Here is a 212,758-nt window from a genome sequence, read left to right on the forward strand (position 1 = left end):
CAGTCATGCTTCTTGCCCAAGAGCTTTGAGAATTTTTTGAAATAGCCAGTCAGATGAAGGTTGGAAGAGTGAGTTCAGGGTCAAAGTTTCTGCACCTGTAATACTTTCTCAAAAAGAAACTGTGAAGAAGACATGCTGATGTTTCTATGCTTCTGAGCTCTCTACCAGCATACAGTGAGAAAAGAGGAAAACCCAAGAAAAGGTGTAGTCAACAGGGTCTAAATGTACAGCTAGCAAAATTGACAGAGAGGTTCTGTTTGATTGCAGGAGACCTGTGAAAAATCTGGGTACCCCTAGCATCACGCTGCAGGTAATTAGCATATCTTAAAGGATCAACAAACATCTCATTGCAAATTAAAGAAAGATAGTTTGTGCAGACATCTTTTGTTGTCCTCCTGCAGAGAAATTGCAGGTATCTTCACAGATCAGGGAAATCAGATACGTGGCCTCTGGTTATATTCTAAGTATAACTTGGTTTATTTATGCATCTAAATAAGTACTGAAACAGAGAATCAAACAGTGTGCAAGTAATTCCCTGGTTAAAGAGTCTCAGATTTACTCATCGGTAAAATTGGGATTACAAGCAACAATTCCACCTGAAGAACAGATTTTAGTATACTAGATCAAAGCAAGTAGCAACCTCCAACCTTCCAATAACACTCCAAGCTCCCTTCACACAACTCTAATAACACAAATTTAAAAAGTAGTATATTGTTCCAGAAGTGAATATTTATGTACATGCTTAAATTTAAAAACAAAAGAGGAAAAAAACAAAGTCTGGAAGATTGAAATGGCATCATCTGGTGACACCTGCCACACAGCATGAATGGCTTATGAAGTTACTTTTTTTATTTGGAGTTTTGTTGAACAGCCTTGCATGTGAGTGTAAAAGCCTTTAAGAGAGAACTCTTCATCAGCCACTGCTTTTTTTATACTGTTACTTCATCTTGCTGTAAAGACAATTGTAGACAGGCATGTAAATTCAGATACTTCCTTCAGAAATTACCAGAGTAAATCAAGTTATATATAAGACTCACCTCACTCTAATTTATAGTTCAGCTCAGACCATTGAACTTGTAAGTAAAATTTATGGGGGAAGAGCAATAAATTAAGTTGTGTAGAAACATAATTTTTGTCCTGCAGTTACTTGTACAGTTCGATTTAACGCATAAAAAATTGAGTATAATACTAACTTGTTAATAAAATGTGCACAGCGCTGACATGTAAAAACAGTTTTATAATTGGTTGGTCCACTCTGTTAGCCTTGTTGACAACACTAAATTTTCATACCCTTACATTAGTAAGATTGAGCTAACATTATAAATGCAGAAAGCTCATAAATGCATACAACAGAAATTCATTTGGCCTTTGATTTTTTTTTGGGTGTCTTTAAAGTGAAAACTGTAAAATTACCACGTAATAAAAGCCAGTACACTGAACACTAATTGCCCATTTATAAAACGCTCTTTTCCTCCAATCACGTAGGTGTGAGGCATAAACTTCTTGGGTTTTACAGAGCTGCGATTTATACTTTTAGTTCTGTTTCTCTCTGTTGCATTTCATCTCGAGCTTATAAAAGACGAGCTGCATTTTATTAATCTGCATCAGCATTCATTGGACATTAAATATATGTAGATCCCTACAGGGTTTTAATTGTGGCTGAATTGCCAACAATAATTGGGCCTCTGACTAACCATGGAGAGCAGGCCACCCTGGCTGCCGGGCACAAGTGCTAGCTCCCACACCAGCCACGATAGCCCACTTTGTCAGCCGCCCGAAGGGAAGTTGTCAAGTCTGGGACCCTGCTGCTTTATTCCTATAACTATGTTTTAGAAACACCTCACAAGTGGAATTGTGGTTGCCTCATCCAGAAAATGTGGAAAGGATTAATGTGGCATGTAAAACAAATCACTCCTGAGCTCAGCTGAGAAAGTGGGTATTAAAAGCACTCCAGTCAAAAGAGCTTTAGTGAAAGGGTCATGGTGATATACAGTCAGCACATGTTGGGCTGGTAAAGCTGCAGGGTGTTTGGAAATGGTAATGGTCCATGGGTGTAAATTCTTTCAAGACCTCTTAAAGGCACATGTGTTTCTTGAGCATGTTCTCCAAACAAGGACCTGTTATAGGTTAGCTTCACTGGAACTTTTAAATTTTATTGATTGACTTGTGGTATTCCAGGTTTGCTTACTGTTTTTTGGGGCTTTTTTAATGTTGTTGATAAACACAGAAAAATATCATGACAATCTAAAACTTACAAATCTATAAACTATGTTGTATACAGATTTATTGTAGCATATTGCAGAATGTGTTATTGCTTTTCTTTATGCCGGCAATCACTGGATTCACAAGAGTTAAGAGTCTATCAATATTTCTTTTATGAACACAAGTTGGTTAAAACGTCTGTAGTTTTGAGGTTAAAAAGGTCAGACCCTCAAGTTTGACATAATATTTAGTGGGCCTTTATAAATGTTTGTAACTTTGTAACATTATATTTCCTAATGTTATTAAAAAGATGGCTCATGGCAGCTTTTCTAGTAAAGCTGGGAAGACAGAGGGTACTTAGCAAAAGCTTTATTTTACAGGTTGCACTATTCCTTTGGTTGTTTGGTTTCTTTTTTTTTTTTTTTTTTTTTGCATTAGGAATTTCAGTATGATTTAGCATAAAAAATAAAAATGTGATTACATATAGGTAGCATATAGCCTATTTTTCCCCCAAACAATTGCTGCTGGTGGCAATGTTCAGAAAGGGTTTTTAAGCAAAAACTCGCCCTGTCTTCCATCAGAAACATGAGGGTTCAATAATTTTGTATATTAGGCCTTCTGAGCAGGGATCACTTCACTTACATTTGAAATGGAGCCATTTTGGAGAAGCATGTGTCAGGTGTTGAGCAGAACACAGCCACATCTTTATACAGAATGAATGGCTAAGAAATGGAACTAAAAAATAATGTATCTACTTGTTACAGTACTTGCTGTGATATAATTAAAAACACTAATAATCACTTCCAACATGCAGCCTTCAGCTGAGAACATATCCCCGCAACAAGTGGCCTGTATTCAATTCTAGGGAAGCTTACTACAGTCATGGTTCAAAAACCAGTACTTTAGAATTTGGCCAAAAGAATTGGCTGTTTTGGCCAAGTACACTGGAGATTAGGATTTTCAGTGTTATTTCTGTATCTGATTTTTAAACAAGGCCACTGTTAATTATTTTATATGGTCATTTAACCTGTGTTCGCTATAACAGACTTGAAGGCAAAAGCACAGATTGTAGTTACATGATATGGTAGGTGAAAACATTTGTTCTGAATAACAATATTTAATTGAAATCATATTTAAAAACACCAAAGAGTTGTTTTCTCACAAGCCCATAGGACTCTTATGAACAAGGGCCATGGTTAAATGATCAAAACCCTACTTAGTCAAGTTAAAACAAATAAATAGAATAACATGTGACCTTGGCAAGGCTTGGGTTCTATGTAGATTCTGGTTCAGTGCCTCTGTCGTTGGCTCCAGTTACAACCATGACTACAAATATTGTTTCACAGGCTTCAGCAATGACACCATTTGTTACTTTTGCCTAGTACAGCGCTGGTGAAAGTCAAGATCAGTCATTCTCCTGCAACATTTCCATCATGCAATGGAGTTCCAGTCATAAAGCATAGGAACACTGAGTACATGTGATGTCACTGTCTACCATCTTTATCAAAATCAGCAAGCTTTGGCAATGCTGACCTTTGAAATTAAGTTTCCTCTTCTTCCTGTCCTCTTCACCTTCAGGAAGGTGAAATGTGATGTGCCCATAAGCTGTCTTGAAAGAGATGTCCTGCGGCTGCTTGGGTAGATAGCTGAGGTAACGAACCAAGACACACAAATGTTTTGTGAAGAGACACACAGTCTAAAAAGAAAAAAAAAAAAAAAAAAAGAGAAAAAAAACCAGAAAAGGTTCATAGCAGATGTGGGGTGGTTTAATGGTATTGTTCCACATCGCAATAACATGCAGGAAACTGGGCAACACTGTAATCTATAAACCAAATTATTGGTGTTCTGCCCAAACATTATCAAAGCCAAACACCTGCAAAAAGCAGCCATATATTCTGAACAGAGGACTAATCCTTTTGGGTTTTTCACCCTGCAAAGCAACAACAAAAAATAAATCTATGTTTATGAAATTGTTTCCTTTAGGCTTGCTAAGGTAAAGGGCATTTTTTTCCCAACAGTTTATAGGAGTTGCTTTGGTAAACCAAGTAAATATTTCCTGTACCTAGGAAAAAAGACACTGCTTACCTTTTGTTTCAACTCCCATTTTATAACAATCTTGGTAGTCTTCACACTACAAATTCAAATCAGCTATTTTGCTGAAATACTGTGAGGTTTTTTTAAGTTGACATCTTAAAAATGCCTCAAAACCTTTGTAAGTTTAAGTCCTAATAGCACCAGCTCTCATGTTTAAGTTTTTTTGGGTTTTTTTTTTTTTGAGGAGTCTGTTCTTTCTCACATCTAAAACAGTAGATTCAGATTTGAAGACATTTGTCAATACATTCATCATCAAATATGCAAAATAATTTAAAGTTGGAGTAGAAATTAGCAGGAAAAAGAAGAATATTAAAGATTTTGTTTTGCTTTGTTTTGTTTTACTTCTTTTTCTGTCAGTGAGGCTATAATTGATTTTTTGTTGAATCATAATTTATTGAAAACCTCAACTTTCTGTTAGAAGACAACCCAGAAAATATCCAATAAAATAATATAAACAGTAAGTAGATTCAGTAGTGTCACTCATTTACATCCTGAAGATGACCTCTTTGTTACCTAGAGGCAAATCTCAACTGTACTTTGTCAGTAACCTACAGTCCTCTGGATAGTTGGAATTTACCAGACATTTCACTGCCCAGAAGTGTTAATTAGGACAGAAAAGGAACTCCAAACCATTTGTCAAATTTTCTGTTTCAGTTATGACCCACCATCCTCAGGCCCCAAAGGTGGTTAAATTAAATGTAGAGTGAGGCCTAAAACACTTAAGATCGCTCTAAAATTATTCATCTTTTTACTCTACCACAGAGTTGCCTCAAAGGTTAGTAAGGATTAAGGCTTTGCTCTGCTAGGAAATGTATTTACATTAGCAAAACAAATACTATTTGCTTTGAAGGTCTTCTAGCAATAACAGTCAGTGGGCTTATGCCCTCTTAAACAGGAAATCAAGTAAGGAGATGGAAAAAAAAGAAGAAAACAAAAGTTGGGCTTGTTTTGTTCTGTACCTACTGAGCTATATCCAGATTGTTCAAAAGGCTTTGACATGGAAAGACCAAGAGTTAAGACGAGTCTTTTTGTACACCTGTGAGCAAAGATTAGTGTTACTTAGAGAAAAAGGAATGAACAAAATTCAAAAGGGAGCAGGAAAAAATACCTGGATTGGAAGGAGAAAATTTATAAAAAAATATTCTGACTAAATAATTTGCATTTCAAAAAAGTATATTAGGAAAATAATCTGTGAATAATTTATCCAAGAAAATATCAAAATGCCATGTTTCAGCAAAGTCTGATGTTTCATTTTAAACTTATCCTAGAAAAAAAATTAAATATTTAGTGCATTTAATTTTTTAAATTTTAGTTTTAATATATTTGCTTGTATATTTCTTTTTCTTCTTAAGTTATTTTTATTCATTGAGGGACAGAATGGCAAACCCAGGGAAGCCTTCATCTGGATCTAAAAAATATACTGTAATCCTAAAACAACATACTTTTTTCCCTCACAAAGTTGAACAAAACTTTTGTCATCTTTTCCAAGAAGCAAAAGAGGCAAAACTAAATTCGTAGTACAACACAAGCAGCAAAATATGTAAGTCATCTTACATTTTCACATGCTGATGTGGGACTGTCCTTGTGTCAGCCATTTCAAACAGGGCATGGACACCACCTGGCAACCCTGTCCAAAGCAGAAGAGAAGGTGAGAAGACAAATGTCCATTTTCTTTTTGCTGTTATTGCTCACGAGCTGCTGCCAGTGCTGACTTTTCAAACAGTTTTTCTGTGTGGTCTTTTCCACATGTTCCATGAATTTGCCACATTTTACCCACAAAATCTTTCTACATTTCTGAAAAAAAAACCCAGCTACACAAAGGGCATGAGTACACATTACTTTAGAAACATTCTGATAATGTACATCCATGTCTGTGTGCACATGTGTTGAAGACATTTATCAGAGCCTTCCTATGTTACTCCTGCTTCCAAAATTCACAAGTGTCATACCAACCCCAGGCACAATATTAAAATAAAGTCTTCACAATTGAATTGCCTGTATATTCTGCTATTTGATACATATTCAATGGTACTTACAGCAGTCTCAAAATGTCATTCTCTATCTGCTGTCATTCTCTACCTTCTTTTACCTATAGATTTTCTATCATAAGAAAAAAAAAGGGCAAGACTTTGAACAGACTAACCAGCTCTGTCTAAACAAAAGAGAGCAGATAGGCAAGTGTTCCTAGTCACAACTTTGAGTAGCAATTTTCAGGCAAACAAAAGGAAGCACTTTTCATTACAATGTACAATGAAATCATGGAACTCCTTACCAGAGGATGCTGCAGAAGCCAAAAGTATTACAGGGTTCAAAAGGAGATTAGACTAATTCATGAAGGATATGTCTATCAATGGCTACTAAGCACTGTGATCCAGATGCCCTTTGGCATAGGAAGTCCCTAACCTACTGCCTACTGGAAGCTGGGAGGGATTCCATAGGAGAACTTTGGCATAGTTTTTATATTCACATATTAAAAAATATTATTTTAATTGAACGCCCTAAAAAACTGTTTAGATCTCAGACTCACAGTTCTTATTCCCACTTGACTGCTCAAATGTTTACAATGCTCTTTCTGAGGCCCTTTTTTAGCAACTCCAACATTACATTAGCTCTTTAGAGACAAAACAGTAACTTCTTTTAACATGTTTACCTGATGTTATTCATCCGACTTGTAGAACTCTCTCTACCTTTGTAAAGCCGCAACATCAGTTCCCAGAAACCTGGTAAGTATAACTGAAATAAAATGTGATATGTGCACACCTGTACAGCAGATGACGAAGTTAAAAGTGATTAAATAGCATTGTTTTGTGTTTGTTTTAATTTGAACCTTACTCCCTTAGAAGAGTAGCAAGAAATTGTTAGAGCCAGGACCCCTCTGAGCAAAACAGATTACTGAGGTTGAAGATGCAGCCTTTGATTTTATAAATTGAGGACAGATAATTGTCAAACCCCAAAGAACACATCATTGCAAATCTCCTGCAGTAACACATCTCTTCCTGTGACCTTCCATTTGAAATGTATTTCTATTGTTTACATTGCAATTATGTTCTAATGTAAGATACATTTGGAGTGTAAATATCAAGATTAAATCTACCTTGAAAACTCAGACTGAATCAGGTTTATAGCCTAGAGGCAAGTTGTGAATCCCATAAAGCATTGTTCGGGGGACCTGGTTAATGTTTTGTACACCTGCTTAATGTTTTTTTTTCATAGTCACAAATGTCAAACTGCTCACTAACGCATTGAGGTTTGAATGACAGCCATGCACTTGAGCACCAGTTATGTTTTTTCACTACCAAATTGGACTATAAATGATGAAAAAGAGGTCAGAAAGGAAGTATAGAAGCATACAAATTTGAAAGGGGAAACTGTTAATAGTCATAAACCGTGTGCAATCAAAGGACCAGCAAGTCATTGTGAATTACCTGCTCCATGAATTACTGATCTAACTGCATTATGATATGGAATTTTCTAACTCCTTTCATCTGTGGTGCAACAGCTCCTAACAGCTCCCAGATCAAAAGCGTGACTTCCAGTGAAACCATGGAGAAATAACCCACGACACTGACTTTCATTATGAGCACTTATTTGTTAAACTTTTCCTAATACACAGGTTTCATTATTTATTGATTCACTGATTGGATGTACTGTAAGTGTGCCACCTACCAAATTTGAGGAAATAGCACAGAAATGATCAGCAGTGTGACACCTCAGTGCAAGTCAAAACTTGTAAGCATGTGCACATAAAAACTCATAGCCTGTATGTTTCTCCACAGATGGTAACATGCAGAACATGCATTGGGGACATTTTTGTTTGTTTGTTTGTTTTTTTAATCCAAATCACCCAAAATACTTCAGAAACAATTACTTCCATATCAGTAGTTTTACTGACTGTGTAAAGGAGAAAAGGAGATGAGACAATTAGCTTGCACATGCCAATATAAACTACATGAAGACAGACTCTCTGTGAGCAGTGATGAAAGAACTGATTTCTACAGGTGCCTGTCATACCATACATGGCCCAAACCAGAATTCTAAGCTCAAGCTATGATCATTAAGATGAAACTCAAGTCAGCAGGCATATTAATAAAAATGTATGGAGGGTTCTTTAAGCTGGGCTTAGAAATTCCTATGGTGTATATTAAAATATATAAAAGACATTTCTAATCACTTTTTCTTTCCCCCCTAAATCTGGTTGCTAGGCTGGATGAGAAAAAAATAGTTTAGTTATGGTCACCTGAGCAAATTTGACAATAAATATATAATAAATAAATAAATATAAATAAATAAATAAAGAAAGAAAGTATATATATATATATATATATATATATATATGCACACATATACAGATATACACACACACACATATACACACATCTTGACAGATATCTCTTTTGTTTAGTGGGTTTCTACTGGTACAACTCTGTGTATGTCCAGAGATAAAATGTGAATTGCTTTCACCATCGTGACAGTCTGCACAGTGAATATGTCCTTCTTTAGTGCTTATCATAGGGAATAAATGCTGCAGGCACTAACAGCAGCATCATTACTTCAATGTAAATATACTGAATTCTTTCTACATATGATCATGTTTGTAAGTATGTGATGTACGAGTAAAAAAAAAGGCAAATACCGTCAGTATCACCTTGCTAGTGATAACAGACTTTCTCTTCTGTGGAAAGAAGTGATTGTGAGGGGATCAGTGCCCCCCACTTTATGTTTCCCTGCCCCCAGCCACCCCACTGCTGAGGCAGAGGCCTGATTGGGGTATCAGGAAGCTGAAGGAGCAGCTGCCTGGGGAGCAGGGAGCCAGGGAAGCCGAGGCTGGCATGCAACCAGGAGCGCAGGCTTCCTGGACAGCCTGCCTGCCTGCTTTCCATTGAAACTTTCAATGGAATCAACATGTTCCTGTGAAATGTTTCAAATCTGTAAAATCAGCATTTTCCAACAGAGAAGCATTCCACTGGAAAATTTTCAACCAGCTCAATAATCAGGGCATCTTTAGCATCTCACACAGGGATGCTGCTGGAGGACATTAAATCTCCATCTCAGAGACCACGAGCCAAAATCTCTCCTTGCCCGCATCCCACACTGCAGCCATGGTCACCACAGAGCTGTCTGCCCCAGCAGGCTGGGGGCTCTCTCTGGAGTGTCACCATGTGACAGCACATTCTCATTCCGCTGTTAGACCTTGGCTGTCCAACAGCAGGCACCAGTTCAGTGTGGCCAAATACTGGGCCACAGCAGACACCATTTGTGACATCCTTGGGAAAAGTCAGATTTTTTTTTTTTTTGAAGGTTTGAAGAAAGTTTAATAGCTTTATCATAGGAGTCAAAAGGTTTTCAGCTCCAATCATTAGCAGAGGTTTTCTTTTGGATATATATGTTGGATCATTTGAGTTTGAATCTCATTAAAAAAAAAATTGAAAAGCAAACAAACAGGAGAAGCCAAAAGACCAGACAAAAAGAGAAACAAAAGCAACCTACAGAATCACAAAAATCCTTTTTTGTGTCATAGAAAAACACGCATAAACCACAGCAGATAATCTTCCCATCATTACAAGAGGCAGCCCTGAAACAACTCCAGATTCAGAAAGCTCGGTGGCTGGGGAAGCTGAACGTGGAACTGTGCTGTGTGTCTGGCACAGCCCTCGCCGTGGGGCTGTGCCAAGCCCGAGACACAAACACTCCCCCACCCCGTGGCAGCCGCGCTGGGTGCCTGGCCACGCTCCAGAGCTTTTCCAAGTGCTCCTCGTCCGGCAGACACCCAGGATGTTGTCACTTGGATGTTGCAAGCCGTGGATCATGTACGCATCCAAAATATAAAGTCACTTTCCAGCCTGCATTTTTTAGGGGTTTAAATTATTTTAAATTGTATTAAATTATACTTTCTATTTCTAAATTTCCCAGATGATGGCTCGCAGCTCACCCCAGCCCCAGCAGAAACTGGGGGGATTTTTCATACTTGAAGACAGAAAAACATGGCAGCATTGCTCTCCCTTGGGTACTATTTGGTGAAAGAGGAACACCACATGCAGCTGTGGCTGAACACTGGTGGCCACTGCTGTCCCTGCCAGACAATAAGAGGTGTTCCAGGTCCAAGAGGGATACATTTTGGGAAACATACCAATGCCAGACATAGAACATGTGAATATACAGTACAGTAAGTGCATAAGTACCTATATGCATATTCATACATACATATAGGTGTATATATATATCATTTAAAGTGTGAGGTGCTTGGGAAAGATACCAAGACACATACGCTTGAATTACACAAGTGTGTTTCTGTGTAGATGGGAAAGTGGGTAAGCACATCAGTGCACATGTGCTCCTCATGTGCTCCCAGAATGCCTTGTATTTCTGCTATTTTGGCTGGGTTACCTCAGTCCCCAAGTCTACAGTAATGCCTGTCACCCTTTTGGGTACATTTTGTTGTAAGTCTAAGCAAGCAAATATTTGTGTCAAAGCTGTCTACACGTGCAACCAGTTGAGAAGCTGAAATGCCTTCAAGTCATGTACCAACTGTTTTCATTTTCTCTCAAATGGTGTTTCTGTTCTTTTCTAATCTCTGCCTGGATTTTTTTAATTGCCTTTATTCTTCTCTAAAGCTTAACTGCCTTTCTCTTCTTTGCCTAACTTCTAGGCAGTGAGAAGAATGTGTAGGAGCCATCTCCAAATTTTAATACAAAGACAGCTAAAATTCCCAACTGTATCAAAACAGTCTCTTGCAGAGCTGCTCATCATTTCTTTTGTCTACATAAACCCCATCAGAGAAGACATAATGCAGCCCTAAGAAACTACCAGAAACCCTGTAATAAGCACTTTCTTTCTAATGTGGCAAGCGCTTTGAAATTCAAGTTATAAATGTGACAGAAGGATTGAATTCAAGTTTACCCTGTGGTTACAGATGTGGTATAGTTGGGTATGAAGTTAGTGCTTGTGTGCTCTCCCAGTGCACTTAGTCAGGAATTGCCTGGGCCCAGGGCTTCTCCCACAGAGGTAAGAACAATGGGCTGACAGGAGACCACGGACAGGCTGGAGAGATGGTAGAAACCGCAGCTGAAGAAATGGTCATGTCTTCTGTATGTAATTAAAATAATTAGGGGATGTTTAGCAGGTAGTTCATCAGTACCAATGAATTGTAGACATGCTCAAGTGTCCTGTAGAGCCACATTCTTCACAGTTTGGGAAGTCTCACCTAATACAGCTAAAACTGTCACTGCAAGACAGATTGCAATCATTACTGAATAGCAACTGATCATCTTGTTTGAGAAATTTGACTCCCGACACAAGAACTGCCCTATACAGATAATACAGATAAGCCAAAACTTTTGGGGTTTGATGGGCTTTTTAGGGGTGTTTTTTTGTTTGGTTTGGTTTGGGTTTTTTTGTTTTTGTTTTTGTTTGTTTTTGGGTTTTTTGAGCTTGTTTATTTGTTTTTGGTTTGAGGTTGCGGGTTTTGGGGTTTTTTTAGTAAATAATCCAGCAGTCAATATGCAACACCTTTTAGATGTTGGAAATCTCTAACAGAGATACTAGAAGGGGAGGTTTCTGGCAAGTATCTCTCTTCATAAGGTAACAGCAGGATAATTTGGACTATGGTGGAATTCAAGGAAAATAAATATGAAATTGGCAGGACTCAAAGTAAATCCACCTGTCTTAAGATGACTTCAACTGTAAACACTTTGGGGAACTCAGACAGTTACCACCCACGGTGAGGATAACCGAAGGAACCAAAATGAACTCATCAAAACAGACCTGACCTTGAATTCTCCCTAGCACTCCACTTGCTTACTCTGCCTTAATCCACTTACCAGGTTTTCTGAAGTCAGTAGCCTAAAAGAGCATGTGACCATGTCCTCCTCAGTTTAACTCTATTTACTCAAACAATAATAAGAAATAATGACAACAACAACAACGATAATGATAATAATCTTTCTTAACAAGGTCAATAGCATTCAGTTACCTGAATGTCCATGTAAGACCTTTTTCTGCAAGTTCAGGGAGTTTATAAAGAACAGATGAGCACTGAAGGCAGAATTCTCATCTTCCTTTTGCTGCCATAAATTTGAAACAGCTCCATATAACCCCAAGGAATTAAATGAAGGTTGCAGTTTCTATAATGGGATAAGACACTAGCCAATACCATGTAAAATAACAGACTCTTTAACAAACTGACATTAAGGACACAGAAGGGGGAAAAAAAACCCAGCAAAACAAAACAATAGCAAAAAAAAGAACAAACCACAAAAAAAAATAAAAACAACACTAAACAAAAAAAAATCCATACCATACTAAAAAATAATTAAAAAAAGAAAGTAAAATGTGGTCCTTAAGTGAATATTAGTGGTTACAGGAAGGGTCTTCTATAAGCCTATCAGAAGCGATATGCACCCATAAATCCTTGTCTGTTGCTAACCGATGGATGGGCCAAATTTTATTTAGCCACATCAGCAGTAGACTCACATAAGAAACAGCAGGAGCAATAAAACTCATATGGATAGCTTTCATACATATGAAAGTTTCTTGTACCACGTGTCACATATTCAGTTTGTAGGAATAAATATATTAACTATGTTTTTCTAACTGAAAATATTTTCCACATGCGAACAGACTTAAAAGCACGTTTAAAAAGAAGATGCAATAATCAGATTTTAAACTTGGGCTTTAAATTCAAAGCAGAACTTGAAGTAAGCCTTTGGGGATGTTCTTCTATTTGAGGGAATGCACAATTCTTGTTACCTACTTCAAGCAATGAATAGCAACACTCAGTCACAAAAATTCAACAGAACTACTTGGGAGTGTGAGGAAACTATGTAAAATAAACTTGAACACCAAGATCATAATAGTCAGCAAGACTTGGAAAAGACTGGAGCAAAAGTGGATTTGAAATTTTAAATAATAACCTCATATCAATGCTTATTAATCATTACTTGTTTCCAAAGAAATTAATCATGTCAATTCCAATTCCCCAGCTACCAGAAAAATGGGATATTTATTACTGAAAATAACTTCTCTCAGAAATACAGGGTCAGCTATTTCATCAAAGATGTGGCCAACTAGGCAATGTGCAGAATGAATGTTGTTGATTGGATTTCTTTGTTAAGGACTGGCAGAAAACAGTATACAGTAGTAGCTAAACTATGATCAGATGGCAAAAGAAAATAGCAGTTGTTCATCAGAACTGTGCCCTTGATTTTTATTTGAGTGTGTGCATTGGGCCTGTGTGGGCATGGGAGTGAGGCAAACAGTATGGAGAAGAAATGGGAAAAAAGGAGCCCGGTGATGAGCTGTACAACATTTCAGAGCAGTCTCTGAAAAACACTAGGGCAGACACATTTATGAATCTCCTATTATTTTCCTTTTGTGAGGTTATTTTGCACGTTACTGACTTTGGTGTGGTGCAGGAATTTTCAAGAAAAATCAGTCTCTGCTCATAGATAGGAAGGATTAAAAATGCACAGCATGTTTTGAAAAACAACAGATGTTAGAAAAGTCATTGCTACTGTTAGAGTAGTAGTTCCCACTTGCAAGTAACATTTTGTTCTTCTTTGATGTGGCCTGTGGATATCTCCTGTTGCAGGAGCCCAGCTAGCAATAAAACACCAACAGAAGTAGAACCAGGAACTATAGTAGGATGATACAGGTACAAACTGAAAGGAGGTAAATGAAATATTTTCCATCACTAGAGTGTTTGGATTGGTACCATAGAAAGGTGAAGAGATCTTGGTACATCTAATCTAGGAAAACTGGATAGAAGAAGCAAGGACTTTACTACTGAGCCATGGAGCCAACATGAAATGATTTCCCTCTCTCTTGTCTTTGCACTAACACAATTATGAACTATTGAGCCTCTTTGGCTCATAGGAGCAGTTATACACCACCTTGCACCAGTAGTGCTGGCAAGATGAGCACCCTCCCCTCTCCTGTTCCTGTATTAGAGCAGGAAAAGCATGCTAGCAGCAGAAGCACATACAACATTATCCTTACATTATGACATTAAGGAGTTCTTGAGGTGGAGTTTTTACTCGCATACTTCATAGCTCTTGCTGCACTTTTCTTTCCTGAATGAACTACTCTGGTTTTTAACCTGTGTAAATTATTGGCATTCTGTGACAATGAATCCCACAGACTGATTGTAAAATTGTTACTTCTTTCACTGATCCAACACAGTCATAATGTTGTGTCATTTATTCTGCCTTTTTTTGGTTGGCAGTCATTAAAAGTGTGTGCCTCTGAGTCATCTGGCCTCTAAGATAGTTCCAGTTATATGTTGACAGTTTTTAGTAGGATGCTAGGAAATATTATAGGTCTTGTGATTTCTGTTTCTGCTATCCTTTTCCAAGCGGTTCTAAACTGAGTGAGAGAACTACAACAGACAGGCTATTCATAATACAATAGGAGACAGAATATTATTTTATGCTCTATTGTTTGTAAAATCAGCATTAAAACAGTTTGTGCAGCTTTTCTGTGTTATAATTAAACAAAACTATTGTTACAATGGTTAGGATAGGTTGGAATTTGGGTTTTTGGGTTTTTTTTGGATCACTATTAAATGTAGGTGAGAAGTCACAGCAAAATTTCCAGATAATATTTTCTAAATATAATTATTTATCTTGACTTTTGAAAAACTTCTTTTCAAAGCCGTCCTGAACTGCATTGCCTTTAAGAGCACAAAACAGGCAACCTGAACGAGTGCATAACTGGGGTATAGGGAAAGATAAAATAAAGCAAATGCTCTTTGGGAATACATTTGTATCACAAATACCAGCTGGCTCTGGTTGATCCAGCTTTTGGCAGTCTCTGCAGCAATGTCAAAGACACAGTGTTTCAGAAACAACTGATGAGTCAGTGGTAAAAGGTTGAGAGATTTAGTTCAGAGAAGTCCATTTATTATATAATGAAATATTTCCGTAACATCCCATATTTGACATCCCATATGAATACCAGTTACAGGCTGAGCTAATAATACCACCTATTATTGAAACTGCGTTAACTAACTCCAGGATATGACCCTCTTGCCACCTGCCTATAGACTTTTCAATCTTTAATCATTTCGGGTTGCAATTTTCCATTATTTTTATTGTTGTCCTGTGACCCACTTCTGGGGTTGTTTTTTTTCAAACTAACAAATACTGTGTTTCTTTCCAAGAAAAGCTCTTGGGAAGAAAAATGTTGTTTTGTTCCTGTGAAATAAAGCCTGATGAACATGTTGAGAAGCTTTCTGACATTCATGCTTTGGAACAGAAATATGAAATTTGGGCTATAGGGAAGTTCTGAGGAGATTTTTTTGTAACTCTCATTATGATTTTTACAATTGATCCATCAATTGTAATGAACTTCCTGAACTAGTTCCTGACATCTGCAAATTTTTCTTGAGACTCACACAGAAAATGTTTGAATGAACTCACACCATTAAAAAAAAATTCTCCTTTCACCAGGAAAAAAAAATATTAAATAACTAAAGATGGTAAAACACTCAGCCAGAAAGGATTTAATAATAAAAGGAAAGAATATTGTTCACTTTTCATTATCTCTGTGATAAAAATAGATGTGTGTTTGGTCACACATCACACACAGTCTGCTTCACAGGAGTGTTTCCTAACGTTATGTGTTACACCCTGTGGAGGACATACATGTTCTCTATTGCTCTGACCTCTCAAATTTGCTGCATTTTCACTAGCTAGACATTTTCAGCCCTTTAGCTAAAGTGGCAATTAAAGCTTCTTTTGCAGTTGTGCTTCTGAAGCTGAAGATTTCATTGTATCATTTCTGAAAGTTGGAATTTATTTGATCTGTGGAGTAGTAAAAATGCTTTTGAGAAAGTGAAAAGTGCATTAAATATTAAAAACATAAGAAATAACTACTACCCTGGACACAAACTATTGCCTCATGGCAAGATGATGAACACAAGCAGCAAATATAAAGAACCAGGAAGAAAAGCAATAGCAGTTTGTCCTTTTCTGGAAAGTCTGGCTTGCTAGCTGACTGCATGGAATGAGTTGCAGGGGAAAACGAAACTAGAGAATATGTAAAGCTGGGAGATGAGATCATCCCCCCAAAACAATCCTTCAAATTCATAGACACTTCTGGATTCATGAGGTGAGAATAACCAGCACCGAGGACTGTAAAATTCATTTGTAGCATTTGAATTTGCTAGCATGCACTTGCAAACTGTCTCCTCCTAGAAAGGGGAGCAGGAGATGCCCTGGAAATCAAGGGTGAAGAAATGTAATTTTTTTTAAATTGTTTCCTAAAATGAGAGTGCCAATAGCCTGCATCCAGACAGTCTCTGCTAAAAGTCTAACCAATCCAACCTAGTCTTTTAAGTTTTCATCAGCATATTATTTTACAACAACCTGATCCTGCAAATGACTGTTCCCAGGTGCATAATTATTTACCCATGGAGCCCACTGAAAACAATAGGTGTCAGTGCATAAGTAACTACCTGGAGGACTGAGAGTCCTGAAATTGTTTCTGCATATGATAGGCAAGTTGCATATTTGCAAGGGGATTTTCTTTCATATGTGTGTTTGGGGCTTTTTTGTTTCCAAAACTAAAATGGAGATAGGCCCACGTCAAAATACCCAGACAAAACCTTTTGAACTTTAACAGTGGATAGAGTCCAAACCTACAGCAATCTCAAAATTTTGCATGTATAGTGGCTCTTTATAGTGGGCTGGATCCAAACCTCACATTAAAAAATATCCCCAAGGCAGTAGAACTTGGATCTGTGCTTTCCGGTTTGAACCCAAACTGAAAGTGTTGCAAGAAATGGCTCATTAGTTTACTCTGTAACATTTGCCTCCAGAAATCTGTCATTGAACAAAGGCACGTCAACATCTGAAAAAAAATTATTAGTTATTTTTGGATAACCTGAAGGCCCTTTAAGTGTTGTAGCTCAATATTTTTCTGGAAATCAAGGTCTATTGCAGAGTTGTCTTAGATCTCTCTATCAGTGCAGACAAAGCTGACTTTTAACACAATGAGAACATCAACATCCCCCTTGGGGTGGCCAAATGTATAAAGATAGCAAAACAGATCCTCCCTTGAGGTGAAAATGAGGGCATGATGAAAAGGCTCAGTCAGATTTTGGTGAGTATCACTAAAAGCAGTAGCTCTTTTCTTTCTCTTTCACCTCTTCTCTTTTTTTTTTAATGTTATGGTGTATGTCTACCCCATCTGTCATGACAGGAAGAGTCCTTCCTCTTCCTCCTGTGTAGTTCTTGCCTTGTGAACTAGCAGCTCTGCCTGCAAGAGCTGGGAAGTATCTGTAGCTTCCAACCTTTGTCATTTCAAGTACAAGCAAAACCAGACCACAGATCACATCAGATAGGCTGACAAGTGTGTCCTTGTCCCCCACCTCCTCCCTGGAGCCACAGGATGGAAAGTGAACGTACTCAGCTAGGCCCCAGCTCCTTATGGAAAAACAAAGAAAGTGAGAAATCAAGTACTTGGCTGATTTGTGTTCTTATGAAAGCTATTACAGATATTTCTGTGATCCATTTTGTGCCTTTGCTTGGTTCAAAAGCTGGTTAATGTCACAGCCAGAACACATCTTTGAGAAGTAACATGTCCCTACAACATTCATGTCTTTAGCTCTGTCCATTGTCTTTAGCTCTGTCTATGAACAAATGCAGTGCTTCTATACCTACACACAGAAAGATCAAAACATGAAAAGAAGGAAGATTTTGATAACTCATATTTGTGCCTTCTCAGTCCTCAAAGAGGCCTCTCTGACGTACTGCACTGATCATGGTCTCTGGAGCATTGATGCCTATATCCTCAAAGCAGTATGTCTGCATGGATTTGGTCACATAATGGTCACAGAGCATTGATATTCTGATTCTGAAGACATGAATTGTGTGAAGAGTTTGTTAGTTTGCTGGGGTTTTTTTGTTTTGATTTATTCTATTTGAAGGGAGCCTTAAATAGACTTTCATAAAACACAAATTGCTTTTAAGTTTTGGCTTAATGCCTATAAGTGTTTAGAACTTGTGTAAGGAAGTAATCTGTCTTAACCTGTGTGAGGTCAAACTTATTTTCCATTTTAATTAGACATATTGGATCTGATAAGTCAATGACAGTGCTTCATTTTAATCAGCAAGGAGAGGGCTCTTAACCTACACAATGCATGTATAGCCTCTCCCAAACTAAGTGTAATGAGTCTGGAAATTATAAAATCACAGGCATTCATTCCAAGGCCCTGGAGATGCCGGATGCTGTTTTCCTCCATGGGCCCTCACTCATGGTAATAGAACATTGGAATTCTACAGAATAATTATCACTAAATTACAATTGCAGTAATGGATGTGTTAAGTCACTCTAGCAAGACCAGTCTTCTGAATATAACCACCTAAAAAGGATGTATAGTTATTTTTGCTTTGACCCAGTGGAAATGTTCAAAATATCCCTGTGATTTTTGAAACAGCTACATGCAATTTTTGGTACTTTCCAGAGCAGTTCTGATTAACCCAGTAATAACCAGAAGGATTTTTTTATCATGTGTATTTAGAATATTGCTCTCTGTACTGTCTCTGCTTTTGAGTTTAGCTGCCAGATAAAGGGGACTTTTTGGACTATATTTGTGGAAGTAATTCCCAGTGTTATGACAGCTGTTCTGAAATGTGTTGTGACAAAAATAGCCACACAAAATGATTTTTTAAATACATTTTCCAGTTATTGGGGAATAACAGCAGGAGTCATTTCTTTGGAGCCTGTACATTTAATGTACTAACACATATCTATTATATTTGGTGTATTTATACAGATTTGCCCTTTTTAATGCATATTCTACCACAGTGGAGATTTAAACTCTAAGGATACAAGATCAAACAGTCTTGTCAGGACTGCGTAGCAGCAAGTCCAGTACTCAGCTCAGCAGCTCAGCAGGTCCCAGCAGGTCAGCTTGGTGTGCCTGGTGTCCCCCAGGCTGATCCCCCGCAGGGGCAGCCAGCTGTGCCTGGTTGAGCTCGGCTGTCACCAGCCCATCCCATCACAGCCTGTTCTCCTTGCACTCACACTGCCACTCTGTGAGGGTCAGGGCTAACCAAGCTGCAGTGCTTGGGCAGTATTAAAGGGCACACCGTGCTGTGTCCCTGACACATTCCACACTGAAAACTGGGGGTTTACACCCGGGAGTCTTAGGGGTGTGGCATAAACACTGCTCTCAAAGGCTTCCACCACTTATACTTCTCTCAACTTTCCAAAGGCAGCTAGTGTCTTAGTCAAGAAAGCATCACAAGAGAAGAGTTCTCAACCATTTTTAGATGAGACATCATCTATTAAAAGGAGGTGGAAATAATGGAGGTTACATTAAGCCCCTCCAGATGCAGACAGTTCCTGTTTTGGTCCTTCACACCTATAGGTCTGATTCCCTGATGCCTTTAACTTCAGTTGCTTACTAGCATTGCTGCTAAATTCTTTTATTTCTATTTTATACTAGTGTGAGCATAAAGGAGCCAGAAAAACTGAATATTGTTACCAAGGGCAGAAAACCCTTCAACAGATGGGAAAATGATCCCACTTGGCAAGAGGCAATGTTTGGTACTTAAAAAAAAAGAAAAAAGCTTTTGGATTTCAGCCACCAAATCCAGTCCCAAATCTTGAACTGTGCAGAGCAATTCCCAGAGCTCAAAAATGTAATGTACTGTTGTGGATCATCCATTAAACTGTCTATTGAATGAGGTATAATGCTAAGCAGGCTGAGGAGAGCCTATCATTCAGATTAATGCAACTCCAAATCACAAAACCTTCAGAAATTGTTTTTGTAGGTAGGGCAACTTGGTGCTAAATGAGTTTGTTTGCTGTGAGAGCCAAGATGTTAGAGCATTAGAAGCCCAGAAGAATATATCTATTTCTAGGGCTGAATCATGGCCCAAGTATGCAACAAAATGGAAACGGAGTAAACACTAATAAGCAAAGAAAAAAATATAGTTTTCTACCTCTATAATAAAAACTTAGCAACAATATATACAAAGCATAGAGAAAGCGCCATATATTCTTGCTTTAAGAGTAATTTTTAAAAAGGTCTTTTAGTCCAGTGGGTCTCTAAGAAGCCCACTCTGATTCTGTAACTCTTTTTTACTAGTGTAAAATTATAATTTTGAGTTGTTGTCTGGATAAAGTTTTAAGCAGTCACTGAATGTATTCCTAATGTTGTCATCCCAGTATGAAATACCATACACACAGTATCATAGAAAAAGCATCCTAAAATATTGTGGAAAATGTGGATTTACTTAAAAATTAACAAAAAGTCATGTAACTCAAGATTCTTGAACATCTAGCAACTGGAAAAGTTTTGGTTTAAACCATCTATGAAAAGAATATTTTTCCCCCAAAAGACTTGAACACACTATGATTGGAATCAAATAGCATTGTTAATCTGGCTGCTCTGCTTATAGGTGAAACACACGCATATATGAATATATATCTATATATCTATATCTATAGATATAGATATATATCTTCAGTTTATAGGTGCCAGTGGCAAAAAAAAATAAAATATTAGTGACATGAAACAATTAATTAAGAGATGTGTTTCTCTATTATTTGCTTTGCTCATGCCTTCAAAATAAAAATGTCTTAGTTATTAAGTGAGTTAATTTAAAGTCCTACTGTTATCAATTTGCATCAAAATACTCAGAAGTATTGTTTTACTTACTCATAAGTGTTGACAGTCTGTACGCAGCGAGCAGAGAGGGATAGGAAAAAGGAAGGAGAATACACAGAAGTTTTTATATGAAGCATTTTTAGTGGCCTTATAGTGAAAACTCAGTTATTTTCTTCTAAGTCCACAGCCATAATCTATGACCCCATAGGAATGCAGCCATCCTCACTCAGCCTCCATGGTTCTGTTGAACTCAGTTTTTCAGTCCCTCAATGTCCCATGACACCTAAAGCAGAAGGGACTCTAGAACATGTGTCTTAAAGGATTAGTTCACTTCTCTATATTGGACTATATAACTGCCACTTATTTTAATATTATTTCAAGATTATGCCTTGAAGTGAGAAACATGTAGGACCCAAAGATTATATGCATATTAATACAAACCTTCTTTTTTTTTTTTTTTTTCTAGTATTTTAGGGAGATAGTCAGGTAATGGGAATATGCAGTAGCTTCCTTGGTCTCTTTGTACCTCATGAGTCTCATTCCATTTTAGCACAGGCTGAGATATCTGGACACTGGGTGTTTGTAAAACACTAAAAATGAGTGCCTAGCAAATGGGAGTTCTGGTCTCAGATTCCTCCCTTTAAAAACTAAGTTGTTCTTTCTGGATAATGCTGAGAAGCATTGGGACAAAAATTAGAGGAACTTTGTATCTTTGCCCTAGTTGAAGGAAATAGTAACAAGACAACCTGAACCAAACATGGACATAAGCAGCCTCAGCCCCCAGTGGAGATCCACATCAAGGTCATCTGTCAAATAAGCAACACTGAAGTATGTGTGCAGACTATTTCTTGTGACATATGCCCTTTCCTGGCACTGAAAGTAAGTAGTCTTCATCAGACTGGGACAATTTGTTTTAAATTGCAGCTAAAATAGATACATTGAATGTAAAGTGATAGGTCAAAAACAGAAAGAAAAGGTCTTACAAACACGATTTGTAAGTTTAGTGCACTGAAGGGTGAATATAGAGTCTTCCTCAACCAGCATGTGGAATCACTTAGTTACAACTCGGTTGTTTGCTTGAAATTGTAAAGACTATGCCTCAGCTTTCTGAAAATACATTCAGGTAGAGAAAATTTACATAGAGAGCACAGTGGCCAGTGAATGTGCAATAATTACACCTCCTCTTTCATCAACTTTTTGATGCAAACTTCAGTGCAGCTAAAGGATTGCACCATTACAGGTCCAAACAAGACACTAAAGGTTACAAGAGTTCTGTCCAGAAGCAAAGAGCTTTGCACAAAAGAACTGACCCAATCCCATATCTGAGAAGTGCAGGTCAGTAATTTAGGGGCCGTTTGGTTTTATATGGCAATGTCAGGAACCCTTGGTTGGGACTATACACTTCTGTTTCACACCACTATCAGGCACAGAACTTTTTCAGTCGTGTATGAGATAATGAGAAAAAAAATCAAGTTTTGTGGTGTGGGTTTTTTTCTTTTTGTCTTTAAAATTAGAATGATACAAGCATTAATATTGACATTTCATAGCTGCTCCTAAATATCCCATTATGAGAAACAGATCCCAGGACTCTAACCAAGAAAGACTGTTTTTACTTCCTCTAGGAAAAGGTCTGGATAATGCAATATTTTATTATGTCTATAGAGACATTATTTTTATAATACTCTCTTTTAAGTATCTTCCTCACAAAGAATTCAGAATTTCAAATTATTTAAACACCACTAAAGTAGTCCTTGACTTTTTAGGTCACTGGATTCAGACTGCTACATAAAATTTTTTAGTAGCTCTCCAAAACAAATACCCTTGGTCAGTGAGAGCTATTAAACACTGAGGGGGGGAATCTAATTACTAAAAATAGGTGTCTGCTGCAAGCTTAACCCTAAGATATCAAAGACAGACACACTGGAAAAAAAGAAAAAAAAAAGAAAAATATAAAGGTGAAATGGCATTAGATATTTATAGGTACATGTATGTCAGGTATACCTTTTTTAGGTACCTGAATTTCTTCTTACAGACCAAAGACCCCATCCCTCTGAAAATCCACGAAGGAGATGATTATTCATGATCTATGTGTAACTGATTATGTAGAAGAGACTCAAGACAGATGCCTTTCTGTGAAGGACTTGGTCTGCCCAGCAAAGATGCTCCCAGAAGGCTCAGGGTTCACCACTGTGAAATTACTTCTCTGCTGCAGTAAAGACACCATAGGAGTAATGGCTCATGGCCTTCAGCACTTCTTAACAGCAATGGCTACTGCAGATTGCTTGAACTAGCCCAAATGACCTTGCCCCAGCTAGTCTCAGAAATCCAAGTAAAGATGTGCAGAACTGTGTGGACAGGGGCCTTCAGTAACATGCTGACTGCAAACAGCTGGGGATAGTAACATCTTAAACTAATACAGCTGTCTGCAAATTGAACATCTGTCCACAGGCTAAGTATTCAGCTGTATAACAAATAGAACAAACTAGATTCACTTTGGATGACTTAAAAATATGATTCTTACTGTAGATATCCCCTTAAATATTACAAATCACTAAGTATTTCTTGCATTACAAATATGGCAATGATCATTTTCCTACTTTGTGTCACAATTCTCTGTCAACTTGAAGAGAAACAAAGGAGATGCAGAAGTTGTACAAAGCTACTTGTACAGGATGTTACTTGCTAGGGATTAACACCTTTGCTTTCAGAACAATAATGGTAATGATACATACACACATATATGAATATACTCTTTTTTCTTCAGACAAGTCCTCTTAAAATGGAGTAGACTGTGTAGGCTACAAATATGCAATAAGCAGTAAGTAAATTGAATGGATGACTTGCTAAGACTTGTTACTGAGACTGTCCTAATCAGAGAATCACAGAACCAATTGGGTTGAAAAAGATCTCCAAGATCATTGCGTCCAACCAATGACTGAGCATGACCATGCCACCTAGACCACATCCAGTCCTTCGTTAAATGTCTCTGGGACAGTGACTCCACCACTTCCCTGGGCAGTCCATTCCAATCTCTAATCACCCTTTCTGTGATGAAATTCATCCTAACATGCAAACTAAACCTCTCCTGATTTGACCTCATCAGTACCCATTACAGAGGGAGAATAATTTTCCAAGGTCTGCTGGTCACTCTGTCCCTGATACAGGCCAGGATGGAATTTGCCTTCTTGGCCACCTGGGCACTGCTGGCTCATGTTTAGCTGTTGTCAATCAGCACCCCTGGGTCCTTTTCCATGGGACAACTTTCCAGCCACTCTGCCCCCAGTCTGCAGCACTGTCTGGGGCTGTTGTGACCAAAGTGCATTAGCCCAATTGAATGAACTTCATGCCATTGCTCTTGGCCCATTGATTCAGCCTGTCCAGATCTCTCTGCAGGGGCTTCCTACCCTCCAGCAGATCAACACTCCCACCCAACACTGACCCAACTCTGACCTGACTTGGGCAAAAGCCTATGGCAACCTCAAATTGTATAAAGAGTTTGTAACATTACAGTAGTAGAACAATTCTCAAATACCCCGAGAAAAATTATCTATAAAATCAGGAGCATCTTTTGATGAATTCCACTGTGCCATGAGTGTATCTATGACACACAAATATTCTGCTCCTGCCACACTGTATGAGCTGTATTTGAGATTAATACCAGGAACAAGGCAGATTTCATCACACAGAATAGTATTTCATCTCACAGAATAGTATTTACAAATAAGGCGTTTTGGCAGATGTTCATTAGAATGGTGATGAAGAGACAAAATTATTAAATATCCCATTATCAATCATGAATCATCAAGTATTCTTATTCATTGCTACACATACAAATCGCAGTGAAGAATGAAAATTGTGCAACAACAAATTCTCAGTATACAATAACCACATAGAAATGCAATTGTATTTATATCTGTATAATAATCAGTGATTTAGTCAAATAACAGAAATAGCATTCTTGGTTGCATATTTTAAGGACATCTTTGATCTGACAAATGCATATACCCACATAGACAGATAGATAGATAAATAGATAGACAGATATCTCAACTTGAATTAAATTCCTCCTTGTACTACTGAAATTAAATAAATTGATAACATTTATGTGCTTTGTCCCTTTATGACTACTTGTGAAATATTCTTAAAAAGAATTTCGTGATACATAATGTCTAATTATTACTTAGTAATAGCACTTGTAAAAAGGATTTCTGTCTTCAGAGCAATCTCATCACATCACACATCAGGCCTCACTACATCATTGTGAAATAGCTGTTTAGAGAAGACTTGGACAAAACTCCCTCCTGGAAGACAGAGATGCATGCATTTGTGCCGCTGTGTAGAAACAGTCACTTCACTTATGTGAAGTGCATCCTTGTCTCACCACTGTGACCAGTCCCTTGATGAGCCTCTTCATTTGTCTCCTGTGATGCCAGCAGACAAGCAAGAGAGCTTCTGTCCTTCAGATCTTACACACCAAATGCAGGATGGCAAAAGTATCCTTGTCTATCCTGATTAAATTATGCCTCTACTAGAAGACTTTAACTGCACCTGTGTGTGTGAACTGCAGGACAGTCTTTCTTAAGAGACTCTGTTAAGCTCTAATGGAGAGCAAGTTCCGTGCATTTCCTTTGAATGCTGTCCTTCTGACTAGAGTGGTGTGCTTTCAGGACTTCACTTGCTGCAATTTACTTGCAGAAATATTGAGCTTTCTCAAAAAATACTCAGTCATATCCTTCAGCATTACAGCTGTTAGGTTTTGATTCAAATTTCTCACTGAGTATGCAGGAGGCTGAAACCACCACACAATTTGCTTGTGCAGTTCTGGAAGAAAAAGCTCTGGTGTGTAGTTTCTCCAGTTTGAGTTAGTGCCAACCAATTGGACAAGAGGCAAAGGGCAGAGACTGATGCACAGGAAGCGACACCTGAATCTGAGGAATCTCCTTACTGTGCAAGTGACTGAACACAGGAATAGGTTGCCATCAGAGGTTGGAATCTCCTTCCCTGGAGATATTCCAAATCCATCTGGACACAAACCTGAGCAACATGCTCTAGGGGATCATGCTTGACCTGGAGGTTGGACTAGGTGACCTCTACTGATGTCTTCCTACCTTACTCACTGAGTGATTCTGTAGAATTCTGTGGAATCTGTTATCCCAGAGATATCTGGTATCCCCACTGTCACTGCCTGGCTCACTCTTGCCCAGCAGTGGGCCCATCTCAATAAATTTACTAACAATCCTCATCCTGAAAAAGTCCCATAGGAGTGGTCAGGGAGGCCATTTCCTGGTAGGATCAAAGTGGGGCCCTTTTCTAAAGGATCTATACTTTCTCCAAAGAGAGGCAGATTTCCTATAAAGTAATATCTGCTATACAGTTCCTACACCTTAAGGAGCCTCTGCAGGGAACTGCCCCAGAAAAGTAAAGAGTTTGAAACACAAAAGACGAGTTCTCATAATTTATCTCAGAAATGGCTGAATTATTTTTGTCATCAATGCTAGGATTTTGTTTGAATTATGCAGTGTTAGTTATTGTACCATCACAGGTATAGATCATCAAGACCAAATCTTCTGTGGCACACAGGATGGCAATTCACAATTTCCTATAGTAAATACTGAATTATTTATTTTTATTAGCTATGGCAAAAATCTGAAGACTGCCTCAGTGCTTGCAGCACTTAGGGCAGAGAGAGTGCTGAAATGGCTTAAACCTGCCTTTACTTCTCCCTCCAATGTGAGTAGGAGTCCTGTGCTCTTTGGCAGGTGACATAGACCTTCACCCCTCACTGCCACTAAGATCCACATAGACTATCCTCTAAATTCAAAGACAGGAATGTTTGCGAAAAGGAGTGAGAATAATAGAACCAGAAATTGCACCAGGAGGTATGGTCTGAGAATGTCATAGCACCCACCACAAATATCCTTGCCTTCCCACAACAAGTCAAGCCAGAAGGAACTGCTCCCTTTGTGCCAGGTCCCAGCACACAGCTTCTTCCATGTACAGGGTGCTTCCACCATCATTGGGATAGCATAGAGTCAGGGGTTTCAGAAAGAAAATGAAGAACAGTTCCTTCCCTATTTCAAAATCTGATATTTTAAGACTTAGTTCGTGTCAAGTCACTTCCCATTACCATAAAACAAAGCTTAAATGGAACAAGGAGAACTAGAGGGATATTCTTATCCTAATGCAAAAATTAGTAGGCACACAAGCCCAAAGAGGCACAAGGGATACTGTAAGCATTTCTGTGCTCTGGCAAACTGTCTTAGCAGTGAGAACACCAGAGAAGAGGCTGTCAGTGGCTAAAAAGAAGAAATCCCCAAAGTGACCACAACATTCAAGGAAGTGTTCAGGCCTGAGTCAGCTGTTAATTAGGTAGCTTCAAATGGGAGAAACCATTTATAGGAAGCCCTGATTCTGAAGAAAACCAAAATCCCATGTACTCCATCTGGCATTATGATGGGTCAGTGAATGTTAGATAGAACAGAGAGAAAGAAATTAGGAAAAAGTTTTAATGGTGTCCAGGAAAAGTCTTTAACTCTTTATGACCATCTTGTTAACTTCTGTCCTCTCCATCACTTCATCTAGATATCTTAGATGGGCTCATGGGATGACTCACTCATTGAGGTGAATAAATTCTTTCCACCAAAAAAGCAGAAGGTGACATAATGTTTATCCTAATGGCCTTCATAATCATTCCCCAAGTGTTCCAGGGACAAGGCAGAGAATCAGATGCCATGATGCACAGTTTTGTTAATTTGAAACAAACATAACTAGTGAAAACAATTCTCCAAATGTCTTATTTTAAATTTAATTATATTGGCGTGATCTCATCATTCCAAATCCATTCAAATCACTAGATCAGGTAAATAAACTCCCCTAAAGTAAAGCTGCAGTGATGTTTTTTTGCATTCTGTTGGCTTGTGTCTAATTTATTTTATTCCTATTAAATTTGTAGAACAGACTCTTGTAAGTATTTTCCAATAACTTCTAAATTTCTACAATTGCTGAGATAGTGTCTCAGACAAAGACCTATAGGGCTGAAATAAAAATAGTGAAGGGTTCAAGATGACATCATGTTTTATGAACACAAGACGTGACCACAAATAACCTACAATAACCTTTAAAATTAGTTTTTTCCTGACTTCATAAAACAATATTTTATTTGGCAGGTCCTTATTGGCAAGCACTTTGAACAGTTCTATTTGTTTTCTGTAACCAGGAAGACACAACCAGTGTTTTCACATAGGTTTCCTCAGTACTGTGGTTTTGCCATTTTTTGCCTCTTTATTACTGCCTGCTGCTGTTGAATATTTTTCTTTGGGATGTTTATTAAGAACAAGGATATGAATTTTAAAAAAATCCCAAACTTTCTTTGCAACAGCACTGGTGAGTTTCTTCCACTGTAATATCACTGTATCAAAAACACAGAAATAGATCATGGTATCTAGAATGATCTGGTTGTTTTAAGTCTAAAGTTATGTAATAACATGCAGCTGGCTGCATGTATATTATGAGAAACTGAAGGAAATCAGCCCATATGTCCTTTGATGCATTAACCAAGACCAAGATTTAGAAATCCACCATAGCTTGTAACACCATATGAAATGGAGGAAGGGGCTTAACCAGTGACTGAACTAAATAAAAAAAAACCCCTAAGCATTCCAGTTAAAGTAAATTAGAAATGAACATCATAGAGTGAGAGAAATACTCCTGGTTTTTTAGGGGACTGTACCTAGGATTAGTTACTATTTTGTTCCACCATCACCAGTGGTCCTGGTTATGAGAGCCACAGGTTGAGAGATGTATTTTCATAGTACCTCCTGCAACTGAATTGGATTGCTCTCTGTGTTCGACACTGTGCAAGCTTTTGCTGTTTTGAGTTGGGCTGTTGAGGACAAAATGGACCATTTTCCCACCACATCTGTAGGAGAAGTTATGCTGCTCCCAGTGCTTTAAATAGGCTAATTTGGGAGTTTGTGGAGTTGAGGCGGTTTGGGTTGTTTTATATATATATTTATGTATATATACTAATATGTGTATATATATATATATATATATATATATAATTAATCTCTATAAGATTTTTATTCAGTGTATTTTTAACTAAGATAGAAATTCTGTCTGCAGTCCCAAATTGCACTATTCAGCAAATTCTGTCTTCTCTGCTGCTCCCCTCCCCTCACGAAAAAAAAATTTAAAAAGTAAAAAAAAATAAAATATATATTAAAAAAAAAAAAATATATATACATATATATATAAATTAAAAATAGGGTTTATATGTTTGAGCAGGGGCCATGCAATTACAGTAGTTTCACGAATACAAGCCGCACGGATTATAAGCCGCACCCCCGGTGCCTCGACAATGTTGCTGTCTTTGTCAATAGATAAGCCGCACCCCGAATATTAGCCGCACTTTCGTTCGTGCGCAGCTTTCACAAATTGGCCAATTAGTAACAGGATCGCGGCATAGCGGGCTTTACTGGCTCGGGGCGGGGCCAGGAAGGCTCGGCCCGCTCATGGTTGCCGACGGGGCCGGGTGGCCCAGCTCAGCGCCACGGCTCGGCGGGGCTGGCCGGCTGGTGCTGCCGCCGCCGCCGGGCTCGCTGGCCCCCCTCTCCCGTCAGCACCGCCCCGCTGCCGCGTTCGCTCGCCCGGCTGGCAGGGCTGCCGCCGCCGGGCTCGCCGCCCGCCCCGCTGCCGCTTTCGCTCGCCCTGCGCCGCGCCTCGCGAGGGCCGCGCCTCGCGAGCGCCGCGCCCGCCCCGCGGCGGCGCTTTCGCTCGCGGCGGCGCTTCGCTCGCGGCGGCGGCGCTTCGCTCGCGGCGGCGGCGGCGGCGGCGGCGCTTCGCTCGCGGCGGCGGCGCTTCGCTCGCGGCGGCGGCGGCGGCGCTTCGCTCGCGGCGGCGGCGCTTCGCTCGCGGCGGCGGCGGCGGCGCTTCGCTCGCGGCGGCGGCGCTTCGCGAGCGCCGCTTTCGCTCGCCCCGCCGGCAGGGCTGCCGCCGCCGCCACCAGGCTCGCCGGCCGCCCCCTCCCGTCTGCACCGCCGCCGCGTTTCCTCGCCCTGGCCGGCACTGCAGGCCCCCGCACCGCCGGGCTCCCCCACGCTGCTGGCCCCGATTCTGCTGGGCTTCCCCCGCTGCCAGGCAGCCCCACCCGCCGGCCTTCCTGCTTCTGCCATGCTCCCCTGCACTGCTAGCCCCAGTTCTCCCGGGCTCCCCCGCCATGCTGGCTCAGGCTCTGCCGCCCTCCCTGCCCCGCCCTGCTGGCTCAGGCTCTGCCGCCCACCCCCCACACTGCTGGCCCCGCCTCTGCCAGGCTTTCCCACCTCTGCCGGGGCCGGCCGGGCTCCAGCTTGGCTTGGGGCTGCCGCGGGCTCTCACTTCCGTGTTGGCAGCTTTTAGAATTTTGTTAATAGATTAGCCGCCCCGGAATATTAGCCGCACTTCCGGGTTTCCACCAAAATTTTGGTCAAATTGGTGCGGCTTGTATTCGTGAAATTACTGTAAGTTGAGTTTTTCAGCTTCTGTGCAGTTTGGAGCTCCTAGAAATCTCTTTCTCTCTTTCTTCTGTATAGTGTGAAGTTTGAGTGAATAAGGCAGGGTCCAATAATTAAACTTGCTCTATTGACCTAACCGAAATTAACTGGCCATGCAACAATGTAGCTGTCCATGTAAAAACAGGAAGTCAGATTTCCCCAAGTAACCCTTATTCACCATGAGAAAAACAGCTGGTGCTCTCCCTTTACATGCAAGTGTGTGGGGCATGGATAAAAGATGTATACTTCTGATATCCTCTCTTTTAAAAGGCTGTGTTTTTTTTTCCAGTGGAAGTTTTCCAGCACTCAGTTCCTGAGAGGTAGGGCCCCAAGATAGTCTGGTCAAAATAGTTAGAATCATATCTTTGTAAGGAGAAGTCTGTGAAATCGAACAAAGAAGCCACATTAGTACAACATGAATAATCCTCCCTGACCTCCAAAGAGAAAAATAATAAAAGATTTATTACGGTTTTTTTTTTCCTCCCTAAGAAAGAGTAATAAGAAAAATCCTCCTTACAACAACAATAACCACTGTTTCAGAATCAGAGCCTTTGTGTCACTGTTTTTCAGTAGTTACGCTACATTTCTCCCAGTACACTGCTGGGATTTTTTTATTTTTTATTTTGCTACGCATGCTCGCACATCTGCTCCACATGTGTGATCAGTGACTGGATTTTCTGAGCTGAACGTCCTGTTAAATGGACAGAGTGGGCAGATCATTCCTTAGAGAGCAGAGAATCTGCCTCTGGTGGATTGCTGCCAAATGCAATGGTGTAATAAAGAAAAGAAAGCTGCTCGTTCAGATTGCTCTGAAATGAACTGTGTCCTCTCCTAAAATTCCATCTGGTTAAGATCCCTGGAGGCACAGTCCAACACACCTAGGTCTGGCAGTCTGTACATTTGATGGCTGTAAATGTCTCTGCGTAGGTTGACTGGGGGAAGGCAGGATCATTAAGAATTAGAAGAGGTGAAACCATTGTACTCTCATTCCCTTTTACCCACTCAGACTAAATTACAGACAAGGGTTGTGGAGGTGAATGTACTTTCCATTGCTGACACTGACGGATAATCTTTAAAATAGGTGTTGTAGGCTTTCTCTGTATTGCCTAAAAGCTTTGTTTTCAGCTGGTGGAAACCAGCAGCAGTCTGGACTGGTCATCCCTCTACAGGTTTGGCCCTTACTGCATTAATCACGGGTTTCATAATAAGCTATGAAGGAGATTGAAGTGAGTAATTTGGTATGTGTGCAAGTAAATCCAGCTTCCAAAAATCAAATCACACGAGGGACTGGTAAGAGATGTACAAAGTAAGAGAAGAAATTAACAGATGTTTCCCAGTTTGGGCCACTATCGCCAATGAAACCCAACTCGCATTGATGCCTAAAGTTTTACCTTTCATATTTTCCAGATTCTATACTACATTAGTATATAACTCTGAACTTCATATAAAGTTTTAGCAAGTTCTCTTCACAGTTTAGTTAGATAAAACAATCCTTTTCCAGTCTGAGAACCAAGGACACCATTGCAGCTTTGGGCCCAAAAAAGTGCAAACAGCGAATTGAGGAGAGCAGTCTGGGAGGATGGGACTTCATAACCTGAAGCTGTAATTGTACAATTATGCCCAACATGTAAATTGACCAAAACTTATAAAAGTGTGAAAACTTGTTTCACACCATCCATCTTGGGTACATCTTGGGTGTAGCCACAGCCAGGCCCTTGTACTATCCAAGGTGTATCCTTCAAAGGCCTTTTAATAAATACCTACTTTATTCCTTTGACACTGTCTAGCCTCTCAAGGCATCAATATGGTTCATAGGTCACATTAGAGTCTACTGCAGATTAATTTGGTTCTTTGCTGATGCTGGCAAAATTAAGATTGCAACTGCAAAATGCTGGAGTATCCCTGAATACAAGTGGAATTTCTGAAGTAATACCAGTGCTACTGAAAGGATTCTCCTGTGAGTTTAGTTGTTAGTTCTGCACCACATTGGTTTAATCCATCTCTGTAATAGATGTCCTGTAGAACATGACAGTTCTATACTCAACAAACCAAATATTTCATTTCAATTTTCTTCTCAGTCTACATGTATCCTTGTGAAATAAACAGGGCCTGGGAACAGTCCTGGGCATTGAATTATGATCATCTATGTTGTTAAAGAGTTAGGCGTCCCTAGCAGCCTCAGGGCTGCTGCCAGCTACCCTTCAAACCACTCCCAGGCACAAATCAGAAGCAGGGGATTTCCAGAACCATTCCCAAAAGACAATCTGTAAGCAGACATATGGTTTTGAAGGATAAGAGTGTTTACTAGAGCAGAGCTGGCCACCCTGTACTCACTGGCCTTGGCTCCTGGGAACCATCTGGGAATGTCTCAGCTGTCCATCCATAGGCCTAGACAACTCTTACCAGCAAGACATTATTTTAAGAAAGGCAGAGTCCACCACTGTTTGAGACAGGGTTGTGGGTTTGGGGTTTTTTGTGTCAGAGACAATTTTCTTTGTACAAAATCACAAATCATAAAGCTCTGAAATTGTTTTCAAGGCACCCCTCTGCAGTTACCACTGGACAGGATTTTGTTTCTGTGATTGTCCTGGAAGCTATTGGGCAACTGAGTCCCTGCAGTAGTGTCACAGATGGGGTGGATCTCACAGCCTCTAGTTAATGTAATCACACTGCCCCACTGAATACATCCTAAAAATCTTTTGGTTTGTTTTTCCTTTACCAGAGGTGTTTTAAAATAACTAGCTGCCAGTTAAATTGTGAATTCCCATTGTCCTTGTTTATCCATATGCTTGTAATTGTGCTGGTTTTGGTTCAAGACGATTTTTGACTAATTTGAAATCATTAATTTGATTATAGCTTACCACCCAGAAAGAAATGGCCAAAATCCAGGATTCTGCCTTTGAAAGACTTTTCAAGAACTTGGACCCAGCTCAAATATGAATGAATTATTATTTTTCAAATTTCTCTTGAGTCAGATATTATAAAAAATTGCATTAGAAAGAATTACAAAGGGAGTGTAGCTTAAAGAAGTTTCTCCTTTGGCTTAAACTGTTATTTTAACAACTATAAAACTGAGAAAAACATCACTTTCACTAATAGCTGTGCTGGGTCATCAGGTCTCAGACCAGTATTCCAGGGAAAATCTCATGTTTAACTGGTACATTCTGGGCTTCCTTGCAAGAACCTGCATATGCAAGGAATTCCTGACCCAAGCAGCTTCCAGTCCAATGGAGGGCTTTGTCTGAGTCAAACGCTTTCAGGCTTTTGCCCCCAGGCATTGGGGACAAAAAGCAGAACCAAAGGCCAAGGCTTGAAGGGTTTCCAGCCAGCTAGGGGTAAGCCCTGATGCACAAACCTGTGAAGCCAGTGAGTTCTGCACCTTCATTTTCTGCTGCTCAGATTTTGAGAAGTGCAAAGCCTTTGGTGTTCAGTGTTCTAGAGTCGATGAACCTTTTTTCAATTCCAAAGTTTTTTTTCAATTAGTAGTCTGTTACAGATCATTCCATCACACTTTTCCTGGTATAAATTAGTGGATAGACATAATGTAGAAAAGAAAGCAGTGAGAGGAGCATTTATTAACTAATCATTAGGATTAGTTAGTGGTATGTGAAAAAGTAAACTCCTAAAACCAGATAAAGGTTGTTCAGTTTGGCAGTGGGAGATAGCTGGGGAGGGGGCTTGCATGTTTTCATCCAGACCTCAGATTAGATTTAAAATAAGGCAGGATGCATCTAAGGAAACCATACTTGCAAAATATCACTATTTTAGTAACATAAAGAGCTGTCCAATTGTTTCAAATGCAGATCCTCTCTTGATCAATTATTGTGTACAAAACAGGATTTAGCAAATAGCTAGTTGAAATGGGACAAGACTGTTAAGACAAATGCCGAAAAAAAGGTATTCACTCATTATCTGAATCATGGTGACAGCATAATAACTACCAAGGAAGTGAATGAACTAGATTACAGAGCCCACCATTTGAAATTAACCCATTCTGAAGTTTCTCTAAGTTCACTTAGATGTTTTCAGCATTTTCTTGATTTCTCCCTGCCTTTCTGTGTTCCAGTTTGTGCTCAGCCTTCCCCTCTGTTCCCCTTGAGCTAAAATCTCTCAGGAGTGCATTTTCCTTGTTGCGGCCACAGCACGGCATCAATGTGGGTCCTGCTGCAGGAGGCTGGGGTCACACCACCTTGTGTGGGTCTGCAGTGCCTCCTGCTAACCAAACCTGTGGGGAAGACAGAGGCAAAGAATCATCTGGAAGTGTACATGATAAATGCAGAGTTAGTTTAAACAGAAAGGATTCCTTCTTTGTAACTTTATCAGCTGAGCAAGGCATGTTGTCCTCTTGAGTGACTTTTCCTCATTGTCAGACAGTAGAACTGAAAATCAATGTTCGTCTGCACAAGAACATTGAATTTGAGGCTAAGAACATTGAATTTGAGGCTAATCATCTCATCCACCTCGTGAACTGCTCTGCTACCCTTTAAACCCCTGGAAAGTATTCCCACTGGCTTAGGTGGGGTTTTGGATTGAGTCCTCCATATAGGTACAGTAGAAAGCCCCTAATCAAGCAAATAAAGCTTCATGAAGTCAAACTGTCCTATCCTTTGCAGTTCTGCTAAAATGTATTTAGCATTAATTGAAATCTTTATCATTTTATAGGGTTGCATAAATGAATGGAAAGGAATATAGAGGAAGACATAGTGTTGTATATGATAAACAGGCTATTTTAGCACATATGGGGGTACAGAGGCAGAGTTCTTCAGAGCCATGCAGCTGTCTGCTACTCTACCTGGCATTTAGCTTTCTATATCCTTCTAGATCTAGATCTAGATCTAGATAAAACTTTTTTAAAAGACTCCATAATACAGTACTGTGCCAGACCACACCACCCACCTCTTCTTTTTGCAAACACTATGACAGTGGTAGGGACTAGTAAGAGAAAAAAAAGAAACTACTAATGAGGAAAAATGTTTGCCAACTTTATCTCCTCAGTGTTGAGTACAGTTTTTAAATGCCTCAGCAAGTTGTTCTTAGGTGAAAGATAACAGTCTGCCAAGTCTTGAGAGTAAGCATTTTGTGTCGGTCCACCCAAAATGCATTCAAATAAGAAACTGGAGCCTATTCAGTGTAAGTCAGGTTTAACCATCTCATTTTCAACATAGCTCACTCTTCATGGCCTTTCAGATCCTTCTCTTCATGTTTGTTCTCAGCCTCCTGAAGCTTCCTGCCTGCTCTTTCATGTTTGACATCTGGCTTAATCAGACTTAGGTTATCATTATATTTGTGAACACATCTGATGAAGGTGCCTCTTTTAGTACTTACCTGCAGTCTGGTTTTAAACATTAACATCTTAAATATTGACAGGTTCTGTTCTTGTTCCCCAAACTGCATATTGTTTACATGTGTTTCTCCTAGGCCTATGGACATTTAAATGCAAATATATATATATGCATACATTTGCATTCAGATACTTTTTTATATAGATAATAGATTTTATATATAGATAGATATAAGTGCATATTACATATATATATTATATAGGTAACCCTTCAGCATATATTTTTTAATGCAGATTTGGGTCTAAAACTGAATATTTCTGAATTGTAACAGGACCTGTTGATCTCTCACTGTAAATTTACCATCAGAACCGACTTTGTTTGCAATAGAGCATCACAGAGTTTCAGAGAACTGTGTACTAAGGCCTCTTTGCATGTGCAGTTGGCAAGTTAGTGGCTGTACCAGGAGCAGGAAAACAGTATAAAAATTAGAATAAAACCTTTGCCTCTGATATTATAGAGAGAAAAAAATAAAGGGTGCAGGCAGTATTGTTCTAGGAAACAGAAGAGGGATATTCTGATTCCTGATCTCTGTGGAAACCGGTGTCAATGAGATTGCTCTATTCAAAGAAGACCAGGAAAAGGTAATAGAAATTAGGAAAGAGGCCTTCCACTGGTAAAGCACACGTGAAGCTGATGATAATATGGGGCTGGAGATGTTGGATTTGAGGCTGCCAGTAGCTGCTTATGAAGGGAAGTTTTGCAGCTGGTGTAGCAGGAGTTGGGCCAGCAGGACATGCAGCTGAGGCTGAGATTCTGGAAAGGAGTCTGACCAGGAGCTGCCAGAAGGTCTTAGCCATTCTAAGAAGTGTGTAAGTGCTGGCAGCAGGCTTCCAGTTCTGTCCCTCCATGAAGCTACCTTGGTTTCTAACCCTGAACTGCACACAGATCACTGAAGGATAGAAATCTCTACGGTGTGGCAAGACAACCAAAGCAACACGAGAGCCTTTATCTCTTTATCTTAAGAATTTCGCTGTCCTTATAGCAACTTGCTTGGAGATTACCAAAGGTTGTACATGTGACTTAAATCCTGTCCCAGTTCAGAAGATAAGAGTGCAGTGTTTTTTCTGGCAGCTACTGAGCTATATAGTTTCTTGGTCTCCATTCCTCAGAAAAAATCTGATAAATTACCTTGGACAATTTGTCGAAACCTCTGCTCTTGTTATCTTTTAGAACCTGAGAAAATGGCCAACATTCAAGGAGTTTAGACTGTTCCAAAGAGGAGAAGCGGATTCAGAAATCAATATCTCTCTCAAACAATTTTGTATATTTATAAGGACTGGATTGAACCTCTTTTCCTGAGGAGAAAACTCACGGTTGTTCTAAGTTACCTCCCCACAAAGACTCTCCAGAGACTTTTCAGGATTGTGCAACAAATTGTTTGCTGGTATCTGCTCCTTTTCCTTCCATATCGTGAAAAGGAATATATTGCAGAGGAATCACAAGTAACAGAAGCCAGGCTAATAGAAGAATCAAATTAACACAGTCATGCCAGGCCTGTGTTGCAGGTGAGATAGTAAGATTTGCAGAAGGCAGTGCTTATAAGTGCAAGCCCAGAACAATGCGCAGGAGGTTGATTTTTGGGGGGGTAATGTTTACAATTTCCAGAAGCAGCACCTTGTAAAGTATAGCTGGACCATTAGGTTACTGTGGGGGGTATCTAGGCATGTCTTTTTCCTGCTTCCATTTATTTTTCTCAGTTATGCAGCCATTACATTAAATGATACACTTTTTGGCCTTTCACACAGACAGCTGCAATTCCTCAGTTGCTTTCAATATGTCCTTGTATTAGTGTGGAGACCAGGGCCATTCTTGAATGAACAATTGATGTGCTTGAATCCAGGTGGTCAACACTGCCAGCTTCAGGGAAGCTTCACTGGACTGTCCGTGACTGAAAGTACAAGGAAGAGTTGCAATTTCAACAGCTGTTTTCTCTTTCTATAAGTAGCATACAGAAAGAGATAGTTAAACCATATGCTGCTTTACAGTTCTGTCTGGAGTAAGCTCCTGAACCTAAGTGTGGACTCCTTTAGTTGGAGTACCTACAAACCAAAATTAGACATGTTAGTTTTTTAGGCAACACCTAGCTAAATCCTTTAAAACAGCTGGATTGTCACAGTCTTCTGTAGAAATGGCTAATGAGCAATTATGAGGAGAAGTCACATTGTAAGGAAAGGTGGGGGCAAAGGTAGGAGCAATTCTTGGTGGTGTGCTGCTTTCAAGAAGTGTAATTGCATTATCTTGCTGTCAAGGCTATAGGTAAATCAAGACTCAGAAACTGTGTCCCAGCAAAACGGCAACAGCTCTCCCTGGCTATTACACACTGCTTGCTGTCACCTCTAATGGATGTTTATAAAGTACTTGGGGATCTCCCCATGCAAAATGTTACACATAGGCCACTGAAAATCAATTTTTATTGTGTAATTGTTTAAGCTAATACTAACAGTAACTAGTGGAAAACTTTGATCTCTGTCTCAAATATATCAGAATAATTGGAAGGAGTTGACTGGGTAAAATATGTGAAATCTGAAAAAAGTCTGCCTGAAAAGTGTGATGTGCTCACAGATAGAGAAAGGGAATCTGTCATTTATTAGCACTTGTATTTAATCTAATGAGAACAATCAAGAATACAGCAAATTGATACAGCCAGAATATTGTCTAAGTATATTGCACTGAAAACAGCCAGCATTTAAGTTGGATAACATATGTAAAAAGATCTGGTACATATTGGATTTTTAAACATCTCACATGCAAGTGGTCTTTAGACAACTTTGACATTGAGCAAAGGAGTCCAATCAACCTGCAGCTATGAATCTTCTCTGAGCTGGGGTGAGGGACTAATTAACTATACCTCTAGCACTAGTGCTTAAAATAAGTGGATGCAACAAACAGTGCAAAAGAATAAAGAGATTGATGACAACCCAGAATAACAGTGACTGGCCCTGGCTTAAACACTGGACCTATAAATTAACACGGGTGCAGGTGCAATTCTGAACGTGCCTTTGTGCATGTGTGCATACTTTCCGTGTCTGGCAGACAGAGATCACAGGGAGCTATTGCAGCTCCCTCAAGCCCTGCTTGGCTCTGGCAGTTGCTGAGGAGCTGGTAATTGTTTCCCCAAACTACATACCAGGTGCCTCTCCCTTGGCTCTAGATTGTCATTCACAAAACTGCTCTGGACCTGCTTGGGAAGAGCCTCCACCTCCTGCACACACTATCCTAAGGAAAGAGGGAAAGTGAGAACCAGAGAAAAAGTACTTTGGTATGGAACAGATATTTATCTTCAGCCTTTGCTGATTGTATCCTTAGCCATTAACATGTGATTGCACAACATTATTTTTAAGATAATGAATTATCACAAATGTAATTTTAAAAAATTATATGTAGGATTTGTTGAACAATATACTTTCTTTTTGTAAGCTTTAACACAGTTTAAGGTATGATGGAGATACCCGTGAGCTTGGGACTGACCGACTACATCAGGCTGTCTTTAGCTGGAAATCTGCAACCTGAACCTTGGTACATGCCAGGAGTCTGCCCTTTTCCCAGCACACGCACATCCACCGCATAGTATCATAAAGAACTTTGCATTAACTAAAGCCACGGACCAAGCTCTATCACACACAGCACGTAAATCCCAGCTGAGGGGGTTAAGCTGCCGAGGCGCTCGGAAGGAGCGGAGCTGTGCGCTCCCGGGCTCAGCGCGCCGGGCTCGCAGCGCCCGCGGGAGCCGCTCCCGCCCGCTCCCCATTCCTGGTGTTCGACTCCCCCTGCAGGGCGAGCGCTTCTGCTCCCCCTGCTCCGCCCGTGTTTGCTCTCTGACCCCTGCTGCCCTGATTAGGGGCATCCCGCTGGAAAGGCTGTACGCTCTACATTTATCGCAGGAGCAGCCTTAACCTCATCATCGCTTACCTTCTCTCCTCTTGCTCAGTATTTTAGGGTTTCAGACTATTTCTTTTGGCTCTCAGGTACTTTCAGAGATGCTGTTTTCTCCGTCCCTCCCTTTCTGGTACATCCTCCTCCTCCTGCGTGGCTGCCTCCAGCACACCTCTCCACCATCTCTCTCACCACCACTCTGGCAAAGCTGAGGGACATAGACGATTTTTTTGTCCCTCCATGAAGTCTGACCTTTGAATATCTTCAGCATGTATCAAGGCCAGAAAATGGCATTTTCTCTTTGTTTTCTTGATATGAATAGTGAGAGAAAAGGGAAATTTTGAAACATCTATCTGAGTATTTTCAATCAAAGTAAAACAGTTTGGCATCCAAGAGCAGCTTGTTTCAAATGTTTTGCTTTGTTTGGCTATTTTTTCTTTTTTTATTAAATTGCATTTCCCTATAACAGTGCATTGCCTCATGAGAGGAATATTCTGCTGTTTAATGCCACATCTTGCCTGTGGATGGTCTTCCTGGCTGAACATCTCTCACAAAGTCTTCAGAGTTGTCCAACTTCCTCCTGCAGCTTGCTTCAGTGCCTCAGAAGAAGAGGATGGTTGTCCCTCAGGCACTTGGCAGAGGACAGCTGCAAGGTGGGGATGAGACCCTGATCTGCTCTCCTCTGAAGCCACCACAGAAATACAGAAATGCTAGGCCATAGCTTTGGTGAATTGATTGAAGCCTACATATTTGAAATGAGCTAAAAACCCTTACTTATTTCGATTTGGTTCCAGAGATCAGTTTAACTTAGCAGACAGCATGTTTTCTTCCCGAAAATTCACTCAGGTGGACTATTCCCAAGTGTTTTCTCCTCCTCACCCTACCAAACATCAGCCTCAGCCCTAGGCAGAGAGCAGTCAGCAGTGAAGAGGGATGTGGGGAGGTTTCCTGTTGATGGTCCCTTGGGGGAGCATGGTCCTGAGCTCAGCCACATCCCTGCCAGGTCTGTTGGGTTGAGAAGGGACTGAGCTGGCACCTGGATTGGGCTGAGGGTGCAATGTACCTGCAGCAAAGTCTGTGCAGGGATCAAGAAGAAGGCTCTACCTGGAAATGAATGCCAAAGAGCTGAAGTCCTCTATTAAATGCTTTCAAAAAACCCCAGTTCTTAACAGCATAGTGTCAGTGGGTCTGTCCAAAAAGGATTTCAGCATAATTCACATTGCTGATAAACAACATAAACAGGGATGAGCATTCGTAAATCTACTGCACAACATCAAATGAGTCAAATGAGAAACACGGCTGAGTAAATTTAATACAATGATAAATTCTGTGGTCCAAGGTCCTTGACTATATTTCAGGTACATGAGTAATACCACCTATTATCTCTAGACCCTCTCAAAAATGAATGCAGGCAAAACAGGATTTCCATGGTTCAACTGGTTAATAAAAGATTCCCTAATACACAGAGTTGTTTTCAGCACTTGAGTATCATCTCAGCAGTAATAAATTTTACAAGACAACTCCTTCAAGCATTTATGGTTTTCAATTTACAAAATACTTCATAAATATGAATACATTCAGTGTAAGAAATGCTGCTGTGAAGGAGCCATTATTCATATTGCATAGAAGGAGAGGCTGAAGCATAGTGAAGTTTACCAACCTGCTAGCTCTCATTTTCCCTGAGCAGGACCAGTGCCCAGGAAACCAGATTGCTTGGTCTTTATTGAAACATGGGACCATGCGCACCATACTCCCTTTCCTCTTTGATGGGGAGAAAAGAGGGCAGCAAGACACAGTGGGGACCTAAAGGGTTTCTGGGATCTGGCATTGGCCTCGCCATTCTGGGACTTTGTGTTTCCTCAAGCTGCTCCTGGCTTCTTGGCCTTCCCCAGCCTCTTACAGCATCTGTGTCCAGCCTCACTCCTTGGGTGGTTAATTTAGGCTGAGAAGTTCCTTGGAGAAGAGTCACTGTTTTAAAAGTGCTGGCACATTAATGTCTCAGTGAAGATCAGGAACCAGAAGCAATGCATTCAGTGTATTGCAATATGTGAGTTTCTTTAGAGATATTTTTGTTAGACAAGTGTCTGAGTTCAAATTTTGTTTCTACTAAGGAAACAGCACTGATAGTGAGAGCCATAACCCAAAGAGCTTCAGGATTAATTCTGGTTTCAATTACATATATAAAATATACCTGTTCTAGTCCAAATATAGTGAAAACCTACACCAGAATCATTAACCAGCAGTCACTCTTGAAAATGCCATTGGTATGAAAAATAAGATAACTTTGAAGTTTTAAATAGCAGATCAGCATTTCTGACTGTTTGCATCTTGCAATTCCTTTAATCAGGATTACTATTATTGCTGCTATTGTTATTGTTCTTAATTCTTTCACTTAATTATATCATACTTATTCTTTCCTCCCCAAGTGTCCTGTTCTAGATACTTCAGGAATGACCTTTGGCACTGTAGAAACTACCATTTCTTCTGTCATCCAATGAGATTCTTATTTCTCTTCAAATGTAAGTAGAAGGTCTATGGTGCACTATTTCACAATTTTGTACATCCAAAAGTTAGACATGTCTTGGAAATTAGTTGAAGATAATCAAGGTACAATCAATTGAAACAAGACACTTTTTCCTCACCTGCTTTTATAAATGTTTTTGTTGGATACTCTATGCAAAAATATAATCAGCACTTTCTGAAAGGGAGGCTAAAAGAAGTTACATGTAATAATGAGACTCAAGTTGCTTTAAACTAGTTTATACAATCATGTGTACATAACTTCTACCTGACAGCAAATATGCATGAAACCCCAGACCTGAGTTGGACGCCTGCATGTAGAGAAACAAGCACATAGGAGAGAACCTCTGTTTACTTCTCAGCTCTTGCTGTGAAAAAGGCATCACTGTAAAAGCACAGGATCATCTGCATTACTGTAATGCTTGTAAAATGTGAGTGTATAATAAAACTCACAACCTAGCCTACAGGTAACCCAAAAAAATTTCCAATAGTACTTACAGTTTTACAGTTTTCGTTCAGTACTCAATTCTGTAAGTGGGAAAAGCACACTGACTGCACAGACACAAAACAGAGTTTTAACTGCAGAGGGCATGAAAGAGCTACTGAAGAGCAGAGTGTTTTACTTCCAAGGCACTATTACCTGCCACATAATTTTCTACAAGTTTAATATTTTTCTATATTGAATATATAAAATATGGCATTTTTGTCCTGAAAGATCATCTGGGGATCCATCTGAATGCTTTCTTGTGGAAAAATACAAACCTAATAAAGAACATAAACTATTAGATTCATTCTAAAGGATATTTCTTTATAATAATCATGGACTAGAAATCATTCTGTTATCCTCACTGAATCTAATGTATGTCTCTTCTTACTGAGATTTTCTTTTCCATTTTACTTCACACTCAAAACAGAGTTTTTTTTAATTTGCGTACAAGATTGGTAATGTAGGCTGAGCTTACATTCACCTGTTTCCCACTTACTGCCATTATGCCCAGCCATTCATTAATGCTCACTTGAGTCAAGGACCACATCTATCACAGTGCAGTACAGTTAATATTTTTTAGGTTTTTTCCAATGTTTCTAAGGTTTTTATCAAATTTGGCTTAAAATTCATAAAAATTTTTAAAAAAGAAAAATACTTGAAATTTTTACAAAAGTACAAAATAGCATTCAAAAAAACCACTTGAATATTCATAATTTGAACACAGAATTGTTCAAATGCCTGTTTCTTCTGTAATTTAGGGTTTTCCAGAAAGCTGAAACTAATCTTACTCAGTGTGTGAGAGGAATGAAAAAGGTCTGCAAAAACCACTACCAAAAATTCAGCCTGAGGCAGATACATGTTGGCAGGAGCAATCCCAGATGATAACAAATGCTTTGCCATCCTCCACCCACACAACCTGGTTAGCATGAATCCCCATTTTTCCATTAGCCCACATGCTAAGGGTGTTTTCCAGCCTCCTCTTGAAGGTAGTAGCATCTTTGTTCTTCACTTTGTAGCTGACATCATGCCCAGAGTTTTTTTCATCCCATCTCAACACCTTAGGTTATCACTGCTTGGAATCAGAGAAGATAGAGAGAAAAATATTTATTGGCCCCTCTTCTGCCATTAGCAATATTTGTTGACAGTTAACTCGGGGAAGATTTTGGATAAAATATTGATGGACACCAGCAGAGGGTGCATTGCTGCCACTGTTATTCCCATTCTTATAAGTAACTGTAAGTTACCATGGTGCAGCAAAGCTTTGGACAAATCCTGCACATTCCGAGGCTGTGCAACTGCCTACAGAAAGGTGCACAATCGGAAGCAGGATTAAAGACCAAAGTGAGTGAATCCAGTTGTTTTAAAGATTAAGAAAAAACTAAACAACCAAGGAGAAGTAATGTGTATTTTCTGCTGTGCACTCAAGGCATTTTGCAGCTTTTCTTGAAATATCCATCATAAAAGTACTTCTTTGATCTGCTCTAAGCAGCCACTCCCAGAAGTGGTGAGAGACACCTCGTTTCCTTCCTTCCTTTTTTTATCCTGACCTACCAGTCTGGAATGCAGTTCACCTCTGAGCATTTTCAGATTTATGATTTTCAGAGAGGTTTGCATGTCACAACACACAACCAGGTTTACTTTACTGCTCACAAAGACTGCACATGACAGTCAAAGAGAGGAGCCACATCTAGCGTCTGACCCCCCTGCACTTCAGTCATGTATATTATATGACCTTGTCTGCCAAAGGGGCACAACAGTGTTAGAACAACAAATAATCATCTTGCCCTCAACACAGGCAGGACCTGAAACTGCAAAGTTGAGTAAACAGTGCCCCACAGTTGAGTCACTGTTCAGGCAAATCTGTGATTCTATTGCTGCAGCCCTACATGCCTCCAGCACATCCCTTTGCAGCAGGAATCACAATGCACCTTCTCCCTCAAAAGGCATCCCACCTGGTGACTCTGCTGAGAGCTAGCCTAAATGCTAGCATACAGGAGAGAGAGACAAAATACAGTGTCCAAAAGAGGCCAAGTCTTTTTCTAGTCCAGCATAAAAATCATCCTTTTAGGCTTACTGTGCTGTCACTGGATTCAGAGTGAGTACTCAAAGGCAGATTTTAAATTCTGAACTGCTCTTCAAAAGTGTCCCTATAACCCCATGTACCACAGGCCTGTGGATGCTTAAGCTAGAGTCACAACTAAATTCCAAAACATAGTGGGCATTAATCAAGACCATAATGTTCCCTACCAAATGGCAAGGGAGTTGAGCACAGCATAAATACACACTTAGAACTGCAGTACAATAAAAATAATGATGATGATGATGATGATGATAATAATAAGCCCCTAGCATAACCAGCATGGTTATGTGTGAGTTAGCTGAAGATGGCCGGAGGGAGGAGATGCCACGCATTCTTGAGTGCACTGCAAGGAAATTTCAGTCCCACTGACTTCAGTGGGGCTTCAGTGAGGCCATGTCTCTGCTGTGGAAAGGAACTGCTTAGCACAGCATCGTGGGGTTCCTTGCTTTTTGTCTCCGAGTAACTCCTGGCAAAAGCATTGGTTACTAAGTGAAAACATACTTTTCCCAGTCACCAGGACTATAAGCCATACCTGGATTTGTTTGTTTTTTTTTTTCTTTCACTTTTTGTTGCTGCTGCCATTCTGATAGATTTGCAAATCTGGCTCCTTGACTAGGTGCTGACTTTACAAACCCTAGTTTGGCTACTGAAGCAGCGGAAGGAGGGTCTGGCCTTGGGGCAGATTATTCCCCCTCAGTGGGATGGATGGCTCTGCTTACAGCTTGACTCCAGCTAATAGGCAGCACTCAGTGTCAGCCCAGCAGCTGCCATGCAGGAGGTCTGTCCCTTCGGGCAGCTGCTGCTCATCTGCCGGCAGCTGGCAGCGGAAGTGACATCTGTTTTCAGTCCCAGCTGTGAGCAGCATGGAGGTGCCAAAGCCCAAACGCCTCAGTTCTCGATCCAGGAGTGAGGAAGGGTTTCTGATGCCAGACCACGGCCTGGCTTGCAAGGGAAGGGAGGGGGGGATCATCTCTTTCAACGATGGTGGGCTGGGAGGAATGGAAAAACAGTGGCAAATATGGAGAGAAAGAATAAGCAGCAGAAAGGGGAAAGGAGCACAGGAGAAAACAGGAATGGCTGAAACGAAAAGGAAATATGAAATTTGAAGTGACCAGTCTGAGGGACAAAAACAAAAGGAAGGAGGCAGGGAAATGAAAGAGATGCAGAAGTAACAGCAAGCAACTACCCAAGACAGAAGGTTATCTAAAATGGCTGCTGAAGAGAGAAATGCCTTCTTGAGCTGCCATCTGAAGAGCTACTGAACCTGGAAAGCATTCCTGCAGTCCTTAGCCTATCCTGCCATTCAAGGGATCTCCCTTGCAGGTTTTGCCATCTGGTGGAGTTCTGGTATATTCTCCCCTGCCTCCTTGTTTCTCTATGCTATTTAAATTTCACATTACTTTTTTCTTGTCCAAGTCTTGCTCTCTCATTTATCTTTGTAACTGTGTTATAATTCATTGTTCTGGCATTTAAACTGAATTATAATTTTAGTTTCTGAGTCCATGTCAATCTAAATATTGAAAGCATACTTAAATTAACCTTGGAATAAATATACTAAGAAATGCCACTTTGCTCCCTATATTGGTGTATGCAAGAGAAGTGACTTTATTCTATCATGAAAAGTATTTAAACAGTTGGGAACGTTTCCTCAGCACAGGTGCTGAAATGTGTTTTTTAGATATCTAAACTAATTGAGTACTCCTGGAAGAAATAATGAAGGAAAATATATATTTAACAAGTGCTGTTCAGCCCTGTCAATCAAAATCAAGCTACACTGGGAAAAATGCAGTGTCAGTGACTGCTGCTTTTCCTTGGTGCTCACCAGAAGCACAAGATAAACAGAATTCTGGCAAACAACTGGCCTGGGAAATGGGCTGAGGGAGACGACATAAAAAATTACCAGTCTGAAGTTGAAAGTACAGGCACTGGGGCACAAGGATTTGAACCCATTTTCACACTTTGCCTTTAGTGTCTCACTGTAGGGACCCAGAGCAGGGAATGAGTCATTGAATTGTGTGCCTTTACAAATTATTCAAAATCAGGTACAAAATTGGATTGAGATGGGCAGGAATAATCTTTCCCCAAACTCTGGACTACAGGAACACTGTTATCATAACCTTATTTTTGAACCCCCAAACCTTCCTCAACAACAATGAAGGATTGTCTGCACATCGATGGATGCTTGATAAGATGAACTAGAATTTTTCAGATCCAAGTTATGGATGAAGAGGAAGGAGATATAAAATTAAAAAACTTTTGCATGTCTCAAAATAAATGTGCTCTTCCTCAGAAATAAAAACCAAACAAAAAGCAGTGAGAAGTGGCAAGTGTCTGAGACAGGGAGAGCAGAGCAACCAAAGTATGACCCGTCTCTAGTGGAAAGACCTACAGACAGGAAAAGTTGCTGTATCTTCAGGAATTGCCAAGCATTGATTGGAAACTTTGTCTTTGGAAGCTTCTCTTTGGATGGCATCTTCAGCACTGTGAAGATGATGAGACTTAGGTGTCACATAGAAATACAAATTTGATTACACCAAAGGCTCCATGGCATCCAGAATTTTTTTTCTGCAGCCTGCATTAATTATTAAGATGAGCTCAACCAAAGTTGACTCTATTATGCCACTGATTACAATAGGTAACATCTCTCTTTCTGTTTTCTTTTTGGTATAGTTTAGGGGTGTTGGAGGTTTTTGTTTACAATGCCACCATCTTCTACACTTTTCATTTCTTTCTTCTTCAGAGGATCATCAAGCCATTGTTTTTTCAAGCTAGGTTGTCTGAAAAGTTAAAGAAAAAAAAGACTAAATAGAAAATCTCTACCTAACTGATTGAAGATAAAGTAATGCAGATTTCAGATCTTGCATGAAGTGGGTTAGTTTCAGTACACAAATCTAATTCACTCAACTTTGCAGTTTTGAAAAGCATTTCTAGGGGCACATTCTGCATTATCTTTTCTGATGAATACTACCAAAGGAATACTAATTAGAGTGCTTGAGGAGTAAGGTAAGCAAGGCTGGCAGAGTCTGAGCTTCTATTTACTTTCTGTTATCTCTGTCCAAATGTTCAAAGCAATATGGGTGGTGACTGATTCACTAGTTAAATTCAAAACAGCATGTGTGTACAAAAGGCAGCCAAGTTTCTCATGTATACTGCTATTTGTGAGAAGCTATGCACAGACAAAAAACAATCAGCCAGTTTCTTAATTTCATTTTATATCTTTATTCCCATTGTAAGTACTAACAATCACCAAAAAAACCATTTAAATTTGGTTTGGATACACAATAGCATTAATCACAGTCCAGTGTCTTTTTTTTTTTTGCTGCAGTTTTAGTATTTTGTGATCTGTTTTAGTAGTTCTGTTGTTGGTGTACTTGCTTCCAGCAAAATGGACTTTTCAGTGTTTGTAGATAATTTTAAAAGATTGTTAATTTAAAAGATTGCTAAAGATTAAAAAGCCATAATGCAATGATTAACAGTACATTAATAAAGCTTATTATCTTCCATTTAGGATTAGTACTAAGTATATTGGTTGACCCAAAACTTACTTTTTCTTGTGCATTGTCTGTTCTCTTTTCAAAATAAATCCATAAACAACTAAAATATATTTGTTTTTGTTACAGTAGTTCATTGCAGTATCATTTTTAATAGGATTGAAACCCTCTTAGGAGAATGAGGTAAGTAAAACAACCCTAAAAAATAAAATCTCTGTTTAAACAAATGATGTTACACACAAAACAATGTTAATGCAGTATTACAATGTATAAATTAGAGTGGATAGAAAACATGAAGGATTTTCTAAATTCACCTTCTTATTGTTTGGGGAAAACACATCACAGATTGCATTTTAGACTTCAAGCAAACAAGAATAACAAAATGCAGTCAAAGAGACATCTTTCATCATGTCTTTTAAAAGCCTGTGGGACAAATTCCTTCATCAAATTTATTAATGTAAAAGCAAATTCAGAAAACTTATTTGTGAGAGCTGTCCTGTTAAATTATGAATACCAGTAATAAATTCTTTAGTTCTTAATTTATTTGTGTGCTTTGCATATGAACAGACATGAATATATGTATGAATAAAATATGCCTATTGTATAGCCATATACAGAGCTAATATGAATGCTTATGTTGTACAGTGTCAGAAAAGGACAAATTATTAATCAAAGTAGAGAGAAGAAAGAAGTGAAGAAGAAAGCAGATGATGCACAAGAACTTTGTTAGCTACCTTTGCATGACTTGTGTGTGGAAGAAAATGTCTGCTTTGGATATAGAACCGTCAGCTAACAACTCTTTATTTTATTGTGCAATGAAGGAAGTCTGGGGCCAAGATCAGCTTCCAAAAGGGATTTAAACCAGAGATATAAAGAGCCATGTGAAGAGAAAGAGGAAAGGGACGAAGCAGGGAGTTTGTTATCCTAAGTTTTGTCTGAGCACCAGAGGGAGTGGAACATGGTGAGAGTAAGGGGAGGGAGGATGTTTTTAGAGGGAAACTTGCTGAACTGACAGTGACAGACTGAATCAGGGACTCACTGGACACTTCTGATGAGGATACTTCTCCAAGACCTTATTCCAGCCATATCAAGTATGTAAGACCCTAACCTAGCCCCTTCACAGATTGCAGCAGAGATAAAATTCCTGATGTTTCCAGGGATACTGTATTGCTCTTAGTGGTTGCGATACCTGGAGATACTCCACATAATAATCATTCACCATTTCATCTTCCTGTCCCAAAGACCCACACTTGACTATCAATGCAGTGTATCTTTGAATTCATAATGCTTGCTCTCCTTACTGCTGTTTACTACGTACATTTGCTAACCAGCAAGAGATGAGAATTATATTCTTGTACATGAATTAACAGGCCCTTCCTATTTCAGTGGAACTACAGGAGCTCTGAATGATGGCACATGGGCACTGGAAGAAGTATAGCACCAAGGAGGCTACAGCCAGAGAATACTGCATCTGGAAAACCGGGGGTTAGTACCACTTTGCACCCATGCCTATCTTTTCTTTGATTTGAGGTTATGTTCATTCCACAAAGAACAGGTACCTGAACTTTCCAACACTTCCTGGAATATGCACTTCTCTTTATGTCAGGAAAGCTACACTCAATAAGGAACTCTACATTCACTAATAGATATTACAGCAGCAATTTTTAAACACAGTAATTTCACGAATACAAGCTGCACCATTTTCACCAAAATTTTGGTGGAAACCTGGAAGTCCGGCTAGTACTCCAGGGCGGCTAATATATTAACAATATTCTAAAAGCTGCCAACACGGAAGTGAGAGCCCGTGGCAGCCCCAAGCCAAGTTGGAGCCCGGCCAGCCCCGGCAGAGGTAGGAATGCCTGGCAGAGGCGGGGCCAGCAGTGTGGGGTCAGCTGGCAGAGCCCGGGCCAGGAGCGCGGGGGAGCCCAGCAGAACCGGGGCTAGCAGTGCAGGGGAGCCCAGAAGAACCATGGCTAGCAGTGTGGGGGAGCCCAGCTGTGCAGGGGAGCATGGCAGAAGCGGGAAGCCCAGCGGGTGGGGCTGCCCGGCTGCGCGGGGAAGCCCAGCAGAACCGGGGCCAGCAGCGTGGGGGAGCCCAGCAGAACCGTGGCTAGCAGTGCAGGGGAGCCCAGCAGAACCGGGGCTAGCAGTGCAGGGGAGCCCAACAGAACCGGGGCCAGCAGTGTGGGGGAGCCCGGCGGCGCGAGGGCCAGCAGTGCTGGCCAGGGCGAGCAAACGCGGCGGCGGCGGTGCAGACGGGAGGGGGGAGCGAGCGAGCCTGGCGGCAGCAGCGGCAGCACCTCCCGGCTGGCCCTGAGCGGCCCCGCTGAGCCGTGGCGCCGAGCTGGGCCACCCGGCCCCATCGGCAACCATGAGCGGGCCGAGCCTGCCTGGCCCGCCCCGAGCCAGTAAACCCCGCTATGCCGCGATTCTGTTACTAATTGGCAAATTTGGAAAGTTGCACTCGGATCCTCGCTACGAATGAAAGTGCAGCTAATATTCGGGTGCGGCTTTTTTATTGACAAAGACATCAACGTTGTCGACGCACCGGGAGTGCGGCTTATACTCCGTGCAGCTTGTATTCGTGAAATTACTGTAATTTCACATAAAGTAGATGAGCTGTGCTTTAGGATTAATTTATCCAAAATAAAATTTAAGTCATGCAGTCCTAGAGTACAACACACACATATAGTTGAAGATAATTCTGCATGAATGCTTTGGTGTCCTCTGTGCACCTTTTAAAATTATCGGTACCTTAAAAACATTTCAATATCATTCCTCACAGTATATACCCAGTGTACCTCAGAATTATTTTTATTTCCTTTTAAACTTTACACATAATATTAGATTTGTATTTTAAATATCAAAAATATGCTGTTAAAGGATCATAATAAATGGCACAAATCCAGAGTTTTCAACAAAAAATAAAATAGCTTAAGACCTTTGGTGAACAGATGATGACTAACATTTCCAAAAGCTACACATGATTTATGGTCTTATGCTACCAACAGCTGGCCAATAAGCTCCGGGTTTCTGTCCTTTATTAATGCCATGATAAGAGCAGCAGCAGAATTTACTGTCTCCTGAAGCAGCAAAGGGTCCTGGAACAAAAAGAAAAGGGAAAAAAAAGAGGGAGTAGGGAAAACAATATATTTACAAAAGTGGAAAAAGTAAATATTTAGAATCAATTTTCAATTACGCCAAATTACCATATAATTGCTGAAGAAACAAAGCTTTTTATTAGAAGAAGAACTTCTAAAACTTTTATTTTGAGGAAGTGTGATTTCATAGTAATAACAATTTTCTCCAATTTCTTTGATGCAAAACTGCTAAAATTCTATTTACTCAGAGACCACCAAAAATTTGATTCTGTCACTGGTTTCCTAACTAAATTTTAAAATCCACAATGTAGTAAAAATTTTGCGGTTGAAAACATAGAACAAAGTACAGGATTTAATCAACTAGCATAGTTAAAGAACCTGCAACTTTAGGTACCTACTGAATCCCATCTGTAGTCTACCAACTACTTGAATTCACAAAGGCATTTAAACACTGGGATTTTGATGGTTTAGGCTGATTTTTTTATCAAATAACTTTTAAAAGTAGTCTGGTTTTGGTATGGAAATATAGAAACCAACACAGGAAATAGCAATAAAATGAGATGTTGATTCTTTGTTTCTAATTGAGCACTCCAGCTCACATTTGAAAGATTCCTTTGTTTAATTACCAAGTTTTCTTAATTGTATGGACTACAAGAGGTTGGCCTCTTGCCACCAGTAAGATTTCCATTTGTGCACTGGGAAAACAGCAATAGGTAACATGGTGACATTCCTGGAGTGAGAAATAAGAGAGAACAATTTCTGTGAAGCAACAGAGAAAAAGGTCTACAAAACTTTAGGGTAGGGAGAATCTACAAAGAGAAATCAAGAGCTGCTCTCCATACCCATGATGGATAAAACAATAGGTTTTATCTCTCCATTTATTCCATGATAGAAACAATAGGGAAGGACTACTATACAATGTAAGAGATTATTGGAAAATCAAGAAAACTCATGAGGGTCCTATAACATGAAAATCACATCCATGTAAAATGTGATACAGATGGAACTTCCTGCCTGGGATAGGAGGATGGAGCAGTTTGATTCCACTTTTCACCTCTTTTTCTAAGATGCTGCATGAAGGAAGAATTTGTAGAGAGCACTTAAGAAATTTCGACTAATGGACAAAGAAGAAACCATTTCCACACCTTATACAAAAACACAATATCAAAACTTCGTTTTTAATAAATAAGGCAACTGCTGAAGGGACCTGCCTATTCAGCTAGCACAGAGGGGAACTGGAGACTAAGAAGTTGTAGTTGAAGGAAAAGCTGAAAGGGAAAAGGTGTCCCTGGAACATTCTCAATGTAGAAACCAGAGGGGGTGGGGGTCCAGAGGAGTATCACAAAAAATGATGAGAGAACTGGAGCACCTCTCCTATGAAGAAGGGCTAAAAGGGTTGGTGTTATTCTGCTTGGAGAAGGGAAGGCCCTGGTGTGGCCTTATTGCAGCCTTTCAGCACTTAGAGGGCCTACAAGATGGGGTCAGACCTTTTAGTATGGTCTGTAGTGACAGGAGAAGGGGTATGGTTTGAACTAAAATTCAGACTAGATACAGAGAAGAAAGTTTTTATGATGGGCAGGTAAAACAATAGAAGAGGCTGCCCAGAGAGGTGGTGGATGCCCTGTTCCTTGAAACATTTAAGGTCAGGTTGGACAGGGCTCTGAGTAACCTGGTATATTTGAAGATGTCTCTGCTTACTGCAGGAGGGATAGAGTAGGCAACTAAACTTTTAAGGACTCTTCCAAACCAAACTATTCTACGATTCCATGATAATGCTCTTACTAACTTTGTTAGCTAGTGTATTACTGATTTTATTATCATTCTTGAAAAAATGGTTTTTGTATTTGCCTAAAATTTCCTCCTAAATATCATCAAATGAGTAAATTACAATTTTTAACCTTGCAAAAGATTACACTCCTCACAAATTCATGTCATATATTCCAATATGCAGTAAAATTATTTATTGGAGTTCTAAAAAACTGTGGTAGAATAAAAATGTTCATGACACGTGCCTTGCTTTCACTGAGTGACACCTTCTAAGTTAAGCAAGGAATGCAGAAGTCTACTGAGGTCCTGCTCCTTCAGATCCTTTTGTCATGGACCAAGGGTGCAAAGGCAAATTCAGAATTCACTGCTGTGGTTCAGCAGAGTGTTCAGTCCCTCATTTACCATGAGTATAAACTGCTGGATAAAACACAAGGAGAGCGGAAGTCGTGCACACACCCACTCAGATGGCAAACACTACAGTTGCTTTCAAAATCGAGAAATAAAGTTCTTGCTATTCAGCAATGCCAAATCTGCTTCTGCCCTTCATCACTTTTTGTTCAGTTTATCTCAAGAAGCACTTTACAATTACAGACACTCTCTTCCAAATGGGCTTCCAGCCATATCTGAAGTTGGCTGGACGTGTATAGTATTTTTTTCCCATTTCACAGAAAGAAATAAAATACACCTGGCCAGGAATGCTCTTAATGTTTCTCCCAATAAATCTTTCCACATCCTCTGTTGGTTACTGGATTCGGTACACATTCCTTTGCAGTAATAAATTATAGTTTCTGAACATAAAAAGAAGCAAAAGAAAGAAATTTAACTTTCACAGGAGAGATTGAAAGTGACACCATAAGATTCCTTTAGACTGAAAAAAGCCTTTTCTAAAGCTAAACCTAAGGCTTTAGTGCTAATTTCCATGTTCTGAAGGAAAGACATGCAAAGAATTATGAGCAATATTTGTAAGGCAGGCAATGTGGCAGAGTAATGTGCATGAAGAAGTTGTCTAAAAACCACTGAAACTGCTGAATTGAAATTGGTTCAAAAACAGAAGCACAATAAGTAAGCAGCACAAATTAAACCTGCAAGCTTTACAGTTACTTCACTTCTAATAATCCAATTATTAATACTATAATTATAGTTTTCCAGGAAACCTATTGGCCCCTGTGTAGGATTGGTCACTGTAAGTCTGTCTTTTGGAAATAACCAAAAATTATTTCATTTAAAGGAATATATATATAATCTCATTTAGGATAAAAAATATAATAGAAAATATATTCCTATTCTAAGTACAGTTCCAGCTGATGATTTAACTACCTTGTGAAGTATACACTAAGGATTTCAATAAGGCAATCCTTTAAAGTATTTATCATAGGGGTTACTTATTTTAGATTTGTGCTGATGGTCCATCCCAATAACATTATCCCATTCTGATTTCAGGTCACCCATTCACTGAAGAGTGTCCAGCACCTGGACCCAGGAGCCAGCCTCTGAGCACAGGAGAAATCACAGATGTCAAGTATCTGCTGACTTGCTTTTCTCTCACAGTCACAGTCTTACTGGATGGAAGTAGCAAATAACATGATGAGCTGGACTTCTCCAGGAATTTCGATTTGTCTATCCTGCATCTTTCTGAGAATCAAGACTCCCCCTTATGATAGGAATCATTACTGTAGTATCTGATGGTCACTGCCTGAGCATAATTTAAAACTTTTGTTGATCATTTCTAGTCATTATCAAAACCAAAAAAAACCCAAACAAAACCACAGGAAAAAAAAATTAGCAACTGAAAGGTAACACTTTGTTCAAAGTGTAGGCATAACAATGACTGATGCAACAGCTAAATTATATCTTAAGTATTCTTTCTCTCTTCCAAATCCTCCTAGGACTTGACTTTGCTTTACTCTGCTATTACTCTGCCTACAAGCAGATATTTTTAATGTAATTTGAATACCAGAAGTTTTTCTTAAGAATATTAAAAAGAAAAAATTATAGGATTCAACAACAACCCAGGAAAGGAAAAAAATCCTGTGGGTCTTTATTAATTTACAGTTAAACAAACAAGTGAACACTTCAAGTCCCCTGACTATACCCTTAAAACACTCATGGTTTTGACACTGCAATGTTATTTCTGGCAACAATGTTGATTACAGCTGATAGTGCCTACAGGGAAGCTTCAATAAGGATGCCAGGACAAACTTAATCTACCACACCTAACTCCATTGCACATACAGGCCTCCAAACTTCTTTTATATTTAATGGCATAGCACTAAATCTTTCAAAAATCTCATTATTAGTTGCAGGAAGTCAAATAATCGAGCAGAATCGTGTCTTCACATGTTTAATTGCCTGACGTGTCTGCCTGCATTGTAACCACGATAAAACCCAGGATGTCAGAACAGGAGGATCAATACAAATCCTCATGCAGCCACAAGAGCTCTCGCACGTTACTGCCCACCCACAGCCCAGCACTGCAAATTCCAGGCACAGAACATCCTTCGGCACGCCAGTCAGAGAGAGCACAGCCCAGCACACACTGGACTGATCAAACAGAAATAGCTCTTTTCCTCATTAACCAAATCCTTAAAAAAGACTGTGACCTTTAAAGAAGACTTGGAGGCAATAATGACTTTCATGGATTAATAAATGAAGTTCCACATGGTCAACTGGTGTGCCAGGAACTCCCCCAAACCTTTGTGATATTCACTGTCTAGTCATTGCATGCAGTTGATTTAAATGATTCTCCTGTAAAAAGAAAAACCAAACCCCCCAAACATTTCTTGGCCATTAATAAATAGAATTTTTTATTGTTTGAACAGATTATTAGCTACATTTATAAGCTAAAACCAAAACTTTTGCCACTTTATATTTATGTACTTTGGAAAAGAAAGTATTCAGAAACACTGCCAATGTTATAACCATAAATCCACATAACAGCACTTTGATTCCAAAATAAAATATCTATTTTGTCTGTTATTAAATAGTAAAAATATTCCAGTGCAATGGAATTGTGTGATGGCTGTAACTCATACTGAGAATTTATTTGATGTAGAGTTTCTGACTGTAGGGGTTCTCTAGTGTGCAGACTAAGACTGGGAATGACTACAGGGACAGAGTTAAAGTTGTGTTTGGAATATGTAATCTGATATTTTACAAATGTGCATTTATTTAAGAAACTGTGAGGATATCTGAATATTTACTGACATTTCCCTTACGATTCATTTCCTTGCTTCAATCTGTTCAGGATTTGTTTTTTACCCCAACTAGAACTTCACATATATGCATTTCAATGTACATAAGTACTAGCTCAGTGTAAGAATAGTTTGAAAAACACACCTATCCTTATCAATTCAAAAAAATAAAGCCTCTGCAGGTATTACCTCTGCCTTGTACTGCTGAAAGAATAAAACTGCTGTGTTCCATTATTTGCACTCTGTCTTGCTGTAATATTATTTCACATTCCACTAAATAAAGGTTTTTTTAAATTAATAGAATTATATAGTCCTGATTATATGGCAGACAGAAAGCCTGAAAACAGGATTTAAAGACACTGCTAAACTTACGCACTATCAGTATTAACACGGTTATGTTTGTACAAGGAACAAAAAGAGGGTCGGAGCATGTGCTGGCATGCTGGCATGCTCCTGCCCTTGCTGTTCCATTGTAAGCCTGGAAACCCTGGCACAGTTTTGGCTCCTGACAGCTAACATGTTTCCAGACAATGGCTGGGCATGGTTCAGGGGACAGCACAGGCCAAGGAATGCTCCCAAGGGACAGGATGAATGAGGCCACCCTCTTTTGGGAAGTGAGAATGTAGCCATATGGAGATGAGGCATGCTGTGCCTTTTAGCTCTAGGACAAGAAGAGATCCATCCCTGGCCTGTTTTACTTACCAGTATGGATACAGCATACGTACCACTGGGAAGTGACACTTGAGCATTTCTGTCCCTACCAGATGCATCAAGAATACACAGAACCACAATCAAATAGTGCCCCCGAGACTGAGGCACAAACTCCATGTTGCTATCACATAAGCACAGTCATCAAAAAAATGAAAACTAACTACTCTGTAGACACCTTTCCCACTAAAACAGAGAAGGAGAGAGGGATGAACCATACCAGAAGACAGTAACTTGCTGTACTGCACATTCTTGCCACCTCAGGGAAAAAGGCTGGACCCAACAGAAGAAACTCATGCCCACTGCTCCTTTTCATATTGTGGATATGGGTGCTCACCAGGTACACCAGGAGATATGGGTAGAAGAGAAAAGTGCTGAAACAATCTCTGTTCTGGGAGGCATCTTGCAAAAGACTATGTTGGCAGTACAAGAGGAGTTGCTACTAATTTAAAACTCCACAGAATGCTGCAATTTATACTAAGGCTGTACCAGGTCCCTCCAAAACTCGCCTGACATCACATACTGAATGTTTTATTCATGTTATCCACTCAGAGAAACTGAGTGGAGAATCTAGCCTCAAAAACCTCAATGCTTGACATTTGCTTCTTCAATGAATACTTTTAATTGAAACAGTTGGTTTGAAGAGGGACTGAGATTCTTCCACTACCAGAAATCAATGATCTAACATAGTTTGCTGTTTAATCACACCATGAGGAATTCATCAGTAGATTCACAAAGAAGCATTTTTACCCCCTCAAGATATGTACTGGCATGCATCTACATATTAAAGCAACCTCCATTTCTGTAACAGTACAAATTAATCTGAAGTCTCCTTTCTTCTTAAAATGCTTCCACATCACATTTTTAATCCACGTGCGTGCCAAAGGATCTATTGATAAGTGTCATCTCATACATGATATCAGTGCAACAATTTATCTCAAAAAGAAGACAGCTATGCAGATCATTCTAAAAGATAAGAAAAGCATTTATCTGAATATTTTTAGGTTTCCTTTCAAGTAATACATAAGTAATTAAGATAGCACTTGAGTTCAGATAGGTAGTTGGGTTCAAAATTACTCGAGCAGGTTTATAATTGAACCTCTGTACACACAGCCTTCCTTTCTGAACTAAAACGATGCAATCAATTTTCATTTGTGGCTACTCCTCAAAATATAAATAATTTTGAAATCTAGATACTAGCATGTAATGAGGATTGAAAAAAAGTGATGTGGCACTGGAAGAACCAAGCTGTCACTGTGCTAATCTAGTTTAGCAGACCACTTAATTAGTGAACTCTCATAGATGAGAGTTAATTCCCTGAAGTTAAATGGTCATACATCCATGCTAATCAAGCCAAACCTGAATAAATTGTGCATAAATACATGAAACTACTGTAACTCTCTCTTGTATTTTTGATCAGTCACGTTTCTTATAGTTTGTACAAAGAAAATGGAGAGCCATCAACATTTAAAATGACTGTGTGAATCTACTAAGAACAAACAAATATTTTAAATCTTTTGGAGTCTGTGAGGATTAAGTCTCTAGTGCTTTTGCTTCTATCTTTTCATGTAAGATTGACAGATTTAAACCTGAAAGGTAAACATCATTCTTTTGTTTAAAAAAGTCCAACAAAACAGCACAAACAAAATCTCGTATAGGATTCCTCTCTCTAGTATGATAGGAATAGACAGATTCCCCCTAGATCATCAAGTTTAAAACAGCTCCATTATCTATATGTTCTACAGAATGTAGGTGACCAGGGTTCAGTTCCCTCCTTCAGTTCTCCAAATTCCCCCCTGCCCCGCTACCCCATAAAAAACATTGTTTACGTGATTATGCCAAATGATCAATAAAAAGTCCTGGACCAAAAAATTCTCTGAAGAGTTTGTTATGAAGAACACTTTCAGTACATTCAATCACTGCAGCTTAGGCAAGAGTTTTCATTCAGCACTTAACCACTATCCGATTGAAGTTCTTTGCAAGAGTGAGTGTGCCAGTAGCAACAGTGCAATGTCTATGAATCATCTTGCCCTCTAATTTGCTCCAAAAGCTACCTAATACTTGAGCTAGCAGGCAGTCCTGCCACCTGTATGGGACTGGTACAAAAGTACTGGCAGAAATAGGACATTTAACAGAGTGGTTGCCTGCAAAACTATATTATGTGTTTGAGGTTTCTTAGAGGTGGTCTCTTAATATAGCATGCTACCAAATAATTCTACAGTATGAAAAGTATTCATATTAATATAGTTACTGTGCTACCTACAGGCTCTATGAGGTATCACTCTGGTAACCTTGCAAAAAACTCCACCAGGGTTTTTAAGGGGAAGGAAAAAATTGTTTTTGTCATCAGTACAGGAAACGCTGAGGAAAGGTAGAGGAACCTTGCCTTCTGCTCTGACAAACCTGCAATCTGTGACCTGCTGAAAATCTTAAGATTTGTCTGAAATTGACTGAAGCAGTAAGCAGTTGACTGAAGTTGTTTTCAGAAAGCTGTGGATCAATCTGATAGCACTAACAAATTCAAATGGAAATGGCATTTAAGCATTCCACACAGTTGAAGGGGACCCACAAGGATCACTGAAGTCCCAACTCTTGGGCCTGCACAGAACAGCTCCAAAAATCACTCCATGGGCCTGAGAACATTTTCCAAACATTTCTTGAGCTCTGCCAGGCTTGGTGTTGTGACCACTTCCCTGAGGACCCTCTTCCAAGTGCCCAATCACTCTCTGGGTGAAGAACCTTGTCCTGATATCCAACCTCAACCTCCCCTGACACAGGTTCATGTCATTTCCTTGGGTCCTGTCACAAGTCACCAGAGAGAGGAGATCAGTGTCTGCTCCTGCACTTCCCCTTGAGAAGAAGTTACAGCAGCATTCCCCTCAGTGTGTTTGGGTGGTGGGTTCTCTGCTGTCTTTTCCACTGTGAGAGTCTATCAACACTTCTATGGGCTGCAGCATTAATTTTTGCAGCTAGCCAGCAATACAGGCCCACCACACACATACAGAGAAAAAATGGGTTAAGAGGTGCCGGCCTCCTGCATAACATAACACCCCAATCATGCAAATCATTTACAGACTGCTGCACTTCTCCAGGCATCAAGCTAAGACAGAGCAGCTACAGATCCATACGACTGCATTTGACATGTGGGGCTATTAGCAGAGCAAAAGCAGTTCAGGACAGTTTAGTTGGTTTTCTCATATTATAAACAGAGAAATACAGCACTTTCAAGCTCTGTTTCACTTGATGACTGTTGTTTTAGCCCTAGCTGGCAATAAGAAGGAAGGCAAAAATGATTATGTAAAGAAGACAGAGAGAAGTGATTGGGAAGCAAGTCAGAAGGGAGAAAAGGAAAAAATACAGAGTTAAAAGTTTAAATACACAACTATCTCAACCCTGAAAATATAAAAAAATAAACCACTGCTAAAGATCAAGTGAGATTACAGTAATTTCACGAATACAAGCCGCAGTAATTTGACAAAAATTTTGGTGGAAAACCGGAAGTGCGGCTAATAGTCAGGGGCGGCTAATATGTGAATAATTTTCTGACATTTACAACCCCAGACGTGCCAGCCAGGGTGCCGAGCCAAGCACCTGCCAGTAAAAGCCGGCATTTCGGATTGTTACAAAGTGTTACTGTGTTGCCCTGGCTCCCTGCAGGCAGCACGGGGGGCGGGGAGAGAGGCGGGAGAGCTCTCTTCTTCCCTCCTCTGCCGCAGCCCAGGGGAGGACGGGGCGGGGGGCGCCGCCATTGCCGCGGCCCAGGGAGCCGACGGGCGCCCTGCACTGCCATTGCCACGGCCCGGGGAGGACGGTGGGGGGGCACGCCATCATTGCCGCGGCCCAGGGAGCCGACGGGAGCCCCGCGCAGCCATTGTTGTGGCCCGGGGAGGAGGTGGGGTGCTTTGTCCGCACCCGCCGCCGGCGCCACGGGCATGGGAAAGCTCCGTCCCCGCCCGCCGCCGCTGCCGTAGGAGCGGGGGAAGCTCCGTCCCTGCCTGCCACTGCGGGGCAGCGCCAACCCGGGGTGACCGAGCCCAGTGGCAGCGGCGGCCGGCCCCGAGCGGCAGCGCCGGGCTGGGCCACCTGGCCCCGTCAGCGGCCCCTAGCGGGCCGAGCCTGCACAGCCTTAGCTCAGCCAGTAAACCCCGCCCTCCCGCGGTTCTGTTACTAATTGCACGTGGGTCCTCGCTGCGAACGACAGAGCGGCTTATATTCGGGTGCGGCTTATTTATGGACAAAAACCAAAATATTTGCCAACACCCAGAGATGCGGCTTATACTCAGTGCGGCTTGTATTCGTGAATTTACTGTATATCAATTTCAGAGACTCTGTCTGACAGGTAAACTGTGTCATATACTGCAGGTGAAATAAATAAATTTTTTAAAAATCTTCAAAGAAGTACAGAGGACATTTCTACCCAGTGAGATCTGGAGTCATCTGTGGAACTGTATTACAAAAGAAAAAAAATAAACTTAAAAAAAATTCCAAAAACCTACCTATTAGGGACAGAGGAAACAATACAGCACTTCTTCAATAAAATTATAGCACAAGCAACATGTAAAAGGAACATATTTATAGTATATTTAACACAGTATATTTCAATATTAGAAGTCTTTCCTTTCTATACCATATTGCATTGACAATATAGATTGGTTGTGTCACTTTTCAAGTAAAAAATTAACACAGTAATTCACAAACATCTAAGTTGATAATACATAGTACAAGTAATGAAATGCTTTTGCTATCACAGGTTACAGAACTTTGCATACAAATGTGCTGCAACAGTTTCATATATACAATTTGTGATTGTGACTATCAGTGTTACAGAAAAAGACTGGACAACTTTTAATTAGTGACTAACAAAATTGTAAGCTTTTAGAAAGAATGAGCAATGCATTTGAATCTCCTGGGGGATGCTAAAAATCAGTGCAGGGGAAATGTGAGCTTTTTTTTCCCCTTTCTTCTGGTCTAAAGCACATTTTTCTTCCCTTCTTTAAGTGCTAACTTTATATGTAATATTAAGCTTAATAGACATCCAAACCTCCAAAATAAGAAGAGGCATGTGTCCATTTGTTAAAATGGACACGTGCCAACATTCAGTCATTAAAATCTTCATTATACAACTCCTACAGACTGTGAATAATCTGAAATATAAGCACACGGCTGCAGTAACTAATTGATTGGAAACATTCCTTTTAATTACAGATAATTTATTTGAGATGGTTCAGAGGAAAAACCATATGGCCTTCTAAAAAGCAACAAAAAAAATTCTCCTTTGGGGAAAGAAGTAAACAAAACCCAAAAGATACTGAGGGACGAAGTACGCATAGCCATGTGCTGGGCTATTGTTCACTTCCAGCCTTGTGGCTTCCAAACTTTTAGGACGATAAAATCAGTTCAGTGGGGTAAAGGCCACATTCCAATCTTGGTTACAGAAATACAAACCAAAGTAATGACAGTATTACAAGCCTGGCTATTTTGCAGTTGCAGAGACTGAATATCAACTTTAAACTCTGTATTTTGCTACAGGAGATCTAATAGATAATTGGTTTTAAACTGTTCTCTCAGAATTTCAAAAGTAGTTTTAAAGTTACTCAAATGTCAGTGTTTTCAGCAGTGAGACACAGTGAGAGGGAGTGGCTGTTCAGAAGCTCACTGTTAGTTGTTTGATATCACAGATTTCCCTAATTTGATAGTCTTAACTGAATCTAGCTAGTTGCATGCAAAGTGGTTCTCAAGTTGCATCATCTCATCATTCTGCAAGGAGGGACTGATTGCAGAATAACTCATTAAAACTTTCTAAGTTACACACTGAAATATTAAAACATCTTTGAATCACACCTGAATGTCCATCCTACAGCTTTCATCTCATCACTCAGATTCTACTTCTCTGACTGCATCTCTGTGATGTTAAGGCATAGTTTATGTCCACATCTGTCTTTTTCCTATCTACAACTGAGACTCTACACCATATTGGAATGCACAAATATAAATTCCCTCCAATTCAAGACTTTCATCTAAGGCCAAGCTAGTTTACATTTAACAAAAGAACATAAACTAAACAAAAAATGTCAAATTAAAAAAACCCAACAACAAAAAAAAACCCAACACAGTCTGATGATAAAGCATCCAGAAATCAGAAAAAAATTTACAAAAACATGAGGTAACATCTCCCCTTGGAGAGTACGAGGAGAGGAGTCAGCAGGGGTAAAACAAGTTACAACAGAATTTAGTAATAAGATTTATTCCCTTTGTCTCTCACACCAATATTAGATTTTAACACATCAATTTTGCAGTAATTCTGATTGTTCTCAACATTCTTTTGCACAAAACACTAACTTGTTCCAGCTCCAAAGCAGTCTTCACACAGTGCATGTAATAAGCAGAAAAGGAACTTAAATTTCTTGCAAGCATGAATGATTTCATGAGCAAAGTACCTCTATGCACAGGTATGCTCAAACACACTCAAAACTGCTGCAAATGGAGAAATTGCATCTGCACTTTATCGTTTTCTTTCAGGTATTTTGCCTACACAGTGTTTACCTACTCACTTAAGACTGGACAGTTTATCTGACCAGCACTCTAGGACATGAACTGAATGAATCCCTACTCAGAAGGCAAAGGAAATAAGAATAATAATTTCTTAAAATATTGATCCAAACTCTCCGTTTCTCTATTCTTTATTTGTCTGTCATCCTTAGTCTAAAGTCAGTGCAAATAGAGTGTCTGTCCTTCTTGAAGTTTTCAGCTATGCAATGGTGGGAGCAGATGAATTTTGAACAATTAATCTCAAAGAAAGGATGAGTTTTGAAACCTAGTGTGAGCAGAAAGCAGCAGTGAACAGTCTTCACCTAGTCCAACAGATGGGGCAGGAAAGTATAAAAACACACTAAGCAACAACTGTGGCAAAGCGCTCTGTTTCCACTGAGTAGCCAAGAGGAATGGCAAGCACCAGACACTCCGCATCTTTCCATGGAACTGTGGATGGAAGTAAGGCCATTTGATCTCTACAACTCCCTGAGAGGAGGTTGTAGCCAAGTGGGGGTCAGACTCTTCTTCCAGGCAACCAGTAACAGGACAAAGAGGAAACGGCCTCAAGTTGCATCAGGGGAGGTTCAGGTTGGATATTAGGAAAAAAAAAATTAACAATAGTTAAGCATAGGAACAGGTTACCAGGGAAGTGGTAGGGTCACCATCCTTGGAAGTGTTAAAATAATTTAAATAGACATTGCACTTTTCAATATGATTTAGTGGGCACTGTGGTTTTCTATCAAAGGCTGGACTTGATGATCTTAGAGGTCTTTTCCAACCTTAATGCTCCTGCTGTGATATCTCTTCTGAGTCTCACCCCCACCTGATCATCTCTTCACTGTTAAATCAAATGGAGGAATCTCTCCTGCCACTAGCTACTGATTTAACCACGGCATAGGCGGAGGGTAAATAGCCAGTTTCCAAAAAAAACTTTTGAGTACAAGCTCAGTGATAGGAAGGCAGGAAGAAGCACCTAACTTGCCTTGCAGCAAAACCATGGCAAACAGATAATGTAGATAGTAGCATTCCTCAGGGTTCACCAGAAAATCCTTATCCTTCCACCCAAAATGTATAATCTTATAGTTATAAGGAAACGATGTGCTTGTTTTTAGATTCTAGTTTTCTCTTAGGCTATGAGGGTTCAGCTACACCACAAAGATAGAGCTCACAGATGTTCTTTTACATAAAAATCAGGGTTTGCCAAGACAGACTTCTCTCTCTTTCTGCCAACAAGTATCAGCTCAAATCATGTAACACAATAGTCTGTCTATATTAAAAAAAAAAAACACTCAAAATGAAAATATATCCAAGTGATAAAACTCTTGTAAAATGACAAAAAAGAATGTTCTTGTAGAAGAAAGGTTATTTTAAAGCTTTAAAAAGAAACGGAAAGAAATAGAATTTTAAAAAAGGAATGAGTCCTGCTTTAGCAGATGTATTACTTTTAGTCTATAATTCGATATTTTATTAAAAATAAGGAATATGAAATATTTTGTTAGCTATGAACACATCTGCGTTTATGAGATTAGCATTCAGTGTTAAGCCTGTTCTTCAGGTATGTTGTATCTTGAGTTGCATAACAGAAGAGACTGTCTTTTACAGCCTTTAACACTTTCAATTAAACTGTTACCAAAGTCTCCTTTCAAAAATCCTAAAACTATCTTGTGCCTACTTGCTACTTAAAAAATGTCTGTGACTGGTTGCAAAGGTAAGTTTGGGTGTCCCTAGTACCTTCTATACTAGGCATTTAGGAAACTATCAATAGAACTTTCCAAGGACATGATTAAACATGGTATGTAAGAGTTTATCACATCACTCAGTCCTCACTTTAAAATTTGGGTCATCCAAAGCTAAATTAATTCCATGGGCTAAACAAGTGACCAATGTTATTTTCACAGTGATGGATGACATTAGCATTTTTCATAAGAAAATGGATTGTCATTTTTCCAAAAAAGTACAGTAGAAGAGGTGATATTGCAGACTCTCTTGTAGACTGCCTGCATGTGAAATGGTTTTGATTTTCACCTTTCCCTATAAAAATTGAATATTCATCTAAATTACTGTTGCCAATATTTAGAAGCGATGCAAGAGTCATGATAATCATGAGACTTGTATAATTCACTTTTTCATTCATTTTAAAATATGCTGATTTTGAACAATATTTAAAACAAACCAAAGAATAATTTAGAGGGTTTAACAAAATAGTTGGATTATCCTCTGAATATAACAGTCAAAAATGAAAGCAAACAGAACACTAAGTAGCCTCCACTCTCATAGTAAAAATTTTGACAGAATCTAACCATTACAGATCCTGGATGTAATACAGCTGAGGAATTAAATTTATTTTTAAAAGTCAATATTTTTTAATAGAAACTGTATAATAATAACATTCATATTTAAGGGAAATGTAGTAGCTTAATTTTGTGGAGTTCTGGTCTTGGTATCCACAGTTACCAAGGAAATAATACTCATGAAAAGGTCAGTTAGTCAAGTGGGAACACTGGATGGCACAGATATGAATCCCAGCACTCACCATGTGAGCTCAGTTATGAGAGCCTGAAGAGCTGTTATGTCATAGATTTGTTTGGCAATAAAGGAAAGGAATGTAGCTCTGTTTAAGCCTTATCCAGAAATAAACACCAGTTCTGCTATTCAAATAATTTAGGTGTTAGCTTCTAACAGAAATCACAACTTTTACTTTTTCTCTGACTTTGACTTTTATTTTTTTCCTTCCAGCTTCAGTATTTGCTTCCAAGTACCCAGTTGCATTTAGAAGTGTATGTATCATTTTACTGATTTCACATTGTTCATCTCCTCAGCCTGTATCGATTAGATAAATGTGTGGTTTGGCTTTTCATGGGCATGCTTTAAAAGATTCCTCCGAACAAAAGAAGTAATCTCTGACTCCATTTCCACTAAATCCTCTCTTGATTCAATATCTCTTTTGTCTTCAACAAACTGTATTCCCTTGTGACCGCTCTTGGCCTCAGCTTTTACCCTGAGTGTCCTGCTTCCATAAATCTGCTGCCTATTCAGTCAGTAGAATTATGTCTGCAGCAGTACAGACGTGCCACAGCCTCTTCTCTTGACACTCCCAGTTGTCCTCAGTCACAATGTCCCCTTCACAATAGCTACTGAGATTATCTTTCCATTACTTACTTGAAGTTTACCTGGTAAGAACTTTTGCATTAACTCTTGCTGCTTAACTAGCTTTAAACTTCATAAAAATGAGATTACATTCTCCCAGTCAAAAAATCTAAGAGCAACACATTCCCTTCAAGGTCCATTAGGAAAACACAGGTTGTCTTGTGCTTGAGGTTGGCTGTGGATTTGTTCCAGTCCAAAGGTGGTACTTAAAAATCCTTTCTAAGTTATTTCTCACTGGTTTCTGCATACCCTTTCCTATAACCAGATCAGACACTGCAGAAAGGATTTCATGAATTGTTTAGCCTAATCTTCACCTGAAAAAATATTCTTGTGTCCATGCATCAGTGATTTACTCTTCTTATAGTGCTGATGGTGCAGCACATATTTTTACAGTATATAAACTAGACAATATTATAGAAACATGCAGTGGAAAAAACCTTCCTATCTTCCCGGAAATTTTTGATTTTTTTTTTTTTTTTAATATATGCTCTCTTACCAATCTCCTTGACAATGTAAGCCATGAGTTCCAAACTCTGTGCTTTTCAGACACAGGTCTCTCTTTTACAGAGAGAGTAATTAAGTCCAAACTCACTACTGAAATCTTTTATAGTTGCAATGCATATAGATGCCAAAAGTATTATTCTTATTGAGAGTAAATTATGACTTATTCTTCCTTTTAATTTTTTCCATATACTTTTATAGGATTCTAATACTAGGATGGAAATTTGAAGCATCAATTTAAATTTTGATGTATTTCTCTATGATCAATCTCAAAGCTTTATGAATATACACTAGAATTAATTTCTTCCAGCAAACTCAAAAATAAAAAATGGCATTGTACCAAATAAATATCAGTTAGGGGCATTACAATTTTGCAATAACATTTAAACTGATTAATCAGAAAATCTCTAAACATCAGCCAAAATATCAGAAAGAAAATATTTTAAAATTCTGAGCTATTTATAAAATAGACTGCAGTTATGCCAAAAATCATCTTTCCCAAAACATTTCTAGATTCATTCTACCTTATTAGGATGCATTTAGAGAAGTAATAAATTTTAAAAGCATTGTATATGAATCCTTCTTTCTACAACTACCATCATATTAAGTAAATAAATCACAGAATCATCAAGGCTGGAAGAGACCTTCAAGACCAGCAAGTCCAACCATCAACCCAGCACTACCATAACTTCCACTAAGCCACATCCCCCAAGTGCCACATCCAGTCACATCTTGGACACTTCCAGAGACAGTGAATCCACCATCTCCCTAGGAAACTTATTCCAATGTCTGACCACTCTTCCAGTGAAACATTTTCTTTTCTAATATCTAAATATGTGGCAACCAAATTCATATTCTGCAGTCAGTAAATACCAGGAGCTCTCAAGCCAAATCATTCAGTAGAAGCAATCCTTTATTGTGCTTAATTGATAATGTTCTGAGAAAGCTGTCATGGACCCCAGACAATTCTCTGGGTCCTTGTGTTGGCCACTGTGATGTTATATTCTGCTTTGACTTTAGTATGTGCTTAAAGGAACCAATGCTGTATTTACACAATAGATAATACATAAACTGTAATAAGTTATGACAAGCATTGTATTTCAAGACAATTATAATTTGCCTCTAGTAGATTTATAAGGCATGGGACTAAATACCTATTGAGTTTTACCACCCAAGAAGTACTGTTTTGGATAGAAATGCCTGGATTATATTACTGATATAAAATGGAAAATAAACTTCAAAATAAGGAAAACAAGCAATAGACTGATTTGTGAATGATGTCATTGCACACCAGCTCCAGGACATTAATTTTATCAAGAAGACTGAAGCTATTTGTAACAGCAATTGCTATCAGTTACTTTTCAATTTCTGAAAGTGTTAGGCAAAGAGAAATACAGTTCAGATGAAAAAAACTAGAAAAGTCTCATAAGCAGCATTACAAAGCAGAACAATTGCATAGTTGTGAGATTCTGCCTGCATCCACTGTTTACAGTTCTGATTTGATAACTCAGAATCTGAAAATAAGATTTTTTAAAGTTCAGTTATACAGAATAATGCTAATTCATGACCAGTCCAAAATCAGGCTTAGTTGTATGTGTTTGTTAAAAAAGATAGTCTATGAATCCTTGTATTTAAGTAAGGTAATTCAAACTGCTGCGTCACTTGCAATTGTACTTAAGGTTTGTAACTTGCAGAATCTTCTTAAGTTTATTTTGGAATCAGTTCCTTCTCTTGAAAGAGCTGCAAAAACATAAAAAGCATCACAAATCACCAGAAAAGATTAGTTAGCTACCGCCCAGATTGCCAGTCCCACCTTATGTAGAGAGACACATCCAAGATCAACAGCCCATCAAGCCTTGGTTTCATTTATTTCATTGGATGAAACCAAGTTCCAGCAGAGGCTGTTGGCAATAACAAACTCCCTCAGTCTTTCAGTGATATCACACACTTTCTGATATCACACATAACAAACACCATGTACTTCAGGTGCAATAATTGAGGATGACTTCTAGCCAGTGAATTACACAGTTCTGGTGGTGTCCCAAGAACAGCGGTGTTCATGGAAAAGTGTGACTACGTCTGATATGAATTGGTCATTTGTCATAAATATACCCACAGTGTACTTAATCTAGGATTCTAAACCTTATTGGGTTTAAGACAAAGCATTATTGACAAGTATCTGCACCTCAAAAATATTTTAAATTAGTCTTGATAAAACATGTAAAATGCATACTGTTTCTTCTGTTGTAAAAAATTTCAACTATATCTCCAAACGCCAGTCATCAAAAGGAGAAATCATCATGAATAATGTGTTCACTCAAAGTATATTTTGTTCAACACTTCTGCTACCTATTGCTTTCTCTGTTTGGAAAATTCTGCTTTTCAACTGTGACTTCAGACATCACATGAAAAGTAGAAAATGAAAACCATAAGGTGGAACACTACTGCGAAGCTAATTGAGCAAACTATAGAATTTGATTACATAAATAAAAGTAGGAATCAGATTTCAAAGGCAACAAAAAAAGGTGAGAAATCTGGCATGTATATGTGTCAGAGGTACTCTTTCATGTTTTATTTAATGTGAGAATAACAGTGAACTACAGCCTTCTGGGGTACATCTATAAACAGCAACTGAATGATGACAGAATTTACCGATGAGGATAATATAATGTGTTATGGCTTAATAGATAAATTGATTCATAGCAAGAATAAAGTCAACTTTGGAATGCAGATCACCTTTATTTCATAGGGATTATTTTCTTAATTCTTATTCCATGCCAAGAACAGAATAGTTTGCAATAGTATTTAGGAGAGAAGGCAAAAAAAAGTTAAAGGATGTAGAGTAGATACAATTAATAAATAATCACTAACAAACCCTATGTTATAATACGATCTAATATATATGGAAAATCCTTTAAAATAAATGGTTTTAAAAATATCCTTCTGTATAACATAAACAGTTCTGAGTGCTTATAGGGATGAAAGCAATATGTAGACACAAAAGCTGAGTAAAAATTCTACAGGTTAAGTAGTAGATATATTCTATGATTGTCTGTCTTCAATTAAAATAATTTGTTCAGAATCTTTGTATATTATGCAAACGTAAGGAAATTCAAATGCCAGGCTATTTGATTCCTAAAACAGTTCAGTGTAGTAAAGGAGGTTCTACAATCCAAAACATTAAGTTCAAATATAGAGTGGTTTAGTTTGCATTCTAAAAAAATGAGAGTTCTCAGAGGAAATGTATTTTTACAATAATACTCTGTTATGTTATTTTCACAACTTTCAAAAACTGTATGTAGAAAATTTTGTAACTGTAAACAGAGATCTAAATATTTATATCTAGTAAGAATTCAGTAGAATTTGAAATATCCCAACAACAGGATGGAGATAAAACAAAAATCTTTAAACTGGAAAAAGTTTAGATTCTTCCTTGTGGTCAGTAAAGGGAGTGGGTGTGCACATTAGAAGTCTCCATTTGCAGTATTTACTACACCTATCCCTCAAGATAAAGTAAACCAATCAAACATTAATATTTAAGAGTCCTAACACCTAACTGAGCATAATTGATATGAGAAATTCCATAAGCTTCAATGAGGGTCAACCTAATGTTAATCTCATTTGCATTTGCTAAATGCCTAGATTTAATAAATGAATGACAGAAAACATCAGAAACATTAAACATGCCTGTCAGATACTGTTGCTTAATTTATAGAAGGTATACAATGAAGCAACAGATAAATGACCAACACTGTTTGTAACTTGGAGATACTGCCAGTTCACCTAAAAGTTCATTTTAACAAATGAACAAAGGAGTTCAAAATATCAGCTGCATTATCTGTAACTGCATGAGTTTACTGAGTCTTTTCCCAAGCCATACCTATCACACGCAGTCAGGCAAATTGTTAATGGATAAATACTTGTTCAATCTGCTCAACCCATGCTACCAATCTGTATTTAACAGAGCACTTCCAAGTTGCCTGAAGTCAAGTTTTCAAATTGGAAGCCAATACGCTAGGGGAAAGAAACTCAACTCTTCCTGTGCCATACCTTGTTTCCCAATACTTCAAAGTCTGAATCATTTCTCAGGAAGTATTTTTCACATCCTTTGTCAAGTCCAGTTCCATCTGTGCCTTAGGCTTCCTGATCCCATCCTTAGACACCCAAACTGCATCTCTGTACACTGACAAGGTTACTTGTCCTTGCTTCCACTGGTTATGAATTTCTTTCCTATGCCTCAAATTTAAAATCCTTCTTCAGATCTCAAGACATCCCTTCCAACCTTAAAAACACTCCTGACAGTGCTGTAACAGGCATCAACCTGTATGTATAACTGTCAACATTGACCAGCATATGAAGCAAGCTGGGGGTAAAACACCAATACAAAAGCACAATGTACTTCATTATCATACTTTCTAAGCAGTGCTGTTCTCAGCTGTACATCACATCTCAGTACACCAGTGAAATCACTGCACACACACATCCTCACTGCTCTCTTAACATACGTCTTGGAATTACCTACTTATTTTACAATTTTTAGAATGTTATTTTGAATAGAGATGTATACTTTCGTATCTCATATCAAACACAGTCCTGCTTGCTTAAATTGGAGCATGTGTTTCAGCAAAACTTTCTATCAGCAAACAGCAACAGAGTTTAAATGGCATTTATGTAGAAGGTGTTTAATGAACATCTGACAGAACACATTATCTGCTTGTTATTATTATGCTGGCCTGTGTCAGCAAGTGTGGCCAGCAGGACCAGGGTAGCATTCATCCACCTGTACTGATGAGGCACTGGTAAGACCACACCTCAAATCCTGTGTTTGGTTCTGGGCCCCTCAATACAAGAAATACATTGAGGTGCTGAAGTGTGTCCAGAGAATGGAGCTGGTGAATGGTGTGGAGCACAAGTCCTGTGAGGAGCAGCTGAGGCAGCTGGGGACGTTCAGCCTGGAGAAAAGGAGGCTCAAGTGGGGCCTTATCACTGTCTACAACAGCCTGAAAGGAGGGTGTAGCCAGGTGGAGATCAGCCTCTTCTCTCAGGCAATCAGTCACAGGATAAGAGGAAGTGGCCTCAAGCTATGCCAAGGGAGGTTCAGATTGGACATCAGGAGAAATTTCTTCACAGGAAGTGTTGTCAGGAAAAAGTTGTCCAGGGAAGTAGTGGTGTTGCCATCCCTGAAGGTCTTCAAGAAACTCCTGGTTGTGGCACCTAGTGCCATGGTCTAGTTGACAAGGTGGTGTTGAATGACAGGTTGGATTCAATGACCAAGGCCTTTTCCAACCTGAATGATTCTGTGACTATTCACAAACAAGCCTTAAAATTGTTCATCAAACCAGCAGGTTGGCTGCCCTGTATATGTTGTCAGATAGAGGTTTACACTTAAAGAAAATCACATTCTGAACTCTGGGCATTAGAGTCAACAAGCAGACTGTGTAAAATTGTACAAAGTTGCTATGTTAATACCAGCTGGCTTTAAATGTCCCTGCACACTGTGACAAAATACTTTTTTGGTAACTGCATTCCCACCACTTCGAATTTTACAGCATTCTCTAGTTAATGACCAAAACACTACTAAGCAATAACAATGCCTATTGTTTTCACACTTTTTTCATCTTCAGGCTATCAAAATAAATTGCCAAAAATAAAGCAGATTATGAACTCTGTTCCTACCAAGACCATATCTGTATGCGCATAATTTTTTTGTAAATTATGAATTTAACTTCATTAAGCATTTCCCATCACAGTTTGCTTTGCACTCAATTTTAGGCACACAGTACCTTCACTATCTGCTTCACTATTGTGTACTTCAATATTGTCTTCCTTGTAACTATAGTACCAAGCACAATCCTGAATATCCACCATTTGAAGCAAATATGGGTCATTGTAGGCTGCTCATCTCGCTGAAAAGCATATGAACAGAAATGGAACTACCAGCTCCACTTAGGATCATGCTGCTCCTGGGTAGACTGCAGAATGATTCAGATTGCCAGACATACCCAGTGGAGAGTGCTTAGTAAAGTTTGGGATATGTCAGGAAGAATTTCTAATTATCAATATTTGAGAAATACTACCTTCTCAGGCCAGCCTGTCCAGAATATTCTCTTTTGATGAAGGACATGAACAAAGTAACATCTGGAAATCTTTTGTATTACCCACCCCCGTTTAAAAAAAAAAGAAAGCTATTGTCTGACTTGATGATTCACAGTCATAACTTTTCTAGTAACTGTCAACTTTCTGTTGCCAATTATTTAAATACCAAAATAATATATTCACCTGAGGCAATAAAAAGCAATAAGAGTTGGCAGTTATTACTTACATTATAAAAATCTTGATTCAAAGAGTTCATCCAATTAGTAAAAGAATAAATTGCATAGTGTACCTTTTAGTTAAAGTGTTTAATGCTGTTTTCATTAACGTTGCATTTAGATTGTATTTGTGTTCAAGTCCAACAACAGAGAGTGAGAGTGACAGGGATCCATTTTGTGGATCCTGCCATCTGGCACAGGATCCCTCAGAAGAGTCACAGAACATCTGTGCAGAACACCAGATGCTCTCAAGGCAGACAGATGACTTGTGTGAGGGACATGAAGGGTAAAAAGTCAGTCAGATGGGTGTCTCACTGGGCTGCAAGACGTCTCCTCCCAAGCACAGTTTCTATACTAGCTGCATCCAGGCTTTTTGGGTTTGTCAAACATCCATTCCAGAACACTTCTCCACACCAGTAGCCCAAAACATAAGAGCTGAGTGGAAACTTCTGGACAACAAAGAGAAAATAAGGGAAATGAAGATAATTTAGAGTAATTCTGTTGCTGAAGGGAGTAAGGGACAGGGACTATTTGATTATGAAAAGGATGCTGCTGCTGCTGCAGGTAAAAGAGAATTTCCTGTATGGAAAAGATAAAAAGAGAAAGGAAGACTGCCTGGCAAGACAAAAAGGTAAACTTCTGTTGTAGGGAGAAGAGAGTTACTGCTGCTTTTCAGTGCAGGAGGGACAGGAAACTGAAGCCCAGGTCAGTATTTTAACCCAAAGAACCCAGGTAAAGAATATCTCCTGGGGTTTCCTAAATTCTGCTGTTTTCACCAAGTAGAGTAGCACAGTAAGAGCAGACCAGGCAATGATGCTGCTGAGGATTTTGTAATTACAAAATACACATTTTGCGGATTTTTACTTCAGTCTAGTTCAAATCTGAGACCTAGGTCAAGTGTTTTCACTCCAGCAATTCCAAGCAGAATTATCCCACAAATCTTTGGTTTCCAAAGAGCAGCTATATCAGGTGGATACTTGGTGAAACACTTCATCATCCTTCATCATCCTTTTGCCTGTCAGACATGGTAACACCAGGTGGCAGAGGCACTGACATGCATCTCCTTTATAGGCCTCAGACATGGAGTCAGCCCTCTCTGTCAATCTTTATTTCTTTGAGTCTTCCTGTCTCTCCTTACACTGAAGTGACACCATAAAGCCATCAGGAGTTCCCTCCCCCTCCTACTCTTCCATCTGTAGTAGATACTCCGTGGTGAGAATACCCCAGATGAACTGACTTAATGGAGCCACTTGAGTCTGGGAAGAGAATGTTTTTCTAGGAGTCTCTAGCACCACTGCTGTTTTGACTCTAGGCTGGTGCCAGCTGGAGGCACCAGAATCTCTAGATGAGACTGCATCATCCTGGAACATGAGATAAACCATACAGCATACACAGAGCTTCAGGATGCTGTCAAAGGCTTACAGTCAAAGCCTTCTGCTATGAGTTGACATTGGGATATCACCATGCTCATAATAAATTAGAAGGGCCTATAATTCTTTTCAGTTACAGTAGGCATAATCAAGGTATATACAGTAGGTATAATCAAGACTGCTGGAAGTGTTTTCCAACTCCAAAAGTGTTTGAAAGCGCACATATAACTATATGGAGAACACCTTTCCTCACATGAAGCAGTACAATATGATCAAGACTTGAACCTAGAGATGTTCACATTACTCACGAAAACTCTGGTGGAACTGGTACTGGAGGGACAATAACCACTGACAGTGATGTCAATGGCAAAGACAATGAGGTTTTATTAGTCTATGGTATAAGCAGAATATTTAAGTAGTATATTTCACAATACAATACAATATGGTATAGTTCCACTGTGGTTCCCTTTGTTATACTAGTGTTACAACTTAAACAATAAAATGAGGCAAAACACTATTAATGTACTTTTATTTGCCAGCTATGCTAAGGTACTAAAACATTAATACCAGAGGATTACTTTGGGAAGATCCATCTGAGGCTCCTCCTTCTATACTGCTCAAGTATTGACACAGTCTGAAAATATTTTTAATTTGGCAGTCTAAAGCAGCAATGAATAGCTAAAAAGTTTCTCCAAAGCCTGTTCTGGTGAATCACAGTGTAAAACTAGAATTTTACAGTTAAAATGTCCAGAAAATATCTACAAGTCTTATGGGAGAAGTTTCTTATTCTTGCAAATCTTAGCAAATCTGTGTATTTATTTTGGGAGTTAAATTTTACTTTGCAATTCCAAAGGAATAAATGGCCCTGCCATTGCTTTATGTCACTTTTATAATTGTGCTTTAAAATGCTATCATCATTAATAATAAACTTTCCATTGTCTTTCAAACTAAAAGTTTTACTTTGCTAATGTTAATTTTTATAGTATTATCAACCAGTCTGCAAGAACAGTGGGGTGTTGGTTTTTTTTCAATAGGATATACCAGCATCACTGCAGAACTCAGTTAATTGACATTGGAATTATTTTCCCTCAGCATCTCAGATGATAATTGGGTCTCTACTGAATGTCTTAATCAGTCATTGAGGAAAGCTTTTTAACATGCATATGCAGGGAAATATGATGAGTAGTCTGGCACAATTATTTTAAATACTGAGTAGCTGTTATGAATTACGTTTTTGTAAATAGAAGCATAACACTGGAGGAAATCTCCACAACTTTCCTATGCAAACTCTTGTTTCTTAGTTATCCACAATCAAGATATTGAAAAATTGAAGTACCATTACTATGCCAACATGGATCTTAATACTAAGTAAATCCCGCTTCTCACCAGACATGCAGACAAACCCTCCATTCTTCTAGGATTCACAGGTTCCAGGCTTCTACCCAGCCTACTTTAAATTCAGTTTCCTTGAATATAATTAACCAAACCCCACATTGTTTATAAACACATATAAATACTGGAATGTGGTATCAAAATAAATTCTGAAATACTCTATAATTAATTTGCATGCCACAAAGAGAATATATTTCAAAATAAGTGTTTTTCTTAAAAACCATAATTTTGGAATATCAAAGCAATGGAATAAATCAAAATCTTACAAGGTAAAAAGCCAGGCAAAACAAAAAAGAAACCAAAGCCCCACTATTCAGCCTAAAAGCTCAGAGTGAGGTAGAATATTTCCTCTATTCCAAGCTTATGATGGAGAATTCCTCACCACTTTTTCTTTCTCTCAAATCTGATCCTGTATGTTCATTCCTCCCAGATCTTCTTACAAAAGATGAGAGAGAGACTAAGATCTGTATCTCCAGATCTGGCCAGACACAGCATTCCCTAGAATGTGTTCCCCCACACAGAGCATAGCATCAGTGGTCGTGTCATCAATCACAGATGCAGAAAAATGAATATAAATGTGCTTATTTCTAAACCTGATAGCTTGTTCATACTTGAAAAGAGATAAATCACTCTACAAGTATCTCATAAATAATGTTCACTTACAATGAAAGCATTAATAATTGCAATAGTATGTATGAAGATGTACGCAGAAGACTATTCACCTATCACAGGGTGTGGAAAGAAAAAACTAATAGCATGAGCAGTTCAAAAACTCTGAGACACAATAGACTTAAAAGACATAAAATGCTGTGGGGAAGGAAATGTGGAATCACACAAAAAACTTGTGAAGTAAAGCTGTGAATCCGTATGCATTCCACTCCTCCGCAGATACTGGCCTGGGGCTACTATACGTCTGAAAGAGGGTGTCTGTGTGGAGATTTACGAATTAACTGCACTTCATTTTCAAAAACTGCTATTCATCATCGCATGGTGTTTTCAACAAGGGCAGTCCAGCTAAAATGCTACAGCTGAAGTCACTAAGTATTTGCTAACTTGATACTGATGTCAATTCCAGGGTGGAGAAAAACACAGAAATTAAGGATCATGGTAGGCCAATTTCACAGGAATTTTGCAGAGAACACTATTTTCTGACTTCTACAACTCCTTTCTGCTACTTGAATTTTTACTCAGCTCACTCTTCCTCTTCGCTTATACTAAAAACATTGCATCCTAGTTTCTTCTCTACTGAAAGATGCTGACAATCTCTAGCAAGTGGGAAAGATGTAATAACAAAAACATGATCTGCATCACTGGTACTTTTATTTACATCTGACTGATCAAGAAAAAAGAACAGTTTTGTAGTTGCTCCCACTTTAGCACTTTAGCCTTCTCTATGGCATGATGAACATATACTGTTCATCAATACAATACCATGCCATGTTTCAATATAGGGGGCATTTGTAACTCCTGGTAGGCCTTAAATGTTCCTGCATGGATGAGCATATTTAGGAATGTCTTATCTTAAAATAAATATCAGAAACTTGAGTAATAAATATATAATCATCATCTGGATAAAGATGCCTAAAATCCTACTGCCTCTGACTATAATTAGAGTAATAAAAGTAATGCTGACTGATGAAGAAATGTACTATTTATGCTTCAGGGATTGCAAATCAACACTTTTTTATACTCACTCAGTTAAAAATCCAGTCTGCATTATAAAACTTCATTGGTATATAAAATAACTCACTTCTGGACTGCAGTGATTAATCCTTCTGTATTTCCCCTCCTGTATTATCTTTTTACTATGATCTATATTATTGCCATGATAATCAATTCAAGACAATACTTAGTCTCTACTGGATAAAACATGTTTATGTAAAATGCATGCTCATTGTCCTAAATCACATCTTCAAGATAGCTTTCATATGTAGTAAAACATTGTCTCAATAGATTAAAGAAAATATTTCCAAACATGCCTACAAAGCACAACCCTCAGAAACCTCTTATCTTATTTTAATATCATATCTTTAATCTTATTTTTCTCACTATATCCCTGGAGTGAATATTAAAAAGAAGACCTATTTTACAGTTGCCAAATGGGGATACATCATCTGAACGGCAAATTCAAATTTAAATGCTTTAGATCTTCTAGAAAGATTAAAAATATGAGTGGTATTTTAATCTATATTTATGAAGTATGTATTGGTAGAGTTACCGAATTCTGTCAGTAGGAGTAGAAGAGCCTTCCCTCATTCAGAGATAATGTGGTTATTGCAGGCTTTTCCTGTTCTCAATATAAGAGTTGTGGACCATGGTCTACATTCAATTGAGCCAGCTTATAATTAACTTCACATTAGATGCTATTTGAGAAAATAGAGAGAAAATAAATTGTTCACTGTATCAGTTTTCATTTTTAAAATACAAATGTTAACTCAAGTGTCAGAACTCAAATAATTAAGGAGCTTCTGTGCATACTATTTCAGGATATATTTGGATAAAACATTTTAATAGCATATGGTTATTCACTTTTTGCCCCACAGCACCCATTGGGAACAGCACTAACAAGTGTGGCAAACTACCAAGACTGGTAAAATGATCGTGGACTCCACTGTCTACTCCACCCATGCCATAAAAAGCCAAGTTCATTGCAGCTGCCCTGTTCCCAAGTTTTTTTTCTCTCTCCTGCAATGTTTCCTCCTGTCTTGCCTTTTTTCTCCCCCTCCCACTAAAATGTCTCTTTACCTCTTATTCTCTGTTTTTGACACCAGGTGCCCAAGCTGAGGGCGGTTATGAACACATGAAAACCCTATTGCAGTTAGAACACATTGTACACCACCACCAAATAGGAGAAAGGAACTGCAGTGTCTTCCCTGGAAAAAAAAAAAAAATGAAGAAAAAATGCCAAAGCCTGTGTGGGGTCTGTTCAAAGTCTTGTGGAAAGGGCAGCCATAAAGAAAGCTGAAACCCATGGACAATAATCCGTGATGAATACAGAGGAATGTCTGCAAATTTCATGGCTGTAGCTTTCATTAATATCAACAGTGTATGTACAAGAGAGAACATTTATAGAGCTGAATCACTTGGCTAAATCTGGATTAATCATCAAATCATATAATATTCTCAGTTGGAAGGGACCCACAAGGTTCACTGAATCCAACTCACAGGACAACCCCCAAAATTACATCATGTGCCTGAAAGCATTGTCTCTCAAGAAAAAAGTGAAAAATATTCCTAATATTATGTTTGCTCTCCTGACCAGGAAAAAAAACAAAGTGGGAAAGAATTTACAATTAAATTTAATTCATTTACTGTAGCTTCCAATCCCACCTTGGTTCATTGCTCAGACTGGACAGAGTCTCTACTAGCAGGAACTCTATCAAGGATCCCTTGGGATGAATGGGGCAGAAGCTAGCACACTATAGTGGCTGCATAGAAGGAGGAGTTCATCAGATACATAAGAAAGTATACCTAATGCATATACAGCCAAGACATCACTCTCTTTTTGCAAAGTACAATGTTAGGATAGGCCAGAAGTATTTTTAAGTAAGTGAATAAATCACATAACTCAAAACACTGCATAGAGTAAATCCACTCTCATGTGCTAAGAAAACTATAAAAATAAGAACATTCCTTTCTTAATTGGAGAACTTCCTCTATGCATGGCCAAGAGAGTTTTTCCTAATGGTAGCAAAAAAGCACCCTATTTTTAAGCAGAAAGCTTTTGTTCAGTTTTATATTCATCTTTTACTTACCTTGATTACCAAATAAAGTAAAATCCTACAGATAGCATGAATTTAGATTAAACACAATTTATGAGGACATAAAGTTACAGTGCTTATTAAAGCTTGTAGAAATAATAATCATGCTGCTATCAATGATAAAATCACAGGAACAAAAAGAGCCATTGGACTTGTACCACTGAAGTGTACTAGCTTAGCCCAATACCAAAGTACACAATCATCGGATCACAGCATGGTTTGGGTGGGAGGCACCTCTAGTGGTCATCTATTCCAACCCCCCTGCAATGAGTCAGGACATCTTCAACTAGATCAGACTGCTCAGAGTCCTGCTCAACCTAACTGTGAATGATTCTGGGTTCTGGGTAACCTGTCCCAGTATTTCACCATCCCCAGTGTTAAAAACTTTTAAATTTAATCTAAAGAACACTCCTTCATTAAAAATAATTAAAGTTTCTGGTGCTTCTCTGCAACAGCATCACTTTTGCCTGTACACTTGAATGCCTGTGTTCTTTGGCTGAAAAACATCACTAAGTAAAACAGTTGCTACATTATCAGGATACAGGGGGCTTTTTCTGAAAAACACTTACCCTAGGATTAAAATTAAACTTGCTGCTGCATTTCAGTATGGAAACAATGTCAAGAGCCATGTGCAAACATTTCATTTCATATTAAACTGATGCTGCAATGTTTCAGCAATGTCTTAGGGTGGACACTGAGTATGAGTCCCCTTTTGGCACAATTTGGTGTAATCTTATGCTATAAATTAGCACTCTGAGGTCCTCTGACCAATGTTCCCATCCCAAGTGAATCCTTCACATCCTTAATTATATTGGCAAGTACTCTCTTAAACACAGCTGTACTGCTTCTAGCAAAATGAAATGTTGATACAGAATCTTTGGGGGAAAAGAAAGCCAACCCTTGTTGGTTTCACCAATGCTTCAGTTTTTAAGAAAAAAAAGTCTTATTTTAAATTAATTTCCCCACTTCTTTTTTCCATAAAGAAAATGTTATCTTAGCTCTGCCCTGTTGTAGCACTTTAGTTTGTGATGGTCTTTGATTTGAGGCAAGAGCGAACATTATTTTCAAAAGGCAATGTGAGGAAAGATCCTGACTTAGGAAAAAAAAAAAAAAAAAAAGTATGTTACTGTGATTTGGGCAATTGCTTTTCAATAATAACCCTGAACATTTCTATATGCCTCTATGTTCTAAAAGATGCTGCTCATGTCCCACTTAACCGAGGACATGTAAGTGGTAATTAGGCACGGAGCCAGTGAGTCTCCAAGCAGTTACTCTTAATGCTGTAATATCAATTAGTACAAAATATGCCCTTGTCAAATAGAAGGAGAGAATGGCCTAATTCATACCATAAAGAACTAGAAAAGGAAAAATATACAGAGTTAATTACATAACAATGTTTGCCAAGCAGTGAATAGATGAAATAGATGGGTGTACAACACAAATACATGTTCCAGATGAGCTTTATCAAGACACTTAAGATGGATAAAGTTACTAAAACCAATACAGAAGGAAGGCAAAGACAACAATGTTTGCTCAAAGGATTAATCTTATATGTAGAATGAAGGAGTTGGATGATCAATTTTTCTGTCACTTAATTCCTATTTTTCTATGCATGAAGAAAAAGCAACATCATTAGCTACTCATTTTGTTCAGCACTGACGTTGGAATCCATCTCTCTTAGAAACACCAGTTTAAAGCTCTTATAGACACAGTTACAAGGAATTGCTGCCACATGAAACCACACTGGCCTTTCCACTAGAAATGCAAACCCTGTTAACAACAAAAGCAGCAGTACAGCTGACAGAATTGCCAACTTACCTTTGCTATTACTGTGACTGACGCACAACCTGTGTATGAAAACTTTCAGCAGCTGTTTTCTTACACAACTAAATTTCATCCCCACTCTCACTCTCAGGATGAACTATTTCAGCAAAGGGATTATATTGTTTAGGAAAGAAAGAGAGGTTTTTTCAATTCATGCCTGAAAAAAGCAGAGTGGCAAGGTACCTTGTAGCAAAACTTGGATCAGTCAGATAAGGAATTAAGGAAAATGAGGAAATCATCTGAGTTCACTAGGCCAATTTTTCAATAAGCTCTAGAAAGATCATAATTAACATTTGTTGGACAATTCTAGGCAGTAAAGTGCACTTTTCTCTATCATGAGGGGAAAAAAACTGAACAAACAAGCTTTAGTAGAATGTTAAAAGCTAAGATACCTACAGAAACAGATACTGCTACTCTGTCCAAAATTTATATTTATTGCAAAATTTATGTAAAATCTGAAAAAATTACATGCCAGAAAGAGTTACTAGTAAGTTAATCAGCAAAATCTTACATCAACTGGAAGTAGATGCATGGTTAGCCCTTATTTAGCAATAGCTAACTACAGTAAATTCACGAATACAAGCCGCACTGAGTATAAGCCGCATCTCCGGGTGTTGGCAAACATTTTGTTTTTTGTCCATAAATAAGCCGCACCTGAGTATAAGCCGCTCTGTGTTCGCAGCGAGGACCCGCGTGCAACAAAGTTGCCAATTAGTAACAGAACCGTGGCAGGGCGGGGTTTACTGGCTTGGCTCGGGCCATGAGGGCTCGGGGCTGCCAACAGGGCTGGGTGGCCCAGCTCGGCGCTGCCGCTCGGCAGGGGGGGCACAGAGCCTGCCGGCACCTGTGGCAGCCATGGGAGCCGGGGATGTAGCCTGCCTGCTCCTGCGGCGGCACGCGGGGATGGGAGCCCCCCGAGCCACGGGGCCAAGCGGAGAGAGCCCCTGCTTCCCCCGAGCCGCGGGGCTAGCAGGAGAGAGCCCCTGCCTCCTCCGAGCCACGCGGCCAGCAGGAGAGAGTTGCCCCGCCTTCACCCAAGCCGTGGAGCCAGTAGGAGAGAGTTGCCCCGCCTTCCCCACCCCCTGTGCTGCCTGCACAGAGCAGCTCCACCCGCCGCGCAACAGAGTAACCAATTTGTAACAACTGCGTAAATGCAGGGTTTTACTGGCAGGAGCTCGACTTTGCAGTTTGCACTGACTTGGTTTGCACTCCCAGGGTTGAAAATGTCAGAAAATTATTCACATATTGGCCGCACCTGAATATTAGCCGCATTCCCGGTATGGGAGCAAAATTTTGGTCACAACAGTGCGGCATTGTATTCGTGAAATTACTGTACTTAGAATTTGGTTTAGGGTAAACTTTTGGAAGTGGAATTTTGACATACAAACAAACATGATTAATGGAACTTCAGAGTGCAGTAAATCACTTCAAAACATTTTGAAGCTTTATAAACAAAGCAGACTCATCTTTTTTCCAAAAGATTTAGAAACAGTTTGTGCAGGGAACATGTACTTCCGTGAAAAATTTGCTCTTCTGCTATTTCTCCTGCTATATCTCTTATTTTCATAAGAAGATTGTAGAGGCTATAGAAGCATAACTGTTAATTCCAATATAACTTTTCAACAGGGATTTCATATTGCTTTATGGGCTTGAATTTACTCTTGTGCTACACTGTATTGCAAGACACATCAGGACAAACTACCTTTAAAACAGCTGATTCAATACCTGAGACACTGACAAAATTCACTAATTTTGGCACACCCCTAATACCAAGCAGAGATCGATGTCCAGAAACAGGTCTTCACCAATAAACTCTTCTCAATTAAGCAACTAGGACGTGTAGCAGAAATGTAAGTTTTAAACCTGCTGAAGGTTTATTCTTAGTACAAGCAAGTATCAGTCACAGACTGCAACTCTCTGAGCATAGAGATTTTAACTCCCCTAGCTGAAGCGCAGTTAGTCTCACTGTGCTTCAACTTTTCTCACTTAAAGAGGTCCTAAAATGCATATCCCTCACAATATTACAGTAATTATAACTGATCATTACTCTTCTGCATGTAAATAAAGCCATGGTTTCTGTCAGACCAAAACTGCTCAGGCACAGATGAAGGGTGGGATCTGAAAAGTGACCCACAGCCCTACATGTGTCTCCCACGATAACTGACCGAGCACCATGCTCTTTTCAGAGTTTCATTTACTTCACCCTCTCCTATAGGATCAAACACCCGTATACAAATTTACTACACCATGTATCAAACATTAATACTCTACCTTATCTCCCTTCATGTTCCTGTAAATATGCATGTGATAAAACATTGGCTGGTACAATAAGTTTCTTTTAAAGATGCACTTGCAATACAGCATAACAAAATGAGCAAGAAGTTTGAAAGCAAATGTCAAAAATACATCACAAAATCTTTTCCTATCCTAAGGTAACTCTCTGCTTAGGCTCCTATTCCCTAAATGGATTCTAATTATATTACTTTTTTTTTCTTTCCCGATGTATAACACAATGCTTAAAGAATATTTTCAACATAAAACATTTTCTCTATAACAAACTCATCAATAATCTGAATACAAACTTGTCAATGGAAACCTTTTCCATACAAATTTTTGAGTAACTAGATCCTTCATACCAACCACAGTTGAACAAGTTCTGAAAAATCAAAATCAGCAAAGTTTAATTGCAGAACCTCAATATTTCAGCCTCTGCAGAAATGTAATTATTTTTAGGCTACATTCATGCCACTGTGTTAATTATTCATCAGGAAGCAAAATAAAAGTTACAGTCCTGACTAACACAAGCATCTGCAGCATTTTACGGATGATTTTTAAAATTCAAAAAATAAATGCAAACTCTGAAACATGAATATATTTGCTTCAGTTTTAATATTGAAAGACAGACTCCTCCTCAGTTACTGCCACTATTTTTAAAAAGCAGAACTCAGGATGTTTTCTCTCTGCTATGGGTAACTGCATCACAATTCACCCGGTTTTCTCATAGTATATATAACAAGGACTTAAAAGTTATAATTACAGATATATATATATATATACACACACACACACACACACATCTAGTAGAGGAGGGAAAATGTTCAGATTTAAATTATCTACAGAAGAGAAAAAGCTGCACATGAACAGGATTCTGCACAAGAAATGGAGCTTCACCCAACTCCAGCCCTTTCAAGTACAGTAATTTCACGATTACAAGCCGCAACGATTATAAGCCGCATTTCCAGGGTGTCGGCAATGTTTAGGTCCTCGTCCATACATAAGCCGCAACGGATTATTAGCCGCACTTTCGTTCATAGCGAGGATCCGTGTGCAACTTTCACAAATTTGCCAATTAGTAACAGAATCGCGGCATAGCGGGGTTTACTGGCTCGGGGTGGGGCCAGGCAGGCTCGGCCCACTCATGGTTGCCGAGGGGGCTGGGTGGCCCAGCTCGGCGCCACGGCTCGGCGGGGCTGCTCGGGGCTGGTCGGGCGGTGCTGCTGCTGCCGCCGGGCTCACCTGCCCCCCATGCCACCTGCACCGCCGCCGCCGCGTTTGTTCGCCCTGGCTGGCACTGCAGGCCCCTGCGCCACCGGGCTCCCCCACGCTGCTGGCCCCGGTTCTGCTGGGCTCCCCTGCACTGCTAGCCCCTGTTCTGCTGGACTCCCCTGCACTGCTAGCCCCTGTTCTGCTGGGCTTCCCCGTGCTGTCGGGCAGCCCCGCGCCACTGGGCTCCCCTACACTGCTAGCCCCGGTTCTGCTGGGCTCCCCCACATTGCTAATCACGGTACTGATGGGCTTCCCCGTGCTGCCGGGCTCCCCCACGCTGCTAGCCCCGGTTCTGCTGGGCTTCCCTGCTGGCCCTGCCTCTGCCAGGCTTTCCCACCTCTGCCAGGGCTGGCCGGGCTCCAGCTTGGCTTGGGGCTGCCGCGGGCTCTCACTTCTGGGTTGGCAACTTTTAGAATCTTGTTCATATATTAGCCACAGGCCACACTTCCGGGTACAGACCAAAACTGTAGTCAAAATGGTGCGGCTTGTAATTGTGAAATTACTGTACTTGAAAGAAGAAATTTAACTTTTACAGAAGGAACTAACACCCCCTCCACATCCAAGACAGAGGAAGTCCATTCTCTACTTCAACGAAAAGGCACATGCCGTCTCTTTTGACACCATCAACTATTTGAGTTTATTAACTCCATGAGCTTGTAAACAGTTATGCCATAATTCCATGGAAGAATCTTTGTGCCTTGAATATGGTAAGCATATAGCATACTTGGAAGGACAAAAATCAAAAGCTGAACTGTAGAACTGGTATCTGACTTAGTCAAAGGAAAGTTCTGAACCCATTTTACCTCATTTTGAATAATGACCTCCCAGGACAAGAAAAAAACCTATAAAATTGCACAGTTCTGTGAGCAAGTGATCATGAAAGTTGGTGTGCAGTGAGCATACTTCATTATACTGCTATTGTTTAAGTAGAAATCACACATTATCTCCATCTTTCACATCATTTGCTAAAATTCTGCCTACAAAATTCAGTCTGGTCTGCTAAATCTAAGCAAAGAATACTGGAATTAAATAAACAAGGGAAAGACACTTGAGCTCATAGCTGCATAAGAATGGAAAGACTGAGTCAAGGAAAAAGCTGAAGGCAGAGGTTCTGCCAAAAATGTGCATTCATGCTGCTGCCAGTACCACACAGGTTGAATAAAATTCAATTGTAAACAATCCCATTTTTTAAAAGATTCTGCTTGGTAGAAACCTCAAAGAATAAAACAGTTATAAATCAAGAAGATTTATATAAGTACATTGCAAAGTAATGGGCTGTGGTGCTCAAAAAAAATATGACCTCTGACCTGGTGAGAAAGTACACTGTAAGGCTTGGAATATGGTTAAAATATTAGTTAGGAGGATAAATAAGAATTGGCTTAGGAAAGCAACTCCTGAAAGAATGCTTCAAAATCAAATTTAATGAGTTCAGACTGAAAATGATGGAAAATCAATAATGGTGACACTTACCACTTTTATTCAATCCAAGTATTCAACTGGAAAATAACTTCCAGGGAATATTTCACAGCAAAATTGAGATGAAAATCACTACCAAGTGGAAGTTTCCTATGATCTTTTTCTGACTTCTGTAAAGCCTCAATCTATGCATTTCCATGTCTTAAGAGAACAATTTAACCTAACTTCAAACGCTCTGCATCTTGAGATATGAACATATTTTCATATTCAGATGTTCCAAAACAAATTTAGATGAAAGCCAGCTGAAACGTTTAGAAACTTAACATTAGTGAGATGAAGTAACCACGAGATTTTCTCCTGTTATCTTTGAATTTTAAAAAATAAATAGCCCTCAGCAACCACAAGCCAGCACCAGAATGCACTGTGATTGTTCTGGCCTTATCACTAATGAAGAGAAGCGACAGGTTCCTAGTGGTGTGTATCATCTCTACTTTAAAAATTGCCTCATTAGGCACAACAGCATGGTAATAATTTCCAATTTAAAACAAGAAAATTCTGAAAAGATACAGAGAACTACAGAACAGAAAGCTGTAACTCCATACCAGAAAATTCAACAATTAAATATTCAACAGTAATAGCAGAGAGCAAGTCAAGATGATGATAAAGTCAACATGTCTTTAAGTTTGAATGTGCATTCTCACTTTATTTCTTCAAAGAAGTGGGTGACAGTTGATTGAATTTACTGGGATTTCTAAGACTTTCAACAAAATTCCTCCCCAAAGATTTCAAGAAAACAAAGGTTCCATGACTTAACACAGAAGACTTGTCAGGGATAAATCCTTGCTCAAAAGACTGAGTAGAGTGGGTAGGAGAAAATGTTTAGTCCTCAGACAGAACCGACATAGATCAGGTGGTATTTGTTATAGGATCTATGTTGTTCAACACATTCATAAACAAATTGGAAAAAAGAGTAACTAAGAATAAAAGCTTGCTTATGATATGAAGTCCATTACAGCAGTGGCTGACTGGCTTGGAATGCAGGAAGTTCATGATAAACTGAGTAACCAGACAAAAAAATGATATATGAAGTTGAATACAAGTGAATGCAAAACAATTAATCTGTATTTCAAATTTTAAATTATGAGATCTCAGCAGACCAGAAGCAAGTCCCTGTGCTTAAGACATTACTTTGTGAAGAACCCTCCTCTCTTTATCTGTTTTCCAGTCTGTGTAATTGTTCATTAGAGGACATAGTGGAGGCTAAAAGTTTACACAGATCTCAGAAGACAAGAGCTTGGAACAAAAATCCATCAGGGCTAATACTTCCACAGAAAACCTCTCAGGCTCAGGAAATGCTTAAATTAGCAATTATTGAGTGTAAGGAGAAATATAGGGGTGCCATATATGCTTGCCCTGATCTGATTCTCTCCTAGGGATTTCCTTACAGCTACGGTTGGACCCAAGACAATGACCTAGATAAACTTCTGACCTGGTCCATTATGACCACCTTTGATGGTGACATATTGCAGTGTAATAAATCCCACTGCAGTGAAACCCAAACCTGGGATGCATCAGGACAGATACTTCCAGAGGAGATGGGTGACAAATCTGAAAAAGTTCAAGTGCACAAAGAAGCTACTAGGATAGACAGGCTATCACTGGGATCTGATGGCTGTGCACAGGCTGGGGCATTTTTCATTCTTGACTTATTGGGCCTTTGTATCGTGTAATATCACATATTATTTTTAAATACTTCAGCACTGGGTATGATCCATAATGCATGACTTTCACTAAAGAAACAGATAAAAGCAACAAATAACATTTGGGGCTTAGTGTCTCAAATATACACAGAAACTCCAATCACAGGTCCTCCAGCCCTTCCAAAGAAATATCCCAAAGTTGGCCTGAGTCTGGATTACCTGACTCCTGCTAGTATATCCTCTCATCCTGCAGGAGAGGATGAAAGAGGAAATTAATATTCCCAATATAGATTTGATGGCTACTGCCTCTGCTCTACAAATTTTAGGAATAACCACTCTGCAAGGATTGCAGCAAAAGCCTGCAGAATAGTCACTGTAATGTACAGCTCGAAGGAAATTTTTGTGTTTAAATAGCTGAAGAACTTCCTACATTTTCCTAGTCCAATCTAGTGAGGAAAATGTGCCACAATCTTTGCATACTTTTGCTATAAAACTAAACTTTGCATTGAAAGTGGAAAAGTTATCGGCAGAATTTCAGCCATAATGGTAATTATGTTAATGATGTTAATTATACTAATGTTTCATGTTAATTGAAAAAGTGCACTCAAAATACAAAAGTTCATTAGAAAACTAACACAACAGCAAGCTGTTAACAATTTCAAAATGCCTCTTAAGCACACAGAACAATTTGAGAAAGCTTCTTTGTTACTGTTGCCTATGTAATCAGAGCTAAGCCAGAAAAAACCATAAGTATCCTGTACTATAGGTATTTTAGCTGCTAAATGATGCCTCTGGGGGACAGCATGGAAGCCAACTGAGAAGATTACTTTTTGATGCCCAACTTAGACAATAAAAGAGTACAAACATCACTTTAAGTGGAGAATTGCAGCTCTAACCACTCAAAAGTGCAACTGTCCTCAAAGAGATGCAATGGACTTCAGAGGTTTCCATCAGACAGGCTAGCAATGGAAAAATAAGTTAAAAGCCATTTGTTTGCAAACAAGATTTTGTGTCAAAGTCCTTTCATCTTAAATGTTTATGTTTCCATTAAGAGATAAGAGGTCAACATCAAAGCTTTAATAAGAAATAAAAATCAGAGTAACTCATACTATCAGATTTGAAGATAAAACTCAGAATTGATGCTCATAGTATTTGTTTTTGCAAATGGTTCCAATTCAATGTTTATTTCCTATTACAATGAAGTATCGAGAAAAATAAATATTGCCATACTTTTCTAAGCTCCTATACCATATATCACATATTTTCCTTTCTACTAGAGTTTGGTAGTTCACCTTAACTCCACTTGCTCCCCAAAATTCTTCATACTAAGAAGCTATTTTAGAGAAATATGTTTTATACTGTTAAAATATCCACAAAAGAAACAACCAGCAACATTTATTGACTAACACTGTCAGAATGTCTGAACTGAGGTATAAGAGCAAGGATGTTTAAGGCTATTTTATGAAATAATGAATTTTAGAATGTCTATATGCCTTCATCACTTTGACTGACAAGTTGATGGAAGAACTCTGGTTTCTCCAATTACAAGTTCAATAAATAGCTGAAATAAGTTCTAAAAAGGTCACGTGAAAAAGGCATAAAATATTAACCTCATAGTTTTCTGTGCAGCTTGGTAAACTCCCAGAACTTGTAATAGCAGAGACAAATTGAGTAACTTTCTGCCTTTTCTCTGATAAAATCCTACACAGTTATTTAATGAAAGCCCAAAAAGTTACTAATTATTTTTCTTAAAAGCCCATCTTCCTCATATTGGGAATTTGATAGTGTACTGAGTTTGTGGAAATCTTCATTTGAGTGCTTTTAGAAGAGTTGCAAATCTAGAAAATCCACTGGTTTGTTACCCGTTCAGCTAGAAAAGGAAGAAGACTTGAGGGGAAACAAGAGAACAGAGAAAGGTGTCAAGAAAATAAGAGGGCATGTATGCATGCATTCAAGGCAGACGCACTAAAACTCTGAAATAAAAGAATAGCAATCCCAATTTCTTGATCAGTATAATCTAGAATCAAGCTTCAGGATATCTACTAAACTGAGCAGCAGCACAGCCAAGCAGCTCTGCTTCCCACAATGTCAGGCACCAGAGTGCTGCAAGCAAAAGTGAGGTTGCAAAGTTCTGTGTTTATGACCTTTGCTGGCTCTAAGCTCAAAACTTCCCCAACATTCGGTAAAATTTGAACTAATACATTTAATTGACTTACTTTTAATTGACTAATGTGCCAGAGACATGTTCTTTTAAATTTTTTTTATATTCTCTGAATGGTACAAAACAGAGGCAAAAGGTTAGTTTGATCAAATAGATTTCGGTTCAAAATACAAAGCCATGTTTGTAAATTTTTCTTTTCATGTCAGTTCAACTTATTGCAAAATATGCATTCATGACTGATTGCAGATAGCACTAGTAATTAAGGATAAAAATGTGTCAAATTTCCATAAATATACATTTCTGGTTTTACTGGTGAATAACTGGCTGTGAGTTTGTATTAAGAAACCCACAGATTCCGATTTCTATAAGCCTATCCATATGGAAAGTTTCAGACTGATTTGATTTTCCTCTTTGTCCCAAACTCTATGAAAACAAGACCACTCTGGGTCATCACGTAATTTGCACAATTTTCCTTGATGAAAGAATGAATAGTCCATAGGACCATGATATTTAAAAGTTCAACTTCTGCCTCTTGAAAATACTAAACAGTAATTACTTGGCCTTAAAGATTTCTAAGAATAAATGCAAATTTCCATATTCATTGCAATCTATTATGTCACTGCAGCTGAAATGAAAAAAAATGTCATTTTGAGAAAAGTGAGGTCTCCAGGCAGCATCCCAATCATTTAAATCAGATTGCAATAATTTGACCAATTCTATGCTGATTATTAAGTGAATTGAGAAGCATGTAGGGGTCATGTAGGGCAGAACCTATTTGTTTCTAATGAGTTTCCAAAGTTTTACTTTGTGATTTTACTTCATTTGCCCTCAAGGCTCATTATCTCACTACTGCTTGCCAAACCATCTTCTACTTTGTGGATTATCCCATTGAGGGGTGTGTTCCCTCTTTTGAGAAACACTGCCTTAATGTTTACCCATAATACTATTTTAAGGGATCTTTGATGAAAAAGAAATTATAAATGTTTACCTTTGTGGTTTACCAAGACAGACATAAAACACTCCTAGCACACCAAGTATTTCTGGAGCCATCAACCCCACTGCAGATGGGTCTCTTGTCTTCAAAAAGTATTTAAGGCTACAGTAAGTGTCCAGTATGTTTGCATAAGAAATCACCTACAGTTCAGGTTCTTTTTAGCTTCAAGCAGCTTTATAACAATTATTCTATAGGATCATTTGTCTCTTTTTAGTGTAGGTACTGTGATTTTTCTGGCTGTCAGGGAATAGTTCCTTTATCTAAAAATATAGAAGTTTCAGAGGCAAAAGTATTTTGGCCCTCCTTACCCTAGGCAAGCCTTGGCCCATATTTGCTGCTCTGACACAACATTCTGTCAGTGCTTCTCTGTAGTAGGATTATTTTAACTTAATAAAGTTCTATAACCGAGAGATATTAATATTACTTTCTTATTTTAAAGCTTTCTGTGGTTTCCTATGTCCATCCAAATATGCTTTATTCTGGATTATTACTGTTCCTTTCTACACCCTGTGAACTGTAAAAAAATCATTACTGAAACCTACAGACCAAGATTTTATTTCTGTAACCTTTACAAGCTGTTGAATTTGAACTCCCATGCTAAAAAATGCTTCTTATATTCTCTTTTGATTATTTTATTGATTTTTTTCAGTCATAAGACTATTATCATTATTATCATTATTATCATTATTTTTAAAGGGAGAAGAGCAGTAAATAGAGAAAATAGGGGATTTTTAAAACATTACTGTCATACTCAAGCATAATCCCATTAACTACCTAAAATATGTTTTAAGATAATAATGTGTGTGAGATCAAGGCCCAATTTCAGTATTATTCCATTGCTCAGAACACAGAACAACAATATGCAACTGAGGTATCCTCCCAAATCTTGTGGTTCAAATGATATAAATCAATACTTTTAATATATATCCAGCCCTGCATGGATGCAATGATTTGACATTAGCTTTCATACTCTTCGGGGTTTTAGCAGTTTTTAAGGCTCCTTCTAAGAACAACCTTGTTTATTTAAGGATAATTGGCTTCTTTTTATAGGTTGTCCTCCCAATATTCAGAATTTGCTTTCTCTATTACATCCTGCTTGGTCATTATTAAAGCAAAGATTCTTACTTTAATATATAATAATATCATCCCAGTCATCATTATTTGCAAGGTGAACTCGTCATTAAATTAAGGAGCTGGAATTTTACTAACATTTCCATCGACACTTGCCAGTAATATCATCCATTAAAAAAATCGACCTTTCTCCCTATTTTTAATTCACCTTCCTTATCAGTTATTTCCTTCAAATTATCTGAAAAATGGTTAAAAACTAATTCCATAAGTTCAGACTCTGGATACTGAATATTCTCTGTATTTTGAATGTGCAAACCACTTCTAACATTGCAGAACTGTTTTAGAAAATAGAAATGAATATTTCATAAGTGCCATTTAAATTAACAGTATTTTCAGGATGTAAACTAGAGGCTTTATGAAGTGGATCCAATTTGTATATCAATATCAGTAATGTGGTATCCTAGGCATGATGTTTATAAGAGAAATAGCTATTTGTGTACCAGCTGTGAATATGCACTTGTTATAGGCAAATGAAAGATAAAAAGCAGGTCATTTATAGAGCACATTAAAGCCTTTTCCTTTAATTCTCCTGATTACCTTCTTGGTGTACCAGATAATCATGAAAATACTTCTTTTTCTAAATACCAAAAAAACACTGCATTTAAGAAGTGAAAATAAAGGCTCATACTTTTTCTTAGGGCTTCACAGGCCCTTCAATACCATCAAAACTGAACTCCTTGGCTCTAAAAGGATTTTTTTTCCACTTCCAAAACATAAAAAAATCCCAACAACTGTATTTTCAAAATGTATTTATTTCAAAAAAATTGACTTTCTAATGCAAAATCCAAAAGACTGCCCCCATTTTCCTTTATATCAACATATCCTTACACTCACTTAATCATATAACCCTTCTAAACATAACATAATTTTACATGAACATTACCATGGCCATGTCTCAATAAATTTCCTTTTTTTTTTTAATTAGGAAATGTGTACCTACCAACTGTGTATGCCTGGTAGTGATGATACAAACCTGTCAGCTAGAGGAAAGCTCCATGAAGCAATCTGTCATCACTCTTTTCCTGAAACAAACTATACCTTTCTGGAACTTCTAGAAAGCATCTAGTGACAGAAATTATTGCAATAATAGGTTATCCTGCCTTAGCACAGCTGTTTTTTGTGTTTCTACTTCTTCTGGACTCTCAATTATGCCTATATGAAACTCCATCCTGAAGCATGAAATTCATCTATAGGTTCATCTATTAATGGTTTGTACTAGAAGCAAAATGCCTTGGTGACTCTCAACTCATGCTTTGGATTTAAGATTAAAAAAATAATAATAAATTGTTTAAAAGATGTTTTTTCATGTAACAAATTGCTTTTGTTCATAGTCTCTTAGTCCCACCCAGATCTGCAATAAATTTTGGGCTATGTAATTTCTAGACTTAAGTCTTTCCATAGGTCTTTACCTAGAAACAATTATGTTCTATATAGATCTGCAGCCAAAAGTAAACTTGATACATATATCGCATATATACAAATGATGTGTACAACCTATTCTTTTGTTATCCATCAAAGTAGACAGCAGGAACTCAAGACTGTATGCCTTTGTGAGCAGGGACATGTTTAAAAGCCATTTTAAAACAAGAGAGCTAGAAATAGTTTACTTACTTTGTGAAATGTTTTACTCTATATAAGACTTTCTCCATGCTAACAAGTGATGATTCTGCCTGCAGTGATCTTACATAATGATTCTAGCTTTTTATTTTCAAAGAATGGAGGCAGCAGTCTGCTGCAATCCTCTTACCACAGATCAAGAATTCTCACTCAGTTCTCAACTGATCTTATATGTGCCCATTAATATTAAACTGTCTTGGTGCCAGGCACATCAAAATCCCCTGAAGATTATAAAAGGATTTCTTTCTTCCAGTCAGCTTTACTGACTGTTGCTATCCACATATGTCTATTTGATTCACTTGCATATAAAATCATATACACACAATGAAGTCTAAAAGGTAAAAACTGCTGTTAGACTAAAGCAATATTTGAAGTGTTATTTTTTACCATGATAAGGTGAGTCTTAAAGCTATATTTCCATAGTTATTTGAATTATTTTTACCAAAAGAAGCCAGAATTCACCGTGAAAAAATAGTATTTGATAGCAGCAGAAAGAAAACTGAATAGTTTCATGTCCTTCAGTGTTTTAAAAACAAGAAACGAACTAATGTCATATAATAGCAATATTCATACCATGTTTGCATTAAAAGTCTATGCAAGCCTAAACTGATAGGTATTGATACTCACAGCTCTTAATAAACCAATAGAATTTGATAGGAAAAAATAAAGTGCTTGGTGTACCAGAAAAAGATATAAAATTAAAGCCACATTTAGTCAGTTATATATAACCTCAAACACATAATTCAAGCCCCACCCCCCAAAAAAAAAAGCAGTTAGGATTACATTTATTCTTCGTTATTAATATTTCTAGCTTACTTCTTCCTTCACTGTTTACCGAGTTAAGAAGCTGCAAAACTATGTCTGCACTGGAGGCAAGGCAGCCCACTCTTATGGTTGACAGAACATGTTTCCCAGGCAAATGGTTTGTTTTTAAATAGTTTTTGTGAGTACAAAGTATTTTGGAGCGCTAACTCTTTTTGCCTCCAGTTGAGGCAATTTGCTACTATTACAGACACTGTTTCAACACCTATACTCCATGCCCTTCCTGTCACCTGAGTACCAAACTGTTTTGATGAGGGACATAAAATACTGCAGAACCACTGATGCAATGTACTTGCACTATTCTTCTCTTTTTCTAATGCTGAAAAAAGCAAGTTCCTAAGCAGAAAAACAAAAAGAGTCATGATGTTCTCATGCATTTCTAATAAATGTTTACCACTTATTCCTCTCCAATCAAAAAGCTTACATTTTTGTGTATAACTACAGGTTTGTCTGAATTTTGAACAAGAACAGGCAAGAATCTTCCCAAAAAATCCTTTTCATGTCATATTTATTTCCCTTTGATTCTGTTTTAAATGAAGATTCTATCATTAATCATAAAAATTGTAAAATAAGATAATTCACACACAGAAAGATAATTACATACCTTATACTGAATAAGGAGACCATAAACTAAAATGTTTTTCTTTTTAGTTTCTCTTGCAAATTTCTTGATCATATTCAGGTCTTCCATTCCAATGCTGAAAGAATTATTTGAAATATCCAAGTGTACCTGCAAAACAACAGACAAGGAAGAAACAAAATCCACTTTTTCTATGGTGTTTTCTATATTGTTTTCTATGGTGTTATGTGTGTTAAGCACACATAAAAATACAGATTAAAAAAGGTTTTTCTTAGATAGTTTCTATTTACTACTGAATTCCACTACTTACACATTTAAGGACATGAAAACTATTTTTTTCAAAGCAGAAGAAACCAATATGCCAGAACACGTCATACATCTTAAAAATATTCAATTAAATTTGAAAACAAACAACATGCTTTTATAAGCTCTAGACTTTCACAGGAGGTTTTTTTGTTTGTATTTTTTTTACTGTCAGAGGGCTATGGAATACACGTCTTTTGTAAGCATCTTGAAGGTTTTCGAGACAGAACTGAATTCTTTGAACTATAATAGGAATTTTATTATCCTTTCAGCATAGTATATTAGTTGCCTTAATTGCAATAATTTCAAAGTAATGCTTTGAGTTTAAAAAGCAGAAAATACGTCAAAAGGAGGTAGGGATGTGACTATCCTGAGCTCTTGGGCAGGGAAAGGCAGGTCTCATTTCCATCTGGGATGCTGCACAAACATGGTAGATCTTACAGGACCTGAACTGAGTTCAAAAAGTGTTTGGACAACATTCTCAGTCATGTGGTGCGATTCTTGAGGTGTCCTGTGCAGTGTCAGGAGTTGGACTTGATGATTGATGGGTGCTTTCCAACCTGGCACATTCTATCAGTCTATGAATTCTCTCCTGGGTATCCTGTGCAGGGCCAAGTGTTTGACTCAATGATCATTGTGAGTCCCTTCCAACTCAGAATATTCTCTACTTCTTTCTTGGTATTTCCAGGGAGGTATCAATTAGCTCAATCCTTTCCCAAGGCGTACATATTCCACATTTTAATCAACTTCCCTTACAAAGTTTCTATTAGCTGTAGAAATCAAAATAAAGGCTGATGATTCGAACATATAAGGTTTCAGCGCTTATTAATAGCGGAAGTACATTTATCCCTAAAAGAAAGGAACAGTATTTTTCTGACTGAATTATTCCATCTTATAAAACTTATGTGAAACTACTACACAGAGGTAGAAGCACACAGAACACCCCAGAGATCAGTGCTTAGAAAAATTATTTCAATTTCTCTTTGTACTTTATGTTCCATTTATACTGACAGAAAGTAGGTCTCCACTCATTTTCCCTTGCAACACATTTTTTAAAAGAGCTGTTGATTGTCTAAATGCATACTCACCACAAGCAAAGCTATTGTCTTCTACTACACAAGCAGAGATTAATTTTCACACACACTCATTATTTTGTTATTTTCTACCCAAAACAAGGCTAAGTACTGCTCATTTACAGTTATTTACAAGAAATTATAAAATCTATTATTTTGAGAGAACTTAACCTAGCTCCTATTTACCATTAACCTCTTTGACAGCTTTGAAAAGAGATCTTTCTCAAACTAACTTTGGTATTGAAATGCAAATAATTGCAACTACAGAGCTGAAAGATAGCTTCCTTTCTTTCTAACCCTAAGCAAAGTAACAACATAAAATCAAATCCATTAATATCATTTACAAACATGAAAATGTATTGCTCAAGAAAGCAAGAAAGTAACATCAATTTAAGAATATGATTTGTCAGGTTACAGCATAATTGGAGAAGATATTGGCTTGATGTAAACAAATAATTGCCTGAAGTTTACCTCTGTGATGCCTATTTCTCCTGTAACATTAATCTTCCCTTTTGTCCAGATACAGTAATCCAATTGCTGCTTCAGCTTACAGAAGCAACAAAATAATCTGTTCAGGCACAAGGTTAATGAATAGACTTTAAATCTGTGGCAACTGATAGGTGGGAATATAGACAGAAGTCATTTTGTCCAGCGCAAGCTCATCCTTTTATTGGATCAATGCTCACTGGGCTGTTAAAGGGCTAATCTGGCACAATAATAACCACCTGTCATATTTACAACTAAAAAAGATGACTATGGAAGGAAAAAAAGAAACTTAGTTTTTTCTTAATTACCAGATTATTATGAAAAAGTTGCTTTTGTCATGAAATCAAAGAATAGACAAGAACTTTCCAATTACCCAAATCCAATGACATTACACTGTTCCTAGTCATGAATTTAGAATGGAAGCAGTTAGCTGCTCTCCCCATTTATTCTTTCAAGAGTTTCACTTTTGAGAGCAGAAGAACATAATATTTCCCTTACAGCTGGTACCTAAGACCTATGCATTTAAATGTCATCATATTGCTTGAAATTCTCATTCATGTTTGTCCGAGAAATATTAATATGTCCAATTACATTGAAAGAAAGTGTATTATAGGATTTTTCATGAACAATTCATTCAGGTAATAAGTTTAAAAAGTATGTAGGAAAAAAATAAACTTGAGAAAATCCCACTCATGAGCCTTAGTGAAGAGGTCTCCCAACACTGAATTTAATTAAAGACTGCTGAAGGAAGTTTCTGTCCCCCATACCATCTGTAATGAGTTTTAGAGATCAGAAGTTTAAAGGACTTCATTACTTCCCAGTGAATAATATGAGATAATGATTTGTTAAGCAAATTCTTGCCACTTAAAACATACCTTCCAGATCTCCTTTTCTTCCCTTCTTGTATTTCTAAGAGTGTGGTACTTCCACCAAATACCGAAGTGCAATTAGGCAACATACTTTTAACAAATGTATATCTACCAGTGTTTTAAATATTAGCAACTGTTCCCACCTAGTTATGAGATTTTCTTGCTCTGTCTAGTCTTGGAAATTTCAAGTAGTTGTTAGAAACAACTGGATCTGGAGTATAGTAAAGGGATTAAATGTATTATTTTCTCCTAAAGCTATTTTAAAAGGAGTCCACCTAAATAATTTGTGCATGCTTCAGGCTGCTCAAGCAAGTAAACTTTCATTAAAAATGGCTCTGGGCCCTACAATGACTTCAAGACTTTTGCCCTATCTCAGGGACAAAACTCATGTTTCATGGGGAGATTGTGTAAGAATTATTTGCACTCCTATTTCTTAGGACATTCTAAGACCAGAATGCTTATAGCTACAACAACTAAACCAAAGTTTTCACATTCCTAGCATGACACAAAAAAAAGTATTTAATTGAAAGTCCAGACTGGAAAGTGCTATCAATTGGGTACAAAATAAGCGTGCTTTTGACACCTTAGCAGTAGCTAGTTGATAAGAAATTCCAACTTTATCTTCACACCCAAAATTCAACATAGATAAAAATGTTTTTTTATATTCTTGGTAAAGGACTAGTTAAAACATTTTCAGTCCAGAAAAGAGCATTTTGCACATCCAGTGGCTTTGTAAATGACCAACAGAATTGGAGCCATGTAATTGCTCTGATTATGAAAGGCAGAAGCAATTCAACTTTGAAAATTAATTAAAATAAAGTTTTACTCTGAAGTTCACCAGAAACAGTGTCAAAAGAAAAAGATGATCTAGAAAAAAAGTGCTAAATATTGATGTTCACAGAGTCACAGCCAGTCACTCCAAGAGAATAGCTTACAATAGGTGAGGATATAATAGGTATGATAGGTTAGGCTCTACAGAAGGATCTGGACAGGCTGGATACGTGGGTTGAGGCCAATTGAATAGGATTTGTTAGGGCCAGGTCCTGAACTTGGGTCACAACAACCATACCCAGTACCACAGTCTGGGGCAGAGTGGCTGGAAAGGTGCCCAGTATAAAAGGACCTGGGGGTGCTGGTTGACAGTGGCTGAGCATGAGCATGAAGGCCAATGGTATTGCGGCTTGTATTAAAAACACTGCAGCCATCAGGACCATACACACACAGAAAAAAACAAAGCCACTTAATTCTGTTTCAACTGAACTTTCAAGCTCAGCACATGCTTTGCAGAAGAGATAGAGCACAACAGCAAGGCAGGAGTTACTAGTTTAGTACAACCAGCCAGTCACAATTAGCCTTCCACAGAAATATATACAGTAATTTCACGACTATAAGGCGCACCCTTTTGACTAAAATTTTCCCTGGAACCTGGACGTGCGCCTTATAGTCCGGTGCACCTTATCTGATGGACAAAGTTCAAAAAATTTGCCTACCCGGAAGTGAGAGCTGCGAACCACGGAGGGAGTCGGCAGGGCCATGGCTGCTAGGTGGAGGCGGGGCGGAGCAGCAGCGGGCATCCCCTGGCCCCGTGGAGGCAGAGTCGTCCCTCCAGAGGCACCCCCAGTCCTGTGGAGGCAGAGCTGCCCCTGCAGAGGCACGCCCTGGCCCCGTGGAGGCAGCACGGCCCCTCTACAGGCACCCCCTGGCCCCATGGAGGCGGTACGGAGGGGCGGTGGCCACAGCCTGGCCCTGGTGAGGCAGCACAGAGGGGCGGCGGGCATGCCCCGGCCCCGCTGGATACAGGCGGGCCCGGTGGTTAGCGGCACCGCCCCTGCTGGGTGGAGGCAGGCCCAGGGGCCAATGGCTGCTGGGTTGAGGCGGGGCCTCGACCAGTAACCGCATGGGGGAGCTGGGGGCGGAGCCTCACTGCAAAAAAAAAGTGCGCCTTATAGTCCAATGCGCCTTATGGTCGTGAAATTACTGTAACTAATAAACTGTCATTTGCTAGTATCAGTTTGTTTCCTGACAGGATGCAGTATATTTGTTGAAGTGAAAATGAGTTTCTTTAGAGACCAATTCACAGTTTGAATTCACAATTTTATTCTGAGTTATCAGCAGTTTAAATCTAGTCTAACATTTAAAACATTTATATTAAATATTACTTATATTTATATAAAATATTAATTTAAAATAATTAATGAGCTGTTTTCCACAGTAAGTTACAGGAGTTACCTACCGAAATAAGGACAACTGGATATAAGAGAGGAATATTTGATCTTTCCAACATATCCACTAGCTCCTGGGTTTCTTGAAGGGCACAGCTTTTATCCTAAATTAAAATAAATGTTTAGAATCACTGAAAACAACAATTATTTCATAAAAATGGAATTTGAAGATCTATTATTTACCAAAAAAAGAAGATACATCACTTTTGTGGTTCTGTGGGGGGGGAGGGTGTTGATTAGCTGATTGTTTTTAATATACTTTTATGGTATTGTCTAATAAAGTTACAGATGTTTGAGAAAGAATGAGTTAAATAATATTAATAATCCTTTATATACATATATATTTAAAAAACCCAAGCAAGATTAAGGGTCTTGATTGGTCTCAGATATGGTTCATCTAAAACCAACCTGTTCCCATACACGGACCCAAATACAGATCACATGGCATGCACAAGTCCAGAAAGGGAAACCCTAATTTAGACCACAGTAGCAATGAATGCACAGTTAGATGACTTCACGTATGACAGGTCTCTCCTTAAAATAATTCACTTCAATACAACAGTTATGAAGGAAATTTCAAACTACTTCAGATTTTATCTCTCTTGTTCAAGAATTCATGGCTAGTTAACAACACAGTGACAGAAGTGTGAAACCAGAGGAGAATGAACAGACCAGTATCTCAAAGGTCTAGTTTAGTGCACATCAGAAACACCAAACATCACAATGGACTCAGTACATGAGGACAAAAATAACAAACAACTTCTTACTCAAATATTGAATTATCATTTACCATTAGTAGTAAGTTTAAGTGTAAAATAAAAAGCGCTCATCCTCTCTACTTACGTTTACACAAACAAAATTGTAGCACTGTCCTGAAACGACGTTTTGCAGACAGCTATTATTTTTGCTTAGAGATACTGAAATAGCTTCAACCTGATTAGACAAAGAAAGAAAAAAGTCAAAAATTCTAATTCAGCCTTAACTACCTGCTAAAGCTACCACCACTGTGGCACAGGTTGTTCATTCCAATGATTTAAAATTGGCAGTTATAATTTCCACTACAAGAACTGAAAATTGCTCAAAATTATGGGGCACTCAACAGTGAAACATGGAGCCCAACATATGTTGAAGTATACTGTTCAGGGTAGTCACTCCAGAAATAGCCCTGTAAGCATCACACATGAATGCTGCTGCCTGGGTTAGGATGTTCAACTGTTTTGAGAGATGAAAACACTGTCCATAAAACCAGCTAGTGATTTTAGACCTCTGATTCTGAGAAAACTTCTACAATACTCAGATTAATTACTCAGATACATTTTGTCTTCTTGAAGTTAAAAATAAGTACACATGAAAGACCAGGTGCACTGGTATTCCAGAATTCTGCCCAGAACGAGAGTACAAGACTCATCCAGAGTTTCTCATTGAAATAATTTCCTCAATGAATATTTTAAAATACTTTCTTAGGCACAATGATACTTATTTTGCAACCTTTAACACAAGCAAAGTAACTATATTATCCCAGTCAAAATAAAAAGTAGATTCTATTACATTATCAGCTTTGGGATTGCCTTAAGTAAAACAGTAAACCAGGTAGCAGATGGTGAATCTATTCCCTAAGAGAAGATAACACTTTGAAGCAAATAAAAAAATCTTGAAACTCGGGAGGAAAAAAATGTTTGTGTTACTTCCATCAAATCAACAAATCCCACTGTTTCACAGCAACCCTGAGCTTTATTTCTTCCCAAAACACATATTAAGTATCATAGCAAGCAACAGAAGTAATACACTGCTGTGCTCCCTTAAAATGCCACTTAGTCTACAATCGAACAAAAGTACGAAATACAACATTTAAAAAGGTTTTGTAGTGTTATGTAGAGCTGCATTTGTTATTTTTTGCAATAATCAGGAGCTAATTTGTTTGCAAGGGAAGGTGGTTTGTAACAAAGAAGTAGGTAGTTATGCTTTAAAGATTTTAGAAATATTTTGGGTGCAAAATTTGATAGCATAGCCACAAATAGCTGACATTTAATATTTTAAGATTTTAAAAAAAGTCACAGAGGTATGAATTACTTAAGAATACTTGGAAAATGCAATATTCCAGGGCTCACCTGACTTGTATCTCTGGAGATGCAAAATCAGAAATCCCTGGTACCTTTACAACCTTTCACATACTTCAGTGAACATGAGCCTACTGCAAGCCAGTGTTTTTTCAGAAGGTATTTGGAACATGATCCAAGACAGGCCTACTTTTATTTTTCCTTTGAGGTATTACAATATGTGATGCTCAAGCATCACTGAACATTTAAAAATTCCTTTAGTGTATCAGAATTTTGATTTACCTTCAACAATTTTATTGTGTAACACAATAGGATTTTTTGATGACCATATTATCCAGTAAAAAAGGAAATCTAAATTTTCTGTTAGAAAAGTAAGCAAAACTGCCTAAGTCGAAGCTTCAATAAATCATCAATTAACTAAAATCAATTCTATTTGTCCTTTAATATCCTATGCAATAGTACTTTTTAAAATTAAAAATTAATATTAATCAATGTTATCAACTACATTAGAGAGCAAAAATTACCTAAAAATACTACCTTGGTAAAAAGTGATTCTCACATAATGTTTCAGTGTTTAAATAAAAAGGAGTATATGGATTTGCTTATTACTTCTGGTCCTTGTAACTGATATTTTTTAAAGTTTTTTTAGTTATCAGATGCCCTGTACTGAATTTTCAAGTTTATTCAACATCCACTTCCATAAAATCAAAAACTAGCTCCAGGACATTTGGAACCTGCAAATTTATTTAAATTATACCAGAATTTAAAATCACAATTAACATCAATGCAGTAGATGGACAACAAATCATTAAGAAATTGGTGAATTTCTACTAGTGAAATGCTAGTTCTTCTTCTATTTGAAAACAACCAAATATTTTTGTATCCTACTTGTGGATAATTATCCAGTCACAAAAGTGACACATAACTTTATCTAGTTGATTTCATTTCACATACTCATGTACACTAGAGTACAAGATTTCCAGTCACAGAAGAAAACACCTTCAGCTCCCATTTAGGTTTTTTGGCTTCAAAAGAAAGGGTTAAACAAAAAATTCAAGGAAAAACTCCAGTTATGTCTTTCATAGTATGTCTTTAACAAAACATCCATTCATTAGTCATACTGTTTAATGTAACACTGATAAAAGTAGTCAAAGTACTTCATAAGCAACAGTTGTAGCCTTTCAAAATTTTAGAAATATTTTCATTTCCTTTATCATATTAGCTCAATTTTTGGCCTTTTTGCCCTTTGTTATTGATATCATCATGTTATTAGAGCCTCTCTCAGAAATCCTTCCAAGAAAATTTATTATTAATTTTTATTTAAGGGCATATGTAGAAGTTAACAAATATCCCACAAATGAATATGGCTGCCACTGAGAACTGGAATGTCAAAAGTATCTAAAATGTTAAAATACTGCTCCCAGATAATATGCACTCTACTGAATGATTACCAATTAGTCTACCACTTAGATCAATCACCTTCCAATCATCCCTTTGAAGAGGCCCAGCTTTTAGCATGGTAAATCTACATTGCTTGAAACAATTATTTTGCACAAAATCAACTCTCTCTCACACAAGGTACCATGCTTCATTTGAGAACAAATAGGCTTGCACATAAATTCTTTCTAAGGTTAGAAATTCTGTATATTGGTAAGCTTAAGAATTACCTCAGAGATTTTATCGTTTAAAAGTATATGGATAAGTGATAACCTCCTACTAATAGCAGAACATTTTACACAGAGATAAAAAAGAGAAATAGCAATGCATCTGGTGTCAGTGAAAGGGAAACATACTTCTGCCCCATCATAGCAGAGCTATTCAGACAAGAAAAGATCTTATTCAACTCGCGGTTTTTTTTACTTTTAGATGTAGACTTTTAATAGATATAAAGCATGATTCCATGCTAAATACAATTCTTTCAGAACAAAAACTGTAAGTGCAATGTCAAATGACATTTCCAGATATAAAAAAGCAATACAGATTGGTAGAGAAACATATCCTTCTAATTAACACACCATGCATAAGATTGATAGACATTAATAAAACCATTGCAGAAGTAACATTATGCAAATCAGAATACCTGTATTTTTGAACAGTTATTCCCTGTCTGTTTCTCTGGGGAACAGGAACATGTGATATCATCACATAAGATATAATTAAGAATCACCCCAATGCCAGTCTAAATTTAAGCAATTACCAAATTCAATCACCTTTGGGAAAATGGAAATATGATAGCTCTATTAGAAAGAACAATGAAAAAAGAAAAGATAGTTAAATGCCAGTAGAACACTCCATCAATATCCTAAGGCAAAGGCTCTTATGAGCATTCACTGAGGGAAATGTACCCCTATTGCTCTACAAAATGCTGATTAATTTGATTTTGCATTCACAGCTCTTCAGGAAAACAATGTACTCTTTAATTGGTTCAAACTCCAAGTCAGACTTCAAAGTAAAAAAAGCATTTCCTCTGTAGCATATTTGTAACAATTTGGGCTTACCGAATTCATATAATCTAAAGAAAATTGCCTCTCTGTTGCCTGGCTTCAATTTCTCCTCTAATCTAATATAGACATTTTAAGTGGATCTGTAACATCCCCCTCTAAAGCACAACAGGGCTGAAGATGCTTTCTTCTTGGTAACTTCCACACCTGGTGTTAATCCCTTGTAATAAATACTACAGCAACACAGGAAGTCTCAGTTTCTGTTTTCACATTATTTAGACTTCTTAGGAGCAGTGGCAACCAGAAACATTAAATTAATCAGACAGTTGAGAGAGATAGAGTTGTACTTACTTTTATTTGGCTTTTCAGAGATTCAAGAAGGAGAAAACCTACTTGTGCAAGAGTTTCCTTCACATTGGTGATGACACAAACTTGTTGTGATAGGTTGTCTGTGATCAATGAAAAAATCTTAGTATTTCATGCAAAAATAAATTAATCCAAATTACCAATCTGCTAAACATTACCTTCAATCCACATATTGTTGTTTCTTGACAGAACATTTTCAACAGCTGTAAATTTAAAGGCTACAAGGTACAGATAATGGAACTATGTACTTTATATAATATACATCTCAAAATTCAAATTACATTTTATATGATTTTGTACAACATGAAATCATTATATAAGACCTGTCTCTAAAGCCCATTTAAATCTCTAAAAAGATATATGTTCAAGTCCACATTGACACTAAATGACGATCAAAAAAACTTTTTGAAAATTTTATCCCTCTTATCACTTCAACAGATAACTAAATACAGTGTCAGTAATATTGAGTAAATAAAGGGGAAAAAAGAAAAAAAAAACAAAAACAAAACAAAAACTGGAGATAACATAAATCCTATTCTCAACAATATATATTAAAAAATTGCCAAAGAGCTTTATTTATGATACTGTGTAAGGAGACAGCAGATGTAACTATTCAACTCAATAGCAAAGAAGTTGCAAAGTTGTGCCAAAGGTCTGGGCCTGGGCAACTTCCTAGATGTTTTACTGGTGGGGCAAAATTCAATATTTTGTTGCTATCCAGAACAACAGTTTCAAGTTACTGCTTGATCTGTTCCACAAAGTCAGTATTTCAGAAAACTAGTATGTAATTTCTTTTGTTATTGACTTCAGGTTTTAGATTCAGTGAACATTTTCCTTTCTTTAAGCCAACAAATCAAAATTCAAGTCTGAAACTCTCAAGTCTAATTCAGGACTTTATCCTTTAGATGCTGAATTAACACACAGAACAAAACACACGATTTCCAATGTTTTGGAGGTAGCCATTCCATAAGCAACTAGAAATTTCACACACATAAAGTCTCATTATTTTTAAAGCAGACTTCAATGAAATTCCAGAGACAGAAATATACCAAACACCACCACAAAATAAATTAGGAGTGAAAGACAAGAAAAATTATAAAAACATGGGCTAACTGGTCTTCAAACAAGTCTGGATATAAACAATACATGTGTTGCATGTGGAAAATTATTTCTATAATTACATACCACACAATATATTCAATCAGATGCATAACTTCAATAGTGCAGAAATATCTCACTTTCTATTGTTAACCCACAGACTTCTTTATAAAAACAAACATAAATACCTGAAAATTAATTTTAAAGCTGCTGTAGAGTTAACATTATTAGAAAGTGACTTGTGATTTTTAAGCAATTTTCTGTGAGCAGGAAAAGTGAATTAACCACCGAGAATTCCAAAATATAATTAGAATGATTTTTTGAATAATGGCTATTTATTATGTCCAATATTTATAACATGGCAACAAAAATAGTGGTGGCAATGACTTTGTATTAAGTTTGCAAGAATGGGGAGGGAGGAAGAAAGGGAGAGAACAATAAACATCTGCTCATAAACCATCACAACCAGATGGAAATGAGAATTAAAAAAATGCATGGCCACTTCTCACAGAACTGAAAATCAGAGGATACCACAACTGTGGGAGAAATTATCTTCCCATAGACTCACTGAGTAAATAAGTATACTGAACATGCATCACAGTTGGCTTCTACTTAATAGAGAATAACTTTACAGTCAGAAAAATGGAAAACCATATTGAATTAATTTCTTATCAGCAGAAAGAAACTAATGGGTAGATTGAAATCAGAGCAAGAGCCACTTGAATTTAGTACTGTACACAAAGTGCAGATACAAGATAGATATACATAATAAACCAGACTAGCATATCAGATTTCAAGAACTCAGACTCTATTGAACTAAGTAATTTAATGAAGAAGGTCAGATTGGAGCTATTACAAAAATTCACATGTGGAAGAAGGCTGTGGAATCCAAAAAGGCACCATAACTTAGGCTCAAACAGTTCTTTTTAAAAAGAAGTCTGTAATCAACAGCGTCAGAAGTATTCTCACAAAAGACTGCTCAAAAGCTGCAGCTATAAAAACCCATCTCACTACTCTCTCCAGCCCTCTTAGATCTCTAATTTCCTGTAATATAAATGAGAAAGGAGAAGCAAATACCAAAAAGCAACTAAAATTTGCAGTCTGAGTTTAATAAAGAAGAGAGAAAAACCAATGAAGTGTGGAAAACTGTATTTTTTATCCATAAGAAACATAATGTTGTAAGGGGAAAGTAGTTTAATAACGTAGGAGACATTAAAGTAATGATGATACACACATTGAAAATATGCTCCATTCTGTTAAATGATCAAGGAAAAGAGTAAAGGAAGTCTGGGAAATCATCATTTATAAAATCTTCATAAGCAACAATGCTGTTCTAGTTGAGGTTCAAAACTCAACTTCCATTTAAATCCAAACTATTTAAAGCGGTCAAAAAAGATCCATGTAAATTTAGACTGCACCTTTGCTGCATTGTGGGAAGGAAGATTGAGTGAAGCCTTCTTTCCCAAAACTGCTAAGGTGATGGAGCTCTGTCACCCAGCATAGTCATGCTGAGCATATGCTCCCAGTGAGCACAGTGGAGTGCTGTCTCATAACTCCAGGGATTCCCTGAGTTTTGCTGCTTGCTAGTAAAACTGACTCTGTGCAGAATTTCATTCCTGGTTTTCAGAATTCTGTTTGGGTGAACAAAATAGTCATTCTGGAAAGCCACGACACAGCCATGTCATAAAGAATTTTAATACTCAGCTAAAAACATTTTGTTTTCCATTGGACTGATGGAAATTGAGGCTGGAAGGGACCCCAGCAGATGTCTTGCTCAAACTCTTTCTCAAAGCAGGATCACCCATGAAGTCAGGCCTGGCAACTCAGCCCCTTACTGCTCTGGTATACAATCTCTCCAGGTAACCTGTTCACTGCTTAGCTGTCTGTCAAGGGTGAAACAAGTTACTCCTTTTATTGAGTTGGAACTTCCCTTGGTTGGGTTTTTGTGTTTCCCCCTGTCCTCCCACAATGAACCACAGTTCACTGCCATAATTTTGCCATAATTTTTTGCCATAATTTCCTTTTTGCTTTTTTAAATTGTTTTCTCACTATCACATTACATATCAGACTTGCTACCTTACTTTGGCCTCCTCTTCCTCTACTTATTTAAACTCATTATTTCCCTGGAAATTTCCTCTGCCCAACACACATCACCCATTTACTCCCAGTTTCATTCCAGCTGTACCTGAAAATGGAGTAGTATTCCCTATTCACATGCATCACATTTGATCCCTTTCAACACTTTTAATATACACTCAGAGAATTTTTTTTCTATGAAATAAAAAATAGTTAAAACTTTACACTATCAAATTTAAACAGTAATTTCCCCATCAGGAGTTTTCTTCATTAAAGATAAATTTGATACAAGATTTCAGAATTTATTCCATTGAATCTATTTTTTTCCACATCAGAAAACATAATTTTCAATTTTTCCACACCCTCCTTTGATATCCTGAAAGCTTTAGATCACATTATTATTCAGCAACACCTGCCACAGCCTTTATCCTAGGATCGTATCCAATTATAAATTAAAATGCGTTCATGTTTATGAAACTACCATAGTTAGATGATGTATTAAGTGTACTGTAATGGAAGACTTAGAAGTTCACCTTGAAGAGCATGCCACAAACAAGCAGCAATTAAAATAATACTTTGCTTGAATAAAGATAATAAATATCATATCCTAGAGAATTAATACCATAAGAAAAAAAAAGCATCTGAATGGCAAATAGGTTTTAGCCTACAGACATAATTTTTTTCTCTTAATTGCACATATATGTGTGTACACACACTTGGTTTCGGAAACAAGTATACCACACCATTCTAAGTCTGCTATTACAATTCCAATTATTTTGGAAGCACATCCTAATCATCAAAATGCTTTTGAAGCTTGCAGTGAATTCCAAGCAGTGAATTAATTTATTGGAATTCCATTTGCACTTTCTACATAGCGATGGTTTGACTGGTCTAGAAATTCAGTATGGTTTCCTCTGGCATCTTTAGAAACATCTTTGTTATGAGATGCTACTACTGTAAACATAAGATAAATTAAATTAATACTGCCAAGCGTTCATTCACACTCAACAGAATGAGTTGAAATTGTAATTTGAATAACATAGGTAACCAAAAATATCTAACAATTTTTTTTTGCTGTTTACCCATTCCCCATGTTCTGTAGCTACAAAAACTAAAAATCAAACTTAACACTGACCCTACCAATATTAGTACAAGTACACAGGAAAGAAAACAACATTTTTTGGTAGAAGGCAAGAAAAGCGGGTTGTTTTCACCTAACAGTAGCTATTCCAAGGAGTATTCCCCACCTGCCAGTTTATTTCTTTAGCTCAGAGCAGAGAACAGCCATTGCTTCAAGAGCATGACCATGAAAATGTAGCCTATCTCACAAAAGATCTCTGTCCTTTGCTAAACAAGGCTTACCTCAATTTCTATTTTTATAAAAAGTCACATGGTTTCTTCACAGAACACAAGTCATAATATGTAGCTCCCAACAGTTATAAACAGTTTGAAGGCATTACAATATTTTTCTCAGCACTTGAAAAAAATCATCATTTTATCTACATCAACAGATACTTCTTTAGCCAAATGTGAGGGCAAATTATCCAACCTGCAAATGCATGTTCTTGTGAAAAAGTAATTTATACAGTAAGGCCCTTGAGAAAAGAAAAACAAGAAGGAGGAGGAGGAGGACAGAGAGTCAAACTGTAAGTTACAAACGTCTTCTGAGAAGCACCATTTAAAGTTTACATGTTGGAACTAGAGTTCAAAGTTATCTACCTTGAGGGCAGTAATCCTAATGGAATTTTTTTAGGATGTTTTGTATTAGCTTGATCTTAACTATATTTCTAGATGAGTCACCCCTATTGTAAGACAATGTTTTCTTACTTCAAGACTATTAAAAATAGGCGTGTGCCACCTTGTCTGCATACTCTGCAAGTTTGTACCTGCTTAGCTAAAGAAAAGCATTAAATTTGCTTTTTATAAAAGTTATAAAAGAGAATTGAGGAAGTTAGGAAACTAAAAAGAAATGTTTTAAGAAAAAAGTCTCAAAAGAAAAATAACTCATTAGTCTATTTACATCAGTGGAATGTTTCTTTGTGCTGTCTTGAATGATATGCATGCATATAAATACCTAAGGTAAAACAAACGCAGGTAGGGATGCATGTTTTTCTTACTTCCACCTGAGTCAAGTTTAGCAAGCTGAAATTTATTGAATTCCTAAAGAAAATCAAAAGTTTTCATCCTTAATAAATATCAACTGCAGAGGACATAAAATGTGAAATTGTAGTAACAAAATGAAATGTGTACACTCACAAGTTCTTCATCACTACTGAATTCATCCAGAGATAAAATGCGCATCCAGCACAGTAAATTGGGTAACAGCAGTGGGGAGCAGCGTGAGGCCAGAGCCCTTGGTACCCAGCACCCTCCTAGCCCATGCATTCAGCTTCTGGGACATCTCCAGAGGAACTTTACAGCATGAAAGGTGGCATTTAGAGAGCTGGAATTTGCAACTCAACATGTAGGACTTTCCCCTCAGTCTCTATACGTGACACAAAAAGTAATAAGCAGGAGCACCTCACTTAAAAGAGCACATAGTGATAGGGCAAGTGGGAATGGCTACAAACTGAGAGTAGATTAGATTCAGATTAGATATTAGGAAGAAATTCTTTACTGTGAGGGTGGTGAGGCACTGGAACAGGTTCCCAGAGAAGTTGAGGATGCCCCATTCCTGGAAGTGTTCAAGGCCAAGTTGGATGGGGCTCTGAGCAGCCCAGCCTACTGAAAGGTGCCCCTGCTGATGGCCATGGGCTTGGAACTAGAGGGTCTTTAAGGTCCTTTCCAACTCAGGTCATTCTATGATTCCACGAGTCTACAATATAGCACCATGTAGTGGGTTCTGAACTCTTAAGAAAAGCAGACACTGTGATACAGTCAATTATCCAGCTTGCAGGAAAGGCCTAACTGAGCATACCATTCTCTAAGGTGACCTGTCCTTGAAGGTTTCTCATAGGTGCAGCACAACACAGCAGAAGATAGCTAATAAGATTTCTTCTGTAAAACTAACAGACGTAAGACAAAATGATGTCATACAAGAGCACATCAGGATGATACTCCAGAGGACAAAAATATATTCTCCCCTTTATTTTACACTTTCAGTGTGGAATGAACTGTGCATAAATCATCTGCCTAATATTAATTTACATGGTTCAACTGTCCACTACCAAAATAATTCATGCTGTAACCATCTGAGATTTTAAGTCTTTTGAAGGGCACAAAATAGATAAGGCACAGCTTTGAAACTGCTGTCTTGGAGGACTAACAGTGCCAACTCAAAACCCCATTAAAGATAATTAATTATGTAAGATAGCTCTGTTATGCCGTGTCCTAATTTGCTATGAAGGATTCATTATACTGCTTGCATAACAAGCAAAGAGCATGCACAGCTTCCGCTTCCTGAACTCATGCAATGTAGCAAGAACTAAATCTAAACTTTAACAATCTTAAAATACGTATTTTCATAGAGACCACCACAATAAGACTACTGCACTTACTGAAACAGATATATTGCATGTTGCCACAGCAAAGGGACATTAGATAAGGAAAGGGATCGGCCTGCTTGACCACCATGAAGGTCCTCATTTTTACTTTAAACTACACAAGCTTTTTATTAAAAGCAATAGCTGAAAAAGACTGTACTGGTTTTAAGGAAAAAAATGCGGTAACATTACATATTTAAATATATATAAACTACAGTAATTTCACGAATACAAGCCGCACCAATTTGACCAAAATTTTGGTGGAAACCCGGAAGTGCGGCTAATATTCCGGGGCGGCTAATCTATTAACAAAATTCTAAAAGCTACCAACACGGAAGTGAGAGATCGCGGCAGCCCCAAGCCAAGCTGGAGCCCGGTCGGCCCCGGCTGAGGTGGGAAAGCCTGGCAGAGGCGGGGCCAGCAGTGTGGGGGGCGGGCGGCTGAGCCTGAGCCAGCAGGGCGGGGCAGGGAGGGCGGCAGAGCCTGAGCCAGCATGGCGGGGGAGCCCGGGAGAACTGGGGCTAGCAGTGCAGGGGAGCATGGCAGAAGCAGGAAGGCCAGCGGGTGGGGCTGCCTGGCAGCGGGGGAAGCCCAGCAGAATTGGGGCCAGCAGCGTGGGGGAGCCTGGCGGTGCGGGGGCCTGCAGTGCCGGCCAGGACGAGGAAACGCGGCGGTGGTGCAGACGGGAGGGGGCGGCCGGCGAGCCCGCCGGCGGGGCTAGGGAAGGCGGCGCGCCGCGGCCGGCGAGCCCGCCGGCAGGGCTAGGGAACGCGCCGCGGCCGGCGAACCCGGCGGCAGGGCTAGGGAACACGGCGCGCCGCGGCCGGCGAGCCCGCGGGCGGGGCTAGGGAAGTCGGCGCGCCGCGGCCGGCGAGCCCGCCGGCGGGGCTAGGGAAGGCGGCGCGCCGCGGCCGGCGAGCCCGCCGGCGGGGCTAGGGAACGCGCCGCGGCCGGCGAACCCGGCGGCGGGGCTAGGGAACGCGGCGCGCCGCGGCCGGCGAGCCCGCCGGCGGGGCTAGGGAAGTCGGCGCGCCGCGGCCGGCGAGCCCGCCGGCGGGGCTAGGGAACGCGCCGCGGCCGGCGAACCCACCGGCGGGGCTAGGGAACGCGGCGCGCCGCGGCCGGCGAGCCCGCCGGCGGGGCTAGGGAACGCGCCGCGGCCGGCGAGCCCGCCGGCGGGGCTAGGGAAGGCGGCGCGCCGCGGCCGGCGAGCCCGCCGGCGGGGCTAGGGAACGCGCCGCGGCCGGCGAGCCCGCCGGCGGGGCTAGGGAAGGCGGCGCGCCGCGGCCAGCGAGCCCGCCGGCGGGGCTAGGGCACGCGGCAGCGGGGCGGTGCTGACGGGAGAGGGGGGCCGGCGAGCCCGCCGGCGGGGCTAGGGAAGGCGACGCGCCGCGGCCGGCGAGCCCGCCGGCGGGGCTAGGGAAGGCGGCGTGCCGCGGCCGGCGAGCCCGCCGGCGGGGCTAGGGAAGGCGGCGCGCCGCGGCCGGCGAGCCCGCCGGCGGGGCTAGGGAACGCGCCGCGGCCGGCGAGCCCGCCGGCGGGGCTAGGGAAGGCGGCGCGCCGCGGCCGGCGAGCCCGCCGGCGGGGCTAGGGAACGCGCCGCGGCCGGCGAGCCCGCCGGCGGGGCTAGGGAAGGCGGCGCGCCGCGGCCGGCGAGCCCGCCGGCGGGGCTAGGGAACGCGCCGCGGCCGGCGAGCCCGCCGGCGGGGCTAGGGAAGGCGGCGCGCCGCGGCCGGCGAGCCCGCCGGCGGGGCTAGGGAACGCGCCGCGGCCGGCGAGCCCGCCGGCGGGGCTAGGGAAGGCGGCGCGCCGCGGCCGGCGAGCCCGCCGGCGGGGCTAGGGAACGCGGCGCACCGCGGCCGGCGAGCCCGCCGGCGGGGCTAGGGAACGCGCCGCGGCCGGCGAGCCCGCCGGCGGGGCTAGGGAAGGCGGCGCGCCGCGGCCGGCGAGCCCGCCGGCGGGGCTAGGGAACGCGCCGCGGCCGGCGAGCCCGCCGGCGGGGCTAGGGAAGGCGGCGCGCCGCGGCCGGCGAGCCCGCCGGCGGGGCTAGGGAACGCGCCGCGGCCGGCGAGCCCGCCGGCGGGGCTAGGGAAGGCGGCGCGCCGCGGCCGGCGAGCCCGCCGGCGGGGCTAGGGAACGCGCCGCGGCCGGCGAGCCCGCCGGCGGGGCTAGGGAAGGCGGCGCGCCGCGGCCGGCGAGCCCGCCGGCGGGGCTAGGGAACGCGGCGCGCCGCGGCCGGCGAGCCCGCCGGCGGGGCTAGGGCACGCGCCGCGGCCGGCGAGCCCGCCGGCGGGGCTAGGGAACGCGGCAGCGGGGCGGTGCTGACGGGAGAGGGGGGCCGGCGAGCCCGCCGGCGGGGCTAGGGAAGGCGACGCGTCGCGGCCGGCGAGCCCGCCGGCGGGGCTAGGGAAGGCGGCGCGCCGCGGCCGGCGAGCCCGCCGGCAGGGCTAGGGCACGCGCCGCGGCCGGCGAGCCCGCCGGTGGGGCTAGGGAACGCGGCAGCGGGGCGGTGCTGACGGGAGAGGGGGGCCAGCGAGCCCGGCGGCGGCGGCAGTACCACCCGGCCAGCCCCGCCGAGCCGTGGCGCTGAGCTGGGCCACCCGGCCCCGTCGGCAACCATGAGCGGGCCGAGCCTGCCTGGCCCCGCCCCGAACCAGTAAAGCCCGCTATGCCGCGATCCTGTTACTAATTGGCCAATTTGTGAAAGCTGCGCACGGATTCTCGCTACGAACGAAAGTGCGGCTAATATTCGGGGTGCGGCTTATCTATTGACAAAGACAGCAACATTGTCGAGGCACCGGGGGTGCAGCTTATAATCCGTGCGGCTTGTATTCGTGAAACTACTGTAATATAACAACTACAGTAATTTCACGATTACAAGCCGCACTGACTATAAGTCGCATCTCCGGGTGTCGGCAACATTTCATTCTTTGTCCATACATAAGCCGCACCTGATTATATGCCGCCCTGTCATTTGCAGAGAGGACGCGCATGCAACGAAGTTGCCAATTAGTAACAGAATCGCAGGATCGTGGGGTTTACTGCTCAGCTCAGGCCGTGCAGGCTCGGCCAGCTCGGGGCTGCTGACGGGGCCAGGTGGCCCAGCTTGGCGCTGCCGCTCAGCGAGGCTGCTCGGGGCCGCTCAGGGCTGGCCGCCACTGCTGCCAGGCTTGCTCGCTCCGGCCCGGCGCTGCTCCGCGGTGGCAGGCGGGGACAGAGCCTGCCTGCTCCTGCGGCGGCAGCAGCAGGCGGGGGCAGGAGCCCCCCACCTCTGCCCTAGGCCCTGGGGATGGCAGCACAGAGCCCCCGCCTTCCCCCCGAGTCGCTGGGATGGCAGCACGGAGCCCCCTGCCTCTGCCCCAGGCTGCGCTGCCTGAAGGAGGGAGCACCCGCCTCCTCCCCTGCGCTGCCAGCACGGAGCCCACCTCCACCCGCCGTGCAACGGAGTAACCAATTTGTAACAATCGCGCAATCTCGGGTTTTACTGGCAGGTGCTCGGCTCAGCACCTCGGCTGCACTTCCAGGGTTGGAAATTTCAGAAATTTTTTCACATATTAGCCGCTCCTGAGTGTAAGCCGCATTTCCGGGGTGGGAGCAAAATTTTAGTCAAAATGGTGCGGCTTATAATCGTGAAATTACTGTAATCTCCTTTAAAGACCTATGAGATTATTGAACCCCCTGCATACACAGGAGTATGGAAATTCATTTGGATGAAGGTTAGTGTCATTCCAAGTTTGCAATGTTTTGACCACTGGCTCCATCTCTATCTTCTTCACTGTGCTCCATCTGGCATTTATATACCCTGCTAAGATCCTAGTGAGCCTTCTCTTCTCCAGACACAACAGTCCATGCTCTCACAGCATATTCTCATTTGACAGATGTTCCACTACTTAATCATTGTCATGGTTCTTTGCATGATTCTCTTCAATAACCATTTCTCCCCCGATGTGGAAACCCAGAATTGGACCCAAAACTCCAGACATGAGCTCATCAATGCTGAACATAGATGAAGAGTCACCCTCAGCTTGCTGGTAAATGCTCTGCCTACTATAGCCCAGGGAGCTGTTGGCCTTCTTTGCCATAAGGGCATGTTGCCAGCCCCTGTTCAATTTAGGGGTGTGTTGACAGCTTCTGTTCAATCTCTTGTCCACCAAGACCTCCCAGGGCCTTTTCTGCAGAGTTGCCTTCCAGCTGGTCAGTCTCCAGCCTGTAATGGTGGCTCCCAAGGGCAGGAGTTGCATTTCCCCTTGCTGAATCTCATGAGATTCCTGTTCACCCACTTCTCCACCCTGTCAAGGTCCTCCTCAATGGCAGTACAACTACCAGGCCTATCAAATATTCCTCCCGGTACTGCATTATCTGTAGACTTGCTGAGGGTCCTCTGTCCTCTCATTCAGATCATTAGTGAGGATATTAGCTGTCATGGACCCCTATGGTACACCACTAATGACTGGGCTCCAACTGGACTTTACTCTTTGAGCCTGGCAGTTCAGCCAGTTTCAATCCACATCCACTTTTCTAGTCTCTTCTTCATCAGACTTTCAATGAGAATGTCACGGGAGGTAGTGTCAAAAGCCATGCTGAAATCAAGTCAACCATATCCACAGCTCTCCTCTCAACCACCAAGCTACACATTTCATTTTAGAAGGTGATTGTGTTGGCCAGGTATAATTTCTGGTTTGCAAATTCATGTCAACTACTCCCTGCCACTTTCTTTCCTTCAAAATGTTTGGAATTCCTAAGCTTGAAAGCTAGGAGTGTGGAACATCTCAGAATCCTATAAAAAGTAGTATTTTCAAAAATCCCAGGCTTCTAGCTATGAAGATAAGAGCCCATTGCCAGTCAGAACCAGAAATTCCCAATTCTATCTTTTTGATTTGTGCCTAAAAAATTAAGTAGTTCTAACACCGCATCTAATATGAAATACTTGCCCACTCTACTAACGAGAGTGAACAACTAGCCAGTCACTCACTGTGCCCCAACAGCACACAGGTTTTGTTCTGATTTTCTTAAATAGGAACTGCATTCTTTTCCCTGGAAAGGAATTTTTAGTCCAAAGGGAAGTCCCTTTCTCTTCATCAGTTTCTAGGGTTTTATCCTTCAGTTCTCAACAAGGAGTCAGGCAAGGGTCCCCTGAATCACTGCCCATCAGTTTACAACAACCATCTCATTAAACAATATTTGAGAATTCTTCCTTCCTACATTGTTTTTAGAGTGAGTCCACCTAGATAAAGGCTAAATCCAGTCTAAATGTTAAACTGGCATGAAACTGCTGCCATCAGAAAAGAAAGTTAGCAAACTGTTCAACAAAATATCTATAAATTAATGAAATACCTCAATATCTCATAACTGCTATATCAATTTAGGCAACAACTGCCTGTATGTAACACAATTAAGTACTCTGAGGAGCTAATATTTAATTGTCATTCTACTATGTAGAATAGAAAGATGGAACATATTCAGAATTGACCTGTAAATGAAAGAAAAAAATAATTGTTTATTCCTTATAAACCCCTTCAAAATTAATCTCTATTTGACTGTAATATACACAGTTTTTATAAGGGTCTGTATTCTGAGAGAAGTAAATAAAGAAAAATATGCCTAATACAAAGATTCCAGTAAACAAGCTAAAACAACTTGCCTGAGCACATTTTATCCATCATATAACTTTTCTTAAAGACATTTCAAACTATCACACACAAATTCTTAATTAGAATCAGGAATATGCAAACTGACAGTCACAAGGACAAACACATACCCTTAATGATTGATTCAGCTGCATACAAATCCCGCTTGTAGGTCACCTAAAGGACAGACAAGCCTCATTAGATTTAACACAGCAGGAAGGAACGTAAAACCAATAAAACAACGCCCTGAAGGTAATTCTTTGCATTTTAAACACCACAAACATGATATTGTCAATTTCTTAATTTTGGTAAAATATCACCGGCAATTTATTAGAACAGAGGTTGCAGAAACCACTGCAGACTTGCAAAAAACCCTTTTCCAAACACTTACATCTGCTTAGAACTCATTTGAAACCTAAAAGTATTTTCAATCCTTTGAAAAATCATGAAAACATGATAAAGCATCTATTTTTTAAATACATCCACTCTAATTTTATTGTAAAAAGATTAATTTTTAACAGGAATTGAGATCATAAAAATGACAGCAAGGGAGAAACCTTGTTATTTCTTTTACTAATATAGGTGCAATTTTTCAGTAGTGAAAGGCTATTACTGTTACTGAAAGTCCAATTAACCAGTGGGAGACAGTGAGACTACAAGTAAACTGCATGAGATTTCAGAGAATTAAATATAAAATTCTTCTTGAAGACATTAATCAGATCAAGTTAGACGAACAATAAGATGCTGAATATTTACTTAGTACTTGCAAAAACACCCTTCATATCTGTCTTTGTACTCTCATGGTGACTGACAGTCGCAATAATAGGCTTTGCAAATAAAATAACAGAAAATTAAAGTCAGCATCTACCCAAGACATTAACAATCTTTGCTAGCAATGTCTTCACAATGACAAGTAGTGACTTGAATTGACATGAGCCTTAAATATTTGCATTTCTTTTTACTGTATATTCATTTTATGCTAAATAAAATTTTACTGGACTTTCAGAATTTTTTTTCTCTAGAGTCTGAATAAATTTTTTCTCTCTTTTTGAAATTAACTGAACAGAATTTGAAAAGCTTTAGTGCTGCACGGCAAATCTTACAGCAGGATGCCACTAGTATCAGTATTTTAGGGTCCAAGTAAGTGATTATTTGATTTCAATGTAAGGATTCTTGTGACCACTTTCCTTTCATTCTCCTTTCAATAAATTAAGCTCCATATTATGTCTCCATCAGACACAGATGAATAACATCTCATGATTTCCCCAATCCATTATATTCTTTTAAAATTAAAAACTGATTTACTTCCCTACAGTTTGTCCTGCAGGAGGAGTAGCCAGAGAATGAATCTATCCTGCTAAATCTTAGGAGTTTGACTTTACATACAGATATTTACATTTTTACTTACTGTTGGGAAGAATTAGTCTTGAAATTAGATTGAAGGAGAGAGCGACTAATTGAGGACTGATTTTGCTGCAAAGTTTATTTCCATTCACCAGATTCTAGAGGGTTATTATACTGAACTTTCAGTAAAATGTAACAGATTATAATCTCAAAACCTTTCAAGAAACAAGACTAAAGTCTTTTAGAAATGGTCTCACACTCCAACATTTACAGTCTCTTTGCGGCACAAAAGTTTTCTTAAAACTTTTTAAACAGTCTGATCTAAAAAATGGTAGATGCAATCTTCAAGAAAACAGCACAGGAGAATAAAAAATTAACAGTGAACCTTGAAAAGATCTCTTCTGAAATTCTGAGACAGACATCAGTAAAAGGTTTTTTTCTAGAGAAATAAATCATTGAAGACCGTACCACATGCTTCATTTGTACTTCTTTCATAATCTTTGATCCTATAAGCTAATTTCAGATACAAGCTCCTATAAGTTTTGTGAAAATTGCATAATTCACAGAAAAACCCTTCCAGATACCATCTGTAACCCCTTACCAGTCAAGGAGGGAGAGTTTCTCTACACCTCTTTTAATTTGACTAGGATGCTAAATTCAATTCCCTGAATGGTCCCTATTTACAACAGTTGCACAGAGATTGAATCCAGATTTATCCATAGCATTCTAGATGCACTTGTAATACCAGAACATCCCTTTTCTAATTTCATATTCTTGTTTCTCTACCCATGGTTGACATATGTTTTTTTGCCCATGCACAGTGGAACCTTCTTATCCTCTGTGGTGCCTACAACACATTTAAAGTCACTGCCTTCCAAGAAAAATCCACTAAATATGACCTATACTCCATTTGTTTCTAAAAACAGTTCTTTATATTTGCCTGAAATGAAAAGCATAGTCTTTGTTAAAAATGTTTGCTAAGTAATCCTTATAAAAAGATTACTTCTCATTAATTATATTTTTATTTACGAATCCTTAAATCTTTGTCTGCAAACTTTATCAGACAACTGTTAAATACGTTAGAGACAATAACAGTTTCTGAAGAAACTGGTGAGACATGGTGAGAATTATCTTTTGAAATATATCAATTATCTAATTCTTCATCTATTTAATAAGAACTAGTACAAGTACAGTCATCCTATTTTTAATTAAGATGTCATGTAGTAACAAGTCAAACTTCTGCCAGTTCTATGTTGTAACAGCACTACCATCTTTATCGGCCAAGATTATAGTCTTGTAATAAAGTCTTGAAGTAAATTTCACAAAATAAGTACATTCCATGTTGGTTGGCAATAATTACTTTAATCTCATGACTCTGTATCAATCAAGTTTTGCCTGTAGCAGTGCACCCTTTTGTTTTGCTGATCAATATCAAGCTCACAGGCTCCAAATTAATCAAATTCTCATTTTTCATGTGATAATATTAATTTTCATTTTGTCCTCTTGAACATCAAGTGATCCAAGATTTTTCAGAATGTTATTGCTGCTATCCAGAGTATCACTAGGCCAAATATTAAAACTCAAGACAAATACCTCACAGTCACAGAACATGAAAACATGACCTGCAAAGGCAGAACTTATTAAATATCTCTACTTTTCTGTATAATAAACAATATATTGTACTTCTTTAATAAAGCCTCAAAAATCATCAGACAAATTTGTTTTCCTGTTTGCCTTTTTTGTTAATTGTAAAACTACAAGTTGTCACTGCCTACGAAGATATTTTAGAAGTTATTCCCCAAAATTATTTACACATGATGTTTAAAAGTCTTCTTCAAACTGATACAGCTTGATGAATGGTTCAGACTTACAATAATGTATATTAAATGAAAAAATACAACTCTTTGCTCAACAAATGCAACAAAGTTATGATCACACACATAAACAAATGTACTGCATTTTAGTTTAATGAAGTTTTTCCCTTCTTATACTAAGACATCATACAGACCTCCTTTGTCTGGGACAGTTTTGTAGGATTAAAAAATAATCTGTTGCTTTTTAGAAATAGTGAGGATTTTTCACATTGACAACATTGTCTATAAATCTGTCACAATTTTTAAGTGTTCTTACATTGAATTTTTTATCTACAGTGCACACACAAACATACAGCCAATACATTCCGTTAGTTGATTTCACACTTCAAGAGAATATTGCCCCAGAATATTTAAGGTAATTTTACTTCCAAGGTATCAAACACAGTGCGACTGAAAATATGTTATTGCAAGAGACTTTCTGGGGGTTTTTTTGCCATCCTGATCCAAATATCTTATAAATAGCTATATAATAACTGTCTTTAAAATAAAACTTTTAAACATTTATAACATTGAAGTAATTTGAATTACTTGATTGTTTTCACCACAAAGAATAATTTTAATTTTTTCATTTGCTCCCATACAAATTATCTCCTGCTTTAGTTCCAACAGTGACTTTGAAATATTACTATTTCTAATGTACAAGTGCTCAGGTAGAAGGATTAGTATTAATTCAAGAAGATAATGTATAAACACACATAGCATTTTCCCACAACTTTGAGTAATTTAATGTTATGTAGGTTGTGCAACTGTTGCATAAACTGAATTCTTAAAAATATCTGATCTGCTCTTTAAAGATTCAAGGTCCACACAGGATGAATCTGGTTTTTAATACTTGAACTTTAGAAGCTGCTAATTGACTGAAATCCTGTTATGCATCCTCTGAAACCTCAACTGAACAATGATTATTTATTTCAGTTTTCATTTATCTGGACAGAATATCTTTTCACCTTGTGTTGAAAATATAAGACTGGAGCCATTGAGAGAACATCAGTTCTTGACATATGAAATTTCATTCAGATCAGCATTTAAAACCTAGCAGAAAATAATAACAATAATAACAATATATTAAAAATTACAGTATTATGACAGCTAAGGAAAGACAATCGGGTTTCTGAGAGATGATTAGTAACAGCAATAGTTCCTAATCATTTTGTAAGCAAGCAGCACTTGAGAAAACTGGCAGTCTTCTGCATTTAATGAAACTGCAGACAAAACATGACTTCTCTTCTTTAAGGGTACTGCTTCAAGACACCTGCCAAACACCTTGGTACAGAGTGACTAACACCAGGTGCTACTCAAGAAGGAGATGTATTGCTTTGTAGGCTCTAAACTGAAATGTGTATTTCCTGCAGAAACAATGTAATATTTTACAGACTTTGTCATTTTTATGCCTTTCACTTTTAATGTCTTTACAAGCCACAGAAGACATCAACAACTTTTAGCTACAAAATTAGAGGCACAGGATGTGAGAAGGTACTTTAATGACTTGGCACCAGAATCTTTGTGTTTACTCTATGTAAAATATTCACTGCTCTACACTGCCCGCAGCACAGTATCTGCACATGAAATGGGTGCTCTTGCTACTGTCACACTCTGCACAACACTGTCAACACTGAGACTGTGCTGGGTTGACCTTGGATGGATACCAGGTGCTCACCAAAACTGCTCTGCCATTCTCGTTTTCAAGTGGATAGGGGGGAGAAAAATATAACAAAAGGCTCATGGGTCAAGATATCAGCAGGGAGAGATCACACAAACCAGACTTAACTCAGGGAAATTACTTTAATTTAGTTTAATTTATTACAAATCAAATCAGAGTAGGATAATGAGAAATAAAACCAGATATAAAAACTTCTTCATCCTACCCCTCCCTTTTTCCCAGGCTCAACTTTACTCCCAGTTTTTCCCACCTCCTCCCCTCCAGTGGCATATGGAGATGGGAAATGGGGGTTGCAGTCAGTTTATCACACAATGTCTCTGCTGCTCTTTCCTCCACAGGGGGAAGACTTTCCTTCCCTTCCCTTTTCACATGCTATCATTTTCCAAATGTTTATAGGCTCCTTTAAAGTCCAGTGCTACTGCAATGGGTCCCACATGCTATAAAGTTGACTGCATCAGGACTTTGTTTCATAAACAGTGTTGGACAATGACACTTCAGCAAGTCTCTTTAGAACAGAGATGTGCACAAGTTCAAGTCCTAATGAAACTGGGGACTGGTTACTATTGCTATTCCTTGGGGCCTGATACTGGGGACAATGCTGTCTAATATCTCTACTAACAACCTGAGAAAGGGGAAATACCCTCAGAAAACTAGTAGATTACAACAAATGATCAAGTATTCATTCAATATCCTCAAAGGTCCAACGGTAATTTAGAAGTATCCTGAAAGCCTGGAAAAAGGAACGGAGAGAAACTTTGTGGTCTGTAACAAACATATAAATACAGCATCCTGCATCTGGGACAGAAGGACCCAGGGCAGCAGCATTCCATGCTGATGCTGAAATACAGAAAACAGCTTTGTAGAGAAGGATCTTCTGGACAAACTGAGCATGAGTCAGCAGTGGCGAGCAGCAGAGAAAAGAAATCCAACAGGGCTGTATCAGCAAGGAAGTAGTGCTCATTACAGGTAATACAGGGATTATTCCCCTGTATCTGGCCCTTCAGAGAACACTCCAGAGCAGTGTTTGAATTATCGGCTCCCCAGTATAACACAAAAAGGAACAGGTGAAAGCCAGTAGAGGGCTGCTAAGATGGTGTGAGAGAACTTGGCTTGTTCAGCCCAAATTACAAAAGATGGAAGGTGAGACAGGGTTAATTAATAGCCATAATGAAGAATAAATTGGACTTTTCTTGCAGAGATTTCTGCTGGCCTTTCTTCCTTTCCCTGTGCAAGAGGTAGTAAGGGAAATGTTGACGAAATAACATGAAAATTCCCCATACAAGAGGATATTCACTAGAATTGTCATCCCCAGTCTGTGAAATCTCCTTTCTTGGAGATATTCAAAACTCAGAAGGACAAGACCCTGCACTACCTAATATAACTAACCTGGTCCCACTTTCAACAGGGTGTAGGACCAGATGACATCTATCTATTTCATTCAAACTTAATTATTCTGTCATTCTAAGCTATATTTATCTGCTGGACATCAGTAGTATCTACAGACAGCAAAGAACCAGACAAACATTATAATCAGCTAAAAGAGCATTACTGGTGTATTTTGCTACCTTTCATGTAAATACCATGTTTTGCAATGCGGACAATGAAGCCACTCAAAAAAATATATAATGTAAATATGCATGACTTAATCTGTCCCTCAGAAGACTAAATAGGATAACAGACCATATGCTGTTTCAGAAAGACTGTATGTCCCCAACAAGATACAAAAAAAAATTCTGTATGTAACAAATGCACAAATAAATGTTGCTGTTAAATTGCACAGGAAACTTGCACGGCAGATTCAGGAAATTGCCTTTCTTTGTAAGATTTATGATTATATTATCAGAAATAACATCTCATTGGAGGAAATTTACTGTCAAAGGCGGTGATTTGAGCTGCTTCCAGATCCTTCAATGTGGTAATGACTAAAATAAAATATAAAAAACTTTAAAATTGCTTGACACAACAGCTACTAAAAACAAATAATATGCCACCACCCAAAACAGTGATATGTGATACTTTGAAGTAGAAAGGACAAATACTTGGGCACTTGTACACACAACTGTTTTGTCAGTCTTCAGGAACCTACCAGACAAGGTAAATGATGCTTAAAAAAATTAAAAGATTATTTGAAGAGGTCTTAAATATTACAGTGTTACTGAATGTAACAAACTACTCTAAAAATCAAATTTTTGATAGTTAGGCATTTGGCATCAGAAAGAAAAGTGATGTCCTCATAGGAAAAGTGGAGGAAAATAGGCAAAATACATAGAAATAGCAGGAGAAAGCTCATATCATAAAAGAAAATTCTTAGTTTTGGAGATTATAGATGTATAGTTTTACAGATTATTAGGTCATTCAAATATCTAGATGTTTCCCTATTTAGAGGAAAATGCTGTCTTCAAGTAACATCTGCCCAAGTCTCTCCAGAGTAATGAGCTATAAAAAGAGTTCAGACAAAATTAATTCTGAAAAACAAAACAGAAAAGCCTAAATTACAACTGAAAACACATCTGAATTTTTATAGTCACATTCAAATTTTATTCATTTAAAATTACATAGATAAAACTAGATATTATTATTTTCTTTACCTTCCAGAGGTCAGCTGTTCCTTCTACAAGTTTGGCATTTGTTTTGCAGTATTTCAGAGCCAGATGCAAACATTCAGTTCCATAATCCAGGTCATAGTCTGTACACTGTAGTAATTAAAAAAGAAAAAATATCCCAAATTAGTCTTAGATACTTCTAAGCAATAACACATTTTCTTTCATTAATTAAACTTTATATCTCAACAGTCCTAGCCACAGTAACACATCTGTATTAGGTACATTGGTTCAGCATGGATCAGAAATAAAACAGTTCCAAGAAGCTTATGCCAAATTGAGGCTATTCAACAAAGTCCTACAGAAGTAAATAAACACTTTATAAGCACAGATTAATTCAGTTAGGTGCTGCAAGTATCTTGCTAAACCTTTACATTGTTAAATAAATGAATGAGAAGTTACATGTATAAAAAAATTCTTGACGGAGTTGAGAGAGACCTTACCAATAGATACCACTGACCTTCCAGTGACAAACATTTAGAGTATGGGCACAATTTAATAGATGTAGAAACATGACCCTTCAAATGCTGTTTTGGTTATTGCAGAATCAAAAAAAGACTGATAGTAACTAAGAACCTCCGTATTCCTTATGTGATTCCGTCTATCTTTTTCTCCAGTTATCTCCACAGAAAATAGCAATCCCATGCTGCGCCACGATCCTCACAGACAAGAAAACAAACAAGCAAACAAACAAAACAAAAAAACCCCACACACAACAAACAAAGCTTTATCTACATTTTAGTCATTTAGAAAAGATGTTGTTCTCTTGACACACCCTTCACAAGCAGTTTGCCTTCCTATAGATAATGATTATAAGAACCTCATTAATGAGTAACTGAGTAGGGAGAAGAATCTTCTAAGCTTCATAGGTAGAAAAGCAGGAACTGGGAGCTTATCAGTCAGGACTACCTCAACATGAATTAGCCTAACTAAGATAAAGTTCTACTCTATTTTCATATTGCCCATCCAGAAGCACAAATTCCATGTAACAAGGATAACTTAAGAATGCATCTTTTATTAAAAAGATGAGATATTTAAGAAGACCACAGGCTGGCTAGCACACCATCCAGTCTCTATTTCAGAGTGAGTTTTCAACAATAAGAAAAAAAGAACAAGGCAATACTATATTCTTACCTTCCCAGAATACTCCCTTTGCCTCATATAAAGCTATTATTCTGGCTTCAGAAATCCCTGTAATAAAAAGTCCCTGAGGGACACACTGAACCAGAAGCAACTGCCTTAACAGCACTCAGTGAATTACAGGAATCCTAAATTCACCCAATTATTTTTTGAATAGCAGTATTTTTTTAGTAACTGCAGCAAGGAATATCTCATTCATCACTCTTTTCATCACATGCTCTGTTATTCTGACTGAAAAACTACCTTCTCAACCCTTCAAAATGCTCCACCACATCTCCCCTCACATCTTTCCACAGATAAAGAGATCAATATCTATTCAGTCATTTCACGTGTGGAAACTACTTAACAACTTTGATCAATGCTTTTACCCTCTATTTATCTACACTTACCTATGAATTTTATTCCCTCTTTTATTCCTTCTACAAACCTTCTCAGTTAGCCCTCATCTCTACTACACAGAGAAAAAAAAGGGTACCTCCACTTCCTGTTCCAAATTATTTATGAACAAAAAAACTGCACAGTACAGAACATCATGAAACTCCAGTGGTGATTTACTGCAATGAAAACTGGTCATGCACTTGACCTTGTTTCTTATCTTCTGACAAATAATCTACTCTGGTAAGCCCCTTCTCTTATCCCAAATCTTTAGGTTCCCTTCAAGAGTCTTCAGTAAAAGCTTCTGTGAAATATCTTATTAATGCACTTAGGTTGTTATGACCTCAATCAACTTCAAAAAAGATGCCAATAAAGTTCTTAAAGAATGACAATTAGTTCTGCAATACATAAGCTTTCCTTTACAAACAATTCCAGTGTGTCAAATTTAACCACGTGTCTACAAATTCATGTTCAAAGATACTGTGCTCAGTAATTTCCAGTACCCTCCAGGATTCGAGAAATCAAAATTGTCAAGTATGTAAAAATTTTAGTGGGTTAAAGAAGAACCAAAAGAGAGTACTGCAATACAACCTGCCTCTCTTTTTATTAAGTTCCTGAAGAAGTTTATTAAAACAGATGAAGAAATTTTTTAGTTTCTATTCTTGTTTTATAATGTATCAGTGAAATTCAAGGAATTCATTAGCATTACACATCTGAATTGCAATACTCATACAAACAGACACCTTAGGGGGAAAAAACATACAAAAAAACCACTTTTATATTATTTAAATCAGTAAATTCTGTCATTTTAGTTTGTCAGTCAACTTAGAAAAGTACTTTAAATGTTATTGTCCTCTACAGTTTTTTTAATGTGAGTTACAAAAAAAATGGACACAAAACCACGGAGTAACTTAAAAAGAAACCGGTTTCAAAAAACCACTTTGGAATATTTTTAGATTAAGCAGAAAAAAAAAGGTCCATAAAAATGATAAAGGAATAAGGAACTCTCTCTCCAATATACATAAAAAGGCAGTAATCCCTCAAATAAAGAGGTACTGAGATAAAATGGTAGTAAAACCAGAAATGGCCTAGTAACTTTCAATTCCAAGTATTTATTACCAAAATATTTCCTTTTTTCATTTTGTTTTTAAGGAAAATTTTCTGGTAGAACACAAACTATTTTTCACTAATGTGGATAACATACAAATTTTAAAACCCATGTATTTTTATTTTGGCTTCAGAATGGAAGAGAAGATTTCAGAAATAAATTTAGCTGTGTAAGAATTTACTTTAAAATAAAATTAAGTAACATTTTAAAATATACAGGTAATTAGTGTAGCTAGGGCAAAACTAAGCAATTCCAACTTTTTAGCACGGTATTAATCACAGATAATTAGAAGGGAGTGGAGAAGTTCCATAAATGGGGTAAGGTATCTTGAGAGTATTCCTTGCTTCAAGGGATGAAATATGACACAAAGCAAAGAAATAATTAAATACATATTTCACTAACACTTGTATATCATTACATTTACCGCTCTAATTATCTGTAATTGTTTCAACCTAAACATATTGTCAGAGTGTACTGTTCTCCAAGTCTGATACCCTGATGTCAGAGGAAAACAATGAAATTAAGTAGCAGCACAAGGCCAGCTGTTTATATTCCATCTTATGCTAAACATCTTCACATGTGAAATTTTAAATCCATATTTAAAGTGCAGAATTCAAAAGCTTCTATCTTGCCCTAAGAAATTCAGTGAACAAATTAGCATTGTTAGAGAGCAGCTATAAAAAAAGTCCTCCATCAGGCACAGCATCGCCAGCCAGTCAAGGACAGGGATTGTCCAGCTCTGCTCTGCACTCGGGTGGCCTCACCTCGAGTGATGGGGGCCGTACAAGGGCACCTCAGTACAAAAATGACATTAAAACGTTAAAGAGTGTCCAGAGGAGGGCAACAAGGACGGTGAAGGGCCCTGAGGGGAAGCTATATAAGGAGTGGTTGAGGTCACTTGGTCTGTTCAGCCTGGAGGAGACTGAAGGGAGATCTTATTGCAGTTACAACTTCCTTACATGAGGAAGAAGAGGGGCAGACACTGATCTCTTCTCTTTGATAATCAGTGACAGGACCTGAGGGATTGGCCTGAAGTTGTACCAGTGGAGGTTTAGGTTGGATATTAGGAAACAGTTCTTCATCCAGCAGGAAGGAGCAGACTCCCCAAGGAAGTCATCCAGCACCAAGCCTGGCAGAGTTCAAGAAATATTTGGACAATGCTCTCAGATGGGGGGACTACTGGGGATGTCCTCTGCAGGGCCAGGAGTTGAACTCAGCGATCCTTATGGTTCCTTCCAATTCAGGATTTTCTATGATTCTACAAAAATTCTAGAATTCTTACCAACCCAGGTATACAACCATTCTCATCCTAAGTCTTCTGTAAGTGATTCAGTGTACATCAAGATTCAATTTACAATACAAAAATCTGCTTAAAAATCTTACTCTTTCTAAAGCCCCCTTATTACTGAAATCCTTTTTAACATAAGTTTGACAGTGTACAGTTAACTGGACTTGACAGGCACACATAGCTCTGTGAAACAATAGACACAGTTTAAGTTTCAGACCACAGATTTGAAATGATGGAAACAGCTGGAAATATTGGCACAAAACATATCCACAAAAGAAAGAAGACATAATACTTTAGCTCTTTAAATGACAAAGAAGGAAATATGTTACTTTAAAATGCTTTTATACTGTTGAATATTCAAAGGCATTCTAATAGGTATTTTTGGGGACACTTTTTTGTGGGTGTTTTTTTCTGTTTGTTTTCCAAGAGTGGATGTTTGAATAAAGTGTTATGAGTGGAACGAGATACAGATTTTAGCTTTACACAAAGTCTATGTCCTCTTCACCCCAAGGTTAGTTTGAAAACATTTTGAAAAATACTACTTCTTCCTAAAATGCAAGGTATATTGTTGTTCCTTGTATGTAAAGATAGAATAACAGGTTAGAGAAAAGAGCAGCTATGCAGCCTGTGTCTCCCTGGTATTTACTAATAGTCCATATGTTTACTTCCTTCCAATGCAATACTTTGAACGCTAATTTACTGTATCTTTATATGGGAGCTGGTAACCATACAAAAGACCCAGCAAAGATAAAAAGAATGTTCGATACAGGATTGTTATTTTCTAATTTTTTCATCGTTCCTCAGTTTATAATGACACAAAATATTGTTTTATGCATTAACTGAAAGAAAATTTTCAGATGTGTTCCTTTACACAGGTATCATTAAAGCCTTTGTAGAGTCAGCATTTATATTTCTGTAACCCTTGACTCTGTAATCTTTAGCACTTTTTCCACTGTCAGCAGCATCTCTATTCTTTTCTCCCCTATAAATCCATTCAGTAACAATACCAGAACACTTGCACTTAAAATGCATAACTAATCAACAATAGCAGAGGTTTAGGATTTTTCCAGATCCTGAAAAATCAAGTTTCCACTGCTGAAGTGCCAGAGTACATCATGAACACTCATCATCAGGAATATTTCACTGAGTTAAGAAAAGAAGTAGACACAAGCTCTCGCTGAACCTGAATTGGCCTATTTTTATCATATTTTATAAAGATTTTTTTTTGCCACGCTTGTTACCAATGAAACAAAGAAAATGCTTAATCCAGCAGTGGGCTTGCAGCAAGCACTCAGCCTACATCACTATGCCACAGTTAAATGAAAGACAGCAGAAGCAGCAAACAGAAGGAGGAAACGTGACTGAGGAAATACTGAGATCAATGTAAAATCAGATTATCTCATCTCTGAAACTCTTTTTACTGTAGTTAATTATTAAAACTGTCATGACGTACATCCAGATGCAGTAGTAGTGAAGAGAACAAAGATACAGCAATTCACTCCCCAACAGAATTAAGCAAGCCTGTTTTTATACAGACCTGTATTTATATTCCAACACCTTTAAGTGCAGTAACTGCAAGTGCCTTTTCCGTACATGACATGATTTCCTGCCAATCTACCATTAAACTCCTGAACACATCCTGATTGCTCATTGGAATATTTTGATACTCATATTGCTTCCCAAGTACACTAAATACCCATATTTTACTTACAACATGAAGAAATAAGAAAATAACAATATTCTATGTGACAAGAGTAGTAGTCAAAACACTGTGTTAGGACTCATTGTTTAAACTTTTAAAATTATCTTGCAAATTGGAAAAATACTTGGGAAAGAATTATTTGGACAAGACAAAGAAAAATCTTGCCCTAATGTAGAAAATACAGATTATTTAGGTAATTCTAAGAAAATTTGAAGATGCAATTGTTCACATTCTCCCAATAAAGAGATTTCTAAATACATCACATTATGAAATTAAGAAATAATTTGAGGACAGAAGCAGAGGTGAGCCAAATACAGACCAAGCTGAAAGGCATTTTTAAATTTATTTTTTTTTTTTAACAGATAAGATTATTTACTCTTGGAACAATTTACTTACAAAAAAATCCTCTTGAATTGTACAGCATCTACCTTTTCCTAGCCTTTCAATACACCAAAGCGTCAATTACAAGAGATTAAAACCTCTAGCTTCACTACCTTGCCTTCCTTATTACTATCTCAGAACAAGCAACAGATGACAATTTAGGTGGGTGGTCTCCCATATGTGGGACACCAGGATCCCCACCCAGTATTCAGCATTTTCTGAGCTCGTGCCAAACAGGTGATTCTCATGGATACAGGACACTTACCAGGGTAAATCCAGTAACCCAACAGTATTCTCATAATCCAATCTAACTTCCAACTTGAATATTTGCATTGTGTCTCCTTAACATACACCTTCCAAATTATATCTGAAGACAACATGCCTTTTCACTGCCACAGGCATGCCAAATTTCACCCATGGAGTGGAAGCTTTGCACCAGTGCAGCAAACAATTCCAAGAGCTAATATGTGAATTTGCAAAGTTCTTTGAGATCCTACAGGATGAGGAGTGACATAAAATGGAAGTAATTATCCCATTAGCAAAACCCCTTTTTTCCTTGTGCAAGGCATTAGAATCTCTCCAAACATTCTTGTGGCAGAATTTAATTAGGGAAAGGTGGGGATTCAGACAATATCCTGGCTCTACCATTGCTCCAAAGAACTAATCAAGTACAGAGCTATCTAAATTAGCACAGTTTTCTCCAGACCACCAATCTAGTTTCACTTTTTGAATAAAAGAAAGCATTACTGACAAAATTTCTTCTAGCATATTTACCCTGAAAAGTAATCTTTAGAATTGGGTAGGCTTTAAGGATAGGAAAAATTATTTATTTCTCTCTGTTCCTCAGGGCAAAGTTTTCAGGGTAAAAAGATGCCAGATTAAATAGTAGATCTCTTTGGAAAATATCTCAGAACTACAACCTGCAGACTATACAAATTAGGATATTCATTTAGATGAGGTTGACAACCCTGTAGTTAAACAACAATCTGCATGCATCAGCCTGACAATGAACGGAGAAATGCAGAACCTCTCCCAAACTGCATTATTAAAAAATCAGCACTACAGCAATTTTGCATCACAACAAAAAAAAATTTACCAGCTTTCAGTGTGCATTAAATGGAACAGAATTCAGGTTCTATTGAAGTTCCAAATAAATTATTTTTTTTAAATGTGACTAAAGTCATAAAATCAAAGCTGAAATGGACGACAACAGTGAAAGGGTACTGTTAATAATGTGAAATTTCTCATGTAAGAAGAAATAGATTTTCTTCTAACATTTAGGAGTACACAGATTTCCTTGTCAAACCATCACATCTAAAATCCTAATGACCTATGAACAAACCAGAATGGTGTCCTTTTGTTAGATTATTTCATATGTTTAGATTGTGCATTGAAAAAGTCACAGGTATTTGCCATCTTTGTACAAGTAGTACACAGATAATTAAAATTAGGGCTACGAATTTCAAAAAAACTTCAGCTGAGTATCCAGCTTACCTGGACTAATCAAGTAGATAGTTGCACTAAAACTATAATTACCTGTTATATAGGCAGATGGAAAAACGCTTTCTTTAGTACTCCATACAAAGAAGAACTTTGGTTTGTAGTACTGTCTTCATACAAATCATACTACAACATTACAGTAATTTCACGATTATAAGCCGCACCATTTTGACTAAAATTTTGGTCCAAGCCCAAAGTGCAGCTTATAATCAGGTGCGGCTTATATATGGACAAAGAACGAAAAGTTGCTGCTTTAGTTTGGAGGACAGGCGTCTGCTGAGAAAGGCAGGAACTTCTCTTTGAAATGGAGAATGTAAACCCCCTCCCTCCAAATTATTATAATTTTGAAATCAAGGGGCTTTCAGGCAAAAATAGGGGAATTAGGAATAACAGTTCTTTTCTAGAGAAATTAAAATAGAAATACAGTACTACAAAGAAACAAACTCCAAACCCTGACAAAGTCAGAGTACAACCTGACACCCCGTCAGGCAGGGTGTTGGTAGCAGTCCCATTAAATGGTGGCTGCAGTTGTCCTGCAGTGACAGATGTGATTCAGTTGGAGCAGTGCTCCTGTAGAAGGTGCAGTTTCCCTCTAAAGGTCCAGTGGCGACGTGGAGAAAGGGAGTCCCTTAGTGTCCACAAACCTCTGTTTTTATTTTGGTAAGAAATGTTGGGCTCTTCCCCCTGGCTGGAGCAACTTCCAATGGGATGCAGTAATTTTATCAGTCCCACAGTGGGACTCAATGGGCCATTAGTAGAAAATGACTCGCTGGAGGAAGGGTGGGTTGTGAAAGATAAAGAACAATGCCCCACCTGGTTTCAATGGATGGCCCATTAGCAGAATATCCTGTGGAGATAAGGATCACTGCCCCCACCTTCAACAGATGGTGATAGAATAGATATCTTTTATCACACTCTGTATTGTAACGTGCGGCTTATAATCAGGTGCGGCTTATAATCATGAAATTACTGTATTATTAGTCTAGCCAGCTCTTGCCTAATTCACAAATCACTTCTTGATTCAGTATTTCAGAATACGTTTAGTGAGAGGAAGAAAACCTACAGACACAACTGGAATGCAGAATTAGGACAAATACAATAATGTTGTTACATGGCATATATTTATAAGACCTGAGCATGTAACTATAAACTACGAAAGTAAAGCATGTGACCAGAGCCTGGGGATGTGGAAATGTACCTATACACACACAAAGCATACAGAAACTGCAGAATCCTTTTGAATAAGAATGAGGTTAAATGATCATCCTTACAACACAATACACTTAATAAAACATTCCTGATACTTTTTTAAAAAAGACAAAGGTCAAGAAACAACCAGTACAACTTATGATAAAACGTATATATTTTATGCACTATTTGTAATATGTTTAAAACAATGGTAATCTCTTTTTCAGTGCTTTTTACTACAGAAATGAACAACTCTGACCCATATCACTAATTCATGATGGAATAGAATCAGATGAAAAAATTATCCCCAAGTGAATGGTTACAGGAGATAAAAGATTAAGTTGGCCAAACTTGATGACAGCTTACATGCTTTGATATATGCCAAATTTCATGTTTGGTGAATATTAAAAATAAAGGTTGACATGCCTTGAAGATTCAGGTATCTTTAGCCTTGGCAAAGGGGATCAGAAGTGTTTTTTAAAGGATTCCAGCATTAGAATTAAATGCCCAAATTTTGTCTCACTTATATCTTGATCCTTCAGTCCTTTTTCTGAATCTGACCCCTTCTCCCAAAGTTGCCAAGGTTTTAGTCAACAATTTGTCTACTACCGTTCATCTAATCGTTTGTTGCTCCTGGCAATAATAATTTGACAGACATTGATGTTTTTAACAAAGAATGAAGCCAAGGAAAATCCCCAAATCAGTCTAGACATTTTGCCTCGAAGGACTTTGCCTGACCTATGCCAAAATATTGCTAAACTGCTACAGCTGACTCCACTTTCCTACTACAGAGGATACTAAAATGCTTCACACATGTTTGAAAAAGAATCCCAGCAATGTTGTGCCCTTTCAAAAAGTACTTTAGAAGTTTACAAAATCCACATGGAATACACTCCCTATTATTTACATACAGAAAAGACAATACTTTCAGCAAATACTTTTACAATAGCCCTAACAATAGCCAACTTCCTTTCTTACTCTGGCAAAATCTTCCCTGAACATTTCTTGGGGTTTGTTAGAGGAGAATAATTTTAGGATTTCCTTTTCTTCTACTTATGATCAGGTTGGACAGTTTGCAGACTATCTCTTCTCCCCATCTCCACTCAATCTGTGGACATCTTGCAGTGATTTTTTTTGGGGGAGTGGAAGAACATCTGTCTCCCAGAATTCAGCATCAAAGTATGTGCATGATTTTCTCTGACACACTATTGTTTTTTGTATCTTGTCATTACTGTGTTTATATAAAGCTGTTCTCTCCTATGCAGGCAGATGCTGTAATGACCCATAAGTAAATATAATTGCTTAATATTCAGAGTGATTAATGTTGGCTATGAACAGATAAACGAATTTAGTGTAGTCCCAAAAAGTACTAATCTATACATATTTTCTACACAGATTAGATAGAATCCCTAAGATCAGACTGATCTGTGTGGATATGTGTAAGGAAATTATAGACATGAATCAGAGAAAGTCTCTAAACATACTGAAGCTCATTCTCCTTCAATGAGTATTCCTACTTTCTGATCTTTTTTTTTTTTTTTTTTTACTTCGGCTTCATTGTTTGGATTAGCTAAATATAAACTATCATACTCTGCAAAAGGTCTGCTATCAATAGATGATTAAACTAACTATGTATGTAATACAAACACCCCACCCTCCCCAAAAAGTGTGTAGTTCTTGTAGTTCTTGTAGTAAATTTTCCCAAGTTCAGAAGATCTTGAGGAAAATTGTAAGATAATGTACAAACGATCAGCAGAAAAAAAATGTGAATCTTTTTTTTCTAATAATTCTTTAAAAGCTATCCGTTAATTTCAAATTAGTGATCAGACTTTGTCATACCACCCACAAATGAAGGATTCCTGCAGAATAGTATTCTAATATGTCCTGTTCTTTTTTCAGCTGTTTGTAGCTATTCCTTCTTACGAGGTTCTCAGCTTCCCTGATCTGGTGGTGAGCAACTCTCTGGTATTCCCCACATTTATGCTGACAACTCTTTAACTGTTGTATCATCTTAGCAGGTTGTTTGTTTGTGTATCTGACACAGAAGCTGGTCAGAATCTTCTACCTATCACTCCTCTTCTGTTTCCATTTTTGGCTGTTTCTCTTCCAGATCATAAAAGGGTAAAGTATTTTAAATGTTCCTGCTATCTTTCTTGCTTTAGCAGATACATTTAAAGTGTTCAATGCTTTGAGTATTTCAGCCATTATATATTGTGGTTGTTTATACAGAACACATGACATGACACAACAAGATGCTTTGTGTTAAAGACAAAAAAAACCTGAGATATACGTGCATTTCAAAACATCTCAAAAGCAAGTATTATAGAAATCAGCGTCAGCTTACTCTGATTAAAGGAAAATGGTAGTCTATCTGGCTTCCTGATACTCTAATTCTTTCAAAAGGTACTGCTCCAGGGAACACTTGACTTCTGCTAAGTGAAATCTTTCCCCCACCCACCTCCTCCCAGGCTTGCAGGATCATACTTCACATTTGTTCCTATTTAAATAAGAAGTGGAACAGAGACATGAAACTACCTTAAGCAAAAATGAACAAGTCTGGTCTAAGGAGTCTATCCCTTATTTGCTATCTTTGGAAAGGGTGAATTTTCAATTAACACTTAAACTTGCCTGAGCTTCTTTGGGATTGATAAAAATGGAAACAGGTATTTTAAAGATCAGGAATTTTTTATTAACATAACAAAATAAAAATAATTTCTAAAAAATTCATTTGGCTGATTTCATCCCAGGTAATTCAGAATTGAAGTAAATAATGAATACTGCCATTTTTACAACCTTTCCAGACGTTTTACTAGTTTTTAGAGGTTGGCATTTTTGATTTTAAAATTTTTAATTTGTCCATTTACTGTAGTTCATTACATTGTGAAGGAAATGAGAACTCACAAATTAGGACGCACCAGAACTAAGAATAGTGATGCAATATCACATTTATCCCCTTAACAAATTTATACATCCTTTCACTTAAAATTCCAAGGAAAACCCCTGGCTAACATAAAGCTTCCCACCCACAGGATCCTCACATATTATAAATACAGTTCTTTCTCCCCTTGTAGTTGTTTGCATTGGTCACTTGTACACCCTGAGCCAGACACACATCATACAAATAAACGTTGTAACTTTTATAAATTTTATAAACCTCATAAATTGTACAAATTTGAAAGTTAATAGTTATGAAGTCAGAAGTCTTGATATCATAACAGTTATAAATCAGAAAATAACATATATCTGAACAAAGATCTGTCTGAAATACGTGTTTTAGGCAATAGGGAAGATGTAAGACTGAAAACTAAATTAAATGAATCACAATGAAATGCAGGTGAACAACCTGGCTGAATTCCTCAAAATCTGTCCTGGATTTTTGGCGCCAAATGTAACGGGGATTCCCTGTAGTACACAGATATATTTTAAGGTACTATTGTAACTCGATCTTTGGTACTTGTATATAAAATTAATTAGAGGAGATTCAACAGGGCATGTATTTTTCCCCAAATCAATACTATCTTTCTATTTGAGCAAGAAATGGAAAATGTTTTCTAAGGAAATTACTTAATTCGGTAAAGATCATACAAATATGTATTTTCCTATGTTAACAGTGTTAATATCTTACTCTGTTCTAGTTCTATAAAAGCAATAAAAGGAGAAGGACCTCCAGTCTGCTCTGCCCAGATTGCTACCAGACAAGAAGAGACAAAAAAGACTGCAGATGGAAAACCTGTAAGGGTCAGAAAACTGACCTTTAACTGAATTTCACAATTTTGTGATTAATATATTTAGAGATGTTACATTCACAAACACATCTGGAAGTAAACACTTTAAACCTATCTACTTACATCAGATGGTCCATTTAAATAGAGATGGAGTTCAAAAGCAGTACTCCACATTACCCACAGCATAACTGAAAAGCCTGTGTTACTCGAAGCACTAATTCAAATGGACAGTTTCTTTCCAAGGAATGCATGTTGGACGGTTGTTTTTCCCCACACTGTTGTTGCATAAAGGTCACAACTGTATAAAATACACAGGCATGGGATCATGATACCAGGCGGAGCCAGCCAAAATGAATTCCATTCCCAGCTTTGTGAATGACTTGTAACATGAGTAACAAATTTTTTTTTATTTCTTTGTTCATCTGTACAATGATATTTACCTTCACCAGGTTGTGGGAATTGATTATGGATATGTTAATACTTAGGAAGCATCATAAGCTGCATCCATTCCTACAAAAATCTGTCCTACAGTAGCTTGACTAGGTTTTTCAGGACAACGATTATCTGTCTTTTTTTATTTGTTTGTACAGTTCCCAGAACAATAGGGTCTTAATCCTTGACTTGGACAGCTAGACACCATTGAAACATAAATAATTAGGAAACAATATGAGTTGAGAGATTTTAGCAAAGTGTTATACTTCCCAAGGGTCCAGGCACAGAACATTAAAATGACCAGAATTTAGCCAAAGCAAAGGAAATTGGGGACAAGAAACCATAGCCTTGGTTGCTTCTAACAACTTTGGTGGCTTGTTCTTGAAAGAGCAGGGATACAAAAAAGAAGACTGATGGAATGCATATGTGAGAAAAAAATCTATTCAGAGGACCATAGAAACTGCAAATATAGCTGTCTTTTCATTGAAACATCTAGGGCAAGAGCTTTTTATGTATTTGCCAGCTCTACCGTATTTGCAAATTATAAACAAACACAATAGAAAAAGTACTGGGTTGTTTGTAGGAGGGAAGGTATTTGCAAGAAACAGCACATAAACGTGCAATTTGCCAAAAGATACACACATCAAAAAGGGTAGTACAATCAACAGTAGCACTTGTCTCTTGAGACATGTTCTTATGCATATAGAGGCTACATTTCTTATGAGTATACCCACTACATTCAAGGTAGAATCTCAGAAGTATCAGCTGTGTGTCACATACTAAGAACAACCCCCTACTTCCTATCAGAAGCAAAAATGTTGACGCCAGTCCAATCACTTGAGCAGCTCTTCATTTTGGATAGTCCTTCATCTTCAGCATTTAATATCTTCAAGTATCACGCATAAAGGGCATGACATGGAATTTGTGCCAACACTTCTAAGGAAAACAATGACTGAACAACTAAGTAACAGCTTCTTCATTGCCTATCCTCTGATTTTTCTGTTGTTAGTGACTTCTAAGTATTGTACTCTCTGAAAGTGAGTATCAGAAACTTGGGCTTGTTTAGAATTGAAAGACTGATGGGAAGCATGACTGTCAGCATTAACATGAAAAATAATTCCTTCCAAGTGACAAATGAAGAAATGCTCTGCTTCCAGTCAGTCTGGAAGATACCTGGAGGACAGGCAATTTCCACAAGGTGATGAATGAAAAGGAAGTAGAGTGCTGAGACGAAAGGCTGGAATGTTTCCAGTAAACTGTGAATGCAGGGTGAGGCAAATGAAAGCAGTCTTCAGGGCAAATTAAGGCAAAAGAGTCAGGGTTTAATACATTATCCACATAATTTTCCTGAATGAAGTTAATTTTAAAGCAATATATTAGGAAAAAATGAAAAATTACAATAGAGACAAGTAAACATTTTCAGCCACTAATCAATGTATAATACACATACAACAAGAAACAAAATAAACATTTACCTAGATGTAGCAAGTTATATTATCTCAGAACAGCCTGTATCCCACTAAATTACTATAAAATGTCATTATTACACTGTGCATCCAAAACCCTTTCATACTCGCAGTCAACAGTACATAATTTACATAGACACGTAACTTTAAACATACAAAGTCACTCATTTAAGTAATTTATTTAATGCACGATAAAAATTAAAGTGAATTTGTCTTTCCAGCCATTTAGACCCATTACCCCTTCATGTATTTAAAAGTTAACTAATCAAAAATTTGAATAAATTAGAATTATATGGTTTTTTTAAAGACTCATAAGCAATATGTGTGCAGTTTGAATTGATCTGAAATAGGTGCTGAAGCTCTATTCTTGAAAGAAGAGAAATAAAGTTACCTTTTTTCTTTTTAACTGAAGTAAATGGGAAAAAGGTCTTAGAAAGTCTTAATATCTTACCTGTTGGTATGCTTCATAGATGATATCAAACAAAAAAGCCTGAGGCATTTCACTTGCTCTGTATCTGGCACGTTCCAGTGAATGGTCCAAGCAGCCATCAGCAGCAGAGGCAATAACAGTTGAAACTAAAGGACGGATTGCTCCTGCTGCCTGTGGAACAAAACGCAATGAGAGACCTAAATGTTATCAATATTTATTTATATCAGAAAGCTTTAGTCGAAAAAGCTTGAAAATTACTGGTTTTCCTTCTTTATCTTTTCTATTTCTCATAATCTGTAAATCATACTACTTAATCTGTATGAGACTCTCAAGATTAATGTAGAAATGGAAGATTGTATAAGAACACTTTTAGGGACAATTTACCAAAAAAAGAAAGAAATCTTAAGTCCTTCACAAGCATTTACTGCAAAGACATGTTGAGATCTAAGATGTTCATTCTTCAGACTTTATACATTGTAAGCAGTTTCTGTGAGGACAGTTCCGGGCCTATTCAGATAGCAAACAGCAGCAGACACCTGAGAAGTCTTGACAATCCACAACACCTATTGCTTTCACAGATGTCAACTTGATCTAAACAGATCTCAGCTAATCAGAACTAAGCATATACACCTGAAAGTACTCAATATCCAGCAGCAGTGTGCTGGAGAATAGATATTTAAATGCTTATATTTCAGTTTTAGTTTTGCTTAGGTTTGAAACCAATTAAACATACACCTTTGATTTGTTCATCAATATATAGTATTAAAGATCTGCGGCATCTCTGAAACAGAACTCTCCTATGTAGCATTTTGATACCAGAAAGTTACCCACACTTCATCAGTAACTTATCAAATGCTCATGCACTTTGGATGTAGCTTAAGAAAATTGAGATGAGAGTGGTCCATACAATAATGAAAAAAGAATGCAATGGCAGGACACTGCTTACCAAGTCACAGGGCAAAAAGCATGCCCCCCCGTCAGTGCTAACCACTGAGAACAACATCTCCACACTGTACTGCTTACTACGAATTTTTAAGATTAATTTAAAAAGAATCATTGATGCTCTTTTAAAATACATGTAATTATCTTAAACATCTTAAAACAGTATACCTAGAAAATCATTCCCAGTGGTGAATTCTGACACTTTTTACTGCAGATTTTCTGAGGTTTAGTGAATTCTGACTCAGAAAAAAACACTCCAGTCCCTTATCACATATGAGCAATTTTACTTATCTCAGTTGGCAAATCCTGCTCTAATACGTGAGTCCTGTCCATTCTTAGAAGATTTCTGACCTCAGATAATCATAAAATGGCAGAAAAAGACAAAAAATATTTTGCCCTCTCAGAAGAGAAAGAACAAGATCTCTTTCCTCCCCCTTTTACATTACTAAACAATAAAACAAAGGTGAATGGTGCCAGAGCGTTGAGCACTTCATGAGCTCTAAACTACAGTTTCTCTGTTCATTTTTTTACAGAATGAATACAGAGATGTGAACCAATTTCTCATGCCCAAAGAGTTCTGATAGTTCTGATATGCATGACGAACCAGGGCAGGGTGAAGGAAGAAAAAAGATTCAAAAGATACATGTGAGAAGAGAAATACCTGAACTACTTTCTCAAAATCTGAAAAGCACTCTTTCTTTCTAATACAAGGAAAGAGATACCTATACAAAAACTATAAGGAGCAAAATACTAGCATCCAAAGGCAAAATGTGGTACAGAAAGGTAAGTAAAAATTATGCAATCACTTAAGAACTGCCTGTAAAAAATCTCAAGTCATCTAGGCCACCTTTCTGGCCTAGGCAGGATCAATTTTATTTCTGTAATAGAAAAGACAAACTGAGAAAACTAAACACCACTATAATTTTAGTAATATGTCAGTGTATTAAATGAGGTGTAAATTTAACAGATGTACTTAGAGCAAAAGCTGTGCATAGCAGAAGTAGAGACTAAATTATCTGCAACTTGTCCCCTCTCTACTTCCTGTGATTCAAGGACATGGATTATTACATCTATATCCCAGCTGCTGGGCATTTGGACTATGTTATTTTGCTCTGCCATCATATTTTAATTGGTCACACACACACATACATACACAAAATTATTAAATTAGAAGGTCATGGGAAAAGAGAGAGAGCAGCATGCTACCCACAGTTTTTCTGTAATTGGCTATATATTTGAATTTCTTTTTTTTTTTTCTGGAACAGTTACCATTCCAGAAAGCTATTTAGCAAAAGAGAATTCCTTAGGCTGATCCAATATTTTATTACAGTTTTTAACAATCCTGTCATGTTACATTTTCAGCATAAAACAGGCTGGAAGAATACAATGTGACTTGCGTAACCAAATCTCACAAGTGAAACATGCACTCTGAGGAACAAAAAACCAAACTGCAATTCTAAATAAAACTGAATACTCAGAATTATGTTCTTAAAAGAATTCTGAAACACATTGTTTTCTTGCCATCTGGTTTATTGCACAATAAAAAATTATGAATATCTGTATTGGTATCTTTGTGACAATACTGAACCACAACTCCTGCTCTGCTGAGACCTAGCTCTTCCAAACAATTCAGAAAGACCTAATTTCTACTAAATCCAAATGCAACATTTTTTTTTAACTCCACAATTAACTTCTCAAGTAATTGAAAGCTTCACGGCACTTAACATTTAACAAGTGCATTTTTCAAACAACTACAGTTTTCTTTTACAATACCCCATAACTGAGTCCAGCATGGCAGGCTGAGTTTCTCCCCTCTCTTCCTGCCAATTGAATAAGAAATCACAAATTGGGCACAATAAGATTTTTTTTTCTGCAGCAGGTCCATTCAAACTATACCTGACACTGATTGAAAACATGAAATTTAATACAAAGTATAAGATTAATGGCTGACTTCTGATCATGCAAAGGAGAGAAATTCTGTGTATGCAGAAACATGATAATAAAGAGTCATCTGATTTCAAAAGAAAGCCCCAGCTTTCACTCCACAAAAGGACAACTCAGTCTGTGACTGAAAGCAGAATGGAGAGCTCTGGCATTCAGTATAGCCAAGAAGTTTCAACTGCTCAGAAAGCCTTCATATGATAAAGAACTGCAGTACAAAAGCCCCAAAAGCTGAGCTTGAGCATACTTGCTAAGGTGCAGCACTGATTCAATACCTAAAAATCCTGAGACAAACTACAGAAAGTGATTGTCTGTTTTGCTCATTACCGGCTCACTTCCCACAGGACCTCTCTCTGTCTCACAAACACACATGGGCTCTCTCAACCAGATGATGTTACCCAGCCCAGGGTGACATTTACCACCTCAGTGACACATGAACTACATTAATTCCTAAGGCCACTTTCAGACTGCGTGAAATTGGGACCAAGCAAGAGAAAACACTGGCCTCTGACCCTGCACTGTTTCATATGGCACAAGAGAGTTGAGTCTCAAACTCAGGAAACTTTGCATCTGCAGTTCTGCTGGCAACATCCCTGAGCTGGTATAAGCCAACAGAGTTGCCAAACCCATGCTGGCTTACACAGACCGCACCACACGTGCTTCTGCTCCCAAAACTGTCTCATTGTATCTTCATTCATGGTCTAGGCATAACATTTGGCATGTAAAATCAAAATAATTGAGCTGTGAGTTTTGTCTGATATACAGGCCAAAGAGGGGCACACTTTTAAGATGTATGGCTCGTTCTGCAGTATTTCTTTCTGGTTAGCACAAATCCCTTCTCTGAAAAGCGCATAGCCTTTCTGAATTCTACTAGCAGCCTTGCAACAAACTAAATGGGGAATTTAGGAATTTAAGACAGGGCTACAGATTACTTTTTTTTTATTCAGAAACTTAAATATTAGGGCACAGTAAGAATAATAACACAATAAGGCAGTATTATAGCCAAAGAGACTTTTGTCCCGGATAACTGTGGAGTGTAAGTGAAGAAGACATTCATTCAGCTAGTCCACATCTATTCAGTTACAACAGCAAGCATTTTAATCTTTGCAAGGGATTTCCATGTTGGCTTTTGTGGTTGTAAGTCAGTAACAAAAAATTATTTCCATATTAGTAAAAGAGAGTATATACTGAGTTTCAGGTATTTGAATTTTATTTGTTCTAATTTGAGAAGCACTGACTTGCTCTTTATGTCAGGAGTGCACGAGTATTTGGCCCGGCTCTCAGGCAAGGACAAAGAAAATCTGTCCTCATTTAAAATTATAAGTACTCGATAATGTCACTGTAGTTCTAATAATCTTTTTTGCACCTTGAATTATCATAACACAAAATACAAATCCTGTGAGTGTAAAGCAAGTGCCTGGGTCTTATACTGACATTTCCCTACTCAAGAGTACTTGTCTTCCAATTTCTAATAATTTTGAGCCAGACTCAAGTAGGTTTCTTTCAAAATCATACAGAAAATGCATGAAACACCCTTCATGAATATGAAATAGATACTCAACAGATTATTAAACTGAATTTCTTTATATGTCCACTTTACAACCTTCAAGCTGCTCTACTTCAAATACAGTCAAGCACCAACCTTGGCATATCCAGGAAATGCATTTCTTTCCCCTGTTTTTGCATATTTTATTAAATAAATCAGTTGTAGTATCCATATATGAGTGACCAAACTCTTAAAATACTGCTTCATAGCATAACAGACATTGAAACAAATACCACTAACTAGTTAATTTTCTTTCGCAGACAAAATATTGGAAGAAAAAACAACCTTCTAATCTAAGACTTCCTTAAAACAATGCTAAAATGCAGAATTCTATTAATTTCAGGGGAAGTGACAGACTTGTGTCACTCAGAAGCAAGCTCATCCATTGATCTGGTGAAACTGAACCCACTTCATGAGGTTTTTAGAAACAATAGGTGTCTTTTATGACCCATTTTAAAATGCACAAACCAAAAACATTTACAAAAAAGTTCTAAGCTTTGTGCTCATTTTTTTGCACAACTGAGTAGACCCCAAAATGCATTCAAGAATTAAAGATTCAATGGCGACTGAAAAAAGGTAGAGAATGAAATGCATGAGGAAGGTCAGTATAACAAGGCATCACAAAGGTTTTCAGTGGATCAAAGGCGTACTAACACACCTTTTCACTAAACAGCCACATATTGTTCTCAATTTATCATACTTTCACTTAAAGAATAAGTTGTTTAGATATGTGTGTTCAGTGAATCCATAATCAGGGTGAGATTTAAGATCAGACAACACAATCAGTTCAAGGATTGCTGAATCAAAAAAGTACTAATGACATCTTTTATTACAAAATGAAATACAAATTTTTAGATCACAGAAGTCAACACACAACATAACAACTTGGCTAACATAATGCAGTATAGCTTACTTTTTTTGAATATCCACAAATAATTAAAATCCTCATTTTATTTACAATAATGAGGTAATATTAGATAGCAAAATCCAAATGGAACCCATTAAAATTTTCATAAGGATTAGGAAAGGGGATGGAGTTTTTATCACAAGCAACAAATTATCCAGTTTAGAGATCTCCAAAACACAGTGAAGCATTCCCCCAAAATCAACACAATCTACCTACAGCACAATACACCAAGAACAAGTTATCAAAGAATCAAAAGCTCCAAAAGAGCATGAAAACCAACACACATTGCTGATTTGGTCATTTTGGATAGCCAATGTTGAAACAGAACAATGCTAAATAGCTGCAAATCTCAACAAGTTGAATGACATGGACTAAGAAGAAAAAAAAGTTGTAGTGGCACAAAATCCTTACAAAAAATGTCAGAACTACAATTCCTTTTGTTTTACAACAGTGTGGTAACAAGTTCAGACAACCACAGATCCTCCAGGCTGGCCTACTAAAAAAAAAAGTATGCTATGTCTTTGGCAAACATACCTTGTCCCCAGTAAGCCCCAAGTACTAATGGAGACCCACACAGTCCACCCACACAGCCAGTCTGGAACCCTCAACTTGAAGTGAGTGGGAATGACTTTACAGAGTCTAGTCATAAATGAGCAAAGCCTTCCATCTCTCTAACATGACTTCTTTTCACTTTTTAATTACACCAACAATATTTTATTCTCCATCCATAGCTTCTGTCTCCCCTGATATTAATTTTCCCTATGCTATCTTCTCAGCTGTCTAGTAGCATTAAGTGTGTATTTTATGTTTTATTCATTTAATATTTTAATCATCCCAACTAATAATTCAGTGATTGAATAGTACTTAGGAATAAGTCTGATATGAGACATAGAAAAGCAAGCCTTTCAGTGCTAAGTTTAAAAGAATTTTCTAATTCTTAAGCTTTTACATGTTTTCTCAATATTCATATGTATAAATTTTACTTCTTTATTCAGACGTGTTTTCAACTCTGACAAGCAAAATAGAACTGAAGCAGGACTCACTAATAATTTAGTCACACAGCCTTAGAAAAAATAAACTTGGCTTGCATGTATACACTGAAAAGAGAAGTGCATCAGAAATACATTTTGATAATTACAAAGCAGATAACTGCTTTGAAACTGTAGGCTGGAGTCTGCAGAGCTTGTTACGCTTTGGAGGACAACTGTATACATCTTGGGACACCATTAAAGTCACTTTCAAAACTGTGAACATGGTAACCATACAAGCAATTTTATCTTGCTTTTCCATGAAGAGGACTGCGTTAGGAAACTGGTGAACTAACAATATCAATGTTCATTTAGACAACCTAGGTATCTAACAGTTTAAAATACGTCCTGGAATTATTTTTTTTGGGTGAAAGACTGTTGATATGTTTCCAAACACTACAATCACAAAAGGATTTCAGTCAAAATTAGGTCTGAACCAGGAAAACAAGTTCAGAATAACTCTGATTAATTTTTTCTCATTTTATTCCATAGAAATCTCACGCATTCAGACACAATCACACACACTCAGAAACACTCACACACACACACTCAGACACACCCAGACACAATGACACACACTCACACACACTGTGACACACCAAGACACACTCAGACAGACTGGGACACACTCACACACACCCAGACACATGGACACACATTCACACACACACAAACCCACACAACTCCAGGCACACCCAGACACACTCATACACACTTAGAAACACTGAGACACACTTAGACACACTCACACACACTTGGACACGCTCACACACACCCAGACAAACTCAGAGACACCTAGACACACTGACACACCCTCAGACACAGGCACAATCAGACACACTCAGAGACACTCATACACACTCACACACACCCAGACATACACACACTCAGACATAGTCTCACACACTCAGAGACTCTCACACACTCACAAACACTCAGGCACACTCAGATACACTCACACAGAATAGAATACCATCACATACACTCACGCACACCGAGATACACACAGACACTCACACACAGTCACATTCGGACACAATCACACACGCCCAGACACACTCACACACACCCAGACATACTTACACACACTCACACACACTTGTGCACACATTTACACAAACCCAGACACACTCACACACAGACACACTCTGTGACTGATGCATTTTCCTGACCACAGAGGGACTCTCTTTACTAGAAACCAAATACAGAGGAGATAAACGCCACTCAGAATCTGCTGACTGTCCTTTTTGCTTCAGATATCAGAAAACAATGTCTTCCATATCTTCTATGCTGCTTTTATGCTTGCTGCTAGGACAGTCAGATATCCCACACTTTGGCTGCATTAGAATTTACAGCTGCTGATTTCACAGTCATCTACAGGATGAAAAAAATACAGAAATAATCACAATATCTCTGATGCATGAAACAGGTAGAAACCTGCATTTCTATTCAGACATTTGAATTCCAACTAATTGTATCTACAGTAATCGACATACTTCAGCCACAGTCAGTAATTACCATTTCAGTTAGAAGAATTGTCTCTACTGAAAGATTTCTTATTTCAAATTTATAAAACAGAACCTTCAAAGCAAAATTTAAAAACTTAATTATAAGATTAAAACATTTCACATATGTAAGAGGACACTACTTTCAGATTTCTTCTATAGCTAATAAAACAAAGGCATATAATAATTTTTGTAAAATAAAGCAATTAGAGAATTGCTTCTAATGCACATTTAAGGTATAACATTACTGTATCCTATCTTCTTATGTTTCTTTTTTCTTGCTTTTCATTTTCTGTATTTTGTATCCAGCCCTTACCTAGGACTACATTTTTTTTCTTTAACCAGAAGTTTCAAACTACTAGAAGTTTTATGATTCCAGTGCAGAGATGGAAGATTCAGGATATTTCTTCTTCCAATCTACAGAAATCCTAGCAAACCAACTATTTCAATGGACAAGATGGAGGCAGGAACAAAGTCATGATACAAACCATAAGCCACCACGCCTATACAAAAGTGCAGTTGAAAACAACAATTCAGCTATGCAAACAAAGTTTTCTAAACTTAGGTGTGAACACTTGTTCAAGCCCAAACTAGCCAAGCTTCCAAACTGCACTAATACAAGCCTGCACAGAGTCCCTAGAGTTCATAACCTCATTCTGCACCCAGAACCACCTACTTTCTGGATAGCAAGGCAAGGCAGCAGTTTGGTTGCATGGTTTTAACTCAAACCTGTCACCATCTCCCCCCATAACTCATTTTGTAAATGTCATGTCCAAAAGACACCCCAAACCAGCTGCACACTTCTCTTGAATGAGCAGATACAGCATGGAGTCAGTCAGGACTACAGGACAAGCAAGATGACTCAATAAGGAACAGCATACCACAATAAAGGTAGAAGTACTGTCATTAGCATGCAGAAACATAAATGTGAGTCCAGGGCACAGCATACTTGCACCTGCACTCACACCCAGACTATCCCATGTAGCATAGACATAATAGGTCAGGATTCCTTCTACCTAGTCCTTCTACTGACAAACAAGCACAATCTCCAACCTGGGCTGTGTATCCATTAGAAATTAAGTCCTTCTTTCTGCGAGGGTATCTTCTGTCTGTATATTTTTTAACAAAAAGAATAATTCTTAAATTACATTATTTTGAATTTTGGTGGGGAAAAGAAAAAAAACAAAAAACAAAATTCATAATCTTCATGGCTACAGCATGTTTGATTCTCATTAGTGAGCACTAGAATTTCTAGTGATACTAGAAGTATCACCAAACAGTGCAATTTCAGCTATCTTGACACATTTGCACTGGCAGCTTTTAATTGCCCAAGGATAGAACTGGTTGAAATGTTAAACAAGCCTAGTCTTACATAGATATCAAACCTAATCATCAGCTAGACAAAAAGAAGGTTAATTAGAACACATGTAAGGAGTTTTGAACACTAGGGTTTTGAACACTAGGAAAAAAAGGTTTGTATGCTAAACTTCACCTACTTTCCTTAAAGTCTGTTTACCCAGCTGTCTAGAAGCAACAGTCAAACTCACTAAAATTGGGCACATGTTAATCTTAAACCAACACCAGGAAGGAAGAAGTTATAATTGTGTTTATTCCTAGCTGAAAGAGAGGGGATGTTTAATCAGAAATTTAATACACACTTTGATCCAATGTTAATGAGCTGACACTGTGTTGTACATTGAAATGACTTCAAAGACATAGGATGCCTTAAACAAATGTAATGTATATTTATGACAGTGTTTAAGAAAAAGAAAACATTTCTTCTAATGAGGTCAACTTTATCAGAATATACTATCTGAGTAACTGGGGATAGCACATGTACATCAAGACATATCAGAGCCCCAGTTAGCTAGAGCAAACTGAGGAAGATAACAGCAACTGTTGCTCAAAAATTAAGATTGCACATGTTCTTTTTTACTTTACATAATTTCTGTTCTTTTGCCTTTAAAGCATTTACTTCTAAGCATCAGTAAATATTGTTTTGGTCTTATCAACCACATGCCAAATTTTAAATGTTATTCTGTGGAACAAATATGATTTCTCAGAGAAAATAGAAACTATTCCCCTCAAAAAGACAGAACAATGGGAATATATAAATGAAAAAAAATACAGATGTTTAAAGACGCAAAACTACATGCATCATGAGCTGCAATTTTTCAACACACAGCACTGAAAATAAGCTCAAAAATGCACCATAAGAGGAAAAGAAGCAAAACAAAGTACATATGCACTAAGGAAAAGAGAAGAGTGGTACTACAAACAATGACTCAACGTTTATATGAACATTTGATTTCATATTAAAATTGGATTTTTTTTAAAAAAGCAGACTAAAAGTAAGTTGTAAGAATGCCATTTATGTTGTATCATGTAGTTTATCTTGCATCATGAATTACTGACATAAATTTTTAAAACAATAAAGCATAAAATTACAAAAGTTCACAGGATTACACCAATATATACATTTTTAATGAGCCATACAAATTATATAGTATTTCTTCTAGTGCATTCTTTATCTGTGCATTCCTTGTGAGAATTCAAGAAGGATCAAGTAAGATAGTGTTTTCCAAAGATACAACAGTATAGTATACACTACATAAAATATATTTTGTCATATTATTAGACAAAAAAGGTCTTACTACCTTAGTCATTGTATTTCACTTATTTTTTTGTCACAGTGCAATAACTGGAAATGTTTAATAACATGCTCTCATTTAACAAGATTTTTTTTTCTTCTAGATAGATTTTTTAAAAATATTTTAAAGTTTGGTATCGTCTGGATAACACTACTGAAGATCTATATTAAGTACAGTAATTTCACAACTATAAGGCGCATCCTTTTGACTAAAATTTTCCCCCGAGCCCGGAAGTGCGCCTAATACTCCGGTGCGCCTTATATGATGGAAAAAGTTGGGAAATTTGCCTACCCGGAAGTGAGAGCTGCGAGCTGTGGGGGGAGCCAGCAGGGCCACTGTTGCCAGGCGGAGGCGGGGCGGAGTGGCGGCGGGCAAGCCCCGGCCCCATGCAGGCAGGGCGGCCCCCTCACAGGCATGTCCCGGCCCCGGTGAGGGGGCATGGAGGGGCAGCGGCCACAGCCCGGCCCTGGAGAGGGGGCATAGAGGGGCAGCAGGCATAGCCTGACTCCAGGAAGGCGGCATGAAGGGGCAGCCGGCATAGCCCGGCCCCGGTGAGGCAGCACGGAGGGGCAGCGGCCATAGCCCGGCCCCGGTGAGGCGGCACGGAGCAACGTCGGGCATGCCCCGGCCCTCCTGGGTACAGGCGGATTTGGGAGCCCAAGGCACTGTTCCTGCCGGGTACAGGCGGGCCCGGGGGCCCATGGCTGCTGGGTTGAGGCGGGGCCTCGGCCAGCAACCGCGTGGGGGGAGCTGGGGGCGGATCCTCGCTGCAAAAATAAAGTGCGCCCTATAGTCTGGTGCGCCTTATATGATCTACAAAGTGGCAAATTTTGCCGACTCCCCGGGGGTGCACCTTATATTCCGGTGCACCTTATAGTTGTGAAACTACTGTATATGATACACACCACACATGGCATCCCTCACCTAAAGAGCAACACATGCTGGTGCAAAGTTCCAAGACTATTATGACCTATTTATTCTTTTCAGTTGTACATTATACACAATTACAATGGATTCTATAAGATGTATAATTTGGTCTAAGCAATTCAAATATTTCAAAGCAAATAACGTGGCCAGTAACCCACCATCAGTTTTCAATATTTTTTGAAGCATTTTAAATCATATTTATAGTTTTACATTTTGGCATTCATGCAACATAACCGACAATAAGATGAGCTACCAGCAGTTTCTTGTTCTAACTCGTGCTGTACAGCAAATCTAGGTGGCAAAATTTAAGCCAAACATCTGCTCTAAAAATTAATGAAACATGAAAACAATAAATTTTGCCACTAAAATCAACAAGACTGTTTATTTTACTTTGACTGCACAGTATTACCTTGCATTAACAAGTAATGAAGCACAACTTACAGTCAGCAAGACATCTTTCATACCCCAAATACTGATTTACCTAGCAAAAAGCTATTGGTGACTGTGCACTCTGCCACAAAGGATTTTGCATATTACAGTAAATCAGTATGAGTTAGCACTTGTATACAGTGGAAGAGAAATCTTGATGCAACTGCCACAGTAGTTAAAATTGGTTTTAGGGGTTTATGCTTTAAGAAGAGTATTTTACCTTCAGACAGCGTGCATCATTACAAAATCAACATCATGATGTGAAGGCTACTGATCCACTGCATATCATTTAATACCTGATTTGCATCATTTTACAAAGAAGAAAAAAAAATCTCAATGTGTTGTAGAACACTCTTGCACAATTTAATCAACCAAATGCAAAACTGCAATGTTTAATTTATAACTCTTATCCCACGCATACAGTCCTGAGAAACAAAACCCACAGGCACTAGAGTTTGTGGTCACACAGTGCCCTAAGCAACTCTGCACTTGCTTATCTAATGTCTTTGCCTCTTGAACTTGCTCAGCTGCTTCTCTCAGAACTGCTTGTACTTTTCCTTTCAGGAAACCTTGGACTCAAGTTTCTTTCCCTTACAGTCCATTAAATTCAAAATTTCAAGCCACCTCTTTATACAAGCTTCATCTAACACTTTCTGTTATCAAGGGTCTTGTAAAATTAATCATTACACTTTACCATGTCAGTTTGGCTCAAGTAGCGACTTTAACACATTTATGAGTGGACTTGATACCTCATGAATTCTCTCCTACATGCTCCAAGGTTCCTCAAGGCAGTTCTTTCTGTACTATAGCCCACTTACTTCTTGGATAATGACGATAAGCACAGAACCAGTCCAGCAAACTATTACAGCATATGAAACAAGCCAAGTCGGCTTCCAGAAGCTTCACTTAGCCTGCAGAGCTGGTGTTGTCCTTGCCACAACCACCCAGATTACAAACTCAGACAAAATATAGCTGGGAAAATTTGTGCTTGAAAACTAAGATAATCTTTTTTTTCAATGCAATTGGTGAAAAGGAGTAAATTTTACTTGCTTAATCCTTAGTCAGAGAGGCATGGCTAAAAAACTCTTCCAGATCTTGCCATGCAGGAGTTGCTAGAATGATCCAAGGCCTTTATTCAGCTTCTCACATATGCCAGACAATATAAGATGTCCTTTATTTGAAGGAACTATTCTCTAAACCTTTTATCTGCTGCAGGAAGGAGAAATCTGAAGGCTAAATAGACTTTTCTTTGCTAAAGGCTGCTTCACTTCCCAAACATAATATTGTTTCTCAGATAAAGCATATAGATTTTAACTAGCCTCAAATAAACAGCAGTACCTATATGTCTTTTCTCTAAATTTAAAGGGGGTAGGCATTATATTAAAATGACCCCCAACAACCACTTAAGTACAGTAATCTATGCTCAAAATTTAGTTTCAGAATAAACTAACCCTATCAAAACAAACAAATAAATAAATATTTTTTTTTAAAAATTGTGTAGATTTCCAGATTTCCAGAAACTAAAATGTGGCGGATCAAGCCACCTTTTAGAAATACTAGATATGGTAGAATTAGGCTGGTTCTGTTAGTAAAACACATAAATACTGCCAAGAAAAAAGGGAGATTATAACTTCAGTTTCTGTCTATGGTTTATGTATTTCAGTTGGGTGAGTTGTATCCTTCATTATAAATGATGGTGAATCATCTAAAGCACTTAAATTGAGACTGGGAAATGACAGAGCTGTTTTTCCCCTTACCAATGCCTTCCCACCATCAAACATTACATCTTGTTAGGACTAAGACTGCAAGTATTTACTAACAATGCATTAGTTCTCCATTCAACATGGAAAACAATTAACAACTTGGCTGAGAAGGTTTTATTTTCTATGGGACCAAAAATGCCATAAGCTATGGAAACATCACAAGCTATGGAAACTATCACTGTTTCGATAGTTATCCGTTAAAAAGGAAAAATGCATTGTATAACTGTTTTTTGTACAACAGCAAAACCACACTTCATTTCTTCACACATTCAGGACTGCTAAGGAGCTCCTGATCTTTACAATAATGTAGAATCATAAAATAGTTTGGGTTGCAAGGGACCTTTAAGGGTCATATAGTCCAACCCTGCTGCAATGGCCACAGACATCTTAAACTCTGAGTGAGATCAGGTTGCTCAGCCCTGTTCATCCAGACCTTGACTGTTTCAAGGGATGGGGTATCCATCATCTCTTCGGGAAAGCTGTTCCTGTGTTACACCTGCCCCACTGTAAAAAAGTGTTTGTCTCTATCTAGTCTGACTCCACTGTTTTTTAGTTTAAAATCATTACCACTTGTCCTATTTCAACAGATCCTGCTAAAAAGTTTGTCTCCATCCTTCACATAAGCCCCCTTCCAGTACTGAGAGGACACAATAAGGTCTCTCCAGAGCTCTCTTGTCCAGGCTAATCAACCCTAACTCTCTCAGCTTTTCATCACAGATGTTCAATCCATCTGATCATTTCTGTGGCCTTCTGCTGGACCTGCTCCAACAGATCTACATCTGTCTTGTGCTGAGGGCCCCAGTGCCAGATGCAGTACTCCAGGTGGGTTCTCACAAAAGGGACATAAACATCCTCCTTTACCTGCTGGTCACACCACTCTTGGCCTAGAACACAGTTGGTTTTCTGGATGTAAGTGTATACTGTCAGCTCACAACCTGATTTTCATCCACAAGTACCCCAAGTCCTTTTCTGAAGTGTCCTCTCAAACCTTTCAGCCCCCAGCCCTTATTGATACAGGAGCTTGCACTTGGCCATATTGAACCTTGGTGTTTACACAGGACCACTGCTTGAGCTTGTCCAGGTCCCTGTGCATGGAATCTACCCATCAGGCATATCAACCACAACACTCACTTTGGAGTCATCCATATATTTGCTCAGGGTGCAAATCCCCATGTGTCTGCATCAATGATGAAGGTATTAAGGAGTACTGGTCCTAGTATGGATGCCTGAGGAACATCACTTGTCACCAATCTCCAGCTGGACATTGAGGTGTTAACCATTACCCTCTCAATGTAGCCATCCAACCAATTCCTCCTCCACTCAACAGTCCACCCATCAAATCCTTCTTTCTCCAATTTAGAGAGGAGACTGTGGACAACTGCGTCAAAGGCCTTAGGGAAGACCAGAGAGGCAACATCCACAGCTCTTCTTTAGGCCACTGATGAAGTCATTCCATCATAGAATGGTTGAGCAGGACTTGCCCTTGGTAAAGCCATAGTGGCACTCTCTAATCTCCTCCCTGTCCTCCGTGTGCCTTAGTAGGCTGAGAGCATGTAGATATAAAATGTTATTCTCAAATTGATGAGTAAGAGTCTTACGATTAATTTATGATTATTTTTACATTGACATTAGTCACTCTCCTAAAGTACAAGATTCATTCCATTCATGTCAAGATCATAAAAATAATATGTCATCAGTTCTTGATTCTGTTTTTGCACAGGGATGTGACAGGACAGTGAGCTGTCAAGCAGAACTTCTGCAAATACAGGCAGAGGATAACTTCAGATGACCTTGTGTATAAATATGAATCAAAAACGATCTTGCCACCAATGCACCCTTTGCAGCTGGCTAAAATCAGTCTTTGAATATAACAAAGAAGATGAAGACCATGTGTAAAATATTGTATAAATGGCAAAACTGAAGGAGATAAGAAAACAAAAAGAGAAAAAGTGCAAAGAAAGGTCAGAAGAGGCAGAACCACTCCAGCATTCTGCCCTCATTCAAGTACACTATGCCAGATCATCTTATTTATCCACCCAAGTCCTCCTTTACTGTCAGTGAAGAAAAAGGTGGTTTTTGGTTTGCCACCACCAAGTTTTGCAAATGTAACTCGGCAACTACAGGTAGCAAAAATAGTGGGTGAAAGAACAGGATGCACAGGGGTCCATGTTTTCTGTTCCAGCCTTCTGCTACAGTAAGAGTGATAATGGCAGCACAAGAGGAACAGACTGAGCACAACACATGGTGTTTTCTGTCTGGGGGCAGTATTTTGACCAACTGCCTCTGTGAGTAGGAGTCCTTGAGACTGAGTAGCACTGTACAGCTGTATTGGCATGTAAGCTTTGTTCAGGTCCTTGCTAAAGCTCAGAATAAAGTAATGATGTTAGACAGTCTCCAGAAACCAGTTTTTAAGAATGCCACTTTGACTTAGTTCTTTTAACATAATGTACTGTAAATCTAGTTTATGTTAACTAGAGAAAAAAAAAGTCTTTGGATGTGCCTTCTTTCTGTAAACTTTCAATAGCAGAACTGACAAGTTCCCCCCACCTTCCTGATTTCTTTTTAACGTAAGCATTTTTTATTTTAGTTACATTGTTTAAAACGCAATGTTGGCAATGAGATATTTCTAGAGGCTTTGGACTGATGCCTTCCGAAGCTTCCACTTTTCCCAGTTTTTATAGGTTGTAAAGAATTTGTTTCCAGAAACATATAATTTTAATTGCAAAATTACCCCAAAAATATAAATGGAATTTAATTGGTTACAAAGTAATATTTTGACATAATCAAGGAATTGTTTGGAGGGGTTAAGGCATAATTTATTAGTTCTGGTTAAAGTACACTTTTTATTCCTACAGGCAAATAACAAGCTGATTAGTAAGTGTAATAAAGCAGTTTATTTGTCTGACAATTGGCAGCTAGAAGTGAAATAACTTACTCGATCAACTGCCATTTTAAAGAACATTAAAGCTTGTCATATTATGCTATCTATATGGTATGCAGACATATAACAATACAGCATTACCCCTATTAACACAAGTCATTTAATATTATGTTTTCTGCCAGGTTTTGTACCTTTCTACAAAATGCAAGAGGAAGTAATTACTTTCTGTACTGAAAAATTGAAGAACCGACATCCCTTTAGACACACAAAGAATTTGACCAAAAGAAGAACTAAACATGATAGCTGCTCTTGATCAATTTTTTTCTGATATTCAAAACCATGCATACCAGTTTTCAGAAAGACATAGCTTTCCATTGAGTTCTTCCGAATTCTGTAGTTCTCAGGTGGAAACAGACACCAGTCTCCGGGAAGATGGTTTTCCAATTTGCTACATAAAACAAAATTCTTCTCATGTTCCTTTAATTCAAGTGCTTTGTCAGGTATCATCAATAGCACCCAGCTCTTAGAGACTTCGAGCACACATCTCTCTGATGGCCCAGCCTTGCTGAAGTCAGTGGATCTCAGCCAACATAGAAAGCCAGCACAGAGCAAATGATCATCACACATATTTCAGACAAATGCTATGCAATGGAATAGATTATTATATATGTACACAAGCACCTTTTGGAGATCAAATGATATTTCAGTGATCCAGATTAGGAAATATTTACTAGTCAGAAGTTCAGATGAACTAGAATACACAGAATTGAGAAGGTCCGTGGAGATTGCCTTGATTCCCCCTACTTTTTCACTTTAAATACCTTACATCCAATTAAAAAGAAAACCAGGAGAAAATATTATACTAAAATCACAAAACTTTAAAGAAAAAAGTGAACAAGTTAAATTCAAATGAGATATGATATACCTTAACATGCAAAGGCAACACAAACATATTCAGAAAAGTTAATTCTCTTTTCAACCCAAAACCAGTACAATTAACTCCATTCTTCTACCACTCTCAAAGAACCACATTTAAAACTGATTTACAAAGAGGATTTATTTTAAAGTCTTTGGCAGAGAATCCATTCTGAAATGCTATTTTGTGCTACATGAGAAAGAATTTTAGTAAGATTTTTGACCTAACAAAATTTAAGTTTTAATAACTGGAAACCTATGTTCTAGATCATTGAAAACTATAGCGCAGGATTTTTATTTTATTGCATTTCTTAGTAAGCCTATCTACAAGACTACAGGCCTAGTAAGAAGAGGCTCAATAAATTTAGATTTGCAACATAATGTTCTGAGAGACTTGACATAATTTGATTTTCATAATAAATATTTTAACAAGTTATATATTCCCCTTCTACACCATGAAGGTGTGGGAGCACTAAATAAACACCACAGCTCATCCTTTGGACTCATTATTCCACTGTTAAAGTTGTGAACTACCTGTCAATTATCTTTTACCACATTTTCTAGAAAAGACAAGCAGTGGTACATTTTCCTAGTTTTCTAGTACCCAAACAATCTGCTATCACTAATGACTTCCACCTCAAACAATGTCCTTGAAACAGGGAAGCGTTATGCTTCTCATTAATGGAGAATTCTAGAACAAATTAAAGATAGTAAATTTTGCAAACAAGCCTTTGGCTAAGTCGTAATTTCTTACATCTCTGACTTAGGCAGTTCATCTAACAGCTCCTCTTGTTGCTAGTGCTCCTATCCTTCTACTTGCATAACACAACTTCTACCAACTCTTCCCTTTTGTATATCACTTACTTTCGGAGAAATCTTTTTGGTTTCTGTGAGTAATCCCAGCCCTCAGATGCAATGTTAAGCAGGAGAATATCCAACCTACAGCTAGAAGTTTCCCACTTACCCTGTTTTCCAGCAGTTTGCAATGCTTACAGATTCTAGAACAATTTAGCATTAATACAGAGACAGCTCTTTTGCTGATTATTCAGGATTTGCACATGAATTTGAGATGAAAGCACAAAGTTTGCAAGTCAACCAATACAGTACACATACTCTTCGGTTATTATTAGTAATCACTAACAGAATTGCTCTAGCATTAGGTGATAATTCTGGACGGAAAAAAGGTAAACTATCATTATATAACCTACCTTTCAACTAACAAATTGCTGATTGATTCAATCTCTTACTGACAGTCTCTATGGCAACAATTATTCCCTGTAGCAAATAATAACTGCAGCATTTAAAAATGTCAACCTCCCCCACCCAACCTCTCTGCATAATAGGGAATCTGGATCTGTTCTACTTAAAAAAACAACTCATCACACATTAATAAAATTGCTAGAAAATTCCTGATTTATCAATCATGATTTTAGGTTGTACAGTATAAAGCACATTGGAGAGTTGCATTGCTGTATAGTACATACCCCATGTTCTTTAGCAGCCATAACCACTTTTGAAATAATATCTTCTTCAACAAAAGGCCTCACAGCATCATGGATGATCACTACTTCTGGCTTCTGGAGCAAAGAGCTGGAAAACTCATTCTCTGCAAATACTTTCAGTCCATTGAATATTGACCGGTGACGAGTTATTCCACCTTCTACTACTGTAACTCTTTTGTGACCATATTTTTCAATGATAGTCTTCATTGTTTCAATATTTTCAGGAGAAACCACCACAATAATGTCAGATATCCAACTTATCCTAGAAAAATCAGTAGAAAACCAGAAAAAGTAGATATGAATGAGATATATGAATGAGATATATGATGAGATATATGAAACAAAGAAATTCATAACAAGAAAAATTCAAGATTTTTGTTGTTCTGCTTTTTTTAAATAAAGCACCTCTCGATATACTCAAGTCCATGTTTTTGTACTCTACTGCTTAAGGGAGAGCTTTAACAGAAGATTTATACCAATAACACTGGAGTTCTGGGAAAGGACTTGCTTCCAACAACCCCTCTGCAGAGGGGCATATTCTGATAACTCTTCAAAAGCTTTGAAAACACTTCTTACTCCAGCACCATTCCTACAGAACTTCTAAGTCAAACAGTGGCAGTTTGCTAATCAGTTTCTAATAAACTGGTAAATCCTGTGGCCTGGAATACTCCACATCTGAGTAAAGCTCATGGTATACATCAGACAATCAAGAAAAAGTCTGAAAGAAAGATCACTATCAAGACAGGCATATAATTGCCTGAGCAGTAATTGACAGAATGGTAATGAATGAAAACTGTAACACTTTAATATTGACAGGAAAAATTACACTGATAGTTTAAAAATATATATATTTATAAACACAAAGGTTTCTGCTGTAGGAAGCCAGAAAAATGTAAAAACATAGCTGTGCTAGCTAAGAATACCATATCAAAAATACATTTTTAGGGATCTCCAAGATTTTACTGTTGATATCAGTCTAGAACTGAGGGGTGGTGTGGGGGGAAGTGGATGACCCACAGACCACAAAATTAAAACCAACCACAAAGAAGCTAGGTTGAAATCATACTTCTGTCAAAGTATCTAGTAAAACAAATTCTAGTCACACATGGCATACTGTACTTCAAAACAACAGAAATACCACAATTCAAATCCATTGCAGTTACTTATTTTTAAAATGCCTATGTACAGAACATTGAAAAGAAGTACAGTAATTTCATGACTATAAGGCGCACTGGACTATAAGGCGTACTTTTTTTTTTGCAGTGAGGATCCGCCGCCGGCTCCCCCCATGCAGTTGCTGGCTGCGGCCTCGCCCCCACCCAGTTGCCACGGCCCTGCAGGCTCACCCCCACCCAGCTGCCATGGCCCTGTGGCCCCACCTCCACCCAGCTGCCACAGGCCCTTGGCCCTGCCTCCAGCCGGCTGCCACAGCCCTGCCGGCTCCTCCCGCGGCTCGCAGCTCACACTTCCGGGTCGGCAAATTTCCGAACTTTGTCCATACATAACGTGCACCGGACTATAAGGCGCACCCCCCGGGAGTTGGCAAAATTCGCAACTTTGTAGATCAGATAAGGCGCACTGGAATATAGGGTGCACTTTTTTTTTTGCAGCGAGGTTCCGCCCCCAGCTCCCTCAACGCGGTTGCTGGCCGAGGCCCCGCCTCAACCCGGTAGCCATTGGCCCCCAGGCCTGCCTGTACCCGGCAGGGCCGGGGCATGGCCGCCACCCCTCCGTGCCGCCTCACCGGGGCCGGGGCGTGCCTGTGTAGGGGCCGTGCCGCCTCCACAGGGCCGGGGAGTGCCTCTGGAGGGGCCGTGCCGCCTCCACAGGGCCAGGGGGGTGCCCGCCACTGCTCCGCCCCGCCTCCACCTGGCAGCCATGGCCCTACTGGCTCCCCCCGTGGCTCGCAGCTCTCACTTCCAGGTAGGCAAATTTTTTGAACTTTGTCCGTCAGATAAGGCGCACCAGACTATAAGGTGCACTTCCAGGTTCCGGGGAAAATTTTAGTCAAAAGGGTGCGCCTTATAGTCATAAAATTACTGTAATTGTCTCTATATCTCCACAGGTGGAAGAAGAGCATTTTAGCATGCTAGATAAGAAATTCACCAGATGACCAACGCTTTAAAAAAAATTTATTATCTTAAAACTACCTATGTGTAGCTTACATATCCAACTAGGGAGAAAGAGAAACAAGTACAATTCACTGTCTCAAAACTAGTAAAGCTACTGAAACTAATATTGCAGACACAAGAAGAATGAAGGTACTAAGAACTAAATATTTCCAGTTAGGAAAATAAGAGTATGAAATTCACAGTTCAGAAATACACAAGCTCAAAATAATGATTACTGCAATGATACATGACAAGGCATTGCCTGAGAAGTATTCTTACTTCAAAAACAAAATGAATCTGTGTTACAAAGCAGTTACCTAGAACTATGTTAAACAACATAGCATCTTCCAACTTATGTATGAGGGGATGGGGGTTATAATTAATAATACTCTATAGAAAACTATTTCAATTAATTGCAAAATGGCTATTTAAAATAAAATAAAGTGCTGTTAGCATTCTTCAAAAGAAAAATAGTTGTCCTTATGTTCATTTAACTATTAGCAAAGGCAGAAAATACAGCCAAACCAACATTCTCAGCATTCTTTAAGTGTTGAAGTTGCTCAAATGTAAAACTTGAAGTCACTTGGTTTCAAGTTTCATTTCAACTTGTCACTCACCACAGGTCCATCAAAAGGTTTAAAAACCTCTCATATGATTTCTGGCATACTCTTAAATTTAACTATTAAATGCAGCACTTCTGCATGACTTCAGCTTGGAACTAGGACAAACTAACTGGATTCATCTCAGTTCTTCTTTTAAATACCAAGTCAGTCATTTAACAGAGCAAAATTCAGGAAGAGCTATTTCACACTAAATGAGAACAAGAGCTCTGCATTTTGATTTGCAGAAAGACTGTAGCCCTACACAGTACCCAGAAACTGGAGAGTCTGCACAGTCACTGAGACTGTGTAAGAAGAGCACTGACCTTGCCCTTTCTGGAGTCAATTGAAACAGATTATGAGGCAACAGGGTAGTACACAGCATCTCCTGAGAAGAGGGGAAGAGAGAACACAAGAACTGGCCAGCCTGTGATAAATCTCTGCACAGAGGGGGTGGAATGGCTCAAGGCCTCCAGTGGTACAATGCACCAAAAAGTGACGGGATGCGGTCACAGCTCCACCCTGTGTCTGCATAAACACATTTGTAAACTTGAGTATGTCCTCCTTCAACTCATTCTGGACTCTATAATTAGAGCTGGGATTTAGGGATGTAACATATTCATGTAAGAGCATAAAGGTATCCTCTACATTGATTACATACAGAACAGCTCAGGTTTTGTCCCACTAAAACTCATGAAAAGTACTAATCCAGTAAAGTGTGCTACAAATTTTAATGAATGAGAGCTGTGCACCACACAGGTTGCTAGCTCTTCTGAAGATCTGCTTATGGAAATGTTGCAAAATATTTTAAAGAAGTAGAAAGATATCAGTACACACTCAATCTGGCAGTAAACAAATCTTTTTTCCCCTCCCTGAATTTGTCACATCCTTTCCTTCAGAAAGATTTCATACAAAAATAATAATCTACTCAGGATCTGCTCAAATCCAGTTTAAAAACACCATTTCAAACATAATTTCAATTTTGTAACTGTAATATTGGATCAAGCTTCAGAAAGAATCAGTACGATGCATGGAAAAGATCACAATGCTGTACCCCAACGTGCTTTAACAATACACAGCTCTAGTGCTTCTAGCGCTTCCAACACAGGCTGTGGTTCCAAAGTGGAAATCAAGTCTGATCAAATGAAATAAAATGACAAGCCAGCTACAATTACTTTGCAGCTGCCTTGGGAGGACTAGCAGAAAGCAAACAATGAGGCAGAAAAGGACTATATGTTTGTCTCCTGCAGCTATCTTCCTCGCCATCACGTACATATAGACTTACTGCCTGGTAAAAAACAGTATTTTTCCAGTAAATTTCAAACAGAAGTAAAAACACTTATACTACCTGAGCTAGAACTGAAAGTAGGGGAGCTCATTAACACAGCAACAGATTAAGTTATTCCTTCAAAACACAAGTTGCAGAGGAAATGAAACAAGCCCACTTTGAAATTGGATCACCTAAATGGCATGCTGAAGTACAAATGTGACCCAGATTTAACCCTCTACCAGTTCACTCACATAGAAACCAGTGCTGAAATCTGATATAAGGCTTAAATGCTCACACTCATTCTCTTGCAACTTCCACTCTGCCACTAAAAAAATATTCTATATAATTTACTGAGACCAGCAAAACAAGACCAGAACCAGGCAGTCACTGCTGAGATGGATTTAGCAGTGTTACAGGATCTTTCACTGTCACAGAAACATTCAGAGGTGCAAGATAAATCATTATACTATTTTTGCTAACCTTACTAAAAACCAAATGAGAAAAAAAAAGCATCAAGAACAAAATCCATCAGCAGAATCCAAGCATAATTTCCTTTTGCTCCATAAAAGCTTTGTTATTAATTTATTGACATATGAAAACACATATTCATACAAATGTATCTCTTACAGTACAAAACTGGAAGCAAGCAGCTTTTACAGTATATTAAGAAAGTTTGCAGGCTCTCATGTACAGAAACCACTCAATTTTTTTCCAGAAATAAAATGCTCCTTATGAAACTTATGAATCATGCTCCCTATGAGTCTTTTTATCTCTTACGATAACAAGGATACCTCCATAAAATTTGCTGCAACTATTTTTTGCTCATAAGCTATTATAAAAAAAAAAAAAAAAAAGCTAATGACAACTGAACAAAAAGAAGTATCAGAGTAGATCCATTTAACAAAACTGTAATTGTGTGACCCATAGAGTCATTGAATATGCATCAGTCAGTGGAAAAAAATATTTGGCAAATAACTATGCAAGACACTTCCAAAGAGATGCTCCTTTGGGAGCTTCCCCAGGGGCTTTTAAGACACCTCCTCTTGTTTTAAGATACTACAATAAAGAAAACAAAGCTGTCTGAAACCTTATGGAAAATTTTAATTCTGCCAGTGAAGATATTAACTCTGCTTTCCTCTCTTATAACTACTCGTTGTATTTGCAACAACTGGTGAAATATGAACAGAGCAAGGATAGCAGCAGCATATTTGTTCCACAATGATTTGAAAACCAATCTTTACCTTTTTTTGTTTTCCTCTCTAGAGATTTAGTAAAATATGCACACACACATGTGCATACAGAGCTAAGATTCCTCCCTGTCTCAGAAAAAGATACATACATACAAAACATACATACATCAAAAAAATCAAATTAAGGAGAAACTCTGCTAGTTGTTACAGAAGCAAAAACAAGGAATGCCATTCTAAATCAGCTGAACTTGTTGCGAAACCCTTGCATAGTTCAACAAAAGCAGAAACAAATCCAATGGGAAAAACAGACATTTAGATTTTCTAACACACTTTAATTTTAGCCCAAAAGTAGGGCCTGACCTTCCTATCAGTGCCACTACACTGGCAATTAAAACCAATGATTTCTCCTTACCCTAGTTTTGTTCAACTCCTCTTCCTCAGGGTATCATCTGTGATTATTATTGGCAGGCCAGTGTTCTACATACTATCCATATATGCTATACATATGCTATACAATAAGATACACTGCTTATTCATTTGTGTCTGCTCTTGTCTCATCTGCCCATTTTTCCACATTCATATTTAAGAGTCTCACTACTATCAGCTGAACAGCATAAAAATCTTTTTCTACTGATCTTTAAAAAGCACGTGCAAAGTAGCTGCACATCCTTGAACTCTCATATATTTCTGCTACCTGTTTTCCAGATTTAAAAAAGCTCCAAAATAGCCACACCAGCCAACACGTCCAGTTCAACAGAAGTTATTACACGCTAATGAGTCAATGACCCATTCAATTACATCAGGTAAACAACAGACATGAGAAGATAATATCAAGTTAAACACAAAATCTGCCATTTCTGGGTAGATTATGTGATAAACTGCAGTTCCTCAATATTACACGTTTGAGCTTACATATGCATAAATTAAGAACAAGGTACATCCTTTGCAGTTTCAGAGCCAGAAGTGAAAGTGAAGAGGTGAAAATGAAAGCCATCCCAGCTTTGGAGTACATCTGTCCCCAGCTTCTCATATTCATCTATACCAATCAACACTCCAACTCAGCAGAGGTGGCAGGAAGCTCTGCCTGACAGAGCACTGGCAGGAGTTACTGCGCTCCTAACCAAAAGCACCAAGTTGTTACTCTCACAATCAGCTTGGCTGAACTGTACAACTCGAAATCAATTTTCTAATTTTTTGCAGCTTTAGGACAAATATAATATTGTCACTCAAAGTACAGCTATTTTCTCAGAGCTTGCTGGTAGTTTAGATGCATAACATTTCCTTCCCAAACCTCATTCTGGTGTCTTTTCCAGGTCTCCAATACACTGAGTAAGGATATAATTCTTCTCTGTAGATTCCCATGACATTTTGGCAGAAATTACAGCTGTGGCAAGCTTTGGATTGGATGCTTTGCTTATTGATGTGCTTAGCTTTGCAACTGGCTGCTGTTGAAAATTAAATAAAGAGAATAAGCAGTATTTCTTTCATAAAGAAATAAGTGACCTGAGGGAAGCCTCTCTGGGTGGGAATGGAAAACGAGTCCCAATTTTGAAGCTGTACAAGTTTCCATGCATTAAGAAATTTGGGAGATGCTGGCAAATTTTATTTCTTTCGCTAATCTCCACTCCTCCCCATTTATTCTCTCTAAAAATCTAAAGGTTTGTTCTCCTACAAGTTACTGAAACACATCCAGAATTCCCCTTGACACTCTGCTCCAACCTGTGGCATTTCAAGTGACACTAGATCCAAGACTTACATTATGTCAACATTAGACAATCATATATTAACTGTCAGTCACATGCCTAGAACTCAACAGCCTTATGGAAAGAAAAAGCCTGGCTGCTAAGAAATCCTGTTACTTTACTTTGTCCAACACAGAATCATAGAATGCTAAGGGTTGGAAGGCACCCTAAAGATCATTTAGCTCCAACCCTCCTGCCACACAGGAAGGGACACTACCCACCAGACCAGATTGCTCAAGGCCTTATCCAACCTGGCCTTGAATGCTACCTGGGCTGGGGCATCCACAACCTCTCTGGGAAACCTGTTCCAGTTCCTCACCACCCAAATTGTAGAGTTTCTTCCTAATACCTAACTTAAATTTCCCATCTTCCAATTTATACCCATTACTCCTTGTGGTATCACTACAACATAAACATGGACAAGTTATATGCGCACCTTCACACTTACGTAAGCCAACAGCTTCTACTCCAGCAACTAGAACTTAAACATTTTTGCTTCAAACTTCCCGCTGATGCAAGGTGTTTTACCATGGGCAATAGTGGGGCATAATGCAGTGCTGTACGTCAGTGAGTTCACTTCAGGATGATGAGGAGCGGATCAATTTTCGAAGCCCTTGCACTTTATAAAGACCATCGTCAATGGCAGAATAAATCTCTTTTCAGGGCTGATGGATAGTCCTATGACTGTTTCCAACAGCTGCGGTGTGCTCATAGCTCACCAAACCCACGAGCTTCGAGGCTGTGGGCTCGAGCAGAGATAGCATCTCCAGGAACCAAGGAATGCGGCACAGCCTCGAAGCATGGACAGGGCTGGGGAAGGGGGGCAGAGAGATACCTGGGATGGTGCCCTACAGCCAGGCTGGGGTGGGGAAAGCGCCCCGGTCCCGCCCGGGACTTCTTCCTAGGTGAGGGGGCCCAGGCACACCTCCTTCGCTTCCCGGTGTGCCCGGGCGGGGAAGGACGGAGAGGCACCGCAACGCGAACGAGACCCGCCCTAGTGCCCCGTGCATGAGGCGAGAGCAGCGGCGACCGCCAGCGGGGCGCGGTCAGGAGCCGAGCGGCGCCGGGCTCGTTACCTCTCCATGGCCCGCACCGCGTAGCTGACGAGCGGCCTCCCCTGCACGGCGCAGAACTGCTTGGGGGTGGCACCGCCCAGGCGCTCCCCGCTCCCGCCCGCCGGCAGCACGGCCGACACCGACACTCCGCCGGGCGCGGCGCCGCGGCTGCCGGGCTCCATCTGCGCCGGGCCCGGCGGCGGCTCCGCTCCGCGCCCCCCGCGGCAGGAACAGCGCAACCGCCCGCCCGCCTGTTTTATTCGCCCACGACGTCCGCAATCCAAAGAATCCAGCGCCCGCCCGCTCGCCTGTCCCTAGCGCGCACCGGGCCCTACCGCTCGACCCCCCCGCCTCTACGCGAACCCCCGCAGAAGCTTCCCCGAGCCCCGGCAGCCTCGGGGGAACGCCCAGACCGCGGCGGGGAAGCGCCTGGGGCAATGCACCAGGGCTGTAAAGAGCACGCAGCGACACTACTCGGGCACGGCTGCCATGGGCCCTTTAAATGGCCGGCACGAGAGTGGCTCGGGGCGGGGCCGCGCTGAGGGGCGGGCGAGGCGCGTCCCGCCCTGTCCCGCCCCGTCCCGCCGGGGAACCAGGCCGGGACCCTGGCTCAGTGAGGAAATGATCGCAGCGCGAGTGGCTGCGAGGGAAGAGGGGCCTGCGTCTTCGTGAGAGCCCTAGAGGCTGGCTGGGACACCTGCTGAAATATGGTGATTGTTTCCCTTAATGCTAGGAGGAGAGATTGGAATGAAGTCATATTGGAATTGTTAAGGCTGGAAGACCTCTTAAGTCATCGAGTCCAGTGGTTAACACAGCAGGGCCGTGTGCACTATTAAACTACATTTCCCAAGTGCTACATCCGCACACCTTTGGAACTTTCCAGGGATCGCGACTGCACTACTTTCCTGGGCATCCTGTTTTAATGTGAGCCCTTTCAGTGAAGAAATTTTTCCTAATATCCAACATAAACCTCCCCTGGTGCAACTTGAGGTGATTTCCTTTTCTGTCCCTTGCTACCTGGGAGAAGAGACCCATTCCCACCTGACTCCGGCCTCCTTTCAGGCAGTGTGCAGAGATAAGGTCACCCCTGAATCTCCTTTTATCCAGGCTAAAGATCCCCATCCCTCAGCCGCTTCTCACAGAACTTGTGCTGCAGACCTTTCCCCAGCCTGTTGCCACTCTCGTGACACACTCCAGCACCTCGATGTCTTTATTGAAGTGAGGGGTCCAAAACTGGACACAGCACTCTAGGTGTGGCCTCACCAGCACCAAGTATAGCAGGACTACCACTCTTCTGGTCCTGCTGGCTGCACTGTTTCTGACACAAGCCAACATGCTATTGGCTTTCTTGGCCACCTGGCTCATGTTCATAGCTGAACATGTTCATAGCACCCACAGGTAAAACTCAATGGTAGTCAATTCACTGCAAGGATCTGGGATGTTCCAGCTCATCTCGTGGTGTTACTGTAAGCAATGATGGCTGAGACATGTTGTTTGGAAAATTCCCAGGGCTGATACCCATTAAATGGCAGAGGAGGCACAGTCTGGTCAAAACCTTAGTGAGGTGGCAGGTGCCAGGGCAAGCCAGGAAGCTGAGCCAGTGTGAGTCAAGGGCAGGGAGGCATCAGACCAGGTGCAGGCATAGAAGGCCAACAGTAAAGACTGCTTAAAAGTCCTCCCAAAGCAAAACAAGGAAAGGAGGGTTGAGAAGAAGGTTGCTTCTAGCTTTTTCATAACAGCTCTTACCAGTGGAAGAGCTGTGTTTGTACCTGACAAGTTAGACTCCTTAACTCAGTCATCCGAACTTGAAGGTGGGGGCAATCAGGGCTCTGGCCCTTGCCTCTTTGACATTATTTTCAGGAAAAATTCAGTGTCTTATATGCAGGCTATCCTAAAATGGTCAAAGTCTTTGGAATCTGCAAAATTTCTTTTTATCTTTGAGAAGATAGCTTATTTACAGCTTTTCAGGGTTCTTTTAGCTGTGTTAAGAGCAACCTTAGAAAAACACATACAGAGGCCTTTCTGAGGAGTAAGCATGAAAGTTCATGTGCCAGCTGTGCTGCTATGCCAGTGCCAGCTGTGGACTAGAGTAAAATTATCATACAGGCTTATAGAAGCATCATAAGTAGCAGTCATACAATAGGAGTGAAGTGATCCCTCCTAGCAAAGGCAAGACTTCACTGGTATTCGTGATACCTGCAGTAACAGTAAAGCCATGCTCTGCACAGACACTTTACATACAGAGGTGTCAAGCTTTTGGAATGGAGACTTTTCAAAAGAGAAGGAATTAGCTAGAAATTGAACTGCCTTCTTCCCAGCAAGTGTCGGTCTCATTGTCTTCAGGGCAGTTTAACATCTTTTTCTTTTTTTTTTTAATCCATTGGCTCAGCAACTATATTAAACTGTTTATGTTCTTTTTTAGCAGGTCTTTCTAATTCCTGATTGATGACATATATATTTGTCTGTTGTCTCTTTTTGGGACTTCCAAGTTTGTACAGTGAGTCAGCATAATTTCATTATTATTATTAGATACCGAAAATTAGTTTTTCTTCTTAAGCTAGGCACCTCCAGTATCCACAATCATCTTGGATTCTGATTTTTTTCTTGCAGCAGTTCTATGCAAATGCATTCATGTCAGCTTATTCTGCAGCATTCCTATTTTTTTTGGTTTTTTGAGTGTTTCATATTCTGAATTCCTGTCCAGGTCTTCATGCATTCATTCATAAAAACCACAACTCTTGTTTGCATTACTATAAGGAACAAAATAAGTTCTTTTTAGTTCCATGGTTTCTCACATTGTACATGAGTTCTGAAGAGTAGGTAAATAAGACATTCCCAAACCAAAACAGCCTTCAGATTTTCCCCGTCCTTCTTGACATTGTGGTCTTTACATGTCTTCACCTACAGCTACAATCTGTTGTGCCCATTACCTTCTTTCTTGTCCAGCCAGTGTTTCCCCACTTCATTTAATTAATTAACTTATTCTATGAGGGAACATGTCCATTTTCCTTACTGTGCTAGGGATATTACACTTGACCAATCCAGAATAAATTATATTTGATGGATGGACTTTGGTAGGTACGGACAGTGTCATCAAATCTGTAATAATAAGTGAGATCTTACAATCCAGACAAAATAGCACATGCTTTCCACAGTCCCTTTGAAGTCATAAGATTCTTGTCTTGTGTTGATAACACCGGGTAATTTTTCTGGAAGCCCATCAGATTCTTGGGCTCTTGGTTATACTGAGCTTGTTACTGCTATTTCCCCTTTTTTTCTTCTGTTTTCTTAGAAAATTATATGGAATGAAGAGCATATTTAACATTCTTAACTAATTATATTATGTTTTACCATGAGTTAAGAAAACTGGGATTTAGGGGTTTGCATTTTTTTAATATTCATTTGTTAGTACCATGCAGTGAAGCGCTTTGTAATGTAGAGACACTTTGTGAATGCGTAATTTATCTTCAGTTCCATTCCATTATACATTTTTTATTGAATCTATCTAGTATTTTAGTTGCTGTGCATATATATACGCATACTCATATATCTAAATATTAGAAGTGGGTAAAATGTAAATTCACACATATTGGAAGAACAATTCTGCACAATTTTTGTCTGGATAAAAAGGAACAGAGGCAGCATTTACCTCAAAGCAAATAAAGAGCAGGCTAACCTATCATTTCTGTGCAGGGGTGTAACATCTGAAACCACAGTTGTAATTTGCAATTATGCAGTAAATATGCCAATCATATGTTTGAAAAGAAAAGTGGGGTTTTTCTTTTCTTTTTTTTTTATTGAAGAAAGAAAATATGTACAAATTGGAATAGAATTTTGAGTGAAATTCACCTGACAATTTGACTGCTGGGAGGAAAAGTCTTCTGTTTCTATGGCTGAAATTCATAATAGGGTTTTTAGAGAACATTAAGTTATGGGAGTAGTAGATATCATTCTGAAAGGTTTTTGTGGAAAAATTAGTGAAAAAATAACATTTCTTAATTTAAAATGGCAGTTGAGTCTTCTGTAGATGTGGTTTAGCTGAGAAAGAGTTGTTTTTTTGTTTTTTTTCAAAACTCTTGAAGCATTTTATTTTTAATGCAGGCAAAATAAGATGAATTTCCCTTTTCCTGACAAGCATCAACATTCACTATTGCGTGTTTTAAAGGGAAATGCATGCAATCGAGGAATATTTTGCAAGTTAAAGTAAATTATGAAAGAAAAATTACAAAAACCCCACAACATACTGTATAGGTGCTAGATCTCTAAAAGGCAACAAAAAGATAAAAAATATTACAAATCTGAAGGGCCCTTCCTGAAACTAGCTTGGGATCTGTAGCATTTTGAGCAGTTGTGCAGGCTTTTAACCAGAACCTCGTGTTTGCAGGATTGTATTTCACTAACTTTACCCAGATACATAAATTATTACTTCAGTGGTGGCGAGCCGTAAAATGAGCATCCCGAGCTGTAAGGAAGGAAGTGGATTGCCAGCTCTCTTTATACAGTTTTTGTGTTCAAGTAGGATAGCAGTCTTGACTCTCCTGAAGTCACCAGTAACTGTCTCAAATCATAGAAGTCAGTGTTTGCAGAAATAGACATAGGATCCTTGGTTATCTAAAGAGATTAAGAAGTCCCCCAAAGGATAGAATTTCAGGTTTTATCTTGCATGTCTGTTGTTATTAGTAGCACAAGATCTCAAAGTCTTAAGCTTCATGGAAAGAATGCTTTTTTTTCAGATATTTTATTTCGGTTCTGATTGATCACTAGAAAAAATAATTGTGTGCCAATTTTATTTTATACTCTTCACAATTTTCTACCTGTTGCCTGAGTCTGAGGGCTGACAAGCCCTCCACATGGTCCTTTCAGACTGACTTACATCTTCACTATTTCAACCTTTGTTGCACAGAAGCTGCCTTGAAGTATTTGCTCTGTGGTGGCAGTGGTTTCCAAGTCAATATAGTGTCATAGGGAACATAGAGCTTGAGGCAGTATAATAGATGAGGCAATGTTGAAAAGGGCAAAAATATTTTCTCTCCAAAGCATATTTAGCACCTTCAGGGAAATCTTATCTTATTTCACATTAGCATATATTTATATTTGTATCTTTAAAAATCTGACTGCAAAGGGTTATTTCTTGGTCTGAGATTCTTTGATGAAAGATGCTATAGATGAGTGGAATATTTAGATAAAGTGTTATGCTATTGATTTGTTCCTATTGGTATGTGGAGCTGAGATCAAAACAGCGTGTACAGCAAGGGAGTTACACACATGCATAACTTAAATTATGTGAATGTTGACTATCAAATATCAAAGACTGCTTACATGCCTTATATACAGTGTGCATAGAGCCACCTATAGATCAGGTCCCTAAGGGGAATTCTAAGTGCTATTTCCTTCATTGGCAATTCTGTAAAATATATTTTTTTTTTAATAGTTGAAGTTAAATAGAGACTATTAATGCTAGAAATGGAAAGGAAATGTGGTCTTTGAATAGAGGAGTGTTTTCATGTTTGCATGTCATTGTAGGTATGTTAAAAAACATACATTGCATTTCACCTGTTGTATCCTGTGTGCTTTACATGTGCAAACCCCTTTGACATTGTTTTACATTGTTTTGGTAGCTAAATTTCTTCTATGAATATTTGATACATAGAGGAAGCACCTCGCTTGTGTGCTTTGTAAGTGCTAAGAAAAAATTGACAAACATTGATTTTGATGTTTGGCACACATTTTAAAGCTTCACCCTAAAATGTTATATTTCCCCTGAAGTGTTTATCCATTCTCTACCTGATAAAACTCTAGGCCTCTGGGATATGGAAAGTTATTTCAGGAGCTAATTAGTATTTTGTGTACACAAAGTAAAGGAATTTCAAGATAAGAGAATTGCCCTATAGTAATCCAGTAACTCATGAGAGTGAAATTCCCTGACTGCAGGAGAATTTGTGAAACTCAGAAACGTTAAAGACTTGAAAAAAGACTTCCACTGTTTTGGGGAGTGCTTTAACAAGTAGGTGATGAGATGGAGACCTCACACTTTTTCATTAGAAATGGTTGACTAGTCTTAGACTCTGGAACTTGGATTTAGACTAGTCTTGGCTCTGGAAGGGTCTTTGTAGATTCTAGGTGTGTTGATCAGATGTTCAGTAATGCCAGGTTAGGCCTATCTGCTCATCTTTAACATCACCATGGATTGTGTTGTGTATAGGAACTTTGGTTTAGGGTCTTTGACTGTCAGGGTGCGCTGGACAGTAACACTAACGAAGACATGCGAGTTTAGGGATGGAAATCTCTATGGCTGTTTTCCACTGTCACTGTGACATAAGAGCTGGCACTAGCCATTAGGATAGTGCCCTATCATGTCACTATAAAGAAAAATGTTTGATTTTGACAGATATCCTGTCAGGAATGAAGAAACATATCTCTGAGGAAAGACTGGTAGTTTCCTTTTCCCAAGAGATAGTCTATGAACTGGTTAAGTAAGTGGTGTTGAGCCACAGATGTAAAGATGCCAGTGATACAGAATTATGTAATGAAACTTTAGAAAATATATAAGAGTTGAAGTTAGATTTGGAATAAAGTTGCGATTTTCATGGCTCTGAATCTTTAATTTGTGTGTGTGTGTATATTATCAAGCTGTGTTTATTCTTTACTGTCTTCTGTGTTATTTCCATAGAATGTTTGTGTGAAAATATGAAACAATTTACCAAACATCGAATGTTGGAGACAATCAAATAATACCAATGCAAATGTGAAGATTTGGTATGTATAGGTGTAAAAGTTTAACTATTTATTGCTGCACTGAAAGCATTGCTTCTGCATCTCTTGTCATGTTAATAATGGTCCTTACTTTAAGAGTACCAGGAATGTTATTCATTGGCCCTATGTCGAAGGAACATAGATGAAGTCAGTTTGCCAGAGTTCATATGGGAGGGATTCCATCCATGTCAGTTTTTTACTCAGTAAGTTAAGACTAGTCCTAACTATTCCATCAGGGACTGAAGTTGCAGCATGCAAGACAAGGTAGTATCCAACACAAAAACTGGACCTAGTCTTCATTGCATATTTATATGGTATACATTAGACAAAACAATTATGTGGAAATAGTTCTTTTTCTCCTCTTCTTTTGATTTTTTAGTGTTACCTTCTAACCCTTTTGGTTGTTGGTAAAATACAGTCTGCCTTGTGGTAAGGTTTGTGAATCTTTCCTCTTTTTCCAAACAGTTACTTTATAGTGAACAAAACAAGCAGGATGGTGGTCCCTGAAAACAGTAGTCTTGTCCTAGTCCTCTGCCTCATCCTTTGCTGACTTGTGCAGTTCTAGCATGAAAATGTCGGATTGGAAAGGGTCAATCCTTTGATCCTGTTCAATTTTTAGAAAGATCAAGGTTACAGATTTTTCCCAACTGCAGCAATGTGGCTGCCTCAGTTATACAGAGACTCAAGCTTTTTTAACATACACTGCTGAGAAACCATCAAAAGTTAACCATTTTCCAAATTACTAATCTAGCTGGATGTGAAGCAACTACTTGATGAAAAATGCCCTGTAACGTGCTACTGTTTTTCTGAGTAATTCATTCCAATTCATTTTACTTTAAAAATTCTTCCTGGAGCTTGCCTGTGCCAATACTATTGTGTTTTTTTCATGTGTTGTTTTCTTCAGTACTGAATGCTTCAGAAAATGAATTAAGTAGTGCATCCTTCTGTGTGCTGTATGTGTGTGTGTGTGTGTGTGTGGTGTGTATATGGAAAAGAATTGTGGGACAGGTAATGTAAATACTGGAAAGAAATGAGCCTGGTCATTGAAATACCATGGGAAAGAGGATTTGATTTTGCTAGAGCCAGAAGTTTCAAAGGGAGGGGCAGAAATAAACAAGGCAAGGGACTGCAGTATTTGAATGGATAAGGAGTACCACAAAATACCATGTTCTTAAGATTCACACAGTAGCTTGAATGGTCTATCTAATGCAGGCTTTTATGGAAGACATATTCCAAAAAGTATTAAATTAATCAAATGAAAATGGAAATCCTTAATATTTACTTTATTCTTGGTAAAAGATGTTGCAAACATTTTCTTCTTGGAGAGATGTCAAGATTCATAACTGATTACAAAAGATCAAAGGAAAATGTGTGTACAGTAATTGCATAACACCTAGAAGAGGCTTTATGTATAACTCACTAGTGTATTCTTGATGGTCTTGTTCACAAAAAGAGATTACTGTAGATTTATACATGTATATGATATTTGATATATTTTATGTAGGTGGTAAGCAAGATTTTGAGCCAAATTCATCAACAAGAAAGTCCAGGTGTGTGGCAGACAGACAGCTTTCTAAGAAACCTCTACTTGAATCTTGTCATCTTAGGCAGTATTCATTCTCCCCAGAAATAGGAGGCTGTGGTCACCCTCCAGAAGATATGAACAGTGCAGCGGAATGTGCATTTCTGTGAAGATGGCAGATGCTAAAGTCTCCCTGACTTCTCTGGTTCAGTGTGGAATGGTACAGACACACTGTACTGTGCATTCTTCCCTTTGCATGGGAAGTTAAGGCACAGAGACAGTCAGAAATGGTTTTCTACCCCGTGACATCCCAGTCTGCTACATCCCAGGGGTAGCAATGTTCATTGGCTATTGGGCTTGGCAATCTGCAGATGGAGCAAGTCTTTTGAAGTCCCATGAAAAGTTGTGAAGATCAGAAGAAAATGAAGAACACACACCACATGTTGTCTTCCACATGCCATTTTGTTCCCTTATTTTGATCCATTTTCTCTTCTTTCTCCTCTTCTAGACTTACCCAGGTTCAGGCATTTCAATATCTGAAAACAAAAGATGCAATGCCATGATGCAACGAGTTCCCAGGTTCTATAAGCTGTTCTGGCTACTTCCTAAAAATTACAATAAAGATGCACAAAAGCCAAAGTTTCAGCAGACTTTTTCAATAAAGAAAAAGGAAAAAAAAAAAAAAAAAACCACCAAAAGCAAGTGTTCCTTGCTAATACCAAAATTTTTGCAGCTTTACGTTTTGGAAACACCCAGACGTCTGTTCTCCATCCCAACTTAATGACCATAGAGAATCTAAAAAGGCTTTCTCCAACCCATCCCAAAGTAAATGAATAAATAAATAAGAAAATAAATAAAATAATAATCTAACTAGCAACAGATGTTTAAACTTGCTTCAGCTGCAATTAAACAAAGTCTTTGTGCTGCAGAGTGTTTTAAAGCTTTGCATAGTTACTCCATTTCTCAGTGGCTGTTCTTGTGGTAGGGCTAGGCAAGTACTTTTCTCCTTAGGCCGTCTCTCTCCACTCTCCACTGTTTTATATAAAAGAACTTTAATGACTGTGCCTGGATAGCTCTTCTTTAGCCAGCTAAACATCAGACTTCACAAAATGGTTTATGCTTTTACTAAATTGCTTTACAGCTTCTTCACTAAGTCACTTCTCACTGGGGCTAAAAAAACAAACCAAATGTGGAACTCCTAAGCCAAGCCAGAGCATTGCTTTTCTTCTCAGTAGTCAAAATTTTAAAATAATGCATCCAGACATTCTAAAAGGAGATTTTTAATATTTATTTATCAAAAAGCAAGTGTGCTGTGGTAATATAGTTCAGAACAGCTAAGGATTTAAACAATGAGACTATTATACACGGTTGTACAGCTACTAAAATAGAGCACGGGACAAGAAAGAGACAAAGTGTTCAAAACTTTTTTAGGTGATTTAATTTATTTTTTCTTAAACGGATGGTAGTAAAAATCACTTTTTGACAGGAGTTACCATTGCAGTTTAGTAGACACGAACTGTATTATCATTTCAGGGGATTTTCATTTTGGCCTCTTTTCTGATAACTGACTTATTTTATTTTATTTTATTTTACTTTGTTTTGTTTTGTTTTATTTTATTTTCCATCACATTCAAGTAGTATCATATTCCACAAACATCCCTATTAAAGAAATTATCTAGATTTTCTTTTCTCTTAAGACATCCTCTGTTTTTATTTGTGGTTGTAAAGAAGCATTAAGAAGGCCTCAACTTCAGGTAATGTAACATTACCTCTTTCACTATCATGTCCAATCAAAGGGAGGTAAGAAAATGCAAACTCCCAAAATGGAGTCACAGTCCAGTCTTTCTAAAGATTTCTTTCAGCATTTAGTAGAGACTACTTATTTTTGTGGTATGTTGTTCAATAAGCATTAATTAAAAATTAAGAGTATTTTCTTGTCATGGAAGTACTGAGTGAGGTAGATGTTTGATTATTAACTCAGTTGTAGGCAATATCTTTTGTAAATCACACTTTTCTAGTGTGTCAGTCCACATAACTCATAGAAGGAGTGAGCTGAAGGGCTGGATGTCTTTCAGAAAGATGCATGGGCAGGCTTTTCGTTGTGGGGGCGACGTTCAGGCAAAATTAGCAAATCCAGTGACAGAATGTCTGCTTAGCTCATAAATCTCTAGAGAATTTTCAGGCTTTGCCTGGAGTGATGTTTATTTGTATGTCAATGAACTTAAAATCAAAGCCCCTTGCCTGGCCTCCGGGAAAGGAAATGCATCATGAGAATAGGATACCTTCCAACTCTAAGGATTCCTTATAATTTTCAACTGAACACCTCCAGGTTAATACTGTAGCAACAAGACTCTCACAGTGGAATGTATTGAACAGTCCTTTCTTGATTAATGTTGTACTTCTTCAGGAAGGATATAAAGGTCAAGGTTAGAAGGACTAAAGTGATTTACTAGCAGAAATCTGTTAGGTATTTTGAAGGGTGTTATTCAAATGTCTGCTTTATTTCCAAACAAATGACTGAGCTTGGATTGGGTGGTTTTGATTCCAAGGCTGCTGGAAAGGCAAGAGCAGCAGATTTGTTACTATTATTAAATAACTGAATAAATAAACTTCTCAAGGGCCTTTCTAGTCTAGATTACCAATGTCAGGCTCTTATGACTTCCACAGTTGATAAATGTCTTAATGACATACTATCTACCACTGCCTCTAAGAAGTGTGCCTTTGAGTGTCTCCATGCTATCAAAACAATCAGCATCTGGCTAAGTTTGTTTCTAGTGATGGCTAAGAAAAATTGATTTCCACTCATTATAAAACAATTTACCCCTTAGCTGGGAGCAGATTTCATCAACTCAGAAGTAATGAAATAGTGATGGCAGATTAACAGATTATTTCTAATTTCTTCACTCTTAGTTTTCTCAAGAAACAAATATGAGAAATTATAAAATTATTAGGTTCTTTTTTAGATGTTTGAAATGCTTTTTAAGAAAGCATTTGGAATTCTGATCTACCTATATGATTGAACATCATTGAGAAAGTCAACTTCTATAAAATTTTAGTGTAATAAATCTAGACAATTAATAGTCTAATGTATGAAAAAAGTTATCTAGTCTGCCTCTACATTGTACTTTTTCAAAACATTTACACACTTGTATCTATTTGACTTAATACTTTAGGTCAAAATTTTAGCATGTTTGTCTTTCCTTTTTTACTTGGAAGCAAACTTGAGATGTATATATCTAAAATTATTTCAGTGAGTCTTTGAGAAACTTTGATCACTGACCTCCACAAGAGCAATGGCCCATTTCCTACCCACTTCAACTTCGCATGCTGGAGATTCTCCAGAAGAAACTAGTTAAATGTACTTGTAATGCTGTTTGTCTGGATCCTTGGATAGACCCCTGTGAGTTTACATGTAACAGGATAAAACAGAAGGCAGATTGTATAGGCCACATTGAAGCATTCAGACCCACAAGTTCCATCACAGAATAACATTATTCCTTCAGAAAATTTCACATTAACATGTTTCTAGTGCTGCTTTCCTGCAGATCTCTCCCACAAAATGTCAGTCATGGCCAAAGAAGAGACCTTAGCTAACTCAGGTGGCCCATCACAGTTAAATTGCTGCCAATCGCCACAGCTCCTGCTGGCTTCCCTCATATTCCCTTAAATAGAACTTATCTTAGAAATGGGCCCCATGGTCTTTCTATAGCATGTCCAGCAAAATTTCACAAAGTCATTTTAGCAGAAGTGTGTCAGATTATTTCCGCTTGGATGGTTCTGCATAGAAAGACAATCTAGAATTCTTACTCCAATTTCTGATATTAAACATGTATTTTCTTCCTACAGTCCAACTTCACTGACTGAAGAAGAGTTATGAGCAGTTTTTTCACCCTTCTTATTTCTGGAAGTTAACCACAGAACAGGTAGAGCAACTTTACTGATTTTTAGTGATTATTGTCATTGAAATTGGTTGCATTTTGGTCCATTATCTCAATATTTTGTGTTTTATTATCTTCAATAAGTAGCTGGATAGCAATTTAAAATAGATAGATGTTTGACATTTGGGAAAAAATTTTCTGTCATGAAATGATTGAACGAGACTATAATGTCTGTTAAAAAAAAACCCTCTAATTCTGCTGAACTGATATGCCTAGCAGCAATGTCATTTCAGTTCTCTCTCTGCTAACTTCTTTATTCATCATCTCTCCTTTTATGCTTAAAAGAAGCACCTTTAAGATCAGAGAATTTACGTATAAATGGTCTCTGGTCTCACCATTTTGCTATTTTCACAATCACAAAACTGAATTTGGAAAAACTAGTTCATTAATGCAATGGGGCTTTTTAACTTTACTACCACGTGGATCACTTAAAATTTAATTTTAAAGTGTTCCTCTCTTTTACATATGGCAAATTTTAAAGTGACTTCTTGAAAGTAGCTTTGAGGGAAAATCATTACATTTTGTCGATAAAAATTAGGATTCAGTAAGTCAAGTCAGGCAGCAGCAGTGATTTTCAAACAGTTCCATATTAATGACAAGATCTCTGCCAAGAACTTAACGATGAATCTTTTGGAATTAAAATGCAAAATAGGATGAGATAAAAAGAAGGTCAAAGAGAACTTGGGTGAGACCTTATCAGGCAAGATTTTTCATTACTCTCCTCTAGTGTAATTTTTACTTTGGGTGCAAATGGATTGTAAAAGTTAATGATTTAAGAAGAGCAGAATCCCATGATGAAATCTTGCCCATAGTGTTTAAATACAGCTTGAAAGATTAAGGACAGATGATTCATGCACTATGTGTTGAAAAGTAGATTAATTATTAATTTTCTGATACATTCAAGAAGAATTTGTGAATAAATGTGCAGGACTCTATTGGTTCTATAGAAAAAGTGAAACCATATGTAATTTATACCACTATTCTGACTTGATCATTACTAATTTAAAAAAAAATGGCGGTGTCTCACTAACTTGTAAAATTTCTCAAATATACACGTCTTCTGAAACGTAGAGCTTGAGAACTGGTAAATAAGAACCTGACTTGGACCATTAATAAGCACCATTTGTTAAACGGTCATATAAGATCTTTACAGTGAGAAAGATTGTTTTAATGTTAAATTTCATAGATGGACTCTTTTAAACCAAATAATGTTCTCCCTTTTTATAAGTGTAAGTGTTGTCACTGTTAAAATGTGTGCATTTTCATACAGAGAGCCAGACAATACAGTTTTTTAGCAGTGTTTATTTTTGTAAAAAAAAAAGAGACCAATGAATTTGAAAGGAAGTCATATCTGTCTTTTGATTGCACACTTTTTAAACAAAAATAATACAGGATGAAGAATGAAAAATACAGTTTTTATGTTGCTGTGTCAAAATAACATCTAAATCTATGAATGTTCAAAATTAAAATATATATATACCTAGATGCTAAAATATCTATTTTACATTATCTACAAAATGTATGTTCTAATCCAGCCCCAAATCATAGGAAAATACTTTGATACATATGAAAAGCTATAAACATAAGGAAATTTTGAAGGGAAATAACACACATAAAAGCTCATTAAATAATTACAACAACAAATAAATAGTTTGTTCAGCTTTACTTTTTGATTGCTGCCATGCATATTTTAATTTTTGGTATATTGAGATAAGAGAAAGGTGAGCATGCAAAGCACTTTTTTTTTTAGAATTAATTAATCTGAAAGCAGATACAATGTGTTGTACTTTAAGCTGTTGTCAGAAGATCATAAAACATGATATAAAAGGCAATAGATGTGATAACTGTTCTCAGGAAAACAAACAACAAAGCATCATTTTATAAAATTGACTTCAGTGAATACTCTTGGCAAATTTTCTTTGCTTTCATGGCTAGAGAAATCGTAAAAGTTTTTATAAACTTTCTGGTTTTGGAAGGCTTGTATTATTCCCGATCTTGAGTGTTTGGAAAAATCACCCAAAAGGTCCATATGCTGAGAATGCCCCTTTTGATTTTGGTCAAAGCAATAAGGATGTAGTGTCAACTGAGAACACAGCAATGGCAGACTTGTCTTTAAGCAGTCAAAATGGTAAAGCAAATGGTTACAGGTAAGTTCAATTTTGGCACAAGGAGAGGGAGATGAGAGAGCAGAGAATGTTTGACTTCTAACTTGTACTATGCTTGCTGGATTTACTGGCTCTTTTCCTTTCTTTGTGATGCTGGATGGGTTTTGCCTGAGAGGTTCCCTCAAAGTTGTGGCTGGACTCATTGTGCTGCCTGGTGTATCGCTTGCACTTGCAGGCCGTGACCACAGTTATTTTGTAGGTTCTTATACTTCCATCCTGGCACTGAAGCTGGATCCTCTGAGTGCGAGTTTTATCATTGACACATCTCCACTCCTGCGAGCTCCGCCTGCTCCAGTACTTGGTTCCGTAACCTCCTCCAATCCAGTTGGGGAGCAGTGGCAAAGGGAGGCATTCACCAGCACACACCAGTTCCTTCAGGGGATTTATGCTGGTGCACTGACCATCTGAGATGTACTTGGTGGATCTCAGTTCTCGACAGCCAACTTGAACGCGATCTGCAGAGTGCACAGAACAAGAAACACTGAGATTCAGAATGGAACTACTTCCTTAACTAGTCATTTTCACATTAACCAGGTATGTTTGGCAGAAGTTAAATTAGGCTGTAATCTTTACAGGACATCTCTTTACTCTTGTGTCCCCCAACACAAGGGCCTCAGGTGCTGATGGTATCTCTGGATAATACCACAGCATAAAGAAATCCTAATGACATGCACTTCAGTAGTTGTGGTAGAAGAGGCAATTTTATTCTCTATACTTCTTCTCAGGGACATACCTTTTAGAAGAGAAAAAGTACCCCAAGGGAAGAAATGTTTCCTGCTTGTTCACAGTCTAGGGAATCTGCTCTGTGATATTTACAACAATTATGTTGGATCATTAGCAAGGGGGAAAACACTGCTTTGGAAACAGCTGAAATGCTTTTAAATGAATTTCAAATAGTGTGTTTCTTCTCATTCCATGAGTGGACTGAACTCTGCCATGAACTCTGCGGCTCAGAGCAGACACTGCAAGAGTGGTAACAGCTGAAGTTGCCACAGAATAGGGTTCTGCCTGTGAAGTTTGAATGATTAGCAGTAAAATTTCAGAGAGGGGCCCTTTCACCCTCAAGAGAGGTAACTCTTTGTTACCTCTTTGTAACTGTAGTAGTCTGTATATTATATGTAACATAGAGGATCCTGCAAATTCTCTCAGGCAGCTGACAGAGTCAACATGCAGAGCTTCTCACACAGGCATGTTTGTACCCGTCTCTATGTGCGGCTCTGCACCCTGCAATAAACACAACTGTTTATTTCAGTAATTACACTTTGAAATAAACGCCCACAGTGTGCTTAATTTTAATAAGCAATCTTTACCGGCTCTACTCTCCCTCTTTCCGAAGGACAATTACAGCACAGATTCTACACACAATGCAATTAACAAACGCTTTTAAAATAGAAGTAATTACTAGAAACATTTTAGAGTGAATCATAAAAGGCTTTGAAGGTACATCTACATATCACAGCTACAGGCTGCTTCTGTTTCTACTTGGATTTTTGGAAGCAAGTTCTGAACAGAGGCAACGTGTTAAGATTGTTTCCCCCTGTCCTCTGTGTCTCAGTGGGCAAGCAGAGGGGACTGTAAATCTGCAGGCTCATCCCAGGGAATATTGACAGGGCTGCTCCACTGCCTGCTTTGCAGAAAAGATTCTAGTTTGCCTTCCTGCAGCTGCACTCAGGAATGTACCTGGAAGCATCTGGTCACAGATCTGAGTTTGTCTTTCCTTCTGTTTTTCTGTCTTCCCCAGCTCAGCTTTTCACCAGTGACAGCTCAGTGACAATGAATACCTACTGAGCTGTTCCAGTAATCTCATAATGATGAGATGTTTCCTGTGCATTTAAACCCTTAGCACTCATAAAAGCTGACACACCTGGCTTAGCTGAAAGGTATCGGTGTCACTTGTTGCCTTCACTTTCCAGGGATGACTCTATTTTTATCAAGTTGCTGTGGGTGGGTTGGTGTGTGTGAATGTTTCTCTCTTTGGATTTTTTTCATTTTAAGGAGATATGCAGGGGAGGAAACAGATAAAGTCAGCAGGTTTCCAGATCCTCACATATCTGACATATATACATGAAACTCAGAAGGAAAAGACTGGATATAAAAAAGGCAAGTTAGAGCAGAGATCCTAGGTAAATTGCGAGATGATTTGTTTACTTTTGCTGGAGGTGTTAAGCGGGCAAGTGCTACAGCAGGAAATAAAACTAAACAGCAGGAACAAAAAATCAGAGTTTTTTATTGCACTTGAAAAGTAGCCCAGACACCTCCCCTGCCCGCAGTGGGAGCTGAGTCAAAAAAGCGAGCGCTCTGGAAATGCCTCTCTCTCCTTTTTCTTTATCTCGCTTCCCTGCCGGGTATATACCATAGAATCCGGCATTCCTGGATGAGCCTCCCTCAGGAAGTAACCTGCCCGAGAGAGCCGGTCCTACAGGACTTCCCAGCACGGGGGTGGGAGAGCGGCTGGCTCGGGGGCCGCCCGGCGAGGTAGATCCCGGCCCTGAACCAGCAGCATTTCCCCGTGGCCCGGCTTCCCGCAGGCGCCGGTTCCCCGGAGCGCCGCGCTCGGGCGGGGGTCCGGGGCGCTGCCGCGGGATGCGCGGCTCCGGCCGGGGCTCCGCTCCCGCTCCCGGGGCCGGGCCAGGCGGGGCTGCCGCCCACGGCTGCGGTGTGAGTGCCGCCGGTGGGATACTCACTGTTACGGTCGGATCCAGTGCTGGTGTAGTGCCTGCCTCCGTTCCTAGCTTGATTCAACGTGCTGTTGCTGCCTGGGCTCGCCGCAGCGGGTTTAACAACGTGGGAATAAAGTATCTCTGTGGCATCGTTCTTGAAAGCCAAGTAGCTTCTCGTGAAGATGCAAGCCAGGAGAAAGCCATAGAAGTGAATGGCAGGGAGAAGCATGGCTGGTTCAGTCTGTCTGACAAAGCTGGATGAAATATTTTCCTTCTGCTTCTTCTGTGTAACTGGAATTGCTGTTGAAGGCTTCCTTTATATATTCAGAGAGGTTTGGCATTCATTCAGGTGTAAAGTTGTGGATAGCTTCAGAATGAAAACCCACAAAAGGGGTGGGGTCCCTACATGAGCTGCGAAGACCTTTCACCAATAGGAGAGAAGACTGCAGTAAAGGAGGAGTTATATGCACTAATTGCAGGATTCCTATTTGGGGCTTTTGAGGGTATCAGAAAACTCTGAGGAACCAGCACACAGCAGCATTCATGCTGAGACCTAGAGACTGCGGGCTCTGCCCTGCCATTCCCTATGGTCCTGCATGCCTGGCACTTCTGTGTGATGTGACTAACACAGTGTCAGAGTGAGCCCCTCCTGCCCAATTTATTCAAAGTTATGTACTCTCTTCTCAAACTGAGATGAGCTCCATAAGGATGCAAAATGTATAGAATTTACAGAAGACTGCAAGTTACACAAGTACTGTCTGCAATATACCAAAATTATTTTTAAAAAATATTGTGAATAATTTAAAGCTGCCTCTAGATGCTTTAAATTATGCAGCTTTGATCAACAGGGAGTACTGCAAGGGAAATTATTTGGTTTAGGGGAATGTTCTCTCCCTGGTGTGCAGAGTTATAAGTACGTATTTCTGTATCACCACACATAAAAAGTATCTCCTCTAGGCTCCTTAGTACAAACGTATCCATATTCATAGCCTCTCACCATGCTCATTCACCAAACTAGTCTTTTTTGGTTTTGTACTATGCCTAGAGCATCCTTATATTTTAATGTATTAGTTCATGTGATAAAGGAGACAAAAAGAAAACATGCAAATCTTTTTTCAAAATTTTGGAAGAATAATCCTTACTTTGGCATACTTTTTTATTGTCTCATGCATGTACTTGATTTTATATAAAATTACATGGCCCAGATGCAAACCAGTGTAAACTGAGATGTTGCTAGTAGGCCAATGTTTGCCCGCATTATGGTGAATGCTCTATAAATTTTCAAAATAAATAAAACAATGGTGATCAACACTGAAAACTCTAGTGTTCTAACTAGAAAGGAAGCCTTTTTCTTGGGAAAAAGAACAGCCTTGCAGAAGGCCATATTATGTAAAGGTTAGACTGTAATCTCACTTGCACTCTCTGTTACTGAATTGATATCTAAAGTCACACGGGATTTTATTGCTGTAATAAAATCCTAAGTGGAGCACAGGTTAGTTACATCTACTGCCAGGATCAAAATCTGTCATTCAGAGAAGACAACTTTGTTTCACCCAAGTTACAAGTAGACATTTGTCTCTATCACCAAGGCTTTCCTCTTGCATCACTAAGAAAGTTATCCTGGATTTCAGTAGGAGTAAGGACACATCCACAGTGAGTGCCAAACTGATAGCTTTTGCTTAAAGGACACAGGAAAAACGGGAGTGTTGCAAGGTGAAGTGAGTTTTACTGGCAGAGCTGTGTGTGGGGAAGTTGAGTTGATTGCCTGCATCTATTATGACTAGCCCAACCCAGTTCTGGAATAACAAGAATGTTGCAAGGCAGAGTGAGATCTTTCGGCAGGGTAATGTATGGAGGAGTGGGATCACTGCTAACCCCTTACAAACCTCCAAATTCCACTCTCATGGAGAATCTCATCTAACCCCAAATGCAAAAATGTGCATTTTACCTTCCCTTAAAAAAACAAGTTTTCTTAAGTAAATAATTTTAAAAATTTGAAAAATAATAATAACTAAAAAAACATATGTACATTACAGATCATTAATATTTGAGCTTTTTTTTTTCAACAGTAATGAACCTTGTTGATGTTCAAGCCCTACTTCATTTTTTTTTTCATATTCACAGATCATACAGATCTTTAAACCTGTCACCTTCCCTGGAGGATAGTTTCTGTGCTGAACTGAACCACCGTAATTAAAAGCATGGAACCAATTTTCCAGTTATCCCCAGTATCTGTGTGTAGCAGTCAGGGGACCTCTTCCTAGTAGAGAGATTTTCCCACACTAGACAAGTCTTAAGAAAGTCAGAGATTTCCTTGAGAGCTGTTTTCTTTGAAGTAAGGCATATAATCTTCTCACAGGGAAAATGAATGGGATTTTGGAGTTGTTATAGACCTGGGTCTTGCCCAGCTTGCTAGGCCTCAACCTTTTCAGCTTTCAATGAAAGCTAATGATCATCCTTTCAAATTTAGTCTAGATGAAAACATTAGGTTTGTCATGTACCTCTCTTGGTCTTGCCATTTAGAGAAGGAAGACCTCAAGAAAAGTCTCTTGTAAAGCAAAAGTTTGGATCTGAATTTGCCACAGGAAAGATAATACAGATTACCTCATTTTTCTGTGCACTAGACACAGAGTAGGCATTGCATTAATTTTATTTTTGTTTTCCACTTGTTAGAAATATTGTACAAAAATATTGTGATTTCAGTTTCTTGGTCAGTACTGTCAGCCTCCCTGCTTTGAAAGGTAAGCAGGCTTCTGAGGAATTTGTCAGTTAATTTGATTTATACTTTATCAAACCTCGCCGTTTTTCACTTTTTCGAAGTCTCCCTGAGAGAGATTAGAAGTTGCTTGAAGGAATTCTGATCAAATAAATTTGGTCATTCTTTCTCAGTGAACTTCAGAATCAAAAGGTGTTTCTTGTTGCTTAACTCAGAATGAGTTCCCAGACTTAAAATATATTTTACCATCATTAGTTAGATATTGTGATAAGTTCTCAAAGGTGAAGGCTCTGAGTTATCCTTGTAGCCTCCAAAAAAGACTTATCCAGTGTATAGTCGGTTCTCATTCTAGTCAGATTCGATGTCTTGTGTCGAACATTGCTCTGCTTAATCTGTAATATTGGCCATAAGGAATATATTACATGAGGTCTTTGAAGTCTGTACTGGCTTCCTTTTTGCCCCTGGGCATAAGTCAGGATGTTCTTATTGATCTATAAAACTCTATGTGCTTTGAGTCCTAGGCAATAAATTCTCTCTCCTTTATCTTCCATTATGATGCTTAAGATTAGCTGGGGCATACTGATGATACCTGAGTGTCTGGAGAGGTTGAGTGCTCAGTGTGAAGAGTCCAGGAGTCTGGTTTCACTGCTCCCAAGGATACAAGAGAGCTTCATTCTGCTACTTGGCATGATGCAAAGGCCCATGTTTATTCAGATGCTTGAAAAGTGACTGTGGGGAAGACACAGGGCAGAAACCCATTAACCAGATTAATTTAAATGTTTGTACATGTACCCAGGGATAAAGTGCTACATTTAACTACACACTTTTTTCAACTTAACTGCTCCTCCTATCTTAACAGCCTTGCTTCTGAGTGAATCTAAACATAGTGGTAAAGCCATCCATCACTCTTCAGAGAGAATGGTATCCACAGTTATCTGCACCTTAAATCTTGCTTTTTGCATTTTCTGTGATGGAAAAACCACGCTTTCTCAATGGATGTAGAATAATATAAGGTATACATTCCATAAGGATCCCAAAAGAGAATTCCCTTCTTCATGGTCATTTATAAGTCTGTCAGGATCCCATTCTCCATGTTTCTTAGACACTCTAATGATGTCCAAAGGGCAAAGTTTTGTGCAGAGTGCACACACCTGTCTAGCAGCACAAAACAGCCACAGGGAATAAAAGAGTATGCTCTGACAAATACAAATGACTGCCAGAGAGCCTTGCAAACCATATGATCATTGAATGTGCATTAAAAAAGAAGGAATCCTCAATTTTTCATAAAACTTAGGCCTGTCCGGTTTTAATGACAGGAAAAGGCCACAATTAGAGTGAAAGCATCATGGAAAGAAAGGTTCAAAATTTGTGTTTATATTTTTATTGTTATTTACAAGAAGACCATTAGAGCACTGCACTTCTGATTTGTTTCAAAGCCAGATACTTTGAGAGTAGGCTCAGATAAATGACTGCAAAAAATAAACTGACATTTATTACTTTGCACCTTAAAACAGAAAGGACTGTCAGGCTATTTTCTGTGAAGCAATAAGTATATTAGTAATGTACTTCAAAGCTGCCTAAAATGTGATTTGGAGCTTGATAAGAGAACTTGTCTGAAAGTGAGGTAAAATTGTAATAAATGCAACTGTTGAGAACTTGTAAGCTGTTGTGCAACAAGTTAGCATAGTTTTAAAGCTCATACAGAAAACATGTTAGAGAACCAAGATAAAATCCCATGCTGCAAATTCCAAAACCAAAGATTTTTTGAATATAGAGTTTTTTCTATACTGATACTTTTTAATTTTCTCAGTAAATGACATTTGAGAGATTCAATGGAAAACATAATATATATTCTCATTAATAAGAATTACTAATTAGTTTTGATTTATGTCTTCTTCATCTCCCTAAGATGCCATATTATAATTTTATTTTTTTCTGCTTTCTCTTATATGTAATGAAGACAAAATAATTTAGGTCAGGCTGTGGTTTCAAAGGAGGTAAATTATCACTTTTATCAAAAAAGACATTAAATAGAACGAAAAGGGGAAATTAAAAAAAAAATAGGAAAATTTACTGTAGAGTGAAGAGCTCTTCTTGAGCATTTGCAGTAAGATTTTAAGACGAGTTTGAGGGCAATGTGGCTTATCATCCAAAACATATGATTTCTGCATGTGTTGAAGAAGAAAGAGTACCAAAACATTTTACATTAAAAAAAAAAAGGAATGAGAATAACAGCCTGTCCATTTGTGATAACATTTTCAGAAACTCTTAGATGGCACTGAAATGTAACACTTATATTTTAAGAAAATTTAGGACAGGAAAGATGTATTTTTTTTTTTTTAACTACATGTAGTCACTGAAGAGAACTGGACTTAGGTATCTACATATTTTGTAAAGTGTTGCCCTAAGGAGTGAAAGTCCTATTGATTTTCAGTGAGCCAGTCACTTAAATGCTTTCGAAAATTTTACCCTCAGGTTAAAATTCTGAAACTCCTACTCAATGTTAAACAGGCAAAGTCCCATCAGCATGCCCCAGTTGCAAATAAAACAGAAACTGAGTAAAAGTTTTGAAGTCTGACTTGTTTCTTTATGTGTAATTAACTGAACTCTTAATATATCACTATGTTTCAGTAAACTGCTTTGTGTTTCTAATTATGTGGTCTGAAATGATTACAGTGTATTTAAAAAATGCACACTCTACTACAAACCAGCTAAGAAAATCTGGCACAGTGTCAGGATTTCCTAGGCAAATGCTTGCCAAACCTGTTGTTAGATCCAAAGTCATAATTTAAAAACAAGCCTACAAGGTATCTGGAAGAAGATCCCTCTTTCCTTCCTTCTGCTCCATCTCCCACTCCCTTTACAAGGAAATTGCTTTACCTTATCAAAACAGTTACTGACATTTGTCTCCTGGTAGGAAACTTACCCCTGCTATGTTCAGATTTTAGATTTGACTAGTGCACGTTCTTGTTAAAGAAAAGAGTTACCTTAACCAAGAGTGATAGTGTCCAAATTCTTCAATCAGATAAACATGCACAACTCCCTGCTGAAATTAAGGAAGTTCCTGAGGGCAAAACCTGGCCCCAAATTAGAATTTTAATAATTGTAATACTGTGTAATCCTTTCCCTGCCAAGAGAAAGAAATGTCCCATCCTGCACAAAAAATTCACAGGTTTACCACACACTCAGTATCAGAGTTTCACTCATGAACCACAGTATACTTAATCAAAGTGAATAGAGCTTATTTTATTAAAATTAATCTATCCAATATGATGGTGCATTTGTACAGTACTGAGAATTTCTTATTTGCAGATGTGGGATCTGCTATAATCCAGCAAATGTTTTCACATTATCACCCCAGACACAGTTTTAAACCCTGGGAACCTTAAGTAAAATTGAAATCTGTCTCTCTCTTAAAGGATCTATCTTGTTGTATTGATTTTTACTCTTGGCTACTGAGAGTATTTCCTTCCTATCAGAAGTTAGTTTCAGTCTCCTGATATTTTTTTCAGTCCCAAACTATTTTATGCAATAAATGAATGTATCAGTCTGAATGAAATTAGGACACAGAACCAAGTATCATCTGACACTACAGCCCATTCCAGATTTCCTTTCTTACAATTTTCATTACCTTGACTTCACATGCAAAAAGAAAACATAACAGGTAGAGTTGATTGAGATATCAGTGGGATGCTCTAGAATCTCTTTCAAAATTATATTTTTACTGAACTAAAGCTTACTAAAACTCATTTTGACTACAAAACCTTAACTAATAGAGTGGGAAAATGCATACTGAGAGTCAGGTTTCCAAAATTCTAGGGCTAAGTGCCTAATAGTTTTTTAGGCATTTTTACAGTGAGAACATTTTGTTGTTGCAGTTGAATCATGTCACTCACAAATATAATACATAGAAACACATACGCAGTCTGTTTGCTGAAGAGTGTGAAAAATGTTATTGACATGAAGTTGAGTGGCAATGAATATTCAGTACATTCCACTCATTCTCCAGGTTCTGTGCAAAATTTAATATCAAAACACTTCAAAGAAGAATAAGAATGGCAATCATTGCAGCCATAAATGTCAAGATTTCAAAATCTTTTCTTCAATCTAAGTCAGAAAAAAATCTTCACATTCTGAGACTCCTTACAGAAGAAACTTCAGAGAAAGTAGAAAATTTAGCCAGGTGTTACTGTTCTTATTTTTTCTTTGATTAGTCTCGACTTTTAATCGTGGCAGTTCACCAGCAATAGGATAATCCCTGCCTTAGGTTTTAAAGGATTATTTATCTAATTTTATCAAATCTTAGAAGTCACTTAGTATACCTTCATGGTAATAAATAATTATTAGCTGTACTTGCTTAATCACAGAGTTTTAAGTAAAACAATCCTGTAGCCTGAAGTGCAGTGGGATTTCAGTTTTCATCTCATGCTCTATATATCTATATGATCACAACATATTAGCACTTTGAATTAAAATGTAGTTAAAAAATAACTTAACAATGAAACCAATGTCAGCAGAGATAATCAGCAATGATTATTTAAAAATTACTACTTCTCCAAAGATTAAACTTTTCCATACTGCTCAAAACTGGCCAAAACAGTAACTCTTGTCACTGTTGCACCTCACTTCACTGTCCAGGAACTAAACAGGCTCAACAACAAATGCATGTTACACAATATTCAAAACCTTGACTCTGTTTATGCCTGTAACCTTCAGGCAATGAAGACATTCTTTTTCCAATGCAAAGCATGGTTGTTGTGAGCAACATTTATTTTGGGACTTCAGTCTTTGGTCTTTGCAATGACAAACTGGTTTAGATGACTTATAAACAGTATTCAAGAAAGGAAATGTCAGAACATTCTGTTTGTTCACTTGGCCTTTCTGCAATTCTTCAGAGCTTTTCAAAGCGTTGCTTTTCTAAAATGTATCCTAGCATGGAAATGTTGGACAAATAAAGCTTTCATAGCTGTCAACATCTGAGTTTGTTTTTCAGGAGGAATATTTCCAAAAATTTTCACTCTGAAGAAATCCAGAGTAGTGTCCCTCCTTTTTTTGAAGTTTTCATCTGAAATGTAGCTCTCATCTCACATATTCATGCCAGCCTGATTAGAACAACAAAATCATTTTTATTATAAATGGAAAATCCTGCAGGTGAAAATTCCTGGCCTGATTCTTCCCTGATGGTAACCAGACTGGCTTCCTGCACATCTTGGAGTTGCCTATTTCCTTTGTCATTTGTTAGGCTGGATGTGTCAAGCCACCTTGGTATAAACAGCCAGTAAGAGACGGTATTTTGTTTAAGTTTTGTTTTTCTCATTACATTACCTTTGCTACCCCTTAGAAGGGTAAGATCATGAAATCTTGTCTTCCAGCCTCACTTCAGAGTTTTGCCTCACAGATGCTCATTTCCATCCACCTCTTGCACAGCTAAATGGAATTAGTGCTCCATGCCATCTGCCTCCTTTTCTTTTTCCATTGCAAACTCTGGCAAGCTGTTGGAGCATGAGAGGTGTGATAACAACTGCCTGGCATTCCCATGTCTGTCCACCTGGTTCCTCTGTGTGGAAAGCACATTTAGCAACCAAGAGAGCAGACAGAGGATTGACAGTATCTCTCCAGAGATTTTTTTTCACAATTGAATTTTCAAGGAAGGAAAAGTACCTATAAAACCTGCATACTTGCACAATGTCAGAAAGAGACAGATCAGGAAGATCAGGCAGGTCCAGGAAGCAATTTGGGGACATATTTTATAAATTTGGTATTCTGAGAAGATTCTCTTAAGTAGTAGGTGGCAATGCATTTTGCACCCATTTATAAAAAATAATTTATAAAAAATAATTTTACAAGTTTCTACGGTTCTATGAAAGTATCTGTTGCTGTAGAGCTCCTTACAACAGTGAAGAAGCATATCTGACGGCTTGCTTACTTTATGCAAATCACATAAAGGAAAACTAGTTAAAAATTACTTCTATAAGTAAAAGAAGTTATACCGTAGTTTTTGTATTTTATAGATGTAGAGGATTTCAGTAAATGTTATAGCCAAACACCGACCTGAACATTGAGATTTTGCCCTCTCTAGCTGCTATAAGTTTCACAACTGCTTCTAACTTCAACTGTACCACATTTACATATGTAGCCTCTTATAAATTGTGCATAGAATAGATATCTTTTGCTCCTTCTAACCAATAATATAGAGAACAGAAAAGAGAATCTCTTACACAGAATAAACTCTTTTGTTCTGGTCAACCCAATCCATAATTCTTGTAGACATAGTATCAGTATAAGGTCTGTTAAGAAAACTGAAGTGCTAGAGTGAATTTATTTGGTAATGAATTTCTCTGTTGTAAAGTGAGGAAAGTTGTTACTTTATTACAATTAGTTCAATCAACAAGTATAAAAAAAGCCAAAAGGGTATGATGGTTACTAAGGACAGAGGAATATATGGCCATGAAATGCATTTTATTGTACGTTCTAGAAAACACTTTCAAAAACACCTGTTTAAGTTAGATAATTTGTTTTCTAAACTGTCGCAAGGAAGAGCCACACATGCTTTTTACTTCAGCATTAGGGATCCAATCTGAACCTTGCTGAAGTCAATGGAAACCCTTCAATCATCTCACAGGGAGTTGTGTTTGGAGCCTCCATGCATGTTTAACTAACACTCACCCAGGGAGTAGCTGGCCAACTTCTGATGATCTGTGTTCTGAGGTTCTGAGTGTGCATTTTAAAATAACACAAAACATCTTTTCAATAGGTGACACATGATATTTCATAGTCTAAAATGTAAATACAGTAATGGCTTGTCACCACCAGCCCAGAAAGCTCTTAGGTAACTAGTTTGGACATACAGACCAATATGAATTTTAACTGTCTATATGCAGCTATCAGAATGGTCTTTTTACTAGCTTTTGTTCAATTAGCATTAGATTCACATTTCCAGGTCAGAAAGAAGCATCGTATTTATGAATAGCATGGTAAAAATTTTGATTTATCCAGCTTGTTAAAGTAGTTTACATCTTTTCATTGTTTCCATTACTTAATGTTTATTACTAGTGTCAGCACACTTGTACTAATTATGTGATGGCAGTCCTTCCCAAGTACTCATTCCAAACATCTGAGGGGGGACTTTAATTCTTCCTTTTAGAAGTGTAGTCTGTTTTGAGGACATTAATGAATGTATCATATCCTTTCCCCCCAATATGCATTGCTTCTTGTGGACATTCAACACTGAAACTCCAATTTCAACCTCATGCCACATGCAGCAATGCCTCCATAAAATAATCTAGGACTGTCCTTGAAAGAGAGGCTTGGGAATCCTCCCATTCCCATTTGGTTCTTTTTTGTACCACTCACTGTTCTTTATTTTGATACAATAGGTAATGTAGCAGTGACTTAATACCACATCACCACATAAGACTTATCACACTTTGTGAGACTACAATACCTGAAAGAACTTGAAAATATCTTAATTATCCCACACAGAAAGATTAAAGGACAGAAGACAGTCCCAGGAATACAGAAGGTGCTTAATGTAATCATACTTCAGGATTACTCTTGGCTATTAAGGTCCTTTTTGGCAAGGGGTGTTGCAGAGGATTGAAGACAGTCATTATTTGCTGTATTACCTTATTACCATCTGAGGAGGAGAAACATTGAGTTTACTCTCCAAATCTAGCCTTCAGCTTTGTGGCACACATAATCTTTGCATGGTAAAAGTTCAGACTTTATCCTGAACCTTAATTGGTTTGGGCTCCAGCATCAAAAGATAGCAGTGTACTTGAAAATATCTCATTAATCTAATCTCATGATTTTGGGGCCATTACAATGCTTTTAATGTCTAGGATTTGCATCTCTACTGTCAGGCATGTGTGGATCTCAGAATATTCTCAAGACCTAACTTTCCCATAATTCACACCACAAAACCCTAAACTAATACCGAGGCCCTATTTAGATGAGTGCCAGAAGGTGGAAAAACTCTCACTACTCTCAGAAATGTTGATTATACTCAGTGGCTTTGTGTGGGCCAAGCTTTTGTTCAGGCAGCCTGCCTGGCCTGCACCCAGGCAAAATCAATCATAGTAATGGTTCATCAGCTAGTACTGGGAGGTTGGTTTTCTTTGTAACAGTGTAAATTATTTAAAACCAAGGTGTGAGTGGGCTATTTACAAAAGTAGAGATGGAAAAATTGTGGGACATGTAGCTTAGGGTGCCCATATGTGCAGTCAAACCCACTTTTCAGTTTGTAGTCTAGACATCCTTATGGCTTGGATTTGGCAATACTGAATCTCACAGAGATGAAAGTAGGGTTTAATACCCTAAGGCAGATAGATTGGAATGTGGAGAAAACCTAATAATGCAGGTTACTTTAATGTCTGCAGTATGACTGTGGTCAATCCGTCTCTTTTAAATGGGGAGGGGGAATTTCATGTCATCAGAATTTGGCAGGTACAATTCAAGACAAATAGTTTGAATCTCTAGTGAGTGTGGTTTGGAAAAAAACTAAAGTTTCTAATAAATTTCCGTAAATATTCTTTCTGAATGTTCAACTAAACACAGCTTCTCTTTTGGAGGCAGCTGTAGTAATAAAATATTTTACATTTATAAAGTGCTTTTCATCTGGAAAAGTCCCAACAGACTTTGCAAGCTGCCTTCAGTTGAAATCACCTACATATGACTAAACTGCATGGGGAGCAACAACCAGACATGGTCGCAGAATACATACCTTGGACTACAGAAGTTTTGGCTGTGAACACCAGACTAGAATTCTACCACTATTGAATGAATACTACAGGTTTTATTTTCATGAAATGGCCAGGACCCTGGATTTTTCCAAATACTCAGTTGACTGCAAATTTTACTGATCTACTAAGTACCTGGGAAGGTAGAAGCAATGAAATTATTTGGTTGGGATTGGAACAGTAAAAGTCTGCGTATCTTAAAGCTAATGTTCAAGAGTGTTAGGCTTCCCTGGACAGGTATATCTAGATGATAGTTTCTATGTTTTGCATGCAGATGAGACAGTTGTCAGGTACAAAGCCTTAGCGAGCTGTAGACAAGCAAAAGCCCTTCCCTACAGAAGAGTGAACTAAATGTTATTAGCATTCATTTGCCTGACTGGTATGCTCTGCTAAAAATAAAAAATACTAAACATAGCAGTAACTTTTAGAGAAAATAAGTACTTTGTGCAACTAATACAAGTAATGATATTGGGTGACTGTATATAATAAAATCACAGGCTTATTTGTGAGAGTAGAATGAAAATGGAGAATGTAGTGAGTGCTCTTTTTGTTTGCTTGTAGAACTGTCCTGTAGCATTGTATTTTGGCATCAAGTATGTTGGAAGATCCAAAAATGCTCAACACAAGTCAGGACTGAAATGCGTGCTTCTTTAGAAGCAGGAACTCTCACACAGTTCAACTGCAATTGTGCATAAGCAAGGCAGGATCTAGCTTGCTGAAGAGTAGCTTGAAATGTTGTTAGTTAAGACTGGAAAAGTAAAGGATTTACTACATGGCATTAGAAATACTAAATCAAATTGAAATTGCACTTTTGTGTATTGAGGCAAAAGTCTCAAGAAACTAAAAATATATTTCACCCAAATAAACATATTTTTGGGTTTTGTATTCCATGCTAGTTTACTTCTGCCAAAGGGCCCGTTCTTCATCCAAGCATTTTATGTAAATTATCAATAGAAAACGTAGGGACAAAACACAACTCATATGGAACAGATAATAAACATGTATATAAAACATTTTAAAATATACATTTTCTTCTTCTCTTTCAAAAAGTAAACTATAATCTACATACTTTCTTTTTTCTTTCTTCTTTTTTTTTTTTTAATGAGTTTTTGGAAGAATTCTCTTAAAACTGGACCAACTTCATTTTAAAAGAAAGTAATGATTGCAATTGATGTTGCTTTTTGGGACTTATTATTCATTAAAACTTTTTTTAGCTTTCCACACATGATCTCCTGGCCAAGTTGTGTATGTTGTTCTGTGTCCCAAACTGAAAGTCTTTAACAGTATAGCTTTGTTTCGGGGATAATACTTTGGAAAAACAGAAGAGAAGTAGTCTTTTTGTAAGTGTATGAAATGCAAATTTTTCTTCTTTCTGATTTTGTGTTTGTAAGAGAAACATAAAAATTGGGAACCTAATTTTGGAAGAAGTCCTTAAAAGAGCCAAAGGAAACCAGCTGTCCACTTTAGTGGTTCACAAGGATGGTTTATTTTCTATCAGCTGGACATTTACTAAAGTCACTAAAGCAAAGCACTATTTTTCATTATAGACTAAGAATCTGAGACTACAAAAGCCACAAAAATATATGTAAATTGTTCATTCTAAAGGCTACAGATATGGCAAAATACTTGGCCTACACATGAAAAGTATTCAAATTATTATTTGTTGCTTTTTCTTAAATGGGAGAGTAAGCAATATAGATTCAATTTTACTTCATTTTTCAAAGCTTTTTTAAGATTGGAGGGCCAGGGGATATTGCCAGGTGATTTATACAATACATCCAGGTTCTTTTGTACTGAACTTCATTACCTGTATTTGACTAAAGCACATGTTTCAGAAAGACACTGAAATGCAAAGGAAGACTTCTTCAGAGTTGCAGAATCCATCCCTTCTGCTAATCTGGACCTTATCCCTTGTTATTAAGAATATATATCTTATGTGTAACTTGAAGGCTTGGGATTTATTTTTTGACCACAAAGATTTCTCGGCTATAATACTGCCTAGAACTTTGCCTTGTAAAGATTCAGGCACACTAGGTCTCAGAGATTTCTGTGTCTTCTTTTATTTCTCTAATTTTTCATTGTTCAGTGTCTCAGGCAATGCCAAGATACTCTGCTGAACACAAAGGAGTTATTTTTGTCTCTAAGAATATGGTATGAGGCCTGCTATACACAGAGTACAAAACATCAAGGCGTTCATGACAAAACCTAACATAAGAACAGTGCTGTCAAATTCTGAGCAGTGTCAGAAGAATACCTTGATGAAAATAGTTATATCCATCTTGACCTTTATTACAAGATTTGCTTCATCATGCAGATAGGTACTTCCAGAAAATGTATTAGATGAGGTGGATCCCCCTTGCCTCTGTTTTTTGGGGTTTTTTTTTTAAAGATCATATAAAAGAACTGGACCTGGTTGCTAGTTTTTCACTGGATGCTAGTAATTTGTACCTCTGCATAGTCCAAATTTGCATTCTCTCTAGAATTGCCTTGCACTATAAATTCCTGATTCATTAGACTGATCTCACTGAACTGTACTGGTTTATGAATAAGTCATACAGACACTGTCTTCAATTCTAAAGCTGTGCACAAATTGGGAAGTTGGTGCTTTCATGGACACAAAACAAATGCCTTCCTAAAACTTGTGGGATGAAGGTTGGTGTCATTTGATGTGAACTGGAAGCAAGGTTACATGTTCAGGCAAGCACTGTGGTTTCAGACCAAAATTTCCACCCCCTAGAGGTATATTTCTATATTTCTTCTCTATTTCATCAGGCAAACACATGAATCTGCAGAAGGCCTTAGCAATTATACTGATGCGCCACATACCAGCAGTGTGACAGTCCGGGTGCATACCAAGGAATAGACATAGTGAATGTTGACGTTTTAAACCATGTAAGAGTACATGCAATTGCTCCTCATATTTCATAAGTGCTATAGAAATCACAGGGAAGTAAAAATCCCCAAAATTCTACTAATAAACAAGGATTTAACACAAAGATTGGAAAGTAACTAGAAAATCAGAGACAGAATAGAGTGAATTAAAGGATGGAGCGTAATATTAAATAGGGTGCCAAGTAGCTGCACATCATCACTAAGCATTTCATACCAAATTATGAGCTTTACTTCAACCATTTCATGGAAATCTTATGACTTAAAGCCAAAAGAAACCTGAGTTCTTGGGCTTTTCCTTTTTTTCTTCCTGTTTTTTTTCCCTTTTGTCTTTCAGTGTAACTGTTATTTCTTTGTCATTGTGGGCCAGCTCTCTACCTAGGAGGTCACTCCCCACAAATCATGCTGCTTGAGAAGTGGCTGAGGAGTGCATGAGGACAAGGCATAGAGCTGTGCTGGGGGAATGTCTGTTGGGAGGACTGCACAGGGCAGGAGCAGAGGGAGACCATGGAACAGTGAATCCACCTCCTGAACCATGATAGCTCCAGAACCTACCTCCTCATCCAAAGCAGATGCTGGAGAGTACACCAGGAAAAGAAACATTGATGTTCTTCAAAGTTAGCTAAATCAATCGTGAGTGTGGGATCTACGTGGTATGGACTCAACCTTTTTTTACCTGTGACTATGTATCTACTTATCCAACAAAGAAATTTCCATTGGCAACAGTTCATTTAGCTAACATATACATAATGAATGACATTCTACAGGAACCATGGATTCTATTTTTATTTTCTATTTGGTTTTTCCTGACTTACTGTTTTGCTAATAGGGAATTTAAAGTGATAGGGTATTCTTTCATAAACACAACCAGATTGCATTCAAATACACACCTACAGCTCCATTCAGTAAAAAGACTTCAATTATCATCTTGTGGTTTTCTGTGAAATTTTTTCAGTCTGTCACATTTCCTTTCTCTATTGTTACTACAGACTCCATGGGGTACTATAAGTGAAGATTCACCACAATGCTCTATTGTAAGATCTTCCCTTTGTGCTGGCTTTTGTCCTGGCAGGAGATAAACCATCTCCTTCACTCTGTCTGGGACACAGATGGGTATGGGCAACATTCTTCCACTCTTGAGTCATTATTTAAAAGGATCTATTTTTCCACTTTCTAGTGGCCTCCATTTTTCAAAATTTTGTCATTGAGTAGACTGTTGAATATTTTCTATTTATATAAGCCTGGTCTTTTCCTAAACCAGCTTGAATTGATTAATTTAGTGTCAATATTCTCTAAACCTTTCATAATTTCTTCAGTTCTAATAAAATATGGACACTTGAGATCTTCCTGACTCCATGCTTGTTGAAAGATGAAAATGGGCAAAATGTAATGCAGCAATAAAGAGTACTGTTTACCATGGTGTTTTTTTTTCCGGATATGGCAATTTAATAAACTGTAAAATTTGCCCTTGAGCATTCAAGTATCAAAAAATGTTTGTGAATTTCAAGAATCTGTTGTTGGTATTTGTGAAATATGCACACAACTGTTCCTCATTCCTTTAGGTGGTTCCTGGGGCTATGTTGTGGGCCATCCATAAAGTGGATAAAAGTACTTAAAACAAATGTTTATATTTGCAAGCAAATAAATATTTTTGTACTATAAAATTTGGTTTTGCTCAGATATCTTACAGTTTTGTAGCCATATTAAGTCTCATGCTAATGGTAAGAAGCAGTATTCTGATGAAAATCCTTCACAAGTATGGCCTCTAAATAACTCAGACTATCAGACCATTGTGTTCAAAGTATTGATTGTAACAAAGTTCAAATGTTGATAAGACCCATGGCATCATTTAATCACTGAAATTTTAGCCTGTGCTTCTGCAGTATTTATCATGCTTTTATTCATATCACAAAGCAATCTCAAAGCATAGAAACCAGGTGGCTTCCAGATAAGATATCTAGAAGATATGCTCCAAAATATCTAATATTCTCCAGCCACAGGGCCAGGCTGGCTATCTATCTATCTATCTATCTATCTATCTATCTATCTATCTATCTATCTATCTATCTATCTATCTGTCTGTCTGTCTGTCTGTCTGTCTGTCTGTCTATCTATCTATCTATCCCAGAAATGTCTTCCTGAAATGTGTGATGTGGCTGTTAAGTTCTCAGCACTAACTCACGTCAGAGATACTTTCCCACTGGCCTGCACTGCTCACTAAAGCAGACATCATTCATGTGGCTCACCTCAACCTACCTGCAGAGCAGAGATTACCTAGATATGCTTTGCAAATCTGACTGGAAATTTTAACCCATCCAGCAAAGTGAACTACAAAATGGAAACACAACTAGGGCAAGCTCTTCTATGCTCAAGGATTCATTGCATGTACCTAAGGTATTGTATTGTAGTAGTTAGGTAAAAAGCCCTGGATCCAGACTTTCCTCTTTAGTCAGAGTCCAGAACAAGTAATTTCTAGAATATGCTTTCTTCCCCCCACCCCCCTTGGTGTCATAGGATGAATGTTTTGAGATATTTCCTTAGAAACAGGGTATTCTACTGCATTTCCTAGCAGCAAAAAAAAGAAAGAATTTTGAAGACAGCAGTATTGACAATGTATTTGCCTGAAAAATGCATTTTGTCTGCTATGTTTATATTTCTCATGAAGCATGCAAAGAGAGAGATAGGATGTCTTTTTTAATATTACATTTAAAAAAATGGAGACTGAATTGCATCTGTGTATAATTATAGCTGATGTGCTGAAAATTTGCAGATCTATTGTGAGCTCATCCTCAGCAAAACCTCACACAATCACCTCTTTTGTGCCAACAAATGAGTTAAATAGCCTGGACTTTTCCACATTGCAGCAGTGTTGGGAAATATTATCAACACCACTATATTTCTAAAGAGGTATAATACATTTCTGTATGCTGGTTTCTAAGTTAAGTTTGGCTGTAAATTTGTAAGCACATGCAACTGTGTAGTACATTCCCATTATATGATACTATAAAGAATCTTAAAATACACAAGTTGTTTATGTAAAACAAAGTAACCACAGATTCTTACTATTCAGAAAGCAGCAAAGAGAGGACATCATTTACTGAAATTATTTTTATTAGGCAAGCCCAATTTTGACTTTCATGAGGCCAAGATAAGTAACATGGATTTCTTAAATTATTTTTAACAATAAGCTGAACTATTCAAGCTTTACATCCACTTTTAGGATTAATAATGTTTAACAGATTGATCCTTGCATTTACCTAAATTTCTTACTTTAATTTTAAGAATGTAAGAAAGGTTTTATTGGGTCAGACAAATGGTCTATCCAGCCAACTTTTCTGTCTTCAGCAGTGTAAATAGGAAAAGCTATACAGAGATTAACAAACCCAGCTGTTCTCAGAGGTCCATTCCTCTTTCCAGGACACACCACTGTTGTGTCAGGCTTGTCAGAGATACATCCTCATCCTATTGTGATATTGTCCATCCATTTCTCTAATTCCTTTTGGAACCTCTTGATGTCTTGAAATCCCATGTGATAGCAAGTGCCAGAAGCCCACTACTTTGTGTTTAAATAAAAGCTTTTTAAAATTTGTTTTAGGCTGACATTCTATTATTTTCAAGTTCTCATAGGATAGAATGAACAAAAATGTTGCTTCTACCTTACCCAGAATTTTCATGACATCACTTGTCTTCCCCACCTTCTCGTTTCCCTGCTGAAGACTCCCAATTTTTTTTAGTTTAGTTTAGTTTAGTTTAGTTCAAGTAGCTGCTGAATTCCATATTAAATTCGTCTTAGAGCTACATGTTTTATACAGAATGCCAAGACATTTTTTTAATTTTTTGAGAGCTTGTCATCAACTTTGTGACTCAACTGCTATACTGGCAAAAAGAAAACAAATGCTTTACATATTATCAATCTGATAGTTGCTTTTCTAGTAAGACAGGTAACTTTTCCCTATTGTTTACACATAGAGGTCCAAAAATTACTTCTAGAGAATACAGTTTGACTTCCTCCTTACTAATTTTCAACATCTATTTTATATGTAATACTATTCATTAGCTTAAAATTTAATATTTAAACAGTACCTCATTTTTGCTTTAGCCGGCTAATAGACTTAGCTGTGCTCAGTAATACTTACACTTTTCTCCAGTGTGCTATTTGCTTATTCCTTAGTGCATTTATCTATAGCTACAGGTCTTTTAATTATGTTAGGCTCTCCTGGAATGTCTTTAAAGTGTGACTCAAAGACTCTGAATCATGTATATTAGTTGCCTTCTCTGATACAGTATTTATTCTGTTCTAGCAGTTTCAACTGAATACTTTTCACTTTCATTTGAGGGGTGGTTTTTCTACCTCATCTGCTAGAGATTTAATTTGCATTAGTAACAGGTATTATGTACAAGTACAGAAGCTTATGGCCACAGGTAGCTATCTGGTTTTTCCTCCCAGGAGAAAAATACAAGCATTGTGCTGAGTTAGAGATTTATAAAACAGAAAGGCCTTATTCATTCTCATTTCAGGGTCATCACTGTGTGATCTTTGAACAACTTGCAGATAAGCATCAAGAAGTCCTCATGAATAACAATGACTAAACTGTCAAGGCAGTAATAGTATGATTGAAGAGAGCATCCCCTAAATGCAATACATAGTAAGGAATGTGGAGAAAACTTCCGTGCCTTATAGTTGTGATAAAATTGCAAGTGCCATTTTTAATACAACGGTGAACTGGAATATTGATTGGAATCAAGTCTTAAACAAATGGCTTATTTAACCAAGAAGAGAGTGGGGTTGCATTTTGGATAAAGCAGAGTGATGTGAAGGAAGCTCAGAGAATACAGTATCTTTCTCTGGTTCCTTTATTCTTCTGTGGGAGGCCACTTTATAGCATTAAAGGAAATGCCGCGATGGTGCTGCTGAGTTTCATATGAGCACATTGACAGGATGTACAGTTTGGCACAATTGCCTATTTCTAATCTGAATTACAAATAGCAGTAGTGGCAAAGATCCAAACTGACCTATACTGGTGGAATAATTCAAGTAATTATTCAGGAAACGATAATGCAAACACATTTAGTTCTTTATTTTCCTGTGGGGTTCAAAATGCTGCAAAAATTGTGTATGCTGCACAATTGTGAGTTCCATGCTGCACGCGTACATTAATATGGTGAGGTAACTCATGAGAGTGAGACAAGAAGATACATACAACTCATAGACTGGGTTTATTTAATTCCTGGATAAATTTCATAGAAATAGGACACATGTGAAAATTGGATGGTAAAGATTCCCATGCTCAGATCAACTAGGAATGTCATGTATACTAATTAAGCAAACAGAAACAAGAAAATAGTTTCTATGTATTTTTGAGGTGCATACAATTCATAATAAGACAGGTTTCCAGTCTCAGTGCCAGATAAGCTTAGTCAAAAAAGATAATTGATTGGTTTTATGCACCATTGCACAGTGTCTAAAGGCATTCATAATCTATGGTTGATTGCGTTTTGAATATTGCCAAAACGAATACAATCCCCTCACTGTTGGACAAGATCACAGTATTTATATTGACAATTGAGAACTTTGAATAATACATGGTCCCATCATCTTTTCTATAAAATCAAGACTCTTTTATATCTGAAATCAAAACCAGTCCAAATAGTTAGAATTCGGACAGCATTTTTTAATTAAAATTGCTTATTTGTATAAGTTTTGTCTTTTTCATATAAATATGAAAATACATTCTCACAATATAAACTTGGATTCAATTCAATTTCCAGTCTTTCTTAAATGTTCTTATAGCAAGCTGTCTGCCCTTACAAAATGAGATATAAAGGAAGTTCTTAGTTTGTGAGACTAAGAAAAAAAAATTCCCATTTAAAATTTCTGTCTCGAAAGTTTGTGTTAAATATGGGGACATCTTTCAAGAAGAGTGATCACATTCACTTTGCCACAGCACAAGCTGAAGGAAGAGTGTGTTCTCTCTCTGAGAAATGTCCTGCTTCTCAGCCAAAATTTGGAATAAGAAGCTATTTAAACATTTCTAAGGGAACATGGGAACTATCACTATAACCTGTGAATGTCCCAGTCAAGCAAGAATGCTGAATCACTTATAACATACCAATTGTCAGGCACTTCAAAGAATTCTTCTCAGGCTCAAACTTCACTATATGCATTCAAGTATTTTAAAAGTTTTTATATCTATTTTATTGAAGTATCTTTCAATCCACTTTCCTTTCCCCCCTTCTAATTGCAGAGAGCTCTGCTATTTGGGCATCAAGATGAGAGTTTATGGGTCTTAATTTTTTGCCATCATTACTATTTTGTGCTTTGAATTTCACACTGATAAAAATACATTCTTTAGTATAAAGCTTCAGGATTTATTGATGGAACTATCTATTCACAGAAACCAATTAGACTAATTTTGGTTGCTGGCTCCCAAGAAAAGCTCAAAGTTACCTAGATATCCTAGAACAAATTTGAGACCTAAAACCAAACCAAAGCTGTAAATGGAATAGGTTCATCATTGCAGTGTATCCAGTGAACAAGCAGTTACATTTTGCTTATGGAAGACTTGAACTGAAATTCCTGCCACAAATCTAACGGAGGTGCAATTTGGGGTCATCTATACTCATTGGACTTGGGTCATAAATGACCTTCTCAGAGGAAAGTACACACAGAAGAACTGATGGAACTGGCATGTTGTGCTGATGCTGGCGAGCCTCTGAGACAAGAGGAATCCCATTGAGTATTGGTGTCATTGCCCAGAAATTATCTCTGAATGTTCTCCTCATTCTTTACAGGCAGAGGAAGAGGTTGCTGGGGTGCTTTGGGCACTTAGCAGATGTCAGAGCTGCAAATTGCATTTTCTGTTGGCCAGCTCAGTGTACAATCTGCACTGCAAACTGATTTTAATTAATTCCCTTTTGGACAGCTAATTTTCCAGCATGGCAAGTTCACTCAAAATTATGAATTTCTGTAAGGGAGAAGGTTTTCACAAGTCAGGCACGGCAATACCAAGTTTTCTAACTCTTATGTTTCCCTTCTACAAAAGTCTTCTGCGTATGAGTGTTGAATAAAATTTTCACACCATTACATTTCATAATGGGATTATTAAGCCAGGGACACTTATTTCTGGTAGGTTTGATCTTATGTTTCATCTCTATTACCTAATTTTTTTTTCTTCTTGTCTACTGTTTCTCCAATATCCTTGTGATACAAAATGACATGGGCTATACAACTAAAGTGATAATGGATTGTTGATGAAAATGTATTGCTGAGAGTTGAGGTATAATGAGAAGCTGCACAATTAAGAACTTTAAAGCCCAACAGTGAAGTTCTGAAGGCCATCAGAGCACTGAAGATAGAGATGTCACAATGTGGTGCTATCAGGAAGGCAGCAAAGGCACTTGTCCATGCTGGCTGTTCTGCGAGGGCCGTGAGGTCTGACTGCCTTGGTGAGGGAGAGGAGGATGCTTTGAGGTAATGGAACTCTCATTTATTTTACCACAGGAAATCTCAGGTACCAGTTCCAAATATTAATTTATATCACTTTTGAAATTCTGTGAGAATTCTGCAGATCTGCTTTCTACCTTTGTTGACACTGTTTCCAAAACATTAATTGGAACTCCTTTGGTTCTTTTAGGCAGTATGGGAAAAGATCAGAGAAAATTGTTCAGGATGTACTGTTTAATTTTAGTACACACATTGTATGCCAGAGTTGTTTATGTATGTGGTTAGCACAGCAATAGAGAGGGCAAAATAAGAACCGAAAACCCCAACAAAAACCCCAAACCAGAAAGTCAGTTGCAATGAATGGCAGTTCAGCTTGTTCTTATTTGTAGTGGATTTTTTTGGTTGTAATTATTTTGGAAAAAAAACCAAAACAGTCTTTAACTACAACCCCATCTACTCTGGAGTTAAATATTCAGCACTGCTTACTAGTGACCTAACATTAGCACTAAAATGCGTAAGTGTTACTGGCAGTTATTAATGTTTCAATAGTATATGGTTTAGCTTGTTCTCAGAGTTAAGATGATACTGTGTAAAAAGCTTGCAGATGTATATCCAACTCAAGCAAATTCCCAGCAGAGCACTGAAGATACAGGAAATCTAGTAGAAAACGATCACAGTACAGACTAGGCAGTATTTTATTCCTACCCTTGTTGAACAAAGTATTTTAAACACGTGAAATGATTTTTTCTAAAGGAGCATTTCTGAAACCTGAAAGTTCTGCTATCACAATTCTCCTTTCCATTCTGAAGTTTCCTAGGATTTTCTAAAAATGTTCAATTTTAGCACAACAATATATTTGGGTAGCATTCTTTAGGTAAAAATCACCTTGAATGAGCTAAAATAACAAAAGTCAATGCTCTGTGTGTGTGTGTGTGTGTGTGTGTGTATGTGACTAGAATTCTTTTTATTGCATGACACATATACTTTTTAATGGAAAAATATTCCTAATCCTCAATTGACACAAAACAAGGAGCTCCCTTGTATCAATACCCTTTAACTAACAGCAAATCTTCTGGTCCCTCAAGGCAAATAATCAGGTAGCTCTGACACCTGCAGCTACTGTAAACATTCTCCTAAGAAGGAATCAAACTAGTGGGAGCCTGGGGAAATATAAATACAGTAAATGCATTAAAAATACTTCAGCTGGTGCTTAGAGACTGCACAATCATGAATAACTACTTTTTTTCAATACAACAAACCCCTAGAACTCAGGGGTTTAAAAGTTAGCCTACTGTGGGGTTGGAGCAATTACCAGATATTCTTAGGAAAGGAGGTATAGCATGGATTAAAGCCATGTTCCTACACCAAACTATTTGAAGGTAGAACAAACATCTAAGATGACAATTCATTTTAAGGTCTGCTGGCATACCTTACAGAACACATCTAGCACATTTTAAAAAAAAAGCATAGATTTTTCTGTAGAAGTGGAAATGGGCTCTATCCATATGTGACTTTATAACTCGTGCCAGTCTTTTTAAACAGAAATTACAAATTCATGCTGACAGACAAAAAGTAAAATTCTCAAAGGTACCAGTGTACTTAGAATTCCAATTGTCTAAATATTCTTTATAATTCATGTTTTTTCAGTAATTCCTCTATGTTTAACAAATTTCTAAAGGGTCCATACTGGATTCAAATTGTGTTCTGCTACACAGACCTTTACTTGCTCATTTGCCTGCCATTTTTACAGAAATACTCTCAATATTTTATTACCTGGTGCAGTTTTGTGAACTTTAACAAGTATCTTTGCTAGTCATGGGTCTAAATACTGCCAAAACATATCAATATAAATACCATACCCTTACATATCATTGCACAAAATCACTGTGAAAAATAAGAATATGGGCAAAAGAAAATTTTAATCTAAATTTATTAAACTGTTCCTCTGTGGTAGGGAAATCATGATGCCTACCAGCTGTAGAAAAACATCTGAAATCAGTAACAATTCTGTAAGTCATGAAAATCATGAAGCTGCTCTTCAAGCATCTCCTCCAGCTTTTCACCATGAACTGTTACCTGCTCCCATCTTCTCCAACATGCACACAAGAAAGAAGAAACAAAATCAGAAACAGTTGTTAAACATAATTATGGTACTTTCATTCTGCTGCTAATTGACAAAAATAGGAAAAATTTATGAATAATTTCACGACCATAAGGCGCACCGGACTATAAGGCACACCCCCCGGGAGTCAGCAAAATTTGCCACTTTGTAGGTCATATAAGGCGCACCAGACTATAAGGCGCACTTTTTTTTTGCAGTGAGGCTCCGCCCCCAGCTCCCCCCGCGCGGTTGCTGGCCAACGCCCCGCCTCAACCTGGCAGCCATGGGCCCCCGGGACCATCTGGACCCGGGAGGGGGGGTGCTGCGGGCCCCTGGCCCCACCTCCACTCGGCTGCCGCGGCACTGCCGGCTCCCCCCACGGCTCATGGCTCACACTTCCGGGGTGGCAAATGTCGCAACTTTGTCCATCATGTAAGGCGCACCAGACTATAAGGTGCACTTCCGGGTTTGAGGGAAAATTTTAGTCAAAAGGGTGCACCTTATAGTCGTGAAATTACTGTACACGACCCCAAGAAGAAAACAATGGACTTGATCTGGGAGATCTGTCCCAAGTCTAGGTCCTATTTTCTGTGCCGACACTGCAATAGTGGCTTTTGCCATATACAAAAATTTAAGAGACAACTGAGAATAAATCCATTACTTGCCTTTGATGCATTGCTCTGGTGTACAGAAGTCATTTGAACCTTAACTCTTTTACTAGGTTTAGCTGTTTTTTCGTAGCTTTAGCCTAGGTACAGTACTAAGTATATGACAAGAATTACAAAATAAGACCAGTAATAGTAACAAAGTGTGTAAGTACGTAATTCATTCACACAGTTCAGGTCAGGATAGACTAAACAACAGTTACAGGACACCAAAATATCAAATCAATGAGAAAGATGAGTCAGAGTTTCTCCCAAGGTAAAACCATGAAGAACCAATTTCAGTGCCAGATAGTCAAGGGACATAATGTATTCCATATTTAGATTAGGATGTATGATCAGTATTATATAAAATTATATAAATTATATAAATTATATAAATTAATATTATATAAATAAAGAAATTTTTTTATAATTCAGATAATAATTTTAAGAGTCCTGGTATTAAGATTGCAGTCCTTTTCCCTTGAATGAATGTGCATTCAAGTTCTTATATGTATAAATTTGAACTCTTCTTCAGACTTTAGTTTTCTGCATATAATCAATTTATATCTATTTAATAATACAGTATGAATTCAGCACAGGACATGTATTATCCCCATGGCATTAACTGACCAATTAAATTATTACACTTGTTATTGGGAATGCTTATGGTCTCTGAGCACTTTCTCTAAACCCTCCTGGCTCCGTAGAGAGTGTTTAGGGGTCAGCAATGGATACAGACCCTCCAACACCCAAGGAAATTGATTCAGAACTGCTTTTGTGCATCTCTGTGTGGTACAGTCTTGCACCATATAAACACAGTCTCATTGTCAACATATTAAAAAGACAGAATACTGGAAGTTTACATCTGATAATTACATTGGCAGATATCACTATTAAATATTATTTGAAAATGAAAAGTTAATGACTTTTTTCAGTATCTGCAGGTTACGAAACAGCTCACTGACAGAGAAATCTCTGAATTAACAGGGACACTGGATCAGTCATCAGTAAGAACAGCATTGACCTCTACTTGCAGAGACCTGTGTAGAAATTCTTCTAGCAAATAGTTATTATTTAATGGTTAAGGTAATCAACTTTGTTACAAAGCAATATTAAAAGTTTTAAACATGCATAATATGTTTTTATGAAAAATACTGTCAATATTAAAATTAATACATATGTATGTATGTATGTATTTATTTATTTATATATTAGAATAGCTATAAATCATTGTGGAAGTGCACATGCAACATTTGAAAGATTAGGATGCAAATTTCTAAGAATAGAGTAATCGGATCATTTGCCAAAAGGATGTTGTTTGCAGCATGTTGTTTACATACCCATAAAAGAGCTGCAGCAGACAATAATTTCTTTTCTGATTGTTGGTCAGACTGCAGGAACATTCCAAGATGCAGAATGGCCAGGGAACAAAGAGTTAGCTATATTGAAATGAAAGATATGTCCAAATTGTGCTGATAAAAAAATAAGACCGAGAACTTATAAACCTGTTGGACCTCCTCTCCAGCAGGCTTGTCACATCAGTGGTGGTGGGTCTTTCTTCTCTAGAGTAGTATTCAGTTGTCAAGCCAGAATGAAGCTGGATTCATACCAGGTGGTTCATCCATTTGATACAGTCTGCTGGGACAATTTTGCCATAGGTTGCATCTGGACTGTTTTATCTTCTTTCCTTACACTCACCATTGTGTATAATATATTAATTTATGTTATGCATAATACTAGAAAAATTAAATAAAGGTTCCCAGGCAGCAGGCTAACCATTCCAGTTAATCATTACCTTCAAACTGAAAACAGTCTGAACTGTTTAGATACAGGATCAATGCTGTATTATTTATTTAAAAAAAAACAAACAACCACCTCCCAAAATTCTGCTCCTGAACCTGCTAAAGGGTCGCTGGGATGTTATCAGTGCCATCAGCAAGATTAATAGCATGAGAGAGATAAGTGGTTCGAATTCCGGAATGCTTTAGATAGCTCTGAGTGTTTGAAACATCTGCACAAGGCTTGTAGCTACTGGACCTATGACAGAACTGCACTCTTCTGGAGCAATAGCTGGAATGCAGGTGGGATATCCTACTGATCTTTCCTCAGGCTTCTGGCTTTCACCTGATAAACACTGATAACAGATTTCCGGTTACAAGAAGAAAAAAGGAAATACACATTTATCTACAATATTTTGCATTTCACTTTCCACTTGAAACATATTTAATAACCTCAAAAAACAAATTAATTGTGCTATTTTTTCTGTATCGTTAGTATAACATAGTCAATTTTAAATTCATCCCAGATAGTGATTTTTTTCTTTGATGGATGTTCTATAAGTAGCAGAATTGCACAAACATGTGAGATGGAAAATAATTCTGTAGTTTAATCTACTTTCTTTGGGGGATTGGACTAGATGACCTCCAGAAATCCATTCCAATGTAAATTAAGCAAGTTCTATAAAATGTAGATACAGTTTTTTAAAATATCCTTGTGGAAAAGCCATTCAGCACAGTACCTTTTCTAATATCATAGGCAAAGAACAACTGAATTCTGAAGATCATAAACTTTGGTGATTAAAAATATCACATATTAGGCATTGATTTTAGTATATTTAATATTTCACAGCCATTGAACAACAGGTTAAGTTACAAAAAGCTATTGTGCCATCAGTTTTTCAGTAGAGTACTGTTAAGATCATTGGGAAGTAAAACAATGGAAGAATGATTTAGCATATCAAATCATTATTGTCCAAGTGTCAGTCACTAGACTGTGATAAAACTCTTCCACAGAAGTTTTCCCCAGAGATCGTGAAGCATGTGGGTGACGGAACAAGACAGCATCCAACAGAGACATTACATTTTAAATCAGGTTTAATCTGAATTTTATTGTCCCTAGCAAATCTGTGTTTCTATAATGTGGTCTCTAAAGCAATACAATTACAATGTCCTATATCCTTGGTGTGTGGCTGAAGCATGGACATACCAGGAGGCCACTGAAGTAGAGAACAAAAGTTGTCACTTCTCAAGGCACCTGTATCCTCATGATTTGCAAAATCAGTAACCTTCTGTTCTGCCCTATCACCTTTGTCAGTAAAAGCACATCAGTCTGTGCTTTCCCCTATTTCTATGTTCTGTTATCACATACTATAAGGTCACATTGTCTTGTTGCAACTGCTTATCCATGCATAAGGACATTAAGTATTTTTACTATATAAATATGAGAACTTTTTTTTGAAAAATATGTAAATATGTACAGCAAGTCAGCCATTATTCTGAGTAACACAAAGGACGGTGACAGTTCAGTCTGAACAAAAAATATTCATTTTCTGCCCAAGTTCCTTTAAACTCATTGGGGATTTTAACTGTCAACTTGCATATTCAGAAAGAAATAGATGTTAACTTTACTGAATTTGAGACAGTCTCTACAGTTGCTGATAGAGACCAGCTCCTCAAAACCCCAAAACATATCAAAAAAGCCCCCTCACCCCACATACATCATAGCTCTATGAGAGAGTACAACAAAATACCTTCCAAAGGTTCCCTCTTTCTCTTTTCCCACACTTAATTACCAAATTTTCTTTTCCTATCATGTTAATTGGACAAGTTGATAAGTCACTTTTAGTATTAAATGTGACTTTAATTACTACCTTGCCCTTCACAGTTCTAAACTGGTAGCTATGTCTTGTTGATTGAAAACACTGAACTTGAATGTAGAATGAAAAAATACAGAACTTGGTACCAGTTTCTTCTTCTCCATTACAGTTCCACTTTTCATTATTTTAAATACCCTAGAGATATTTTTAGAAGCTAAAACAGGGGATTAAAGGAATTTCTCTTGTCAGTTTTTTACCTTTAACATGTCTAGTTTTCTTATTTGAGGTTTCTATTTATTTAAAGCTACCTATCTGAAATGGAAGCCACCCACAGAATTTTTTCCATGAAAATTAGATATTTGCAATATAATCCTTGCACTGTAGTTCCATTCCTCCATCATACACACTACATCTTGCTTCAGTGGTCTGAACAAGCAAAGGCATGCACATAATTAATTCCATGAGGGACAGCTTATTCATATATTTGCACACACAACTCTTGTTCTTTGTATATCAGTTACACATAATTTACAATGACTATTTCTGCTAACTTGAGTACTCAGCATAA

General features: G+C 38.5%; 2 protein-coding genes across 5 annotated transcripts; both read right to left on the reverse strand.

Annotated features, from left to right (window-relative positions):
• Window positions 1-499: 499 nt before the first annotated feature.
• On the reverse strand, window positions 500-167,204 carry CRPPA (CDP-L-ribitol pyrophosphorylase A). Of its 4 annotated transcripts, none has more exons than XM_033059009.2 (11): window positions 167,044-167,204; window positions 159,038-159,317; window positions 140,140-140,289; window positions 125,372-125,476; window positions 118,037-118,082; window positions 105,608-105,705; window positions 101,602-101,691; window positions 100,770-100,862; window positions 95,830-95,955; window positions 5,851-5,923; window positions 500-3,848 (listed from the first exon to the last, which is right to left on the reverse strand). In XM_033059009.2, the coding sequence occupies exons 1-10, from the start codon at window positions 167,202-167,204 to the stop codon at window positions 5,855-5,857; spliced, it is 1,218 nt and encodes a 405-aa protein (XP_032914900.1). In that variant the 3' UTR covers window positions 500-3,848; window positions 5,851-5,854. The 4 variants fall into 4 exon arrangements, with proteins under 4 accessions (XP_032914900.1, XP_032914892.1, XP_032914884.1 ...); XM_033059001.2 differs by having other exon boundaries at window positions 500-3,898; XM_033058993.1 differs by lacking the exons at window positions 500-3,848; window positions 5,851-5,923 and adding an exon at window positions 50,617-51,335.
• A 13,316-nt stretch (window positions 167,205-180,520) lies between these two features.
• SOSTDC1 (sclerostin domain containing 1) lies at window positions 180,521-184,553 on the reverse strand. The gene is made up of 2 exons (XM_033065515.2): window positions 184,085-184,553; window positions 180,521-181,855 (listed from the first exon to the last, which is right to left on the reverse strand). Exons 1-2 carry the CDS (start codon window positions 184,287-184,289, stop codon window positions 181,440-181,442), a joined length of 621 nt encoding a protein of 206 aa, XP_032921406.1. The 5' UTR covers window positions 184,290-184,553; the 3' UTR covers window positions 180,521-181,439.
• Between the last annotated feature and the right edge of the window lie 28,205 nt (window positions 184,554-212,758).

This window comes from Catharus ustulatus, chromosome 1 (genome assembly GCF_009819885.2).
Source record: "Catharus ustulatus isolate bCatUst1 chromosome 1, bCatUst1.pri.v2, whole genome shotgun sequence".
NCBI lineage: Eukaryota > Metazoa > Chordata > Aves > Passeriformes > Turdidae > Catharus > Catharus ustulatus.

Excerpts from the sequence above, each read along its gene's own strand:
- CRPPA (XM_033058993.1), bottom strand. The coding sequence starts at position 167,204 with ATGGAGCCCGGCAGCCGCGGCGCCGCGCCCGGCGGAGTGTCGGTGTCG. Across the intron at positions 101,692-105,607 it reads CTCTGAAAAGCCAAATAAAA|GTTGAAGCTATTTCAGTATC; the intron begins GTAAGTACAACT and ends TTGTCTAATCAG. Across the intron at positions 95,956-100,769 it reads ATCCAGTTGTCCTTATTTCG|GTACACTTGGATATTTCAAA; the intron begins GTAGGTAACTCC and ends GTTGTTTTGCAG.
- SOSTDC1 (XM_033065515.2), bottom strand. The coding sequence starts at position 184,289 with ATGCTTCTCCCTGCCATTCACTTCTATGGCTTTCTCCTGGCTTGCATC. Across the intron at positions 181,856-184,084 it reads CACTGGATCCGACCGTAACA|ATCGCGTTCAAGTTGGCTGT; the intron begins GTGAGTATCCCA and ends TGCACTCTGCAG.